This window comes from Eleutherodactylus coqui, chromosome 10 (genome assembly GCF_035609145.1).
Source record: "Eleutherodactylus coqui strain aEleCoq1 chromosome 10, aEleCoq1.hap1, whole genome shotgun sequence".
Taxonomy (NCBI): Eukaryota; Metazoa; Chordata; class Amphibia; order Anura; family Eleutherodactylidae; genus Eleutherodactylus; species Eleutherodactylus coqui.
The window spans coordinates 131,441,889-131,730,246 of NC_089846.1; the positions used below are offsets into that span (position 1 = coordinate 131,441,889).

The following is a 288,358-nucleotide window of genomic DNA, read 5'->3' on the forward strand; positions in this document are numbered from 1 at the left end:
AATATTTCTGGGATGCCTTGCATGCACTGCTCTCTTCGGGTCATGCCATGGCATCTCAATTGGGTTAAGGTCAGGACTCTGAACTTGGTCATTACTAAAACATAAATCACCTTCTTTTTCAACCCGCAGCCCATTAAATAAGGCTGGATTCACACGAACGTATATCGGCTCGGTTTTCAACGATATACGTTGTCCTCATGTGCAGGGGGGGAGGATGGAAGAGCCAGGAGCAGGAACTGAGCTCCCGCCCCCTCTTCTGCTTCTTCTCCACCCCTCTGCAGTATTTTCAATGAAAGGGGGTGGAGCGGGGCTAAGTGGCGAGAATTAGCCCCGCCCCCGTCCCGCCTCTCCTCATTGTAAATAGTGCAGAGGGGCGAAGAGGAGGCAGAGAGGGGGCGGGAGCTCAGTTCCTGCTCCTGGCTCTTCCATCCTCCCCCCCCGCTGCCCATGAGGACGACGTATATCGGCTCGGCATGAAAACCGAGCCGATATACGTTTGTGTGAATCCAGCCTAAAGCTGAAGAGATGTTGGCTGATGTAACAAGGCAATGACCTAAATTAGTGTTTCTCAACTCAAGTCCTCCAACAGGTCATGTCTTTAGGATATCCTATAGTAAGAACACCAGTGGCCTAATGTGTGAGTCACCGACAATAATTACATCACCTGTGTAACACTGAGTAAATCCTGAATACATGACCTGTTCGCGGTCCCTGAGGACTGGAGTTGGGGATCACTGACCTAAGGGCTCTTTTACACTAGCGCATAAACGTCAACGTTTTTATGCCCGGCCTTTATACGCGACCACCTGAGCCATTGGTTTCCAATGCATCCGTTCACATGGGTGAATATATGGCACGTGCAAATGTTGAACCATGAAAAGTGGAACATATGTGACATAAATACGCGCCGACACATATACATTGTGCAAAAGGATAGTTCTGGAACTATCTTTTGGCCAACATATGCCGGCAGGTCCCATAGACTCCTATGGGAGCAGGGGAAAAAAAGGGGGGAAGCCAACACTGCGAAAAGCTTACAGGTGCCTCTATGTAGGCATCAGAAGTAATTCAAAGGGTTTAAGCCGAGTGAGGATTTTCCGGGGTGTGATGTATATTTTTGCTAAAAAAAACACGCTCATGGTCGTGTGAATGAGCGAGAAAACACTAATTAGCCCGGTGGAAAAAAAGTCCTTTTATGTGATTCTTCGGCCCCGGCGATAAAACGTAAAAACGCCTACGCTTGCGCAAAAGAACCCTAAAGCACACAAATACACCAACTACAGAATGGTTAATAAAGGATAGCAACAGTACAGATACAGCAGACGCAAAACGAATGTTTGATGCACTAAATCTACTTGTTTAACCCTTTCCAATCCACTGTCTGACGTCTAAAGACATTCTGATTGAAGGCTGTACAGCTCCGATGTCGAAAGATGTCCGGCAGGGTATTCTTACTGTAGATTACTGGCCGCTCTGTTGTCGGGGCCTCTCCAGCATGTCACATACTGCAGCACTGGCTCTAGCCAGCAGATGGCGCCATTGTATAATGGCAGAAAGAGAAAGCCTCCTAGGTAACCCTGAATCCAAAATTGGATTGCGAAGGGTTAATGTGCTAAACGATCGCTCTGAAGCTTATGCTATTTGCCTAGCCCACTGCAGTCTATAGCATAGGGGTTCTATGATAACGGCATGGCACACCACTGTGCTACAAGAATAATACATCTGTACAACTTTATATGTGTTATTAGCTTAGTTAGATTGTGTTTGTCTATAATTGTGACTTCGATAACAATCATACCCCTTTTGATTAGCAATCAATGTAGAAATTCAGGTAATTCCAAGGGTTCACTTACTTTTTCTTTCAGCAGTACTTTGGGCTTAAACAGACAAACATGTTTTCAAAACTTTTGTCCGGCCTTTACCATTGGTTCTGGAGCAAACTGATGCCCCTGTTTGTAAAACCATAAGGGGTTCAATGGGCTTTAACATAAGCAGCCCACCATTAGGTCTACCAGCATAGGCAGGAAGTGTCATCATGGGGAACACAGGCTCTTCTGTACAGCTGAGAATTCTTTCATTATCAACTTTTATTAAATTTGTAATATTCACACATAATGCAACATACAAAAGAACACGTGTGGCAGGTATATTCAATGGTGCAAGAGAACAAAATACACAAGCATGCAGATGACGAGCGGAGTTGTACCTTAAGCACTAGATAAGCTTCTCCGTAGCATATAAATATATGATGGCCTCACCCCCAGCTATAGCTCGAGTGGTAACACGTAAAAGAGGAAAATATATGAGAAAGTAAGAGGGGACCAAGAGAAAAAAAAAAAGAAAAGAAAAAAAGGATGGGGGGGGGGTGTTGATGAGGGGGAGAGTAATTAACATGCTACTACATTGTTTCCATATGGTGATAATAATCTAATGGAAAAGGAATCTCACCACAGCCGATCAGCTGATTAGATGCACTGCAATACCCTGTGTATCGCGGCACTGGCAGCAGGGGCCTGATCAGCAGATTGACAAGGGTCCTGAGCGGCACACTGCAGTCGGTCAACTATTGATGACCTATCCTGGTCAGCAATCATGTTTGCCTGAAAAAACTTTTAATGCAATTCTCGTGGTACTGCCCCTTTAAGATTTAGTAACTGGTGTATTCAGTAATGTATTATGTTTCCAAACACTATTAACCCGGTAGCCTCGTGCATAGAACACAGAGGTGTCTCATATGAATATAAATGGCTTAAGATAGCTCGGCTTTCATACCTGGAAGACACAGAGGCAAGAAAATATGTTTGCAGGTTAGACAATAATTTATTTAGCCGCTCCTGCGGCTCGCTGCTTCTATTCCGTCCGTTTCTCTGTAATAAAGTCAGGCTGCGGCTGAAAATAGGGAATAGATTGATGAATGCCGTCAGGAAGCCATTAAATATGCATTATTTCATTTTTCACGCCTCTCACAGGGAACGTATCTGATATGTTATGCATATGTAATTAATAGAATACATATATCTGTCTCTGTCACTAAAGGGACACTAAAGTGAAAAGCGCCATATATTATCACGCTATTCATAGCAGTCACCAATATGTAACTAAGGTCTTATATAGTGACAGTTCTTGAAGTATTGCTTGTAATCAGATTGTATCTGACATGTGGCATTGTTATATGACTCATTTAAAGCTACTGCCAGGCCGACTGGCCTTTAGAGGGGTTATCCAGGGAGAAAAAAAAATTCAAGGAAGGTCAATGGGGGGGCAAACCATAAAACAAACCATACTCCTGCAATGAGGCAACCCGAGCAGGAGGCCCACCTTGACTGGGCAGACCACGGGGAAACAAGATGGGTGGCTCTGTGAGCTCTCCCGCCAGCTCAGTCGCTCACAGTGAATAGCAGATGTAGAATTAAAGAATATGAATGTCACGTGACGCCAGCACCCCTTCTAGGCCACTATTACCATGGCGCAAAATAAAGAGTTTACGGCCCATATGAAGGTAACCCTAGGTGGGGGAAAGGGAACTAGCAGCATGGTAGAGGTGGGGATCAGGTGGGATATATTTTTTTCTAATGCTTTGCCCCCATAGTGACTGGCTTTGAAACTTTTTTTCTCCCTGGACAACTCACTTAAAGGGGTTGTCTCGCGCCGAAACAGGGTTTTTTTTTTTTCCATAGGCCCCCCGTTCGGCGCAGGACAAACCCAAGGGATGTGTTAAAAAAAAATACATATTACCCGAATCCCCGCTCTGCGACATCTTCCTTCTTCTTTCTTCTTCCTTCACCAAGATGGCTGCCGGGATCTTCACCCACGATGCACCGCGGGTCCTTTCCCATGGTGCACCGTGGGCTCTGTGCGGTCCATTGCCTATTCCAGCCTCCTGATTGGCTGGAATCGGCACACGTGATGGGGCGGAGCTACGCAATGATGCATGGAAGGGGGCGGAGCCAGAACGCCGCTCGTGCCTGGACCTAGGAAAAGGGGAGAAGACCGCACAGTGCAAGCGCGTCTAAAAAAGCAAGAAGACATCAGAATTAGATGGATCCATGGCGACGGGGACGCCAGCAACGGAACAGGTAAGTGAATAACTTCTGTATGGCTCATAATTAATGCACAATGTACATTACAAAGTGCATTAATATGGCCATACAGAAGTGTATAACCCCACTTGCTGCCGCGAGACAACCCCTTTAACTCTTTGGTGCCCCATGACGTACATATATGTCATGGAAAGGGGAAGTACAGCGAAAGGCTGTATATTTAAGCCATGTAGATAGTGGTGGTGAGAACACTAATCCCCGCCGTTAATTCTTTACATGCAGCAATCAATGTTGGCAAGTATGAGATTAACAGAGGATGAACGCTCCCTCTGTGACATCTTTGGCCCTCCAACATGAAATCATGGAGGGCCGATGGGTTGACATGGCAACCTGATGCCCGACATTGGTGCCCAAGTCTGCCATGGCGTGTCCTAGACAGTTTGAGTGATAATACACTGCAGTATAAAAGTACTCCTACAGGGACATTAAAAAAATGTAAAGAAACTAAAAATAGTCAAAGAAATTTGAAAAGCCAACTTTTTGCGCACTTTTCCCTTTTTTGTTTCGACAAATTAAAAAAAAAGTTTCGTATTGTCGCATCCATAATGATCCATACAATAAATTGAACACTATTCTGTTGCTGCACAGCAAATAGTATTAAAAAAAAAACTAAAAGGATTCAAAATGCTTTTTTAGTTCATTTCACCTCCCTCAAAAATACAGTAAGGCCTCAGTCACACGGACGCATCGGCGCCCGTGTCACTGCAGGAAGGAGACGGCTGTACCTGAAGACGGACGTCTCTCTGCAGCGCCAGAGGAAAGAACATGTGACCGGCTCCATTGCCGGCGGTCCTGTGTGTTTTCCTCCGGCGCTGCTTGGGACCCACATCCATCAGCTGATTGTCCAGCCCACTGTCTAGTGCAGCAGCCCGGACGTTGTCATCAGCGGACATGGGAGGAACTCCCAGTGCCGGCTTCACCCCCATTGAAATCAATGGGAGAGCTGCGTTGCTCCAGCACTTCATGATCCTCTCCTGGTTAGGACTGGATGTCATGACAAGGAGAAGAGCAGGATGTGCTGGAGCAGCGCGGCTCTTCCATTGATTTCAATAGGTGCGAAGCCGATACCCGCACTTCCTTCCCTCTCTGCTGATGACAACATCTGGCCTGTTTCACTGGACATCAGGCCAGACGCTCAGCTGATGGCCAGGGGTCACAAGTGGCAGACACCCATCTATCAACTACTGATGTTGACTGAAGTGGCTGCTCTCTGGTTCTTTGTGGAGTTGGCCATCTTTATTTATGGAGTTATCCCCCCTTCTCCGAATTAGAAGTCTCTGAGCATATGGTCTTTATTAGCTTGAAAAAGGGCATATGAGTCCGAAACGTTCCTATAATGAAAAATCATCCTTGCTATGAACTATCATTGAATTCCATGAATGAACTACTGGTCTGAAATAAAGAAGCTGTTTTTGAGTTCGTGCAAACTAAGTCTGTGTCCTATAGAACCCCTGGGGCAGTAAGGGTTAATAGGTTGCACAGAGCACTTCCAATATTTTTTCGTACCAGGTACGGCCTTAAAGTAAAATACTATCCAGAGGATAGGCCATCAGTCGAAAACAAGGCAGACAACCCCTTTAAGTGTTCCCTTAATTCTTCTGAGCAGTGGATAAATTCTTGGACTTGTTTTTATCTAGTTTTCTCTTTTTTATCCTATGGGGTACAATAGAAGTAGGAGAACAAACTGTCTTGTAAACTTCTCCATGGACCGAGTAATATTAGCAGAGTCAGGAGTCCAACTATCATAAACACATTTCTCCTCCATCGATGGAACAATCACTAAAACATCAATCATATTCAGTCCTGAACTATTTTTAAGTGGTGTGAAAGTTATGGCTGCAACAGTTGACTGATCTTAGGAATGACCTTGGGAGTAGTTGACTTAGATCCTTCAATAGAACCTGAGTCAGGTTCCTCCTTGGATTAGGCGACACATATTATACTATATAGATCATTAGTTGCCAAATCAGTCTGCAAGGTCTGCAAACACCCGAGGACCGGTGAGGCGATAAGACACAATGTGAGGCTTACTTTGTGCACCTGTGTTTGCAACATTTCTTGACTGGTGACTCTAATCAGCTAGCCCAGTGAGCGGCTCTGCCCATTTCCACCACATGTAAACATACCCCAGGGGTAATAGTGACCCCCTCTCCACGGCGGCTCCCAGTAGAATAGTGAGCCCCTCCCCACGGCGGCCCCCGGTAGAATAGTGACACCCCCACAGCGGCCCCCGGTAGAATAGTGACACCCCCTACGGCGGCCCCCTGTAGAATAGTGACCCCCTCCCCATGGCGGCCCCCGGTAGAATAGTGATCCCCTCCCAACAGCGGACGCCGGTAAATTAGTGACCACCTCCCCACGGCGGCCCCTGGTAGAATAATGACACTCCCACAGTGGCACTCCCTGTAGAATTAGTGACACCCCACAGCGGCCGCCAGTAGAATAGTGACACCCCACAGCAGCCCCCCATTATATGTAAGCCTCACTGGAAAATAACACTCCAGGCCAGGTAAAATGAAAAGTAAACTAAAAGCTGACCTCTCCTGCAGCGCCTGGGGGTGTGAGTACATGTCAAATTCCTGTATTATGTCGCCACCCCTAACTTCCTGTAGCGACATAATACAAGAATACCGACATTGAGAGGGTGAAGGAGGATCAGCGCCACTAGCTGCGCAGCTGAGTGAATGCCGGCAGGGGAGCCGCGGCCCCTATCGGTATTCACTAACATGGTAAACGGCCGATGGCGACGCATGCCAGCAGGGAGGGCGCTGCGTGCCGCCTCTGGCACATGTGCCATAGGTTCGCCACCACTGAGCTAGCCATAGAAGAATGGAGCAATGAGACTTAGGCTAGCTTCACACAAGCGACTTTTTTGCGCTATGACCCAGGCTTTTTTGCGCAAGCAGTTTACTATACTTTTGCTGCCCGCAGGGCATGTTCATTTGCGCACGGCAAACGAATGTACCAGTTGAAGGGTTAATTAGTTCCAGATGTGTTCCTTTTTCAGCAGAATGTGATTCACGCATCTCCTTGCGTATTCCCCACACATTTGTGCACCCCCATTGACTTCTACAGGCACCTTTAGTGCACAATATGCAGAAAGATAAAGCATGTTCTATCTTTTTTTGTGCGGCCAAAAATGCGCACACAAAGTACACGCATGTGAATAAACCCATAGAAATCAATGGGTCCTATGCACTGCGTATTCCGAAAATACGAGTGCAAATACATCTACGGGAATAATAATAATAATAATAATAATCTTTATTTGTATAGCGCCAACTTATTCCGCAGCGCTTTCAGGCATGGATAAATGCAAAACAATACAACAATTACAATGTGAGATACATTGGGTTAGACACAAATGGGTTGGGGTGGTACAGGAGGGTGCAGGGGTTGGGGAACACAGGCAGTAGGAAATTTTATGTACAGATCATTTATCAGAAGGCAAACAGGGTGGGGCACCATAGGGAGGGGCGAGGGACTAGGTCAGGAGATTTGGTATGCTTCCCTGAAGAGGTGCGTTTTTAAGGCACGTCTGAAATTTCGTGCATCGAGAATTGTCCGGATGCCTTGGGGTAGAGCATTCCAGAGGATGGGTGCTGCTCTGGTGAAGTCCTGGAGGCGAGCATGAGAGGTTCGTATTACAGGGGTGTTTAGTCTGAGGGTGTTAGCTGATCGGAGTGAGCGGGCTGGGTGGTGTACTGACAGGAGGGAGGCGATGTATGGTGGTGCAGCGCCATGCAGAGCTTTGTGAGTGAGGTAGAGGAGTTTAAATTTAGTTCTGCAGTGGATGGGCAGCCAATGCAGCGACTGGCATAATGCAGAGGCGTCTGAGTAACGGCTGGATAGAAAAATGAGGCTAGCTGCTGCATTTAGTATGGATTGGAGTGGAGCGAGTCTAGTGCGGGGGAGGCCGATGAGTAGCGAGTTGCAGTAGTCAAGCCGGGAGTGGATGAGCGCAACCACGAGCGTCTTTAGCGTGTCCGTGGTTGGGAATGGACGTATTTTAGCAATATTTCTGAGGTGCATGTGGCATGTTTGGGCCAGAGATTGGATATGGGGGGCAAAGGAGAGGTCAGAGTCCAGTGTGACCCCAAGGCATCGGGCATGCCGTCTGGGGGTTATGATGGTGCCAGACACTGGAATGGAGATGTTGAGGGGAGGTCGGTTAGAAGGTGGAAAGACAAGGAGGTCAGTTTTAGAGAGGTTTAGTTTGAGAAAAAGGGAGGACATAGTGTTAGAGACAGCGGACAGACAGTCGGTGATATTTTGGAGGAATGGTCCAGAGATCTCACGAGAGGAGGTGTATAGTTGGGTGTCGTCAGCATAGAGATGGTATTGGAGGCCGAATCTGTGGATGGTTTGTCCAATTGGGGCAATATAGATAGAGAAAAGAAGGGGACCAAGGACCGAGCCCTGGGGTACCCCGACAGCGAGAGGAAGTGGAGCAGAGATAGAACCAGCAAAGGAAACACTGAAAGAGCGGTCAGAGAGGTAGGAGGAGAACCAGGAGAGAGCAGTATCCTTTAGACCAATAGAGTGGAGCATAGTGAGAAGGAGCGCTAAAGGACGGAATAAATCACATAGTAAGGCTGGGCTCACACGAGCGCATGGTCACAGCGTATAACGCCTGCAGGTTTTGCATGTGTAATACGCCATACCAATCTCCTAAAATGTTCCCATGTTGCCGCTCACACGAATTGCGCAAAACACGTGCGCAAGCAATAGCGCAGCATTTTCTATCTTGGTGCCTATTACAAACACATAAACGCCAAGATAGTGCATGGTGATCGGCGGCATGCAGTAAGTATGCAATGTCATTGTGCACTTGCCCCGTGCCGCCTCACGCACGCCACGCAGCGAATTATGGCCGTCTGAGCCCGGCCTAAAGGTTAGCTGTTGATCAGAGAGGCAATGTATTTATCCACATAGGAGCTGAGGATTATTACTAGCCTATCGCCATAATGTTTTGACCTTGACCATGTGACCTCATTAAAGGGATGATGTCATCATGTATAAGCTGCATGAACTACAGTACAAGGAGCTTGAGGAGCTGTGTTATATACTCACCGAGCGCCCCGTTCCTGCGCTGTGTCCCCTATAGTTTATGGGGCTCACATGAGATGACAGGTTCATTAAACCAAGTTTTATGTTAAACACGTTGTTTTTAATTTCCCATGATTCTGTATATTTAGAAAAATAATCCTAATAACTTGTAGTTTCATTCTGACCACTAAAACTAACAGTAGGCTGAAACTCTTCGTTCTGCACAAACCCACATGGACCATAGACAAAATGAACAGGAGGGACTCACTGACTTCTATGGAAGAGGGTTGTGGGTATGATTCATGACCTGTGCAGAGGTCATTGTGCAGGGAAGGGGAGGAGGTGAGCAGTGACCATCACTTATTGTTAATAGGGAATTCTGTGTTATGCATATTAATTGGCCACCCTTTTAGAGCCACAAGCCCTTTCATGATTGGAGCTTCCCTGTATAAACATTAGACACGTGACCCCAGAGTGCTGCATAAAATCTGGTGAGTAAGCTTTCTGTGGATCACTTTCAGCATGTATTAGAATTCCACATTAAAATTGGAAAATCAAGTAATCTTAGCAACTTCAAACAAGGCTTGATCATCGGTACTGGTGTATCTTGACGCCACCGGAAGCTAAGGGTGTGACAGCTATCACCAGCAGTGAACACCCCAGTCACACCGCTAGCTTGGGATTGGCTATCAAGAAACAGCAGTAACGGCTAGGGGAGAGCCCGCAGTTCACGGACCTGATCCAGACCCTGATGCCTGTGGTGAGGGGAAGACAAAGCGCACATCCCGGCTGCCAGAAGATCCCATCTACGGCGGTCCTGCATGGAGAAAGGCCAGATGCCGGGAAGTGTGAGAGGCGCTCTGCCGCTGAGGCCGCAGAGCGAAACACAGTGCCAGTGACCAGGCGGCCCTGCACGAAGGCAGATGGAAGCGGTGAGGGGAGGCATCTACAAACTGTTCACCGCAGAGGGGGTGCGGCCACTGTTAGAGCAGCTCCGCCGCTGAGCCACCAGAAGGCATCACAGCGGCAGTGATCCGGCGGCTCTGCACGCCTGAAATGCCTGCACTGAGGGGAGGCCGGCACTCAGAGAGGCGCTCTGCCACCACCGGACATGGCAGCCAGCCAGGACACTAGTGCAGCCTCGGAACGCTCACAGCGGGAGCGGGGAGACGGCGCTGTAAGTGTCATGTGCTCGTGCAGGAGCTCCATAATGCTCCCCCCTGGACTCACTGTTCCCCCTGTCACCCATGTAGTATCTTGACAGCCAATGGGGAAGCTAGCGGCTTGACAATGGGCGTTCAGTGCAGCAACGCCTGGTCAGCCCCTAGCTTCCGGTGGCATCAAGATACACCAGTACCTTGATCATCAATGTTAGATGAGTCAGGGCCAGTATTTCAAAAACCTTGTGTCCACCTTGTGGGGTTTTCTCATGCAAATGTGCCATGGGTGTACAGAGAATGGTGTGAACCAGGAAAAACGTCCAGTGAAAGGGGGTCGCTGACAAAAGGGGTCAAAGGAGGATGTCAGGAATCATTCTGATGAACAGATGGAGCCCAGTCAAGTAAATTGCAGTCAATACAACACTGTTGCTCCAACTCAGTCTGAGTACCAATGCTAAGTGAACAAAAAGGCAAACCTCCGGGGCTAAAACAGCACAAAAATTGGATTACTGAGCAGTAGAAAAGCATTGCCTGGTCAGATGAATCCAGAATTCAGATTTCTAATGCACAATGGTGATTGGAGGGTTGGAATTTTGCTCAAGCAGCATGACTTGATGAACCATTCCTGCCAACTGTCAGCAGTTCAGGCTGATGGAAGTGGAGTAATGATGTAGGGAATGTTTTGGTGTCACACCCTGAGTCCTCAGATACCTGTGAATGGATGTCACAATGAATTGCTGCAGTTCTGAAGGACAAAGAAGGTTCAACACCCTATTAGATGGGTATCTTTAATAAAGTGGTCATTCACTATATATTTATGCCACCGGCCAGACCCGCGGTGAGGTGGGCAGCTATGATGATGATCACAGTGGCTACGCTGCCTTACCTCACTAGTGCAAGGCGGTGCAAAGTTGTACAAAATAAAATCATTTAGTTTTTGGGTGGTGCCCGCGAAGTCAAGATGTTCGTTGTCAGTTCGTGATGCCAGTCTGCCAAGGCCCATGCTGGACAAAATAATAATACAAAAATGGGAAAAATAAAATCAGATGTTTCTTTCCCCTGAAATGTCTTGCAGTACCTCAGTGCAGATGTTCAGTGGTGGGAAGGGACGTCAGGCGGCAGAATAAACGGTGAAAACATAAAACAAGTTATTGCTTTACAGAAAAGGAGTTCTTCAGCGTTTTCCAATACAATCTGCATTATTTTACTTTGAGGTAAACTTTACTTCTAGTACAACGATTAGAACAAGTGCAGACATAAAGTGCAGACATCCTATCTGACCACTGACTCTTTAACAGTAAATAAGCACTGGATCCTTTCTGCCCACTATGCTTTGCCCTCCTGCTTTTCTCTCTTTAGTTTCTTCTATTCTCCCAAGTACAAAGCTTTTCTTCTACTGCATTACAGTTACTTGATGTCCTTGCTGATTCTTCTGACTTTGTCTCTCTTCTCTAGTTTGCTGAACCTTCTCTTGTACTTTAGCTCCTTTTCCTTTCTCTGTAGATATTACACAACTTTAGGTACTCACACTTTCTTCTCCTTCCCACCACACTGTCTCTCAGCTATTGTTCCTTCTTGCTAGCAATCCATCCCCCTCTGGTCTTAGACTCTCCTTCACACTGTTCTAGATTACGACACCCCTCTCTTTTATAACAACTACTCTTAACCAACCCGTGGGATGGATCTACCTACCAACAGCTACTTATCTCCTTGCTCCCTGACTCATACTCTCTACTTAGGTTGTGGTTTACAGAAGCAAAGTGTGGTTGACCACCAATAACTCTTAAAGTGACATACACATACGTTACATCAGAGTCCACATATTATTATGGAGTGTACAGTCCTGCTGAGCAGGAGTGGGAGACGTCGGAGTGGAGCAGCAGGCGAGGGTCTGAGCTGCAAATGTCTCCCATTGGCCTTATTTTGTTTGAGGGGTAACTTAATGTCACATCCGTATACCTTGTCAGGGCATATAGCAGACAGTCTGCATTAGAAAATCTCATTTCTAACACTACATGATGGAGTTAATACAAGGGGTCACTTGTATCCTTAAGTCAGAGCAGGGCCTACAAAGAGGCTCTCACTCTGGAGGTTGTGGCACTTATGCCTAAAACAGCCCACCCACTGATTCCAACAGGCACTGTACAGTGATCTGATGCTGTGCTCCAAGTGAACACTAGGGGTCCCCCATTAGATTGCAGTGGCAGCGTGTATGCTCAACCGCCACTCTATTGCTATGGGGGAACATGGGACCCCATTCTCATGATTGGTGGAAGTCTCAGTGGTTCTTCCCCCACCAATCACATGCCTATTCTCTATCCTGTGGATAAGGGATACATGTAAGAGTATATACACACACGGCAGACTTGCCACAGATTTTCTGCAGATATTTCCATGGGTAAAATCTACTATAGGGATGTTTACACAGAGCAGAAGTGCCATCACTAGACCATTGGCGCTGCGCTTACTAGAAGCTGCAAGGTATCGGGTGAAGAAGTGCGCTGACAGCCGAAGACTTTGGGGGCGAGCACCGTACCTTCTGAAATTCATATTCAAAATCTGCATTAATGGATTTGAATGCGGAAATGCAGCAGAATTTGCTGCGGAATTTCCCTTGTGGACATTCCGTAGCATCTCCGCCTTATTTAAACATCCCTTGAGGCCTCCCTAACACAGATTTTACTTCCACTTTTCGCCGCAGCTCCCTGCGACCGACAGCTGGGTTATCACTGATGAGGTCCGCTAAATGCCGAAAAATAGAACAGACTGTCGAGCGACTGTCTGAGAGGCTCCATTCAGAACCATGGGAGCGTTATACCGTGATTAGCGTGGCGGTGAAAACGCTGTGTCAATCGCAGACAAAAACCCCTACGTGAGGGGGGCCTTCAGGTGTGATCACTATTTTGGTGCAGATCTGCAGCAAATCAGCGATACGTGAACACACCATAAAAAATCCATGGTTAGTGTTGCGGGTTTGTCGCGGATTTTACTTTGGACTATTTGTGCATTTTCCATGGAACATTCCGTGGAAGCTTGCTCTCCAAATCAGATTTCAGCCATTCCATCGATGTCTGTGGCAGGTCTGAAGCGCCCAACAGCCGTCCCGCAGACTATCGCTCCTATGCTTTCACACGGGAGCGATAGTTGTTCGTTGAATGGAAGCGGATTTTCTATGTGTAAAATCCGTGACAAATCCACCCCATATGAGCATGGCCCAGACCGTGGGGGAACCCCTCTCTTAAGTACCTTGGGGTAATGGGATCAAGCTTAATGAAGGGATTTTCAGAGATTTATGTAATTCCTTATTTACCTAAAACACAGGGAGGTGGAGGGTTTGAGTAAGTTACCCTTCCTTTTTTCAGACAGAGATCCATTATTAAAAATTGTAGTCTTGCCGAAGATCCTGTATTTCCTTACCTGCTGTCCAATATGGTTAGCTAATAAATAATGTAATGAATTGGGAAGTGTTTTAATGATTTTTTTTAGAAAAAATAAACCACCATAGCTGTTCAATTAAAAATAGCGGGTGAGGCAAAAGTCTAGATACATTTGTTTAATTGGTACAAGCAGGGTGATTGTCCTGATAGGGACGTCCCATTGCTGGAACCTAGACACCTACTTCACCCTTGATGGTAAACGGTCCAAGCAGCACAGGACACAGTTCACGCCACACCAACACACCAGAGATTGCATACCACACAGAACACCATTTATACTAAACTGAACTGTTCCCTTCCTATGTCCGGGCACCTGCACAAATACACAGAACATGTCGCTGTACACACCTACACAACCACATCCTTTAATGCAAATACCAGGATATTGGGAAACAAGCATCCTCTAGACCAGTGATGGCAAAGATCAAGTGCCCAAACTGCAGCCCAAAACTCACTTATTTATCGCCAATTGCCAACATGTCAGGGGGCGGGGCTTATTACGACGTATGATTTTACCCCAGTAGTTCTAGAAAGGACAGGGCCGCATCTAAATAGACAGCATGCAGATTTTTACTGCTTTTTAGATGCGGAAATGCTGCAGAGTTTGCCACGGAAATTTCCGCTGAGGACATTCTGCAGTATTTCCACCATGTGTAAACATATTCCAGCGGTAATAGTGACACCCCATAGCGGACCTAGCTGTAATGGTGACCCCCTAGGGCAGCCCCAGCTGTAATGTTGACCCCCTAGAGCAGCCGCAGTGATGATAATGACATCCCACAGCAGCCCCAGCAGTAATAGTGACATCCCACAGCAGCACTAGTGACATCCCACAGTGGCCCCAGTAGTAATAGTGACATCCCACAGTGACCCCCAGTTGTAATAGTGACCCCCCGAAACCCATATACTTACTCCCTCCTCCTCTGCTCGGCACTGCTGCTGGCGCTGATCCTGGGTGCACACTGTGACGTCAGTGTGTGCTGCCGGATGCCTCCTCCCCTGCTCTTGCAGAACCAGATAGGAGACGTCAGGGGAGGGGGAGGAGGATCCCAGGTGCACACTGACGGCACAGTGTGCGCCGGGATCAGTGCTGCTGAGTGAATACTGGCAGGGAAGCCGTGGCCCCTGCCAGTATTCACTAAAGTGGTGAGCAGATGAAGGCAGCGCATGCCAGCAGGAAGGGCTCTGCGTGCCGCCTCTAGCACCCGTGCCATAGGTTCGCCACTACTGCTCTAGATAGAGGGGCTGGTATATATGTGCAGCAGACTGGTGGGGATGGACTGGCTAGAGAACTCCATACCCAGCCAGTTCAATTATCCCTCTCCTGTGGCAGTGTGCTCCTGGAACCTCATAGAACTACAGATCCCAGCAGCATGACCTGACAGCACTCCATACATTGCTGTCTGTATGCCAATGTGTAATTCCCTGGGCACTGCCTTTAGCATGGAGGAGCAGTAGAATGGTCGCCAAGGTTGCCAGACCTAACGCCTCTGGACTTTTTTCTGGAGTGGTCCCATTTAAATTCACTTGTGTATGTGGAAAAAATACACAATATGGTTCACCTGAAGCTGTGAATCCTACAACGCTGTGAAGAAATATCACCTGCAGTTCGTCAGCATGTTCATGAAAGCAGAATTAAATGTTTAACCATATGGTGAATACATCGAACATGTCATGTAAAGCACTTTGTCCTCACTTTACGCCTAAGGGCTTGATGAAGGGAACCCCCGGGAAGATGAAGGGGTTTCCCCATTGCAGGGCTTCCCTTCATCCCGGATCACAGTGCTTCTGGGTTTAGTGACGTGGCAGAATTCACTCCCCCTCTCTTTTTTTCTAGCTCCCATAGGAGTCTATGGATGCTCTTGTGCATTCTGTACCAAAGATAGGACAAGACCTATATTTTTGCGCAGCAGGGGATTTCAGTTGCCATCTTTTTAGGTGCGATTTTTTTTTTTTTTGGCACAGCTAAAATTGCTTCATCTGAACGTTTCCATTGGAAACCATTGGTTCTAATAGTCACGTTTTTTTTGCTTGTGTAAGTTAGCTGTGCAAACTCCCTTGTGTGAACGAGGCCTCAACATGTAAAAATGGGGCAAAACTGACACTTCCAGTTTTTTTCCAGTAAATGGCAGTCAGTACCGATAAACCATGTGACTCTCTTCCCATTTAAAAAATGACCACTGAAAACAACCAAAAATGCAGCCTCCCTCTCAATTAATGATTTTATTCCTGGGGATTCCTTGGATGTGAAACCCCTGCATGCTGTCACATCCAGGGGTTTCATCTTTGGTCAATGGGGCCGCCAGTAGCAGCAGCGGCCCCATTGACATACAAAGAAGATCGCGATCCTCTGCTACAGCTGTGACAGAGGATTTCTTCATCCCTGGGGGAGTCCCCTTGTCACTGAACACTGTAACAATGCTGTCACAGTGTTCAGTGACAAGGGGACTCCCTGCGGACATGAAGAAATCCTCTGCCACAGCTGTCACAGCTGTGGCAGAGGATCGCAATTTTCACTGTATGTTCTCAGTAGGGTCGGCGCTGCTGTCACATCCAGGGGTTTCACATCCAAAAAAGCCAGAATGCCGCGGTTACTTGCGTTTTTAAATCTGCTGCCCTATATTTACCGCTGCGCATCTTTGTGTGCAGGTATATACCGCACGTGACCACTGCCATTGAAAAGCATTGGTTCTAATAGATGTGGAGCGCAGCAAAAAATGCCCGTCTGAATGAGCCCTTACACTAGTTAAACAGTTGTTTCCAGACTTTTGTCTCACCCTGTACATTTTGAACAATATCTTTATTTTTTGGGTTTAGTAAAGAAATATAAAAAAGCTTCAAAATGGATAGTTTAAGCATGAGGGTTTATTGGGGGAAATATTCAATGTTGCTGGTAAAGAACCCGAGATTTAGCATCATTTCAAGATGGACTTTTTTTTACCTTTGTTTAGAATGACAAACTTTTTTCTAGTAGTTCAAAAATGTAGAATTTATCACTTTTGCGAGAAGGCGGGGTTAAGGCCCATTTAGACACAACGATTATCGCTCAAAAGACATCTGAGCGATAATTGTGTGCATTTACGCAGTAAGATATTCGCTCAGACAGCAGTTTTAGTGACAGTTTTGAGCGTTCACTTCGCATAAGTGTAAATGAAGGCCGCGTCACATGACGCGGCTGCGGAAGGCGGGGAAGCGGTTTCACGCTATCTTCCGCTGTGCTACAGCGGAAGATACCGTGACGGACGACTTCCATTGACTGCAATGGAAGCCGTCCGCGTGTACACCCGCGGCAAATAGAGCATGCCGCGGGTGAGGACGGGTGATTTCACGGTGCGGAATTACACGGCGGGAAGGAGCCCTAAGACTCATTTTTGCCGCAGTGTGTACGCCATGGCAAAATTGTGTTGTTTCCATTCTCTATTTCACTCCTCTTGGAATTTTTTTAAAGTTTTTCAGTCCATTATATGGTGCACTAAATAATACCATTAAAAACCGCAACTCGTCCCGCAAAAAACAGCGACGTCGACGGAAAAACAAAAAGAGTTATCATTTTTTGAAAGTGGGAAAAAAAATCAAAATTCGGCAAAGAAAAAGGACGGCATCCCTAAGGGGTTAAGGGTGGCACAATCAGTCTATATTCAGCTGGATGACTAATGTTATGCCAAGGCGGCCTGGCATGACTCTGCGCCCCTTCCAAGGATGTTCTACCAGTGTGGTAACAATGTCATGGAGCCTCCCTTGTGCAAAGTTACATTGTGCGCACGTTCTACATTGTCGCCTGTGTGTATCCAGACAAGGAACCGCCTGAAGGTTTCATCGGGGTCTCTTTTCCCCCCATCTGCAGCACGTGCAACCTGGAGCTTTCGCATGAACTAGTGCATTTCCTTGCACTAATTGCTTGGAGTCACCTTTTATTGTGCTGCTGGATTTATTGTGCGGATCTAGTGTAGGTTTTAGCTATGTTGCTATGGCAGCAGCCAGCCTGAGCTACAGAATACGACACAGCTCCCAAAGGCCATTAGGTGCCGTGTTTTGCGGACTGTACCATGTCGCTGCAGCAGAGGGAGACAGGAAATGCTTTATAATAACGACGTTGCTGATTTAGCTGCAGCAAAGTCATGTTTCCAACCCGCCGCAGCGCGCCGTTCAAGATTCACTAAGTGCATATTAATATTTCGCCGCCGTAGCCGCCACATTTAACCCCTCATTCCCCGCCTGCTTTGCACGCCAGATTTTATTCCTTCTTCTCTGCCTGCTTGACATTTCCCACCCCGCAGCTGCATAGTTTCATCCCAGATGCACGTCCCAGCAATGAAGTTATGTACGTGGGGCGTGCTTTAATTTCGTTATGCCTAGTGATTTCAAGAGCCAGGCTTTAAAATGGCGGCATTCATTATACACCCATGCTAAAGCCTCACCCAGCACTCTGTCTGTCTCGCTTAGTGCTGCTTCTGCTTTTTCCATATGGCATTCTGCAGCTGAGGATCGGGTCTTCTGGGGTTGCTAGATCAGCACATAAGCATAAGGTAAGCCAGGCTGTCATTCCGTACGACAGGCATGATACCAGCTTTCCGAAGGCGGCATCACATGCAGTTGCGGGCAAAGCGGTGATTTTCCAGGGTGTGAGAGCAGCGTGTTGCATGTGCAGCAAAATGGGATTGTTCCCGGCAAGAGAAACCAAGTCATCTTGTAGATAGGATACCTTTTAATGGCTAACAAAAAGACATGATGTTACAGCGAGCTTTGGCAGAGTGATGGGCTCGTTTCAGCCTCATGCTTCATTTGGAAAGTTGCTTATCATATCCGCCGGGATCACTGCAGTAGTATTGTCTGTCTGTAAACTGTGGGATATTCTGCATATATACGCTCCATATGGTTCACGTTACGGCGGCTCTAACAGTAGTCGTAGGGAATAAAAGGGGGGATATGGTGCTTGCCTTACTTCTTCTACATTGTTTCTTCTAGTTTGTGTTTACTCTGGAAGATGCAACATTGTTGCGATTGTCCTTTTCATGAGTGTTTGTTTAATCCAATGTTTGTTTTTCACATCTTGTTTCAATATCTTGTGACTCGGTTGTATCTACACGACACACATATGTGTCCTTATCCGGTATGTAATATATATATATATATTTTATATATATATATACACCTCTAGATATTGATCTACTCAGATACATTAATTCTTACAGAGTTTGAGAGTTTCTTCTTCTTTTATTACAAACTTACCATATTCCATTTCCACCCCCCATTCAGTGTTAATATCACTTTCACCTTGACTCTCCGATGATCTGCAGAAACTACATAACTGATTACTTTTGGGAGATTTTTTTTTTTCCCTCTCTGAATTTTATGCATAGTTTCAGTGTGCATGCGCAGTGTGGTGGGTCTCACATCTGCACTGTATTCTGCCTGGAAACAAAGAATGGGATCCTGGCTAAGGTGAAAGCTTGCATTGATTTTAACCCTTTAGAGCCGCTCAGTCCTGGGTTGGTGTATCACAGACATTGCTGATGCAGACCTCTGCAGGTGTGGAGGGCTCATGTCAATGTCGATTAGATTCGAGTTGGTAACAAATGCGGGGAAATAACCCGACGTCTTTGTAGAGTTTGACTTAGAATAAGTATATGTCTGCTGAAGACGTTCACATGGTTTTCTTTACCGCAGAGTTTTATGACATTTGCCGCATTATTGTCCTTTATGAAGTCTTTTTTTTATAGCTGCGGATGATTTGTTTTGTTGGAATGATGCGTACGTTAAAAGCGATTCAAGATCAAGTTACACGAAGGTGCACTGATACCTTGATGCAACTTGTAGTAATGGGTTTAGGGATCGTCACTCAAGACTTCTTCAGTTTGGGGGGTCATTTTAATGAACGCATCAGCTTTGGCGCATGGAAGTATGTCTTTGGCAAAACTTGAATGGCATGGGTAGAGTTGAGCGTATGGTGGATGGCTGTGTGACCGGCGTAGAACAGCTTCCTCTTTGTTCTACTTTTTTATGTTTTCACATGTTCTGAAATGAAATAGTCCATGTCTCCTACTCATTGCTGATTCATCCTATACTGGTGCCGTCCTGTCCAGTTTATCCAACAGTCTACATATTTCTCTCTGTCTCATATGTTGCTTCATAGCCACCATGCTGCAGATAGGGGAATTCCTAGCTCGCCTTGTACTAGTGCGTTTCCTCTGTCCAATACCTGACTGGTAATAGGAAATAAGTATATGTTCCCTTACATAGAATATACTTGCCCAAGAGCTGCGTGAATGAAAGCAGAGACTGAGCTACTAGGTACAGACCGTACCTATATACTGCCATCACTGCTATCATTGCATCCTAAAGCCTTTTAAAATGTTGAATTTTCAGCTTTTACCTAAAATCAATATAAAATAAAAAAATAAATTAAAAAAACGCCACTCCTCTTCTTAGCTGGTTGTTCAACAATGGAACAGTACAGTGAATGCAGATGCAGCAGAGCTGAGTTTGATATTGGGTGGAACACATCCCATAGAACTGCCGGGAAACCTAGTGAGCTGTCTTTTTTTTCCATAGAATTATCATTATATACTATATACAGTCCAATGAGAGTAATAACAAAGTCAGCTCTGCTATTCCTCATTCATACCATTTATGTAAGCCCATTAATAGGCAGCGTGGGTAAGGCTCGTGCACACTTCCGCAAAAAACAAATTGTCCGCAGACAACGGAGATTTTTCCATACATGTGCGCTTCCGTGTAACCTCCATATGCAGTCCGTGTGTCAGATTTTTTCTTACATCTGCGTGCCATCCGTTTTTCAGATCTGGGGGAAAAAAATGTATATAGACCCAATTGTTTTTCTGAATTTCTCAAGAAAGAAAGAAAGAAAGCACGCGAATAGCATCTGATTGCGGTCTATTTTTTTTCTATCCCCATTGACTTTAATGGGCAAGTGCCATCAATAAGATGGATCAGCATAGCGCAGTAAGGAGTTTTTTCATGCAGTCTATGTCTGCGTGAAAAAACTTTGTGAAGTGTGGGTATGTGTTGGCACAGAGAATAATATGTATCCGTGTGCTGGGGACCTTAGTGTGTGCGTATAAATAAATCTATGTACAGCATATATATAACGTGTTTATATATAGTGATTTCAGTGAGTTGTGCCGGATAACAAACTCAGCTCTGCTGCATCTCATTTCAAACACACACACACATATATATATATATTTACACTTTTTTTTTTTTACTTGATTAAACGCATCTTCAGAAGCGCGGCAACTTTATTTTCTGACAACAGCTGTGAATGTACGTATGGCTGCACAATGTGGCGTGACTCGCTCAAGGTGAGACCTTCACTGCTCTCCGAATCGCAGCTCTTCATCACTGAAGGTGACTGCTGTAGAAATCATTGTAATGTAGGGCTCTACATATCGCCAATCGCCCGCATTCACAAATCACGCAATACTCAGCACCACAGATCAGCTAAAAATCTGATCCCATATAACTAAACTTCTTCCCCCGCCTGCAGATGTCAAGTCCCAGCTTGAAAGTTAGCATTTTATGTTATGACTCCTCCTAAAATGCTACTGCAGTGTTTGCAAGCAGTGCAGAGGACAGAGACTCAAGGTCTACCTTTTGTGTTGGCTACATTGTATTTCATTGGCCATTTATTGCATTATTTTTTGCAGATGTAGCAGAGCTGAATTTGTCATTGAACTGTTTCTGTACTCCTAATTACCCAGGAGGTTTATGGGCAGTCTTTATGGACAACCAGATATATTGTGAGCCAGAAAGCAGACTATAGACCCGACTGTGCAGCAGTGACAAACTCAGCTCTGCTACATATGTAGTTCTTATGCACTAGTTGTACATGAATCGTCTTCTATTGAGCCATAGATTAGAGTAGACTTTAGCTTTAAGGTGAAACAATGACAGAAAACGCATAATAATGCATGAAAGTCACACAATGTTCATCTGCCGCAGTTACAGACTCTTAAGAGATCCGTCTGTATTATGACGTAAGCACAAAGGAGATATGTCATGAATTCGTGCTGAAGGCTGCGTACTGCATGCATGGAAGGACGCATCAAACTTTAAGGCCACCTCATATATGGCATATTAGCAGCAGCAAATCCACACTAAATCCACAGCTAGGGGGTCCTGCAGACGAGCGTAGACGTAATACGCTCACGAGAGCGTGACGTGATTGCGCTGAGAAGGAAGCACTATCACCTGCTTTTGCGCGTATCCACGCATTCTGCTGTACGTATCTGCTCTGCCAGGCACGTTCATAGCGTCGTGGAACATACCCGCGTCATGATTGAACCATCTGGGCAGCCTAATTAGTCCCCGGTGTTATCGATTAACACCACGAAATTGCGCAGTTCAGTGCACAATGTTATGTGGATAGCGTGCGCATTTGTGCACCCCGTAGGATCCTATGGTGCCTTGGGTACACAAATGTGCGCAAAAATAGAGCAAATGTCACATATATCTTCATACGCGCGAAAATTGAGCACAAAAATGCAGAATGCGAGGGCACCCATGGAAATCAATGGGATCTGCGAGGGTCTGCAGGCGCCGTAATGGTGCAGATTTGGCTATGTTTTTAGGGCGGTTTCAGACTGCCTTATGCGCAACTACACTGACCGGTACAGAGCGTAGTTGCGCATGAACGAGGGGAATTTCTTTCCCTTCACCAGTGGCACAGTGTAGAAGTTTGGAAAAAAAAACGCGTGAATTTAGGCGCTGCCCCACCTTTGCTGCGCGTAGTATTAATAGTCGAGAAAAAAGTTAGTGAACACGAGAGCATTGAAATCAGCGGTTTCCTTTCATCCCGTGATGCGGGCGACAACATGCCCTTTGTTGTGGGTCTGATCTATTGCAAGATTTAACCCTTGTATTTCCAGGGCTGAATCCTGCAGCATAAACAGACATGCTTCAGATTTAGGGTGAATGCACACGGGCGGATTTGAACTGTGGAACCCGGAGTCGGCGACAGCCTGCTGATTCCGCAGCCAGTACCGCCCATAACATGCAATGCAAAAGTGATTCTTCGAGCACACAGGCGGAAACCAACTGCGTTTTCCACTCGCAGATGAAAAATCGCAGCATGCTCCATTTCCCGGTGGATCTTGCACAGACGGCTTCCATTGAAGTCAATGGAAGCCATCCGACCTGCAGCCTGTCTGTGCTTAGCATTGCGGACGGACCAAGGATTCCACGGGAAAAGCAGAAGTCTGTGCGTGTCCGATGGTGAGCCGTGCGGGCCACCCGCAGTACAGAGAGAAGAAAAAGAAAGCAGGTACGCGCGGACGCCGCTGCTGCCAGGACCCGCCCGTGTGCATGCGGCCCTACAATCCACAGTACTTTTCAAAAACCCTGTGGATTCCTTGCGCAAATTTTTTGTTCCATGTGAAGCAGGTTTTTAAAATCCCCTCCAGACGGCTTGTACTGTGAATGCTGCGGCATCTCTGGCCCGTGTGAAGGCAGCTTAGGCGTATATATGTTCGCGCAGGACACAAGCTCTGTTGTGTATTAGAGCAAAAACACGTGGCCGTATGCGCGACTACGGAGCATAGTAGCGCATGAGCGTTTTTTTTTTTCTTCTCTGACTTTTTAAACTCCGTGGTAGTGCGTGCGAATTTGAAAAAAAACAGAAGATGGGTTTAAATCCTCAGCATGTTTATGATGCGCATTGGTTGTGGATTTGTTGCAGATTTTCCACATTAGGTTCAAAGTGCGACAAATCTCTATTTTTGTGGATTTCCCAGATATAAACCACCAAATCTGCAGGCAGGGACACTTGTAAGACTGGAAAGAAACTGCTGAAAACCATTAGGGGCTCCTACAGACGAGCGCGACATAATTGCGCTCTGAACGGAGCGCTATCACATTCTTTCGCGAGCGTAACCACGCTCCTTTACTGTAGTGCATGAACTTCCAGGCCTGTTCACATTGGCGCAGTACAATCATGCCATGTTTGAACGGGCGGCGCAGTCTAATTAGTCGCCAGCGTTATTGATTAACATCGCAAAATCATACCGTTCAGTGTGCGATTTCATTCAGGATAAGTGCACATCTGCACATCCTATAGGTTCCTATAGGGGCCTTGGGTGCGCAATTGTGCACAAAAATAGAGCATGTTGCATATTGTTTCTCCTGGGCACAAGAACGCTCCATGTGAGGGAACCCATTGAAGTCAACGGGTTTAAGTGGATGCGGTTTCTGCGACTAAATCTCTGCGCGGCCTTAGGGACGCATCACATGGGACAGAATTTGTCCGCACAGACCATTCCCTGCCAGTCTGCATCTGGGCCCCCAGTGATGGATTGTCGTATAAATACGTGATTGCTGATGTCAGTCATTGGCTGTAGTGGTCACATGGGGCAATACTTCATTATTGGAGCCTCTTCAGGGGAACGGGGGGAAAATGAGCACGATTTTTTTTTAACTGATCCTGCAGAAAATTGGGATGGAATTTCTGCAGCACATTCGCCCTGCGGGGACGTCCCCTAAATAGAATAGATAGAGCACAGATAGAACATAGACACGTTATGTCAAAAGATAAGTCTTGTCCTATCGTTTGACGGCAAAACACTGGAGGCTCCATAGACTCCTATGGGAGCCGTCCAAAAAAGGGAGCGGGAGGCAGTTTAAGAGTGGCGAGCGCTGTTCAACAATGACAGGTGACTCTAGGAGGCATTTAAAGTGATTACAGCAGTTTTTGCCGACTAAGGGATTTCGGGGCTGCAGCATCAGTTCACTGCAGGACGCCGCAGCCAGCGGGAAGATTAGCCGTGACTGGGTTGCGACTTTTCTTCGTTTTTTGTGCTCCGTTAGGCGCCATTTTTTAGCGTGGCTATCAGAGCATCAAATTGACACCCATGTGAAAGAGGCCTTATTGTGGACCTGCCCCCAAGAAGTCGTCCTCTACAAAAAAAGGCATTCACCAGCCAAAAAATGGAAAATTAAAGGGGTTTTCGAGAGAAGTTAATGGAAGTCTTCAAACCAAGGCTGGACAGACATCTGTCTGGGATGATTTAGTGATCCTGCACTGAGCAGGGGGTTGGACCCGATGACCTGGAGATCCCTTACAACTCTACCATTCTATGGGTCCCAAAAACAGTGGCTGAGGGCTGTGGATGTCACAAAATAGGAAACTAAACACCCCATCATCCATTAGATAGCCATCAGATCTGCGACGGGCCAGAGAGTCGGGAACCACCGGGTGGGCTCCACTACACAGGTCATGATACCCTTTTTTTTTTTTTTATGAGCAGGGGCATTATTAGTAACATGTTTTTGGGTTCCGGCAAAACTGATTCTGATGAGGGCCATGTAAGGACACGGGCCTGGATGCTTGGATAGCCCTGGAGGGTCCGTGAGTACAAGACTAACCCCGGAGGTGCAGCCGTCTGTGCCTAATGTTAACTGTATTTATTGTAACAGCAAACAACCAGCCTATGTTTAATTCTCTGGGCCCGTTGAAACGGGTTGGCTGGAGTCAGGGCGAAGAAGGAGGAACCAACTCAATTAGCTGAGCTTTCCACTAAAGTCTGTTTACACCGGAGGATTAGCAATACCGTTAAAGTGGTCCGAAAACGTAAACTTGTTCCCAGGAGGGTCCCAGTCTGTAGGTCTAGTGTGGGATACATGCACCGCTCTTTTAGGAGACACTCCTGCAACCACCTCCACCTGCCACTCTGCCTCTCCCCTCACTTCCTGTGTTCTTCGCCCTTCTTCCTGTGTTCTTCTCCCCTCACTTCCTATGTTCTTCTCCCCTCACTTCCTGTGTTCTTCTCCCTTCTTCCTGTGTTCTTCTCCCCTCACTTCCTGTGTTCTTCTCCCTTCTTCCTGTGTTCTTCTCCCCTCACTTCCTGTGTTCTTCTCCCTTCTTCCTGTGTTCTTCTCCCCTCACTTCCTGTGTTCTTCTCCCTTCTTCCTGTCGTCGCCTCCTCTTAGCAATACAGTAAAAGAAAAGTATAATATTGAACAGAGAATAGCAAAAAGTTTAATTCCCCCCCCCCATTACAGATCCACATCCATGAAGCACCTGCTACCATCTTTGCTCACATGACTGCTTCAGCCAATCACTGACCTCAGCAGTCATGTGTGCGTGAAGATGAAATCACTGCTGTGGCCAGTGATTAGCTGCTGTGGTCACATGAGCAGCACATGATCATTGCAGCAACTTCTAGGACCAGAGTAGCTTCATCGGATTGGTGGGCACATCTGACAGGTGGATAGTGTTTAATTTATTTTGTGCCACTATTTTTTGTATCGCTCAGAAAATCCTTTTATCAATTATACGCCAATATGGCCGATCCTATAATTGAACGGTCATGAATCCTGGAGAGATGGAAGAAGTGTTCCCCGAATGCACCTCGTTATCCAGGGCTGTACCGGGCTATAAACTGCTTCAGTCTTTACCTCGTTAATCTAACAGTCGGCTGATAAGAAAGGTTTAACAGAGAATCCTCGCCTTTCCACATGAGACACCCGCAGATAATGAGGGACGGGGCCGTCCGATTTGGTCATCTTATAGGTTTCTTTTTTCAGGTTACAACTTTAATAAATTGAAGGAGCTCCCATATTTATTGGGGTTTATAGGGTTAATCACGCTGTGTGCCACCTGGTGGGAATGGCGACTTTACATTAGACATATAGTAGATTAAAGGGGCGGTGCCGATGTAATGGTTCAATCAGGTTCCTGAATGGAGGGAGGAAGGTGCAGTGACGGCAGTACTTACCCGGGTATCAGTGTGGACCGAAGGAAGTGCCAGAAGTCGCCATTACAACCGTGCGGAAGTAAATAGGGAGTCGGCCTGTATATGCACTGCATGGTTTAGGATGCTGCCATGCGTAAAAACGGATGGCAAACGTAGATAAAAAATGCACATACACAGCAAACATGCATGCGACCCGCACGTGTATACCCAGCGAAATCAGTCCTCTCTTCACACACCAATATTGCACCCGTCTATGCCGGTGAGCCCTAATTGTTGATTTTCCAACCACGTCTGCTGGAGTTTGTTCAAGGCATTTACTACTCTTGGTAAAATAATGTTTTCTGAGATAGCGGACCCAGATTGGACTTTTTACGCATCATATGATAATTTGGGCTGCATTTCTCCTTGAGCGCAAAAACAGACGGCCGTATGCACAACTGTCAGGGAAGCGTAGTTGTGCACGCCAGTTTGAAAAAAACTGCAGAAAGTTAGGTCTCGCCCAGTCGTTCCTGCATGTAGGTAAAACTACTTGTGAGAAAGAATGGGCAAGTCGTATCTTTTGTCGCTTGTACTATTAACGTGTGAGAATACCGCTAATGAAAATGAAACCATTGCAATGAATGGTTTTCGATGTGTCCCGCTATGCAGCCGTGATGGTCATAATGCGACAAAAATACGCCTATGTGGTTCAGCCCTCGTAATAAGCCCCTTAAATTGCATAATTTCGATATTTTTCAGTTTTCACTAACAGTTGATAGTTTTCAGATCACATGGTTTTTAACGAACAGTGCAGTCTGATACATTTCTGCGGCGGTCGCGTGCCAACATGCAACATCCCTGCAGATGCGAGGTGTTTTTTTGTTAAAAACCTCAGGGAAGCAGCGATCTGCGGAGTGTTTCCCATTGTTTCCAATAGGTAAATATCGTATCGCACTTGCGTGCACCTTGATCACCGTGTGATGCTGTGCCGCCCCTCCCCCCCCCCTGAAAACAATGGGCGATGCGATGTGAGGCATTCTGATGGAACGCCCAAAGATCGGACATGCCGTTACTTTCTAGCACTTGTTGTGATCTCCGCTCCTTCCACCTTCTTCATCTTGCCTCTCTATTCATTCACATTTGCTTTAGTTCCACTTCTTTATTTCAGACTGTTAATTCTGGTGTTTTTCTCTACTTTTCTGTTCAGTGGTTTGTACAGAGACAAAAATGTAGCGAAATGTTTCCATTAGCGGCCCCATTGATTTCACTTTGCCGTCAGTTGGCTTCAATTAGCCTCTTATTTATGTGCTTTGCTGCAGAAGTCCTTTTTCATGCTGTAAGAAACTTGGACGTTGTGCAGCCATAATATGGATCCGTGTCATCCCGATGCGTTAGAGCCCTGTGGGTTGTTGTAGGTGATGGACGGCGACGCCAACTACAGGATACGATGCAGATGGCGGAGTTACAAAATAGCAACTTTTTACTTTAAACAAATAAATGGAAAAGAACAATGCTGGGCGAGTCAGATCAAGAGACGACTAAATTGTTGCGGTTCCACTATGTAATCCTGGCTACGACTGTCTAAGGCCTATGATAGTCGTAGTCAGGATTACATAGTTGTACATAACAGGGAACAAATAGATTTCATGCTTCGAGTTGGGTAATTACAACATTAGCAACACACACTTCAATAAAATCCAATAGAATGGTAAATTGCAGCTTGACACCCGCAGTTTGTGGACAACCGATTACTCTCTGCACTCCGCAGAATCCTGGGGAAATTTGCAAGAACTTTAACATTAACATCCATAAGTTCTCGGTTCAATGCCAATAACAGTCTCAGCTCATGGATAAAATATTTGAGCCTCACAAAGAATAGTTTTATTGATCTAACAGCGGGGCCAGCTAGTCCCTACAAATGCCTGCGCACTGTTCTGCTTTTAATGAGACCGGCCTCACTTACGACCCAACGCTGATGACATTTTCAGGGTTCTTGATTCATGGGCTCTATAGCCCAGCTTTGAACTCTCTCTCAGAGATCATCGACCCTCGGTTGGCAACTCCTCTGCTGGCTCTGGCACTCTGTTGCTGTCACTCAGCAGATCTAGGCAGTCTCTAGGGCAATGAGGGGTCTCAGTGTTCTCCAACAGCTCCTGCTATTCTCTGGTTCCTCCGTAAGGTTATTGCACCCAGTTATTCTCTCCACCACACAGCAAGTCTATGCCCTGTTCTGCTTTTAATGAGACCGGCCTCACTTACAACCCAATGCTGATGACATTTTCAGGTTTCTTGATTCATGGGCTCTATAGTGCAGCTTTGAACTCTCTCTCAGAGATCATCGACCCTCAGTTAGCAACTTCTCTGCTGGCTCTGGCACTCTGTTGCTGTCCCTCAGCAGATCTAGGCAGTCTCTAGGGCAATGAGTGGTTTCAGTGTTCTCCAACAGCTCCTGCTATTCTCTGGTTCCTCCCTAAGGCTATTGCACCCAGCTATTCTCTCCACCACTCAGCAAGTCTTTGCCAAGTACACAGCTCCTAGTTTGCAGGCAGCAGCAGCCTCACAGCCTACTGTGCGGCACTCAGCTCTCTCACAGTCCCTGCCATACTGTGATGGTACAGCTACCATTCCTTTTATCGGCCAGGCAGCAGCCAGTCAGTAAATGTCCTTCTGGGCATGCTCAATTCAAATTGTCACACAACTGCAGCACCAATTTGTTGCACATTTTGTTGCATCTGTGCATGGTAATCAATTAACCCTTTAGGAGAAGCCCTCACAGGTAATACTGTAGCAGCTTTATGTGCCGCCATGCAGGCTCTGTGCATAAATGCCATGTAAATAAGGACTTTTAGCAAAAAATGTTGGCGCTATTTTATTTTCATTCCTATTGTTAAGCGCTGCTATCTGTTCTGCTGCGGTTACTTATATCATGGACATTTCTGGATGTAGATCGCAGTATCGCACTGAGCTTACATAACATAAGAAGTGTTAACCAAAAGCAACCACAAGACAACTTCTGTGCACCGAGCGTATTTAGCGCGTCCCTTGACACAGGCTGACTGATAAAAATACACGCAGCCGCCGCGAACAGCCCTTACCTGAGAGATGTAGACGAGCTCTTCTGCATGTCAGTGAACGGACCATGACATCAAGCCCTTATTCACACGGACAAGTGCGATTTCAGTCAAGGAAAATCTGACGGATTTCACTGCAATTATAAGCGCATTTTACATCAGTCCGTGTCCAGTTTTTGCATTTTTAACGCATGAGTGCCATCCGAGTGAAATCCATTCTTCACACCTGTGAAAAAAAGGAAGATGGCCCTATTGGCCCAAAGTTTTTCATTGGCTGAAGGAAGCCAGTAATTCGCTGCAGCAGTCACATGGCCCTTTTGTCATGGACATCACATCGCCCCTGCACCGGGAAATGAAGAGTGGGGCCCAAAGAGCCGGCACGATAGCCGTGACCAGGGGAGCCGGAAGGGTGGCTATGTGTTCTGTCATTGCCGCAGTCTGAACAAGTTTTGGAACAGAACTCTGTCCCCGGATGACCGCTCTAATAACATTCTCCCCATTGCACAATGCGCCTAATACACGAAGAGGAGCATGCCTCTAAATGCATTAGGGGCATCTCGGCACCTCCGTGTACCTACACAGGAACGGGCACCAGGTCCGACCTGGCACACATTTCTGGTATAATTTAAGCCAGTTTCTGGCATTAAAAATGTATGAATCTGCTGGTACCTGCCGGCTACGCCCTCTCCCCACAAGCTCCACCTACTTTTTACTAAAGTTACTAAGCAGGCGCAGAATACCAAAAACTCCCAAATTTTTGTGCAAATCCAAATGGGCACAAACATTTTCTATTCTTTTATGGCAGAAACTGGCAGAAACGGCTTTATAAATGTCCCTCATTGATTTTAATGGGTCTGAGTATTGACCGTTTGAAACTCAGACACAACTCGGATGTTACAATTGTCCACATGAATAACCCCTAATTGTAGTTGGCTTCATTTTGATGACATAGATGTTCAGATCTAGAAGAGCTGAGATTGTAATCTGATAACACCCTTTATCGCTCATGGTTTGCATTGCAACCTAAAACCAAAGGACATTTCCGGCTCTGCTACATCTCTAGCTTTGGGTTATGCTTGCAGTATTCTATTTTCATCAAAGTAGGTATAATCTCATCAAACGTCCTGGGGGCATTTCCTCCTGATTTACTGTACCTCTCATCTCATGGCCCTATAGCGTACCGTAATCCCAGGAGAATCCATAAGTACTTCTACACATGATAAGTGTTTGACACCTGCACCACTTGACTTCTGACATAGGCTTATTGTCTCTGGTTTAATCCACTTGATACATAGTATTTTCCCCAGCATTCTGTGAAATCCCTCTGTATGTAGCAGCATGCTCACCGCCCGCTCAGCGCTGACCCTTGTCCATTGTGAGCGGTGGTGTGCTGAGATACCAGATAATGGGGCATCTACTAAAGCAGCCTTGTACTGATGCGACACTTTGTTTGTCAATGTCTTCAATAGTAGCAATAATAAACTGTCATTCTGTATCTAAAACTTGCTACAGTGCCGCTCTGCACACTGGCCACTTTATTAGAACCCCGACCCTTTCACAATTAGTTTCCCTGTATGGAAATTAGACACGTCAGCAAGTTTCCGTGGATCAGTTTCAGGGTGAATCAACGTTAGAATGGGAAAATTGAGCAATCTGAGCGACTTCCAACAAGGCCGTTTGAATTGCTGGATTAGGCGGCGCCAGGGTTTCTAAAAATTGCTGGAGAGTATACAGCAGCAATATGGAGAGTATACAGAGAATGGTGTAATAAAAACATCCCGTGAAAGGGGAGCCTGTGGACATAAACAACTCATTAATGAAAGGGGTCAGAGGAGGATGTCAAGAATTATTTGATGAGCATTTAGTGCGGAGTAAAGCACATACAACACTGGTGCTCTATCTAATGTGTCTGAAACGCATATGATGCTCCGAGTTCAGGTCCGGAGACTCGCGGTCAGTCCTGGACTCATTTCTACACCCCATACGGACAGTGTGGTCAGGCCCAGAGGTGTAACCTGAAGCTTCAATGCAATGCAAAACCTGTAACAGGCCCCCCCCTCCCCCGCCAACTATAATGCTTTATTCATAGTACTGGGGTCCCTATATGGAGAAGAGAGGCCTTATGGGCCCCCTAAGGCTCCTGGGCCCGGGTGCAACCGCATCCCCTGCATCTCCTATAGCTAAGCCAGTTGTCAGGCCCTTACCCGAATTGCTTCCACTCATATGTATATTGTGGAAATGGACCTTACATTAGTCAGTATGTGGATTAACTAATTCATGGCCTGATATTTGAATCTTTGACTCGACATGATTCAGCGGCATCACTAATTTCTGGCGACATTCCCAAGATGGCTACCCCCATTGATTGCGCTGCTATGTAGCGCTTGACATGATTTTCCTGTAATGGGTGTGCGCTCGGCTAGTTTGCATTCTAAATCCCGCTTTGATGACGTTAAATCATAGTTGAGTAATGGTTACGGATCAGCTTACATATCAGGCAGGAGTCAATTACACGACACGTTGAACCTGCTATTTGATCCTGTAATTAGAGGGAAGCCGTCGCCGGTCTTACACTCCGCAGTGTCTTCCAGAGTCTGGTGTGGGAACATAGGGGTGCTGCATTACTATTCCATGGGATGGGAACTTTAGGCTTCGGGTAACATTGGGTTTTTCTGTATTTTGCTACTAGTAAATTAGAAAACACATAAATCCTCCTTTTAGTGTAAATTTAACCCCTTTGTGACCAGACCATTTTCATTGTCACACTGCATGAGCCATAACTTGCTGACAGCCGTATGAGGGCTTGTTTTTGATGGGGCACATAGTATATTTTAATGGCAGCACTCTGGGGTACTTAGAATGTGTTGTAGAACTTTTTGAACTTTTTTAAATAAAATGTCCGGAGATTCCCCCATTGTTGGTTTTGTTTTTACGGCGTTCACCATTCGATAAAATAAGATACGTTTCTTATCTGATCGGCACAATGAATGTGATGCCCCACATCAGGAGCCTGAGGCGACCCCGACTCTCCCTAGTTGGAAACAGGGATAATGCACACTGAACCAGATGGAGTATGAGCATTTTTAATGCGCATTTGGTGTGTTTGCGCATTTTTTACATCCGTGTGGCATCCGTATTCACAGCGTTTTTCATTCCCTCCCCCCCCCCCAAAAAAAATGCCCAATTGATGTCACTTTTTCTTCCCCCTCGACATACGTAAAGAATGTAGGAAATACACATGCAACCGCATTTTTCTGCGTTTTTACCAATCACATATATGTTAATGGCTGGATTTGGTCCACGATACGGACTAAAATAGAACATGCTGAGATTTCTTTTTTTTGCGCGTGTAATATACGCACGGTGTTACATACTGTTCGTACAAAAAACACAGACATAATACGCCTGCGTGCGTGAGGCCGAAGGCTAATTTCACAAGGGCGAGTGCGATTTCCCTGTGGGTGCGAGGTGTTTTTCAGGCAAAAACGTCCCGCATCACTTCAGGTAACTAGCGCTCCTCCGGCGCGGCTGTCGGCAAGAGTTTCCCATTGTTTTCACTGTTTCGCACTCGCGTGTAATGCTTTTGCTGACCCTATTGAAAACAATGGGCGATGCGTTCTGAGGGAATGCCCAAAGATAAGGCCTGCCACGATTGTATCTGCCATGCCAAAAAAAATCGTTCATGTATGTCACCCCCCTGAAAAGAATGGGGTTCATATTCATGAGAGATCGCAAGTGATTTTCTTGGCTGTGTGAAAGCAGCCTAACAGAGCAGATTCATTGTAAGGGTTGCGTATTAACCCTTTCCAATCCAATTGTATCCTGGTTTTCCTAGGGAGCTTACTCTTTTTCTGCCATTATACATTATACTATCTGCTGGCTAAAGCCAGTACTGCATGAGGTGACACGTTGGATAGGCTCTGACAGCAGAGAGGCTGGCAATATACAGTAAGAGAACCCCGATGGACGTCTTCCAACATCGGAGCTGTACAGCCTTAAATCATAATGTCTTTAGACGTCAGACAGTGGATTGGAAAGGGTTAATCCAGCTTCACACGAGCGTATTTGTGCATGTAAAATTCGCGTGCGCAAAATGCAGTGAATAGAACACATTGATTCCAAGGGGTTCATTCACTTCCTGCGTTTTTGGGGCGTGCAAAAAGAAAATGCAACCTGCCCTATTGTCGGGCGTGTAAATAAAAAAAATGCCGCAAAAGTCGCCATAGAAGTCAATGAGGATGCAGAACTGCACACGCCATAGGCTAGGAGATACGTGAAACGCTGCGTAATTAGACTAAGTAGCCATTTCAATGTTCAGGAGCATCGGGTCTGTTTTGGGGTTTTTTTGGACGTGGCTTGGGTACGCAAAAAGTACAGTAAAATACGTTGATGTGTACTCAAAAAAAGCAACGTTCGATTCGTGAAAATGCGACGCTCATGCGCGGGCAAATACGCATACACTCGTATGGAGCCGGCCTTAATGGATCTCCTCAGGGGCGTAACTATAGAGGATGCAGGGGATGCGGTTGCACCCGGGCCCAGGAGCCTTGGGGGGCCCATAAGGCCTCTCTTCTCCATATAGGGAGCCCAGTACTCTGAATAAAGCATTATAGTTGGGGCCCTGTTACAAGTTTTGCATTGGGGCCCAGGAGCTTCAAGTTATGTCTCTGTGCAGCATGGTTTAGGTATGGGTACGGGTACAGATACAGATAGAGGAGGGGCCAGCTCACCTTTTGCATCAGGGCCCCTGAGCCTTTAGTTACGCCCCTGGATCTCCTACTTGAAAAACATCTAAAACTGTTGTAGATGAAATCAGAGTTTTTTTAAAATACACTTTTTGGATTGTTTATGTGAAAAGTGTTGAGATTCAGACAAATATCCATCAAAAACAGAAAGCGGACAGAGTTTTACAACAGACGTAAATATGTGCCAGCCTCCGCATCCTCCTCCATGGAGGCAGCCTGGTCCCCGGCTCTCATGCTGCATGTCTTCCGCGACTCTGGAGCCGTAGTGAAGGATCTATGTCCGCGCATCATGTCAGCCAGTCCCCTGTTATAAGGCCTAACCGAGTGGAAAGAACAGCAATTTTCGTCTTGTTCACTTGGATTCTACCTTATGTGTCATTAACTGACATGCTGAGCACTTGGGATACCCATCATGGCATCAGACTTTCAGACATGGGTGTAAGTACCAGGGCGGCCGAGGGGCGCAGGAGTCAAGGGGGTCTGTCTCTACTCGAAGAAAGTAGGATAATGGAATCATAAGCTTCACATTCAGGAGCTTAAGGGTTGCAGAGGTAGCGATTCACCTGGTGTCAGAGGGCCCCCAAAACCCTCCTGTTATGGAAAGACACCAGTATCATAAATGGTGGGTGGAGGACGTTACAGATTTTCCACTCTGGTCACGAAGGGTATCATCTCTCCTTAAGGAGAGCACTCAGAAGGTGTGAGGAGACTTATAAGGCCATGCATGCTCCTCTGGGTAATATGCAAATAGGGAACATGGAACAATGCCTCTACAGTACTGCTGCCTTCCAATAGGTGGCGCTGTAGAGGTATTGTTCCATCTTCCCTCTTTTTTGAGATTTTGCACTAGCGCCCAAGAGCTTCAAGTCACACCTTTGTTTGCTGCTAAAGGTGGTCATGCTGGTGGGGGTCCTATTTGCTCAAATCTCCAAAATAAGGCACTTATTCCTCATCCTTTAACCGTTATTGGTCATTGCCTGATGGGGGATGTGCTGCCAACAGCGATGGAAGAGAATAGGAGACAAACAACCATATGAACGATAGTTCTATCTCCAGTAGGGTCTGATCGGCGGGTATAAGGGCCCCCTCACACGGGCGGATGCATTTTTGAGCGTGGCTAAACGCAAGGCATTTGCACCGTGAAGGAGGCGCTTTGCATGCATATCGGGGGATTTTACTGCCCTTTTCACGCTCGCCGGCCTTGTTCACATGGGCGCAGGACGCACCGCTGCCGTGATTTAAAAGCTTGTCGATTAGTGGTGGTCTCATTGCTGAGAACCCCACCAACCCCGAGAATGGGGACCCCGTGTGTCCCGTCCTCCGCACTGCAGTCACACAAGGTTACTGACCCTCCATGCACTTTCAGCGGGACTGTGGAGACGGCCAAGCAGCAACGCTCAGGTATTTCCTGCGGCCCCATTGAATTGAATGCTCAGCCAGCGCTCCATTCAGTGTGACATCATGACATGAGGGGGACATGGGACCCCCATCCTCAGGATGGTGGGGGTCTCAGCTGTAACTGAATTCACGTACATGCGGATCGCCCATCTGCGGGACCCATTTACAGGGACAACTGTTTGCCGTGACACACGGGGATCATTCGCATGCTTATCAGGAAGATAAATGCAGAGCTTATTTGCATAAATATTTGTATACTGAGCAAAAAAACAAAGCGCCAAAGTTTGGGTCATTTTCATTTAATCCAAATACTTGTGGGAGATGTGTGAGCGCCGCGGCCGCGATCACTGGTTACTCTGCACGCGTCACGTGCGACTTATGACCTTTCACTAACAAGTAGTATGAAGGGTTAATAACTATTAGGATTCCCATTCCCTCCTCTTTACAGGCGGAACTAAGAAGGCTATTTAGCCTAATAAGGTCCAGATGTGTTCTTTCTTTCACGGAATTGCGCAGCGTATTGCGGGTTTGCGCATCTCCCTTAGACTTCTATGGCGGCCTATGCTGCACAATACGCAGGTTCTATTTTTTTGTGCGCACAAAACACGTTCATAAGAACGAACCCATTAATTATTAATTAACCTATTATAATCTACATACGCAAATATGGTCGTCTGAAGAAGCCCTGAGGGCTGAGGCTTTATTCCCACGAGCGCATATACGGCGTGTTTTCACGCCCGGGCGTATATACGGCACCCATGTGAAGCATTGGTTCGTAATACATTTGTTCACATGGGCGATTATATGGCGCGTAAATACAGCAGCAGGAAAAAAAAGCACATATATGCGGCCGGCGCTTATACACTCAGCCAAAGGATAGTGCTGAAACTATGTTATGGCCAATATACGCGGCGGGTCCTATAGACTCCTATGGGAGCAGGGAAAGAGAAGGGAGACGGAGGCATTTATGCTGCGTCCAACGCTGCGAAAAGCTTACAGGTCCCTCTATAAAGGCACTGGAAGGCATCCCGAGGATTTGGGCAGAGTGAGGGTTTTCCGGGGTGCGGCATATTTTTTCGATCATATGCCGGCCATGATCGCAGAAAAACGCCCATTCAGGCGCTTCTGTGGAGCAGGTGTGAAAATGTAAAAACGCCGTCGCTGTATATCCACTCGTGGGAAGGAGCCCTCATTCACAGGAACGTATATTCTGTTCCTCGCCTACTGCGCGTGCAGATCTTTGACTGCACAAAAACGCTTATGTGAATCCAGCCTTAGGGCTTATTCACACAAGCGTATATTGGCCGCTGTTTTCACGGCCGGTCGATAAACGCTACCATCTGAGCTGTCTTCGCCCTTCCCTCCCCCTCACTGACTTTCTCCTCCCCTCCGGCTGTTTGCAATAGAAGGGGGTGGAGCAGGGATGGGGCTAAGCTACTCTCTCCGCCCATTTTCTGCAGTCAGCAATGGTGTGGGACAGGGCGGAGCTTAGCTCTACCACTGTCCCGCCCCCTTCAATTGCAAATAGCCAGAGTGGAGGAGAGGGGCAGAGAAGCTATTTTGATGCACAGGACCGCGGCTGTGTGCAAAGAGTAAAGTAAAAATACACAGTTGAGCTCGCAAGTACGCAGCACACGTGCGTAAAAAGGCCATAACTGTATTTATGCCCACATTTGCGCTGCATATTCTCACAATAGGCGTTTCGCTTTTGAACGCCTCTCTGCGTACCTTACTGTATTTTATGCACACATGTGAATGAGCGCGCCGGCAGCTATTACACAAGTGCCGGCGGTAGCCAATAGCACTCACATTCTCCCAACAATTGTCGGGTTGAGCTTGTAAGTGCAGATGCAGCCTGACAATTAGCGCTGTTAGAGAAGCGTTAACGGCGCTCGTGGAATAGCAGCCTGAAGGCCTTCTTGTGCAGGCCAATGATTGCGGACAAACATTTGTTAGAACGCTCATTGACTTGCTAATTGCCACATGTAAACAGGGCAGCGTTCTGCCAACAACCGAGCAAACACTGATCATATCTCCTGCGCAGCCTACAAAGTAATCCTTCTCAGCAGCAGCGAAGGGGGAAGAACGTCTGACAGCGATTAACGTAAATGGCGATCAGCAGTTGTATGCAGTGTCATGTAAATGATCGTTCGTCTCCAGTAGGGTCTCCAGTAGCCAGCTGTAGTGTTTTTGCAGCCTTGGACGCAGCTAAACTCCATTCACCTCTCTTTTTTGGCAGCTCCCATAGGAGTCTATGGAAGTCTCCAGTGTATATCGACTGAAAGATAGGGCAAGACCTATCTTTTCCAGCCGCCTAAAAAAATTGGCCGCCGTATTCGGCCACGATGTCCTATTTTCGCTGCCGCAATGTTATTACGCAGCTAAAAATCGACAATCTGAATGAATACATTGGAAACCAGATGGTCGTGATTTGGTATCGCGGCTAAATTGGCAGAGTAAAAACGCTTATGTGAATGAGGCCTAAGGCTGCCATTACACGAGGTGTGGCCAATGCCGCTAGTCCTCGTGTTCTCCCGACAATTGTTGGACTGAACCTTCAAACACGGGAGCAGCCCAGCAATCAGCGCTATTACACAACGTTAACGGCGTCTGTGTAATAACACCCTAAGGGTATGTTCACATGAAGTGGAATTGGCGCGGGTTTCAATAGCAGGAAATTTGCACCAAAAAATCCTTCCCATTAGGGCGTGTGTCAAAATCTGCTGCAAACTTCACCTCTTCAATTGAAAGGGTGAATTCTGCTGTGAATCCGCGTCAAGATCCACCGCCACTTTAGCAGTCCGTTCCGTAAAAGTGAATGGGACTGTAGCGCCATACATGGCTGCAGCTCCAGGCTTTCCAGGTCACTTCAGCCCCTTGTTCCCGTGATTAGTGGAGGTCCCAACAGTAAGACCCCCGCTGTTCAGGTACTTCTCACCTATCCTATAGATTGGTGATAAGTGTATGATGTAGCAGAGTTGCTAAATGTAGGCAATAGCTTCACTAGTACCCCGCCAGGACTGTAGCGGACTCCGGTACCCGCAGAGCCCTCATTGTGCGCGGTATGGCCGTACTAAGCATGCGCTGAATATTTCCGCTACAAGACGTAATGTTCATCACTGCCGGTTCACGGATCTCTCTTATCAAGTGAACTATTTGGCAGACTCTGAAAGTGTGCAAATTATCCTTAGATCTACTTTAATGCCATGCTGACATATCTTTGCATAGGAGATGAGGATATATTTTGTAGTCATTTAGTGATGAGAAGCGCATGTCCGGAGCTGCAGCTATTACTGTGATCTCAGCTGCCTGTACGCATACATATTTTAGGGGATTCATCTGGATGAGGCCTACAAACTCGCAGCTCTTCTGCTCTCGCTGAGCAGGAATTCCTGGCAGGCCCAGCCACATCAAAACGTGTCCTCGGTGGATCGCCCTATAAAGCAGTGATTCCCAACCAGGGTGCCACAGCGGGAGAAAAGGAGGAGAGAGAAGGAGAGGGAGAGAGAGATAGAATGAGAGAGAGAGGAAGAGAGAGAAGAGGAGAGAGAGAAAGGAGGAGAGAGATAGGAGGGGATAGAGAGGAGGAGAGAGAGAGAAAGAAGGGGAGAGGAAGAGAGAGAAGGAGAGAGAGAGAATGAGAGAGAGAGAAAGGAGGGGAGAGGGAGAGAGAGAAGGAGAGAGAGAGAGAGGAAGAGAGAAAAGGAGAGAGAGAGAGATAGAGAGAGAGGAGGAGAGAGAGAAAGAAGGGGAGAGGGAGAGAGAGGAAGAGAGAGAGGAGGAGAGAGCGAAAGGAGGAGGAGGAGAGAGATAGGAGGGGATAGAGAGGAGGAGAGAGAGAAAGAAGGGGAGAGGGAGAGAGAGAATGAGAGAGAGAGAAAGGAGGAGGAGGAGGAGGAAAGAGAGAGGAGGGGATAGAGAGGAGGAGAGGGAGAGAGAGAAGGAGAGAGAGAGAGAGAAAGGAGGAGGAGGAGAGAGGAGGGGATAGAGAGGAGGAGAGGGAGAGAGACAATGAGGAAGAGAGAGGAGAGAGAAAGGAAAGAGAGAAGGGGGAGAGAGGAGAAGGAGAGAAGGGGGAGAGAGAGAAGGAGCGAGAGAAGAAGATAGACAGAAGGAGAGAGACAAGGAGAGAGAGAGGGGTGAGACAGAGAAGAAGATAGACAGAAGGGGAGAGAGAAGGAGAGAGAGAGGGGTGAGACAGAGAAGAAGAGTGAGAGAGGAGGAGAGAAAGAGAGGAGAGAGAGAAAGAAATGGAGAGAAGAAGAGAGAGTGAGAAAGAAGAGGACAGAGAAAAAGAGAGAAAATAGAGAGAGAAGGGAAGAAAGAGAAGGAGAGGAAGAGGAGAGAGAAGGAGCTAAAGAAGGGGAGAGGGAGGGAGAAAAGGAGAGAAAGAAATGGGGAGGAGAGAAGTAGAGAGAGAGAAAAAGAGAGGAGAGAGAGAAGTAAACAGAGAAAAGCAGAGAAGAGGGAGAAAATAAGAGAGAAGAGAAATAGAGCTTTGAAACTGAAGTAGGAGAGAGAAAAAGATGTGGAAAGAGAGATTTTTTTCATAGGGGTGTCGCGTGATAAAAACATTTTTGACGAGTAATGCCGCGAGCCGAAAAAGGTTGGGAAACACTGTTCTAAAGCATCACATTCCTGTTTGCGCTCCCAGTCACATGTGCGGGTGTGATATAACGAGACTATCTAACACCGGTTTCCATGACTATGATTTTCACGTATCCAAGCAGATCGCTCTGCGGACCCTGCGTAATAAAGAATTTCTCTGTTTGTTGTCAAGTATGTCATTTGATCAGTGATGTAATGCTCGGAAGAAAGACGCATTGTTTGCTATTTGTTTTAGCAAGGAGAAATCGCACTTGAGGCTGATGAATGGCAGGTCTTCATACATGCGGTGAAGTGACTGCTGACTACTGCTGACCTCCCAGAAGAGTTACAATGTGATACATATTGTATGTTAGGGAGAAATTACAGGAAGCCTCTGAATGTGGAAGATAAATCTTTATCTACAGAGACGGTTTGTCTGGAGTAGCAGAGCCGAATCACAGGCCAAAACACAGCATTATATTAGCTGAACGGTTAATAACAAATTCAGCTCAGCTACATTTTAAAGGGGAACTGTCATGTTCCTGCAGCAGCATAAACTAAGTTTCAGTGCCGTTAGTGGAGGTAACAGGGAGCCGGGTGATGTAGTTTTTATACTCACCCGCGATCTAGCGCTGTCCGTCATGGTGTGAAAATCGGACTCTTTTCCCTATGCAAATCTATGGGAGAGCGCATGGGACCCTGAAAAGAGTCCGATTTTAATGCCATGTGCCAACTTCAGAGGAGACATCGTTGGATGGCGGGAGCGGGTGAGCATAAAAACTACATCGCCCAGCTCCCCTAACTTAGTTGATGTGGGACGTGACCGGTTCCCCTTTATATGATATCAGGATATCTTTATTGTAGAAGCATTTTTTTTATGGTGATCATTTTATTTTTCAGGGCTGGCACATCTCAGGAGCCAGGTACCCGTTGGTGCCTAAGGGCCCTTCCACGCAGGAGGAATTGTTCCGCATTCCGCACCACAAAGCCGCGGTAAATTCTGCAAAATCCACATGGATGCGGAATGAGAATGTCTTAGCTCTGCCAGCAATTCTGCATCAAAGTCCGCAATGAGACTCGGGGATTCTGGTGTGGAATCCGCAGTGGCGGATGAAGGTGCAGAATGCGGAAAAATTCTGCCCCTTGTGAAAGTGACCTAAGGTTCCGTTAAAACTAGCCAATTACACTGGGGAACGGGGGGAAAAAAATGTCATGGTGCCTGGAATTTTAGACCTTAGGAAGGCTTCAGACAACCGTATGCGCAATTGCGCATACTTCAACGTAACATATTTGAGCAGTGAATGAAGTTTGTACAGGTAGATTTCTGCACATATCAGGGCATATTACTGCACTTTTTGCACATTTTCGCATGCATATTGAGGCCTTAGTCAGACAGGCGTTTTTAGCCGCGATTTGCGCATGCGCATGCGTCCGGCGATTTTATAAAACCATTGCTTTGCAATGGTATCGGACACATGAGCGCTTTTTATGCGCTCGTCCGATAAATTATAGAACAAAAAATCGCAGATCGCACCTATCTGCGATCTGCGATTCCTGTTCTCTTTTCTATATGCGCTCAATGGGGCCGGCGGCAGCAGCGCCGACCCCATTGAGAACATATAGAAGACAAATCATTCTTCTCTGCCACAGCTGTTACAGCTGTGGCAGAGAAGAACGATGTTTGCCCACTGAATTCAATGGAGCCGGCAATACAGCCGCTCCATTGAAAGCAATGGGCTGCCGGCGTGCGCGGGGTGAATTGTCGGGAAGGGCTTAAATATATAAGCCCTTCCCTGCAATTCATCCTAAAATGTGTTAAAATAAAAAAAAATTGTATACTCACCTTTCCGCTGCAGCCGGAGTTCAGCCGCGGCCGCTGTCAGTTCTCCTGAACTGCTTCTCGGCACTATCAGCCGGCGGGGCTTTAAAATCCCCGCCTGCTGAATGATCTGCCTCTGATTGGTCACAGCCCTGACCAATCAGAGGCAGGTTTCACTCACACACCCATTCATGAATTCATGAATGGGTGAGTGACTGCTGCCTCTCAGCGCTGAGCCAATCAGGGGCAGGTCTGACTCACATCCATTCATGAATTCATGAATGGGTGTGAGTGAGACATGCCTCTGATTGGCTCAGCGCTGAGCCAATCAGGGGGCAGGTCTGACTCACACCCCCTTCACACCCACTGCAGGACGGCCGCGCGGAGCTCCGGCTGCCGGGAGCAGGTAAGTATATATATATTTTTTATTTTAACACATTTTAGGATGAATTGCAGGGAAGGGCTTATATATTTAAGCCCTTCCCGACAATTCATCCCGGGCTCGCCCGCAGCGCATTGCTTTAAATGGAGGCGGCTCTATTGCAGTCTCCATTGAATGCAATGCGCTGGACAGCTCCGGCCCGTTTCTAATGAAACGCGGCTAGGAGCAGATTTTCGGGCGATTTGCGGGCGACTTGCGCGCACCGGTCACGCGATTTGCGGATGCGCATCCATCCTGCGATCCGCAAATCGCGCGAAAAAACGCCCGTCTGACTAAGGCCTGAGTGAGCATGTTTGCACACCCCCTATAGACGTCTACGGGGCCCTTGGTATGCAAATACACAGGAAGATAGAGTCGTACTGCGAGCGATGGGATACGCATATGATGGCGGCCTACTGTTGAAACATACAGCGCAAATGTCCAGGAATATCTCATTGCCAGAAATCACAGGAGCGTGGCGACACCTCAACGAGGAAGCCTTTGTTTTATTCGTGTTCTAGGCTTCTTGGGATTTATCTCTGTACCTTCAGCTTCTGATTGGCAGCCATTACATGTATATTACAATATGTGTAGATGTATATGGATATATGTCGTATCTGGATAAGCAGACCCGATGGAGATAAACTAACGTCCTTTTCAGAAGCTATGACCCCAGAATGTCTCCAAAAAGTTCTAACATCTCAGTCACCAAAAATAGTGTTCGCCAGTGCCATTGGGTCCGAACTTCAACCAAAAATTGGCCATCTGAAGGGACCAACGATCAGCCAATAAAGAAGCAATAAACTATCATCAGCTGATCGTTCAGTTTTGGCAAGCATAAAGATGCTCACTAGAGATGAGCGAGTATACTCGCTAAGGCACATTACTTGAGCGAGTAGTGCCTTAGCCGAGAATCTCCCCGCTCGTCTCTAAAGATTCAGGGGCCGGCGGGGAGCAGCGGGGGAGAGCGGGGAGGAACGGAGGGGAGATCTCTCTCTCCCTCTCTCCCCCCCCCCCCCCCCCCCCCGCTCCCCGCCGCGTCTCACCTTTCACCCTCGCCGGCCCCCTAATATTTAGAGACGAGCGGGGAGATACTCAGCTAAGGCACTACTCGCTCGAGTAATGTGCCTTAGCAAGTATACCCGCTCATCTCTAATGCTCACTGATGGGTGGTACATCCCTCCGTGTGAACAAGTAGATGTACAGCTGGCCTAGGGGGACGAATGATCAAAGTAATATGCTGGTTCCTATCCCTTGTGAAAAAGAATGAAACGAGCGGCAATCAACATGTGTATCGAACAGCACTCGTTACATCAAGCCAAGAACTTGGCATGTGTGAGAGGGCTAGGGGTGGTTTCTTTGATGTCTATGGAAGTTACAATAGCTGGGTCGCTAAAAAAAAGCTAACCTAGCTCCTGGAATGGGCGATTGCCCAACTTTTTATATGTTGTTCCATGCGTTTTTTTTATGGGATTTTCCTGGATTTAAAGGGGTCATCCATCTGCTTTTGTATGTTAATAGATGTAGAATACGCAATTTTTTAAATAAATTGACTTTTTTAGACATTTTGCTGGTATCTGGCTTGTGCCGCTGTGTTGCTTTTGCTCTTCTGGTAGTGGGATGCGTTATTGGGGTGCAATACCTGAAAACTACTTATCCTATAATGTCTCAAGTCACATCACAGCTACAGCGGCACAAGCTCAGGCTCATGCACAGTTGAAGCATAGAGTGGCAGCTCACTGGGCATGCACCACAGCTATAGCTGCGCAGGTTCAGAATAGTAACCCAGCACAAGTTGCAGAACATGATTGATGTACCGTAGATCGGGGGAGTTACTGTGCAGAGATATCAACATGTGATTGATGGATGTGACATCCAGCACAGGAACAGGAAAGAAAGGTGCAGTTATGTGACTGCAATTAGAATGGGGTCTAGGAGGGCATATCAGTAAAGTAAATACATTTTAAAAGCAGTTGTCATAGAGATAGGCCATTAATAGTAGATTTGTACATCCACCGTCCAGGAAATCTGCTTATCAGCTGTTCGCCAGCCTATTATGTTCATGCACTGAGCTGATTTCCGCATAGAAGAGACAGCTCCATTCCCACCGCAGTGGCCAGGTTTGGTATTACAGACAAAGCTGCCATTCACTTAATTGGAACTTTTCCTGCAATACCAAGCCTGGCCACTGTAGTAGTAACGGAGCTGTCTGCTTTCTGTTCAGTCCACAAACGCATTGGCCTGGTGATCAGCTGATTTGGTGGGGGATCCAGAAAGCAGAGTCTAACTAATCTATACTTGATATCCTGAGGATAGGCCATCACTAGTTTACAAGTGGAGAAATCCTTAATTATAGATACTCAGGAATTGCACTATTCATGATAGCTTTGTCCTGAAGAAACCTAAGATGCTTGACATGACATGATGTCCACATTTATATCGACACATCAGACCTCACTTTTTAGTTTCCTTAAACAGATTATCCGAGTTTAAGAGCCTAGCAAACAGACTAATACTCACCTCTTCCCACTCCTTGCTGTGTCTGTCTACAGTCAGCTTGTGTATAGGATGTCACAGGCTGCTGCAGCCAATGACAGGGCCCAACGTTCGAGCGCTCCACTCTGTTGTTGGCTGCAGTAGCCTATGATGTTCCATAAACAGGCTGCTGCAGCCTGTAAGCATTACGTGATGGGGAAGACCTGGAGCTGCATCATGGGAGATGCAGGGAGCCAGTAGAAGTGAGAATATGACTGTTTGTTATATTTTTGCACAGAGGACATGTTGTAAAAAAAATAACTCTAAGAACCCATTTAAGGAACATCCATTGGGATCTAAAGTGAAGAATTGGCAAGTACTTATAAGGATATTGTGTTACTCTTGCTTCAGAATGAACATGTGACTGGACAAAAGCCAAGGTCAAGTCACTCGGGAATTGTTTGCACACATCAACCTACAGTAATGTCCATTTACAATGAGCACTTACCAATAAACAATCCCCAAGCTAGTAGTATAGTTATGCTTAAAAAGGTATGGTTAAAGGATTTGTCTGGCTCCGACAGCTGTATTAGGGTATGCCAACCCATTAGAGGGGTTCCCACAATCAGTTTGCTAGATCTTACAGCATCCTCTAGCACAACGAGGTATGGAGGACCATAGATGGGCTCCATTTACTTGGACATCCCATAACAGCACTTCTGTGGCTAGTGAATGACGAGAAATTCGGGTACAACAACTTTAATATAAGAACTTTCCTAACTTTCATCTTCAACATATACAATTTCTTAAAGGGGTCTTCCAGGACTAAACTGTTGAAGACCTGTCCTCAGGATAGGTCATCAATAGTTGACCAGCAGGGGTCCGCCACTCGGGATCTTTGCCAATCAGCTGATTCAAGAGGCCATGGTGCATGCTGGAGAAGGCTAATGTAACTAGGAATACTTCCTAGTTTTATAAAGAGAATTTAGTTTATAACTAAGGACGCCTGTAAAATGTACCTGAAACTTGGAAGCGTGACTAAGCTTAAAAAAAACTTCTGACATCTGATAGTGACCTGTTAGAAGTTTGGGTGGGTGTGGTCTGGGTAGTTGCCTATCTGGCTTATGGCTACAAAGTGGCCCATTCAACCTCAGTCTGGTACAGCATGGCCTCCTCCATTATTTCCTGATCTATAGAAAAGGCGGCTTTTCTCTTTTTTCCTATGCTGATAACAGCCAAGGTTATGTCTGAATAGTAACAATACAACAAATCTTATCGATCATTCTGTGTAATATTACAGAACTAGTAAAAACGTCACCATAAACCGTGACCCCCAATAGCTTTTGTCTCTGATCTTTATTGTCTTAAGGTGGTTTCACAACTGCGCTCGGGGTTCTGCTTTCCTAGTCATTTCGGGGAGCAGGAAAGGGGCATCCCGCGGCCAAACGGCTCCGTCTCTGGATGGAACCGAACAACACTGAAGGACCCCATTAACTATAATGGGGTCTGTCCACTTTCCACTGCCTGGCTTTTAGCCGGAAGAAAAAACTCAGCATGCAACACTATTTCTTCTGGTATTTTGTGCCCCCAACTGGAGATTCCAATGCAGATGTGAAACCGCTCTTACTTAGATTACTATTACCTTACCCTAGCTTGTTTGGAAAGTCTTGGAATTAGTTCATCCTCAGGCCTGCATGTATGCATCAATATGTGTTAACCAATACATAACCTGCTTACATTGCTCATTAACCACATGCAATATAAAGAATGTAATACAGAGGTATCCACATTTTCTGATGTTTCTTACTTCTTGAGGTCTGAGCCACATCCGCTTCACTCAGAATAGAATGTTGGCACTGTATAATGAATTGCCCGGTTTTCGTGGGGTCACCTCCAGCAGGTGGGCAGCTACATTGTTCCCGTACGGCAGCTGAAGTTTGTGTTTAGTATAAAATCCCTTTAGTTGGACAGTAATGAAATAAGTAACAATTTGTATAGCACCAACATATTCCGCAGCGCTTTAGAGAATGGGGAAACCTACACAAAATAGGTCAAACCATACAGTATTAAACTGATGTGCATCTTGAACAATAGGGGTGAGGGCCCTGCTCACCAGAGCTTACAGACTATAAGGAAGCATACGCACAGGGCGATATACATATATACATACATGAAGCTCTGTGAGTCTATTACCAGCTGTGTTTGTGAAAAAGTTGATAAGAGGTGCAGTAGGGTGGATGGGGGACGCAGCAGGAAGAAGGGGGGCAGGTTTCCAAGGGGAAGTGTAGAGGTAGGGTAGATGGAGAAGAGTTTTGATTAGGGAATATGGTAGACCTCCCTAAAAATATGTGTTTTCAGGGCACACTTAAAGGGGTTTTGTTATTACAATCAAACCCTGTCCACCTGTTGTTGGGCCTGGCCTAAAATTAAAAAAAAGAGGCCATACTCACCTGTCTTGGAGTCTCCGGATGCAGCTAAGAGCCGCCGCTGGTATTGGCGGCAACTTACGGGTAGATGGCCCAGTTGGAAGCCAGGTGTCCTCTGCGGCCAATTAAAGGCCACAGCGTCACCGTACATCCTTACCAAGAGTATGTACAGTGACGTATGTGTGGTGACACTGCGGCCTCTGATTGACTGCAGTGGACATCAGATGTCTACCCAGAAGTCGCCACCAATAATGTCTTTCAGCTGTGTTCCAGAGCTCCAGGACAGGTGAGTATGCCCTCTTTTTTATTGTAAGTCAGGCCCAGTGAGTGGGGAGAGTTTTATAGTGGCAAAACCCCCTTAAAGCTGTGGGTGTTGGGGATTAATCTGATTGTCTGGGGTAGCGCATTCCAGAGAACTGGTGCAGCTCAGGAAAAATCTTGGAGGTGGCAGTGGGAGGTCCGGATTGGAGAGGAATTTAGTCAAATTACAAAGAAATCTGGATTAAAAGTACAAAGAAAGAGAAAGACTGTAATAAGATAATTTTATGGGTAAAGATCCTACTGGATAGCGCAGCGAGCTACACTGTTTCTGCAGTCCAAGAATTACAGGAGCACTTTATCCTGCTGTGCTACAATGTAACAGTATCTCTTTTGGCTTCTATGGGTGTTACAGAAGCAGTGTGTAGACCAGTCATCACAGGAAACTCTGGCCTGTGACATAGAGATGGGTATTCTCATCTCTGCAATGACCGACTGATCCAAGAATACCCTTTAAGGGAAGTCCCACATGTTAATTGTCCTTCATAAACCTATGCTAACCAGAGGCGACATATAGGACAGCAACTGCAATCATACTTCTGCTCTACAGACTATGAAATAGGTGTTTTCCTGGTTTGCAAATGAAGTGAGACAAGTATGGGCTCTATCCCCTCATTCAGCCTAAACCTTGCCCCCTGCCTACTGACCGACAACCCCTACTGCCTGGGAATGCACAACATCTCCAGATCAAGAGAGTTGGAGATGTCACTCACTAAGCGGGGGTGGGGTTTAGCTCCAGATACTCTGAGTGCGAACCGCCCATCAGACAGTTCATACCTCATTTGCATCCCTGGAGGCACTGATTTCAGAGCTGAGCTTGTGTCTTCTAAGACCCTGCAGCTCTGACATGCTGGGGGTCACCGATAATCACGTGATCGCTGGGTCCCATAAAGGAAATCGGCTTCTGTCTTCTACTTCATGGTCCTTGGCTATCAGAAACAGGAGCAGGAGCTTTAACCCTTTCCAATCCACTGTCTGACCTCTGAAGACATTATGATTTAAGGCTGTACAGCTCCGATGTTGGAAGACGTCCGTCGGGTTCTCTTACTGTATATTGCCAGCCTCTCTGCAGTTGGAGCCTATCCAACGTGTCCCCTCATGCAGTACTGGCTTTAGCCAGCAGATAGCGCAGTTGCATAATGGCAGAAAAAGAGTAAGCCCCCTAGGAAAACCAGGATACAAATTGGATTGGATAGGGTTAATCTATACAGTATGTATGAAAAGTATTCATTAACCCCTTAACACCACAGCACATATGTTTCCACCCTGGCTGGGGGACACTTAACGCAACAGGACCTAAACTTACACCCTGTGGATGGCGCAGGCTCACTGCTGAGCCCGCGCCATCCAACAGCGGGAGCCAGCTGTATCTTACTGCCTGCCTCCTGATGCAACAGCGGGGATCGATGAGAACATAGATCCCCGCTCTTAACCCCTTACATGTTGCGATCAATGTACATCTGACAACCAATGTATGAGAATCCAGCTTGAGGGCTTTAATAGACGAGCGTATGCGCAAATACGTAGCTCGCTGCTACTGAGTGTATTTGCGCATGGACAAGTCCAAAGTCTTTTTTTGTTTGCAGTTCAAACTCCGCACTATTGTACACAGAAAAAAAATCTGAAAGATAGGGCTTAGGAATATCGCGTGAGAAATGCGCCCGTGAGAACAAAACCATTGAAACGTACGGCTTTACTTCGTCCCTTTGTGCGAGTGTGATTTTCACGCCTGCAAGATGTTCTGCACACAGTGGTCTGTTTAGGCCTCATGTCCACGGGGAAAATCAGGCCCGCCGCGGATTCTTCATGGAGAATCTGCAGCGGGTCCCTCCTGCCCCGCGGACATGAGGCCAAAAATAAGAATAAACTCACCTCTCCGGACGCTGTGGTTCTTCCTTCCTTCCCGGCCGGATCTTCTTTCTTCGCCCGGCGGATGTGCTCGGCACGCCGGCAGCGTGCCGCGCGCATGTGCCGACACATCCGCCGGGCCGAAGAAAGAAGATCCGTCCGGTAAAGAAGGGAGACCTGCAGCGTCCAGGACAGGTGAGTTTTAATTCTGGTACGGGTGTTCCGCGGATCCGGACGGCTTCCATAGGCTTCAATAGAAGCCTGCGGGAGCCGTCCCCGCGGGAGACCCGCACTAAAATGGGGCATGTCCGGATTTTTTCCCGCATGCGGATCCGCGCCTGAAGGGAAAAATGACATTTGCAGGTATTTAACTACCTGCGGGTGTCCAATGCATCCCTATGGGGACGCGGATCCGCGTGCGGGAGAAACGCTGCGTATTTTAACCCCGTGGACATGAGGCCTAAGTCTTAGAGCAACAAATGGCTACAAATGATGGGGATATCACTTGTTTTTAACTGCCAATAGCTTCCTAGTTGACTTTCTCTACTCTGTTTAATGTTTCTGGTCCCATTTAAAGTCAAGATTGTCATGTTTTTCTCTGTCTGAAACAATTGCCGGAGTATCAGAATTTCTGGATTATCAGATGTCGAATGAAAAGAATTTAATATCTTTTTTTTTTAAAAAGTGTCTTTCATTTCAACGTTCCGAACATTCCGAAGAAAGATATTGTGTGACCGGCTGCTTGGGTGAAGTTTAACAACTTTACTTTGTTTTGACTTGTTGGCGCTTCCAGTTCTTTCGCCCCTCCGTGGCTGTATTCTAGCGGCCTGTGTGCTCTGTATAAACACCGGAGATTTATTTCATGACTGCCTAAAAAATGTATTCTGGGAAAGACTGTATTTTATGGCCGCCCCCTAAACCAGAAAGAGAGAGGGACTGTGTAATTTGATCTGTTCTTGAAAGCCTTGCTAAGGGTAGCATGCTGCAGACATAAGCTGTGTCAATAGGAACTCTATTCAGTCTGAGCAAACAGCCTCGTGACCCACGTTTGATTGGCAGCCTGTCTAAGGGAGGGCCTTTCTTTAGAAAGAGCTCACATTTTGGCGGCACTTCTGACTGATTTCCTGACTGCTTACTTATTTTCGCCTTCCCGGACTGTGAAACTTTGTGCACGCTTGTATTTCTCGCTTTGGTGGGCGATCGCTGCACGTTGGAGTTCGCGGAAGATGGTGGTTGCTTTTTGTTCATGCTAATCCCTGGAAAATGCTGCCTTGGCTAATGAGAAGTTTCCAGTCGGAGAAGAAAATGAGGTACGGGCTCACTTTACACGTCCGGATGGTTGTCAGGATTGTGTAGGGCTATTAAGGGGTTAAGTGCGTATAAAAGTATGGAGAAAGTTCATGTCTATGTGGGTGCATGTACTGCGGGCTGCGCATACCTCACCCTTCCAACAACATGCCGCAGCGAGATGCCCCCCTTACTGCGCGCTATAACGTATCACCCTACTATTGCCAGAGGGGGGCTGATTAGTACAAAACTAGTTCAACTCTAGAAGTTACCATGAAGAAGTTTGGTGCCGTGTTAGCCAGGAGAGCAAAATGTGATTGTTCTCAGCAAGAGAAGTTAGTAACACTTGTATCGGAGTAATACGGAGCATAAAAATGCCTTTGTATCTATTCTGTATGTTATTTATTCAACTCGCTGATATAGCGCATACATATTCCGCAGCACCGTACAAAGTTTGGCAACAGTTATTGATCTCCGTCTCCACGATTTCAACTCCAAATTCACCAATTAGTATGTTTTGTGGAGTATGAAGGAAACTGAAGCACCCGGAGAAAACTTACACACATACAGGGGGGACATACAGACTTCATGTAGACGGTGCCCTTGGTCAGATTGTCACCCTGGACCCCAGTGCAGAACAGAGTTATATGGTGTTGTTAGCACTAGTGGTGAGCGAACTTTGGAAAAGTTTGGTCAGGCTGCTCCGAACTTTTGCAAAAAGTTTGGCCTGTTCTGAATTAGTTGGAACTGAACCAAAACCTGTAAAACTGGTGTATAACACTGTCTAGGAGACATAAAAGCCCTATATATTACTCTGAGGGCTTTTACTGCACTTATACTGTGTTAGGCATCAGAATTTAAGGATAATGTTGTGGGAACAGAACCAGTAGAACTCAGTTTCCAGTAAAGCTTTGCTATAAGCTCGATTCGGGCCAAACTGAACTTTTAGCAAAGTTGGACCCGAAACAAAGTTCTACCGGTTCTATACAGTCAACATGAGGGAGCATCATATCATAATGGTATGAGCAGGTATATAGTACAGTATATTACAGGATATTGTTAAAGGTTCTGCACATGGAAGACGCCATCAATACTGACGCTTCTGTGACTTCTAACGTTACTGTCACTGTAGTCGATGGGTTGTACGCACTCCTTCATTCTTATGACATGTTGCTTTAAGAATACTGCAATATTTGTAACAATCTAACCACCTCCTTTGTCATTAAAAAATGGTGCACATAACTTTTTGGAGACAGACGCGGTGGAATCCGCGCACCGAAGTGCTCTTACTATGTTTGGTAACAGTATAAGAGGTCTGGGGGCTGCTGCCACAACAGTAGCATTGTGCAAGCCAAGCTCAGGGGGTGCGATCCAGCTGTGCAAACCATGGAAGTGCACCCAGGTACTATTAACCTGTTCAGGGTACGAAGAATGAGGATATTGTCTGCCGGCAGGGCAGGATAAAGTTAATTGGCATCTGCTGTTGAGTGCAGGAAGGAGATACCTGATAGTTTTATGTTTACTGTTGTGTAGACGTGAGATCTGCAGGAGGAAGTGCGAGATCCAGCGTGAGCGGAAACCGTGCTCTGTGAGTGTCTGCGCTCTTGGAGGTTCTGGGAGGCCTGAGCTGGGAGACTCCTTGGCTGCCTGTATTATAAGTATATAATGTGCAGGTTTATAAAACTCTATCCGTAAAACATTCGATACATTGTATATAAATATGTAGCTGCTTTTGTTACATGCAAAAACGAGGCGAGGTAAGCTTTTATCATACCGCTTTTATTACACTCGGACATGCCAACGTCATGGCATAGCAAGTAATATCACGTAGCAGTAACTCAACGTGGCATTGATTCTAGAACCGGACAGACAATGTCTGGAAGGATTTTCATCCTTGTCATCTAGATGTTACCCGTCCTCTCTAGGGTCCAGTTCACAACCGCCCAGGTGAGGCGCCGTGTCCCATGTGGTGGTCTTAGCAGAGGCGCTCTAGTGGGTCCTCTGCTCCCATATCCCATGGAAGCTACAGAATGTTGCTCTGACCTTTGGGGTTTGTGTTGGGGCCACCTGCATTGGATGTGGATGGGATTTCTACCGCTTGTCTGTTTGCCCAAACGCCACTGGTCATGGTTAAACATTAAACACCCGTGGGTGACCACCGCGCTGCCCACTGTGGCTGGTTATGTCTTCTGCTACCAGTACACACGTGACACACTGGATTGAGGAATGTTAAATGTCCGTACAACTTCGAAAATGGAATGTCCCATCCAACTGGCACCCACTATCATGCCTCGATCGGACCCCTCACTACTTATACAGGTGTGGCCGTTCCCAAGCAGTCATCTAAAGTAACTCCACTTCATAATTAATTTACATACTGCTATCCCATGACTTTTGGCACATCAGCGAAATCATATAGTTTGTCAATCTGGCTTACATTAAACACATAAAGCGTGTTGATACCTGCGATATATTATATTACATTATTATACATATGCAGCTGCTTTTATTGGTGATGCAAATGCATATAAGCTACAGGGAGAGAACAGTGCAGATAATGTTCTGTTCACACTTGCATCATGGCTTCCATTCATGGCATACAATGGATGCAAGCAGTTAATGAATTACCTCCTGTTGACTTTTAAAGGGATCTTTTGGTACTTCTGACATTTTTACAAGACTATTCTAATTGGTCATTATCACTTGAAAGCAGATTCAACATACAATGTGACAGAAGGCCTGGATCCACAGGACAAGCACTTTGCCGGAAAATCAATACAATCCGCACGGATATTTCATTAGTAAACCCCTGTATTACTGAATTGCATGGGCTGATTGGCTGTCTAGTAGCGCCTCTCTACAGTACAACGTGGTACTACATTCCCTGTACTGCTTCGTTTACCTGTGTCAGGATGAGCTGCTCCTTTGGACACCAGGTGAGGGTGGCTCTGTGTTATTTTTCGGGTACACTGTGTGTTCTGTACAGGGTCACTTTCCCCCTCGAAGTGACATCACTCTGAATGGAGCACCGGCTGCACATACACAGACAGCGCTCCATTCAATTCAATGGGGCTGACGGAAATTCCTAAGTGGGTGCCGCTCGGTATCTCTGCAATCCCATTAAAGGTTAATGGAGTGCTGGTGCACTTGCACGACCAGCACCCCAATCAGTCTCCTCTTCACTGTGGGGGGTGCAGTAACCCCGCATAGAGGGGGAAAGGGTACATTGGACCCCCTGTTCTTGAGATCAGCGGGCATCTCAAGTTATCAGCAAGTTATCCCCTATTCTGTAGATAGAGGATAACTTGAAATTCTGGTAGAACCCCTTTAATGAACCAGACATGATCAAGTATGGAGGGTAGGTGTAAGGGCTGATGGACATGATATATGACATTTCTGTACAATCTCCAAGTTGTACGCAGCTGTGCACCTAGAGAAGTCTATGGGGCCTTATTGTCTCTCCAAATATAAGGGAAAAAAGGTGCCATATTACAGCCGTATTTTTGCCCTCAAGCATTGCCTCAAGGGCAGAATATTTCACTATTACGGTGCATCACATGGAGGTACACGGAGTGCCTACGTCACAGTAATACAAAGCTGTAGGGATGCCGTGTGCCCTATGCAAGAAAGCCTTATTGTAGGGCAAGCTCCTTAGATTTGGCTGCCTTCTGGATTTGCTCTAGGTAATACTCAGGTTGCTCCTGGTTTTTGCAGTAGTCGTGTTTCGATATTCCCTATAGATTTGGCTGCATGTCTTTGATTCAGATCATCTTGAGTATGGCGATACAACAGATACCACCAGAGGACCTGCAGTTTACAGATATGACCTACTGTACCCAGGGGCGTAACTAAAGGCTCAGGGGCCCTGATGAAAAACGTGAGCTGGGCCCCCCCTCTATCTGTATCTGTACCTGTACCCATACCTAAACCATGCTGCACAGAGATATAACTTGAAGCTTCTGGGCCCCAATGCAAAACCTGTAACAGGGCCCCCAACTATAATGCTTTATTCATAGTACTGGGCTCCCTATATGGAGAAGAGAGGCCTTATGGGCCCCCTAAGGCTCCTGGGCCCGGGTGCAACCGCATCCCCTGCACCCCCTATAGTTATGCCCCTGACTGTACCCCTCTATGCAAGCCATCAGACTTTTAGTGGGGTTTGAGAATATACTTGCTTCAGCCAACTCATCCGTTCCAGTCTAACCGGAGACCTGAGTCAGGCTTTCACGAATATCTCTTGTTGCATGTCACTGAGCTCCAGTAAAACATTAGAGATTGACTGGACACATCATAATATTGTGACCACTCCTATGGGCGAGACCGTGAGTCATCCAGTGATTCATGCAGATTGTTGGTTTATAGACCCATTCAACAAGTTATTATAAAGGACAGTTTTGTAGATGTGTTGTTAATGTAGGTCCTGCTACTGGAAGAAAAAGACCAAATATATCCTGTGTGATCCAATGCGTCCCGTACGGAAAATCAGATCCCTTAGCAAGCGCCGGGATCAATAATACACAATCTGCAATACAAGTTCTGGTCAGATGGTTCTTGATTTTTGGAACTTTCCAGTTATATGTGGCACAGGTGGCATCATTCCTTGTCAAACCAGGTTCAAAAGCTCACATTAACATCATGACTTTTTGTTAGCCATTAAAAGGTATCCTATCCACAAGATTACATTGGCAGAGAAGGCTGCCAATGGGTAATATACCTCCCCTTAGTCCTAGGAGAGAATTTTGTTCTGAAACCAAAGGGTCACTTTAATGGTTATTTATTGGTGGAGAACATCCCAAAAAGATGACTTACTATTTTGGTTGGCATAAGATGGAAAACCTGTGATAGGACCCAACTGTAATGCTTTATTCATAGTACTGGGCTCCCTATATGGAGAAGAGAGGTCTTATGGGCCCCCTAAGGCTCCTTGGCCCGAGTGCAACCGCATCCCCTGCATCCCCTATAGTAACGCCCCTGAAGGTATACATATCGTAAAAGATTCTGGGGGTCCCTGTAAAGAGAGAGAGGGCCCAACCTTGCTTGGCTCCACCTCTTTTGCTATCTAATGGTAAGCTCTATAGTGTTGGCAAACAAGAGGCACAAGTCTGACAAAACGGGTACGTAGAGGGCAAAAGTTTATCCTGTCATTAGAGGTGTACAATATGGTTGATTCGACAGGAAAGCCATTAGATCCTGGTGAATTTATTGACCGCTTTGTGGTGTAAATCATGTAGTGTTCCGAGATACCCACTAAGCGCCAATAGACATGACTAGTGCTTACTATGGGGAATATCGCGCATACCACTTATACAATGGCTGCCTCTGCTGTTAAATGTAATTTATATTGATTTTTGTTAGAAAGGTCAGTGTGAAACTTAGGAAGAAGTGTGAGATTTGTAGCTTTTCGTATAATTGCTTTAAATAAACAGGTTGCGAACCATAAATCCGAGCTCTTCTGGGAAGCGTAAGGCAAGACGTAATTGTACATCGCAGAACATACCTTAATCTGAAGTCTGGCTTTCGGACCATTTGTTGAATGGATCTCCTTTTAATCAAGGTGGAAGAAGAAATATTTCCCATTGTATTTGGTTCTCATGATTTTCTTCTTCGGAGATTGAGCGGTGACACATTATAGTCTGGACCGTGTGAAGTATCTATATTACTCCGGTGCCCTTGAGGAGCGGTCATGTCCAGATGAAGGTATAGACAGCCGATTGCAGCCAGGGACAGTATGTTTCCTCTGCAGCACTATAACAAATGTGGTATCTTAGCTGTAATGAGCCTGACATGTGCGGGTCAAATCTGATTAACCTTCCCCATCCTATTTCCTCTTTGCAGAGGAAAGGTTTTGTGTCTGATGGTTGATTGGCAAGAAGCGGTCTGCAGTAACTTGCCGTAGTTAGATTTCTAAGAAATCTCCAATCCAACATGGCAAAATAGACTTGTATTAAATAAATTGGCTTTTTATTTTTAGAAAGAATGGATTTCTACAAATTTTAACTTGTCCCTTAAGTATAGTCTAGACATTTTATGTTGTTGGCTCATCCAGAATTCTTAGCGTTTAAAGGGCTTGACCGAGAGTTTAAAGCATTGAGCTAGCGGATGGAAATGTAAAACCACCACAACTCCAACGCAGATGCTCCAGTGGTCTTCACCAGACTTGATTGAATCCGTTGGAGCGATGACGTGCTATGGTGGCTCATGACCACTGCAGCCAATGCTGAGGCCAGCTATTGGCTGCAGCGGTCACATGATGCATTATCATGCCAGGAGAATGAAAGAAGACCCGAATAGACTAGCAAAGCAGGAGATTTAAAAAGGTTGCACCAAGATTGACTCTATAGAACCACTTCACTGAGTTGGACCTTTAAGGTCCAATTCAGTGAAGTGGTTCTATTAATAATTTTGGACTATTCTTGCCTCAAAATTTGACTTTATCACCTATTATAGGATAGGTAATAAAAGTTTGAGCAGTGGGGGTCCCGTCACTGAGACTCCCACCGATCCTGAGAATGGGAATCCTGTCCCCCTCTCCCCTCCTCTGTGCATCGCCTGCAGGGAATAGTAGATTGAATGGAGTGGCGGCTGTGCATGAGTGGCGTCACTCCATTTATTGGTAATAAATAGAGATGAGCGAGCGTACTCGGTTCGGGTGTTTTTGGACCCGAGCACCGCTTTTTCCGAGTAAGTGACTACTCGGACGAAAAGATTCGGGGGGCGCCGGGGGTGAGTGGGGGGTTGCAGAGGGGAGTGGGGGGGGAGAGAGCGCTCCCCACTGTTCCCCACTGCTACCCCCGCTCCACCACGCCGCCCCCCGAATCTTTTCGTCCGAGTAGTCAGTTACTCGGAAAAAGCGGTGCTCGGGTCCAAAAACACCCAAACCGAGTACGCTCGCTCATCTCTAGTAATAAATTGTTATTGAGCATACGCGATGTCACAAATAGTACCGTACCATGTAAAGCAGCATAAATGGATACAGTAGAATATATTTGGAATATAAAAGTGTAATTTGCTGAAATTTAAGATACAAATCAAACAATTAAAGGCTTGCAATATGTAATTGTCCTGAAAGAGTATAATGACGACATGGGTATTCATTCACACATTCATTTGACTAAATATTGTGTCTGCCCATTTCTCCAGTTGTGGGCATGAATACCACGTTTACCTTGAACGACTGCTGAAGTACTTTCCATTCTGCAATTATAATTAACACAATGAATCAACTCAGACAAGGAAGGAACTTCCGAACGTTTCCATTATTTTGTTCTAAGGGCTTTTGCTGCCACTAGAATATGAAAGTTTTGTTTTTCGTAACAATACCAATAATAATCTTTATTTGTATAGCGCCAACTTATTCCGCAACGCTTTCAAGCATGGGAGAACACAGACAATACAACAATTACATGTGATATACAATCAGTTTGAAACAAATGGGGTGGGGGTGGTACAGGAAGTACAAGGGAGGGGGATGAGGCATGGGGAACATGGGCAGTAGGGGATTTCATGTGTAAATTAGTTATTAGAAAGCAGACGGGGTGGGGTGGTAAGGAGGTGCAGGGGTAGAGGTCGTATGTGATAGGCAGGGTGGAAGGTGTGGGGAGACATAGGGAAGGGCAGGGGACTAGATCAGGGGATTTGGTATGCCTCCCTGAAGAGGTGCGTTTTTAGGGTTCGTCTGATATTTTGTGCATCGGGAATTGTCCGGATGCCTTGGGGTAGAGCATTCCAGAGGATGGGTGCTGCTCTGGTGAAGTCCTGTAGGCGAGCGTCTGAGGTTCGTATTAGAGGGGTGTTTAGTCTGAGTGTGTTAGAGGATTGGAGTGAGCGGGCTGGGTGGTGTATGGACAGGAGGCACCATGCAGAGCTTTATAGGTGAGGGTGAGGAGTTTAAATTTAGTTCTGCAGTGGATGGGCAGCCAATGCAGCGACTGGCATAATGCAGAGGCGTCTGAGTAACGGCTGGATAGGAAAATGAGCCTAGCTGCCGCGTTTAGTATGGATTGGAGTGGAGCGAGTCTGGTGCGGGGAGTAGCGAGTTGCAGTAGTCGAGTCAGGAGTGGATGAGGGCGACCATGAGTGTCTTAAGCGTGACCTGCTACCCCCGTATGCAACAGGGCAAAGGAGCAATTCCAAGCAAAAACAGTTTTCAAAATACTTTGGATCCAAAATATATTTATAATGGGACAACCCCAGAAAATATGCGTTAACACGTGCAGACCTCAATACACCTTTTTATTGACCTCACTAATGAGCTTCAAACCTGCACATGGCGATGACTTAGCAGAGAAACTTCAGATCCTGGCAGTGTAACCTCCTTCATGCCTCAATCAATTGCAACTGAAGCATATAAGCATATGACATGGGAGGGGGCTCCTATCACCCAATGGGTTCCCATGGCAGCTGGAAACCCGACAAAGGCCTCAATGTCTACTATGTAACTCAACCTACTAGGCCCCGCCTCCTGTGGAGTCTAATAGACTTTTGTCTTAAGTTTAGTTAAATGCACTAGCTAAGTAATTCAGTGTACTATTCTACCGATTGAACTATTGCATCATCTCCCCCCCCCCCCCCACAAAAAGTTAAAAATAGATAAAATACACAAAATGTAAGAAGCAGCACATAATGGGTATTACCGCATTCAGAACGAAGCAGACAATGCAAATATTTAGGTATTTATCTCGCGTGATGAGCGTCGTAAAAATAGTTTAATAAAGCGGTGCCAGAATTGTTCTTTTTCTTTAGTTTGCCTTCCAAAAAATGCAATAAAAAGCAATCCAAAAGTCAAATCTTCCTCCAACTGGAACCAATAAAAACTACAACTCATCCTGCAAAATACAAGCTCTCACAGAGCCCGCTTACTAGAAAAATAGAAATGCTGTGGGCGTTAGAATTGGGCGATGCGGATCCAATTGTTTTTCTTTAAAAATGTATTTTTACTGCGTAAAAGTAGGAAAAAGAAAATTTTTAAATTCTATAAAATTGACATCCCAGTAATCGTGCCGATCAAGATAAGACAGTTATCATGTTACTTTTACCGAATGGCGAACGCTGTAAAAACAAATCCCCAAAACACTGGTGGAATTTCTGCACATTTTTTTCAATCTTCCGCCCCAAAAAATGTAGCAAAAGTTATACAACACATTATATGTACCCCAGAGTGGGGCCATTAAAAAGTACAATTTGTCCCAATCAAAGAAAAGCCCTCAGATGGTTATGTGAATGAGTTGTGTCTCTTGCAATGGGATGATGAAAATCACTTGGTCCTCAGGGCACAAAATAGGCAGGTCTCTAAGGGGTTAATGTTCCTTTCTCATGAGAGCATCTCCAACTAAGATAAGAAGGTGTTGGGTATACAATGGCTGGATGATAAGGAGTTCAAAGTTTTCTTGACAACTCCGGCTGTGTGAGACCCACACTTTGAAAGTGACCTTGCTAAACCAAATGTCCTCTTACCAATCTGCATCACTGATGGACGTCCCCAAGTATTTCTTCCAATGTTCCAAGCATTCTTTTCTTTTCGGTGTCTGTTACTAATAGCTGTATACATTCGTTCATAGTCTTATTTAAACTACCAAAGACTAATTGGAAAGTACATTTTGAGGATATAAGCTTTTCGACACCTGAGTAATCAAATGGTGGCTCCTAGGGAACTTGTAGAAGTTTGTATGTGGGATGTTAAGTTTAGTCTAAGTATCAGTAAGGGGCATGAGATGTCCGTTATGTCATATATATGAAATGTGATTGATGCCAGCCCCTATCTAGTTAGAGACCGAGCTATCTGGGTAATAAAGGGGATCACCTGCAAGGGGACAATTGACTTGGAGATTATAATACGTTTCCATATTCTTATCCCAGCTTCAGTAGTCAGATAAGGTGACTTGGGTACCGAGAAACCACGTACAGCCAGCCACAATACATCAGTAGGAGTAGACTTGGGAGGTGACTTTTCTGTATTAACCCAGTGTTTTCTAGCTGCTCTGACTTTCTACTGCCTCACTTAACCCAAAACTGTAACATAAGGCCAACTTGACACGGACGTATTTGCGCGCGCAAGATTTGCAAGCACAAAACCGCGAATAGAATCCATTAACCCTTTCCAATCCAATTTGTATCCTGGTTTCCTAGGGGGCTTACTCTTTTTCTGCTGTTATACAACGGCGCTATATGCTGGCTAAAGCCAGTACTGCATGAGGTGACACGTTGGATAGGCTCGGACAGCAGAGAGGCTTGCAATATACAGTAAGAGAACCCCGACGGACGTCTTCCAACATCAGAGCTGTACAGCCTTGAATCATAATGTGTTCAGACGTCAGACAGTGGATTGGAAAGGGTTAATTTCAATGGGTTCGCTCACCAGCACTTTTCCTGTGGATTTTGGTCTTGTAAAAAAAAATTTGCAGCGTGCTCTATTGTCCTGCACCAAAAGTCCCCATAAAAAGTCAACTGGGATGCTAGGAGATGCGTGATACGTCAGGCCCATTGAAATGAATGGAGCGGCACCGCACATGTATGACCACCAGTCCATTCAGTCCTCTAGTCATTGCAGGGAGAGCACAGTGAGGAGGAGAGAGAGGGACCAAGGACCCCCCGTTCTCCGCATCACTGGAGGTCAACTTGCAACACCAGATATAACCCATGGACAAGAGTGAAGCTGTTTTTAGAAGAAAGCCGACATATTTTCCCAATCTCAAAAATGTCTTCCAGCTCTTCTAGAGACATCATTGTACTGATCAGTCCCAGAGGACATGTTGAAGTTCTAGTCATCTGAGGCCAAACGTTGTAGTCATGCAATCACCCATCGTACACGTGCAAAGCAGTAATGTGGAGTTTATAGCTTGATCATAGAGCCTCTTGGGATATGTAAAACCGGGTAATAAAGGCAGAATTAACATGTGCCAAGTTAGGCCAGAAAAGGTTTTTTTAGCAATCTTTTTATCAAAAGCAGCAGTTGGCCGGTCTGCAGATATAGGATGGATACATCTTAGGACTTATAATGACACGAGGGGAAATAATACGGTGTGTTTTACTTGTTTTCTCATTCACCTCATGCACAAGAGCCCTTGTGACATTTTCAGGACTGCCAGCCAAAGATGTCGGAGAAAATTGGAAAGCTGAATAGTCTTGAGCGAGGCTCGAGCAGTCTAATTCCTTTATCAGTGCAGTCACGGATGTCATGTCACCAAACCTTTCAGCCTTCTTGCTCGTCCAGCTGGATTTTGTCCAGCTTTACTATATTTGGCTTCTCGATTCTCTGAGTTCTGAGTACATCCCCTGTGATATTCTCCACTATTATCAGTCCGACAAAGGATTTCCATTGGATCAACTGTAATGAAATCATCTCAACGCCTTGGGTAAAGAATCTTTTCTATATGGGCTTATTTCGAGAGACTTTGAGGACCAAGCAAGTGTTGGGCCCCCGTGACTATTGTGTTAATAAGCCCATAGAGAAACTATTTTGGATGTAATTAGAGGACAAATATTCCGATTCCTTAGTAACAGCAAGAGCTACGATAGGATTTCATTAATATACTTGATAACTAGGACTGTCTCCAATACAAAGTTGATACATTGTAAGTCTACATTCACCCGCACCAATACCGTACTGTGGCAAGACTTATGTAAATATGGTAATGCCGCATACACTGATTGGCTACTTTATTAGGGCTCTTTCATGATTGGTGCTTTCCTGTATGGAAATTAGACCGGTGATCCCGGAGGGCAGCATTAAATCAAGTGAGCAAGCTTTCCGTGGATCAGTTTCAACGTGAATCCCCATTAGAATGGTAATGAGGGGATCTAAGTGACTTCCAACAAAGCCAGGTTATCGTGGTAGACTAGGCAGGATTTCAAAAACTACCAATCTTGTGGAGTTTTTTCATGCAGTAGTGTGAAGAGTATAGGGGGAATAATCATGGAAAAACAACCAGCAAAACAGGATTCGGTGGGTGTTTACAGCTTGCCAATGAATGAGGTTGGAGAAGGATGTCAGGAATCATTCTAACAGGCAGAGAACAGTCAAGCAAATTGCATAGAATGGTAGAGTTGGAAGGGACCTCCATGGTCATCGGGTCCAACCAACTCCTCCCCCTCCCCCTCACTAAATCATCCCAGACAGATGTCTGTCCAGCCTTTGAAGACTTCCATTGAAGGAGTACTCACCACCTCCCGTGGTAACCTGTTCCACTCATTGATCCCCCTCACTGTCAGAAAGTTTTTTTCTAATATCTAATCTGTGTCTCCTCCCTTTCATCTGAATTGCATCTTAATACAATACTGGTGCTCTATTTAACATGTCTGAATGCATAATATGCCATTCCAAAGCATAGACATCCAATTCAAGTGCTATTTCTGACTCCGAGAAGCAGAAAGGCTAGATTCCAGGTGGCAAAAGAGCGCAAAATTGGATCACTGAGCAGTGGAAAAATATCACCTGGTCAGATGAATCCAGATTCCTCTTGCACCATGCTGATGGGAGGGTCAAAATCTGACACAAGCAGCTCGAATCATGAACCCTTCTTATCAGCTATTCATGTCAACACCTCTATCTTCAGAAATTTGAGTTTACTGTCAAAAACCATCCTGTCCTCATGGGTCAATATTCCTGCAGAATCATTTCAAAAGCTAGTGGAATCTATGCCATAATGAATTGCTACGGTTCTGAAGGCCAAAAGAGGTCCAACGTGCTGCTTGATGGGTCCCTCTAATAATGTAGCCATTCAGTGGTTATTTGTATGCGGCATTGGCAATGGTGGTCTGCTGCACCATTATCTCCCTGTGTGAATATATCCTTAGGGGGAATAAAAAAATTTCAAAAATTTTTTTACTGGGTGGAGGAGGTCTTATGGTTGACAATGGGTTTCAAAAAGAAATATAAATATATTTTGGAATCAATCTTGAAAAAAAAAGGAACAACTCGGCTCTGTGAGCGTAGCTTGGTAGAAAAATGACTCTTTTCAGGTGAGATTAAATTAAAAAACATCATGCATAAATTAACGATGGCTTCTTCCTAAATTGTTCAATACGGTTTGCGCTCTGCGCTATGCGACGTGCCTAAAGTGGCATGTTGTTCACAACATTGTTGTCAGCAAGCGTGAAAAAAAATTATAAATGATCATGAGAGGAACCGAGGATATTACAAGAGTGCCGAGTGAGAACATTAGCTGATGACCGGCCTTGAGGCAAAGCCTAAAAAAAACTGGGTCAGTAAATGGCCCTAATTACAGATTTCAAGATGTTACGGAGATGAAAACCTGTTTCTGACCACCACGCAGGGTTATTGAGTTGAGTAGCATGCAAGATTCTCAATACAACACTGAATAGCCTGATTGTTACACTTGAACAGGGTGTTGTATGTGGTGGATTAGACAAGTGGCCGGCGGGGAAAAAAAAACTAAAAAGTTTCCTTTAGTCTCTAGTGTCACCACCCTGTAAGGTACATAAACTCAAGAGTATTGCATTAGAGCATCAGACTGAATGGCTTGGAGAATTACAGTGCAGAACATCAGAAAAGCCATTGTAAATACCCTGAATAGAGATCCCTATTAGCTGTGGTCGTGTATAGAAGAATGCAAGGTATGCGCTAGAAGAATGCCGAGTCGGAACTATGACAATTGAATGTGGAATCCGGCACTGCGAGTAGGGGTGTATCTAGGCACTTCCTAATCCTTTATGGGAGTTCCTTTGCAATCCCTTCACAAACAGCAGAGACCCTTAACCCCTTAAAGACGCGGCCTTGTTTGAACCTACAGGCGTGAGGATTTTTGGAGATTCCATCTCCATTTTTCAAACTTTTTTATTGTTCCGTCGAACTGTCCGTATGAGGGTAATTCATTGCATGGCGAGCTGTAGTTCTTATTGGTATGATTTAGGATACATATAATTTTCAGAAATGACATAAGTATTTCCTGCAGGTTGGTACAATTACAACAATACCAAAATTATCTCATCTTTTTAGGTTTTCCCACTTATTTTTTGGAATTTTTTTTTGCCTTGCTGCATTCAAAGAACCGTAACCTTATTTTATTTTTCCGGCCACTGAACTCGATGAGCTGTAGTTTTTGTTGGAAGCATTTTGGGGTACACATGACTCTTTTGATCACTTTTAATGCACTTTTTGGTAGGCGAAATGAACAAAAAAGCATTTTCGTTCTTTTATTTGCTTATTTTTTCTTTTTTTTAGCGTTTAACATTCAGGATAAAAGGTTTGTTCAGTTTATTGTAGTGGCCCGAGTGCCGCAATTTTCGAGTACGTTCATACTCAGGCGAAAAGATTCGGGGGGCGCCGTGGGTGAGTGGGGGGTTGCAGCGGGGAGTGGGGGGGGAGAGGGAGAGAGAGGGCTCCCCCCTGTTCCCCGCTGCTACCCCCGCTCTGCCACGCCTCCACCCGCCCCAAAGTGCCCCCCAAATCTTTTCACCCGAGTACGGAAGTACTCAAAAATCGCTGTGCTCGATCGAGTAATTACTGGAAACGAGTAGGTTCGCTCATCTCTAGTTGCGATATAAAATTTATTTTAATTCCTTTTTTTCTTAATTTAAAGTGCACAAAAAGGGGTATTTTTCTTAGCTTTAATGTCCCCAAGCAAATATCAGGAATTGCTGTTGTACAGAGGTACCTTATTCCGATTATACACATCCACACATTCAATCTACCTATATACATTGGAGTATTGATAAACCGCTCCTCCATATAGTTGCTACAAAATCATCTGGGAAAAAAATCTAGTAAATCAAGAAATTACATTCCAAATTCCCTAAAGGGTGGGAGGAACTGGCACTCTTACCTGTACAAGACTCATTCTTGTTCTTCTTTCAATACACGATTAAAGTGCATTGGACCATAATAAAAAAGTAGTAATGACTAAAAAACATCAGACTGAAAGGTCGTGTTATGCCTGAATGCAATATTTTCATAGGCAAATCATGGAGGGGAAGTATTTTGCATAAAACTTAAAAAATGACTTGCAACGCAAGAGTATAGGTTGGTGACTTATTGCCACTCTGCAGCACATAAGTGGTTCAGATACCATATAGCCTCTATTGTCTCGTTATATTAGCTGTTTAATGAAAGCTAATTTGAAACTTGATTGCCCCTCCAAAGACATACGTCACTGAGCTTGAAAGTGCGCCAAGGTAGACATCATCACAAAACCTCTAGTTCAATGTTCTGTATTTGGAGGAATCCATAGATAGTGTTGAGCAAACCAAATCAGTAGGACCCTGTTTCAGGCCAAACTTTCCAAAAAGTTAGGTTTGGCACGAACTAGAACTGATCTTTTAGGAAAGTTGTAACCTAAACAGGGTTCTACTGGCTCTGTTCACGCAACACTAGTCCTGAATACTGGTGTATAATACTGTTTAAAGGGCCATCAAAGTCCTGTATAATGCTCTCAGTGCTATGCAGGAATCTTATGGCTCTTAGGCCTAATGCCAACGGCCGTGACGGGCTCCGCAAATGGAATACTGCAGCAGAGACCCTCACGGTGCCCCCCCAAAGACACCATACTCAACTCCGGATCCACTTTTCCCAGGGTCCAAGCGGAACAAAAGGGTGTAGTCAAGGAGCGGGGCTTACCGCTATGTATGGTCTTACCTCCGTCATTATAAAAAGTACAAGATCGTTTAAAAAAAGACAGGGAGCAAATTCCGCAGCATTTCCGCATCCAAAAACAATCAATCTGTACCATTGGTGTGGAAATTGGACTGGAAATCAGCCACGTATCCGCAGCTGATTTCATACTATGTGGCACACCCCCACACCTCAGCCGAAGGCTTCCGACTATCAGCGCTCCCCAGCTTTTGGTTCGCAGTGACCTGTAGCAGCCTCACCTGACCAGCAGCGCTGGAAACTGAAGGTCGGGGAGCGCTGATAGCAGGAAGCCCTCGGAGGAGGTGAGGGGGAGCGCTGGATAGTATAAAATTGGCTGTAGGTACACAACTGATTTCCACTCAAGATGGTTTTTGGATGCAGAAATGTTGCGGAATTTGCTGTGGAACTTTCCACTGTGGATATTCTGCAACATTTCAGCCATGTGTAAACATACCCTAAGTCAGCTTGCGGTATGCTGCCATGTGCAGAGTGGCCTTAGTAGTAATAGTGACCTCTATATAGACCCAAGTAGTAATAGTGACCCCTATATTGGTCACAGTAGTAATAGTGACCCCTATATTGGTCACAGTAGTAATAGTGACCTCCCACAGTAGCCCCAGTAGTAATAGTGACCCCTATATAGGCCTCAGTAGTAATAGTTGGCCCCTATATTGGACCCAGTAGTAATAGTGACCCCTATATTGCTCACAGTAGTAATAGTGACCTCCCACACTAGCCCCAGTAGTAAAATTGACCCCCCCTGACTAGCCCCAGTAGTAATAGTGACCCTCACAGTTGCCCTAGTAAATAATAATAATAATGCATTGTGGGGTTAAGCTGACCATAGACTCCACGACTCCATTCACTCTCTTCCTCACTGTAGGGGGTGCATAGAGCCCATAGTGAGGAGTGGCAAGGAAACCCTGTTCTTGGCATCAGTGAGGATCTCAGCTGTGATACACCTACTGATCAAACTTTTATCACCTATCCTATGAATCCTTCCCATGCATTATTTTTTCAGTGTTTTTTGTGAAAAAATGTCACGAATTTCAAACCTTTTTCATCTCATCTTTTTTCAAGTGCTTTTGGTGATATTTTTTTATTTTTTTTTTACACATTTCTAAGATGTATTTTTATGGTGTTATAGATAATCCTATGGTGGAAAAAAACACCAAAAGAAGAAATACTAAGAGCATTGTGATAAAAATGTCAAACTGCAAAAATATAAGCGCCGTGTAAGTAGACTTTTCAATATTTTGACAAAAAACAAACCTCAGGAAAAACGGTGTAACGTTGTGTGCGTGAACCCAACCTTCGGGCTCCCAGGGCTTACATTCACTGGTAGAGCGGCACACCAGTGAGGCGTTACGAAGAGGGCCGTAGGGAAGCGTCAATGTCGTTAAACTTACGAGGCTCCATCCGCAGCCTATTATTGAATAGTTTACTGCCATCTTTTTCCGTATTGCGTCTCTACCAAAGAGTGTCTATCTGAACTGCGTATGACGGCTCGACTAGGATGTGGCTGCATGAATACTAGCTTGGCTCAGACGGTGTATGTGACTGTAGTACCCGAGGCAGGTTGGCGTGGCGCACATGTATCGTCTAGTTTCTGCATAATACCCGTCAATAAAGTTTTATTTGGATGAGCAAAAGCATTACATAGAGACACGATGAGCGACTCCAAGATCATAATTCACCTTTCGAACAATTCCCTAGACGGCGATTGGTGGAGAGAACAGGTGAGTTACCGGAGAGTTAGCGGAGAGGGCGAAGGGTCTTCACTACGGATGGGGAGTCTGTTCTTCTGGAGGAGTTAACTTCAGTACCTTCCAACAAGTTTCAGATGCGATATCATCTGCTCACGAGCTTCGCTTTTATCTGTTGCCAAAGCTTTGATTTTGGAGATATTTTGGCCTTTCTATAAAAGCAAGGAAATTCCCTCAGACACGGTGCTAAATCCATATGGATTATGTTCACTTTTTTCATTAGTAGATTCTTTATTTTTTCTTAAGACGACCAAACTTGGGGGGGGGGGGGCGGAGCTGATGAAAGCCAACGCTCTGCTAGGTACAACGTGCAAGACTATCAATAAAAATCCCTTAAAATATTATGCCTTATGAATTCACTTAATAAACCACCCAAAGATAAATGCAATACAAGGGAGATGCTAATACAGGCAATATAGGTCAGATATAAGTGCAAATATACAGTTGTCAAAAGGAACACCAAACCAACTTTACGGCCAACAGTCCGAAAAAAAATCTACAAGGACAGCTCAGAAATCCAACATACTGTTACAAAAGGCAATGGAATCCTCATAAGTACCAAAGCCATAAAAAGGGGATCACCATTCTCAAATAAACCTCAATAGACCAGCAAATCAATTGTCCTGATTATATAAGAGGAGTGGATGCACCATTATCTCACGGTTAGTAGACCTCTCTTGAGTATCCGATGTTGACTGTCAAGACTTCACCTCCTCTCCAACTCCTCTCCAATTTCTGGGGACCTGTAGGTACTGGCCTTTGGGAATGCCGCTCCTCAACAAGCGTGGATGATGGCTCTCCCACCTGAGTAGGGTATTAGTTGACAGGATCTTTCTAGATGTACTTGTTTTTAGGTCATCCAAATTATCTTTCTGCATCACCAGGTCAAGAAAAGTTAATCGACAAGGATTCATTTCACTGGTTAATCTGGTCCCTGGGTCTTTTTGATTCAACTGCATAACAAATTCATTAACCCCTTAATGACATGGCCTATTTTGGCGTTGAGGACCAAGTGATTTTTGGTATTTTTCCATCTCCATTTTTCAAAAGCCATAACTTTTTTATTTTTCCGTCGACGCGGCCGTATGAGGGCTTGTTTTTTGCGTGGCGAGCTGTAGTTTTTATCGGTGCCACTCTTGGGTACATAGACTATATCGTAAAACGTTTATTATTTTTTTTATGATAAGAGGGAGAGAAAATGCATCAATTCTGCTATAGATTTTTTTATTTTTACAGCGTTAATCATGCAGCATAAATGACACACTAAATCTTTTCTGCGGGTCGGTACGGTAACAACGATACCAAAAGCCTTATTTTTTTTAGTTTTTTACACTTTTTTGCAATAAAAACCCTTTTTGTTTTGGAAATCTTTTTTCTTTCTCTATAGCTGCATTCAAAGTCCTGTAACTTTTTTATTTTTCTATGTACGGAGCTCTATAAGGGCTTATTTTTTGCAAGACGAGCTGTAGTTTTTATTGCTATCATTTTGGGGAACGTACGACTTTTTTGATAACTTTTATTGCATTTTTTGTGAGGCAAAATGCTTAAAATTAGCATTTTGCCTCTTTTTTTTTTTAACGCTTTTTGCCGTACAAAATAAAAACCATGTTCACATTTTTGTACACGTCGTTACGGGCGCGTCAATACCAAATATGTGGGGTTTTAACCTTTTTTTTACCTTTTTTTTTTGCTAATATTAGAAAAAGAACAAAAAAAGGCGCTCCCTCTGTGAACTCTTTCCCTGCCGCGATCTACTTAGATTGCGGCAGAGAAGGGGGGACACCGGCTGTGACTGACAGCCGGCTCCCGCTGCGGGATAGCGCGAGGTCAGTCATGATCTCGTGCTATCCCCATGACGTAAGGGTGCGTCATTTTGCGCGAAGTACCAGCCTGCAATGACGTACCCTTACGTCATAGGGTGGGAAGGAGTTAAATGATTTCCCGGTGCCCGTCCAGATGATAAACACATAGTCAGCGTATCGCTCCCAGAATGCGATATATTGTGTCCATTCAAATACCTTGTCAAAAAAAATCATAATGTTCTCCTAGCGGTCCAGGGACAAGTTGGCATACATGGGGCACACAGGCTCCCCATTGTGGCGCCCCTGGTGGAGGAACCTAGCGTTAAACAAAAATGTGTTGCGATTAGGCATAAACTCCAGTAACCTAATCACAAATAAATTATGTAGATGGCATTGCGTGCCTCTGACCCTTAGGAAATGCTTAATTGCCCCAATGCCTAGATCATGTGAAATATTACTATACGGTGATTTTACATCAATCGAAACGAGTTTCATTTCATCATCCAGCATAATTCCATCTATCTTACGTAACAGGTCAAGGGGGTCTCTAAATCATAAAAGATGGAAATGATGAGATAAAATCCCGCAATACGTCGTCCACATATTTGCTGACATTCTGAATTGACACTTGATACAATAGGTCTCCCTTTTAAATGGGTTTGACCCTTGTTAACCTTTGGTAATGCATAGAAAGTTGGTATCTGTGGATTGGCAATTATCATAAATTCAAATTCTGTTCTATTGATCATTTTATTCGTCATTGACCCCAACCGAGTCTCCTCAGCTCCATACCAGACGTCTTTGTGGGATCAGATTCAAGAATCTCGTGACATTCTTGGTTTTTAAATAAATCATAACATAGTACGTAAGGCCGAATGAAGACAATGTCCATCTAGTCCAGCCTGTCTATCCTCCTGTGTTGTTGATCCAGAGGAAGGCAAAAAACCCCAAGGGCAGAAGTCAATTAGCCCATTTGGGGGAAAATTCCTTCCCGACTCCCTATTGGCAATCAGACTGTTCCCTGGATCAACCCCTAATAGTTCCTACCTGCCTGTATACCAGGATTGACAATTAACCTAAGATTTATATCCTATAATATCCTTCCGCTCCATAAAGACATCAAGTCCCCTTTTAAACTCTTCTATGGATTTTGCCATCACCACTTCCTCAGGCAGAGAGTTCCACAGTCTAACTGCTCTTACAGTAAAGAACCCTTTTCTGTGTTGGGGATAAAACCTGCTTCCCTCTAGACGTAGCGGATGTTGTTAAATATTTCTTATGATCTAGAACAACAAGGTTACCCCTTTGTCGGAGGGATTAATCATAATAGCCACGTCCCATTCGAGATTACTAATTGCCTCAATCTTGGGTTGCAGCGGAACGCCGGCTGTGACTGACAGCCGGCTCCCGCTGCGGGATAGCGCGGGATCATATATCACTTATATATACTGGGGATACAACGACATAATGAATGACTTAAAATCACCGGAGTGGCCCTTTAAGATATTGTTAATTTCCCCGTTCTGTAATCAGATGTTACCATCTACATAAGGACAAGTGAAGCCCTGATTGTCCTTTTCAGGCCTGGCTTCAGCATGATAAATCACGGTCGATATCAGATGTGTCCATTTTGGAGACGTCCATGCTGATGCCGCAGTGTTCCCTGTTATCGCATCTAATCTAATGTTACTGTTCTCAGATTACAGTATGTGGCTCTCAGTCCTTTATTCCTGAGCTTTTAGTGTTTTCTGTCTTGTTTTGTCCTAGTGCCAACACATTAACCGTTGTCCATGTCCTCGTCTCTGGCCAAGCTCGATTGCACTTGATATGTCCTTTACAAAGTAGTGAGGTGCAAGATATAATGGGGGCGATAGAAGGAACATAGAAGACCTGGCCACTATTGGGATTTTCTCAAGTAGAGCAGACTATTGTCATTCCCTGGTGACCAGGTGACATCTCCACCAACCCCTGCCGATTCAGCATCTTCACTGTTAGTAGATGGAAGTCAGATGGTCCGATTCACACGGACAAGTTTTATAACCGAGTACTGAGTTTGTAAACCCGGACAGAACTCAAACCCATTAACCCTTTCCAATCCACTGTCTGACGTCTGAAGACATTATGATTTAAGGCTCTACAGCTCCGATGTTGGAAGACGTCCGTCAGGGTTTTCTTACTGTATATTGCCAGCCTCTCCGCTGTTGGAGCCTATCCAACGTGTCACCCCATGCAGTACTGGCTTTAGCCAGCAGATAGCGCTGTTGCATAATGGCAGAAAAAGAATAAGCCCCCTAGGAAAACCAGGATACAAATTGGATTGAAAAGGGTTAAAATCAATGGGGCTGTTCAGAGGGGTTTTCTTACGGACTAAAGGCTTAAGCAGATGAGTGCATGGGCAAATACGGAGCATATTCGTGCAAAAAAAGGTAAAAGTATCATTTTTTTTCACCGTACGCTTGTGGTAAGCCGCCCTTATGGTCTGTGTAAGACAAAAAAAAAATCACAACATGTCCTGTGCTCATGATGAGAAGAGGGCATTTGATTTAACAACACGTGTATGGGGTGTCCATGTGCTGTCTGAATGTGTCCTCACAGTGGGGAATCTCTAGGTTACCATTAATTCATCCCAGATAACTCTAAATCCATACTGCAGGGGTCGGCCCGTTTAGAAAACCTGTTTTTCAAATATTCTGTCATAAAAAATGTCAAGTGAACAAAGAGGGCAGCTCCTTCGATCGGCACTAATACACTGCAATACCACAGTGTTTAAAAAGGTTGCATCAGATTAGAAAAAGACATCTACAGCGCCACTCTTGTCCATGGGTTGTGCACAGTACTGCAGCTCAGGCTCATTTGTTTGAATGGAACTAGACAAAGACCATGGACAAGAGTGGCGCTGCTCTTGGGAGATAGTGGCCATGTTTTTCTAACTTCATACATCTTAAGTCCCATTAAGGCCGGTTTCACACGGTCGTGAAAATCACGTGAGATTTGTGCGTTACGAGACGCACAAATATGAACCCCTTTTTTTTTAATAGGGTCATATACTTGAACGATTTTTATTTAGACTGTGTTGGAGGAGAAAGAAAAATGTTACGGCTTTTAAAAGATCAAAAGAATGACACTCACTCATGACAGGAAGGGGTTAAAATAAGCTTAGCTGTAAAGCAGTCTGAGATGTAGCCATTATTTAATAGATCAATAAAATCCAAAGTACAAAAATTAGCAAATCTATTTTTTTTGGGCACCCTTGAATGAAAAAAGGTAAGAAAAGGCTATTTCCCCTTACATGCCACTGAGTGCACAACTGGCCCTACACCATCAGTCGGGTCCAAAAACACTCTGACCACCAGACCCCGCAGCCGCATGCTGTAAATGAATTCCGCATAGTATAGGCATCCGACCTCCTATGGGAGCAGGAAGATGACAGCCGGCATCTATAAAGCGATTACTGTGAATGACATGCAGTACTCGCGGCTCGGTCTGGAGGCCGTCTAAGAAATAATTGCGTCTTAGATAATTATCAAAACTGATTTGAGAGGAAAAGTGGACAGAGTGGCTTCCATATGTGAGCGATGCTTTTGCATTTGTCTGTTTTCGTAATTTGAAACGTCTCGCCAAAATGTCAGCGGAGGCTGAAAAAAATTAATAATGAAAAAAATAGACTCAACAAATTAGTTTTTGTTTTTTTTTGTTTTGTTTTGCCTTTTTATCATTGATTTTGTTCTGCAAGCTAAATGTTAAAGGGCCTCTCCGGTGATTTTTTTTTTTTGCATGATTCATTAAGTAAGTCGCTCCTAGTATAAGTCTGCTACCATATTTCTCCAAAAATAAGAGCTATTCCAAAAATAAACCCTAGCCTGATTTTTTTTTTGGACAGGCTTGAAATATAAGTCCTACCCTGAAAATAAGCCCTAGTTACACTACATAAAAAAAGAAATACATTACCTAGCAGGCTTGGTCCAGGTCCATTCTGCTGCTCTCCAGTGGTTGGGCGCGGTTCCTGCATTCCTCAGCCACCCGTACAACATCACTTCCTGGTTACAGGATTCATAAATCCCGCCTCCAGGAAGCGATGGCTGTGATTGGTTCTTCGACCATTGCTCAGCCAATCAATGCAGCGCTTGATGAACCAATGTGATGGCTGTGATTGGTAAAACCACAGGAGCGATCATCACTAGGATGGCTGCCCGATGCTTCAGCGCCCGACAGTCGTCCCATGTAAACGGGGCTTTTTACTTTCTCAAGAAGTCAGTTTTTCAGTTATCCCATGTGATGATATTACATGGACAACGTGTATCACAGTGACTGATGATGAGAGGCTTCCTTCACACAGTTATAATGAAGGAGATCTCAGCCCATCCTCCTGACTGTATCATTATGTTATGGAATTTATTTAGCTGTATATACCATACAAAAGGTAATGGCAGTGTCCTCCCAGCAGGCAGAGATGGTGCAGGTTCTAGCTGCTCATGTGATTATGTGCATTGTGGGAGTGCTAGCAGAGCACAGAAAAATTGAGCAGAGAGAAATCTCAAGATGGTGGCTGATAAGTATCAGAAGGGAGGCTGCACTGCATGGAAGTGACTGCAATATACATAGTTGTAACAGACTAGTGCATGAGAGGTACAGTGATGGAAAATGTGTTGGTTTTTTTTCTGGGAAATAAATGACATGATGATTTTTTTGGCGCGTTCGCACAATTACAACAATACCAATACTTTTGTATAACAAGACATATTCATTGCATTCAAGGACCGATAACTTTTTGGGGGGGTTTCCATCGAAGTAGCTCTGTGAGGGCTTGTTTTTTACACGGCGAGCTGTGGTTCTTATTGGTACCGTGTTGGGGTATATATGACCTTTTTGATCACTTTTATTGCGTTTTCTGGGAGGCAAAGTGACCAAAAAGAGCATGTTGGCTGCGGCGTTCTATCCCCGCTGTTACAGCAGAAAACCGTCTCTCACTGTGGATGGCAGGGGCTCAACTCCTAAGCCCACTCCATCCATATGACTGTCATTTCAACTGAACGCCTCCCCACCCGGGATGTATATATACTCCCCGATGCGGGAAACAGTTAAAGACTTTAGAAGATACATTAATAACTATTTACAATATGTCCAAAAAGAACTCTCGACTGACCATCATCTTGAAACTGTGTCTGTAGGTTTGTTTCCACTGGTGCACCAGCAGCTCATCGGAAGGGTTCTGCCAAAAAGTTATTTACACTGGGTAAATATTACTCAGTTCTCAATATGCTGCTTGTTTTGCTTTGCTGTTTATGAGCAATTATTATTTGCTTTCTACTTTTCAAATGAATCGGTCACTCGCGGAAATCTAACATAGCCATTCAACTGGTTGCCATAGTCAGCACTGATGTGTGGGGATCTTAAAGGGAACCTGTCACCAGCCAAGAGCACCATAATCTAAGTCATGGCGCACATAGGTTTCCAGAAGCCAAGGGAGTCATTTTTTAGACTTACCTGCCTCCCAGTGCATGCACTGACATCCCCGTAAGTCGTGAGCCTGCGCTCTGAGCATCATAACTTAGTTTATGGTGCTCATAACTGGTGACAGGTTCTCTTTAAAGGGGTTGTCCCACCTCTAGCTGTTTTAGAGCTCTTTACATTGTGCCTGAATTGTTACTGCAGTCTGAGTCCCATTCACTTCAATAGAACTCAGTCTGCAGTACCAACTCAGGCCACTGCACAATGTAGGGAGCTGTCTGCTTCCTGCAGTAAAATGGCTAGAAGTAGGCCAACCCATTTATTGAAGAGTTCTAGTAAGGGAAAAACACCAAATCCTGTATTCTACTTTTCCACCCAAATGCACATAAATCCTATGTGGCAAGAGGGTTTCTCACCTGCAGATTACTGTCTTTTCGGACCAGAAATGGGCAGTACACATATAGAAATGACTCCAGGAGACTTGCTTTTCTTTAAAACTGGCACACGCCAGTATTGATTTTATATCACAGTTCATAATTTAGAGTTTACAAACCCATTGGGTCACCGTCACTAACCCCGCCTTGGGTGTCTAGAGGGCATCTTCCTCTATTAGACATGTGATGGCCCAGACTGGTCCACACTGGACCTCAGGCTCACAGTCCCGATGTGGCATCTCACTGCCTCCCACTGGTCCACTCTGGACCTCAGGCTTGCAGCCTGTCCAGCTCTGCTAAGCTGTCTCTTCCCCCTGAGTGTGGCAGGAACTGCTTCTTTTTTGTTAGTTCCTGCCCTACCCATAGGTATTAACCCTTTCTCTGCAGTACCAGAATGCCTGTCTCTAGCCCTCTGCAGGCCACTCTGTGTACTGCACTCCCACACATGGTTATCATGAGAGGAAATGCATTGAAACTCTGCTGCATTTTTCTACACTGACTATTCATTCTTTTGGATTTACAGTTGATATTTTTAGAAAAACAGATCCACAATTTTGTACATCTTGACTGCATTGAAATGAATACAAGCAGATGAAAATAGGAACATGTCAACATCCGGTTGATTCTCCTAGCAATGAATGCCATCCATAGCCAGGTTTGATTTAGTTACAATATCAGTATATTGAATGGTACGTAATTTTCAGAGTGTCTGCCATCATCGCCTTCTCAATGCGGAAAGAGTGAGCACCAAATTCTAGAGGATTCCAACCCAACTCCCGCAAACAAGACTTAAAAACAGCACAAATATGTACTTTGTGAGGGAAAACCCGGAACTATGCGCCAGAAAAGGACTTTGGCCCGACCGCAACCATGCATAACCTCCAACCACATGACCAGGATGTCAACCAGAACCCTGCAGGTTTATAGAAAGCCAAACCTCTCTCCCAAAAAGATCCACTTTTGACCTGCGAACACATACTCAAAGCAGATCTTCTGACACTAAAACATTGCCAGACATCAAAATGCTGCTTTTAAACTTGCTAACAGGAACCAACTCACTAATGCGCAAAACAAAAAATAATGCTAGTAAAAAGGCTGCTCTAAGCAAACATATCTCCCACAAGTCCCAGAAAACAGCATCCAGAACCACCACAATCTACACCAAAGAGAAAAGGATATTGGGCAACTCTCACCACCAACCCTTTCCTTCTTCCAACCCTTTACAACTTGATGAACTAAGAAGTACCATGTCCATCCAGCAGCCCATGCGAACTCAATAAAAAGGCTAAACCAGAAAGAAGTTTCTGATCTCTACCCACTACTATACCCTGACCACACAAAAATACTAGAAACTCCAGTGTAACCTGCATCGGAAGATCCTCTGTCGTAGGCACGTTTTGCCCTAAACCAGATATTAAACTGCAAACAACGAAGAACTAAGTGAAGCATCAAAGCTAAAAGTAGGAGTGAAGATGACGACTGGCTGTTGACCACGTGATCTACTGCCATGTTTATTGTCTGACCCAAAAAGAATTTGCCTATTCGCCACCTCCGCAACCCACAATTCGACCGCAACAGCAGTAGGACGTAACTCAACTGGCCAGGGGCTCCTGCACCAGTGATTACCAGCATGGCTCTAAAATGTCGCTACGAGGAGATCCTCCTTCATTCCTCTGGTCGCACAGATAAAATAGTGCGGTTGACAAAGCCTTCTTGTCGCTAAAGAAAGCTGCCGCGCAAAACCTCTCCCAATAGGCATCACCTTGCATGCAAAAATCAACAACCTTAACAGAAGCGGCATCTATTAAAGTCACATTTTTAATTCCCAGAAATCGATCAACATGTCACCAGCCGTGACATCTTGTCATCTGAGAACCGATAAACCATTTCAATAGTATCGATCTCAATACCAAGTAAAGTCAGCTGTGTTGTAGGGCCCTCTATTTTTTGTGCTACCAAGTGGACCCCAATATGTTTCTTTAACCAGAGGATCAGGCGTCCCCATAAGTGAAGCGAGGGACAGAACCTCCAGGGCTGCCTTCTCCCGGCCACCTGGAAACTCAAACCCCCGCGCCTCCGCTACCTGTTTAGGAACAAGCTGTCTGCGCCTTTGGGCACACTCCCTCCAGACCTCCAGTTAAGCTACAGCTCCATCCCTTCTTGCTGTGTGCCCTGACTAGCCACTGGTGGACTGCACCCCCACCACGTGCCGCTCCAAAAGCCATAGACGGCTCCAGAATCTCTACTTCCCTTGCGCTACCACTTCTTAAGGAAATGAGTGGCAGGACATACCCCCAACCACTGATAAAGACCTGCGGGTGACAGCAGCTGTGGAGGTGAGGGACCAACCGTGCTCCCTGCTGTGCCCAAGGGCCTGCATCTCCAGCAGCATTGGCTGACTAGCACTACAGCAAAACTTGCTCCAACCACCTATGTCCTTCCTGGGCCACCTTCTCCATAATTAGCTGTTCCACGGCCTCCATCTGAAAAGCTCACAGGGAACCCGCACTTGGAAACTTCTCACCAGCTCCTCGTGGTAGAAGATAACTGACCCTCCATTTTAATAGGACACCCCAGCCAAACCCCTTTTTACTGCTCACCCTCTTCATTTCAGAAAAATCAGTTCCACCTGCTCACCCTTTCTATATCCCTGCATCTGAAATAGTTTCCTTATACATTCCTTATACGGCCGTATAGGATCGGCATTTTGTCTGTTAGATTCATTCTTCCGACATGAAGCGTAAGGGCCTAGGATTGTAGAAGAAGGCACCCCACCTACTGTAGCTTGCACAGACTTGTTTCAGAAGTTACATTCATTTTCGAGTGTGGATATCATGGTGTTTTATAGCATAATAGGTGGAACGGCTTGGAAGGTTAGCACATTCACACATGCAGGAAAGTTTTTAGATTTACTGAAAATTCCCTTTTTATCGACAGAATCCATTCATCCTTCTAGTAAACTCAATTTCATTCATATACCAACCTCTTCTATGTTTTGCACCAAATTGTTGAGCTATCTAGTTAACGTACTTAAAACAATGTGGAATATAATTATTAGCATTAGTACATTTTATGTAGAGGATCCTTGGTAAAATTGGTGTGGGCACAGTCCTTTTAGTTATTTTGGGGCAAAGAAAGTGTAGATAGACAATACTGTCCATATAGTAGAGCCATATACTACCTTGATACTGCTCAATACTGGCGATAGGACCTTTTTTTCAGTTTTCACCCAACCATTGGATGGGTGAGAACTAGAGATGAGCGAACGTACTTGTTTAGGGCGATTTCGCACTCGAGCACCGCTTTTTTCGAGTAACTGATTACTCGGGCGAAAAGATGCGGGGGGTAGCAGCGGGGAACAGGGGGGAGCTCTCTCCCCCCCCCCCCACTCCCCTCTGCAACCCCCCGCTTACCCCTGGCGCCCCCCGAATCTTTTCGCCCGAGTAGTCAGTTACTTGAAAAAAGCGGTGCTCGAGTGTGAAATCGCCCTAAACGAGTACGTTCGCTCATCTCTAGTGAGAACTAATAGTTTGGTGGGTGTCCAATCACTAGGACCTCCCACTGATCCCAAGAATGCTGGACCCGTGTCCTCCTTATTTCACAGTTCAAGTTATAGTCTCCCACTTTTGTAGAGTAGTGGGAAATGGAGCTTCTGGATCAACAGCGGCTACATTCCTATCAATGGTGCAGGTAGATACCCGAGCGCTGTGCTTGGCTATCTCAGTCTGCCCCATTGAAATAAATGGAGTGCCGCCACTCCATTCATTTCAATAGAGCAGACAGAAATACCCGAGACTATGCACAAAGAACTGCAGAGATTCTGTTCTCTAACTGTCTGTTGGGGCTCGTTCACAACTGTGTTGGGGCTTAAAAGGCCGATGACACGCCAGCATATTTCGGCAGTTTTTGGGGGTCTGTAATACGGATGTGTGTCCCGACCTGATAGCTTAGATGCGCGTCAGGACACCCCTGTCAGGCCGGGACACACATCCATATTACAAATGCAAAAATATAGCCGAAATACGCTGGAATGTCACCGGCCTACCTTGTATTTTAGATTAAAAATTGCTTTAAACTAATAAGACCCTTCGGCTCCCCACATATATCACTGTATTTCCTTTCCTTCTAGTTCTGGATGGGACCAGTGAGGCCAGCAGAGCTGCTGCTTATTTGGCGGTATTAGGAGTCGTTAGTTTGACAGTTACTCTTCTGCTGTTTTTGTATCAGTTCTCCGCACTTCTAAAGTCTGTGAGGCAGATGTTTCCTACTAGACTATCGGAGATGACAACTTCTGATGCACATATGGAAACTACTTGCTCCATTGTTTGTCTTATGTCTGCAACGTATTTTATATATATTACAAAAATGTCTGCATTGATGGCTCCGTGCCACCGCACATCGGAATATGGAATCCTATTCACAGGAGTCCTGATCTAGGGTGTTCTTTAACGGAGACTTCAAACTCAAACCGTTTCTTTAAAATCATAGAATAGAATGGTAGAGTTGGAAGGGACCTCCAGGGTCATCAGGTCCAACCCCCTGCTCAGTGCAGGATTTACTAAATCATCCCAGACAGATATTTGTCCAGCCTTTGTTTGAACACTTCCATTAAAGGAGAACTCACCACCTCCCGTGGCAACCTGTTCCACTCATTGATCACCCTCACTAGCTAATATCTAATCTGTGTCTCCTCCCTTTCACTTTCATCCCATTGCCCAATTATAAGACTACTGACCTCATTCTCTGAGTCTTGAAAAGGAAGCACTGGGAAGTTTAAAAAAAAAAAAAGTTGACAGAAGATCCACTATTGCTTATGGAGACCACTTTGTTCCATTGATGGCAGTTCTTAGGCCTCATGCACCCAACGATCTTATAGATCCCTGTTGTATGGATCACTAATGTACTTCAATGCGCCCCCCCCTCACGGATTACAAGACAATTCACAAGGAAAAATTGACGCGCCCAATCACACACAGTATTAAAGTGACCTCCAGTCAGGGGTTCAAAATTGGTATGTAAGTCAGTACCTACATTATCTACTATATAGGCCTTCTTCACAAGTACGAGAGCAATTGCAATCCGTGAAAAACAGACAGATTTTTCATGTGATTTTCATGTGTTTTTCATGACTTTTTGCATTTTTCACACACAAGTATCATCCTTTTCTTTCTGTAGCAAACTAGGTAGATGCGTTGTGTTAAGCTAGTCACTCATGGGCCATCATTGATGATGTAAATGCAGAAGATCAGTAGCAGTATTGGTGTCCAACATGGACATGGATGTGCAGCCAAGTCTACACCTCGTAGTCTTGCAATAATATATAATCCGTAGAAAAGGAAAGCCTCTTACTGCCTCAGATATGTTACTTATTGCATGAGCTGCTGCCTGAATGGCTGACCTGTGTGTTTCACAGTAAATACTCTGATTTTCCAGTTTCACTGATTACAAGCAGCGATTTCTGGGTACAAGGTATCAATATTGGGATACGTTGCCCTTTCCTCTGTAGCGCTCTTGTCTTCTCTGTAAATATGGTCGGTTCCAGTCTAATGGTTTCCTCTGCATGGGAATCTGGCTGCAGAGAATACCTGCCTCCCAGTCATGTGAATGGGTAATATGAATCTTGGCTCCAGTGAGTTTGGATTTTCGATACTTCTGGATGGGATCCAATTGTGGATCTAGATAGAGAAGACCTTGCAGACAGCCATAATCCAGTCACCAGCCTTGGCCCTTCCAGGTACATTAGTCTTTTGTGCATTTAGTAGAGCGATAGAAAGTCAAGCATAGCGAGTATGTACTTGTTGGACATAGTTGGGGTGAGCTGGCAGGGCATGTAGCGGGTGACGCTGGCACTAGCAGTGAAAGACAATACCATGCGAACTGTTTTGCCATTAGACTGACTTTTGTATGGAGAGTAGGTGCAATGCTAGCCCCGGGCAGGCTCCTGATTGTACCACGGAACCACTAGTTCCTGTATGCACATCAGCATATTCCACTGGGACTTAGGGCGGCTCCACAGGGGCTTATGCGCAAAAATGCACGCGCTGGAGCAACGTATTTGCTCAATGAATATAGCGTTTTTGCGTGCATTTTACTGTACCTTTTGCGCTGTTGGGGGCATTTTACATGCGTATTGGACACATCTGTTTTAAAAGGCTATGCAGTATAATTAGTTCCAAAAGTGTTCTTTTTTCCGTAAAACTGCGCAGCATAACTCGCACTCACGCAGGTATTGGTTCCTATGGGGCCTTCGGTGCGCTAAAATAGAGAATGCTGCATTTTTTTCATGCATGCAGAATACGTGCAGAAAAACGACAATGAAAATTAACCCATTGAAGCCAATGGGTTCTATTCTCTGCGTCCTGTACATGCGAATACGTCCGTGGGGAGCCGCACTTACTTTGTGTATTTGTGAGGGACACTAAACGGAATCTTTGCACCGGCACCCAAACTTTTCTTGACCTCTTTCATGCGGTTATCACTTCTTTCCCAGTTTTTGAATATTCGCCCATCTTTATTTCTCTGAGTTTTACCTGCTGTTATGATATATCGCATCTTATGGCGGTTTTGCACATGCAAGATATGTAAACGGTACCCAGAGAATAGAACCCATTGATGCCGACGGGTTTTCTCACATGAACGAATCTGTGCGCACTTTTAGGGATTACCGTCTTTGACAATTTTAACTGATCGCTCGTATATGTCTGATCATTTGGTACAACTACTGTGGAATTTTCCGTGATCCTTCTGTTAGGTTAATGTTTCGAAGCCTTTCATCAATGGAGAATTCACATATCTATCCTATATATAGCGGTATGATGCCGGGAAACAAGTAATGAAAAATGCAGCTCAAGAAGCCAATAAATAAGACTAGATAAGGTCTGTCCGTATGTGGCCGGTATATAACACTCCGGCAATGTGTGGGAGCTCCTAGCCTTGCATCGGCATGAGTTGGATCGGTCCTGGTGCTCCTGGCCAACATGACCAAATATGATGTATTGTGGAACTATGGAGCACTTAATACCCATATATACAAGGGTCACGCAAAACACATGTCTCCTGTCTTATGTTGGCGTATACCATCTAAAGCGGATGTTGGCGGTGTAGCAAGAGAGTTTGCCCACCTATATCCGGTGAGGTTTGTTGCTACCGTATGTGACGGATGTTGCCAGTCTGACGAAATGGTGTCTAACAAAGTTTGAAAAAACAGCGGGGAGAAAGGGCCTACGCTATCGGTCCTCAACCAAATCAATGGTTTCGTTTCGTCCCGTTATGCGGCCATGATTATCATTGTAACATTGTATATTATTGCAGTTCACACTTTGGGTTAATGGCTATATTTTGGCCATGTCTTGTGTGGGATTTTCTGGCACCTAGTCTGTAGTAGGCCCATCTACCATACCACCCGGGAAACTGCATACAGTAAATCTATAGACCCCCATTCACCTGGCCAATTTTGGTCTCTATTTGGGTGTTTTGTAACTTTTTTCCCCCCCTCAACTGTTCCTTGTTCATGCCCCATCACACATGTATGCTCTTAGAGGTATTACTTCCGGAAGAGAATATGATACTTCATAGAGATACAGCATATAGCTGCACATAGTGTCTGCGGGTCAAAAACACATCCCTTACAGAGCAGGCTTGATATTACACTTGGGGTCTGGGGAGAGCTCAGTAGGAGCCCTATGGGCGCTATACTGGTTGTCACCTTTTAAAATCCAGAATCAACTCAAAAGTGTTGTTTCACAAAATTAAGTTATTCCCTACCCATGGCATAGAGCAGGGTTTCCCAACTCCAGTCTTCATGGAGCCCCAACAGGTCATGTTTTCAGGATATCCTATAGTAAGTACACCTGTGGTATTTGTCTGAGGCCCCAACAATAATTACATCACCTGTACAACACTGAGGAAATCCTGAAAACATGACCTGTTGGTGGGGCGTGAGGACTGAAGTTGGGAAACACTGGCAAAGAGGATATCTGCCTGATCTGCTGTAGAAGCCTCAGGGGTAGAAGAGGCCTCTCGGCAAGATAGGCACAAGCAGTATTTGCTATCTTCAGGTACCAAATTTTGGGCGTGGAACTGCAAGAAGACCTTCTCTTGACCGGCCGTACTCCCAAGCTAGTTGAGATGCTTTTTGGTTACCCCACCGAAGGCCCAGACTATTGTCTCTCGTCTTCGATGTCGGAAGACGTCCGGCCGGGTATTCTTACTGTATACTACTGGCTGCTCTGCTGTCGGGGGTGTCTTCAGCATGTCCCATACCGCAGTACTGGCTCTAGCCAGCAGACGGTGCCATTGTAGAATGGCAGAAAGAGAAAACCCCCTAGGAAACCCTGAATCTAAAATTGGATTGCAAAGGGTTAATAGTTTACTGTCCACTTTACACTGGCGAGCCCGTTCTCATCGAAGCGGGTGACCGGCTGAGCAGCCTAATTAGACCCCGTTGTTCCCAATTAGCAATATAAAATTGTGCGGCTACGTGTGCGACTTTGTGCACTCCCGTAGACTCCCATGGTGCCTTCGGCGCGCACAAAATAGGGCATGTCGCATATTTTTTCCCCCAACGAAAATGTGCATGCAAAAATGCTGAATATGAAGGCACCCAATGAAATTAATGGGATAATCATCAAGGGTTTGCGTGAGCGATTTTGCACGTGCGCCCAATCGCCTGTGTGCAGGAGCCCCAAGGAGGAGTTTCCTGAGCCCATCACTTCCATTAGGGCTTTTTGACACATCCGTGTTTGCAATGGACAGCACACGGACACATTGACTTCAATGGGTTGAAAAAAAAACTGAAACAGAGGCAAACAAAAAACATTCAGTGTTTTTGAAAACCGATTGAAATCAACGGGGGGGAAAAAACATTGAATTATTTTTTTCAGTTTTAATTCCATTTCCATAAACAGAACAGAGAGACAGAAAGTATGAAGCGGCCCTAAATAGCACTTCTGATTCTTTGATGCCACAAGTCTGACTCTGTCCAAAAAATGCGCTCCATGAATAACAACCTTTAGCTTTCTGCTCGCTGTGAAACTACAAGTGCCAGCATTGTATTCCGGCTGGTTGCGTGTGCCAGATCTCCCAACTACCATGGTCTGAAAAATCCGCCTTATTGTCCGTCGTGCTGAAGGCGACACACCCCAACATGGCGTTGTTTACCCTTCGCTTGGTCGATGCAGAAGACGTAGAAGTTCCTGTTATTTACAGAGCGAAGTATCAAGAAGCGAGAGCGCATTACACATTTATGATGCTCGTATCTCCCCAACGGCGTCTAATCGTGGAGACGAGCGCATTAGCCGGTGAACTTGAAACTTTTCTGGAGTTCTCCTAGGACTCACAGTGTTAACAGAAATCCAGCTTCCCTCTGACACACTGGTACAGCCGGTGCCAAGAGCCCATGAATGCGCCGGGCGCAATTGTGTAACCTTGCATAAAACATATCACTCTCAAACAACAAGCAAAGTATGTGAAACCACGTTCTCTGCCAGAGATCTCAACTATATTCTGCCAGCCCGCTTGGCACGGAGAGTCTTGGGGATGTATTAGTTAAGTTGTGACAGGCCTTGGCAACTTCTGCTTTTCCTTATAAGAATATTCTTCTGAAATGGAGCTCTGCTGAATGGAATGCGTGAGACGCGGCCGGGAGATACTTAAAGGTGCAACACCCTAGAAAATATGTGCCCCCTTCCAATGGCGTGTATGGATCGTACCAGCATGTTCTATAGGTTACACTATGTATCGGCCATTCCTGATTATCACCCTAGTTGGGAGAGTACTTACTTATCCCTCCATGCTTGACTCCCAGTAAGGGCTTCTTCACACTTCTGGGTGCGACTTGCCCCCCAGATTCTTGAGCACACGGACACATGTGGACTTTGCATGTCCCGCTCTCATCTGTGATGCAAAGAAAAATAGGACTTACGATTTCTGTTTTTGCGGAGACTGCGGGTCCATGCAAAAATAAACGTATGCATCAAACAACCCATTGAAGTCAATGTGTCTGTGTGCTGTCCAATGCAAACACGGATGTGTCAATCAGCCCTAATGGAAGTGATGGGCTCAATAAAGTCCTTCTTAGGGCTCCTGCGCACAAGGGATTTTGCGCGCGTGCAAAATCGCTCGTGCAAACCCTTGATGATAGAATCCATTCATTTCAATGGGTGCCTTCATATTTAGCGTTTTTGCACGTACATTTCCGCTGGGGGGGAAAAACACGCGACATGCTCTATTTTCTGCATGCCGAAGGCACCATGGGAATCTACGGGAGTGCACAAACGCGCACCCCGTCCGCTCAAAGTTGTACACATAGCCGCACAATTTCATGGTCTTAATTGGGAACACCGGGGTCTAATTAGCCTGCTCAGCTGGTCACCCGCTCCGATGAGAACGGGCTCGGCAGTGTAAGGTGGACAGTAAAATACTTGGGCTCCATTCAGAGTGTAATCACGCCATCCTCTCGTGATCATACCTACGCGTATGCTCGTGTGCAGGAGCCCTTCGGGTATTTTCATATGGATCACATACACTGTGCTTGCTGTGTATTTGCATATGGAAAATATGGAGCATTAATTACAATGTGAGCGAAGTGGAGGAAATTTCAAAAATTCTCATCCACACGATAAGTAAAAAATCCACAGCGTAGATTGACCTGCAGTGTGGATTTTAAATCTGCAGCATATCAATACCTTTCACATAATGTGGCAAACCGGTACCAAAATCCCATGCAAATCCATGTTTAAAACCTGAGGATTTTGCTGTGGATTTTCCATGTACCCTTAAAGGTACACATGGCGAATTTGCTACGGAAAAATGCGCAGCAAAATCTGCACCATGTAGTGCGGATCCTGATATGGATCCACAGCAGACATCAACTCTTCAATCGAAAGGATGACATTACTGCGTCAAAATCCATATCAAACGGCACGGATTTCGGTGTGGATTTGCAGTAGAAATCATGCTGTGGATTTGGGTGCTTATCCACAACAACATCCGCCACGTATGAACGCACTGCGTGTGAATGTAGCCTTTGCCGGGCTTTCCAGTTTTAAGTCACTAAGGGTCTCTCTACTGATTGTTGGGCGGCAGCTGGACAAAACATCCATCAGTTAATGCCCAACAATCAATAAACCGGCCTCATTAGCTCCCAAGTATCTAATGTCTACGGCCAGATAGAGCAGAACCCACCCGCTTCTTCCTCATTTGTAACCATCCAATTATGTGAATTCCTCTACCAGATGAAATGGGGTTAATGTCTCTCCGGCACTGCCGCGTGCTTGTCTGCTTTCCCCATCCGATGGCACGCTGCCACCAGATGAAAACTAGACTTTGCTCGGGCAACACTTGTGTATTGTGGTAGCCTTTGCCCGTCTTCCATTTATAGCAAGAGGTGGCTCTTTCTCGATTGCAGTCATTTATTGAAATCAATCTGTAAAGAATAACCCCCAGCACATGTCAGACACCGGGCGTTCTCGTAACGCAACCCATCGCCTGCCAAATACATTGCCATGAACTGAAGGCTGCTATTGGGCGGCAGCCCAGACGTGAGCTACAGAGAATGCCATTGGGTCCTCCCTTTTTCAACCATGCGCAGATTTGGGTAGGAAATTCCCTGTTTCGGGCTACAATGGCTGATTGCACTTTGCCGTAGAGTCAGGATCTGGGAAGTTCTCCTGCATCGGAGACATTCCTGGTGTTTTCTATGATATGCTTGTGATACAACTGCGAGCTCCTACCACTTCCTCTGATTATATGTTTCGTTTCCTCTCTTCGCAGGTTGCTGAAACGTGCCTTTTTTTCTGAAGCTAACGCTGCTTGGATTTCTGTCTAGTGCTGCCTCCCTTTTTTTTTTTTTTCTTTTTTCTTTTTTTTTTTTTTTTCCCTTGTTTTTGTGTTTTTTATTTGCCGTTGCTTGCAGGCCAAACTCATACGGCAAATCTGGAAATTTCGGCACTCGAAAAAAAAAAAAATCTATCCATCTAAAATTTGGATTCCTCGTCACGCCTGTGCCCATCCTTACCATCCTTTTATTCATCAGAACAAAGAAAAAAAAAACAAAAATTTCACCAATTGCCGAAGCGTTTTCATGACCAGAACTTCAACCTTCACGTCGAGAGCACAGGATTGTTTTCACGGTTTGCATCGGCTACTTACCCTCCATCAAGTTTAGAAGTGGCATAAAGCCAACAACGTTCAGACTTTGACATTTGCACTTTTAAAGAGCTGGCCTCTAGTTAGATTTTATTTTTATTTTCGATTTATCTGATAAAACTTCTATTTTATGGTCGGATTTTTATGTTTTATTCGTGTCTAAAAAAAGATACAAATTGACTTTAACAAAAAAAAAAAAGAAAAAAAGAGAAAAAAAAAGAAAAAATAAACCTTAAGTGCTGACAATTTTTTTAACCAAAGTGATAAAATAGTTCTTTGATTCATTTAAACTTGAATTCCACGTTCCCCCGTCCCCTTCGTGATCAGAAGAAAACGATTGTAGTACTACGGAGGTGTTTGCTTAGGCCCGGGCATCTTTTACTATGGCCGTTAACGTCTCCTTGGTGCGTGACACAAAGTGGCTGACACTGGAAGTATGTCGAGAGTTCCAGAGAGGCACGTGTTCGAGGTCTGATGCAGAGTGCAAGTTTGCACATCCGTCGCGGAGTTGCCACGTGGAAAACGGGAGAGTTATCGCCTGCTTTGATTCATTAAAGGTAGGAGAAACTTTTTGGATGACTTTTTGTGGCATCAACGCGTATGCCTACACATTATCCGTATGCTTCACCAGTAGAGATGAGCGAGCATACTCGGTTCGGGTGTTTTTGGACCCGAGCACCGCTTTTTCCGAGTAACTGAATACTTGGACGAAAAGATTCAGGGGGCGCCGGGGGCAGCGTGGTGGAGCGGGGGGTAGCAGTGGGGAACAGGGGGGAGCTCTCTCCCCCCCCCCCCCCCCCACTCCCCTCTGCAACCCCCCGCGCACCCCCCGGCGCCCCCCGAATCTTTTCGTCCGAGTAGTTAGTTACTCGGAAAAAGCGGTGCTCGGGTCCAAAAACACCTGAACTGAGTAAGTTCGCTCATCTCTATTCATCAGTAATTATGGAATTATCAGATACAGCATCTCGAGTCATTGGACAGTCGTAGAAAAATATATAAAATTCACTCGTAAAAATAGAAAACCGTAAAGGGGTTTTAAACCGTTGATGACCTATCCTTAAGATACAGTAGGCCATCAATAGTAGATCGGGGAGGGCTGTACCGCCAAGGACATCCACTGATTAGCTGTTCTCTGTACCCGTGCTCTCATGCACTGAGCTGATTTCTGCAGGAAGCAGACAGCTCCATTCCTATTGCAGTGGGGAGGCTTGGTATTACACAATGGGAACTTGGCCTGTAACGCCAAGCCTGGCCACTGCAATGGGAACGGAGCTGTCTGCTTCCTGCAGAAATCAGCTCAGTGTATCAACCATCAATGGTTTACAACTGATCACCCATTTAAGTTGAATATACTACTATTTTTGACCAGTGGGTCATTTGAAGTAAATGTATTTGTTTTCACTAGTATTTTATGTTTTGATCTAGCTTTGCATTAATCTAGAAGATTTGAAATTCAAGCAATTAAGTGCTTCCATCAATATCAAATTAAAGGGATTGTTCCGGAAAATTTTCTCTATAGATGACTTATTCTCAGGATAGACTATCAATAGATGATTGACAGGAAGCACATTGTTCAGGATCGCCACTCATCAGCTGTTGCAAGGTGATCAGTGCGATCTGCTTCCTGCGCTGTCGGTACTGACAGCGATGCAGGGAATCAGCTGATCAGCAGCGATCCCTACTGGTGTGTTGCCACTGATCATCTATTGATAACCTATCCTCAGGGCAGATCATCAATAGTAAAATATCCCTTAAGTCCCGGACAACCTCTGTCAAGGTGATTTACTATCACTTTATCTTCAGCCATCTATATTCATGTAGGTTGAGGAGGGTGAGGTTGTAGTTATTTGGAAACTGTAGGCTGGTGTTAATCTGAAGCCTACTGGAAGGAGATGTGTCAGAGTATCTAATTCCCAGTCATTGTTACAAGGCTTGTATAAAGAGTCTGACTCTGCCTTGAAGGAATGCTGTCTTCCAATAGGTGGCACTGTAGAGGTTTTATTCCATCTGCCTTATTTGCATATTACCCAGAGGAGCATGCATGGCCATTTGAGTCTCCTCACTCATGTCTAGGTGTTCTCCCTAAGGAGAAAAGATAGTGTTTCTGACCACAGAATGTATAAAGACATACAAGCTTCTTAAGACATTTGGCGCATCTTGGGTTGACCGTGCGCCACAACCTGAAATGTATGCCTGCTAGATTTTGTCTATAATTAACGCTAACTTTTTGCACAAATGACGTTAAATCTGCTGGGCCATGGTAAGCCCTGCCCCTTTTAAGCCCCGCCTGCTTTTGTGGCAACAGTGGCATAAAAATCAGAGTTGCAAAATTTGGGAGAAAATGAATGTTCAACAAAATGTACAACTTTTTTAGTAAACTGCCACATGTCCTTCATTTCCAGTCTTAGAGCTCAATCATATGTTTGTATTACAACTCAGTATAACCTCAAAGTAGTATGGAGCCCACAGAAGTCTATGGAGCCCTACTATACCTACTTATGTGTTGATTTAATTTGTAGTTATATGGCGGGTTTTTTGTTTTTTTTTGTTGGATTGATAGTCATGTTATGCTCCATCGAAAGCCAAGTTGCAGAGTTTCTTTGCCATAGAAGTCAATGGTGCCATACGCAGCAATAAGGCCATATATGAAATGCCCACAGCTCTTTTCTGTGGAGACACAAGGCTATTATGTGCCACCATACATATACGTGGCTCTGTGTACGAGACCTAATGCTCTTTCGAACCGACCCCCTAACCCCATTTGGTCAGCCATACTGCTATATACGTCCTAACTGCATGTTACTTGTGCAGTTAGGGCTTTTATGGACATCCACAGTGTATACTATGTATGGAGCGGGGCCAGGAGACGAGTGCCCTATTAACATAGTGGGTATCGGCTGTCTTTGATAGCTGGCACCCACCTTCAATAGCTGCGATTGGAAATAACTCTGATGCAGCTGTTAACCCTTTAAATGCCAAGGTCAGTTCTAACAGAAGCATTTAAATGCCACGGTAGATTAGGATTTCAATATCCGAAACTGCCCTGCTGTGACAAGATCGTGGGGGTGCTGTCCAGCAGTCCAGGCCAGGCTGCCATGACAGTTTGCATATTAAGACCTGCCTGTGGCACGTCAGAAAGCCTGTTAAAATACAGTATAATGCAATACCGTGGTTTTGCATTATAATGTGTAATCAATCAATTGCAAGTTCAAGTCCCATTTGGAGACTAAGGGCTCGCTTACACGGGTGTATGTTTCCTGCATATTATGCACGTAGGTTTTGTGTGCGTAATATGCAGTATACAGCAAATACGCATGTAACATACATATTCATTGCGTATTTTAAACGCTTCTAGCCTATAATGGGTGCATTACATGCATAATATCCACCAAAATAGGACATGCTGCTTTTTTTACATACATAAGAAAAACAGGTTTGGATTGATCAATGTAAATCAATGGGTTGTTAGAACTGTGTATTACACATGTAAAAAATATGCGCGTAATATGCAGCAAACATTTGCCCGCGTGAATGAGCTCTTGAAACAAAAAATAATAAAATTACTGAAATAAAGACTTTTTTATTATTACAAAAAATGAAAAGTATTAAAAGTTAAAAAAAATGCTTTTTGTCACATAAACTAATTTTAAAAAAAATTAAAAATTGGTATCACTGCATCTATAAAGGTCCAATTTGTTAAAATATCACTTTATTATTCCCATCCGGAGAGCGCTGTCAGAAAAGAAATATGCAATTCCAGAATTGTGCGTTTTTCGATCACCCCATCTCCAAGAAAAAATGGGACAAAAAGCAATCAAAAAGTCTTATGTACCCCAAAATGATGTAAATAAAAATTGCAGACTTCTCCAGCAAAAACGAAGCGCGGTCATAGCTCTATTGGCGCTAAAATAAATTTATGTCAGAAAACGTCAGTGTAAAAGTAGGTTATCTGTACTACAGTATAATCCAAGCCTTAGGCTTCATGTCCACGGGGAAATTCGGGCCAATGCGGATTCTCCATGCAGAATCCCGCAGCGGGTCCCTCCTTTCCCGCAGACATGAGGCCTGAAAATAAGATTTACTTTTGTGTCCGGATGCTGAGGATCTGCCCTCCGTCGAGGCCGGATCTTCTTTCCTGCCCTCCGTCGAGGCCGGATCTACTTTCTTCGGGCCGGCGGATGTGCTTGGTACGCCGGCAGCGTGCCGTGCGCATGCGCCATGCACTATATATACATATATATATATATATATAATAATTTTTTTTTTATTTTTTTTTAAACTCCTGCTCTCCCGCTGCAGAGCAGAAACTCAGCTGGGGGTGTGCTGCGAATACGGACGGCTTCCATATTTACTTACCTGCGGGTGTCCAATGCATACCTATGGGCGCGGATCACGCGTGCGGGACACCCACTCGGATTTGTTAAATCCATTTGGCTAGTGGACATGAGGCCTCAGCAATGGTCATCTGTCCCTAATTATTCTGTGTAGCACAGGGGGGCTTCTCATTGAAACCTACTGGCTGTTTGATAAAGTATGAAAGGGTCGGGTCCCCCAGACAAAGCCCCTCTAAGCTGTTCTCCTCTATGGCAAACTAATGGAGGGCTGAAAGGATGCCTTCTAAACCCTCAGATTGCCCTAATAAGGTATTAGGAAATGGGGTTTCTAAAGCAGACAATCCCTTTTAATTTCCGTCTAACTGAATTAGTTGCATGTTTTTATTTAAAGTGTAACTGTAGACTGCAATACAGGAAATGTCTAATGTAGACGGCCATATAGCAGGTTGGCATCTACTGCATATACCTGGCAGGTTCGGTCATGCTGCGGCACTTGGAGGCTGGCAGGACCTGCTTGACTTGAACTTCTGAAAAATGGAGAATTATCTTTTGCTTGGTTTCGTCGGGCCAGGCTGAGACTTGATGTCCTTCAGAATCTCTTACTCCATTGAAAGGGCATGATGGAGGTAAAGACTGAGAACAACTGAATCGTACAGAAGAGGCTTTTTATTTTCTCTCCACATTAGTATGTTCATGGATTTGTAGGATGATGTTGGGGACAGAAGACTTGAGGACCAGTCATGATCAAAGAATAGCTGTTCTAAGAAGAACTCAATCACTTATAAATTACTTACATTTATTGATAACTTGTATCTATTCAAAATCTCCCCATCTTCCTCCAATATTCTTGATAAAGTATTAAGACTAAACTAAGATATCTCTCAAGGTTTGAGGAGGTCATGAAACCTTTCAAGCAAAACTTATCCTTTGCATTTTGCCTGGTCCTACAGAGTTTTCCTGGTCCCGGAGAATTACTTGGCATTACAGCTATTTCGTAAAGTTCCACCATAGAGGTAGTCCTACTTACATATTGCCCTGGGACTACTGAGAGTGACCTAAGCATCCATTTATATGGGCGTACCTTCTGTCTTCCATATTTTCACGGACTGCATACTAACAGAACATGGACCCATTGAATATAATTGATGTAGTTTATGGGACTCAGAGGTGAAGACAGAGACCCTTTAAGCATCACAGTATAACCCCATCGCTTACACTTCAGGGGTAGATACGAGGACATGGGTCGTCACTCGAGGAGAGCTGGGCAGTACCATAGAAGGCCATCAACCTAGCACCAGGACCAGTCTCTGCTCCGTTATGCGAGGAGGAACAAGACGAGAACTGCTACAGACTTACAGAATAGTCTCAAGACCTGCATGTTTCTGATCAGACTGTTGGAGACAGACCTCCTGATGGTGGCATAAAGGCCAACGTTCTATAAGTGGGACCTGTGGTCAGTTAGAATTCACCAGAGAACACCAGACCTGGCAGGTCAACCACTGGCACCCAGTTCTCTTCACACATGAGGAAGTTTACACTAAGAACTTCTTTCGTTCGTCAAAATCAGATGCGTGATTTAAAGGGGTTGTCCGGTGACCAGAAAAACTCCCCAATACCACCAATTGTGCTGACGTAACAAAAGAATCAGTACTTACCCCTCCTCTGCCGCCGCAATCCATCTCTGCAGCCCAGCTGTTGTCCTTGTGTTTGTTGGGGTAGATGTCAGAGAAAGTTACGTGACCACTTAGTGACACTGCAGCCTCTGATTGGCTGTTTTGAACTTCTGATATCACGGTGTCAAGAATGTGAGCCCTGATGCAAAAAGAACAGGCGGTGATGCTGCAACATCGGATTGGCTGCAGCAGTCAGGTGACTTCCTCTGACATAATCTGACACAACAAACACCAGGACCACGACAAGGCTGCTGCGCTGAATTGTGGTGGCAGAGGACGGATAAGAACTGATCATTTTGGTATTTTAGAAGAGTTGCTAGTAAAGGGGGAATCTTGTTCGGTCAGCAGACAACTCCTTTAAGTGTTCCCTTAAGTTTTTGAGCAGTTTAGGTATATAAATATAATGATTAGTCACATTACATGGGAGGAGTACTTAAAGGATTTTTCAAAATTTGACAGACAGTAGATAACTGTATAAAAGAAAGGAAGATAAAAAAATTAGTCGCATTTTTTTAAACGGCCCGCCGATCTCGCGCATCCTCTTCAGTCCTGAGAGCTCCTGCAGCATTTAAGTGCCGTTTATCACTCATGTGACTGCTGCAGCCAATCACTGAACTTTGTGGTCATGTGTACAAGAACAGCACATGATTGGCTGCAGCGGTCATGGAAATGATGAATGTGACGTCATCACTGCCGGAGCTTCTGGGACTGGAGCGGGAGAACATTTAAAAAGTGATTAATCCTTTTTCTTTCATAAAGTTATCTGCTCTCCACTAGAGATGAGCCAGTATACTCGTTAAGGCACATTACTGGAGCGAGTATTGCCTTATGCGAGTACCTGCCCGCTCGCCTCTAAAGATTCGGGTGCCGGCGGGGGAGAGCGGTGAGTTGCGGCGGTGAGCAGGGAGGAGCGGGGGGAGAGAGTGAGAGAGAGATCTCCCCCCCCCCCCTCCCGTTCCTCCCCGCTGTCCCCTGCCCCCCGCCGGGCAGGTACTCGCATAAGGCACTACTCGCTCGAGTAGTTTGCCTTAGCGAGTATGCTCGCCCATCTCTACTTTCCACCAAATTTTGAAAAAACGTTGAACAACCCCTTTGATAGCAATGCCTGCCTAAAATATTATCAAGGAACAGTACGGCTACCCAACGCCTTTTCTTCAGCCACCGATAGTAAGCAGTACTTTTCCGATGAATTCCCTTGTTATATGAGCAAATATGGTGTCCTGCCAGCGATCTAATTGCAAAACAGAGCTGACAAGAGCAAAGGCTCCGTGTTTGAGACTTGAGATCTGCACAAGTTCAAATATTTCCAGCCCAAGAACAGATGTATTTATTTAAGGCTTTACCTGCAGCTTACTGACATGAAAGAATGCAAACTGATAAATTTAACCCTGGAGCTTAACATATGTTGATTTCACAGGACTTTGTTTTTAAAAAGGGCTTTTATGCAGCATTACTGCCGGTTTATCAACTGCGGCCCTGTTCACCTGTCGTACTTTGCCGCGGAATTCACGACAAATTAGAATGTCATACAGGGCCTTTATGACTCTTTGACAGCAATATACATCAGTGCTCAGGACTAGTGTTGAGCGAACCGAACTGGTAGAACCCTGTTTTGAGTAGAACTTTGCTAAAAGCTCAGTCTGGATTCCTGTTGAACCGTACTTTTAGCAAAGTTTGACCCGAAACAGGGTTCTACTGGTTGGGTTCCCTCAACACTAGACATTACAGTGATATGTAGTATCTAATGTCAGGAGAATGTATCCAGATTGCTAATAAAATAAATCGACGAAACTTAAAAACGGGTTGGAGAGTCCCTAGTGGTTTATCACCAAGGATACAAATACTGGGCAGTTTAGGCCATCCTGTAACTTCCACCATGACTTGGACAACTTAATTCCATAGTCTCGCTACTGTTTGGTAAGACCACTAGATATGATACAAGTCGCCATTTATCTGACAACCCTGGGGGCCGAAATAGCATTAAGTTTAGTTAGCAAATAGTAGGCGGTGTATAAAATTTTCAATAACATTTCCATTATTGATGCTTGCCAGCTTTGTTTGCTCATGGTTTCACAACAAGCTTGCCATCTCAAGAGCAACAAGGTGCTATGAATGTCCTCCTCCCATCTCACCATGGATTGTCTGCATTGGCCAGCCAGTTTAACATATCCTTGGATCCAAGATCGACTGCAGTGCCAAATTGGGGCCTGAAATCAAACGAAGAATCAGCCTTGACAATGCAAGGAATGCGAAGATATGGAAGAGCAAAGATATCAGCATTACAACATAGATCCGAATGCCATCATTTTCTCAATAACTACATATGTATACGAAAGCTGGACACTCGAAAGTAGACAAAAGAAGGATCAAGCCTCTGAGCTGTGGTGCTGGCCGCGTATGCTGCGCATTCCATGGACAGAGATGGTCACAAATAAGGTGAACCCAGACCATCTCAGACCAAAAGTATCACTAGAAAGCAAAATCACCAAACAACGGCTTTCATACTTTGGTCATAGGAGACAATTCTCTGGAAACAACATTAAAGGGGTTGTCCCACGCCGAAACGGGTTTTTTTTTTTCAACCCCCCCCCCCCCCCATCCCCGTTCGGCGCGAGACAAGCCCGATGCAGGGGTTAAAAAAGAACACCGCACAGCGCTTACCTGAATCCCCGCGCTCCGGTGACTTCTTACTTACCTGCTGAAGATGGCCGCCGGGATCTTCTCCCTTGGTGGACCGCAGGGCTTCTGTGCGGTCCATTGCCGATTCCAGCCTCCTGATTGGCTGGAATCGGCATGTGACGGGGCGGAGCTACACGGAGCCAGCATCCTGCACGAGCGGCCCCATTAAGAAAAGAAGAAGACCCGGACTGCGCAAGCGCGTCTAATTTGGCCATTAGACGCCGAAAATTAGACGGGCTCCATGGAAACGAGGACGCTAGCAACGGAGCAGGTAAGTGAAAAACTTCTTATAACTTCTGTATGGCTCATAATTAATGCACAATGTACATTACAAAGTGCATTAATATGGCCATACAGAAGTGTATAGACCCACTTGCTGCCGCGGGACAACCCCTTTAATTCTTGGCACTGTCAGTGGGTCCAGAAGAAGAGGACGCCAAAGAACATGATGGCTAGGCACAATCAAGGTGGACACGAACATGACTGTGGGAAATCTGAAGGAAGCGGCCAAAGACAGGGGAGCATGATGTATGCTGATCATAAGGTGACCGAAAGTTGGCAACAACTGAACAGATAAATCATTATCATATCCATGATATCTAGTTTGGACAGGGAATATAATGCTAAAGTCTCTAGAGTGGTAGAATTATCTATTAAGCCCACGTGGGCTAACCGATTTCATAAAAAGAATATCTGACTCAGAGCAGGACTAACTTTTGTATTACATGGGAGCTAGATTGTCCCAAGATGAAAACGGGGTAACAGTTGACAAATGTAAAAGTTTAAGCTCTAATCACAGCAGCACTAGGTAATAGATGGAACCCCAAACTAATAAGAGGGCACACCAGGGACTCATCTGATAGTCGCAGCAGAAGGATGTGAACTGATCCAGAACTCCACCATCAGAGGAATAACCAGCGCCCTCTGAGAGGAGGGACGAGAATACATATACTACTATCATGGCTGATTAGACGGCTGGGGAAACCACCTACCCACCCACCAATCACAGCCTATAGAAGCAGATATTTACAAGTCGGCACCCAGGTGCAGGCACTGACACAGCGGTCACAACAGTCCTACCAGCTGCCATGTTGCGGGCAGCGTGCTACGCCAATTGTACTGTGTATTAGAAATGCATATATAATTGTGATATTTAATGCTGGTCGATCATTGGATATGTGCTGACCTACTAATTAGTAGGAGCCTGACTTCAAGGAGCCTTACCAATGAAGTGTCACTTTGTTATCTTGGCCACATGATGGGACCTATAATACTTGAATAGTACAGTAGGCACCTCTGGAAGTCCAACATCCCCCCCCACACACACACACACACATACACACACTAATCAGAATATGGTATATCCTAGCAATGTGTGATGATTGGTATACCACTTTAACTTAGCTCATACGTGGCTAATGATGCTGCTGAGTGCCAGAACTCGTTGCGCCGTTGTTACACTAATTCACATAACTCTGAACTCTGCTTGTCTTTGGGTTATGTAATAATGATGTCGTCCAAATGCTCCTCTGACCGCAGTGCTTTGTCAGTGTTTACAGTGCAAATTCCACTTTTTTTCTAAGCTTATGCTCAAACTTTGACCTATGTCAGTAGTTCTGTACCCGGCCTACTTCTGCTTGGGACACCACTTTGAATGCTGGCGGCCAGTTGCAGCTTCCCATATTAGCTGACATCAGATCTGATTGTCAGATGTTGGACCCGCAGAGATCAACAGATTTCCTTTTTCTAAGCAGATTTTCTGTAGACTTCTATAGGAGATACCAAAAAGCTAAGACTGCTTAACCCATTTCGGAACAAGCGCCGTAAATATAAAGCACTTGGTGGCTTTATATCAACACTTGGATAAGTGTACGGCCCAGGTTTAAAGCTCCTGCCAACTAACAGGAGCAGGTGGGGTGCTCAGCTGTCTGACAGCTGAGGACCCTGAGGAGGAGACAGAAGTCGTTTAGAACTGCTTCTGTCTTCTGCTTTCCCAATGAGTGCTGTATAATGATTAGAGGAAGATGCAGCGACCCCAGCAATCACTAAGGGCTCCTGTCCACGGGCGTATTTTCATTGTGTTCCCTGTGGCAATAATCCGGCTGCGGGGAACGCAGTGAACGCTTTGCATTGCGTTGCTAAGGAAAGCACAGCCCCCCTGTCCGCTCGCTTCTGGCAAATCGCAGCATCTGTCAGATAGGCTCACCGTGGAGATCCGTCAGCAGGCTCCTGCTCCTCGCGGCAGCTCCCGCGGTGGATATCGCAACGCCTGTGGACAGGCAGCCTAAATTTGCGTTTACACAGAACGACGGTTCGAATTTGAATGATAATCATTCAGTGTAAACACGGCCAATGATGATCGATAATTCGTTTATCTTCACCGTTCATTTTATGCAAGCATCAAAATAATCGTTGGTTCATTCGCTAATCATTCGCTTTAAATACCGATTGTTCAGTCGTTCTCATTCAGTGGTGCAGTGAATGTGAATGATTTAGCGAACAAACTATTTATCTGCATATGTAAACAGGCTGCATGAGTGAACGAGCGAACGGCGAGCTTGTGTGAGCGATAAATCGCATCATCTAAAATTAATGAGACAAGTTTCATACAACCGAGCGCAAAATCTTGCGCCTGATATAGCGCTCAGGAACGTGCGATGTCCCCACGGATGTGAGGCGGTTTTGTGTCATAAACGCCTCCCACCACTTCAGTACAGTTTCGATACTTCGGGGTGGCGGCTAAAAGTCGCGCCGGAGGATCAGCAGGTGTTTCCCATTGCACTTGCCGATGCAAATAAGGTCTTACTCTATAATACCTCATGGACTGCAAGAGTGCTGGACTCTCGTTCCCTTTCCACTAGCCTATAATAAACAGTGGTGGGATAAGAGACCCCCTTCCTTCTCAGAAGGGTGGATGACGTATGGATAGGCACTAAATTCGTGATGGCGAACCTATGACACGCGTGTCAGCACTGACACACGTAGGCATTGTTGCTGACACGCGGCCGCTGTCGGACGTTTACCCCGTTGGTGGTGAATACTGGTATGGGCCGCGGCTCCCCTGCTGGTATTCACTAAGCAGCGCTACTAGCAGTGCTGATCCCGACACATACCGTGACATCAGTGTGCAGCCGGGATCCTCCTCCCCCGACGTCTCCTACTACTTGGTTCCGCGAGAGCGTCTGGGGGAGGAGGCATCCGGCAGCACACTGACATCACAGTGTGCGCTGGAGATTATTGCTGCTAGCGGCGAGCCGGGCAGCGGAGCAGCGGCGAATTCACGAGGTAAGTATATGGGTCTTAGGGGGCACTGTCACTACTGGGGGCCGCCGTGCAGGGCACAGTCACTGCTGGGGGAGACTGTCACTGCTGGGGGCCGCTGTGGGGGGCAGCTGCCACTGCTGGGGGCCACTGTGGGGGGCCGCTGCCACTGCTGGGTGCCACACCACCCAAGTTATGCTCGTTTTTTTGGTGAATTTTGACACCCCAAGCTCAAAAGGTTGCCCATCACCGCCCTAAATGTTAGCAAAATACTCCTTTTAGACAGTTTTAACCCCCCCCCCCTGCACTTTCTCCCCCATCACAGTGAATTATTCTTGTATATTGATTTCAGCTGAAGGTGCCATTACATCTTGCTGGGAAGAATTGGCGCTGGCGCTTTACTTCTCTGATGGAACGGAGAAACTTTCTTTGCAGCAAAAAAAAAAGTATTTTACCCACACTGATGATGGAGGAAGAAAGTTCCCAGAAAGGCGTATGTTTATTGAAGTGTGCAGGTAGACACAAGCATTAAACCCAGGGAGCTGTGGTTACCTGGCACTGCCTACTGCGCTCTGTTCTGGCACAAACAATGCCAATGGTGCCTGGATGCTGTTTCACATCCCCTGAGCTGGAAGCTGTACTAGCCGGGCAAATCAGGCAGGACTGCTCACCTTGGGAGCAAATGCTAGCGAAGGAGAAGGAAGAGTCGTTGCGTGCTGGAGCCTCACATCAGCAGGCGCAGTGCAATGCCAACGGGGACCGGCTATAATTTGTCTCCCTGCATTGCACCAACTCCTTCCCTGCTTGGTTGCAAGTCTGTTGGGACAAACCTCATCTAGCCTTCATACGCTCAGATCATCAAATATTCTGTATTATAGAGAAGTGCATGAAAGATACTTGTAACGTTAGAGCACAACAGTCAGAACAGCGTAGGGTAATTACGTTCTCCCATCCAGCGCTGGTTTCATCCTCCATGCAGTAAAATTAATGCAACCTGGATGGCGCCATAGGGGAATGTGAGATGTGGACTTCTTTGGTCTCTGTCTCATGCCCCAGAAATAAATTAGAATACACACCATGACCCCAGAAAAAAACATTAATCTACTGTGTGCCCCCTTAATAAATTATACTACACTCCACAATACCAGAAATGTACTATATAACACACTGTGCCCCCAGAAATTACGTCTACTGCACACTATGCCCCCGGGAATTATGGCCCCCACAGTAATTAAGTGTCCCTTATGCAGCCCCCTCTGTATTTAGGTGTCCCCAATGCTATAAGATAAAAATTGCTATACTCCCCTTGTGGCTCCCCATCTCAGCCGCTTCTGTCACCATCCCACCAGTCTCTGCTGTCATCCCTGCAGTTCCAGGAAGTGACCGGAAACCACCAGGGACCATCCGTTCTAGAATAAAGTGGGTAACGTGCACCCCAAAAGCATCCTACAACTCCCATCTGCTTTTCAAATCACCCCCAACCCAGAAACACACAGTGCACCTCCACACTAATCCCACCTCCCCTGCCATGTGCTTTTCACATCACCTCCCCAGAAACACCCTGGGAATCCTGTGCACCTCAAAAGCTCACACAGATGTTTTTGAGGTGCAGGTGACATAAACGTGACTGCATGTGGGGTGTGAAGGAAAGGGCTGGATCAAATATGCAGGTGTATCGCCAAGGAGTTATGGTGATACCACAGACTGGGATGGAGATATGAAGTTTAGGTTGGTTAGCAGATGGCAGCAACACAAAAAGTTCAGTTTTTGAGCAGTTTAGTTTTAGACAGAAACTACATGGTTTTAGAGACAGCAGGCAGACAATTACTGGCATTTTGTAGACGTTAGAGTGTGATGTCATGGTAAGAAGTCTATAATTTGGTGTCCTCAGCATAGAGCTGGTATTGAAACCCAAATCTACTGATAGTTTGTCCAATGGGGGTCGTATAGATGGAAAAGAGGAGAGGACCAAGGACCGAACCCTGAGGAACCTCAAGAGCAAGGGGAAGAGGAGAAGAAGGAAAGAAGGCAAATGAGACACTGAATGAGCAGTCAGAGATAGACGGAGAACCGGAAAATTATCCTTAAGGCCAATAGAGCAGAGCATACTGAGGAGAGTTTGGTGATCTACAGTGTGCAACACTGCCGAGAGATCCAGAAGAATCAGTAGACAATGGTTGGCATTTGATAAGATTTTCAAAATCTTATCTGCACACCGAGGAAAAAATCTGCACTAATTCCGTCCAGAAGTTGACATGTTCCAGGGATTTAAGCCCTCAGTATTTCAACTTTAGCTGCAAATTTGCGGTGTGACTTCCACCTCGTCAGATGCGCGGGTAGAATCCTTACCAAATAGAGTGGATTTTGACTTTGTTTTACGGTAAGATGCAGATTTCATGTTTGTCGTGTGAACGTACCCTAGGCCTCATTCACACGGCTGTATGGAAGTTGCACCTGAGCTTCTCGGGTGTGACTCGCAAGCATTCCCCTTGAGCAGTGGACATTTCATTCCAATTCTCATCCATTATATGGACCAGACAGGACATGCTTAGTTTTTTGTTTTTTTTACCAGGCCCATCGTTCCATGCGTGTGTGAATGGCCAGAATGCCTGCAGTGAATACGGCCTGTGTGAACGCAGCCTTATAGTAGTAACGTCCATGTAGACACTGCTACTGTATGTGATTGGTTGGCACAATTGTTAGTTTGCGATTTGACCTCAGACCAACACTTCATGGGGTTAATGTGGGGGGGAACGTGGCCTATATCTGAAGAAACCTTAAACTCCCTTTCTTCTATTCTTCCATAGGTACAGAGGTACTAGTCGCACCCAGGCCCTAGTGCATGCAAAAGCCCAAAGGCCCTTCTGCAATAGTAGAAGGGTATATAATAAGATACCCGTTCTATAAATGACACATGTTGGTAGGAAGAAGGACCTGATACAGAATTTGCATTGGAGGCCAGAAGCTTTGAGCTACCCCATCACCACCTGTACTGTTTTTATATACAAAAGTAGCGCCCACCACAGACGGCAACCAAGTTCTCGGCTTCTTCTGCCTGTCCATCTCAAGACAACTCTTCATTCTTACTATCGTGAGCCGTAGCTAGATTATGGTCCACGGCCGCATTGTGGCTATAGTCTGTATTGGCTCTAGGTCGGTCTATGGGTCCTCAAGTGCTGCCATGGCTCCTGTATCATCAGATATGGGTTATTTAGCCTGCTGGCTGTGGACTTGAATCTACACGAATGATTCCATACTCCAGAAGTGAGTCACACAGCAGCCGGGAGAAAGTTTTCCCTGGTGATCATTTTAAGTGATCTTTCTTCTGGATGTCATTGAGTAAGCCATGAGACGGGCAAAATATCACTTAAAGGAATAGAAGCTGATAAATATTTTATTATTCCTCTGCTTTCATCCCTTTTATCTTGCATCACAGCTGTAATAGTAGCAGTCAGTATTTTCCACTGCTGATGCAACAAAAAATTTTGGCTATTTTTTGAATATTAGGGGGGTTAATGGAAATGAATCGCCTCACTACTGTTGAATGGGGAGGTCCATCAGGCTCAACCTACTTTCTTGATGTACTGATCCTGAGGAAGACCAATAAACAATCATCTTTTAACGCCTTAGCACCACAGGAAGTATATGTATGTCCTGGGTGGGTGGGGTTTGTATGGATCGGGAGCTGGGTCCACTTCATGCACGGCCGGTGTCGGCTGTCTTTGACAGCACATTTTGCAGCGGCTGTGCCTAGTATTGCACTTCAGCTCAATCCCATTAACTTGTATGGGATTGAGCTACAGTACCAGGCACAGTCGCTGAATAGATATGCAAAACTGTGCCTAGTAAACAAGTACATCAGCTGATCAGTTGGGATGCAGGCAGTTGGACCCAACCAATATTGACTGGTCATTCATATTCATGTCCCAGAAACCCCTTTAAGGTTAATATGTTAACAGTATGCAGTAAGCTCCTATCAGTGGCGGCTGCAGACTAAATGTTAAGTGGGAAGAATTCTTTCTTGACTCTGAATATGGAAACAATTGTAGTTCAATAGCAATGTGATTGTCATGCCTGGTCAGTGCAACCAGAAATGACAAATTTCAGAGCTGAACACGCGGTTAAGCTGAAGAACAGATAAAAAGAATATTTACACAAGAAGCTAGAATGTACTGCAACAAAGAACTGTGATAAAGATAACTAAGTATTACGTGAATTGCCCAAACCGGACTGGCCTATCAAGCGGAGCACCTACCCCAAAAAAGGCAACTCCACTGCAAGAGAGAAGCCAAAATTTGGTCCAAGACGGCTATGCCAGTCAACTGGTTACACTAAACGCTAATCTACTAGACATGGACCTGAACACTAAATGGAATTACTGAGCACTCTTACTGGCCAATACACAGGTCAAATAACTGGAAATCCTTGAACCAAGGGCCGGTTTATATACCTTCACATAGAAACTGATAGGCTGACTGGGCTGAAAGACAACCCAGCGCTGGAACCGAAGGGAGGGAGCTGTTAATCCCTCAATATCCAGAACTAAATGATGCCACACAGGAATCACATGATCCAACGCTGATGTAGTGACATTATCCCAGACCGCCGCCAGAAAGCAGGAAGTGGCGGTGCTGTCAGCACAGTGATAGTCATCTAAAACAAGTTATTCATGATCCGTTTTATTCACAATATCGCCCAAGCCATTTTTGAAAATTATTACAAAGTAGAACATTCCGTACCAAACAGACTATTTGATCTGACTGGTTGTGTGAATTATGTTCCACTATACTATCTGAAAAAAGTGTGTCTTGCAAAACGAAAATATACCAGTCATAAACACCAGTCACCTTGTGAACAGATCCTAAAATGCAAACAAATACAGAATTGTTGCTGCGATGGGTTGGATCAAAGAATATACTTTCCGGTCCCCAAAAAATACAAGACCCCACTCACATTGCAGGATTCAGGGTTTCCTAGGGGGCTTTCTCTTTCTGCCATTTCACAATGGCGCCATCTATTGGCTAGAGCCAGTACTGCAGTATGGGACATGCTGGAGAGGCCCCCCCAACAACAGAGCGGCCAGTAATCTACAGTAAGAATACCCTGCCGGACGTCTTCCGAAATCAGAGCTGTACAGCCTTCAATCGGAATGTCTTCAGACGTCAGACAGTGGATTGGAAAGGGTTAAGTCAAAACCAGCAGAGGATCCAAAATACAGAAGAGGTGCAGACTTCTGGTTTTGGCTTGCAAAATACTAACTAGAATACAGCCGCCTGAATTGGGACTAAAATAGTAAAATGTAGGAGCCAAGCGAAAAGAGGAAGAGGGAAATAATCCCTCTATACTCTGTAAGCTCTCACCACGGTCCTCATATAGATCTTTGAACGCCGATTTCCCCATTGACAAGAGTTAAACATTTCCACGCTGTATTTCACAGCTTGTTTCACTAATTTCTCCCAGGATTGCAATGTAGGAGTTTCTTCTGGAAGCCACAATCTTGATAATATCCTACCGGTAAAGAATGATCTCCTGTAGATATTGATATCCTGTAATTACTAGGAATTTAGAGAGGATATCCCCTAATACACAGAGGATTCATTGCAATGTTGATTGTTGTATAGCATAGCCAAACAATCGACTTCCAATGGACTCCAACAATTTGTGTCAACATCAAAAAGTCATGTTCCCCATTAAATGACCTGTTTCCGATAATACCAGAAAAGTCTAAATCTTTTTAGATTTCCTTACCATCCTCACAAAACAGGTGCATGGATACTATTAAAAATTAGTGTCCAAACATCCAACTTGAAGCTTGGTAGGTACACCAGCCTCCCCATTTCCTTTCCTTCTTCCAGGCACAATATGCAAGGGCTGCCAAGTATTCTTGCACACAATAAGTGTAATTACACAGAAACCTTTGGCTTCAGCCACCACCCTCTCCCAACAGAAGCATACATTTCCGGGTCTGGGTACATTACATACCAGCACTAATAGGAGGTGCATTCAAGTTCTGAGGTCTCCTGGGAATAGAAGCATATATAAAAATGGGACACATTTGAGGAGACAAGGGCATTCATCAGGGATGAGCGAGAAAGATGGCAGCACCGTCCAACGCACAGAACCCATGAGACAGCATCTGGAGTTACAAGCTTTTTCAATACTTAGAATGGTGACGTTCATGTTGTAGGAACAGCGTGTATTGTCACTCCTCGACAGTTGAGTGAGACATGCGGCGAAGGTGTCATGGACTTGAAAAACGTGCATTTGTGGGTGCGACAGTTCAAAGAAGGCCAAACGTTGTGCGAGAACGAACCAAAGGAGCCTCAGCCACACAGCCGGTCCGAAGAAAGGATTGCGCGAATGTAGCAAGTCATTATGGAGGACCTCGATTGACTGTTGAAGATATTGTCTGCAAAGTCAGCATTACCGTAGGATCCATGCACACCATCCTACATGAAGACCTGAGGATGCGGAAGGTTTCCTCTAGGTGGGTGCCTTGAACAACGATCACAGCGTGTAGCAATGTGTCAGACATGGAAGTCGTTTTTCACACGTGTTCTAGTTGTGCCACTCCTGTATCAGCGATTTTCTAATGGGCAAAACAAACCCCTAAAGAAGCGTTCGCAACGGCCATGACACCGTGCAAAACGTGTACATCAAGAGGGAGATTATGTTGAGAAGTGACAAAACTTCCAGATTTCTGGGGTCCATAACCTAGTATGGAAGACTGAAAAAATACATATGTCCATCCAGTTCAGCCTATTACCCCCCAATGTTGATCCAGAAGAAGGCAAAAAAAAACCCAATGAGGTAGAAGCTAGAGATGAGCGAGCATACTCGCTAAGGGCAATTACTCGAGCGAGCATTGGCCTTAGCGAGTACCTGCCCGCTCGGAAAAAAAGATTCAGCTCACGGCGGTGGGCAGGGAGCGGCGGGGGAGAGCAAGGAGGAACGGAGGGGAGATCTCTCTCTCCCTCTCTCCCCCCCGCTCCCCCCTGCTGACAGCCGCTACTCACCTGTCACCCGCGTCGGCAGCTGAACCTTTTCTTCTGAGCGGGCAGGTACTCGCTAAGGACAATGCTCGATCGAGTAATTGCCCTTAGCGAGTATGCTCGCTCTTCTCTAGTAGAAGCCCATTTTCCCCATTTAAGGCAGAAAATTCCTTCCCAACTCGAATCTGCAAATCAGAATAGATTTTTTTAAGAAAAAAATTAGGAGACCTTAGAATGTGAATGCACCTTGTAGAACTAGACTATACACTTGTGTATACACTGGCTTAGGCTGAAGTGAAGGCATTTCAAGCACATCTCCGACACAACGTTATAGAGTTCCTCTGGCTGTATAGTGTTGACCTTAGGCACTTCATCTACTTTGTACGGTATGCTATAATAACATAAAAATGGTTCTAGTCTTTTTGGGGGTTTCCATTTATGAAAATATCAAGATTGTTCTAGAAAGAATTGGTTTGGTGAATGTATTACATGCTTCAAGAGCTCCTTTACTATACCTGCTCTATAGAAATGCCCTTTCCCCCCACTACACTGCCACATAGGAGCAGTAATGTATCCAGCCACGGACATTTCATCTGCGGGCCGTTGGGCGCACTTTGTTTTTTTTCTTGATATTCATCCTGCGGTAATATTCTTTGCCGTTATCCCTCGCAGACATCAAGTGTATATATTAGATTATTAGTGCTAATAAGGTCATACGGAGTTGATCTAATAATAAGTTGCCGTGCAAGCAGGCCATCTGCTGCAATATCAGCCACAAATCTTGGAAAATGCAGCTGTTTTCTTAAAATTACTTTTCGGCACGGTAATGGCACTGCTTTCTGCTCCAGTTTGGAGAGCCTATAGGAACGGAGTGCAGATCCATAGGACATATGGAGAAAAAAGTCTCACGTCCAAATATGTTGAGGTGCCAGGGTGGGGCAAAAAGATAATGCAGTGGGAGTTGGTGCAGTTTCCTAGTACTTATAGACATGGGTGTGCCGAAATATGGTGCTATATACGAAGCCATGTAATACGATGTGCAATGAAGCATGGCAGGAAAAACCTCTGTGCTCACATATAAAGTCAACATAATGGGTTATAATATAAATCTGTTACTAATACCGTCATACGTATAGGCCCTGGCGCCGACTAGAAGCACATTGCCTGAGCACATTTTGTGCCTTCAGGCTCCGGAGATGTAAATACTGGGTGTAGCTAACCATTGCACCATGTAATGCACAGATTCATATAAGCATGTACCAATGTGTGAAGACTATCCTGCTGGGAAAGGCCTTGTGGAAGCCGCCATGAGAGGAACACATGTGGCTGCAGGATATCCTGAACATATCGCTGAGTAGTCATTGTCCCTCGTACCACTACTAGGGGTGTCCGACTGTTGTATGCCATGGCCCCCAGACCATCACACCAGCAGTAGGGATAGTGTGCTGCTCCACAGCAAAGCCAGGATTAAGGCGCTCACCCCGAGGTCTCCAGACATCAGTGCCAAAACTAAACCTGGATTTGTCGCTGAAGACAACCCATTCCACCTGTAGCGTCCAGTTTCCTCATTCAAGACACCACTGCAAATGGAAGCGACGGTGGATGTCAAAGTCAGTAATGGGCGCCTTGAGACAGAATGTCCTTCAGCCAAGAGGCTGGAAATGGTTCCAACAGACACAGGGATGTAATGATGATGTCACCCGTCTGTGGATGGCGGTCAATGAAACAGTTGGAGCTGCTCATGCTTGTCAGATGATCAGATGATTCTCTCTACTGGTGTCCCAGTTGCCTTGTGGGGCTTCATGGATCCACTGGTCCCAACACCCTAACCGTCTGGTCAGAACGGCCCGTGGGGGGGCAATTCGTCAATATGACCATCCAACTTCTCTCATTCCAATAATGTGCCACCTCGCTACACTACACACCAGGAGCCTCTGAGAGCCCTTTTATAGGCCATGGTTGGAACCACTTGTAGGACCTTGGATGGCAAGATCGTTCATCTAAATCACACCACCACTCTAATCATTTTCATATCTGCATGCCGGGTTTTGCAGTAAAATGACAACTCCTTCTAGGGGCTGGATTTTTTTTTTAAATGTACCTCTCACCACTATATGGTCTTGTCATCATAGATATACAAAAGTGATGTCCGCATTCAGTAGCTGTTACCCAGATTGAGCGTTCACAGCAGAAAGCCTCTGTTCAGCAGGTATCAAGATGGTTTTAAAGTGCCTGCATTTCAGCGTCTGTATTACAGTCACAATCCCCAGACCTAGGGGTTGACCTAATTCCTGGACGTATTACGGCCATCTGAAACCGGTCATAGAATACATCAGCTATCGGGCGTGGGTAAGACTTTGCAAATAGTGAAGAAGTGAAACACAAAGTATTTGGGAAAGTAGCATAACTTTCCATAAGTCAAGAACCCCCCTCTAAAGTAAAGACCCCCTTGAAGTGGTATTCGGCTAGAGCTGCACCTTCTAAGTAATATGGCACTTGTATTTGCAGTCCATTCTACATCTTCCCAAGGTATCGATGGATTTACGCCCGCAGAATAATCCAATATGCTCTGTGTCATCATTAATAACGTTTCTGTTTCTACAAACGCAGTAAATCCCGTTTATGGGACTAGATAAATGTTTGGCTTTGTTCTGTTTTGATGATGCAACCGCGGCCCGCGCTTCGAGACACTTTACAACGCGTCTACTGTCTCTCCAATTAAAGTGATTTAACCCTACTATTACGCCTGGTGTTGATGCGGCGTGACTCTCTGTCCTCTGATCCAGACTCATGACTGTCATGTTCTACTTCCCAGGACTTGACGGTGAAAGTTGATCGTAAAAGTTGTAATGAGCGCAGGGCGAATGGGATGGGCCGCAGCTGCTTCAGGAATGCTGACTCTTGGGAAAAACCAGGGCGCCTTCACACGGGCCGTAGACGATGCAGAATTTCCGCAGCAGATTTTGCAGCGGGAATTGCGCAGCATTTACAATAGAAGACGTGGAGAAGATTTGAGAGATCGGCTTCACGTGGTGCGGGAAGTTTTCGCAATAAATCCGCAGCATTTTCCCAAAAACCGCTGCGGATTCTAAATCCACGGCACGTCTATTTATGCTACGGAGTCAGCCCTTGAAATACCAAAGGCACCATAGCAATAAAGTGCGCAGGGAAATTAAGACACCAGGGAGTAATTAAGGCTGCACAGCCCTTTAAGTCACGGCACGGGTGAGTTTAACGCCGATGTGAACGGTCTCCGGCAGTGCAGTAATAAGTGCAGATACACGCGGAATACCACGAATTTTGCGCCGTTAGGTTCGCACTACTGTGAGTGTTTCTTGTCTTACGCTCGCCTGAAGGAGCCCTGACTCACACAGGGCAGAGGTCAGCACCCACTGTTCGCTTGTAGTGCCCATTTGCACACCAAAGTCCCATAAGGGACTATGCGGGAGGGGAAGGACGCAAATGTGTATCCGAGACCAGTGCGATTGCACAATGTGCTGCGCAATTTAGTGGGGAAAAGAACACATTGGGGACTAATTAGGCTAAATTGCCTTTTAACTCGGGGCGCGGCTATGTTTCGCACCCATGAAACGGTCCCGGTCAGTCCAAAAAAATGCTGTAAAATGCACAGATACATGTGCAATAGCGCGATGTTCATGGTGCAGAAACCTTGCACGGTCGGGTGAGTTTTGCGCGTGGGAAGCCGCCCTGAAAAATCGCTTCATGTCCTATTTTTGAGTGATTCTTGTTCAAGAATCGCCCTTTACTTTCTATGGGAGTGTTAAAAAAAATGGATCTCACTCGGATGCATATGCGCGCAATCTGTTTTTAGAGTATTTCACTACTGAAACTGCGTGCAAATTTTTTTTTTACGTGCAGGAAAATCGCGCATGAGAAACAAAACGCTTGCCCGTATGAATGTAGCTCAAGGCCGTATGTGAGTCGCGCCTGAGATTTGCACAACGTACACGGACAACCTGTGACGATCTGCCCAGCCCAGCTACATACAGCCCAGCTACTCTCCATATCCGCTTTTATGAGGCGCTGTCGCATAGCTCTTCCTCCCTTTCCCTTTATTGACTCCCAAAGACACTATAAAGTAGAAGGATCAGATATTCGAGGGGTTACAGTTTTCCAGGACCCTGACATATAAAACACAAGTGCCATTGTATGACCAAGTGCCGGATTCTTCATCCGTGCCAACCAATGATTGCATTGAATGCGCCAGCCCAGACTCCACATGATGATGCCCAGCCAAGACCCAATGCTGGGAGAGGTCGCCTTCTGAAGGTGGTATTTTGTGGCATTCATTGAGAAAGCCTTTATTTGAGGCACACAAGCCTGGCACAGGATATAATCAGTACATGGACTGGAGGAAGCCTGTCATTTCATGTCTCCCTGTGTTAGCGTCTGAGTGTAAAATGATGATGATACCATCCATTTAGGCATTATTGAATTAATGCCAGCCAGGATCCTGCAATTTAATGCAGTTATAAATGTGGAGACAGAGCCGAAGGAAGAAGCTTTTGTCACAGAGCCGTAATGAAGCCGGACCTGCTCCCTAATCTGCACTTTATCATTTAGCTGCGATTGCATCCAGGAGCTGTGCTGTATCCAGAGCAAACCTATGCGGAAAGGGGCTTTTTAGGCGAATTTTACATTGTTCAGCCGCTGCAACGCCAGAAGAGTGCAGCCTTTACTGTATTCCCAGAGGATTCCTTGGCTGCTGATCTATTATTCAGTGGCGCCACCTACTGGATTCCAGTCTTGCATTAATTTCAGGTCTAAGCAGCCAGGAGCATGACCGTCAGCGCTTCTTCACATGACCGTGTTTGCACAGGTATTTGCGTATGCTAAACACAGAGAATAGAACCCATGGATTTGAAATGGAGGATCTGCTCTATTTGCCTGTGTTTTGTGCATCAGAAGTCCCATAGAAGTCTATGAGAGGTTCGAAAAATACGCAAGGGAAAGGGAGTGACGCTGTGCAAAACGCAGGCAAAAGAACACACCATCAGGCATTAAATAGTCAAAGGGTGCGCCACGCATGTGAGCTGGCCTTGCGTGTGCGAAAAGCACAGTACCGTGCGCAAACACGCACGCAACACACAGATTCTGTACGTCTTCAAACCTCGTATATACTGCAGCAAGCCTCATGTGAAGCCGCCCTAGCATGGATATATTTGTGCACGCAGAGAATTGATATCAAGAAGTTCCTTCTCATTTCCCTGCCCTATTTTCTGCGCATTTGAAGTCTATAGGGGTGCGCAAATGTGCACTCAATACGCAACAGGATGCGCAAAACCACATGTAAAACAGCACATCTGGACCTGCTTAGGCTAAATAGTCTTTTAACCCTTTGCAATGCAGTTTTGGATTCAGGGTTTCCTAAGGAGTTTTCTCTTTCTGCCATTATACAATGGTGCTATCTACTGGCTAGAGCCAGTACTGCGGTATGGTACATGCTGGAGAGGCCTCTGACAACAGAGCGGCCAGTAATATACAGTAAGAATACCCTGCCGGACGTCTTCCGACATCGGAGCTGCACAGGCTTCAATCAGAATGTCTTCAGGCGTCAGACAGTGGATTGGAAAGGGGTAAATCATCGTCGGGGGGGTGGGGGTGGGGGGGTCATGTGCCCATGTGAACATGCCCTGTGTGCGCAAAAACAATACAGCAAAATACGCCGATACACGCACAAAAGCACCTCGTTCAGGGCACGAATGTGTTGTGCTGAGGTGCGCGCAAAAACGCATACGCCTGTGTGTAGCTGTGCTTGAGGTCTAGACGCCTAACATATAATTAATGATTGTGCAAGCTCTGCTCTCCGCCGTCTGCACCCAGTATGCTACATGGCAGGTAGGTGTCCCACAGGCCGGGGCTGTAGTCTGGGGTCTGTTGCGCTCCAGTATCTTTGGGCTGAAGGTTTGGGGGTTATGCACATGTGCTGCATTGTTCATTCAGTGACATAAAGGGAAAGACGATAACTCAATGCATTTTGATCTTAAAGGGAACCAAGTTCCTCTCCACCGCCATCGGCCGCACACACATGTGAGGGCGGTGCATGTCACTTCCCTGCACATGATTTACATTCACAGATGATCACTCAAAGTTTTGAGCAAACATTTTGCATAAGCTACTAATGAGCTAATCAGCCCATTAGTAGCCAACTAGCTTCATTTGTATGTATTAAGAGACCAGCAGGTGGTCTGTTCCCTAAATACATCACTTTTGGTCTCCCCAATGTAATCAGCGCTGCCCGTGGAGAACACAGCATGCCGTCCCTATTATCAGGAACGGCAGATTTCATGCTGGCCTGAAGTCAGCGATGGACGAAGAGTGCACCGTAAGTGCACGATGGATACACATTTACACACAACGGCTATTGCTCAAAAGCCAACGTTTGAACAAATTTTGAGCGAAAATCATTGCGTGTAAATCAGCCTTAAGTTACAACTTCTTTTTTAGTTGATTGGAATTGGCCAAATTTTTATAGGGGCATCTTTAAAAAGTTGAACCCCAAGCTGCATGATTGCCTGCTGCTTGGTTAGTATTCCCAAAGCTGCTTACGGGTTCATAAAAATAAAACACACAATTTCCATATGTTACCACTTAGTGGGGCTCCTTTGGCCCTAATGACATCTGATACTTTCTGTGGCATGCTAATGTCTGATACACTTCAGCTGGTATTTCCCTCCATTCATCCTACAAATGTCTGGCGAGTTTTCTCAAAAAGAAGCATTGGCCCGTCTACGATGGTGCAAGGAGCGTCGTCATTGGATAGTTGAGCAATGGAAGGGTGTTCTATGGAGGGATGAATGGCAATACTCCATCTTCAAATCAGATAGTGGTACCTGGATTTGGAAGAAGCCTGGGGAACGGCTTTTGCCTGAGTATGTTGTGCCAAAAGTTAAGTACAGCAGAGGTTCCATTATAGTCTGGGGATGTTTTAGATGATCTCGTTCCGTTAGTTGTAGCGGCAAGGACCATGAGGATGCAGCTGTGCCTTGGCGTTCTAGACAATAATGTGCTGCTGACAATATGGTAATACTCTGAATTGGTCAGCAATACTTCCAACAAGACAATGCATCTTGGCCAAATCCAACGCTGGATTACGTTGGTTTGTGGATATGGATGTTCCACAATCAGACGGGCTGCACAGAGTCCTGACTTAAACCTTTTTGAATATTTTTGGGTTTAAATGATCAGGAAATATGAACAGTGTCAATGTTCTATGAAAAAAACTCACTAGACGTTTGCAGGATGAATGGAGGGAAATACCAGCTGAAGTGTATCAGACCTTAGTAGTAGTATCCGATGTCATTAGGGTTAAATCAGGCCCCACTAAGTATTGACATATGGAAATAAATACTACTTCTTGCTCAGGTATCCAGTTACTTTTGTTAGGATAGTGTATAGCTAGCACTCTTAGATGGGTAATTTGGGCCATGTTCTGCCTCCTGTTGAACCCTTTTTGTAACAGATGCTGACCAAGTAATGACACAATAGGGAATGCTCAGATTGTGAGCCTGATAGAAATCTATCCTATTGTTTTATTGACTAATGACATCAACATCCAGACAATGACTTTAACAGACCCACTGTGAATGACAAGTCACCTGCCTGGAATCTCTAGTATATGGCCAGCTGTATACATTGAAAGGACCCTTTCTGACACGTCTGGGTTATTGTCTGTGATGTCCAAGCAAAACAGGATTTACTTCTCTGCATCCTTTTCAGTAATATAGGAAAGCAAAAATGCCTATGAACTGGATCTGTCAGGTCTTGCAGTTCTTCTACCTGTCCACTAGGGGATAAGAACTTGTGTATATGTGTTTATTCAAGACATTTGAGTCTTAGTTGTTGCAGCTGTTTGCTGACCGTCTCTAGTTTTTTTTGGGACGTGTACTTCTGGTGTCATACAAAATAAGAGGTTCACAAAGCACCACTAGCCCCTATAGGGGTAATTGATAAAAGTCCACTCCCCCTGTCAGAGCCACAAAGTGCCAGACCCCATCACACTTATTCCAATAACGGGGGGGCTATCCTCACCCTGACTCCCCTCCAACCAGTATAGAACCGACTCAAAGGACCTGCCAACCGCTGCCATGACATCTTACAATGCCCTACAAACCCACCACCTTCCAACTACCCATCTCTACCCCCCTTTTGTACTGCCAACCAATCTGATTATTAAACAATTTCAGGGTGAGAAGGTGGGTCTGTCGTTCCCGTTCTCCAGACCCCTAGCATTAACCCCCTAATGCACTGGCGTAACTATAGGGGATGCAGGGGATGCGGTTGCACCCGGGCCCAGGAGCCTCAGGGGGCCCAGAAGGCCTCTCTTCTCCATATAGGGAGCCCAGTACTATGAATAAAGCATTATAGTTGGGGGCCCTGTTACAGTTTTTGCCATGGGGCCCAGGAGCTTCAAGTTACACCTCTGCCCTAATGCCTAATTGGCCCTCCCCCTAAACACCTTAACCCCTCATCTCCCGCTCCTCCCTACAAACCCGTGCCATTTAGGCCTTCACCCATGGCCCTAACCGCAGTTACGGACCTTACTCTATGTAACTTGCTGCTCTCACACACTCTTGTCATATAACTTTGGAGGCCCCCGATATCAAAAGTGTGACAGCCTTGTGACAGAGAAGATAGTGATCCAGAGCATATGACATCTGAAGCAAGGCCCTGATCAAACAAAGCTGCTTTGTGCAGGAAACCTATCATGTCTGGGCATGTAGTATCTATCTGACCAGGCGGACCCTACACAGTATGAAGAATGCACTATGTGATATACATCAGCCCTCGTAGCATGTGGTGATGACTGGTGGATGATGGTGGTCTACTTCGCAAGAGCGTATTTCCCATAGAAACAGCTCATGTAGCTGCTGTGGGGCCATTGGTGGGAGGGGGACCAACCCTATAAATGCCATCTCATCTGCTATTAGGTGGCAAGTCCCCGGATGGTCCCATCTCTAGAGACACTCATTGGATACATTCGGCGAATGTTTCCACTTGTTCCTATATGTAGTTGAGTTCAGTCTTTAGCTTACTCTTTATATGCCATGTATTCTTCATGTTTTTCATCACTACAAGTGAACTTTCTCTGTCTCACTCCTTTAGGGTCGATGTACGAGAGAAAATTGTAAATATCTGCATCCTCCTCCGCACTTAAAAACCCAGCTAGAAATTAATGGACGGAATAACCTTATACAGCAAAAGACGGCCGCCGCGATGCTCGCACAGCAGATGCAGTTCATGCTCCCCGGCACCCAGCTACAGCCAATCGTAAGTAGAACGTCTCTGCGCCCGTCTTGTCATATCTGTAATGACGTCTAGTTTTTTGAAGGTCTTTTTAAAGTTACAGATGGAAAATTAAAATAAACTGCTTGTTTCACTTTACCAAATATGAAATGCTAATGGCACAGACCAACTTTTTAACCCCTTAGTGTCGGCCCATACACCTTTTTAATGACCTCACTAATGAGCTATCAACCTGTATTTACACCCCTGTGGATAACTTGTTATTCTGTTAGAACCCCTTTAAGGCATTAAGTAGAGGCAAACTGCTCCATGATCAACTACATTTTACCTTTGGTAGCTATAGCAGCTTACATTGTATTCCACTCACCCATGTTTGTGCTTCTGTGTAACCCAATATTTGTGCTACATTACGAGGTTTCTACAATGTGTCAGGCTGTTTTTAGTTCGACCGCTATCTTAGACAATGACACGAGTTTCACAAGTATTCCCCCATCTATTTAATATGGAAATAGGGCAGATCTACTAGGTTTTTGTGATTTCTAGTTTGTGCTCAGATATACTCTGTGCACCATTTATATTCCTACTTACAGTAATAGTGTAGCAGAATACTTTGCGGTTGATAGTAGCAGAGTTCCCAAGAACCTGCAAGGTGTTCACTAGTGGTTGTGATAAAACTATGAGCGCCTCCGGACCTAGTGCTGGATCCACTATAAGCATCTCTTGTTTACCCCTCCCCCCCTTGTTCGACAGGAGGGAGGTGCTGCTTGTATATCGAATCACCTCAAAGCAAGCGTGCAGCATGGTTCACAACCCCTTATCTACCCGAGACCACATGCATACAACTAGATTAGGAATGATTTAGTGTTTTAGAGTTGAGGATCCTGCACCCTGGACCCACATTGATCATCAGTAACGGGGAGTCAAGCCTGTTGCAGCGCAACACCTGTAATCAAGAAGTGGAGCTCAGGTGACGTTGTGACATCAGCGTTGGACAATGTGACCATAAGCTGTCCATAGACTGAATTTCCCCGTATGGAGGACTCACATAACCTTACAAATGACAGCCATTTTTGCTGCCTTCCTACTATCACTGCAGAGGAACCCTAAGGTGTCGTCTGTTGGAAATCCCTCAGTGTATAATGTGCCCTTCTGCACATCCCTGTTACAACATCTCCTATGGTGGATGCACTGATTGGCCGACAGAGAGATGTTTCCCCTAGCCGGCCAATCAGCCATAATTGAAGGGTATTTATTCCGGGCCGCCTCTACATGGGCGCTGGTTATTTTCCTGCCTGATGTGTCAGCCGACTCCTGTCAGCTGAGCACCTGTGGCTGTTTGTTCTGTGTGGTGCTTAGTCACTTCTACCAAATACTGTGTTATGTACATTGCTCTTTCCATCTGTATTAAATATCTCCCCTATCCTCCATCTACGGACAAATGAGGCCCTCTAGGTTCCTAACATGGGACCACCTGTACGGGGCGATTGTCCTGCTTTTAGGCAGAGTCTGCCACACCAAAGTTGCTTAGGGATAGCATTCCCATCTAGGTATTTCTGCTACTATTGTTTGCCCTATTTTGTGTTCCCTGCATTTTGGTGATGTAACATATCTCTATATTTGCCCATTGGGGACATTAATTACATCTTGTGCTGACGTGTTGGTGTCGTCCGTTAAGGGCGCTATACTTGCGCCCTGCACGAAATGTAATAAAGCCCCTTCAGTGTTTATCTGGGGTCAGTGCCTTGCCTGTATGGTGTGGTTATGCCTGGTACTACGGCTCAGCATCATTCAGTGGCTGAGCTCACGTTGCAGCCCCTTCCATATGATGATCAATGGGGCCCCCAATGGTCACACATGAGTGGCTTATCCTGGCCCTAGAAAACCCCTTGTACCTTTAGTTTGACATGGTCAAAAACATATTTTTGTCTGTTGAAGCTGCTTGTCCAATGGTGAAATATGTTGACTGCATCTTGCTATATAAAGAAGTTATATACCTACTTGGTTCTGTGGTGTACACCAATCGGAGCTCCGAGTAACAGAGATAAAAAGAAAAAAGTTTGGTACGGTGTTAGCCAGTAGAGCAAGAAAAAAACATGATGGTATAGCGAGCTTTCGAACCTACTTAGGGCTCTTCTTCAGTCCAGGTAGGTTTGAGAGCTCGCTATATGTTTTTTATTAGCCATTAAAAGGTATTATATGTAGAAGATTACTTGGTTTCTCTTGCTGAGAACCATCGCGTTTTACAGTCATTTAGAAACGCACTTGCTGAGGATTGTTCCTCTTGAAGGCTTTATCTACACGGTCATCACCAGTACGTTCCCATTATGATCTCTCCATGACTTACTCATCACAAATCTATGACACAAGGTTATATCTTTTACAACTGGCCCCTGGTAGCGCTGTATAAAAGCTCAGCATAGGTATCTCCAAACTAATCTCTAGACAGTTGTGGTGACACACAGCCATAAAGTCCTGCTTAGAGGTAATGAGAAATGTTATGGTCTGCTACAGCCATACTTGCCATGAATAATCATGCCCATGGATCCCACTTAACCTCAAAACAAGTCTAGCGGCGCCCTATTATTTTAAAAGACCTGCACCCAAGCACCGGGTGAAGCCTCGTGGAAAGCATGAGCAATTTCAAATAATGGCACTAAGTGATGAGTTACATGTATGGAGACACCGTAATTAACAGATGCTGAATTCATTTAACTTGACGCTGCACTTTGCATTTATGAGATTCACATCCCTTAAGTATCGTGCGTCTGTGATGATCATTTAACGCTATATGTGTGATTCATTCAAAGGCATAAGCTTCTCTTATTGGATGCGTATATTTTTAACTAAAGAAGGCAAATGAGAACATGTTTTCCAAAAGGATGGGTATACACACAATATACTAATCTGGAAAACTCTCAATATTTATAACTAGACTAAAAGGTGAGGGAACGGGAAATCTGTCCCTAACCTACTAATGTAATAACCTACCTAAAAGCAGAGCACTCACTCTGATAAGGACGACCCTACGTCAGGAACCATGGACCACCCTGACCCTCCCTGGTTAGAAAACAAGTATATTTACTACAATAAATAACACTACTGTATATACAGTATAGACGTTAAACAAGAACACACTGAACCAGATGGGATACCTATGTAACAATAGGAATTACTCAGGAGATAGACATTACAACACCCCAAATATCCTTAAAACCAAACAGACTTATCTGACAGTGAACAGGACAGGAGCTACCAACCTGACCAGAAACACCATCAGACTAAAAGTATAACCGGCGTCCTAAATGAGGAGGAGCCGAAATAAATGTGTACAGACAGTCGCTGATTGGCCATCTGGGATACATGCCTCCCAGCTGAACAAACCATACACACACCAATAGAGAAGTGCTGCTGTCAGCATTCTACTCTGGAATGACACTGAACATGTGCCAGCGTGTGGATCATGGGACATCACTAGAGATGAGCGAGTATACTCGCTAAAGGCAATTGCTCGAGCGAGCATTGCCTTTAGCGAGTATCTCCCCGCTCGAGACGGAAGGTTCGGGTGCCAGCAGCGGGCAGGGAGCTGTGGGGGAGAACAGGGAGGAACGGAGGGGAGATCTCTCTCTCCCTCTCTCCCCCCCCCCCCCCCCCCCCCCCCCCCGCTCCCTCCTACTCACCGTTCCCCCGCGCCGGCACCCGAACCTTCCGTCTCAAGCGGGGAGATACTCGCTAAAGGCAATGCTCGCTCGAGCAATTGCCCTTAGCGAGTATACTCACTCATCTCTAGACGTCACCCTAGTCCCAATATTACATGGCCAATGGCCAGGCAAATGTCAGCTTTAGAGTTTGTTAAAAATGTTTACTACCATGTTAGCCATAGGGAGGGAATATATTAGGGTCAAGACAACAGGTAGTCAGGAGAGACAGCAGCTTAACCCCTTCCAATCCACTGTCTCACGTCTTCAGACATTCGGATTGAAGGCTGTACAGCTCCGATATCAGAAGACGTTCGGCAGGGTATCCTTACTGTATATTACTGGCCGCTCTGTTGTCGCAGGCCTCTCCAGCATGTCCCATACCGCAGTACTGGTTTTAGCCAGCAGATGGCGCCATTGTAAAATGGCAGAAAGAGAAAGCCCCCTAGGAAACCCTGAATCCAAAATTGGATTGCAAAGGGTTAAGGTGGGTACCGCTAGGCTCACAAAGTTGGTCATTCATATTACTCACGTGACACTATGGTCAATCATAAAATAAAAAAATATATAAATGTAAAGTACTGTTGTGGGCACTATGGCGCTTATTGGGGGATATTATGGCTGGCACCTTCAAGGCCGCTGTGTTTGGTACTAACTTAAGTATTTGGGCTGCTATTCTTGAGGAGCCACAGGACATGGTGACAAATACTCATGGGGCTCTGTGGCTTTGACTCTTAATGGGGTGCTCTGACTTCTTAATGCTGTGGGAGTTATTCATATAGGAGACTGTAAGTATGGGCGCATTTTTTGGAATATTTGCCTTGAGTGCCAAAACAGATTGTCCTGGACATTTGCATTACTCCTGAACAGTAAAGAAAGCGTATGAATAAAAGATGAGCGTAGCGAGTGATCCTAATTACCATCCCGATTCTCATGATCAGCTGATGCATTGCTTACGGTTGTTTTTCTCCTTCGCAGAACGGCTTCTGGTTATTTAGACATACTTGTGATCATTGTGTGATCTGGAGGGTTTTACTAGACCCTTTATACTTGTACAGCAGTGCGGCTTGATAGTAGCAGTGATTAAATGACCAGTTTAGGTCCTGATAAACCCTACAGCTCTTAGTATCTTTATAGTTGATATTGTGTACTGATATTCCATCATTCCATCCAAAGCAACCAAATGAAATGTCTTTTCCCATCTCTCATCACGTTCAACATCTAACCATAGACTATTATCCGGGTTCCAGTTGGGTAATGCAATATTTGACATAGGCTCAATTGTCAAACAACATTGTGGAATGGTTCGAATTTCCAAAACGTCATTATATACAGATGCAGCCAAATTCAACTTGACTCTTAAGGCATATTCACCAGCAAGAATATGTAAAACACAGAACCCAAAGTAATTACTTTCTTCATTATACATTACGGTTGGTTGAAACAACCCTCCTACGTCTCTCATTCCAATGATGCGCCCCCTCTCAAAGCCTGTTAATCAGGCAAAATGTCTTAATAGATATAGCTATTCATGAATGAATAGCTAAGGGCAGTGTGTCATTGGCTGAGCACTCAGCCAATAGCTAAGCAGTAGCTGCTATTGGCTGAGCCCTCAGCCAATCAGCACAGCCCTTTCAGGAGGCTTTCTGAGCCACAGTTTTTATACCCTCTTAATAGCTTTACAATGGGGTTTGACGTGTTAATGTAGCAATAGCTTTTAAATGGCTTAAGATAACTTTCTGCAACAAGTTATCACAGTAAGGTTAAACTTGACTATATCAGTAGCTGCAATACCTTGCACGGCCAACGGACAAGAATGGCAACCTTTCTGGGGAAAGAGCATACTGTTTATCTAATCTTGGACCACTCTTTTAATATGACTGTGGGAGTAATGTTCAATCTTTACTACATCAATGAATGCAACCTAATCTACTTTTGTTCCTTTCATTTGCAGACCACATTCCCTGTGACTCCATCACTTGCAACAAGCCCATCCATGGCATTTAGTCCCTACTTGAGTCATGTCTCCCCAGGCATGGGTCTTGTTCCTGCAGAGCTTCTACCAAATACACCTGTCCTGGTTTCTGGAAACCCAGCGGTTACAGTACCTGGTGGCTCTGCTGGTCAGAAACTGGTGCGCACAGACAAACTGGAGGTATGTTACTGACTGTGACAAAGTGGGATATACCATCAATGCCTGATGGACGGTGCCGGTCACTGAAAAACCCTACAGTGCCGAATATCTGATTATACCATGCCATAGTATAATACCTATACATGTACCATAGTTGATCGGTTGGGGTCCACCGGTCAGGACCTCAACCTATCAGCTGATCAGAATCCCACTGCTAATTGCAGGCGCAACTCTCATTAAGATCAGTGAGAGCTGCACCTACAATTATGAGCAGCGGCTACTACACCGGGTTTATAGCTAACTGCTGCCATTCCGTACCCCTATGTGTTGTGGCGCTGACAGGCCAGGCTGATCGGATGGGTCACCAGTAGTATTTGCATGGAAAAACCCTTTAACTTGCAGAAGATTGTTTTGAGCAAACATAGCTGTAGCAAACCCTCCGCTGTCAAACCTATTAGATCTATAATGTTTTTTAGCCTTTTCTTGTGAACAGCCACTCACCTGCAACACAGTTGCAAAATAAAGGGGTTCTCTAGGCAAAAACCATTGATGGTCAATCCCTAGGATAGGTCATCAATTAATCGCCAGGGACCCGCCGCTCAAGGTCCTGTAAGTGCTGCGGGGTTAGACATTGCCATAGGGGATGGGAGCAGAAGTGCCATAGAGGGCTTCATTCCCACTGAAATCAATGGGAGCTGAAGCCGGCTATTACATTTCCGGCACTTCTGTCTCCAACATGGCAGTCAGACCTGGAAGTGTAATAGGGGCCTTCAGCTCACGTTGATTTCAATGGGATTGAAGCCAGCTATGGCACTTCCGCTCCAATCCTAGATGATGACGTCCGGCCCTGCTGCACTAACAGCCATCTGGGCGATCAGCTGATCGTCTGGGATCCTTAGCTGCAGATCCCCGGCGATCAACAATTGATGACCTATCCTGAGGATACATCATCAATAGTTTTTGCCCATAAAAACCCTTTTACTCTTCTATACATAATTTAATGGAGTACATTTTAGTGGACCAGCTTGTAGAAAGTACTGGAAATAGCTGACCATGATTCTGCTGTTTTGCAGTCCGATGAAGTTAGTTGTGTCCAATCTTCTGTACAAGTCTTGGGAAATTTCAGATAATCATGCCGTTCTGAGCCCTGAAGTACTAGACCACAGGAATATAGCTAATGCCCATGTGCATGGACCCGTTAGATCAGCCCTCAGCGTCCTTATGGTACCGATAGACACTCCCTGTGCCTCTGCTTAGCACCCTAATCCCTCCGAGATGCATTGCTTCTTGGGGAGAATACCTCCATGATACAACATGTGATGGTGGACGCTACATCTTCATGTAATCACGGGTTCTGGCAGAGATCACGGAAACAAGCAGTGATACAGCATGGTCCCATAAGGGCTTTCTTTATACTTCTTCTTGTTATATGACGGCCTGGGGCAGATGTACAATAGCTAATAGACAGTTAAAGCTGGTTCTTGGTGCTGAAGGACAGCAGATCGGACAGTGAAAGCAATGGATGTCGCCGGGTCAGGCAGGTTGTATTTGCTATCGATTTTGTGCAATTTCAACCATTGCCAATTCATTGGCAAACAATTGATAGCTGTTGGATTTAGGATCTATGTATGTTAATTCCGAGTCCCGAGGAGTCCGCGGACGAGACCTAAAATATTTGCCGGGTGGCTTTTTACTATAAATGCTGCGGAAATTTCACAGCCTTTACACTGTGTGAACAGACCCACAGATGTCCAATATTCACAGGGGGAACTCGAATGGTAATGGATAATGACAGCGAAAGTTACAATCTGAAATTGGCCAAAGCAAACCCCTTTAGGGCCATTTCACACAATTTCTTCACATTTTTTTCGCATTCCACACCGCATGCCACAGTAATTCTTGCATCAAATTCTGCGCGGCTCCATGCAGATTTTGATAGGAATGGAAAGTGGCTTATTTAGTTCTGCTGTCAGTTTCACATCACAATCTTCAATGAGGCTTGCGGATTTTGTAATGGTGGAGTAAGGTGCAGACTTGTGATGCAGAATGCAGAAAAATTCCCCCCACGTAGGAGGGCCCTCGGGGTGTGATCACACTTGCAGGTTTTTTGTTGCAATGGAGCCAAAACCAGGTGAGAATCATAGAAGGAGAGAATAAAGGACGGATACAACTCCTCTTTTTTGGAACCACCCCTGCTTCTGGCTTCGAAGACTGCATCCATAAACCTGAACAGAAACTGCCTGTGTGACTGTAGCCTAATCGAAGTAGCCCTAAAAGGGAAAAGACCGGGATATTGTATAGCGCCCCATCAATCATCTACATACTAGACATGAAGAAGACACTATTGGTCTGGTGTATTCTGTAATAAGGGGTTCGTTAATGACAAATCCTATTTCCTCAGGTTTGCAGAGAGTTCCAGCGTGGTAACTGCACCCGTGGAGAGAATGACTGCCGCTATGCGCATCCGATAGATATCGCCATGATTGACACCAATGAGAACACTGTAACTGTTTGCATGGATTACATCAAAGGCCGATGCTCTAGGGAGAAATGCAAGTACTTTCACCCCCCTGCACACCTGCAAGCCAAAATAAAGGCAGCTCAGCACCAGGTGAACCAAACAGCCGCAGCTGCTATGGTAAGGGCTTACCCTGTCTCCCCGGAGCCTCGGTGCCAGGGGGCTAATTAAAACTTTAACCCTCGCAGGATGTACGCTTGTGAAGATGCATGTACTTGTCTTCTCAGAAAATGTCTTACTTATTCATACCGTATATTATACATTAATCACCCATTACTGTTGTGCATTTGTAGATCCTCCTCACCTTACAGTAATGGCTGCCATTATAGTTTTTACTAGAGATGCCGCCCAACTACCTTGGCAATAAGTATGCCAATTTAAGCCTCTTTCATCGGCGATATCGCGATTTTGTGTGGCTACAAAGTCTCACGTGGTGCTACAAAGTTGAGTGACTTTTTAGCGCTCTTTTGCCGGGATTTGTTTTTGGGGGGGGAGGGCTTTAAAAAATTTCAAAAACACAATATATCACCCAACAGCCACTGCACTTCTCCTCGCAGGTTCCCGGCACTTGTTTGCAGTCTTCTCTCAGCACTTTCTAGATTTGAGGTTCAAAAACCTCCAGGAAGGGCTCAGCCAATCCATGCAGCGCACGATGAACCAATCACAGCAATTCAATGTGATGCCTGTGATTGGTTCATCGAGTGCAACAGTGATCGGCTGAGCACTCGAGAACCAATCAGAGCCAGCGCTTCTTGGAGGCGGGGTTTTTGAACCTCAAATCCAGGAAGCACTGACAGAAGACTGCAAACAAGTGCCGGGGACCTGCGAGGAGAAGTGTGGCGAGCGGGCAGGGGCTGTTAAGTGTATGTGTTTTATTTATTTTTTTAATGCAGATAGGGTTTAGTTTACAAACAGTAGGACTTCCTACCGTAAACGTTTCATTGCATCTTACAAAAACCGCGTTGCGATGCAACAGAAAGGAAGGCTCTACAGGAAAACATGGGCTACAAAACATAGCAAATCGAGGCAATATTTAGTAATCTGCGTTTTTGTTTTTTTTCTCGGAGTGTAGCAGCCTACAAAACATCGCTAATGTGAAGGAACCCCTAGGAAAGCATGGGCGTCACATACATGCGATTTGTAGCGCGTCGCATTGCGAGAAAATCGCACGATTTTGTCGCCCGTGTGAACGTGACCTTATGAACTGGTGCATCACCTGCCCCTGTGTCGCTGAACTAGGCAGAGTTGTAGTTAAGTCCAGGGAAAGTATCTTCCATACTGATAGAAGTAAATGTAGAAGTCAGGTTACATCCACACAGGTGTGCAAGAATACAGTGTGTGAGTGCGCCCTTAGGGCTCTTTCACACGGGTGTAGGCAATTTTCGGTCGGCGGGTCACGCCACGGCACCACCGAGAATCGTGTGAATGGGCGTTTGTGCGCCCGTCCAGACGACCGGACTGTGGCGAGTATACGCCGAGCCCGGATTGCCGTTGGGCGGGGGGAGACAGTTTAGCTCTTCTAAACTGCCTCCCCCTTTCCACCCCCTCATCGGCTCTCGGCAAGGGGAGAGGGCAGGACGGCATGGGAGTTAGTGAGCTAAGCTCCCGGCCCCTCTCCGCCCCTTGTTGGCTGCCAACAATGGGAGAGGGCAGGACAGGGCGGGAGCATAGCAACTAGCTGCTGCCCCCTCCCATTGCAAACAGCCAGCAAGGTGCGAAGAGGAGGGGAGAAGGGGTGTGAGTTCAGCAGTCATGCTGCTAAACTCCCTCCCACCTCCCTTCTCCGGCAGCTACCATAAACTCCGATAGGAGTCTATGGGAGCCGCCACCGTATTCCGGCCAGAAGATAGTTCCTGAACAATCTTTTTCTGGCCGTCGTAAGAACGCCCGACCAGAATGAGCACCTTATGTGCTATCTTGGCCGGCCGAGAGCTTTATGCATCAGATGGGCAGCGTATGTCATCCAGCTCTGAAAATGGCGGCTGATATACGCTCGTGTGAAAGAGCCCTAAGAGTGAGTTTAGCGGGTTTGTCACAGAAAAACTAGTTTTTCTACAAAAATACTGCTAATTTGCCTTCAATTGTACCAAAAAAACATAAGAAAGAATGACAGAAATCACTGAACACAAACAGAGGAGGACAACTCGCCTACACTGCACGAGAAGCCGGGAAGTTCACGGGCTTATTCACATGACCGTATTCACGCAGGTATTTTGGCGCATTAAAAAAAAAACCGCACATAAAACGCGATTAATGCGTAAAATAATCATGCGAGAAAAAATAGAGCGTGCGCGACCATTTTCGGTCATCTTTTTTATACGGCGCCTGAAAAGACAAGTCTTGCCCCTTCTTTCAACATGATATGCAGCAAGCCCCATAGACTTCTATGGCAGCAGGAAAAAAGGGAGGGGGGAGTTACCCTGCATACAACGAGGGGAAAAGAAGACGGCCCACCCTAATTAAGCATTACTGGTCATTTGGAGGATTCCTGCCGACCGTTGGTTTCCATCGCTTCTGCGTGCTTTTTACATATACGCAGCAGCTCCCGTGTGAACGGCTCGATTGAGTCAAATCTTCGTTCATGTGATTATACGGTGCGTACGGGGGAACGTAAAAAAGCATACAGTCATGTGAAGGCCTAAAGGGGATAGAACGGGGGGTCCGGGGAGCTGTGTTCCAGCGCGGTGCCCCCACAAAGTTGCTACATGGACACAGCATGACTCTACAGCTTTGGTTGTGCTCTACCATTCATCTCTATGGGAAAGTGCGCTCACAGCCGGCTGAAAAGAGTCATGCTGTGTCCGCATAGCAACTACACGGGGCACCGCGCTGGAACAAGAGCTCCCCGGACTCCCCGTTCCATCACCTTTGAGACCTATAGTAAGGTTTATGGGACTCAACAGTAAAAGGGTTGCAAACTATTATTCGCCTAGGTTACCAGTAGTAGATCAATCAGGGTCTATTGTCAAGGACTGCTGCCGATAAGCTGTTCATGGGGTTCCTGCTCTTCTGCACTGAACTTCTTTCCACAGGAAGCAGACAGCTCCGTTCCCACTGCAGTGGCCATGCTTGGTATTACAAGCCAAGTTCCCACTGAAGTAAATAGGCGCCTTACCTGCAATACCAAGCCTGGCCACTACAGTAAGAACAAAGCTGTCTGCTTCCTGCAGAAATCGGTTCAGTACATAAGCACACCGCTCAGAGAACAGTTTACTGATAGGAGTCCCCTTGGACAATCCCTTTAAGGTGGAGACATCCTTTTAAGATGGTTTTGTGTGGAGTTGATCTGTGATAAGACATACATGTTATATTTTGGGTTGCTGCTCTTCATAAGACAATAAAGCCTGTTGTATTGTATCCTAATGCATTAACAATAGTTGTCATCACATGCATGTGTAGTTTTAATACGATATGTAATGCATTATTTTTTTTTCTTCTCACCTGTCCACAATTTCGCACTTCTTATGACTCGCCTCTGCTTGCTGTTTGTTGTTGTGCTTGACCCCTGTTGGCCCATTGCCATCATTTGCTCCCTGCCTGCTAATTAAGACTCAGCCAGCTGTCACATCACTGAAGCGACCCCTCAAGGCCACCCTTGACCTGGTACTTGGACCTATGACCTTCTTGCTTTGCATGTAACCATCTTCAAGTGCATGGATTCCTTTCACTGACATGTTTGTTATCTACATGGATATATATGCATTATATAATGTCTCCTGGTTTGCAGCTTATGTCTGTAGGTTCCTCATTATCCATAATGGCGGTACACTTTTATGTACTCGCATTGAAGAAGCAAATACTTCATTTCTTTTACCGGATTCTTTAAATTTGAAGTGATATTTAAGGTTTTTTTTTTCTAATTCTCACTATATACAATGTAGCATTTAAATATTGTATATGTATTCCAAATATATACATATATAATGATCTGTCCATCTATTAGCATTTGACTGCAAACCAGACTTTTCACGTGCTGCCAGCAGTGCCCTTAGTTTACATTACTGTGCCTTTTGTCAGTACACTCCTCTTCCTCATGTCCTATTGTTCTCTGTGTATTAGAATCTTACTTGTTCTCTCCATTGGTCCTGCACCAAGTGGTCTGCTTCTATTTGCTGTTGCTCTTAGGATGTACCTCCTTTGTGCTGCAACATGACATAGACATTTTTGCCCAAAACCTAATGATACCTGTTTGATATCTGGGCAAACCTAAAGGGGTTGTCCAGTCATAAACTGTTGATGGCTTGTTCTTAGGAGAGGCCATCAATGGTGGTTAGCTGTCTAGGATTCCCAACGATCAGCTGTTTGTTGGCTGGTGTGCTCATGCTCTGAACTGTTTTCTGCAGGAAGCAGACAGCTCCGTTCTCACTGCTGTGGTGAGGCTTGGTATTACACGTAAAGTATCCATTGACGTGAACAAGAAACTTGCCTGTAATACCAAGGCTGGCCACTACAAGGAGAACAGAGCTATATGCTTCCTGTAGAAATCAGCTCAGTGCATGAGCACATCAGCCTGGTGAACAGTGGAGGTCCCAGGCAGCCAATCTCTGCTAATGTACTATTAATGACCTATCCTAAGGATAGCCCATCAATTATTTATAGGTGGACAACCCCTTTTATACTGCTGAAATGCTGCCTGCCACCAACAACTCATTGATCCGTGTTATCTGATTATCCCTTTTAACTTGGGAAAGGGAATAACTGCAGCTATGTCAAACTTAGTGCATGTCCAATATGTTTGTAAATCTGATAAACATTTGTCTGTGGGCCACAGGATATCTATATAATATGCAATTTACAGGATGGGAGTTTATTATCTTGGTACTGCTACATCATTACTATGCTAAATAGATACAGAGCAGAGAGAAGGTACAAAAATATCTATTGCCTAAGATTACACAGCTCATCCATTTAGAAAAAAAAACAATGTAATGCCTCATTTTTCCTGTGGAGGTGCTGCAGGGGAATTTAATACTTGCTGCTTCTGTAGGTTTCCTAATAGAGTACAGCAGATCACTGGGGATCTAAGCAGCAGAACCTGCTGTGATGGTTCAACTGAGGGGCCCTCATGATGATCTGGATTATGATTTTCTCCAGCAGGCTTCAGGGTATTTTGTCGCTTCCGAATTGTATCGTGTGCACACATCATGGAGCAAATTAGACACAAGCTATCAGCCTCATATCCAAAATGGCTCTCTGCCCAGAAACAGCCAGACAGGACCTTTTATTGTACAGCATAACATGGGCGTGTAACAGGTTACATCAGTAACATATAAGATTCTCATTTGTCGGATCATATAGAATCCCCCACCTCTCTGCCCACCCTTCCTCACGTCCGCCATAGTGTGGACTTTGTCTGCTTTAGCATGCAGACAACCTTAAGGAATTCTGTGTAGTTGACAAATCATTGTTTAACTAGCTTGTGTGAGGAGTGGAAGGGGGCCTAGGTAAACACTCAGTATTGAACACAGATCTACACAACACTATGGCCCTTAACTCTTAGAGGCTTCTTGTGTAACTTCTATGTACTTAACTAACATTACATCACACATCCATTGTCTAGCAAATACCATGATTAGATTGTGTGTGTGTCCTTTAAACTCCTCAGAGCTAAAAGTCATTACAATAGCAAAATACATTTACGTTATACAAATCGATAGACATTTTATACAAAATAATCATCATGTCTATCACAATGACTCCAACAAAATGCAAAAAGTGGACTTTTAATGCACCCGGGATATTTAGATTTTTCTAGACACGATTAAAGGGAGTCGCTCCTATTGTTGGTCTCCTGTGTTCCCCTCTTGCACTGCACTACTGTGGCAGGGGCGCATTTCAGGGGTCCACACTGATATGGCTGGGTCCTCCTCCTGCGCCAACTCAGTAGCTGCCGGTATTGCCCCTTCCTTGTTACCTGGTCCAGCCTTGGGGCTAGCAAGTGTAAGCTGCTCCTATTGTTGGTGTTTCTGATGAAAGTGCAACCAATCAGCAGCTGGGGGCATGACCTCAGCCTTTCCTGTCACTGAGGCCGGCCAAACCCATGTCTCCACCCTCAGTTCCGGTGGAGACATATTACACTAGTACCTCCAACTCCTCAGTATAGGTCATTAATAGCTGATCAGCAGATGTAGTTGCCTGGGACTCCCACCAACCAGCTGTTTGCAGGGCCCCTGTCACAGAGGAGATAGCAGATCTCTGTAGATTGTGCAGTGGCCCCGTGGTGTTGCACACACCGCTCCCATGGAAGTGAACAGGAGCCCATGAGATGCTACATGACATTTATTTCTGCTTAATACTAAATATTATTTTTCATTAAACATTTACTTTACTGGAGAAAATGGCTGGAAAACAATCTGAAATCTAAAGCACAGAAATAAAACCTTTCCGTTATTTCACATTCGCTTCCAACTTTTCTCAAGGTCAGAATAATGTTTAGTGAAAACATCCTATTATTTCATGTTTCCATTAAACCTGTTTACAGAGCAGAGTACAGCAGAGGCAGCAACAGATTAGACGGATGACGCATGGCGCCAATACAGCCGCAGATCTCCTCTATAAACAAGGGCAGGCATTGAAAACTTGCGTCACCTTCACTTCATCAAAAGTCATTTTCAAACTCCTCACCCATCTGTCCAATTAATCTTGACATAAAATTATCAATTCTCCCCAAAGCTCACTTTTTACTAATTTAGCATATTTACACTTATTTTTGAAAATAAAGCACCACTTCAGCTGCATGTACTCGGACTGTGGTCACATAGAATGGAAGACAAGTAGCTGCTAGGCACCCTGTGCTAGTATGTTGACAGGGGTATTCTAACTGATGACCTATTCCCTGGGGTTGCTCATCGTCATCAATGGTCAGAGGAAGCAGGAGCAATCAATGGGAGCGCTGCGCTGCTTCCTGCTCCTCTCATGGTCAGGATGTCATGTCCTAAGCAGGAAGTATAGGGGCAGCGCAGTACTCCTATTATGCAGAGTGTATCGAACCAGATGATTAGCTGATGGATGGGGGTCCTGAGCGGCAGACCCTGTCTATCAATTACTCCCGGAGATAAGTCATCAGTTATTATAGACCGGAATACCACTTTAAGTTACAGGTCAGAAAGGGTACAGCTTCTCCTTAAGGAGAGCACCTAGAAGGTGTGAGGAAACTTATAAGGGCAAGAATGCCTTTGGGAAATTTATGCAAATTGGAAGATGAAGCAATAGCTCTACAGCACCACCTATTGGAAGGCAGTATTCCTGCGTGTCAATTTCAGACCTTGTAACTTGCCTTTTAACATGATTGGGAATATAAGCCAAAGTCAGGGTCTTCTCCATAAAGAGAAGATAACCTTGAACAGACAGACTGTTTTGGGGTTTTACCTCGCCACAAGTGTACAGCAGGTTGCTGGCTTGGCTAATGAGAGTCCTATGATGCGAGTTAGAAGGGGTCACATTTAGGGAGAGCACCTAGAAGGTGTATGGAGACTCATAAGGCCAGTTAAAAGGTCTGATATTGACTTGCAGGAATGCTGCCTTCTAGTAGGTGGCGCTGTAGAGGCATCTAAGTTACAAGCCCAGAACCTGAGTACTGAGACCGTTCCCTCTGTCACATAGTGTTGTCAAGCATACCTTTTGTGTGCGTCTAAATAACCAAATAATCAAATGTCACACACATACAAACATATCCAAGCCCGTCAAGGACTTTCACATGATCTGTAGAGCACTCATATGAAGGTGTGTCCTGCTTTAATGAGCCAATGCTCTTTTCACAGCTGATTGCATCTTTTGTGGCCACAGAAGTCATTGTTGGTGCCCATCTCCACATGTAACCAGGGGATGTGCTGCCGGCAATGAAGCTATATGGGGGACAACCAATCCTATTGTAAGTCCCTCCATACGGTTTTCTTTGGCCCGTCTGAAGGCCCTTTAATTGAGTGCCAACCGACTTATGATGCTGAAGGGTATTGGCCCATGTAAAAGGATCTTTTAGGACGTAGGTATTGACATGGGTGTTGACCTAAATCTACAAGGTTTTCTGTGCTGACAAGAATTACTCTTCTTGTTTCCTTGCCAGCCATAGTATTCTCAGTTCACTAGCCGTAGCATGAGATGGATCTGTTGTTCCTAATAGCGGTACTGATGGACATCCGCCAGGCTCCTGACCCGTGTAGCAAGCTAGCTGCTCTACAAATGGCCTATTTTGTGGGTATCCTACTAAGGCGTCTCGCACACGGGTGGATTTGCATTGCAGAATCTAGAGCGGGCGCCCGCCTCCGGATTCCGAAACAAATGCTGTCCATAGCATGCTATGGAAAAGTGATTCTTCATGCACACGACGGGAAACCAATTGTGGTTTCAGCTTGTGGAGGAAAAATCGAAGCATGTTCTATTTTTATGCAGATTCTGCACAGACGCTTCCACTGAAATCAATGGAAGCCATCCGATCCGCACCTCTTCCGCAATGTCAAGGTCACGGATTCCGCGTCATCACTAGGTGATGACGCGGGAAAAGCAGTAGTTTGAAAAGAAAATGTCATTGCGCATGTCCAACGGCGAGCCGTGCAGACCATCCCCAGTACAGATTGAGGAAAAGAAAAGGAGGTACACGCAGACCTTGTTGCTAACAGGGCCAGATTCCACATGCGGAATCTAACCCACCCGTGTGCATGAGGGATGAATGATACTTTCACACCAGGGGCGTAACTATAGTAGGTGCAGGGGATGCGGTTGCACCCGGGCCCAGGAGCCTTAGGGGGCCCATAAGGCCTCCCTCCTCCATATAGGGAGCCCAGTACTATGAGTAAAGCATTACAGTTGGGGGCCCTGTTACAGGTTTTGTATTGGGGCCCAGAAGCTTCAAGTTATGCCTCTGTGCAGCATGGTTTAGGTATGGGTACGGGTACAGATACAGATAGAGGGTGGGGGCCCAGCTCACCTTTTGCATCAGGGCCCCTGAGCCTTTAGTTACACCCCTGTTTCACACCATCCCCTGGGAGAGGCCTGGGTCTGTTCTGGAAGAACAATAGGCATAGGGGGATAGCCACGGATGCGGCCTCTTCTTACCTGTGACATGTTGGGACCTATGGACTCCGTCAGTGGCCTTCCATAGCTCTTTGGGGTCTTGCGCTCGCTGATGAAAGAGTGCTCTGTCACAGGACCATTGATCCCACGTATCACATGGCCAGTGCATGTCAATGTAACGTTACTCTCCGCCAAACAGGGCACAACAAACTTACCCTCAGAATTCGGATGAACAGACTTATTAGATATTCCATCACTTGCTGCCGGACTTTGTAGACAGAAAGTGCAGGGTCTGGTTGCAAATCTGGGTTCTTCACTCCGTCATGGGGTTCAGCTCGGGACTGCCTCACTCATCACTCGGAACAGCTTTCGGCAGAAGACGTGTGCCTACAATGGACGCTGTCACTTTCTCTTGAGAATCGTTGCTCGTTCTCTGGCTGGCAACGCTGTCAGGCCGGAGCACATGCGCCATCCAGGCTACGGGCCAAACACTTCTTCCTCAGCAGCACTTGTTATGCGCCACCTTGCACTTTGCGCCACTCTGCAGGACGCCAAATTTAAAGGAACGGTTACATAAACGCGTAACATATCCGTCCACGAGATAGAAACGCATGTAATTTATCAGTCCCTATTGTAAACCCCCCTACCATACAGCATGACCGCCGCCATAGGTTGTCATCCACATTTCTACACCTACTTTGCCTACGTGTTCTGCAGGTTGTAAAGGCCCAGCAGATAATTAATAGTCCTTAAATGGGCCTATGAATAAATTATCATCAGTAAGCAAGGTTCCATCCGAGACTGCGATCTATAAGGAGGCTCTCGCAGCAAATCTATAAGGTATATTATCCCAATGCAATATCCTGTTGTCCACAAACACCTGTTGCAAACAACCCTTTCTAATCAGCTTGTGAAACTTGCAATGTCTGCTAATTAGGACCCTTGTTTTACTTAAAGGGATTGTCTGAGTTTTTTTTTTTGAATTAGTATACCCCATGTCAAAAACATAATTGATCCTATACAGGCCTCTCCTGGGTCCTCGCATGCCCAGCCCTGATCTCTCCTATGGTCGCTGTGCTTACAGGCTCTAGTCAGTATGTACGGGACCCTGAGGTCTAATATTGGCTGATGTCCTGTTCATAGCCCGTAAACTGACCCGGCACCGAGGTGCAGCACTGGACATGCGGGAAGCCGAGAGGTGAGTATAGGATGACTACATTTTTTACATGGAGAGCACTACTAATTTAAAAAGTAAAAAAGAAAACTCGGACAACCCCTACAAAACTTTTTGTGATTTTTTTTTTTTTTTTTTTTATTCCTTGGTATCGTTCCTTACTTAATAGTATTTCCTGTCTTTGAGAAATAATCCATTTGCAGGTGATTGTGTATATTGGGTTCTTGTGTATCGTGCATGCACAATATGCCTCTTTGTGGTCTTTTTTTGCAAATAATCCCTCCCTAATTCACAGGCGCTGCAGCCTGGAGCACTTCAACCATTACCAAAGAGGCCAGCACTTGAAAAAAGCAATGGGGCTACCACAGTGTTCAACCCCAGTGTTTTCCATTACCAACAGGCTCTAGCAAATATGCAGTTACAGCAACCTGCATTTATCCCAACAGGTAAGATTCATTTCAAGAACTCAATCTGTGCAAGCCTTGGTTGGCCTGTGGTTATACAAGTGTTATACCGGATACTGCTCAGTGGGCAAAATATGGGCATGGAATTCTGGGAGTTGCTTCTGGTATTCCGAGATGACCACCATTACTACCTATATGGGGCTTCCTGTTCATTAACCAACTTCTGACTTTGGATAAACTTTGGCCAACAATTGGTTTGCCCTGTTATACCAGCTGTGCCATATCCCACCATAGTACACTGGATGCCACTGTGCGTTTGTAAGCTGAATACCTTGTGGAGATGGAGAGACTAGACCTAGAGTGGTGAAATATTTTGTATATCTTTTCAGGTTTTTTACCTTTTTTGTATATAGCTTATTCACGGTGCCTGCGGTTCACTGCTCTATGCAGAATCCAGTGTTACCCATTAAATATGTTAGTGATCAGTACTCGGCCTTTATTTATGTTCAGGTAGGAATACCTTTAGATGTTACAGTATGTAGGCTACGATTTCAGTAGACTGGATCTGTTTCAAGAATGTTGAGTATTTGCTCTGCCCTTCTACTATCTCCAGTTAGACACATCAAATATTATGGATGTTTTGGCTGAAAAACTCATTTTAAAAAGTTTTTTTTTTCACATTCTTCGGTATTAGACGGGTTTTCCACAATTTTCAATGGATGTTTTGAGGGTCAAACCTTTTACATGGATGGCCTATCTTAAAGAAGTTTCCCAGCACTCCAATATTGATGACCTATCCTTTAGGATAGTTCATATATATCCAGATAGTGGGGGTCCGCCACTCAGGCCCCCTGCCAATCAGCTGTTTAAGGAGACCATAGCACTTGGGTGAGTGCCACACTCTCTTCTCAGGCCATTGATGGCACACTCACATGACCAAAGAGCGGGTTGGTACCATTCTAGTTAACGGGATTGAGCTGCTATACCAGGCACAGCCACTACAAACTTACGGCGCTCTGCCTGGTATGTGGCTGTGGCCTTTTCAAACAGTTGATCAAAACCCCACCGATCAATATGAATCCTTAGGATAGGACATCAATATCTGGAGTCATGGAAAAGCCCAATAAGGGTATCCTGATGTTGATTTATATGCCTGAATATATATTATGAACCTAAAAATGAATAGGGAAGATCATGAGGGGTTGAGCCCACACAGTAGCTATATAAAATTCTGCATGGGTGTGGACTTCTTGTACCTGATGAAGACCCCTGTGAGAGTTGAAACGTTTTATACTGTATCATTTATGCAGATGGTTTACTAAATTTGGTTGGACATAATGAGATTCAATATTGGTTCCTCATGTAGCAGCACCATTGTTGGTATTCTTCTGCTTGTTTGCCCTTTGAGGATGGCTCATAAATTAAAAAATTCTGGAAAACACCTTTTAAGCTCGTTTCTTTTGCTATTGAAACAGATAAATGGTCCCACAGGAGTCCCTAGACTATATACAATTGTAGCAAACACTCAGCTGTGACTAGTACTATGCTGGAACCAGTTGTTCCTATAGACTTGAATGAAAAAAGACGTGCACATACATGGCCACTTCAGATCAAGGGTTAGGGCATCCCCCAGACAGGTGAGGGTACCACCTGTGCCTATTCTGTAAATGTCTAAGGTGGGAGTACCCCTTTAATTATTCTGCATGATCGGCATCACTAGTTAGGTGCGGTATTACAGCTGTATATTGTTTAGCTTTAGATTTGCTAGAGCGGAGCACTTTATTTGCTTCTTTTCTTTTATATGTATTAATAACCTAAATGTGTCCATGTGTATTATGCATAGAGTAGGTTATGTCCGGCTTTTCAATGCAATCTTCCTGGGGATCTTTGCTACTGATGGTCATGTAATATGTTCTATACCAAATGGGATATGTCTCTAGACATGGTAGAACTGATTTTTAGCCTGATATCTAGAGATGAGCGAACTGAACCAATAGAACCAGAATTTGGGTTGTTCCACCCGGACCAGAAGTTTGTAAAACCCCTAAAACTAGTATTGAACATTGGCATAGAGTGTGGTGGTGGTCCTTCAATGGATGTTGCCTTGCAGTGCTGGAGTCCTAGGTTTAAATCTGGCCAAGAACAACATCTGCATGGAATTGGAAAACTCCATGCAGATGTTGTCCTTCGTCAGATTTGAGCCTTGAACTCCAGCACTGCAAGGCAACACTGCTAACTACTGAGCCACCATGCATCTTCCTTCTCAGGAGGAGGAAAAGAAACACAAGGAAGGACGACCACCATTGTTTCAGACATTGTTTAATAGTAGCTTTAGGCGATTTTATGAACTTCCGATTCGATTCAAACTAATTCGGACCAAACCAAACTTGGCAAACCGGTCGAGTCAAACTTTTAAAAAGTTTTAAAAGTAACACATAGCACATCAGTGGCTGACACTATTTACCATTCTGCTCCATTAGATCAGTCCGCTTTGATTAGAAGTTGGACAAAGAAAATGTTTTTGTAGTGAATTATATGGGATTCTTGGATGCATCGGCTTACAAGTCCTCAGTCAGCTCATCCATCCTCAGATGTCATGGGGGCTAAAATCATGCAATGTGCATAAAGTGCATGGAATAGGAACTTCCCTAGTAGAAGGTGAATAATATAGGTAGAAGCAGCATTTACCAACAGAACCCCATTTACAGAACCATTCCAAGTATAATGCTAACAATAAGGTGGGAGCACTCCTGCATATTGCTGGTCCATGTTTGTGTCCGTAATATCGAAGTGTGTCCCAACCTGACCGCGGGTCTCCAGAACCGAACCCTGAGTATCATACATTACTCCGAGTATCTACATCATTCTTTGAGGCTTAGATTCAAGTCTTCTAACCCGCAATCTAAGTATTATAGTATGATGTAGATACTCAGAGTTCTGTTCAGGAGAGCCGCGGTTAGGCCGGGACACACTTCGGTACTACGGACACAAACACGGAGCCGAAATACGCAAGTATGTTCCCAGCCTACGACAGGAATCTTGTTCAGGTAAGCGCTTCCTTTGCTGCTGCTTGCTTATACTTCATGATATTCTGTAAAGAACTTTATTGGATTTTTCTGTCTAGTTGGTTTATGACATTTGTGAAGAACTAGTATGATCGCACTGTCAGCCCCAGGGCCGTATTTTATAGTCAAGACGCTATAGAGCTGGATGTCTTCCACTACTCGAAGCAGACTAAGATAAATCCATTCAGTAGGGAAGTCTAGAAATACGTAAGATAAGACTAATATGGTCGATGCATTCCATAATTGTACAAGCGTTGACTGTCGCTACTTTACATACAGATAGCTGCAGGGGAGGGGATGTGAAAGGACAGAATAAATAGAAGGGATTTACAACAAGTAGAGATGAGCGAGCGTACTCGGTTCGGGTGATTTCGCACTCGAGCACCGCTTTTTTCGAGTAACTGACTACTCGGGCGAAAAGATTCGGGGGGCGCCGGGGGTGAGCGGGGGGTTGCAGAGGGGAGTGGGGGGAGAGAGAGAAAGAGCTCCCCCCTGTTCCCCACTGCTACCCCCGGCTCCACCACGCCGTCCCCCGAATCTTTTCGCCCGAGTAGTCAGTTTCTCGAAAAAAGCGGTGCTCGATTGCGAAATCGCCCTAAACGAGTACGTTCGCTCATCTCTAACAACAAGGCATTGCCTCACCTAAGGCATAGGAACCGCGTTACTATAGGGTATCTGAGAATTGTCACCACTGTGTATAGATAAAATGTTTAGGGACTGTAGTAGTGATGAGTGAACCGTTGAAGAGTTCAGTTCAGCTCGTTCACCCAACTATTCCAAAAAGTTTGGTTCGGTTGAATTAGTTCAAACCGAATCAGAAGTTCACCAGAATCCCTAAAACTGGTGTAGAGCCCTAACACCCATAAAAGTTTTGCCTAACAGTCGGAGAGCGCTATACAGCGATTTTATGGCCCTTCGACAGTGGACTGCAGTGTTCAGGACCAGTATGGAGCAAACCAAACCAGCAGAACCCTTTGCTAAAAGCTCAGTTCTAGTTTGTGCTAAACCAAACTTTTTGCAAAGTTCTACCCCAGACAGGGTTTTACCGGTTCGGTTCGCTCAGCACTAGACTGTAGATTTTTAAAGACTAAAGATCTGAAATTTTCATAGCTCTTAGCTGTCGCTTAAGGTTACGATCCACCTGTTGAGGTAATATGTTGAGTTTTTGCCTGTATGTTCTATATTAAAGGGGTTTTCCAGCACTAAACTATTGATGGCCTTACTTCAGGATAGCTGAGAGCCGCTATTACTTCAGTCCATACCAGGCACAGCGCTGTACATTGTATAGTGACCGTGCTTGGTATTGCAGCTCCGTTCTACTTACTTGAATGGGACTGAGCTGCTCTCAGGCCATGAACAGTATGAACGTGATCTCACAGGCCTGAGAAGAGGACAAAAAGTTCACCCAAGCACCGCAGCCTCTTCAATCAGCTGATCGGTGGGGATCCTGAGTGGCGTACTCCCTTCAACCAACTATTGATAATATATCCTGAGGATAGACCATCCATGGTTTAGTCCTGGAAAACCCTTTAAGCACAGTCACTGCACCCTCCAAAGAGGTCAAACCACCAAGATCTACTTGGAACCAAAGGAAATGATATATAAAGTAGCAGTAGTATCATAAAATACGAATGTGTCCAATAAATAATGACTAGGTTGACATTATTAAATAATTTAAGGCGTTCTCCATAATCGCCACACTCTTAATAATAACAGTTTAAAGGGGTTTTCCAGGACTTTTAATAAAAAATGTACCTGCCTAAATGATAACGATATTCTCCTACTCCAGCGACTTACTGTCCGGCCTTGGAGCTCCGGTGCCCGCCGGTCAGAACCCAGATGAAGCCAATGGGTGGTCAGCTGCCATACATTGTACACGCGACCACTCAGCCAATCACAGCCTATGCTGGAAGCTATTGTTTGGCAATGACTGGACAATCCCAAGTATCCCAGGCCTTCTTTACAATAATCACAATGCCCATAGGTTTTACCTTGGACCGTTGGATGCAGCTACTACCAGGCGGGTGAACCCGGGCCCAGGAGCCTTAAGGGGCCCATAAGGCCTCTCTTCTCCATATAGGGAGCCCAGTACTATGAATAAAGCATTATAGCTGGGGGCCCTGTTACAGATTTTGCATTGGGGCCCAGAAGCTTCACGTTACGCCTCCATGTTTATAGAATGCTGTGTTCTCAGGGTAGTCATGTACTGTATCTCGTGGTAGCATTGACACATATATATGTGCTTATACTTGTATTGTGTTTGAAAATGTTTTAGTTTCCTTAATTATAATTAGCTTTTCCCTTTTTTCTCTTTTTTTGTTTTTTTTTTTCTTTTTTTTTTCGATAACGCTGTCTTGCTTTGCACTGTGATTGCATGCTGCTCCCGGTGTAACCTTCATGGTGATGTCACATGGCTTGCTGCTGTGATACCTACCACGCTCCTCCAAAATCCACCATGTGTTGCTATGGTTACCATTAACCCTCCACCCTCCTGTATGTCGCTTCCATGGTTCCCTCCTGAAAAGTACCCATGATGCACGGTGCTACGCCCACCACTGTGTCTGCAGCAACAACACCTGCCACCAGCGTGCCCTTCGCTGCAACAGCTACAGCCAATCAGGTTTGGCCCTTTACATAGCTTTATTTCACATGTAGAATCCTGGCATTATGTACAAATAGCGTATTATATGCACCTTGCGGATAGGTGGCGACAAGCAATGGGCGAGATTTCATCATTGTAGAGATATTTACTGATTGTTGACTGATTTATGTATATCTATACCAAGAAATAACACTTCCATCACTAAGGGTTAACGTTTCCGTAAGGCCGCTCTCACACCCGTGTTAGGGCGAAAAATAACGCTATTCTGTCCTACAAAAAATGGAACAGAAGCAAACCGAAGTCTTTCCGTTTTTTTTTAACTCCCCTTGAAATCAATGGGGGAAAAAAACGGATCCGAATTTTTCCGTTTTTTTTTTTCAGTTCCACCAAAAATGGGGTAGAAAAACGGAAAACCTGAACTGACCCTAACGCCGGTGTGAAAGCAGCCTGACTTGTCCGGAGGTGTATATATTTGATGCTTATGACAGTTCTTTCTGCTGAGTGCAATAGAAAAACCAAGAGAAGGGGCTTTTACATGCAATAGTCTTGCATCACAGATTCAGTGGCCATGTGATGTCATTCTACTATATAGTTGAGGCTCCGACACACTAAACACTATAGAGATACCATAATAGTCCTATAGAACATATCAACTCATGAAATACCATTTATGAGTCCGCTGGACACAGTTTTACATACACAATAACTAACCTAGGATAACATGCCCTGCTTCTGCCATTAAGCGGAACATCATGATGTAACTCATGTGAGGCTTGCATGTCTTCAGTAGGCGTCTATTTGCTGAGATTGTAATCCTATTAGAATCTGTTTACATGTAAGCCATTATTTTGCAATTAAGAACTGCGCTAATATCTCATATAGCCAAAAAAATGCATGACGTTCTCTGAAAGGCTTCTGGAATGATTACATGTCTGTGCGGTATTAAAGGTACGGACAGTCTAAAACCAACGGTAGGCCTTGTTCACACGGTGCATTAAAGGGGTTGTACCGGAATTCACTTTTTTTCCATCAAAGTCTGATCGATGGGGTCTTACCACTTGAGATCCCCAATGGTCCTAAGAATGGGGGACCTGTGTCCCCCTGTTCTCATCACTGCGGAGATGCTTCTCTCGTCCGCAGTGACGTCAGATTGAACAGAGTGATGTACGCGCATGCATTGGGGTTGACTGGAAATAGCTAAATGCTTAAAGGAGTCTGTCATTAGAAAAAAGAACTCAATACTTAGCTATTCCTCCCCAGGCAGTCTTCTTACCACATCTTCTCCTTGCCGATCTTCTCCTGGCTCCTGCAGCCCCCCCGGGGTCATGTCACTTCCAGCCATCCGGATCCTCTTCTTCCTGTTATGGAGCGCCCGTTTGGCATTCTCCTTCCTGCAGGTCAATGTACCCTACGCCCCTAGTGACATAGTGTTCACCACCGAGCTATTGCCGAGACTGTGCATGCGCGCTGACTCACTGGGAGTGTTCATATACTATTACAGCGAGATGGTGCGCATGAGCAGTCTCAGCAGTAGATCAGCATTCCCTGCTAGGCAGTGAACACTACATCACTAGTAATATAGCATACACTGACCTGCTGGAAGGAGAATGCCGAATGGACGCTCCATAACAGGAAGAAGAGGACACGGCCGGCTTGCGGCGAGGTGACCCGGGGGGCTGGAGGAGCCAGGAGAAGATTCAGTAAGAAGACTGACGGGGGAGGAATAGGTGAGTATTGAATTGTTTTATTCTAATGACAGAACCCCTTTAAGCTTGTCTATCTCCGCAGTCCAATTGTAAATGAATGGAGTAGCCCCGTGCATGCGTGACCACCACTCCACTGAATCTCCTCCTCACTGTGGGGGTTGCAGTAAAATAGGTGATAAAAGTTTATACTGGTACAACCCCTTTTTTTAAGGTGCAGTTTTGTTTTTTTTTACCAAAGCCAGGAGTAATTTCTAAACGGAAGGAAAGTATAAATGAAATGTTTAGGGGTTTCCAGTTTTGTAGAACTAAAGATTAATCACTGTAGAAATGGTAATTCTGAAACGACGTTACAATTCCTCACAATTAGCAAGATGTGTTTGCTGTCAGTAAACGAGAACATTTAAGTTTGCATTCCGAGTCCGCGACTAATTCTGCTCTCAAAGAACCGGATACAATATTGTATCCAGTATAGGCAATGCTCTGTGAGCTAAATCCAGACTGATGCAATGTTTCAAACACCCATACTGATGTATTTATCTCACAGAGCATTGCCTAGGCTGTATCCACTACTCCTCAGGACAGGCCTATGTACGGGGTTTGCAGCTTGTGAGTGTAACAAGAATGTTCTCATTCAATGATGGTATGCAGGAATCTTGTAAAAGGTGAGGAATTAAAACACGCAGAATATTGTTTAACTTTATATTTATACAGCAATTCAATTTTTTCATAAGCTGAAGACTTCTTTTGAAAAGTTTAATTCGGAGAGTTACTTTTTAGTAGCACATTAGCGTAACTGCGAGTTCCACATTGATAGGCTATAATAGAGCCGTGTGCTGTCTGTGGAACATATGTACAGTCCTGAGCATATGCTAGTGTGTCACTATCCTTAAAGCAACCCTCCATTTTCAGGAGGGGTTGGGGTGCAATGTACAATCTGCTAGTTCCTGGTCCTGTTTGCAGCCCAACAAGCTGGATGACACAATATTCAAACTACCTAATCCCCACAGAGCATTTGTAGTGTTTGACTACCAATACACTACACTTGCTCTCTGATTGGCCAGACCTGCTCATGTGGTCAGCACTGACCAATCAGAGAACAGTGCACAGTGTGCATTAGGTAGCCACAAAAATTGCTGAAGCCATCTTGGATGGCAAAAAAAGGGTCCAAAATAGGTAGATTGGAGAGCTGGCACAGAAGAACTGCAGGTATTATATTCCCCTTCCCCTCCTGTCCCGGGACTGAAACCCGAGGGTGACTTTAAAGGGAACCGGTCATGACCTTTGAACCCCATAACCTACATTATGGGGCTCAAGGGTCAGGTATCGGGGTGACCGGGGAGCTGTGTTTTATACTCCTCGTTTGCCCTGTTTTTGCTCCCCTTGAAGTCCGTGCACACCAGCAGTAAGACTCTTTTCAGTCTTCTCTGTGCATGTACTTTCCCATTCATCTTTTTAGAAGAGTGCGCACAGAGCGGACTGAAAAGAGTCCCTCTGCTGGCGTGTACGGACTTCGGAGGGACAGAGCAGGAATGGGATACCCAGGGAGCATTCAACACCTTCCCCGAGACATCTTGTTCCTTGAACTTAGTTTATGGGGCTGAAAGGCCATGACAGGTTCCATAGACAGTACATCCACACGGAACCTACTGGACATGTATGTTCTGCTGCGGGACATCCGCAACAAATTTGAATGCTGCATATGGCGTTAGTGGAATTTAGCCCATGTGAATCCAGCCTAAGGCTACTTTCAATTCTGCATCAAAATTCGAAGGGAGACTTGAGGATTTGGTGCGGAATTTACAGCATCTTCAGTTGTATAATGTGCGCTAATTCTGCCCATGTGAAAGGTCCGCCAGGACGCACTGCAAGACTCGGAGCTGCGGAATTCAGCACCAAAATCAATAGGGCTAACTGCAGATTTTCATGTGGAATTTCAGGCAGATTTTAGTCTTTTTCAATCCCACATTAAAATCCACAGGAAGTTTGCAGATTTTGCACCACATCTTGCGCTCCTTAGGGACCTTTCACATGTGCCGAATATTTCAGCAAGATGCACCAAAATCAGCAGGTATGCAGGATTCCAGAGGAGCAGATTAAGGCCTCATGTCCACGGGGAAAATCAGGCCCGCTAGTTGTGGGTCCCTCCTGCCCCGCGGACATGAGGCATTAAAATAAGAATAAACTCACCTGCTGCGGACAGTGCGGGTCTTCCCTTCTTCGCAGCCGGATCTGCGAAGAAGGAAGATCAGGCCGCGAAGAAGGGAAGACCCGTACCATCGGGAGCAGGTGAGTTTAATTCAGGCGAGGGTCACCCGCGGATCCGGACGGCTTCCATAGGCTTCAATAGAAGCCTGCAGGAGCCGTCCCCGCGGGAGACCCGCACTAAAATGGAGCATGTTCGGATTTTTTCCTGCACGTGGGACCCGCGCCTTACGGGAAAAATGACATCCGCAGGTATTTAACTACCTGCGGGTGTCTAATGCATCCCTATGGGGCGCGGATCCGCATGCGGGAAAAACGCTGCGGATTTTAATTCTTAATTTCCCCGTGGACATGAGGCCCTAAAAATGGCTTAAAATTAATTCTTTATCAAAATCTGCCGGTAGACCCGCAAGTGTGGTAGAAGTGTTTTAAGCCAAGAATGCGGGCTAATTCTGCCCATATGAAAGCTCCCTTAAGGGACTTTTCACACTAGTAGGATTAGCCTGGAAGAAGCGCCACAACACACGGTAAATTCCGCACCACAATCCCCAGCCTACTTGCAGATTTTGATGTGGAATTGAAAATGGCTTAAATCTGCCTGCAATTCTGCATCCAAATCCCCAATTAGAATTCCGCAGCTCTGCTTCTTGCAGTGCATTATGGCGGAATAATTCTGCTCCAAGGCTATCTCATTAGTCAAGGCCAAACGGAAGGTGCCGGTCAGCATTTACCAGTGAAGCCTGAAGCATTTGCTGGGCCTGAAACTTGCAAAGCAGCATATCAGAATAAACTTTTTTTCCTCTCTGTACAATCAAAGCGCTATGAATGCCAAGGTATGTGCCCACGCGTCTAAACGCCCTACAAAGTGCTGTGAGGCGTTTAGTAGGCTTATTTCTCTTGACATACTCCCTTGTATACAGTAAAACCGCAACAGAAGCAGAAATAGACAAATGGAGCACTAGCAAAAACTGCACTAGAACTGCACTGTTTGAACAAGGTCTTAAGCCAATGTCTATAGAGATCTATATAGGAATGTCATAAATTTGCCCTCACCAATATTGCTCATGATGCTGCTGCAGCAAATCTGTCATGCAAGCCTGGTCTAACGTTTTGTATAGCTCTGGAAATTGTGCATTTAACCTATAAACAGAAATCTAATATATTTTTTTTCTCCCTATGTATATCAACCAAAATGCTATATATCAGCCTTGTGTTCTGTAGAGTACTGCCCGCTGCCAAGTACTGGACCAAGTATAGAGCAAAGTATCCTGCAACCAAGTACTTAACCTTGGCAAATAGACCCAACCTAACCTAGACGAATATATATATATATTTAGGGTCAATAACCACTCATGCACAAGCCAAATAAATGCTTATTCCATATCCTAGAATCCCCTCACGCAGGAAACACACGGCTGTGACTTGGTGATCACAGACCAGTTTTCCATTCACCACCATTTACGGCAATCATAAATAGCATTCTCTCCAGAAAAACCTTTTAATTTGAAATCTTTTCCACTGTAGATGTCCCAATTTTCACTAGATGAACTGAATAACAGCATGTATGTATCACAGATCTTACCAATAGAACAGTAAGTTGGTTTTCATCTTAACATTAACGTATTAACTGATTTCTTATATTTGAAAGCATTTTATGGGACTACTCATACAATTAATGACATAGCACTCCGGTATGGAGATTTATTATATATTGGATGATGGAGGCTATTATGTAATAAGATGCATTGAGCAAAAAAAAGGTCAGGCTACATCAGTGTTACCATTAGATAACACAGCTTCGAGGGGTTTATGCTGCATTGCTCTTTACCATTGCAATGATTGGCTTCCAGGATGCAAGAGGTTAATATGCTGATTGTATCAAAACGTTGCTTCCATAATATGTTGCTTTGTGTTGCTTTCCATGTTAGATGGACCTGTTTGCTAGATTCCAGATGTGTTTTTTTTTTTTTTATTTCTTCTAAACATAATTTGTTATATGTGGAAACCAAGTTTTATCTGTAAAGGTCAATATCCGGAATGCAAACTATTTGACCGTGTAGATGTGTTTATTGAGATTCTATCCCATGTTTGGTCTGAAAGGTCTTCTGTATATGCTAGAAAGAAAGCGCATTCTTACAGTATTAAGAAGTAGAGAGGCTTATTACAGAAAATGAATCTTGTGTAGCTTGTAGACTTGAGTATATACAATGTGTCGCATGCATAATGGTCAATTACTAATGGTGTTAAACGAATGGGAATATGTGAATAGGTGGATGTTAAAGGGGTTGCCTGGTCCCTTTAATAGAGATGCCTGTAGTAAAATAATAAACAGAGGTATACTCCCCGTGGGGATCCAGGGCTGCAGTCCCGCTGTGGTCCCGGTGTTTGTTGACTGCAGCATGATCACTCATTCTACTGCCAAGAGTTTGGGAATGTGAAGTGCAGCTTCTGTTTGGCTGTAGCGGTCACGTGACGGCCGCTGTCACAACAAACACCGGGATCACAGCAGGACTGCAATGCTGGATCCATGTGGAGGCGTAAGTATAGCTCTGTTTATTATTTTACTACAGATAGCTCTATTAACCCTTTCCAATCCACTGTCTGATGTCTAAAGACATTCTCATTGTAGGCTGTGCAGCTCCGATGTCGGAAGACATCCGGCAGGGTATTCTTACTGTAGATTACTACCAGCTCTATTGTCGGAGGCCTCTCCAGCATGTCCCATACCGCAGTACTGGCTCTAGCCAGCAGATGGTGACATTGTATAATGGCAGAAAGAGAAAGCTCCCTAGGAAAATCTGAATTCAAAATTGGATTGCAAAGGGTTAAAGGGTTGTTGTCTGGTAATCAGGCAATCCCTTTAATTTGATTTTACACGGGCAGATATTCTGCCGTTAACTTGTTACTGCAATTTATATGCAGCGGATCGCTGGTATGGGGAGAACAATCGTTGATCGTCATACAGTTTATACGGAGAGATGTGCTGCCAATGACCAAGTGTTTTTATGTCTGCATTAAAGATCTGACCAGCGACCAATGAGGGTGTTCGTTGGCTGATCGTGGGCACATTGACATGGCAAATAGCTGGGCACATAAATGTTCGCTTCCGATAATCGGCCGGTCCAAAAAAGCCTTTAGGCTGTTTAAAAGGTTGAAATTGTATTAAGCTGAAATACATTATTATTATTGCCTTCGACTGAAGCTTTGTTAAAGTGATCCGCCGGTCATAGACAAACAAAGATGGCCGCACTGCTTCTCTGACTACCTGATGCACACTGGGCATTACTATGCATGGGTAGTCTACGACACCGTATGCTGCTCTGATTGGCCAGTGCTGCTCACATGGGCAGCACTGGCCAATCAAAGCAGTGTGTAGTGTCTTACACCGATGATGTATATTAATGCACTGGTAGTCAGAGGAGCTGTCTGGCCTTCTTTATTTCTCCAGCACTGGAGGGTCACTTTATATGGATAATCAGGGCCAATAACATGTTTTATTATAGTGTATTGATCCCCTCAAGACAGACAGACATATAAAAGTTGGGAAAATCCACACTTTTTTATGGGCATAGACAATGATCTAGTACATATGAGGGCAGCTAGGCAGCCCTGATTGGCAGAGATCTGGGATGGGAGGACTATGGATTGCCTGACCCCATGTTCCACCATTGGTGACTGTCAGCATCTCACGATCTTCTCCCAATTAAAATAAGTCTGCATGTGTAGCTCTGTTATTTGCAATATTCCCTAGCATTTGACATAATCTTAAAGGGGCGGTCTGGATAGATATAAAAAAGTTCTAAAAAGAAGCATTAACTCACCAGATAAATCAGCACTGCCATTCCAGTTATCCCGCTGGTCTTGGTTTACATGATGGTAGTGATGGCTTGCCAATATTCAGTACCCACCGGACTGCTGCAGCCAGTCGTTGGCCTTAGAGGTGTACAGCATAAGACCACTGAGACTAGTGGGTGGCTGCAGTGGTGATGAGGGCATATAGGAGGGTCAACACTTGTGTAAACCCAGACTGGCGAAGATGACCGGACTGGCAGGGGATTGAACTGGTGAGTATAGTCATGTTGTGTTTCTATGGGTTTTTTAAACATTTTCTACAATTAGAAGAAAAAATCATTCATTTCAGACAACCCTTTTAAGGGAAATCCGTCTAATACAAGCAAAGCCCTTGGAAAGAAATAGTGGTCATTTGGATATACTTGAAAATGTTAACAATGCAAAACACTTACATGCTTAATTACAGACATCTGAGGACACCACCCCTCCCTTATTAATAATGATTTAAAAGTAGGGAGTACAATCGGTCAGACCGCTATGACATCACCGATGCTATCCCTAAACTGAGGGCAGCCATTTTTCTTTTCTTTTTTTTAATTTCATCCAATTCTTCCCTAATACTTTACAGGGACCCTCTCACATACTTTATGTTCTGCAGCATAAAGTCGGGACAGGCATGCTGATTCCAGCAGTTACTGCAGCTCCCATCATGAAATAAGTCCAGTTTATTCATGAGGTGCTGCTAGCCCTACTCACCCTGCCTGATTGACAGTTTTGTAGCTATTACACCGCATACTGAGAACTGCCAATCGGAGATGGTGGGTGGAGCTACTTGAATAAAAGGGTCTCATCTCTTGCAGGGAGCTGCAGAAGCAAGTAGTAAGTTCTTAACAGGGTTGTACCAGAATAAGAAGTTATCCCCTCTCTGCGGAGACACCCACCAATCTTGGGAACAAGGGTCCCATGTTGTCCTGTTCTCATCCCTATGGAAATGCCTCTCTCACCTGCAGTGATATCACACTGAATGGAGTGCCGGCCAAGCATTTGCTTTTGGTGCTCCATTCATTACAACAGAGCTGACAGAAATAACCGAGCGCTTGCGCTCAGCAATCCCATTGAAAATAAATAGAGCGTAGGTGCCCTTGCTTGACAGTCGCTCTTGCTTGACAGTCGCTCCATTTATTTGACTTCTGCACTGCAGAAGGTGCAGTAATCCTGCAGTGAAGGGGAAACAGGACCCCTGTTTTCGGAATCGGTAGGAGTTTCAACAGTGAGACTCCCACCGATCAGCAAGTTATCCTCTATCCACATGGCTTGTAATTCTGGTACAACCCTTTAAAAACCATTGTACATTACTCCATAAGGGTGGCTTCACACGAGCGTGTTTTTGTGCATACGCGCGCACAAAAAAACACGTCGATTAGAACCAATGCACTTTCTATGGTCTGTGCACATGTCCATGCCTTACAGGCATGTGCCTGCAGAGATAAGACATGCGTGACAGATGTGACAGATGCAGCGAAGGAATTCTTTATTCCTGCGGGGAATAAAGAATTCCTTACCGCAGCTGTCACAGATGACAGCTGCGCTAGAGGATCCTGCTGCGCACACCCCGTAATTGTTTTTCAGGGCAGGCCTTTACATATAAGCCCTTCCCTGAAAAACAAGGCAAAGTAGTGTAAAAAAAAAAAGAAAAAAAAGCATACTCACCTTCCTTCAGCTGCCGGGGCTCAGCCACGTCTTCTCTGCGCTGTCCCCGGCTCTGTAATGCAGTTCTTTGAGCAGGCAGGGATTTTAAATCCCTGCCTGCTGAAAGAGCTGCTTGTGATTTGCTGAGGCACTCAGCCAATCACAGGCAGCTCTTGCTGAATGAATGAAGGCAAGACAGGTGCAGCAGGGAATTCTTTATTCCCCGCAGGGATGAAGATAACATCTGCCACATGTGTCAGATGTGTTCTTCATCCTTGTGGGGTACACATCAGCAGTGGACAGGTAAGTGTGTGTGTGTATATATATATATATAATTTTATTTTATTTTATTTTTTACACTAAAATGGTTGTTTTTCAGGGAAGAGCTTACTTTTAAAGCTCTTCCCTGAAATACAATTAAGGGGTGCCGGCAGACCATTGTCTTCAATGGAGAAGCCGGCAGCAGCCGTGGCTCCATTGAAGACAATGCGCACCTGCATACACGCGTGTTTTTGCACGTACAGAGGTGCGCACCTATGTATGCACCTATATACGCATGCGCACATGCTCTTGTGAGGCTTATGTGAGCCTCGTGTGGCGCAGAGTGTAAGCTCTTGCTCACGACCTGGAGGTTGCAAGTTCAATTCCTGTGTGATTCAGGTAGCCGGCTCAAGGTAGACTCAGCCTTCCATCCTTCCGAGGTCGGTAAAATGAGTACCCAGCTTGGTGGGGGGTAATAAATAAAAAATTACCTGAAAGCGCTGCGGAATAAGTTGGCGCTATACAAATACCAAGATTTATTTATTTTTATTTGTGAAGCCACCCTAAGAGATAGACCACTGAAATTGGCATGGCTGTCACTACTTTACATTGCTCACAGTAAAGACCATATAAAGGACATGAAAAGTTCTCTTTAAAGGAGTACTGATTTATTCAATGTAGATTGCATATAATCAATAACCTACAATCTTAATAATTCTGTAACTTTCCCTTTAAATTACAGTTCTTGGTGGGGGTGAACAACTTCAAAATATGGAATGGGGCATAAACAAGTGTATTATTGCTGGTGAGGAATTTTGAGAACATCGGACATAAATCTATATAAAACTTCAGAGTAGACCTTTAAATTGTAATTAAGATAATCCGTGGCCCAAACTAATGACACTATTCACATGCAGCCACATAATAGTGACGGCTCCACTGACGCTTTGCAGTAAAAATGTTTCACGTTTCTTATTAATTCTTTAAAATAAATCCTGCAGGGGCTTCTATGAGTTCTGCAAACGTCAACGCTTAACGTGAACCCGTCACCTGCCTAAAGCATCGTAAACTAACTTATGGTGCTATTCAGGGAGGTGACAGGGAGACGGGTGATTTTTTTATACTCACCCGCTTCCTGGTTCCTGTGGTGCCCATCGCTGAAGTCCTTGCGGCCCACAAAAATCGGACTCTTTTCAGAGTCCTATGTGTGCACTCTACAGGAGAGATCGCACACGGCACTCTAAAGAGTCAGATTATCTTGTGCCGCATGGACTTCGGTGGGCACCGCAGAAACCAGGAAGCGGGTGAGTACAAAAAATACATCACCCGGCTCCCTCTCACCTCACCTAACAGCCTCATACAGGGGCGTAACTATAGAGGATGCAGGGGATGCGGTTGCACCCAGGCCCAGAAGTCTTAGGGGGCCCATAAGGCCTCTCTTCTCCAGTACTATGAGTAAAGCATTATAGTTGGGGGCCCTGTTACAAGTTTTGCATCGGGGCCCAGAAGCTTTAAGTTATGCCTCTGGCCCCATAAGTTAGTTTATGGTGCTTCAGGACGGTGACAGATTAAAAAACACTACAAGGACCAGAAGTCACCACGAGGAGAAGCCTATCATAGGGAATACTTGGGTTTCAATGAATAGTTTTATAAAAGTAAGTTATGCATACAGATATTTCCACCCTTACTGCCCAACTCCCAACCAACCAATCAGTCCAAAGACCAACAGAGAAGTGTCCCTGTCAGTGTCCAGTGCCAAAATGATAGTGAGCATGTGCCGGCATGAGGATTCCGTGGCCGGAGCTGAAACTATGACATCACCCGATCCTCCTTCGTGGCTGTGACAATATATAAACCAACCATGCCTAGAGGGTTGTAGTATAGTCTGCAGAACACTGGAGGTTCTTTGTTGAGCATAGTTCCAACATAGTTTAGCCTTAAAGCAACCCTCTGGACCTGGAGAAGCAAAGAAGGTCGAACCGCTTCTCTGACTACCTGATGCACACTGAGTATGAGTCTGTAGTCGGAGACTCTACATGTTGCTCTGACTGGGGAGCACTAATCACGTGGTCAGCCCTGGTTAATCAGAGCAGGTGTAGTGTCTTAGATTAATAATGGATACTAATATACCATCTGCATCAGAACTGGTACGGCCATCTTTGTTTCTCCAGGCCAAGAGGGTCGCTGTTGCGAAAAGCTTCAATCTGGATCCACTTTAAAACATATATTGCGGACTTGAAACATTAGCAATAATGTAGTAGATATCCAAACCCAAAACTGCAAATAGAGGACAGATGGGCAATAAAGTAGAGTAACTGCCCTCCCAGTGCCAACGTGTTTTCTCTGAATAGCATGGCTGTGACAATGTGATTTTGGACATAGTGACAAACACTTTATTCACTTTGCTCCATTCAGGCTGCCATGTATATGGTTCTTGTATTTTCCTTCCAACCAAGGGGGGGGGGGGGGGGGGCAACTTCGAGGAATGTTCTTCCCCACAAGTTCCCTGCCCCATTATCCATATTGGTAATACTGATAATTCTGCTAATGTAGTTCCCTAATCTAAAGTTTAAAGTGGTGCCAGGTTGGAACTTTCGTGTCACATTTCCCCAGATGTCATCTTGTTGTAATACATTCGCTCCATGGATTCTTCAACGGTTATAACTTCCTGTTTTTGTTCTTTCTCCCTTTTCTAGTAGGCCATGTTGAAATTCTGAACAGCAGAATTGTGGAGTACCAGAATTTATCGGTGGGAAGTTACACATGGCCTTTCTGTAAATATCCATTACTGGCGTCCTCTACCACCTCGACAGTAAGCCTGCTGCAGTCTACATGTTAACCAAAAAGAGAAAAAAAAAATTATGGGAATGTCTGAAAACAGCACTATGGAAAAAAACACATTACAGTCAACCTCGCTGTCCGAGAGCGGTTATACACGTAGGATACTATACTAGACTTTTGTAACACATTTACTTTTAACACATGTAATCATTCTGCGTGTACCATGTTAGATGGGTGCACCATGCGGAAGCTTGTTTTGCTGCATATTATTGGTGGATTCACATTTTAAAGTGTTATCTTAACTGTTTTGTTTACATTGTAGTCAATTCCATTTTTGTGTGTATCATTATGATAAGTATACTCAAGACCATCTTCTGCATTGTGATTAATTACATGCATCGTCGTTTTGTCAAATCCTTAGTATTATGCCAAACAGGGACTAAGTGGTTCGGAAACAAGGTCCTTATGGAATGGGCTCAATGGAGTTTTTTCCCCTAATTTTATACCTAATTTTTTCATGTTTTTCCAATCATTCTGGGTTGCTTCCAAAGCTCCACCAGCTAAGAACATTTTTAGATTTAAATAGGAAAAATCAATAATTGAAATACATAAATAATGTTAAAATGGTTTAAAATAATAATTTTGATGATTTATAATCACTTTTAATGCATTCAAACAACTTTTACATTTTACTTAATTTTTGGGGGCTTTACGAACCCTCCTGCAACTTTTACTAAATGCATTAAGTCTCTAGCTTCCATCTACAGGTCACGGTAAGCCTTGTATAACCAGTTAACTTTTTTAATAGCATTTTCACTCAAAATAGATGCAATCAGCATGGTGGCATGTCCAAGCTTCCTCTGCCCAGGTATATCCACCATTTGTTATTTCCCTTGGGACTACATTCCTGCATCGTTTTTACTGCAATGCCGGCTCATGCTCACCCTTTGCAGTCCGGCTTTTGTTTCTGGATGTAGCCTATGATCACACAATAGATTGCTGTCAGTAGGTCCTCTCCTGTTTTGCCACAGCAATCTAATGTGCTTAGAGGATTCCAGCCACTTGGGCATCTGGTATATTGAATTTTGAGGGTAACGTTGTTTGTATTCCCAGTGGTGGTAGCAACTAACCCCTCTTGCCCCCATAGCAATTGATTTGCATGTTCAGTGAATGGTAATGGAAGTTCATTGGTGTTCAATGTTGCCTTCCCTACAGCTCGTATGTTGCAACCTGGGTCTAAGCAAACGAGGAACGAACATGATCTTCAAAACGTAGACGGGAGATGGAAATTAATTGATGCATTTAGGAACAGTAGCAGTAAGGCCGGAAAAGAATTTAAAGGGGTTGTGCTAACATGCACAGTGCGTCCCAGAATGCAAGGCCTAGGGGCAATCAACTGATCGCCCTTGGTCCTACTCTCGGCCTCAATGGCAATCAGCTGGGGAAAGCTGTGGCCTCTACACATATCCCCTTCAGCTTCGGAGAAACAAATGATTACAGGAGGCCTTTCCCATGAATGGCTGTTCTTAGACGGTAGAAGGTCCGCCAGAATCGGCACCGTTCTTACCGCGTGACTTTCCATTCTGGGTCGTAGAGGTGGGTCCCGAGTGGAAGACCCTGCTCTGACACGCATATGATTAGGTGCTGTTGGCACAACCCCTTTTTAAAGCCAATTTTAAATGAGAACCTTCAACTTCCACAAATGATGTTTGATCTCTGAATAAGTCCTGTAAATGATGTTAATAATCGCTCATTTGGATTGTATCTTACAGTACAGATTTTACTGTATTCATTCATTTCAGACCTAAATTATTTCAACCTGTAATATTTTGATGTGACTGTGTCAAAGCTCATGGGCACAGTAAGTTTAGCACTTATTATTTATGCACACCCCTGAGGAACATGAGTGGCCAGGCCTATCAAACTAGGGACAGCTCGAATAATGGACTTACTTGGCTTTTTGTATATATGGAAATGGACTTGGTTCAACCATATCTACAAGCTGGAGGTCCGGCTGACAAAATAACCACCTTCTATGAAGTGGTGAGAGAACAATCTTATATGATATAGCTTTAAGAAATGGGCGTTACATGAATACGGACAAGTTGCACTTGATGTTGAGCAGTGGACCTCTAACCACTTCGGTTCCTGTTTTCCAGAATACTGCCACAATTAATGTAATATGTGGACTAACGAGTGTTTTTAATTTCTTTTTTTTTCTGTTGAAAACTATTTGCGTTACCTGAATGAATTTTGCACAGTGCGTGCCAGTGCCTCAATGGTGAGAGATGTGATTGAAGCAGATCTGATACATTCACATGGTATATGGCTTTATGGATTTCAAAGTAATGATGGAACTTTCAGTGCTAAATAGTTTTTCTTTTTTTATTTTGTATATTCTGACACCTTATTGTAATCCTTTTTTATGTATAAATATATATTTTTAAACATCTGAGAGATGTATATAGAATGTAAACATAGGGGGTTTATTCTTAAAATCCTTTCGAGGGTCCTTTTAACCACCTGCAGTGAATGGTAGATTTTGATTGTTAAAGATACATTGATCTTTCTGCTTAGTGAACAAACGGCTTCAACTGATATTTTTAAACTGCACCCCTTTAATAACACATGTACCCCCCACCCCCGCCCCCGCCCCCCTTCCAAATCGGACATCAACATTTAACTTCCAGTATTCCCAATTATGACAACTTGTCAAATGCCATTCATTAAACTGATCATACAAACACAGTTGATGTTTGGACCCCAACATACACGGTGATTCAAAAAGAATAGTGCAAAAGTAAAGCTGACTTATTCATACATGAGTTGGCCTTCAACATTCAAAATGACATGAAAAGACAGTTTTTAATGCCCCTTACGGGTGTTTGATTCCACAGAACCTAGACCACCTAAATCAATGCATCTCCGTTGCAGTGGAATCGGTACCAGAGCATATGCCGGGACCGGTTTGGGCAGAACTAGACTATTGACTTGGCTTCTGCCATGTCACCAATGGAGCCCATATAGAGCAACTGTAGGGTGCATTAAAAACTTTAATAGTTCTTCTACCTTTCATGTCATTCTGGCTGTTGTATGTCCATTCATATATGAAGAAATCATCTTTACATGCGCATCATTCTTTACGAATTGCCTTGTATTTCACAGCTGCCAATATATATTCTTAACTCAGCCTAACGAATGAAGGTGGCTATTGGTTACACAACATTATTATAGATTCCACCATGTTGCCATTTTTCTGTTGCTTGATACACAATTAGGCCAAGTTCACACAAGCATATGCGCTCGTATTACGGGCGAGTGTCCCAGTCCAACAGGCAATTTACCGATCTGAACTTGGAGCATCACAGATTCTTATGATGCTCCAAGTTCATGTGAAATGTCCTTATGCTTATTTTGAAATTCTATGAAACTTAACAGGGGTTACATACTTTTTAATCCATTTGCACCCTTGTGGACCCAGCCTACCTTGGATCAAGGGCCATCTTACCATATAGACAGACCATGCGGCTGCAATGGAGTCCCTGGGGTGGTAGCTCAACATTGGTTTTTCCATCTGCTTTGCCATTGCATGGAGATAACCTGTATGTGACTCTCCTCTCAAGAGGAACTCAATTGTTAGCAAACAAAGGGGTGACAAAAATGTCTACGAGTCATAAAAAGGGCATGGAGGGGCAAATAACACAAGATCCTTCTGATCTGGGTGGCCAAACCTAGCATCATATTAGAGGAGTCTCTGCCTTGGATCTGTCTTGTGCAGGTATCTCACTACTTTCCTAGCAGTTATGATATTTCATATGAAGATCCACACATACCTATGCAGAATGCATCCAAGGGAGATCAGTTTGAGAATGTTGGCCATCAGCGCGTAAGTGGCAGACCGTAAATAACCGATTTTATTAAAGAGTATGTTTTGACGTGACGCAATTAGCTAAAGTTCAACGAGGGGAAAATATTGTCAAAAGTAACCAGAATGTGATTGCACTACATGCTCTATCCCAATGTAACAATCTATATGCAAGAATTTAATTTAATGACATTTAATATGAAATTGTTAGGACACATTACTATACTAGGACAGAAGAGATGGGAAAACGTAGGCATAGATGTGAAGATAGATGAACAACTCAATCATCATTGACTACAGGAATGTCCTGAGGACCCTTTGGAGATGTTTCATAACCACATGATACATAATATAGATCTCCACTGGTCCACCACAATCTGATCATCGGCAAAGAAGTGAAGGTTGTTGCTCCAGAAGCCAGATCGTGGTAAGATCGGCAAATTCATCTTTACATCTATGGCCACCTTCGTCCCATAATCCTACGTATATATATTTCTATGATCAATATTTCAAAAATGTGAACAGCAGCTACTTTGATATAATATATTAACATTTTTAGATTTTACAACATGTCGAAAATGTTGTCATCACAAAGGAAAAACAACCATTTTCTGTCAAATGTCAAAAAAAAGATATGCTATTCTTTACTTCATAAATGTTTGACTTGGCTAAACCTTAAAGGGGTTGTCCACTCATTCCCTAATACGGCATTTGAAAATGGATTTTCTAAATTAGGCAAACCCTTCAATATGAAATGTATTCACAGAAAAGAGAAGATATTTTTGTTCTGTGTGTCTCTCCAAATTACCGTAATCAAAGAAAGCAAAAAGTAGAATGTTGAGTTCGCACTCTAATGCGTTTTGTGCAATGGCTCAAATCTCTGTGTTCTTAGTAAAAAGAAAATGTCGGCAGACTCTAAATGTCCTGATAACGTTTTTTTCTTCTCTTCTTTTTACAGTCACCCTGTTAGTGACTCTATAACAAGTTGTATATGTGTTTTGATACACAACGAGTGAAAAAATCTCAATGTGTTCCCGTCACCTTCGAATAATAGAGGCAGACATTTTGTGGCCAAAAAAACAAAAATTGACAGTTGTGTGTGAGTTCATTAAGAACAAGTAACATCACTGGAGTGCCTTATTTCTCAGTGTTGTCACCCGTTCCTAGTGATGTGATGTGGTGATAAGCTTTCATTGTGACCGTTGGCTTCAATTTCAAAATGGCCGCCTCTGCTCTAAGGAGATGACAGGGTTCTCTATAATATTTTTTTTTCCTTTTATTTATCCAAAGCTATTTCTGTTAGTCCATTTCAATCAGCCTTATGCAAATAATATGCAACAATGCTGAAACTTGGATGTAACGGGTCTATAGGAGGGAAAGTTTTATACGCTTAACGTGTTAGTATCTTAGATGTTAGGTTTTCTTTTTGAATGACAATGTAGGTAGATATAAAGGAGTAAATGAGAAAATATATAAAAATAATTTTTAAAAAAAGTACAGTGTTTTTTTTTTTAATTTGTGAAATGATTTCATAATCAGCCATGTTCATTTTTTTTTTTGTTTGTAAATTGATTTTTACTTGCACCAATATTTTAGCATAGACTATAAGGAAAAAAAAACATACTAGTGTAAAGACAAAATTAAGAAACTGGAGTCTTTAAAAAAAAAATCCTTACTAATTTTTTTCTAGAATTTTAAAAAAATGTTAATAGTGAACTTGCGGGATAATTTCAGTTTTATTTCTAAAGGGTTTTTAGCGCGTTCTGCGCTTTTGGTTTTGAAGTGTTCTACAATATATATTTTGGTTTTCTGGATTTTTTTTTTCTGTTTTTACAATTACAATGAAGTCCGTATGTAACACTGACTTTTTTGTCTTAATCATGTGATGTCTTAAAGGGATCACAGAAATGACTTGTATCTATAGATGTACCATCCTACTCATTTGTAATTTTTTTTCATTACCTATAAAAGTGGCATTTGGATATTACCTCAATGTTACGTGTGAGCAGAAATTTCCCCCCTGAAACTAGGATTCTAATGTCCAATATCCAGCATCACCTCCACCTTATTGGATGCCATTATGTCAATATGTTAAGTTATATGGCATGTATTCAGTTATGGCTTTACATTGTAATGTGTGAGTAAAGCTGGAAATACTTATTCCCCCTCCAATAGCATGCCACTAACCAAATGCTTATCTGGACAATGGGAATAGATTAGGCTAAGGAAATCAAACCCAATTGGACCCGATGACCCTGGAGTTCCCTTCCAACTCTACCATTTTATGATTCTCCCCCTGCCCATAGTAATCAAAAATTATTTTGCACTGATTTTAATTAGTCCTATCCCATTTTGCAGATATAATTTCCATCTCTTCTTCATTTCATTATTAACAGATGACCTGAGCAGACATAGAGGCAACGCAATCCACCACAGTTGGTGGTAATCTAAAGCTGACCATGCATGATTTCAGTTGTAGCAACATCTCAACATTCCCGGTCTTTTGTTCTCAAAGAGAAGTGGTACAGTAGCAGCTTATCTCCTTCTAGTCATTGTAATAAACATGCATGCTCAGCCAAGCGGATCATTCATGTTTATGGGGAGGTTGGAGGACATAGCTGGTCACTGGACGTGAATTCAGACAACAGCTGTCTTGTGCATGGCCAAGGTGAATGTATCCTCTCGATATTTATTTTTTTACTAATTAAAGGTAGATAATGAAGCATCCTCCATTTTCTAATATATATTTATTTTCTGATGGTAGATTTTTATTCTTTTTTTCTGTACATACCTATGGGGGTAGGCATCTTGTCTGAGCTGCAGTTAACAACATTTAGGGTGGTTTTACACAGGCCGATGGTAGCCCAAGTAACCACTTAAAATGGTGATTACGAGCAACTGTGGTCCCATGTAAACAGGGGACATGATAGTCCAAGTGAGAGAGAATCGCTGACCTGTCAGAGTTGCTTGGTTCTCATCTCACCTACGAACAAAGCAACTATATGCCCGTGTAAACAGGCAGTTGTTCATCTACGAACGATTGCCTATTTACTATGAATGGAGGCGACCGGCCGGTAGAGATCTCCGGAATGCTTTGCCGCCATTCAGTGAACGATGACTGCTTCTGTGTGAAAGCACATAAGCAATATTCGTTGGCTTATGCACTTGACTGTCATCCCATGTTAAGCCACCCTTGAAAAGAAGATTTACAACAGAACTCATGGGCCATTTACACAATGGACAGAAGCTGACCTACTGACTTCTATAGGAGAGTGTTTTAGGCATGCTCTCTAACCTGGGCAAAGCTTATTGTTCAGGGGGGGGGGAAAGGTAAATTGTAACCATCACCTATAGTGAATAGTGGGTCCTGTATTATCTGTAAATAGGTGTTTCCTTTATTCCAATCCTGTTTGTCATAATGAGATGACTGCTGAAAAGTTTTCTCCACAGAACAGGAAGTGTCCGCCTATTATTAGACTCAATGGTTAGTGTGAAAACTGCAAGATTTTCAGATTTTTTATCTTTAAATTGTAACTTCCAAAATAAAAAAAATTTACAAAAATTCTTGGATATCTTTAAGGAAAAAAGTGTTACATACAATAAGAGATTTTCTGATTACACCTTGCTTTCAAGAAAAGGCAAAACAAGAGCATAAACTTAAGGAATACATGAGTTTAGAGAGAACCATCTGTCACAAGAATGTAGAAGAAATGGAAATTATCAATATCATGGGCTGTTATGTTATTGGTGGCCATCAATGATTCCATGCCCAGATGATGTTTGGCTCCTCCCAGTATGGGAATAATCTGCTTTTATTGGTCATTTGAATTAGTGCAATAGTAAACCCGAATTCTATGAAATCTTTTTGGTCTTGATCAGTTCAATGTTCTGCTCATGAGTACTAATGTGCCACTCACTAGGAAGCGTTACAACAACCAGATACTTCCTATCCTCCTAAAGCTAGTCAAGTCAGTATTCCTCAAGAATAGACCCTCAAGAAAACCAAGAGTTATTTTAAAAAACACTAAAAACAGAAGCCCAAGACATCAGCATGAAATATGGGAGAGAAATCTATTTATCGATTTGAAGACCTGTTGCTACAGTCTGCACTAACTTTCAATTTCACAAATAAGCCGTACCCTTACGTCGATGCAGGCTATAGCGGCCAACCGTCAAACTCTTCGGATTTCAATGTAAATAGACAAACTATATTACGTATACAACTACATTACTGTTGGTCTTTAACATAATAAATCATAGCACATACATTCTGAAAAAGTTTCTATTTCGTCATAATCAGTTTGAGATATTTTAGTAGCTAATGAACTTGAAGGAGAGACTTTAGGTGACCTTTTGATATATATCATAATTTACTTAGTTCTAGTACTACGGTCTCCATAATGAAGCATGATGAAGATTCTAATTACTTTATATCATCATATACAGAATACAAGACTATTTGGATATCAATGCCTACAATGATAGATTCATTGTTGCGTATATTATATGAAGTTGCTATGGCAACAAGAGACTACAACATGACTACCTTTTGTACACGTTGTTCAACTTTCACATGTAAAATAAGGACAGTAGAAGTATGAGCTTGATAACGACACCGTTCACCCCCATCAAAGTAACAATTCCAATTCATCTGCAAGTTTGTGAATTTTTGCGTTCATCCAAACCACTGTAGACGTAGGCACCGGAATTACCAGCTTTTGCTGATTACTTGATATACCCTGTAGCCGAATTAAAGATCCCAGCATGCCTTAGTGATCAATAGCCAGCATTGTAACTTCTAAAGGCTGGACTAATTAGTTCCATAACTGGGTCGATACCCATTTCTAAAAGTAGAAGGAAGCAATCCAACCTTCTGTGTGGAACATGGAAAATGGCTGTCCGACATTGGCAGCTCATTTAAGTTCTCCGTGACCGTAAGTGAAATAATTGGAGTCAGACGATGTTGGAAGAAAAATCTTAAAGTAGAGTGACTCAAGGTAAACAAAGTTATAGCAGGCTATAAACAGTAAGATGTGACACCAATGATCAGAAGACATGTACATATTCTTGGACACCAAGATGAATGTTATCCTTCCAATTTCTTTGGAAAAATGTATCACATAATGACTTTCCACCCATGGTAACTAGAATGGTGGTTGATTATTAGAAGAGCTAATGTTCTACACATACAGGGGCTTAATCTCAGCCTGACTGTTGCATTGTGCCATAATACCAGGCTGTACTTGGCTACCTACTAAAAACACACAAAAAGTTAGGTTTCTCTATCTATCTCTGTCCCTGAAGTAATCCATAGCAGTGTGGTGGCATGTCATCCTTTGGATGTCCTCTCCATGTGCTTATGTGACTACTCTTGCCATCAGCATGGACATGATTATTGTCTACTTCTGGAAGGATGTTCAGACAATAAGTAATGGACAGAATCACAATAGAGATCTGCGGATGAACATCTGAGACCTTTTAGTTCTGTAGTAAAACACATGTAGTGATATCCCTTATCCAATAATAATAGCCAGGTCATGGAAGCAAATGAATCCCCAAATATCGAAGTTGACCAAATACATCAAGGAAATAGAAAGGGGTCACCTATTATTAAAGCAACCCTTTGGTTTTGAATGAACACAGATGGCAGAACCGCTTCTCTGACTATCTGATGTACACTGTGTATTGGTAGTCTAAGACACTAGATGCCAATCTGACTGTCCGGAACTGCTCATTGGGCAACACTGGTCAATCAACGCAGTTGTGTAGTGTCTTAGGCCTCATGTCCACGGGGAAAATCAGGCCCGCTACGGATTCTACATGGAGAATCCGTAGCGGGTCCCTCCTGCCCCGCGGACATGAGGCCTTAGTGTCTTAATGATGCATACTAGTGCACAATGGGCTTCAAGTAGTCCGAGAAGCGATGTGGCCATCCTAGTTTGCCCAGGCCCAGAGGGTCACTTTAAAGTTTACCATTATATGATGTAAACATTGAAAGAATTGCAAAGAAGACGATATGAAAATGCTTGTTTGAGACTTTTGCTTTCATGAATGAGATAGCCATCATATAGGTCATAACACCTACCTTATTTATGGAATTGAGTAAGAGAACATGGGTCTCCTTGCTCACATTTGTTTTATAATGTACATAAGTATGCATGATGCATTAATCTCTAAATTGGTGCTCTATGATGACAGAGGCCAAGAGAAACTTTGTGTATCATTGGGCTGATCTGATTCAAATAAAGTAACACGGTCAATATCAAGTCTAGCCAGCATTTGGCCCTACCGATAGCTTGCAGGGTGTGGTAACACATTTGAGCTTAAGTTGGAAGTTCATTGATAGAACTGCGGATATACAAACCTATGGTCACAGCATGAGGGTTGCCATTAATCAATTTGGGCTAATAAGTGTTCCAGAATTGGACAATATTGGTGAACATGAAGGCTCTTCAGTTGGACCTTGATTGTTCACGGTGGAACACCATCTTTGTCATTAGTCATACCTATGTAATATATATAGAGGTCTCGAATTTTATGTTCTTTCCCAGTGAAGCTGTTTGACACTGTGTTATATAGGAGCTGAGTGAGTAGGTAACACATGACCTCGCCGTTATGGGCTTCTGACTTTTCCCACAATATTTCAAGAGAGGAGAGTGAGGCATAATTTTAACAGGCCTTAAACCCATTTCATGTCTATAGTTCACACACTTGCTTTCCAAACGAGTTCTGCCTACAAAAACGGAAATATAAACTGCTGGGATATTTTAATACTAATTTATATAAGCAAAGTCTGTAAAATGGTGTGGAATGACCTCTAAGATGCATTTCATGTTACAAATCTCTTTCCCCAGCCCTACACAACATATGCTGCAGTATGATGTATTCTTGAGTGACCCCAATATTCCTTTCTATGGTTCATTTCTTGGTCTAGAGTAAGATAAGGCAACATGTGGCTTCCCAGCTACCGTAGAAGTACAAGTCCCATCATACAAGTTCTTGAAGTATCAATCTAGATCGAGGACCGCTGGTTGTCCTTCACTCATCTAGTGCTTATGAAATGTAAGCTGTCAGTGATGAAATATAATGTATGTCATCCAGTTTGTTAACCCTTTCCAATCCACTGTCTGACCTGTGAAGACATTATGATTTAAGGCTGTACAGCTCCAATAATGGTCGACATCCGTCGGGGTTCTCTTACTGTATATTGCCAGCCTCTCTGCTGTCGGAGCCTATCCAAAGTGTCACCTCATGCAGTACTGGCTTTAGCCAGCATATAGCCCTGTCGTATAGCGGCAGAAAAAGAGTAAGCTCCCCTAGGAAAAGCAGGATATAATTTGGACTGGAAAGGGTTAATATTTGGGCAGTGGTGTGAAAAACCAAAATGGAGCTTGATATATTGATATTAGGTTTCACCGAATAAGTAAATTCAAGAAAACTAGAAGCAGAGTTTTGAGGAACCTCCAAAAAGAGTGGAGTATTCCTAAGCTAATGTCAAGTATCACTGAAAAGTAGTGAGCGAGTCAGGATTCCAATGGAACTTTTATGTCTTATCAGGGACTTAAGTCCAGCAAGAGCTGGAGGACGGGGAAGATACCTACACCTACTAGCAAGGTCTGACTTAAACTACACTTTCAACTCACGTCTATGGCTTTGGCATCTTGAAGATGTAGTCAAGACGGGCAGATGTAAGAGTAGACCCAGCTCCAGATGCTTTGGTTCTGAAGATGAGTCAAAGATTTTTTGTCTATACTTGGTTTAGAGAGAAGGTGTTATGGCAGTTGCAGTGCTATAACCTATGTAATCTGTTCATTATGTCCATGCTCACAGGATGTGGGATGTGATGGTCTTTTCTTTATCTTTATTTTTTTTTCCTCCCTAAGCATGATATGCTGCTTCAACAGTGTTGAAGATACAAATATGCTGCAGTTAAACTAATTCAGTTAGTGTACGAATGTGTGAGACACACCTTTTTTGCACTTATGTACATAGTCCAAGAATGGAATAATAAAATAAAATGTAAAAAAAAAAAAAACTTGGAACATATTTTGAATATAAAAAGTCCATAAAAAACACAGGAAAAGTTTGTAAAAGAGATAGGTATAAATAAGGCTTTGAAGAGATGGCATTTTACTATAAAATATTTAAAAAAATCCAAAAAGCATGATGTTGCTTTGCTCTTGCAAAAGCTTTGTAGGTTGCCATAGCTTAATATTCAGCACTGGTAAACTCCAATTTGCAGCAAAGAGCGTAATGTGAAATGGGTATCCTCATTCTGGAGAAGAGCTCAGGGTAAGGACATCATTAGGCTGTAGAGTTGTGGCAGGTGCCTCGGAGCACTGAACGAGTCTTAATTAGTCAGGAATAAACTTTTGAAATGTTCAGTTCGGCCAGTATAAATTAGTTCAAACCAGACCACAAGTTCACAAAAAACCCTAAAACTGGTGCATAACACCATAAAAGTCCTGTATAATACCCTGAGAGGGTTATACATCAGTGTTCAGGACTAGTGTTGAGCGAACTGAATCAGTAGAACCCTTTTCAGGTAGAACTTTGCTAAAAGTTCGGTTCGGGTTTGTGACTTTTAGCAAAGTTTGACCCAAAACAGGGTTCTACTGGTTCAGTTCATTCAACACTATTACTAATCCATCATACAACACTCAACTGCTCAGTTGACATTTCAATTTTTGTTTAGGTTTTGTGACTTTATGGCCATCATCCGTGGAAATGGATACTAGTGCCAAATGGCTCAAAGTCCCCCTTGTGCCACATAGGGAGATAGAATATAGTATAAATGGTAGGTGGGGGCCCTGCTACATATTTTGCATTGGGGCCTAGGAGCTTCATGTAACACCTCTTGTTTCTGAACAAACACAACATGTCATTAGTTGTCCACTTTGCTCAAACTAGTAGTATGACAAACCTACAAAAACACTCAAAATAAGGGTGAACTCAGTCTAAGAGCCCATATACAAAGCCGTATTTTTGAGCAGTGCGCTATTAGTGCATTCAAAGGACAGCACACAGCCCCATAATAGCCTATGAGGCTATTCACATGAGGGACTGTTACACTGATGAGAATAGGAGATGCAATGTGCAGGGTCGGTGGAGATCAGACATCACACAGACAGACATTCATCTACTGTCCAATGCAAGTTACTTGGGCGCAACCAGTATATGGCCATGTGAATCCGACCCTATTATAAAGCTCTCATTCCAATGCTCTTACAGTATCTGCGGCCATACTAGCTGCAATTATAAAGCCTTTTTCCCAATATATTGATCATAGCTTCCAGAGACCTACTTAAAAGGGCTTTCCCGGATGTCCTATCCTCAGGACAGTTCATTATTAGTTGATCGGTGGAGGTCCTAACCGATGGTCCTCAATGATTATCTGATCCTCTTGCCTGCTCTCAGCGTAGTCGAACCAGACATCCACATTGGGATAGGAGCCAGAAGTGAAATAGAAGGCTTTGTTCCCATTGATTTCAATGGAAGCATAGCCTTCGATTAATCTTCTGGCTCAGAACGCAATGATGAGTCAGAAGTGTCATGGAAGGCATCCCTCCCCCTGATTTCAATGGGAGTGAAGCCTACTATTACAGTTGCGTAGGGGATCGGAAGGGAGAGAGAGATCTCTCTCACTCTCCACCCCGCTCCCCTCTGCCGCCCCCCCCCCCACCCCCGAATCTACAGGGAAGAGCCAGCAGGTACTCGAAAAAGGCGATGCTCTCTCGAGTAAATCGCCCTAACGAGTATGCTCGCTCATCTCTAATAGTGAGCTTCCTTTAGTGATGCCTACACGCACCAGAACTTTTAATTTAGGTTTAGAGCTCTGCATCAAGAATGGAGCTCCAGTTACTATGAGGAAATATTATGAAGTCAGCTCCCTTAGCGTTACATGGTGGACCACATTGTTATTCTTTGCGGCTCAACATGCTGAAACGGACACCTATCTGTCTCCGTTTCAGCAATAGAAGTCTATGGTTCCATCCAGGGGTTCCATCTGAATGCCATTTTCGGGAATTCTAACAGGACCCCTGATAGAAACCAAAAAAAAATTAAACCTTAATGCCCCTTTTTAGCTCAAAGTCCCATATTGTATGAAAGCATTTAGATCTCTTCTCCATAATAAGGTGCTTGTCTCACATATGCCTCGATTTAGAAGATGGCAGAGCAGACACGTGAAGACCGTTGCAAGCCCTTTAATCAATGCTGCTGTCTAATCAAGGAAACTAGAACTTGCCTGTACGCTGTAAATCTACCAGATATCGTTCTTCATCGCAACGTTTTTTTTTTGTATCTGACTTCTGTTCAGGCTGCCAGTATCGCCCCCTAGCTGGACGAATCGCAATGGCCTTGAAGACCGGTATAGTGTGACCAGCCAATCACACAGCAGATTTACACTACGTAAGGGAGCTACATGATGGGGAATGACCTAATGTATATTAACGTATTACGCAGATCAGCTAATAATGTACATGTTACAGAACGACTCATTATGGAATTGCCATGTATATTACTTAGTCCGAAGGCAGAGATTCACCTTCACTTTAAGACGCGGTAGAAGATGAGTCTTCTACAATTCTTGAAACTGTTACTTTGTGGTCTGCAATATCTCCCATACAGTATAGGCAGCTTCCATATCAATCTTACTTCACACCGGTCCAACAACTGGCCTACCGCTTCAGTTAGACAACTCTCAAACCATCCAGACCCGACTGGCAATATTTGTCATGTGCAACGGAGCACTACTAAATCTATGCAAAAATGTTTTTGTTTTTTGGTTTTTTTACCCCAAACCTTCTTAACTACAACATTTCGATGTGGTCTGGCACTTATTGATACAAAATAGATTTACATCCAGGCAAGAATTTTCCTTATTAGCCTGATAGATATATTGCAATTTTGACAAAATTGCATTTCCCCCCCACCACATGACAATCGTTTTGCACTATTAGTATTGTATGCATTGAAAAGCAGCGCCTTGTCCTTTTCCTAAGCGGTCTTCACTGTGCTCCTCTCCGTATCTTGAAATAATGTCTAATTCTGCTTCGGAAGTTGTGGACACCACACGTACGTGAAAATTCAGCTTCAATTGATCGTCGTCTTTTATTTATTTTTTGGGTTTTTTTTAATCTTTTCGTCACACACAACGGAATAAAATAACCCGACGCCGAAGTTCTACTGTACATGGGAAACGGTTTTAATGGAGAGATCGGAGCCATTTGTTGCCATGGCTCCTTGTATTCTAGCAGATGAGGGGATGACTAAACCTATTGTTATAGGGAGTGTTCTGCGATGATTCGACACATATGTCAACATGTACCGATAAGATTCTACTAAACTGTATAATTTCATCTGTAAAATGAGCAATTGTTGAAACCCTATTGTAAGTAGTTTAATACTCTAGTTCCAAATATGCCGGTGATGCTACAAAGTACAGTATTTTCATACAGCCAACTGACAACAGTTCTTTTTCTTTGGGACAGTGGCAACTTTTTACAAGAGTTTGGTTGGTATACTGGAGTACAGGGGCGTAACCATAAGGGATGCAGGGGACGCAGTTGCATCCGGTCCAAGGAGCCTTAGGGGGCCATAAGGCCCTTTTTCTACATATGAAGCATTATAGTTAGGGTGCCTGTTACAGGTTTTGCATCGGGGCCCGGAAGCTTCAAGTTACGCCTCTGCTTCATTACATTATGCAAGTCATAGTTTGGATGTGTAAAAGTGGCCAGGAGGATATTTGGTTCATTTCAGAATGTTTAGAGGAAAAGAGTATCTTTTATGTGTGGTCAATATCTATGGAACGTTCTAAGGGGTCCCATAGTTTTATATACTGTACATATCATTTTGCATTATTGATATACTTGGTGTTGGAAATGTTCCCTCTAATTGCTAATCCTTAAAGGGGTTGTCTCCAAACCTCTTAGAAAGCAATACAAGGATAAACAGTTCATCATCCCAGGTCCAGCCAGGCATTTCCCCTGCCAGATGGTTCTGATGAATGTCTGTAATACAAAGATGCCAAAAGTCTGCCAGAACGAGAGCTCTCTGTGCTCCTAAGCGGTCCCCCTCACTCTATGACATTCTAATGACCTAATGGGGAATATGAACTGGGGCTGTAATCTTGGCATGCCCCTTTAAAGGAGTTGTCCCACTTCTGGCTGTTTTGCTGCAGAAAGCTGATAGCTTTGTATATTACCTAGTGGCCCAGGTTGGTACTGCAGGTTTCAATAGAACTCAGTCTGCAGTACCAATCCGGGCCACTGCGCAATGTATGGCACGGACTGCTTCCTGCAGCAAAACAGCTAGAAGTTGGACAATTTCTTTAAGCTAGCCATACAAGTTGACTGAGCACACAGATTTTAGCGGAATTAGAAAAAGAGGGAACAGACATGTTGCATTTCAACATGCCTAATAGACGCTTCCAACTGCACCATCTACTGTGGAAACAAATATCTTTAGGCCAAATAGGTATTTGGTCTATAGCAGGACATAACCTGAAGGAGGTGTTGGACAATTTGCTTACATACCCCAGCCCATGATGCATATGGATGTATTCCATATGTAACAGAAGCAGATATGTTCAGTCCTTCTAGCAATATATAGATATAAAACTCTTGGACCCTCTTAAAGGCCTAACCTTTATATAATCCAGGTTGTGGATACCAATCATAGACCACTAAGTACCCAGCCTGCATTATTTCCTTCTCTTTGGTTGGGCGTAGGTGTTCTAATACTGGATTGTGTGCGGCGTCGTACTGTACATGCTCTGACATCCACTGTATAGCGGAACCGGCTACTACTACCTTACTTGACACACAGCCTTGGATTCAGACAGCTCAGACCTGTTTCTCAGCTCTAGAATGTAATAAAGATCATTCCCTCAACTGTTACCAACAGGATGTACTTTTTCAGTTTTTTTTTTGTTTTCTGTTTTTTTCCTTTTTTTAGCCAGATTATATTGCTGTAGTGCTTGTATGTGCTTTAGAACCGTGCATAATGCTACTCATTTTAGTATGTTACTTCTATATTGTTGTTTATTTTTTGATCTTTTAATAAAGTATATAAAAATTCTTGGTTACATTTTTGGTGTTGTGTTTTATTATCGGACATTTTTATTATTTTAGCTAATCACAGGTAAAATATATATTCTGTTGCCGCATGAATATGGAAAAGTAGCCCACCTCTGATCCCGGTACTGCACTCTCATGAAAGCTAGCTGCATTCATAACCCTGTTGGTCACAATTGGAGACAGTCAGCAAGCTGGTCATCAGACATCCTTTAGCTTTGCTGAGCTTTTATAATGCAGCAGGCAGGGGCGTAACTATAGAAGATGCAGGGGATGCGGTTGCACCCGGGCCCAGGAGCCTTAGGGGGCCCATAAGGCCTCTCTTCTATATATAGGGTGCCCAGTACTATGAATAAAGCATTATAGTTGGGGGCCCTGTTACAGGTTTTGCATCGGGGCCCAGGAGCTTCAAGTTACGCCACTGACAGCAGGATAATTAGTTTTTTTTTTCTACATCTGTACAATGTCTGGTGGAAAGATCACACTTCCTAAAATGCAAATCACCAGATCAGGTTCAGAGCAGACATTAATGATTTCAGCTCTGAAGCCTGCAGAATTGTAAACACAGTCCTGGACTGGAATGCAGGCTGTGAGCCAGAATGAACCTAAAATACACTGTATTAATAAATGCATACTGTATATTTCATTAATTTTTAACTCTTTGTCCTCCTGTGTCCTGCTGCTCTGTCCCCCATGCTTTACACACTATGATTGGCAGTCACATAAGCCCCTGACGGCCGTTCCAGCGGTTGTCCCTCCTGTGTTTTCACACCCACCGAAGCAATAGTCATTCAGAGAATGGAGGTGGAGATTTATTTTGGCCCCCACCCTCCATTCGCGGCAAACAGGCAGTCGCTCAGAGATCAAATGACTCCTGTTTACACCGAGTAGGAAGTCGCTCAGTAGTCGTTCCCTTTTAGCTCACTGAAACGGAACAACGAACAACTCCCGAACGACGCCTTGCTCCATGCCCTGTCGGGGGCTGTGTGTACACGGGCCAACACTTTTCCGTAATCGCTTATTTCAGTGATTATTCGGGTGACCATTGGCCAATGAAAAGGTACCTTCAGCGCACACTGATAAGCTACTGAGCATGCCCAGAAGCCGTCCCATTGAGATGAATTACAGAATAATGGCCTGGTGGTGGTTGGTCTCTTTGTGGCCTCTTTAACACGAGCGTTTTATAGCGGCTATTTTGCCGCGATAAAAGGCCATCTGAAAATCGTGACCATCTAAAGCATCGGATTCCAATGCATTGCATCGGCCAGAGGGAAATGATAGCGCATACGGTGCGCATTCCGGACGGCCACTTATACACACGGCCTATCTTTTGCTGGAATACGCCGGCCATTCCCTTAGACTCCTATGGGAGCCGCCAAAAAAGGGAGGTGGGAAAGAGTTTAGCAGCGGCTCGCGCTGCTAAAGTTCTTCCCCCTCTCCTTGCCAGCAGCTCCCATAGGCTTCTATGGGAACTTCTATTGCCGCTATCAGCCAACAAGGGGAGAGGGAGAAACCTTGTTGGCTGAAGCCTAAACTCCCACCTCCCTTTTCTGACAGCTCTCATAGGAGTCTATGGGAAAAGCTGGCGTATTCCGGCAAAAGATCGGAATACGCCGCAGCCTGGCCATGTGCGAAATGGGGAGATTTAGCCGCAACTTGGCCAAAAATCGCAACACCCGTGTGAAAGAGGCCTGAGGGTGCATTTACACGGGCAAGTTTCATGTGAGGACAATATCGGCATCTGCTCTAGACCAGGGGTCCCAAACTCCAGTCCTCAGGGACCACCAACAGCTCATGTTTTCAGGATATCCTATAGTAAGAACACCTGTGGCAATGTCTTAGGCACTGACAATAATTACATCACCTGTGCAACACTGAGGAAATCCTGAAAACATGACCTGTTGGCGGTCCCTGAGGACTGGAGTTGGGGAACCATGCTCTAGACTGCTGTTGATTGGGTCAGAGGTGGCCCTGATTCCTGCAAGTGGCTGGAAACCAACCTAGAATGCAACCTGTGCTGGCCACACACCAAAGGCAAGAATAGAATTGGAAACCTAAAGGAGTAGAGTTACTATCCTGGATCTCACAAACGGTTCTGAATCACTTCCAGCTTAGAGACTGGGCTGTAGTTGCAGCATCCCAAACGGTAACCCCGGACACATGACGTACGCTGAGGAGCTGGGAGGGTAAAGGGTTGGCTTGTCACGGCGGCACTTACTACGCAGGCAAGACCAGGGCAGTGCTGGGCCTCTTCCGGACACCCCCGGCTTGGGGATGCCAAATAAAAAGGGTAACAGGTGTAGAGGGATTGGTCACGTGTGACGCCACCGTTCCGGTACCCCACGGCATGAACATCGGTGGGGAAAAATAAATGAGCCATAGACAGTTTAAGTACCTCAGGTCTCCGGGAACGGTCAGGGCCTGGAAATAACTCTACTAGAAAACTTCAGCAATTCAAGACACTAATTCAAAAGACACACTAGTGCAGGCAAGACAGAAGATTTGAGGTCAGGGAGGAAACTCAGGATGATACCGGTCCTACAGTCCAAGTTATCTGTCAGGCACCGCTCCTGGAAGGGCACCACTCCAGAAGAGGATAGGGATAGGAACACTCCACAGACTCTCGGTCAGACATGTACCTCCACCTGCGGTCCCATACTTAAGGACACGCGGGTGTGCAAACCAGACAAATGAGTACCTCTGCACTAGGCCATGACAGACCAAACTGGCTTTCTGCTCACTCTTTCTCTCTCTTTGGAGCTCACTTACAATCCATTCAGATCTTTGCACTTGGGAAAACTCTCCTCTTCTTCCATCTTAAACACATGAGGGCTGAAGGTGCCCCCATGTGCCCCTGTGTTAAGGTGGAACTCAGATGGAAGCCAAGATGGAAGACCTGGACCGAAGAACCTTTTCCAGCTCTCCAGCCCTCTCACAACAGGATAGAATTGATACATTCACAGGCAGACAGCTCATATTTTGTAGACATTAACCCATCACACGCTGCAGCTGTGCAATACATATAACAGAATGACAAGACATTTTGCACAGTGCCTCAAGACAAGGCTTTACATGTATGACATTATGGAGGGGGCCAGGAAGGCTTGTACTGGGCCACTACATGGTGTGGATAGGCTCAAGCCAGATACCCTGGATTTTTTGGTGACCCAGCCTGCCTGCTATGGTAAGATCTACAACCGCCTGCTGTAAGTGCGCCGTGTACGGAGGATATAGACGGTCCAGTTGCTCTTGGCAGCAGCCTGCTGGAGCCACTTTGTGATCTGTATATAGAGACTGTTTTGTAGCTACTGAAATGCACCAAACTTTGTGCCAGTAACCATGAAGCTCTCTGCCACAATTATCTTTCTAGCTATCAAGTTGATGCCCTCTGTGAGAGCCTGTAACCATCTGCTCGTTGTCTAAACCCATGTTAACTGTTGATGAAGTTGACCCTTGCCCAGTCCGTGTGAGTCACTGCGCCATTCTCCAGTGGGGTACCGTGCAGCGGTCATAGGCCACGCCCATTAGTTTCTGACTAGAGATGAGCGAGCATACTCGCTAAGGACAATTACTCGATCGAGCATTGTCCTTAGCGAGTACCTGCCCGCTCGGAAGAAAAGGTTCGGCTGCCGGCGCGGGTGAGAGGTGAGTTGCAGCAGTCAGCAGGTGGGAGCGGGCGGGGGGGGGGGGGAGAGAGGGAGAGAGAGATCTCCCCTCAGTTCCTCCCCACTCTCCCCCGCCGCCGGTAGCCGAACCTTTTCTTCCGAGCGGGCAGGTACTCGCTAAGGGCAATGCTCGATCGAGTAATTGTCCTTAGCGAGTATGCTCGCTCATCTCTATATCTGACCCTTTTTCAAGCTGATCGCTCTAGTGGCCTCATTTTAAAAAGGCCTTTCTTTGATTAGTCAACACATTTAAAGGGATCAGGAAGTAGTCGTGACTAAACAAACGGCACCCTTGATTTCCAATGTACTTTAATTTACATTAAACATATATAAAAATATAGAAAATAGAATTTTGGCAGCAAATACCGAATAAAATGTAGCCCTGAGCCGCCTGGATGGGTCCACTCAGAGCGTATGACATACCACTTATAACATTAGTCCATTTCAGTATGATCCGTTTAGAACCACTTTCTGAATATAGCTTTTTGAGTCATCTTTTTACCCAATTACATCTAATACTTTCCAAAGCCGTAAACTTTCGCCTACTTGTGAGACAGTATAAAGGCTTTGGAAAAGTCCACTGCCAGCCCGGCGCTCTAATGCCTGCTTAATACTTCAAATACAAACTAGTAGATTTGCCTGGCAGCCTTGTCCTTTCATGAGACTCGTCGGCTGCGGCGATGCTATACGCTTCAACATGAACGGCTATGAAGATCTCAAATAACTTCCATTTATTGAATGATACTATATATACTGTAACTATCTGTCTATTAAAGCGACCCTCCAGTCTTGGACAAACAAAGATGGCCGAACGGCTTCTCTGACTACCTGATGCACATTGTGCATAGTATGCATTGGTAGTGTAAAACACAACATGCTGGTCTGGCTGGCAAATTCTGCTAACCTAGCCATCACTGGCCAATCAAAGCAGGTGTAGTGTCTTAGACTAACGGAAAATAAGGAAGATGGAACAATACCTCTGCAACGCCACCTATGGGAGGGCAGCATTCCTGCAAATCAATAACAGACCCTTTATACTGGTCTTTATAACAATGATTGGGAATTGAAGACCAAATGCCAGAAAACCATACACGGATAGCTGTTTCTGGGTTTTTGCCCCTCATCATTGTGCAGTAGGTTTATGGCTTGGCTAGTGAGAGGCCTATGTGGTGGGTTGGGAGGGGTATCATCACTCCTCAAGTACAACAACTAGAAGATGTGTGTGGAGACACCTAGAAGGTAAGTGAGGAGACTTATAGAGCCATGCATGCTCCTCTGGGGAATATGCAAATAAGGAAGATGGACAAAAGCTCTGCAGCGCCACCGCTTTGGTTTCCGTTTGACAGGGTTTCATTTTTGTTTTATTTGGAGTATAGAAGAGCTCCAAAAATAACAGAAAGGATAGAACTCTTGCACCACAGACACAAACGCGGAGTCCGTTCCAGTAAGTGAATAGCTTTGTTCCTTTTCATTCTGGGGTCTCGTCACAATGCTGCCATCAGCATCTCTCATGGAACCCCCTGATATAATCCCACAGTGTAATAAAACCGCTTTGGGAACATTCACTAACTCTCTGACACGAAGCTGGGATAGCGGAGCAGCGTAGAGATATTACATATATATATATTACATAGAAGTAAATATTCATCATTTCCATTTAAAGAGCTAGAATTTGCAGTTATCCCCTATTCACAGGATAACTTGCATATCGGGGGGTGGTCTCACCACTGAGACCCCCGCTGATCTCAAGAATAGGACTCTTGTGTCCCTCATCCTCCTCACTGTGGGGTTACTGCACCCATTGTAATGAGGAAGAGACTGAAGGAAGCGCTGATCGCACAAGCGCACTAGCGCTCCGTTCACTTTCAATGGGACTGCCGAGATCCCTGAGCGGCACCCAATCAGTATTTCCATCAGTCCTATTGAAATGAATGGAGAGCTGAAGGTGCATGCTCAGTCACCACTCCCCTCATTCTGATGTCTACGCGGCATGGGAGTCTCGTTCTCAAGATCGGTGGGAATCTCAGCGGTGAGACCACCACCGATCTGCAAGCTATTCCACCATCCTGTGGATAAAGGAGAACGTCAAATTCTGATACAACCTCTTGAATTATATTTTAACCACAAGTAAAGCATTGGTGGGCAGTAGTGCAGGCCGCCCCCCTGGGGCACCACGGATAACTTCTTAGAGCTAGTAGTGATGTGTATCTCTGTAGCTGCAGCTGTGATCCCCTTCGTCTTTCTCCTACTATGAAGACTCATGGAGGATGCTGAGGATGGAGGTCCCAGCTGAGCACACAGCAATCAATCACCTGCTCTGTGGTGGGTTCTATGCATCTCCTCCTCATCCTGTGGAACGCATAGGGCAGTGTTTCCCAACTTGTATAAAGAGTCTAACAGTAATTTGAAGGAAGGCTGCCTTCCAATAGGTGGCACTGTGGAGGTATTGTTCCATTTACCTTATTTGCATATTACCCAGAGGAAAATGAATGGCCTTTTAAGTCTCCTCACTCGCTCACTATATAGGTGCTCTCCCTAAGGAGATAAGATAGCTTTTCTGACCCACTCCATTCCTCATGACCCCCAACAGGTCGTGTTTTCAGGATTTCCTCAGCATTGCACAGACAATGTAACTTTTGTTGGTGCCTTAGACCAGTGTTCCCCAACCCCAGTCCTCAGGGACCGCCAACAGGTCAGGTTTTCAGGATTTCCTCAGTGTTGCACAGGTGATGTCATTATTGTCAGTCCTCAGACATTGCCACAGGGGTTCTTACTATAGGATATCCTGAAAACATGACCTGTTGGTGGTCCCTGAGGACTGGAGTTGGGGACCCCTGCCTTAGACACTGGCAAAGGTGTCCTTACTATAGGATATCCTGAAAACATGACCTGTCGGGGTGCCTTGAGGACTGCAGTTGGGAAAAATTGGCATAGAGGAAAGGACGAAATGCTGTGTGTCTGCAGTGCACAGGGGAGAGCAGAGGTAGCACCAGCAGCCGGCCCAGGGTATATTACTGGGGTGGTCGGCCCACCGGGAAGTTTCCTGGTAAACTATGTGGCAAATCGGCTCCTGCTTCACATTATGGGTTCTGTCCTCTTTGGGTCTCACTATTTTTAAATTCAACTATTTGCATGTTTTTGGAGTGGAGGAGGAAACCCACACAAACAAGGGGTGGATAAATATGTGCAGTTATCATCTCATGATACCTGAAGCAGGGGCATAAACCATTTTCTTAACCTCTTCAAGACCTCATAATGTTAACATATATCATGCGGTTGTGAAGAGCCTAGTCTGCTCCATACAGGGTGGCTATCCGCTGTTTCCGACTGCTGGCAGCAGCTGATAGCCGCCACAATTAGAGTTAGTTCACATTGCAGCAGTTAACTTTTTAGATGCCATGGTCCAAGCTGACCACGCATCTACACAGTCAGCAAGAGGGGGAGGTAGGCGCCAACTTCATCGCTTCATCACCACCCCTGTGATGCAATCGAGGGGTGCCAATAGGCTAGCGTGGCAGCCTGGAGCTTGCTGAACACTCCCAGGGCTGCCATCAAGCACTGCTTGTGGCAGAGTTTCATAGGCAACTTTCAAAATTACTACTGCATATAATGTAATACTGAAGTTTTGCAGTATAGAATAGCAGCGATCAAATGATCAAGTTCATGTAACCTGTGCGAACTAAATGAAAGTGCAGAAAAAAGTTGAACAAAGTTTTTTCAACTATATAAAAAAATAAGAATATCAAAAGTTCAATACACCCCCCTTTTCTTTCCCATAAAAAAAATCTAAAAAAACGTAATATTTGGTATTACTGTGTTCATAAGAGTTCGAACTATTAAAGCATCACATAGTTAGGGGCTTATTCAGATGACCGTATATCGGCCGCATATTCATGCCGGCTGATATACGGCGTCCCTCTCTGCAGGGGAAGGAGGCTGGAAGAGCCAGGAGCAGTGCATTCCCGGAACTTAGCTCCGCCCCTGTCCTGCCTCCCCTCATTGCAAATAGTGCAGAGGGGTGGAGAGGGGGCAGGAGCTCAGTGCACTGCTCCCGACTCTTTCAGCCTCCTCCTGCTGCAGAGAGGGACGCCGTATATCGGCCTGCGTGAATACGTGACCGATATACGGTCATCTGAATAAGCCCTAAGGATGCATTCACACGACCGTATATCGGCTGGGTTTTCACGCCCAGCCGATATACGGCGTCTCTCTCTGCACTATTTTCAATGAGGAGAGGCGGAGCTTATCCCCGTCACTTAGCCCCGTTCCGCCTCCTCTCATTGAAAATAGTGCAGAGGGGCGGAGAGGAGGCAGAGAGGGGGCGGGAGCTCAGAGCACTGCTCCTGGCCCTTCCATCCTCCCCCCTGCAGATGAGGACACCATATATCAACTCGGCGTCAAAACCGAGCCGATATACGGTCGTCTGAATCCACCCTCATCCCGCAAAAAAACAAGCCGGTATAAAGTGATGCCAGTTGGAAAAGTAAAAACGTTCTGGTTCTTAAATGGCAAGAAGAAGAAAAAAGAAAAGAAAAAAGTGAAAACTCTCTGGTCCTGAAGGGGTTAACCTTTCCTTAAGCCCCTCTATGTGCTCGGAAATGCTTGGAATCTCCTCTGTGGAAATCTTTGAATAATGTGTATCTCCTTTGTGAAAGCTGGGAGAATGAAGTTGAATTTTCCTTCCACTGTAGCAGCCATGTCTTCCCGTGAGCGGCCGGGACTTACCCGCCCCTCGTTGGCACGCACCATTGCTGGCTTGCTACAATATTACATGGAGAGGAACCAATTTTTTTAGTATAGGGATGAATGTGCACATTGTAGCGAGTTGTAATGTGTGTTCAGTAAAGCACTATCTATGGGGGTACCATATTCTCCTCTTACTACGGCCGTTATCAGCGGAGTCATGCTGTGAGTACTCGAGAAATGCAGCCAAGGTGACAGGTAATCCCGCTGTGTTCCTACTGCCTATGGTATAATGGCTTCTCTGTCCAACAGAGGTCTTAGTAGCGCTCAGTGCTATGCTGAATCAGCTCTCCATCAATATTTATAGGTAATCCTCCTGTAAAGAATTCTGCTAATGACATTAACCACTTAACCCTTGGCTTTTATAGTCGGGGAAAACTGCTGAGAGTTGTAGCATGAAAACAATGGAAAGTGATCCAATACGGAAGATTAGGAACTGATAGAGTGCCGAAAGAACAAAAAATTCCCCGAAAATAAGACAGTGTCTTATATTAATTTTTGTTCAAAAAGGTTTAACTTTTTTACATGTATAGCTGCCTGGACACTATTTAAATTGACTTTTTTAATTAACTGTTAGCAGGGCTTAATTTTGGAGTAGGGCTTATATTTCAAGCATCCTCAAAAAGCCTGAAAAATCATTTTGCATGCTCACAAATTCTGGAAAATCATGCTATGTCTTATTTTCAGGGAAACAGGGTGTATATATATATACTGAAACATTGGTGATCTAACCCATATCATAACAAAACGAAAAATAGTTTGTGGACATATAATGAGACAAATGCAGAGAACATTCGGAGGAATGTCGGGCCTGACATGAGGCGGTGTAGTTGGGTTGGCGCTTATTCTCAGGACACTTCCTATATATACAGTCGTGGCCAAAAGTTTTGAGACTTTGCACAAATTTCGTTTTTTCACAAAGTTTGCTGCTTCAGTGTTTTTCGATCTTTTAGGCTACACTCACACGGGGAGGCGCGATATCGCACTTGCCAATGTGTGGCTTTTTTGATTCACTTCTGTGATGCTGCCCGTGTTTCAGGCGTGTCGGAGTATTGCAAGTGATTCCCACGGCAAACATGGTATTATATACATATGCACAACGCACGGCATGCGATGTCTTTTAAGGTCCCATTAAAAAGAATGTGCGAGGCGTTCTATGGCAATGCCCAAAGATAGAACATGATGCGCAGGATTCTGGCCTGTGTGAATAAGCCCTCAGGGCTTATTCAGACAACCGTATATCGGACGGGTATTCACGCACGGCCAATATACGGTGTCCCTCTCTGCAGCGGGAGGAGGCTGGAAGAGTCGGGAGCAGTGCACTGAGCTCCCGCCCCCTCTCCGCCCCTCGGCACTATTTGCAATGAGAGGGGGTGGAGCTAAATTCTGAGACTTTGCTATGCCTCGCCCCCTCCCATTGCAAATAGTGCCGAGGGGCGGAGAGGGGGCAGGAGCGTAGTGCACTGCTCCTGGCTCTTCCAGCCTCCTCCCCCTGCAGAGAGGGACACCGTATATTGGCCGTGCATGAATACCCGGCCGATATACGGTCGTCTGAATAAGCCCTTAGTCAGATGTTTCTATGGTTTCTGAAGCTCAATTACAAGCATTTCATAGGTTTTTAAACTGTTATTGAGAAATACATGAAATGTAGGCAGAGACTCAATATTTACAGCGTTGGCCCTTTTTTTCAAGACTTCTGCAATTCGCCCTGATATGCTGGATATCAGCTTCTGGGCCCCATCCTGACTGATGGCAAGCCATTCCTCCTGAAGAGTGCTTGGAGTTTTTGTTTTAGTTTGTCCACCCACTTTTTGAGGATTGACCGCAGGTTCTCAATGAGATTGAAATGTGCTAAGTTTTCTGGTCATGGACCCAAAATTTCAGTGTTTTGTTCCCCGAACCACTTAGACCTCCCTCACACAGGCGTTTGCAGAAACGCATTGTTTTTCAACGCTGAGTTTATTGAGGTTTCAGCAGCGCTGCCATGCCTAATGCCATGCGTTATGCCATGCGTTATGCCAGCGTTATGGCACAGCTGAAAACACAGCCAAGGAAGTTGGAAAAACAAAAAAGATACTCACCTAGCAGATTCCTCTGGGTCCCTCCTGCTGCTCTCTAGAGCTCCGGGCACTCGTCAGCACCGACGGATCATCGTTTGTTAGTAACTGGGTTTAACCCTTTCCAATCCACTGTCTGACGACATTATGATTTAAGGCTGTACAGCTCCAATGTTGGAAGACGTCCGTCATGGTTCTCTTACTGTATATTGCCAGCCTCTCTGCTGTCGAAGCCTACCCAACGTGTCACCTCATGCAGTACTGGCTTTAGCCAGCAGATGGCGCCATTGTATAATGGCAGAAAAAGAGCAAGCCCCCTAGGAAAACCAGGATACAAATTGGATTGGAAAGGGTTAAAGACCCTGCCTCCAGCAAGAGATTGCTCTGATTGCCTGAACCACAGGCTGAGCCAATCAGAACTAGCGCTAGATGCACCAATCACAGCCATTCATTGAATGGCTGAGATTGGTTCATCGAGCACTGACTCTGATTGGCTGAGCCAGAGGTCAAGGAGACAATCAGAGAAATCTCTTGCTGGAGGCGAAGTCTGCAAACCCCCTTAATAGCAAACTCTGATCTGTCGGCGCTGACAAGAGCCTGGAAGCGTGCCCAGAGCCCTGGAGAGCAGCAGGAGGGACCCGGATGGCACCTGCTAGGTGAGTATTGCTTTTTTTTAGGTAGTGTAGCTAGTGCTTGCGTTTAGCACTCTCACAAATGTGGTACCATGTTGTGCCATGTCACTGACACCGCTGCCCATTCATTTCAATGGGTGACGCAGGGCTGAACATGCAGCGATGAAGACACAGCGTTTTGACGCTTGTCTGAGCAGCCCCATTGAAATGAATAGGAGCCTTGTGCAGCGCGGAAAAGGCAGCGCTAAACGCTGTACAAAAACGTCTGCATGAGGGGGGCCATAGTTATCACTTTTGCCCGGTGACATGGAGCTCCATCATGCTGGGAGAAGCATTGCTCTTCACCAAATTATTCCTGGTTCCTAGGGAGAGGTTGCTCTTGGAGGATGTTTCGATACCACGGCAGTGTTCTTAGGAAACCGCACACATGAGGGAATCTTCAGGGTTCCATGGCTCAGGATGCTTTACTGTTGGCATAGCAGAGGAGTCATGGTGGTGCTCACCTTTTCTTCTCTGACAAGCAGTCTGCAGGGGGCTTCATCAGAGAAAATAACTTTACCCCAGTCCTCTGCAGTCCAATCCCTGGGCAGTATTTTCTCTGATGAAGCCCCTTCAGACTGTCGTACCGCGTGAAGGTACCTTAATAGCCCTTTTACAAGACATGATTGTTGTGCGAATAATCGTTAGTTCAGGTGATTTGCATGATAATTGTTGGGTGCAAACATGTATAGCCAGCAAACGATTAGCCATAAATCATTAGATTCTCGCTAATTGGATCTTTCATTTGGACCTAAAAATCGTTAGTCTGCTGCAAATCCTTTCGTGCAAACAGGCGTTGTAATTAGAGATGAGCGAACGTACTCGTTTAGGGCAATTTTGCAATCGAGCACCGCTTTTTTCGAGTAACTGACTACTCGGGCAAAAAGATTCGGGGGGCCCCGGGGTGAGCGGAGGGTTGCAGAAGGGAGTGGGGAGGGGGGGATAGAGAGAGAGAGAGCTCCCCCTTGTTCCCCACTGCTACCGCCCGCTCCACCACGCCGCCCCCGGCGCCCCCCGAATCTTTCCACTCGAAAAAAGCGGTGCTCGATTGCGAAATCACCCTAAACGAGTACGTTCGCTCATCTCTAGTTGTGATGCTTTGCTGAACAGGAAGCAGACTAGAGGCGTGGTTATGTCCAAATGAGCAATCAAAACTACCTAATTACTGTTTCGTGTAAATGCACACCAACGAGCGATTAGCAATGCTACGTCACATCAAGTAGCACGCTTGTCCCAATTTATCGTGTCGTGTAAAAGGACCCTAAGAAGCAGGGATTGTCCTAAGTGGATCACCCCTTTAATAAAGCCCATACCAACCCCATTGAGCTTTAGAAATGGTTAATTAATGACAAGAAAAAAAAAATTGCAATTTTGAAACAATTCTGGGAAAACATTTGTGATGTAAAATCAGTCTGAGTGGCAGCAGCGATTCTACGGCAAGTGAAGGAAGCGGAGGAGCGGTGATGATTAGACATCCTGCACTGACACCTGCTGACGAGATGCCGCGCTCTGTAACGCTCCCACTTTGCACTTTTTACCATTTCTCAGTTTTTACTGAAAATATTTGTGCTAAAAAAAGATTGAGACGTCTAACGAGAGCCGCTGCGTCTTAATTAAATCCCAGCTCTGGTGGACACTTTAAATTGCTCCATCCGTATTGACTAATGTGGGAGAAGCAGCGCAGCGACTGAGATCAATATGTTATTACAGAAAGCCTTCGCCAAAAACGAGAATTAACTGCGATTGATTCTGAGAAGTCAATTAGCAAATTAAATATTCATTACCATTAGCCAAGTGACGGTGCATTAGAGACCATAAATCGTGCCACATTCTTGTACCCGCAGAGCACTGCGCGGTTATCGCTGCCCGTGTCTTGTCTCTCATGCTGCCGCTTTATCGCTGATCGCACATTTGCTTTGCAGATGTCTCTGTTCTCCGGACCAAAACTGGCCAGAAACATTAAAGAGTTCGTCCAAGACTTTTCTTTTTTCGATTGATGAGTAGCGGGGATCTGTTTTTCAGGGTGGATTCAGACGAACGTATATCGGCTCGGTTTTCACGCCGAGCCGATATACGGTGTCCTCATCTGCAGGGGGGGAGAGGATGGAAGAGCCAGGAGCAGGAACTGAGCTCCCGCCCCCTCTCTGCCTCCTCTCCACCCCCTTTCCGCCCCTCTGCACTATTTGCAATGAAAGGATCTGGGGCTAAGTTCCGCAAATTAGCCCCGCCCCCATCCTGCCTCTCCCCATTGCAAATAGTGCAGAGGGGCGGAGAGGAGGCAGAGAGGGGGCAGGAGCTCAGTTCCTGCTCCTGGCTCTTCCATCCTCTCCCCCTTCAGATGAGGACACCATATATCGGCTCGGCGTGAAAACCGAGCCAATATACGGTCGTCTGAATCCAGCCTCAGACACATTACTCGTGCACATTAGAGGACTGCTAATTCCGCAACCAACTTTAACCCCTTAATGACGCGGACCTTTTTTTTCCATTTTCGTTTTTTCCTCCCCCCTTTAAAAAGTTGTAACTCCTTTATTTATGCATCGCCGTAGCTGTATGAGGGCTTGCTTTTTGCGGGATGAGTTGTAGTTTTCAGTGGTGCTATTTAATATACCATATAATGTACTGAAAAACTTTTAAAAAATTCTACGTGGAGTAAAATGGAAAAAAATTGACATTTTGCCATCTTTTAGTGCGTGTTGTTTCTACGGCGCACAAACGGCAACAAAAGCGACATAATAACTTTATTCAACGGGTCAGTACGATTATTACGATACCAAACATGTAGAGTTCTTTTTTTTTACTGTACTACTCTTTTTTTTTTCAAAGGCATTAATTTTTTTCAACTATTTTCTGCGGTCATTTTCTGTACGCAATAACTTTTTTATTTTTCAGTCGACGTAGTTGTGCGACGGCTCATTATTTGTGGGATGTCCTCTATTTTCGGTTAGTACTAATTGGGAACATGTACGACTTTTTGATCACTTTTTATTGCGTTTTTTTCTGGGAGACAGGGTGACTGAAAAAGTGCATTTCTGGCGTTCTTTATATTTTTTTTGGACGACGTTCACCGTGCGGGGTGAATAATGCGCTACTTTGATAGATCGGACTTTTACAGACGCGGCAATACCAAATATGTATTTTTATTTTATGATTTAGATTTTTTAATTACAAATATGGCAAAAGGGGGGTGATTTAAACTTTTATTACTTTTTTTTTACAATTCAAAAAAAACTTTATTGATCTTTTTTAAAATTTACTTTTAAGCCCCCCTGGGGGACTGCAATATGCAATGCTTTGATCGCTCCTGCAGTATGACGTAATGCTATAGCATTACGTCATACTGCATTCTGACAGGCAGCCTATTAAGCCACCCCACGGGAATGGCTTGATAGGCAGTCTCCCAAAGCAGCCATAGGGCCTTTCAGAAGGCCCCTGGCTGCCATGACACCTGCACAGCTCCCTCGAGCACACCGCGGGGAAGCCGTACGGGACCCCGGGGCATTTAAAGGGTTAATATCCACGATCAGCCGAACGGCCGATTGCAGCTATTGCCCGCAGGTGTCAGCTGTAGTAAACAGCTGACGCCCGCACTGTAAGAAGAGAGGTCGCCCCGCGACCTCTATGCATACATACCCCGACGCTCCAGGACGTAAATGTACGTCCTGGAGTAAGAAAGGGTTATCTGGGACCTTTTTTTATTTTTTTCCTATTGACGGCCTGCCTTGAGGGCCGTTCATCAATAGAAAATCTTCAGGGTTCCATGACTCAGATCCCCACCATTAGGCCTCCTTCCCACGAACGGATTTCCGCCGCGTAATTCGCGGCGAAAATCCGCTGCGTTGCCCGCAGCTATTAGGTTCTATTGAACCTAATAGCACAATGCTCACGATGCGTAATTCCAGCGCGGAATTACGCACCGCGATTTCTCCCGTCCTCACCCGCAGCATGCTCTATTTTCTGCGGGTGAGGACGAGCTGTACGCACTGACGGCTTCCATTGCAGTCAATGGAAGCCGTCCATTCACGCTATCTCCCGCTGTAACCAGCGGGAGATAGCGTGAAAAAACGCTTTCCCGCCCACCGCCGAGCGTCATATGACGCCAAATGACGCGGTCCGGCCGCGTCACGTGACACGGCCGGCCGTGCACGTGACACGGCTGGTGACGCGAGGGCGGTGGGCGGTGACGGGCGGTGACGCGCGGCGGTGGGCGGGGAAGCGATTTCACGCTATCTCCCGCAGGTAAGTATAGGGGCTCTGGGGGGCGCCGTGACGGGCTTCACAGCGGAATATTACGCTGCGGAGCCCGTCACGCTCGTGGGAAGGAGGCCTTAAGCTGATTACATACTCTAATCATACATTCCAGACCGGTAAAGTGTAGGATGCACATCACGCTGACCGTAGCGCAGCAGGCCGGGTTGGTATTAAAGGCACAGCTCCCACTCAATTCAGTGAGAGTCTAGAATACCAACCCGGACCGCTGTGCTATGGTCAATACACCATAGGTGACAGCAGCACCTCTAATCAGCTGATCGTCAGAGATCCATGTGATGGACCCCCAACGATCATCTATTGATGAACTGTCCTCAAGACAGGCCATCAACAGAAAAAAAAAAATCAAAAAAGTCCCAGACAACCCCTTTAAAGTTGGTTGTGGAATTAGCAGGCAATCTAGTATGGATGGAGAGCTCCTCGCTACAGATATCAGAGGAAAGGGTTGGGCATGTTGGTTTAAGATGCACTTACATATGGGATAACTATCAGCTGAATAATTGCTTGAAAGAACAAATTCAACCGATAGTTGCTTAGTGTAAACATGGCCACCGACTGTAAGACCAGAGATGTCACTAGTCGTTTTGTTTCAGCTTCACGAAAAAATTGTTGCTCGTTCATCCAAACTCTTTTGGTGTAAAATTACAGTCATTTGAATGACTAGTCATTATTAGGAAATTATAGTACCAGTGTTTCTGGTGACGCAATGTGCCACACAGCTCTGTTACATGCACGTCACACACACACAGCTCTGCTATGTAACTTTCACATATCTGCTGCACAAGATTTACTAACTCCAGCTAGTGGCTGAAGGGAAATTGTGGCTTGTCGCTGTATCATGTAAGCTGCATTAGCTTCACAGCAGTGCTGAACCCTCTATGGTGACATGTTTGCAAGACAGTAACGGTTTGTTTCAACACTGGACAATGGTTGACGATTAGATGAAGGCTGGACTGGTGTTGGTGGCATCAGCACTTGAGATGACATGATATCATGTTCAGGAGATGTGAAGATAGTGGGGAAGGACTATGCTGCAATGTTGTTGGTCAATATGCACCGCCAGCTACGTATGTGGACATTTGTGAGGTGTCATTTATTGGAGTCTCCACACAGGTGTGCAGCTGTCTCACAACAAACTACAAACTACCAGACTGAGTACTGCTGTATCCATAGCAACTGGGGCCGCAGGGGTTTGTGGGGAATGTAGTCCACCCATAATCCCTCATTCAACTCAGAAGCTATGTGACTGATCACATGATGGTGACCTCTTCACAGGTCCTGTCAGCACACGAGCTATGCATGTGTAAATTTGTGAAGTGTCATTTATTGGAGTCTCCACACAGTTGTGCAGCAGTCTCACGACCAGGTACAAACTGCCAGACTGAATACTGCTGTATCCATGGCAACTAAGGCCGCAGAGGTTTGTGTAGGATGTAGTCCACCCATAATCCCTCATTCAGTGCACAAGGAGGATAAAGAACTTTGATAATGTCATAGTCATGTGATCAGGGGCGGAGCTAAAAGCCGGTAACTGACATCACGTGGTTAGCTCTTTGACTTGCATATGAATAATCATCACTCTGTGTTATAATAAACAAATAACTGTCCTTCATACGCTTCAGCGACTTTACTGAGTGACCCTTTGACTGATTGCTCCGTGTGGTTGAGAAACACTAGTCTAGAACATTCCATGCAGTTCTATAGGACAACAGAAGGGATTTATCAAGGCACTTGAGTGTTCCAGCGTAAAAAAGCACGCCTTCTATCCACAAAAATGTGTGACTTTTTTTTTTCATTTCTATGGAGAACTCAGAGTGACCAGGAGGCTCCTGCGGCCCAAAATATTTACTATAATTTACACCAGAAATTGGCATAAATTATGGTGCAAGTCTATGCCATCTCATACAGATTGCCAAAACATGCACGAAATGTATTAAGAGCCATCTGCCTCCCAATAATTCGGGCCCATCTTACTAAGGGTGACTACCCACTACATTTTTTTTTTACTGCGAAATTCGCAGCATTGTTTTTTTCGCGATCGCGATTTTAACATTACAAGTCCCATAGACCCCTGCAGAAAAAAAACCCTGAATTTCGCAGGGGAAAAAAAACTCCAGTGGGTAGTCACCCTTAGGCTTCTTTCCCACGAGCGTATATCAGCCGCCGTTTTCACGACCGGCCGATATACGCTACGTTGGGAGAGATAAAACTGGTGAATGGGCGCACAAATCAAACGTTTGTGCGCCCGTTTAGACGGCATGGGTCCTGGTGCATATACGCCGAGACTACTATGCCGTCATCCCTTTCCCTTCCCTCCCCATCGCAGGCTCACCTCTGCTCTCCTCCCCGCTGGCTCTTTGCAATGTAAGGGGGCGGGATGGGGTGGAGCTAAGCGACGGCCTGTCCCACCTCCTCCCATTGTAAAGAGCCAGTGGGAAGGAGAACAGAGGTGAACTTGCATGGGGAGGAAGAGAGCAGAGGGAGGGAGTTTAGCAGCCACGCTGCTAAACTCCCTCTCACCTCCTGCTGATGCCATGGGCTCTCATAGGAGCCCATGCAGCGGCCGACGTATTCCGGCCCAAAAGATACTTCCAGGACCATCTTTTGGGCCCGACGTAAAAAACGCCTTGCGCTATATTGGCCGGCCGGGCGCTTTTACGTCTCAGGAATACGGCCATGTGATCTGATGCATTGGAATCCAACGCATCAAATCACAGCGTATATCAGCGTTTTCACAGCCGACCGATATACGCTCGTGGGAAAGAGCCTTAAAGCACACTTTTGGAGTCATTTTTGATGCCACTTTCCTGCCTGCTTTGTCCCTTCTCCAGTGTAACTTCTTCAACCACAGGGCATACTTGTATGTCCTGGCTGGGTAGGTGTTTCTGCAAATAGACATAAACTTAAGTTCTATGGATGGCAAGGGCTCAGAAACTGAGCCTATACCATCCACAGCGGGAGCTGGCTGTGACTGACAGCTGGCCTCCCACTGCAACAGCAGGGATTGCTGAGAACACTGATCCCTGTTATTAACCCCTTACATGCTGCAATCAGGCAAGCTCTGATTGGCTGAGACAGTCAATGAAGGGCTGTGATTGGGCATAGAGCCAGCGCCAACAACCAATCACAGCCCTCTATTGCTGGAAGCGGGGTTCTCAAACCTGGCCTACAACAATAGACTTGGGAGTGCAGGGGAAGCCCAGATCAGCGGCAGAGACCAGCGGCCCCGACCCGGACTGCAGCGGCTAGGTGAGTATTACTTTCTTTTTTTCTCTATCTAGCTGGGACTGATTTTTGGGGTAGGGCTTCTATTGCAAGCCCTCCCCCCGAAAATTGGTGAGCGGTTAACGATGCCAAAAACGCGGCACCAAGTGTTGCCGCAATTTCAGCAGTGTTGAAACCGCTGCCAATTCATTTCAATGGGCGACGCAGGGCTGAAAACACCCAAAAATAGAACTTGCAAAGCTGTATAAAATGCCCTGTGTGAGGGAGGTGTGACAGATAACTTGGACTGCAGGACCGGTATCATCCTGAGTTTCCTCCTTGACCTCAAATCTTCTGTCTTACCTACACTGGTGTTTCTTTTGAATTTGTGCCTTGTATTACTAAAGTGAAGTTTCAAGTAATGTTTATTCCAGGCCCTGACTGTTCCCGGGGACCTGAGGTACTATACTATTGTCTGTGGCTCCTTTATTTCCCCCCGATGTTCATACCAGGGGGTACCGGAACGCTGGCATCACCCGTGACAACTGCAACCCTTGTTACCCTGTTTATTGGGCACCCCAATGCCAGGGGTGTCCGGAAGAGGACCAGTGCTGCCCTGGCCCTGGCTACGTGTGTTCCTCCGGGAGGGAGCGTGGTAAATACCGCAGTGACAAGCCAGCATTTTGCCCTCCCAGCTCCTCAGTGTATGCCATGGGTCCGGGGTCACCCTACGGGACGCTGCAAATACATATGCATAAAAAAAACCCTGTTTATTTCTTAATTTTTTTTTATTTCTCCAAAACATAAATATTTATAATATTATCCAGGTGGTATAAACGCGGCAATATCCTGCAGATAACCCACAAGTACCAAAAATTCTAACATCCAGGCCTGGCATAAAATGAAAAAAATAACTAAACTCACCTCTCTTCAGCCCCCTGAGTGGCTCCTGTGGCCCCGGCTACCAGTGCATATGTTTGGTAGATGCCAGGTGACCGCTGCGGCCAATCAGTTGCTGCAGCGTCACCGCATTAGCGCTCACATCCTGTGTGCCATGATGCCAGGAGTTTAGGATGGTGACACTGTGACAGATGATCAGTTGCAACGGTAACCTGACCTGCCCAATGCACATACCAGGAGCCGGTGCAGGAGCCATGGGAGCCGATCAGCTGTGTCCTGGGGCTGAAGATAGGCAAGTATAGTTTCTTTCTTATTTTATGTCTGGCACCAGCTCTCACAATTTATAGTAGGACAACCCCTTTACATATGGCTAAAGATGTGGAGTCATTTGCACGCCACCCAGCTACTGAAGTGTAATTGCGACAAGTTTTGTGATTTTTTTAACCCGTTTAGGACCAGCCACTGTAAATTTACAGTGGCTGGTCCTGGGCTTAGAGCACTGCCGATAGTAAAATTATGGCGGTGCTTTAGTGACAGCTGATAACCCAGAGCAGAAGGCAGGAGGGGTTTTTAACCCTTCCTGCCTTCTGCTTCCCCGATATACAGTGCTCAATGAGCACTGTGTGGGGAAAGTGAAAGCAACATGTACTTTCACTACGGGAGCCTCGGGGGGGGGGGGGGGGGGGGGGCTCTCATGTGACCTCCCGGCATTCCATGCTACTGCAGAGCTGGAGGGTCAGACTAGACCCTGGCAGCTCTGCAGGTGACTAATGTCACCACAGGGGTTGCTTTTCCCTGTAACTAGGACTCCTATGGACGCCCTAGCTACAGTGGGAAAGTGTCAAATAAAGGGGAAAAAAAATGTGACTGTCCCCCAGAGGTCTTATATGACGTCATGGGGGACATGGATAGTAAAAAACACAATTACATACATAAGTAAAACAAAATAACAGAATAAAACAACAATACATACAAAAGAAAGAGAATAACACAAAGAAGACGCCAACAAAAACCGTCGCCGTATGCGCCTTGTAAACCAAACCATACATACTATATATCAAAACATCCGAAATAAATAAAGGAACCCATTCCCATACTTTATTTTAGAGTAAATATAAAAATGATTTTTTTAAAAACTATAAATAAATAAATAAAGCATTTTACCCCAAATAAAACTAAAAAACGGGAAAAAAAGTCAGTGAAAAAGATATTAAAAAATAGTCCTATATGTCACGGGGAAAAAAACGCAGCAAAAATAATTTTGGTAGCTAAAGGAAAAAAAATGGAGCAGTAAAACAGTCACATGGGTAAAATCCCTAAAAAGTGTCTGGTCCTTAAGGTACAAAACAACCTGGTCCTTAAGGGGTTAAATATGTCCAAAGATGTGGAGTCATTTGTACGCCACCCTGAAGTTTGATTGCGACAAGTTTTGTGATTTTTTTTTAAAAAAGTTGCAATCTTTAAGGCCCTTTTACTCGGAGCGATTAGCGTTCAAGCGAGCAAAAATGAATGATAACGGCTTAACGCAAACACAGCCAAATCGTTTGCTTTTCGTTCCTCATTTCTCTTCTGCAGGCATAATAATCATCGTCGGCTCGTTCGCTAATCATTCGGTTTAAATACCAATCGTTCAGTCCTTCTCAGTCACTTAAACAGCAAATGTAACGACTGAATGATTTCTGGTTTGAACGAGCCGACGATGTATCTGCCTGTATAGACAGGCTGTCCGAGTGAACTCTCAAATCGTTCAACTGATACATCGTTTGGTGTAAACGGAGCTTTAAATCTACGTAGAGAAATCCCTCCATCCATCCCGTCCTCGTTTCTAGATGCTTTCGAAAAGTGGAGTGAGAGGCGACACGTCTGTTCTTTCTGATGGTAAATTGATTTGTGCCAATGAAAGGCACAACATCCTCCACAACACCAGTAAGAAATGTGCCGCCTTGTGCTACGAGACATCAGAACAAGAGACTCTACGGCCATCAGCTAGAACACTGAAACCACCGGCAGCTGAAGTGAAGGACATTGATCATCTCATTACAACGACATCTGTCAAGGAGTCGGATCTACTGGCAGTAAGTGAGTAGTCAGTTCTTGAAGTTGAAGTGTTTGAAGTAGGAGAAATTGGAGATTGTGAGGACCTGAGTGACTCTGACAAGCACCGAATTGTGGTGGTCAGATGACTGGGTCAGAGCATCTCCAAAACACATCATAGACATAACCCATCAGAGTGCCATGGTGGCCCCCATCTACTGCCGAAAGAGGCTACAAGGAGCCCACGAGGATCAGAACGGCACTAGGGAAGAAGGTGGCCTCTGATGAGTTACGTCTTCTTTTATACCACAGGGACGGCCAGGCGCCGGGGCACTGCTCATCTAGGGAAGAGATGGCAACAGAATGCATCAAATCCACATCATCTAAGTGGACTGGGAATCCGCACCGTAGTCTGTATGGTAAGGAACTGAAATCCGTGCTCAGAAAATGTGACATCACTTCTTCATGTGGAATCCGTGTCTAGAAACTCGCACACAGATTTGCCTGTTGAAAAGGTCCAAAACCACTTGGGATCCTTGGTAAACTGAAGCGCAAATCCATGGCTGTGGACTCTGCTGGAAAGTTGAGATGGAAACCCTTTAATGGGAAAATCCGACATGGATTCTGCCATGTGAACGTAGTCTTAAAGTGGTTTGGGCACTCTAGATAGTTCTGTATCTATCTTTTTGGCTAGAACACTCCGTCGGGTCCCATAGACTCCTATGGGAACCTATGAGAGCTGCTGAAAAAGGGAGGTGGGAGCTAAACTCTCTCCCCCCACCCGGCGGTATCCTGGGCTGCAGCGTTTACTCACTCACCTGGGCCATCTAAACAGGCGCATTAATGGGAAATGCAGTTGTGACCAAGTCATGGCTGCCTCTCATTCATGCGATTTTCAGCCACGCTGTTGCCACGACACGGCCGACCGAAAACCGCAGCGCCTGTGTGAAGGAGCCTTTCCCTCACATAGACATTTTTGTACAGCGTTCCCATTCATTTCAATGGGGCTGTTTACACAAGCGTCAAAACACAGCGTTCCCAACGTTGCGCTTTGACAGCAATGTATGTTCTATCTTTGGCCGTTTTCAGCCCTGCGTCACCAATCACAGCAATTCAATGGGTGCATCCAGCGCTGGATATGATTGGCTGAGAGGGCTGTCACTCAGCCGATTCAGCCAATCAGGGCAATCTCTTGCTGGGAGGCGCGGGATTAAATCCCTGTCTCTAGCAATAGATGCTTTGCTGGCTTGAGAAGTACCCAGAAGCAGGCCCGAAGCTCCGAAAACAAAGGCGAGGACCCCAACGACACCTGCAAGGTGAGTATTGATTTTTTTTTCTCTCAGGTAGTGTAGCTAGGGCGGTTAGTGCTGCCAAAAACGCGGTATCAAGTTGTACCGCTCTGAAACCGCTGCCTATTCATTTCAATGTGGACGCAGGGCTGAAAACGGCCAAAGATGGAACATGCATCGCTGTCAAAGCGCAACGTTGGAAATGCTGCCTTTGACGCTTGTGTGAGCGGCCCCATTGAAACAAATGGAAGTCTTGTACAACGCTAAGCACTGCGCTGAAAAAGCAGCGCTAAACCTGTACAAGAATCCCTGTGTGAGGGGGGCCTAAGGCTGATCAGCGTAAAAGGACCTTTAGTAGAAAACTAGTGTAAAACTAACATATTTGTTGCCACATTCTGAGACAACATTCTCCATATTTTAAAAGTTTGGACTTTTATGGACACCGCAGTACCGATTATGAGAAATATATGAAGAAATGGAAGAACAGGGGGTTTTAATTTTTTTATATTTTTAAGAATTTTATTTAAAGGGGTTGTCCCGCGAAAGCAAGTGGGGGTATACACTTCTGTATGGCCATATTAAAGGAGATGTCCCGCGCCGAAACGGGTTTTTTTTTTTTTAAACCCCCCCCCCGTTCGGCGCGAGACAACCCCGATGCAGGGGTTAAAAAAACCACCCGCACAGCGCTTACCTGAATCCCGGCGGTCCGGCGTCTTCATACTCACCTGCTGAAGATGGCCGCCGGGATCCTCTGTCTTCGTGGACCGCAGCTCTTCTGTGCGGTCCACTGCCGATTCCAGCCTCCTGATTGGCTGGAATCGGCACGTGACGGGGCGGAGCTACACGGAGCCGCTCTCTGGCACGAGCGGCTCCATAGAAGACTGCTGAAGACCCGGACTGCGCAAGCGCGGCTAATTTGGCCATCGGAGGCCAAAAATTAGTCGGCACCATGGAGACGAGGACGCTAGCAACGGAGCAGGTAAGTAAAAAACTTTTTATAACTTCTGTATGGCTCATAATTAATGCACAATGTACATTACAAAGTGCATTATTATGGCCATACAGAAGTGTATAGACCCACTTGCTGCCTCGGGACAACCCCTTTAATGCACTTTGTAATATACATCGTGCATTAATTATGAGCCATACAGAAGTTATTCACTTACCTGCTCCGTTGCTGGCGTCCTCGTCTTCATGGTGCCGTCTAATTTCAGCGACTAATCGCCCGATTAGACGCGCTTGCGCAGTCCGGTCTTCTCCCTTCTGAATGGGGCCGCTCGTGCTGGAGAGCGGCTCCTCGTAGCTCCGCCCCATCACGTGTGCCGATTCCAGCCAATCAGGAGGCTGGAATCGGCAATGGACCGCACAGAAGACCTGCGGTCCACCGAGGGTGAAGATCCCGGCGGCCATCTTCGCAAGGTAAGTAAGAAGTCACCGGAGCGCGGGGATTCGGGTAAGTACTATCCGTTTTTTTTTTCAACACATGCATCGGGTTTGTCTCGCGCCGAACGGGGGGGCTATTGAAAAAAAAAAAAAACGTTTCGGCGCGGGACAACCCCTTTAACTTATTTTTTCATCTTTTATCAGTCCCTATAAATTGCAACAGTTTGATTGCTTTTACAATATACTGCAGCACAGTATTGCAGTATATTGTATTTTTAATGATAGTCTATTAAAGAGTAACCTCACTTTTAAAAACTTGTGACATGTCAAACGTTTTAATCAGTGGGTGTCCGAGTGACATCTCTGCCCGCAGTGCAGCAGCACCAGCTGTGCCTGCATTACAAGCCGGACTGCTGCGCTACGGACAGAGCTGTCTGCAGTCACAACTGTCCTGATAGTCGCTGATCTATATACATTATATACGTCTTCAGCCGATCACTGGTACTCTACACCCTACATGCATGAAGCTTCATTTTTTCTAAATTACAAGGATTTTCTGGTATTAAATATTGATGTTTTATCCAAATGACAGACCCTCAATATCAGATGGTGGGGGGTCTATTGATACGCTTTGTAATCAGAAGGGGCAGCGGCGCTCAGGTTAGAGCAGCGTCTTCTTCGTTGTATACAAGGCATATAGCAGTGATGATTGGTACTGAAGCTCAATCCAATTCACTTGCATGAGACTGAGCTGCAAAAAGGTCATGTGACCGCGGAACCTGACGCCACAGGCCGGCGAAGGGCGGGTCAACAACATTTAAGTTCCAGAAAGCCCCTTTAAGGGCCCCTTCGGCTAATTTTGTTTGCATTCATGATGTTAGCTCTTACTTTAGATCAAACTCCTGGCCTCTTCCTCCTCAGACGGTCACTTGTTAATTCCAACCGATTCAGATTTACTTGGGTCTGTGTGTCCAGTTTCTAGTCAGTTTCTCAGTCTGTGTGATGCAATTAGATGGACTCTCCCACAGAAGTCCTATCACACTTAGGCCTCATGTCCACAGGTGGGTCTGATTCTGTGGGTGGGAGCCCTCAGCAGAATCACACCCTGCCCGCAGCAAGAAGACATTACTTACCTGTCCAGATCCTCTGTGTGGGTCTTCCGTCTTCTCCTCTGTGGATGTGGGCGGGCACACCTGCATGTGGGCGGGATCCGTGGCACGTCTGCAGTGACAGCTGCAGATGGGCCACGGATCGGATGGCTTCCATTGACTTCCAAGCAAATCAGCATGCTTTAATTAAGCTGCAGGCGTCCATGTCTCCTTATGGGCGGCTTGAACTGCGGATCATCCACGCAGATACCCCACACAGATTCCGCAATTCAAACCTGCCCGTGAACATGAGCCCTGACTACTGATGATTAGTGGTTCCTGTCACACAGTTATAACAAAGGAGATTACAGCTCATCCTAACTGTATATTTATGGTCTGTAGCTTATTTAGGTGAATACAGAATGTAATGGCAGTGTTTTCCCTGCAGCTGAGATGGTACAGTCTCTAGCTGCTCATGTAATGCTGTGCTGATGCATCATGGGATTAAAGTGAAAGCACAATTTTCAGCACCAAGGTGGTGCCTAATAAGCATAAGACAGGGGCTGCACTGGATAGAAGTGACTGCAGTATACATAGGAGAGCTGACAGAGACACGGGGCAGGCATGGAGGAGCCCTTTAACTTCTTCCCGCTGCAGGACGAAAAAAAAAAGTCTTTTTGCCATATCTATAATTAAAAAGTCTAAATAATAAAATAAAAATACATATCTGATATCGCCGCGTCTGTAAAAGTCCGATCTATCAAAGTAGCGCATTATTTACCCCGCACGGTGAACGTCGTCCGGAAAAAAAAATAGAGAACACCAGAAATGCACTTTTTCAGTCACCCTGTATCCCAGAAAAAACGCAATAAAAAGCGATCAAAAAGTTGTGTGTATTCCGAATTAGGACTAACAGAAACTACAGGACATCCTGCAAAAAGAGAGCCCGCGCACAACTATGTCGACGGAAAAATAAAAAAGGTATTGCGCGCACAAAATGATGGCAGAAAATAATTGAAAAAAATTTAATGTCTTTGAAAAAAAAAAATAGTACAGTAAAAAAAACCTATACAAGTTTGGTGTCGTAGTAATCGTACCGACCCATAGAATAAAGGTATCATGTCGCTTTTGTTGCAGTTTGTGCGCTGTAGAAACAAGACGCATCGAAAGAGGGCGGAATGTCGTTTTACTCAACTTAGAATTTTTTAAAAGTTTTTCAGTACATTATACGGTATATTAACTAGCACCATTAAAAAATACAACTCGTCCCGCAATAAAACAACAAGCCCTCATACAGCGACACCGATGGACAAATAAAGGAGGTATGATTTTTTTTAAGGGGGGAGGAAAAAAGGAAAATTCAAAAAAAAAAAGGGGCCACGTCATTAAGGGGTTAAAGAAGACCCGTCAATTCGACAGATTTTATGCACAGATTCTGCCTCTGAGGGTGGATTCACACGAACGTATATCGGCTCGGTTTTCACGCCCAACCGATATATGGTGTCCTCATCTGCAGGGGGGGAGGATGGAAGAGCCAGGAGCAGGAACTGAGTTCCGCCCCCTCTGCACTATTTGCAATGAAAGGAGGTGGGACAGGGGTGGGGCTAAGTTCTGAGAATTAGCCCTGCCCCATCCCTCCCCATTGCAAATAGTGCAGAGGGGCGGAGAGGAGGCAGAGAGGGGGCGGGAGCTCAGTTCCTGCTCCTGGCTCTTCCATCCCCCCCCCCCCCCCCCTGCAGATGAGGACACCGTATATCGGCTCAGCATGAAAACCCAGCCGATATACGGTCGTCTGAATCCAGCCGAATAATCACAGCAGGATCCACAGCCGAGCGGCAGATTTCTGCTTTGTGGGAAAGTGCAGAATTCCCGATGTAAGATCCACGTCCAGACGTGACGCCGCGCCTTTTTTTCTGCGTGCGCAGGGATTCCCGTGGAAAGTAATTGCATGGCGATGTGCATGGAAATTGTGCGCCTGGATGAGCTCTTCTTAGGTCCCGCCCCCAGAGCTCTCAATGTGTCAAGTGGGCAGGCCTACTACTGACTCAATGGGTGATGTCAGTGCGTCATCTATTTTGTGTGGTGAGGACCGCCCACTTGACACATTGAGAACCCGGGTAGCCAGACCAGAGAACAGCCTGTTCTTAGCAAAGGAAGGTGAAAACAAGAGGGAGGGGGAGCAAGAATAAGCAAGGGCCTGGGTTGTAAAGCCATGTAACTATCCCCACTGACAGGGCCTAATTGGCTTGGTTGTCCATGGCAACCAGTGAGAATACTTCCACTAGAATTAAAGCTGCATTGTGATTGGTTGTTCATGGCAACCAATCAGAGAGCTTCCATTTATAGAACTGCGCTGGTAAAATGAAAGCCGCCCTGTGATTGGTTGCTTGGGCGTAGTACTGCCCGTAGTAAGCCGCCCTCACACCTCCATGCATCCCCTTAGCAGCTCCCCCTCTGCACCGCCGCCTCCGCTGTTTGAATCTCCCTCCCAGCGTCCCCGTCACGCGTTCACACGGAGGCGGTCATGTGACCCGTGACGTCAGCTCCGCGTAGAGGATAGGAACCAGCCGCTACCCTTCCACATCCGTTGGAGCTGTGCTTTGTACTTCCGGAGCTCCGGAGGATCCGGGACCCACCCTGTGCGCAGGAGAGGTGAGCCGTAGGGGGGACACAGCCTTATTTCTGGGAACGGGGGTCCTGTGCGGCTGTACTACTGCAGCGTGCGAGGAGGGGGGCTGGAGGTGCCGTTATACGTGATGAATATCAAACCCCCCACTTTTGGTTTGGTCCAGGGCAATCTCCTATTCTATATATTACACCCGTCTAGTACCACTGAGCAGCTCGGGGGGTGCTGGCCTTCCAGCGGTATACCCTTCAGCGCCTGTGTGCAGTATATAGCGGGGTCCTAATCCCCCAGGCTGTATTGTGGCTGTGACCCTCGTCAGTCAGTATTATATGTGTGCCCCTAGGACAGCAGTGATTAGTAGTGTTATTTATACTGCTGCCCCAAGTGGTGGCATCACCCCCCTATCCTGCAGCCTATGGTACAGTCCTCTGTGCCCCCATCCCCCCCAGTTAATGATAGATATATATGGAAATATACTGTATATGGGCGCTGCATATTGGGGGCGGCGTCTCCCTGTATAGCCCGAGGATATAGATATATATCACACCTTTACACGGGGCGACGAACAGCCACGGAATTGCTTTAAAAGGGTGAATTTACATGATATTCGCCCAATGTAAACATGGCGGTGAGGAGTGATAAGTCGTTTAGTCGTTGGTTCATCAAAAAAGTCTGATGTAAAGTCACATTCGTGCGTATTTGACAAACTTGCGTGGAGATCCCCCTGCGAACAGCGTCAATGCAGACCGCTAACGAGCAATCATGGCGGCGTGTAAGATCACACGGACGGCTTCTGTTCGCTTCGTTACACGTCTGAGCGACTGATGGGGCTTTTACGCTGAAGGAGAAGCGAGCGAACCGGTGACATCATCGCCATCTCATCCGCGCTCACACGGCCCGTTTAGACGGACAGATCATCGTTAGGAATCATCAGCGCTTCACATTCCTACGTGATACGTTAAACTTAAACGCAGGGATGATTCTCATGGCGGCGCGCGGTTTGCATTCGCCGCTAATTCACGTTTACACTAACCGATTATCGCTCGCTTTCAGTCGGACCAATAATCGCTCCGTGTAAACGCACCTCATCGGAACCTGCGAAGGTCGTGAATTATGTCCCTTTACATGTATGACGCCCTGCACTCCCAGATATGGCGCTCAGCGTGATATTCACGTATCACACCCCGTGTCCTGTAGATCACAACTAATATACGGGCGCCGTTCTGACGCCGAGTAGGTGCGTAAATAATGGCTTCCTAGGGGTTCTTTCAGGACAGCAGTCTGACGTCCGCAGGCATTGGATCGCTGGTGAAGCACACATCTAGTGAGTCACTCCTCGTGTTCTGAATGCTTCTCATACATATACGGTATATACTATCTGGTGACGGTTCAGGCAGCACATTTTTGGGTGTTTTTGTGCACAATCTGCCCAATATCCTCTTATTGTAGGCGGCTCACTCAGATGGGACGCCGTATTGATGGTTCCAACCCCCCCCCCCCCCCCCCCATGTTGGAAATTCCTTCTGCAGACTTTTCCCGTAGAGCGGGGGTTAATCCGCAGCAGGGATATGCGGGGTGTCCTACAGAGCGGCGCTCTTCTCTCCCCCCCCCCCCACAACCCCCACAACCCCCAACGCACGGACCCTTTACATCCTTGTATGATGCCTGTGACGTGTCCGCGGTCCGGCCGGGGCGCCGCTCCACGTTACGGATGATGAGTGGGTCTGCAATATGCTTGTCTGTCGCCGGACTTCATACGAGGAACACGAGATTTGTGTGTTTGGTTTTTTTTTAGTCTTGATTAGTTTTATAAAAGGGTAAAAATAATGTTGCCGTGTTCTATCATCAGGTGTTACGGCCATGCTGCTAGGGCAGGGGTGTGACTCATCGTCACCGAGGGCCACATCAGCATTATGGTTGCCTTCAGAGGGCCCTTTTACACGCACAGATAAATCATTCGGATTCCCGCGAGAATCGGGCCGGTTGTCGTTCAGTGTGACAACGCAGGCAGCGACCGACCGATGATTTGGTCCCTTATTGTTTGTCGGTCGGTTTCTGCACGGCCGCGTGTCTGCGGTAAAGGAGGGACTCGCAGCGGGATTCTGCATGGAGAATCCGTGCAGGCCTGAATTTCCCGGTGGACAGGAGGCCTAAGGCCACCTTCACACGGGCAACGAAGTCGCACAACTACAATGCTACAAATCACATGTATGTGAAGCCCCTGCTTTCCTACGGGTTCCTTCACGCATGCCATGTTTTGTAGGCTGCTACAAAATGACACAAAAACCTTGCGGGTCCGGCGATATGCCCGCGACTCGTGAGGTTTTGTAGCTCATGTTTCCCTATGGAGCCTTTCTCTCTATGGCATCGCACGAAAACGCAGTTTTCATGCGATGCAACTTTGACAGTAGGAAATGCTACTATCAAAGCCAAATCTAAGCCCTAACTGCAGGATAAAAGAAAAACACCCATACATCACCTCCCCCGCACTGTCAGCCCGGCCGCAGCTTCTCCCCGGGTCCCGGCACTCATCATATTCTTCTCTTCTGGCCGGGAATTCAAAAATGCCCGCCTCCTGGAAGCGCTGGCTGTGATTGGCTGACTCTTAGCCAATTACAGCCAGTGCTCGCTGAATGACTGTGACTGAACCAATCACAGCCACTCATCAAGTCCTGGCTGTGATTTACCTCTTACTGGTAGACGGTGTTGGAAAATAAAAATGTGTGACTTCCGTTTCCATTTATATCACATTTCTGTATCTGAGTGTCATCCGTGTGAGTCATGGGGACTTCAGATCGTTTGTAACAACCCTGTATTATAAAACTGCTATTTCTGCCCTTCACCAACTATTAGTGGAGTGGAAAGACCATCGACGTCGGGCCGGCAGAGCAGAGTCTGCATTTACAGGGCGCTTGTTGGCCGGCGCGCTCGGCTCGTGTGTAAGAGGAACGCCTTCAGTTGGCCGTCATATTGGTATTTCTTGTGCTTTTCATGTGCGTCTTCACCATTGCTGTGGCTTTTTGTAATGTTTTTGATGGCTTTGCTCCTGTACTAGAAGTAAGAGCGCCCCCTCGTGACCAATGGACGTAAATTTCTGCTCCGTTAAAATCCTAGGGTGCTGCAGGCTAGTCGGCGCTAAAATCCTCCTATTATGTAGGATTACAAAGCTACAGCTGGACGACGTTTCATGCGCCACACTGGGCTCTTCATCAGAGCGGTGGAGCACATGGTTGGAAGAAAGAGCACTCAACAACAGCGGTCGAAGGGCACAGTGGGCAGGCGTTCGCCTTAACTCGTTTCTGACAAGATTGGCCAGACTGAGCCCTGAGGTTGTCGCAGTCCGTGTCGGGGACCCTCTGTGCTACAAAAACACTTTGTATAAACAGCTGTAATAAAATAGACATAAAACGCATATAAAGGGATTACAAGTAATATCAGTGAAGAACACATAAAAATGTATATAAAACACATATAAATACTTGGGAGCAGTTAAACATGTGGGTAGGACCGTGGCTCAGTGCTTAGCAATGCCACCTTGCAGTGCCAAGGTCCTGGGTTTAAATTCAACCAGGATCCACATGGAGTGACAGAAATACCCAAATGTTGCATCAAGTCCTGACCAGAAAGGAGGACGTAGAGGAGCAGTGCGGCTTTCCCTTTGATGTCAACGGGAGTGAAGCTGGCGCCGGCACTTCCTTCCCTTGATGACAACATCCGGCCCGCTGGACGATCAGCTGATAGATGGGGGTCCTAAATGGCAGACTCCCGTTCACCAGTGGAAGAGAAGGCAGATAACCCCTCTAGGCCTCTGTCACACGATCTGTCCGGCCTTCGTGACTCACGGCTCGGAGTCCAACTTCATAGTAGGTTTAGTATGAAATGCCTCGGAGTTTCAGAATAAAGCACACACAGGGGCGTTGTACATGGCTGTCCCGTGTTCACACCTGTTCAGGTAGCATGAACCTGGTGACGGGCTCCCTTTAGGCCTTATTACAGCCAAACAAGAAGCACCATGGGTCTATTAACTTTGTCAGCCAAATTAGGGAACCTCCAGTATGAACTTTAATGTGCCAGCAGATCTTGGTGGTCAATGGGCCGTAGGCCTTTTACAGGGCGCAGTTTAAAGTGAGTAGCCCTAAGGCTGCATGTACGTGGCCTAGTCACCTGTGGTACCACGTTCAGTCTCTAGGGGTCCATAAAACAGTCTCCTAAGCGTTGGGTTGTATAGTGTCTCCGAGAGCCACCATAGTCTCTACCTAGATGCATTGTTCCTGGCTGGGGAGCTGCGTTATGGATCTCGAATATGTCTGTGTATGGTTCCTAATAGAATGGAGGCCAATGTTAATGTGGCGGAGGGCCGTATTTATCATGTGACATGCTTTAAAAGTCTTTAATGGGGGGGGGGGTATTGGTGTGCCATTATCTACAGTATGTCGGCAAACATGGTTTTCTAACTTGTTTTGTTTTTGTTTGCATGAAGTGAATACTGGAATCTGGAGGGACCCCAAAGCTGCTCCCCTTCTGGTGCTACCTGACTGAACTTGGTACAAGTAGACAACCTCTGATCTTATCTGCCCTATCAAATCCACCTCCAGAAGACTCTTTATCGTACAGGAGGATATGACCACCTTCAATCTCCATCCAGCACACTAGCGCCCTCCTAACCCCGTTGTGACGTAGTGCAAGAGCGGTTTGTCTCTCTGGGTCCATGAGGGAATATAAAGTGGTGGTGTTGGGCAGTGGAGGGGTTGGGAAATCGGCCCTGACTGTACAGTTTGTTACGGGCACCTTCATTGAGAAGTATGACCCTACTATTGAGGATTTCTACCGCAAAGAAATTGAGGTGGACTCTTCACCATCGGTGTTGGAGATCCTGGACACAGCCGGTACAGAACAGTTTGCCTCCATGAGGGATTTGTACATTAAGAATGGCCAGGGCTTCATCTTGGTGTATAGCTTGGTGAATCAGCAGTCATTCCAGGTAAGTGCACACTTCGGACCAGATTTATCCAACATTTTACTACACCGGCATTTAGGTTTGGGTACAGAAAGACTCTATAGACATACTTGGCCGAGTTGCAAGACTGTTGCAGCCCATAAGCCCGTGTTCCGACATGCGAGATGTTGGGCACACTGTTACCTCATTCAGATGGCGTGCGTTTGGAGACCAGATGAGAAATCCACAGCGCTCTCCTTGGTGATACAAAGTGGGAAATCGTTTTTTAAATGTTGTTCTCCAAGTACATAAAGCCGGACTTTCTTACTTATTAGTAGGAAAGTGGAATTGACCTGTTTATTGAACATTTCCGCCATGTGGGATCTTTCTCAACGATATGTCTATTCATTTGCTGGACAGACAGGAGTTGAGCCGGCCAAGCCTCTATCCAACAATCAGACAGCTATATCGTTGCGAAGCTTAAAACGTATATAGACTTGGAGTCGGGAATACTGGATTCACAGCTGTCATGTCTGTAAGCAAGGGCCTGAGGAAGATGGCCAGGAATGAGCAAGCGGCAGAGGAGATCTGTGTTTCCCCTTTTCATTATCAACTCTCCCGTTATCAATCAGAACATATTTGAAAACCTATTTGCTCTCTGATTGTAACATATAGGGTTTTTACCCAGAAAAGGAGTAAAAGGATGAACACTTGCTCATCTAATCGCTCCTATGTTTAACCATACAGATGCCACTGTCTTACAAATCCTCCTGCAAAAACAAGTCCTCACGCCGTTCTGTTGATAGAAAAATAAAAACACCAAGGTTGTGGAAACAAAAAAAAAAAAAAAAGCGTGCAAAAGTAGTAAAACATAATAAGGCCCACTGTCCGCTTGCATGCACGGAATCCAGCCATGCCTGCGGACATGGGGGAGAAAAAAAAACAAACTATTCTTACCTGTCCAGATCCAGTGTGGATCCCCTCTCTGTTGGCCGGATCGTCTTTCTTCAGCACGGCGGATGCATCCAGTGGCGGACTCGTGCGGAGAACAATTTTTTTTTAAAATTTTTTTTTTTTTTAAATCTGCGGTCCTGCGGATCCGTGGCACGACCACAGTGACAGCTACAGGGGTGCCACGAATTGGACGGCTTCCATTGACTTTATAGAGTTAACATATTTATACCACCTGCAGAACACCATAAAAATAAATCCTAAAGAACATGGTAAAATTGCTTTTTTTTTTTTTTTTTTTTTTCTTCTCCCTTTGGCCCACAGCAAAAATTTCAGTTATTCAATGCATTAAATGTGCACAAAATTGGTTCCTAGAATCCTGCCTGTAAAATAAAAGTTCCCATACATCTACATTGACGAAAGAATAAAAGAGTTACGACCGCTGGAATACAATTTATTTGGTCTTAAGAATAAAACCAGTTATGTTACTGAGGGGTTAAAAATGCACTCAAGTCACCGGAGTTCTGCGCCAACTAGATTAGCAGGAGACATAAATGTAAAATATGCAATTTTTAAAAAGTGACAATTGGGGGGGGTTGGGGGGTTGGAGGGAGTCAATTTTAATGTGCCAGTTGAATGGGAGCCCTTTGCCATCCAATGCAGCCTTGCAGAGGGCACTAAACCAGTAGCTGTCGGTAGAAGCGGCGGCTGTTCTGCGATAGAAGTACAACTTTCCATTTACTTCTACAGAGAGTTGTTGTTGGATGGCTTATTTTCCGCAAAAGCTGCCTTGAGGCGTCGTGTGAAAATAAGGTCACGTTGGTTCTTGTTTGTGGAAGGTTTCAGGCCGTTTCCTCTCCGCATGAACATGACAAAATGGTCCAAAATAAAGGAAAATGTGAAACCAGTTTAATTCCACACGTGCGTCCGAGATCGCTACTAACTAAAATGCTGTTACATATTCTGTAGCCATGAATGTCGCGTTCTCTTTACTGCTGGAATCTGTCTTATGGATTTCCAGAAACCATTGTGCAACTTCCTCAGAGCGGCAGTCATATGAGTGAAGTGGGGAAAGTTCACTTTTGGTTTCTAAACTTGAAAAAAATATAAGAAATGGTTCAGGATTAGAAAATCGGGGCTGCTTTGTTCCAGAAGCGGCACCCGCCTGCCCATTGGTTGACTTTGGGGTGACATATTTGCCCCTTCGCCCTGCACCGCTTCCCCCTTCCTCTTCCCCTTGTGCCCAGAGACACTCCTTTTTGATCAAAACATGCAAGGAAGAACAGATATCACAACATGATGTGGGCCGAACACTCAGGTCTCTCGTGTATGTACTGTGATGATAGTTGGCCTGAGTGCAGGTCATGAAGATGGTGGTGACGGCGCTTTACACGCATGCATGAGGAAGGCCATACGGCCGAAACGTCGCTACTACTTATATACGATGGGTGAATAAACTTCACAATTGATTGCATCCTGTTTATGCTGCCGGTCTTCTACTATTCTTCTATCACACTTGTTTACAGGACATCACAGATGCAGCAGCCAATGACAGCTCAGCGATCAAGCACTGAGATCTGTCATTGGCCGCAGTGCCTGTGACACTCCATAAACTGGGCAGGACTGCTGCTTGTACACAAACACTGGGACCGGGAGGCGGTGTGGGACACAGCAGGAGAGGGGAGTATATGAGGACTACTTCTTGTTTTATGGCAGGTAGAGCTGGATTTTATGTAAAACAAAGCTCTCTGAAAACCTCATTAGTCTGTGGTGGTCCGGCTGCGGAGACCCCGGCCGATCGCTGGAATGAAGGGAAGTGCTATACTAGGTCGGAGTCCATCCACTGCTCTGCCCATGGTCCAAGAAGCAAAGAAGATCCGAGTTGAAAGGGCACTGTGCCGCTTGCCGGCAAAGGGACAGAGCGGGGGATTAGCACACGTAGTTCTCGCCCTCTCATCTTGCCGGCAGCCAACAAGGGTGGGAAGGGGAGGGAGTTTAGCAGAGCTAAACTCTCTCCCCCGCTGCTGCCGTCTAAACGGACTACAAAACGAGAGATGCAGCTGCCTCTCGTTAATTCTAATTTTCAGCCTCGACACGTGACTGAAGGAGCCCTTAAAGCAACCTGATCTGAGGTTGTATGGTCATGATGCGGATCGGCCTGTTCCTGGGGCCCCTCCTATTCCAAGATTACGGCACTTGCGTCACTACTTGATACACACTACATCGGTGATCACACGTGGAACAACGCTGGGTATTCAGAAGGCAGCATGCCATGTGTAGTGTCTTGGACTACCCGTTTACGGCCAGCCCTTGGTGTGCATCAGATAGTCTAAGAATGACGTGGCCATCTTGGAATTACCCAGGAACAGGCGGATCCGCAGTAGTATAGCCATAGAAGAGGGCACCAGGGAATATTACTTTTCATCCTCCAGTCCCCGGAGCAGAGGGTCACTTTAATGGGACTGTATAAGCCAACATGTATAAATCCATAACTCCACCACCATCTTCAACTGCTGTCGTAGTTTGCATCAAGAACCATATTGCAGCACTGTCTATAGCGGTATCTCTGTCATACAAAGCAGATTCTCTATTCTTGAGTCTGGCAGAGCTTAATGGGTAAGCCCTTTAAGATTCCAAAACGCCTAACACAACATACCTTCATCTGGTTAGTAGGTAGTATTTTACTCCGGTTTGAAGGTTTTCAGGTTCTCAGGATGACCGGGAGTCAAACAGCAGCAAAAAAAGGAGAAAAGCCGGCTCCTTAAACACTTCTTATTCTTCTTTAATTCCAAAAAATCCAAAACTTATAAATGATGGGTACCGTGTGTTACCATGTCAACGCATGACACAGAATCCCACGGTATCATTTATAAGTTTTGGAATTTTTTTTGTAATAAAAGTGTTTTTAAGGAGCTGGCTTTTTTTCCTTTTTGTTAAGCTCTATAAGCGCCTTGGTGGCTGTGACTGGTCTCATGGAGTGGTAATACGACCACAAGTTGGGTCATCGTCTTCTTCTTCCTAGACCCCTGTTATATATAAATCCAATGTTCATCTATACAATCTGTGTAACTTCCAAATTGCTCTTTCTTTTTCACCAGGATATAAAGCCGATGCGGGACCAAATAGTCAGAGTCAAGAGATATGAAAAAGTCCCTCTTATTTTAGTGGGGAACAAAGTTGACCTGGAATCTGAGCGAGAAGTTATGTCTACAGAAGGCCGCTCTCTGGCTCAAGAGTGGGGTTGTCCATTCATGGAGACATCTGCCAAAAGCAAGACAATGGTGGACGAACTGTTTGCAGAGATCGTCAGGCAAATGAACTATGCCTCTCTGCCTGAGAAACAGGATCAGTGTTGTACAACGTGCACTGTTCAATGAGAAACTCAGAGGGACCTCACACATGGCCATAAGAGCAGGTTGGTTTGGAGAGCATTTCTTTTCATGGATATTTTGGGTCAAGCTGAGCCTTTCCTTGTTTCTGCTGAGTGTTCTCCCACGGGAGGCCATTGTAAACTTCCATCCTTGGTCAAACCTATGCCAGAAGGACACAATTATGACTTCAACTTTATGGGGTCTCTGGGTATGTCACGGTGAACATAATTGTCGAAAACCGTAGCCTGTGGTCAAGTTTTAGGTTGAGTATTGCATGATCTTTGAAACCATCCCTTTTAGAATGCAGCCCCATAGTCCCAATCTTGGGTAAGCCATGGCCAGCTAGGCATTTCCACAGCTGTTTCTTGGGTTAGGTCGATAATAGGTTCAGGAATAGGTCGATAATAGGTCCAGGAATAGTATCAGAATTCCCTAATTGCCCAGTTGTTTTTAGCTTGGGCAGATCCCATGAGTCAGAATCTTTTGGTTTCTGATGGGACAATTATAGCTTCTGCCCGCCCTACTCTACAGAACACCCATACTGGCAAAAACCGGGCCAAATGATGCAGGTTTTTCATTGGAGATCTCACCCTTTGAGAATCTACCCTGAAGATTCCCAACCCCAATTGCCTGGGGATTATTCTGCGGGCTTTTTCTGCTATTTGTGGATGAAATGCCGCTGCTGTAAAAGCTACAGACGTTCCGTACAGAAATTCCACCCTGCAAATCCGCAGTGCTGGCGGCTCGCGTGGCTGTACGCCTCCCCTGGAATAGCTTTCCTAAAAGTACAGCCATGAAATAATGAACTTAACATTCTCCATGTTGTTGTTGCGTTGCCATCGGCCCTTCCCTCGCCCGAGGTGCGATTTGTGTTTTATATACATTATCTCATCTATAATTGTAGTCTTCCGGTGACTGACGTACTATAATTTCTCTCATCTGGCATCGAATAAAAATTCCAACCAGTTATTCAAATATCGTAATGAACCTATGGCTTCTTTATAATGTCAGTCAAGCAATACGATCCCGATCCTCTAGTCCGAAAATGTACATGACCCACAGACGGGGAAAACCGGCTTTTGTTGAGGCATGGCGACGGGGTCAGATTGAACGTCAGTCACTCATATGGTTTGGTCAAAATGGCAATTTTGTTAAACAGAACCGTACAACACGTTTCGGAATAACATCTTACTTGGGTACATAGAGCAAGTTCAGCCTCACCCCTGTGCTGAGCCACACCAAAAGCTGGTTCGTTCTGTCCATTTGTCTACCAGTTGAGGGTTCCTGGGAAGGTTCCCTCTGGCACCCTGCCATCCTCCCAATGTTAATGCAGCGGAAGGCAAAAAAACCCATGAGTTGGAAGCCAATTTTCCTAGTTTTTAGAGGGGGGGGGAAAAATACGTTCCCAACCCCAATCATTGGCCATAGACCAACGTGTCTTGTGACACTCTGACTACATGGTAAAAGCATGGACCCACCAGGTCCTCTAAAATAAGAATTATATATAGCTGCGCTCCACTTTGCCCAGTGATGATGGTGGTCCGGATGTGAGTAACCCTTCTATTAACTCAGAATCTTTATAAGGGTCTTTCATATTGGGTGTCCTAGATCAGTGGTCCCCAACCTTTTTCCCTCCAGGGATCGGCCTCAAGCAAGACGATTTTTCCATGGCCCGGCGGGGCGGGGTGGGGGTGGGGCTTTGGTCATATGGGGGTGGGGTTATGCAGCGATATACACCAAACAGCGCTGTAGACTGGGGGGTGCTGCTGGGACCACTCTGCTGCCCTGCTACACTCCCTGGCACCCTCAGATATGCGCTCACCGGATCCGAAGCACTGTCATTGTGGCCATGTCCCCCCCCCCCCCCCCCCCCCCCCCCCCCCCCCCCTGCGCTGCAAGAACTTAAGGGACCCCGTCGGTTCTGACGGCGTGGTTCCTGAGTTCCCCGCTATGCTTTCCGCTCCCGCACGCTCACTGCTATGCTGGTGAGCCCCCGCCACCAGTAGCAGGCAGCAGCACACGATGGAGCGTGTCCTCCCTGCCGCAGTACTAGCCAATCGGAAGCTAGGGGGCGTTCACTCCAAAGTCCACTCAGCCCCTAGTTTCCAGTGACGTGACATCAATGTACAACAGTACCATGCTGGTCTGCGGTGCCGCGGACCGGCAAACAAAACCTAACGGATCGGTGATTGGGGATATCTGTCCTAGATCAAACAACCCCTTTTTAAGAAAGATTAAACAGCGATAACGTAATAATGACATTCTAAAAGAGAATTTGGGAGAAGGAAACGTCTGTCTACCAATAACCCGATTCTTCTACATGGGCCCGTTTTCCTCCAGACGCTCGTTCGCCTGACAATTGGGCCGTGTAAAGGGACAAACAGTCGGCCAACAAATGAGCAAATGCTCGTTTGTTGAGTGGCTCGTTTATGTACACCAAGGAAAAAATGCCCAATGCTTATCTTTCTGTGTAAATAATGTGCAGTCACTCAGTGCCGGCCCTATGGGCACGCAGTGCAGTCACTCAGTGCCGGCCCTATGGGCACGCAGTGCAGTCACTCAGTGCCGGCCCTATGGGCACGCAGTGCAGTCACTCAGTGCCGGCCCTATGGGCACGCAGTGCAGTCACTCAGTGCCGGCCCTATGGGCACGCAGTGCAGTCACTCAGTGCCGGCCCTATGGGCACGCAGTGCAGTCACTCAGTGCCGGCCCTATGGGCACGCAGTGCAGTCACTCAGTGCCGGCCCTATGGGCACGCAGTGCAGTCACTCAGTGCCGGCCCTATGGGCACGCAGTGCAGTCACTCAGTGCCGGCCCTATGGGCACGCAGTGCAGACACTCAGTGCCGGCCCTATGGGCACGCAGTGCAGTCACTCAGTGCCGGCCCTATGGGCACGCAGTGCAGTCACTCAGTGCCGGCCCTATGGGCACGCAGTGCAGACACTCAGTGCCGGCCCTATGGGCACGCAGTGCAGACACTCAGTGCCGGCCCTATGGGCACGCAGTGCAGACACTCAGTGCCGGCCCTATGGGCACGCAGTGCAGACACTCAGTGCCGGCCCTATGGGCACGCAGTGCAGACACTCAGTGCCGGCCCTATGGGCACGCAGTGCAGACACTCAGTGCCGGCCCTATGGGCACGCAGTGCAGACACTCAGTGGCCGGCCCTATGGGCACGCACAATTGTGGTTTCGACTAGTCGTCCCTATAAAGTGGATAATGGAGGGAACAAGTACTGACAAACATGCTCATCATATCATTCAGTATAAGTACGTGCAGCGACTGAACGCCGAGCGATAACTTGTTGACTTCTCTCGTTCACCGTCCAGTTTATGCACGTATAGAAACTGAACCCTGATCGACACGTGTAAACAGGCACTCCATCTATCCATGACTGCCTGTCCACTATGAATGGAGTCGGGGGGGCCAAAACTATCTCTGGTTGACTTCACCTCCATTCACTCAGCGATGATCGTTCCTATGTAAAAGCACATGAACAATTGTCGCTGGGACGACCTGTTGGACATCTGCGCTCAGTAGGTCGTCCCCTGTAAAAGGGCTCTTAGATGATTGGCCGGTCCTGCAGAAATCAGCTGGCCTGGTGGATTTAGATCTAAGGTGTGGCCACCCTTAGTATCTATTCCAGTTCTTTATTTGCCGCCTTTTCTTACATAATCTTTCATTTTTTTTTAAGTCTGCCAAAGAGCTAGAAATCCATTAGCAGTCGTTGATCTACTAGTTACATCCAATGCATAGAGGTCCGGCACTACTAGTTTGCACTCCTGGTCCTTCTGTCAACACGGTTGGTCAATTTGGCCAAAAACTCACATCATGATGGTGAGGAAAAAATAGCTGCCAAATAGGGGTGGGTTTGAAAAAAACTACTTGCCTATGGGTATAGACGGCCATTGTGGTATGTCTGCGACCATGGCATCTACGGCTGGTCTACTTCTAAAGTTGGAATACTTCTTCTAATTCTGTGAGGGACTTGTAGAGCACATAGGACAGATATGTAAATGTGACACACAGCATGAAAGGTGCGGCACTAATACTTGTGGATGTGGTGTTCGCCCAGTTCCACATACGTAATGGCTGTAGTAGAACCAGTTTCTCCTGCCTGGAGCTGCTATTGTCGTGTTTATATGTTATTAAGGATGATGGAGAGTTGTGATTTGCTTCTTAAATGGACTGATTATCCGCATTTAATTACAACTCCAATTCCAAAAAAGTTGGTTACACCGTAGAATGCAAAGAAGAGGAAGAACAATGTCGCTGGAAGAAAAGGATGCCATGATCTGGAAATCTCATCTAACCGTATCTTCACCATAGAACACCTATCAGAAGGTGAAGGGGAAACCTTTTTGTATTTCATTAAAAAAAAAAAAAATTAAACTAAATTAGAAATTGGCAGCAACACACACAAAAAAAATAAATAAATTGGGCGAAAGCCAAGTCTGCTATTATGTAGCTTCCTCTCTTCTTTTTACAACAGTCTGGTTAGTGAGACCAATTACTGGAGTTTTGGGAGAGGAATGTTGTCCCGTTCTTGTCTGATGTAGGATTCTAGCTGCTCCACAGTCCGGGTCGTCCTTGACAGATTTTTTGTTTTGTAATGTACCAAATTTTTTCTATTGGGGAAAAGCTTGGACTGCAGGGCGGCCGGTTCGGTACACGGACTCTTCTGCAAAGCCGTTCTGTTATGATGGATGCAGTATGTGGTTTAGCATTGTCTTGCTGAAATATGCAAGGCCTTCCCTGACAGAGACGTTGTCTGGATGGGAACAGATTAGGGATGAGCGAACGTGCTCGGCCACGCCCCTTTTTCGCCCGAATACCGCGATTTCCGAGTACTTCCGTACTCGGGCGAAAAAATTCGGGGGGCGCCGTGGCGGCACGGGGGGTAGCAGTGGGGAGTGGGGGGGAGAGAGAGAGAGAGAGGGCTCCCCCCTGTTCCCCGCTGCTACCCCCCGCACCGCCACGCCTCTCCCCGGCGCCCCCCGAATCTTTTCACCCGAGTACTGAAGTACTCGAAAATGGCGGTACTCTGGTGCGTAAGTACTCGAAACGAGTACGTTCGCTCATCTCTAGAACAGATGTTTTACAACCGTTACATACCGCTCAGCATTGATGGTGCCTTTTAAGATGTGTAAGCTGCCCATGTACTAAGATGGCATCATATCATCAGAGAGGCGGGCTTTTTGAACTGTGAGCTAATAAGCTGGATGCTTCCTCTCCTCTTGAGTCCGCAGGACACGGCATCTGTGGTTTCCAAAAAGAATCTTACATTTTGTTCATCTGACCGCAGAGCGATTTTCCGTTGTTGCCTCAGTCCATTTTAAATGAGCTTTGGCCCAAGGAAGAAGTTGTGATTTCTGGAGGTTTTCCTGAGCCCATGCAGTATATGCTGAAGAAAACCACCTGCGCTTGTATGCTGATTCCTCATAGAATGACGGAGAGATTCTCAATCCAATCCAAAATATGTTTATTCGCCAAACATAAAAATCATAGAAGCATTCAAGCTTCTGTTCCAGAATAGAAGTAGAACGATAATCTGCTACGCGTTTCGGCGTAATATACGCTTTTATCAAGCATAAAATCCCTAACTGCTTCATACATCAATATATAGTCCTTTTTACATACCATGTGACCCATAAACCTCTTCGCCGGCTGTGAGCCCATGCAGTGATTTACATTACACAATCACGCCTGTTTTTAATGCAGTGACGCCTGAGGGCCTGTAGATCTCGAGCATCCAATATTGGATCTTGTTGATATGTACAGTAGATGGCGGCATATTCAGTTTTCACAAGTTTACGCCGAACATTTTTCTGAAATTGGTCGACAATTGTTAGACCGCTTTTCACAGATTGATGAACCTCTGACCATCTTTGCTTCTGAGAGACTCTGCCTCTCTAACACGCTCTTTTTATACAGTCATGCGACTTAGTAGAAAATTGACCCTCCGGCTATTTATCAGGGGCTGTATAAGCTGAACTGTGTAGATTGTAGTGATGTATGAGGCGGCTCGTACCGGAGGTTTACAAGTTTCAGTGCTAAGTAACATCTGCATATTGTAACGCATGAAGGGAAATTAGTTGTGCTGGCTGCAAAATAGGGATACCAGGTGGACATTTTTGTAAACTACTTGTTTATAGCTAATCTGTGAATGTTGTCTGGAAACCTGTACTACTGTTTTTTTTATTTATTTTCTTTCCGGAAAATTCTGGGTGGCGTTTCAGAAGCCCAATGGATCACATTATAGTGAATAAGGTCCATCGGGCATCATTCGTGTTGGCATGTGCCAGATCTGGTGCATGTGTATTCTCCATTATTTGGCTCCTGTGAAGGAACCAACCAACCGAAAACATAGCAGAGATGGGAATGAGGCCTCCTCGTGGACTCCGCTCAGCAATCAAGCTTTATAAAAGGGCTCCCCATAAATGTATCTTTATGGCAAAGGATGACATTGGTGCGTTCTAGAAGATCCCCCCCCCCCCCCCAATCTCAGGGAGTCTCCTTATTTTCCATGTCCTGTCTGTATCTCCTGTAGGTCCCCTCCCCTCCAGAATATGGACACTTACATATTGGTAGAATGTACCCAGCTGATGAGGCCATAAAGGGGTGGTCTAGTGACTTTATAGAGAAAAAAATATTAAAGGGAATGTGTTATCAGAAAATGACCTAATGTATAAAGTGTTGGGGTTCCCTCCACATGGCAGGGGTGTTGGTGCGGATCTGCAGCAGATTTCACCCCTTCAATTGGAATTCAAATTAATCAATGAAATCTGCAACAAAATCCACAGCCAATCAATGACATGATGCACCCTTAAACATGTATTAAGAATTTTGGGTCATTTTATTATTTTCTTCTGATGTCATGGTTTTATGTTCAGAGTTGTCAAGTTACTTTTCCTCTTATTAAAAAGTAAAAAAAAAAAAAGTTAAACAAGCCTAAAGTCACGTTTTTGGTACCTCCACTGCTCCAAGAGCACCAGTGTCCGATTGCCTCCCGGCAGCTGGTCTAGAGTCAAATGGCTGTAGCAGCCAATCACTGGCCTCGGCTGTACTAATGCTGAGTTAGTGATTGGCTGCTTGGATAGCACATAGTTGGCTACCAGGAGGCAAGTGGTCGCTGGTTTGGTCCGGGGTGGCAGCTGAACCAAATGGGTGAGTATAGGCTTGTTCTATAGAATTTCTTCTTCAAGCTGAAAGCGAATCAATTCTCCCATAATGCTTTGCTCCTCTCTTCACAGATAACTCAGAGGAATTTTGCACAGCTTCGGCTTTGAAGACTTTACAGCCCGGGTTGCAGTTCTGAGCCTTGATAAACCTGTCTGCACAACAGCACATTTGCCATACTTGTCATCGCCCGCTCAGAGATGGCGCGCGGCTCGCCCGCCGTCCGCAGCTGTGCTCAGCGCGTTTACCATAAGTTAAAAAGAAAAACTTCTTCTTTTCCTTCTCCTTTTCTAGTCTCCTAAGTTCCTATTAACAGTTAATATGCAACACTTTAGTCTTGTTTTTTTTATTTTTAATTTTTTTTTTTTTTTTTTTTAATCGGTAGTTAATCCTTTTTCTGAACTTGTATTTATTAAATACTCAGTATTATCGACTTAATGCCTTTTTTAAAAGACAGTTTTAACAGAGGATAACTTTGAGCCTTAATCAATTGGTTAATTTCTGTATATTACCTCGCCTCTCCTCTACGCCCTTCAGGCAGCCGGCAATAGTATTGTTTAACCTTTCGTTGCCTGCCCGTCTTGCACTGAAGGTTTTTGCAGACATGATTTTTTTTTTTCTTTTCCCTTTTATGCGTTGTATATGCTTTTTTTTTAGATTGTTTGTTTACAACTTTTGCGGTATAAAGTGAAGCTGCTTGAAACGACTTCGGACCTGAACTTTTTGGCTTTTTTTTTTTTTTTTTTTCCCCCCCACTTTCAACAAATGCTTATGGGGTCCGGACTACGTTGGAAGCCAAGCAGTTGGGGCACAAGGTCCCTGCTGGATCTCGTTCTACCAGCAGATGATTTCCAACACAATTAGAGACCGTAACAACGAGCTGTGAAATATGACCCAACGGTAGTGACCAGAGTATCGGATGGGCTTGTGTGGCCCAAGATGGGAACCCAGTCGTTAGGACTCAAATGTATCCTGTGTATTCAACTTTTTTTTTTTTTTCCCTTTTCAATTCATTGAGCACTTCCCCCTCCCCTTTTTTTTTCTTCTTTTCAAGTAGTTCTGGGTTGATAACCTCCCCCGTGTGTCTCTAATATTCCCCAGCATCGGGCAGCATTTTCCCTGCCTCTCCACCTGTGCACATACAAATCTAATACAAATAAAATGATTTTATGTTTTCTACTTTATTATAGTTGTGTTTCTTGAATACACTTATTGAAACAATGGTTTTTTTTTTGTTTTTTTGTTTTTTTTTGGTTTTTTTAAATCTTTATCACATTTGTCACTTTCTGCTGTCATTTACTCCTCAGTTACACAATGTGACGCCTTTCACTCCACAGATCAGCCAAACGTGCTTTAAACAGCCAAAGCCTTTCATGGGGTTCACCGGAATTCTCTCTTTTGAAGATATAGAAATGTCAGACTACTTGAACAGAAAAACTTACAATTGATATTGCATTTGATTATTGATATGTAGCTATTAGTTAGTTTGCTTTGTTACAAATCTGGCCTTATGCTAGTTTTTTCTCTCAAAACTATTACTTTATTGCCAGAAAAGTTAATTCTGACCAGATTCTGGTCCAATAAAGCAAAGCAAGGGTGCGGCACAGTTCTGCCTTCATTCACATTAGCACCATGTCGTCTGATTGCAAATGGGACCCCGTCTACTCTTTTTAAATAGGTTCTTTGATTTTTAATTCATTGGCACCAGGGGGATTTAATAGTGTGTGTATATAATATCTAGCTATACTCTCCCTGCTGCACATCCGCTGCTCTCGGCGCACATTTGCTAGAACGGTTATGTGGGTAAACTGCCAATAAGAGGAACCTCAATGGGACGTTATCGGTGACGACCCATAAACTGGTCAGGGCTTCTACATTAGAAGCCCTTGTGACCTTCATACGGGACATCACTGGGGCCGAAGAGATGACATGGGTTACATGGCGTCATGAAACAGCGCTCCGGTGCCACAGAAAGTTGTTTAATTGATTGTTGAGGGAGGGGTAATGTAAAGCGGGGGGGGGGGGGGGGGGGGGGGGGGGGAGGGAGGGAGGGAAAAAAAACTTTTTTGAAGTCTGGCCAGATCCCAGTATTCTTGATGGCAACTAGAGTTCTACTGACTGCACTCAAAAATATTAGAAAGAACAACAGAAACCCAGGCAGAGGCTCGGAGGGGCGGTGTGAGCGGCGCCTACAAGTGGTGGCTTCACATATTTGGGAGTGGCAGATATTTTGGCATCTACTTGGCCTGTCTGTTGCCTTGTAACTTGCAGTAAACACATGTGTTCTCCCCTTCCTCGGCGGTGACTATTTAGTATGGTGGTGCTATTGGATGCATAGATGAGACCGGACAGCCGATGCATTACAAGCTCTTTAACAATACATTTCTGTTTGCCCTTGTTTTATTCTGTTCTTACATTTTGTATTTTCCCCATTCTTGGCTATACTTACTTACGTTTTTTGTTTTTTTTTCTTTTGTCTCTTGTAACTCCCAACTGGCTCTGTTTCCAGGTAATAAAAAAAAAATTGAAAAGAAAAATGGTACATTCCTTCTTAAAGAGTCACGCTGCATAACTTTACAGCCACGTCTCCCAGGGTCTATTGCCATTTGTATTCTTCATCCTCGCCCCCACTGTTCACCCACCTGTTAAATACTAATGCTGACGTTAGGTTGGTGGTCTCCCGTGATTTGCGTCAATGGCAGATTTCATATTTGACACGGAGGAGATGGTCTTTTTGACAGTAGACTGTCAGGCTCTGTATGGAATGGGAGCTGTTGCTAGCCAATGGGGAGTCTAGAAGAAACATAAACAGCAATGGGGTCAGTGCATCTTAAAAGGTATGCAGCCAGTCTGGCTGGTCAGGGGACCTTAGTGGTCCTCTTTAAAGTGTTATCCCACTTCTTCTAGCAGTTTGCTGCAGGAAGTTGACAGCTCCGTATAGTGTGCTGTGGCCTGCATTGGTACTGCAGGCTAAGTTCTATTCAGCTCAATGAGGCTCTGCCTGCAGTACCAACCCAGACCTCTGCACAATGTACGGAGCTGTCTGCTTCCTGCAGCCAACAACTAGAAGTGGGACAGACTCTTAAGCATTTCATACAGTTAACCTCATAAGCAGTCTCTGCTTGGCCTGACATGTTCAGTAGTATTTGGGGAATTTTACTGTAATAATTAAAATAACTGGTATTCATAATTGTGACTTGCCCTCTTCTTTTTTTTTTTATTTATTTATTTATTTATTTTTTTAAGGTAGTTTCACTATAAATGGTTGATTACCCAGAAATCTTAATCCTGTTAACATGGCAACTGATGAGCTGTTCTTGCAAATGGTAACCAAACAATTAGGATCACCATGCATTCGGTACATAATGGCTGCCATTCTGAAAGTTGCTAAAGAAGCCGGTTTTGGTACACTTGACATCAGTTCTCATAAGTTGTGAAATAATTGAATGAGCAGCAACCATAGAGGTTCCCAGCCAGTATAATGCATTAAAAGGGTCTCTGCTAAGGAAAGTCACTGTTAGTCCCCAAGTGATGAACTGATGGCCAGATCCCCTGTTGTTGGTCTGATCTATGGCAAACCAGCAGCAACGGTTCCAATCCTCAGCAGCAGGGAACCTGGCCATGACACCACTGCTAGGTAAGCCTGGGGGTCTGGCTGTAACGCATGGGGCGCCTGCTTCCTTGTACAACACTGGCCTGGTTTATAGAAGAGGCTTCTGAATGGCAACGACCATCCGACTTCCATCACCCGGATATTGGCCATTGTCATTAGCACATTGACTGCCAGCATAAAGGGAAGAAAAGAAACTCTCCTCGGGGCCGCAGTATTATTGCAAAAATAGAATAAAAGCTTTGAAATCCGAAGCCATCTTTTTTTTGTAATTTAATGAAAATGTTTTTATGTCTTCTGTCCGTGAGTTATATGCAGCTCGCGTGGCGCCGGCATCCGTTTTACACTGCGCACATGAGTTGTATGTGGCTCATGATCTTCTCAGTGACTCTTATGGGAATGCAGCCAATGTAACGTGTGCTTCTGTGTGCGATACTTTTCCTTAAAACCTACTTTAATTTACAAAAAAAAAGTAATCTTAAAAACTTTAAAAATGGTTCCTAAGGGTAAAGTGTTTTTCTTAACTTGGAAAACCCCTTTAAGGCCTCGGTCAGACGGGCAGTTTTTCGCACGATTTGCGATCTTTTAGAACCATTGCCTTGTGTTCTATTATATGCGCTCAATGGGGCCGGCGGCAGCAGCGCCGACCCCATTGAGAACACATACTTCAGAAATCATTCTTCTCTGCCACAGCTGGGACTGAAAAATGGCCAAATGAACCAGGCCTGCAATGAAGGGGGGCCACAAAAATCAGACTGACAGATTGTGCAGTCTCTGTATTTTTGTCTTTTTCCCGGGCGCATCATTATGACTGCCTGAGCTCGGTCTTACGGTGCCTGAAGGAAGTGCCTTTACACGCCATGTTGATTCATTATACATATTCATTCATGTTGGGTTGCACTTCTAGGCCAGTTTTGGGCAAAACTTTTTTTTTTTAGCTAGGTAAATGGTTACTCTAAAATGAGTTTTGGGTGCGCAGAGAAGGATGACCGCCGACCGTTTTCTTTGTACTCTTTTTCTCCCCATTATGTAGTTACTGACGGTGTTGGACTGAAAGATGTTAAAACATTAAAAATGTTGTTTTTTTTCTTCTGTCTAAAGCTTATTGAGCCATTGTTCATATGTTGGGTAGAATTTTTTATTTTGTTTTTTCCCACTTTCATTGGACCAAATCTTTGAGTTTACGGATTGGCCGCATGTTAAGGCAGCGATTGCAGATGGAAATGTTTCCTTTGTCGGCAGCGGATGGATCGCCTTCACTGTGACGTTACATTACAGATCAACTACCTGCCTAAGGCTCAGACTGGCACATCTTATGGTGTTTCTCGTTGATCAGGTCGTCTCTGTGATGCAAATGAGCTATCGGAACATCCCGACCGCTGGAGAACCTGAGAGCTGCTCCGTTTAGGCATTTTGTAAAGCAACCAAACCGTTCGCCCGTTTGTACATCTTTTTTTATATATATATGAAATAAATCTGCATTAATGACATCCGGTACAATTTGTGGTTTTTCTTTCTTACTTTCATGGTTATGGTCTTCATTTTGTTTGTTTTTTAAATTTTTAAGATGGCTAAAACCGGGAATGGATTATATAGCGTGCAGAGATCTAAATAATCCAATCCATGTTTCAAGAGGGTTTTTTTTTTTTTTTTTAAGTTGTATCTAAAATATTGCTATGCAAAATTTGGCAAAAAATAAAATTGTAGAAAATATTAGCTATGGATATGTGTAGTTTTTAACCTTTCTTAAATGGTTGCTATGGTGAAAGCACGCATTTCCATTCTTACATCACTGATTTGAGTGTGACATTTTGAATGTTTCCTATGTAGTGCAGCCTCCAGTCTGATACTTATCAGGCACCATCGTGATACTGAGATTTCTCCCTGCCTTCTACTGTACTTGTCTGTGCTATCTATTTCATCAGGCATCAACACTAAATCACATGAGCAGCTAAGGGCTGTACTATCTCTGCCTGCTGGGAGGACACTGTAAATACCATTATCTTCTATAGTCACCTTAACAAGCTGCACACCATAAGTATACAGGGAGAAAGCTGAACTATTGACGCCTTCATTATAACTGTGTGACAGGAACCACTAATCGTCAGCAGTAACTCTGATAGGAGTTTGTCTGGTATGGTCCCGCACACAAGAAATGAAGGAAAACTTTGTCTTCAGATTTTTAGTTTTGTTGGGGGTAAAAAAAACGTTTTAAAATTTTTAATTTTAGCATAAATATACTATGGGAACGAGTTCCTCAATTTGTTTCAGACATTTTGATATATGTGTGGCTTTGGAAAAAAAGGAAGCATACAGTAATGATTTTGGCTGGCGGCAGCTTTGGCTTATTTTATTTCTTATGTATATATTTTTATTTTATTCTGTACATTTTTTTCTTTAACTGATTTTTGTAACTTTTTTTTTTTGCCATCCATGTCTCTCATTACATCATATAAAACCTCTTTTTTTTTTTTTAATTTCACACTTTTCCATTGTAGCTGGGACATTCATAGAAGCTCTAGTTACAGCACAAAACATCCCCTGTAGTGACACCAGTCACTGTCAGAGCTGATCAGGGTCTGCTAGGACCCTGCAGCACTGGTGTGACAGAAGGCAAGTGGTGGTCACATGATTGCTGAGTTGCATAGTGGAAGTTATACTTCTTTCACTTTTTAGTACATGGCGCTCCAGTGGTTTTAAGCGCTAATTCTCCCGTGTAAACATGGCATGGCAGTCATCAGTCGCTTTATTTCAGCTTCAGTGTAATTAGACGGGTGTTCATCTATGAACGACCGCCTGTAGCAGTGAATGGAGGAAAAGCAGCCGGTAGAGATCTCCGATGCACTATGCCTCCATTTAACGCCTGTTACTCTTCTTATGCACAAGAGCAGTAGCCATCTGGACGGCGGTCTGGTGCCGGAGCCTCTAACAGTTGTCCTGTGCCAAAGTACCCTAAGGCTAGCTTCATACGGCCGAGTGCGATATCAGGCTGTGAAACTCGGGAACTTTTGGATGTGTATGAAAACACTGTCCATACGCAATGTACGGAGTACGGACAGCGCAGCGTAGTCAGGCCATACAACTGCATACTGCTCACCCTGCTTACGTATGCAGACAAATACAGCATGCTGCGATTTATTTCTCGTGTGTAACTACATGCAGTGTCTACACGCCGGTGTGCATGGATCAATGAAAGGTCATCGACCCCATACACCGAGTATCACACATCCATGCAACGCGATGCAAACCCGGGCGTGGACATGGGCCCTGAGATGGATACAATTTGTGGGGAAATGGCTGGTAGGACTTGTTGCAGTCCCCATACCAGTCCTGAGAAGAGAGCTGGAATGATGGTACTCTGTTTAACCGATGGATGGAAAGTGCTGGGACTCATATATGAGGACATAGAAGATCCATGTCCAGAAGACATCACTCCAGGGAAAGTGATGACCAGAACGAGCGCCTTCAGGCAGCCTGCCAAGACTCTACGCTTTGGCACTACCAACAAGTTGGGAGTGGGATTGCCCTTTTGCGTTCATCGCAGGATCCTGGCGGAAATATTTCTGCGGTATGGACAATAGTATGGATTTTCTAGCTTTTTTTTAGCTAACTACCTGTCCCTGCTTTTTGGACACATAAATACAGGTGTGCACAGCCTCACCAGTAGGTGGCAGTACAGGGGGTAGGTGAACCACCAGGTGAGGGGACATGAAGAAGGGTAATGCCCAGCACAGATGACGTCAAAGGCTGACATGCTGACAGACAAAGCCTCCACAATGACGCTCGCTGCAGTTTACAAGACGGAGCTTGGTGCCACGCAGTAGACTGGGCAGTGCCAAAAACAATACCAATGTGGAACCTAATGCAGGTCAAGGGCCTGGCACAGTGTAATAGGTAATGCCAAATAATTCCAGGATTATAAAAACTGCCAGCAAGGCCATTAATTAGAGGGGTTTTCCAGTACTCTAATAATGATGACCATTGGGGACCCCCAGCACTCAGCTGAATGAAGTGGAAGCAGCGACCTCCTCACTGCCTACCAGACACAGCGCTGTTTATTGTATCTAAGACATTGCCCTCCAGAACCCTTTCCCAACTTCTCTCCCTCCTTTCCCATGACCCCCAGACTCAGACCCCCTTCAGTGCATGCATTCCCTAACAGCGCCCCTGTGCTCCTGTTACTTCTAGCCTCACATGTCTCAGACCCCCATCACCCCCCACAGAGCTCAGGAGGGGAAAGCTTGTAGGTTTGAGGAGTAATTTATGCAAATGGAGCTAGAAGAATGCCTCTGTAGCGCCACCTAGTAGAAGGCAGGATTCCTGCAAGTCAATGTCCGACCTTTTCACCAGTTTAGTACCAATAACTGGGAATATAAGCCAAAGCCAGAACCTTCTCCCGAAGGAAAAAGTAACCATGTACAGATCTACTTTTGGGGACTTTGCCCCTCATCGATGTATAGTAGCTCCTGCCCCTCATGTACACTGCAGTGCCCTGCCCCTCATGTACACTGCAGTACCCTGCCCCTCATGTACACTGCAGTGCCCTGCCCCTCATGTACACTGCAGTACCCTGCCCCTCATGTACACTGCAGTGCCCTTTCCATCTTCTGTGCCCCCTCTACTACTACAACCTTTTCCCCGTTGTCTTCCAATCTCTATTTCCTGCCCTCTCTTCCTCCTACAAAGCTTATATTACCTTGTATACCCACAGGACCCTGCCATCTTGTGTCTTATCCCAACCACCATGTATCTACCGCTCCCCCCACTCCGGAATGGGGGGTCTGAGGCCCAATCTCCTTGGCAGTAGGGGCCCGTGGAATTGCTGATAGCAGTCCTGCCAGTGGCAGACCCATAGCTGAAAGCTTTGGAAATTATATTGTCTCAGCCCAAATATACTATGCCTCATATTACATACTGATTTACAGCGCCATCTAGTGGTCACCCTGTATCTAATGTAGTTTACAGCGCTCTCAGCTAATACGAGGCTGGGGGAAATTCAAAAATAAAATCCATAAAACCTTATTACCCATTTGTTGGAAGATATCGGCTCTGTTATCAGTGACTTTGGTCTGTATCGGTCGGTTTGTCAGCTACACATTCACGCCATCAATCTTCTCTTCTTCCACATCCAACCTATAGTAAAAAAAAAGTACTAATATGGGCATAACTAGCAAAGTAGGAAGAAATAACGCTTCCCAGAGGCAGGGTGTAATAGGCTCGCTGTCCGTCTACAACTGGCAGGCGTAATACACAGATGGTTTGCAGTGCAGTATACAAGCAATCAGGAGATCAGAGGTTCAATTCCCCCAGCGGGCCTAAAATAATAAAGGTTTTAGAAAAGTGTTAACAAGAAAAATAAACAAAAATCCCCTTTTTTCCCCTCATCGTGTCTTTTATTATTGGAAAATAAATGTATAAAATGCCCCAAACTGCATCACGTTATTAACCCCTCGCAGTGGGGAACAATGTAAAGAAGAAAAGCCAGAATTGCTGGGTTTTTAGTCCCCAAGTCTCCCCAAAACAGAATACAAAAATGATGCGAAAGTAGTTCGTCCCCCTAAATGTAACCAAAGGAAACATCAAGTTAATCCTCAAAATATAAGTCCTCACACGGCAACATCAGCCGGACAACAAAAATATATCATTCTTCTGTATTGTCATTACTTTTTAAAGTGTTTTTATTCTATAAAAGAGGTGAAACGGAATAAACCTGTCCATGTGGCCTCACCGCAGTCATACAGATGATAAAAGGTATCACATGCGTGTATTTTACCTGCACATTTCAGCTGCACGCTCGATTTTCCTGCTCATTTGCAAAGCAAACATTCCCCTAGAAGTCAATGGAGATGCAAAAAAGTGCAAAATACGCTAGAAGATGCGTGAAGCACTGCGTAATTGGGCAGGAAAAAGTAGACATCTGGAGCGCAGACAAATCAGACGTTTCAATTAATGCTACTTTATTTGCTCCACGTGCGGAAAAAGCAAAATACGCCGATGCACGCGCAAAAAACCATTGTTCCTTTCACAAAGAGGGGTCAAGTCCTGGATGATGTTCAGGGGCGTAATATGTAGATAAGAAATTGCAGATACTATTAAAAATCGCATGTGGACTTAAACAATACCGCATTTTTTTTTTAAAGCGCATGCAGATTTTTAATGCATTTTTTAATTGTGTGAAATTAAATACAGGAAATACCCAGATTATACCAGCATGGTCCGTATCACTGTATACAGGAGATGTATTATACCAGCTGAGCATAAATAATTATATACACATATCCAAGCTAGAGGTGGTACAACAGGGTACTAGAGCCTCCATGCCCACCCGTATCACATCTTGTATCCACGCTAGAGGTGGTACAACAGGGTACTAGAGCCTCCATGCACAGCTGTATCACATCTTGTATACAAGCTAGAGGTGGTACAACAGGGTACTAGAGCCTCCATGCCTCACTGTATCACATCTTGTATCCAAGCTAGAGGTGGTACAACAGGGTACTAGAGCCTCCATGCCAGACTGTATCACATCTTGTATCCAAGCTAGAGGTGGTACAACAGGGTACTAGAGCCTCCATGCCGCCTGTATCACATCTTGTATCCAAGCTAGAGGCGGTACAACAGGGTACTAGAGCCTTCATGCCAGACTGTATCACATCTTGTATCCAAGCTAGAGGCGATACAACAGGGTACTAGAGCCTCCATGCCCACCATTCTCACATATTGTATCCAAGCTAGAGGCGGTACAACCAGGTACTAGAGCCTCCATGCCTGCCCGTATCACATCTTGTATCCAAGCTAGAGGCGGTACAACAGGGTACTAGAGCCTCCATGCCCACCATTCTCACATATTGTATCCAAGCTAGAGGCGGTACCACAGGGTACTAGAGCCTCCATGCCCACCATTCTCACATATTGTATCCAAGCTAGAGGCGGTACCACAGGGTACTAGAGCCTCCATGCCCACCCGTATCACATCTTGTATCCAAGCTAGAGGCGGTACAACAGGGTACTAGAGCCTCCATGCCCACCATTCTCACATATTGTATCCAAGCTAGAGGCGGTACCACAGGGTACTAGAGCCTCCATGCCCACCCGTATCACATCTTGTATCCAAGCTAGAGGCGGTACAACAGGGTACTAGAGCCTCCATGCCCACCATTCTCACATATTGTATCCAAGCTACAGGCGGTACCACAGGGTACTAGAGCCTCCATGCCCACCCGTATCACATCTTGTATCCAAGCTAGAGGCGGTACAACAGGGTACTAGAGCCTCCATGCCCACCATTCTCACATATTGTATCCAAGCTAGAGGCGGTACCACAGGGTGCTAGAGCCTCCATGCCCACCCGTATCACATCTTGTATCCAAGCTAGAGGCGGTACAACAGGGTACTAGAGCCTCCATGCCCACCATTCTCACATATTGTATCCAAGCTAGAGGCGGTACCACAGGGTACTAGAGCCTCCATGCCCACCCGTATCACATCTTGTATCCAAGCTAGAGGCGGTACAACAGGGTACTAGAGCCTCCATGCCCACCATTCTCACATATTGTATCCAAGCTAGAGGCGGTACCACAGGGTACTAGAGCCTCCATGCCCACCCGTATCACATCTTGTATCCAAGCTAGAGGCGGTACAACAGGGTACTAGAGCCTCCATGCCCACCATTCTCACATATTGTATCCAAGCTAGAGGCGGTACCACAGGGTACTAGAGCCTCCATGCCCACCCGTATCACATCTTGTATCCAAGCTAGAGGCGGTACAACAGGGTACTAGAGCCTCCATGCCCACCATTCTCACATATTGTATCCAAGCTAGAGGCGGTACAGCAGGGTACTAGAGCCTCCATGCCCACCCGTATCACATCTTGTATCCAAGCTAGAGGCGGTACAACAGGGTACTAGAGCCTCCATGCCCACCATTCTCACATATTGTATCCAAGCTAGAGGCGGTACAACAGGATACTAGAGCCTCCCTACAAGGGGTCGCTTCTCCACAATAAATTACCCTAAATAAATCCCACAGAGATGATTTCATCCGATTCGGACGTCGCCTTCTGGGGGGGGGGGGGGGGGGATGTTTTACGATGAGCGGTCTGCTTGTTTATCTGAACTAAACCCCAATCTTGATGGCCTCTCTGGGTATTGTAGTCCGCCCATTCCATTCATTACTGTAGTTGCCCGTCTTTGTACCCGCTGAAGCCGAGTCACAATCCACATCTGGGCAGATGTTACCCCTTCAGTTTAAGGTCTTCTTCAGATGGGCACCTGTACACGTACGCCCGCCGCCGCAGAGGATTTCTGTCAAAAGGCTTTTTTATGTTGAAACTTGACACTATTGCGTACAAAACACCCATCAGAAGGATCGGTTGGCCCTTGTGTGCCATAAGTATAAAAACTACATGCGAGAAAGTAAGAATCCCGCTGGTGAAAGCGAAACCGCTACAATTAATGGCTGTTTTGTCACATTTCGCCATCGCGGTTTTCACGCCCAGAAAACGTTCTAAAATCATAATCATCTAAAGAAGCTGCGGATCTGTGTCACAAATGTACCAAATACTGCGGGTTTACACGCAAATTCACAACCAAATCTGCTCATGTGAACGACCCTTATAGTCCGCTTACAACCTGAATGAGTGGAATGCGAGTGTCAGCTTCAGTCAGAATAGACACATTAAGGGCGGCTTCATACAAGCGTATGCGCAGTTGTGTGTGCTTCACTGCAGCATATTTCCTATATGAAGGAGGGAGACTGGCGCACGCATCAGCACATTTTACTGTACTTTTGAACATGCAGCGCAGGAGATACACAATCACTGACCGGTCATTGTACCCAGTATTGGATAAAACTGCCCCTCGCCCGGATTATTTACTGCCTTCATCTCCCAAACTGCCCCGATGTCCAGCAACTTTACTCCAGGAGCCTGAAATGAAATATGGGCATCACTGCCAACCCAGATATACCAGTCATACCATCTCATCCTCCATCTCCTATTGGTTCTAAATATTACACCAGTGGAAAACCCATCCATGACTTTCTGTGCCCATCTACCCCCCAGATGCCACTCATGATGCCTACAGTACAATGTACATGGCAGCAGAGCTGGTACATGCAGGACCTGCAGGTCCTGCATGGCATGTGCCAGGCAGCGTCTATGATGTCATCTGACCAGCCAACTGCCGCTCACTCTTCAACCATCGACTGCCGTGAGTGGAAGATAGTTGAATTGCTGAGCGAGATTTGTGCAAGATGTCGTCCAATGGAAGACAAAACGAAGAAATGAAGAGAGAAGAAGAGGAGAAGATGGAGGGAGGAGGAGGAGTGGGGAAGAATGGAGAGGAGAAGAGGAAGAGAGAAGGAGACAGCCTGGAGAAAGACCCCAGGAAGAAGAGGAGGATCGGACCCCCCATTATAGAGCTGGAGGAGGAGCCAAGAGCAGGTAGGGAACGTTCTTCATGGGGAACCGGTTAAACTTTAGGAAGTGGTTGTAGTTGTATTTCTGGTAAATGTTCCCCTAGTCCAGTATGAGGGTCATCCAGGGTCCGTGTATTACATGCAGCTACACTTATATGTAAGTTCACATATTAATGACATTATATTCATAACACTAAGTCCGCTGTATACATTGTAGCGGGGTGGGGGGGTCTGGTGGGATATTTTACCCCGTGGCCGGAGGGTCCTTCTGTACATTACAGCTTAGTTAGTAACAGGCCGGTATTACTATGATATAGGGGTGTAATCAGACTGCGGGGGGTGTACGATTATCAGGGGGTGTTACCGCCACACAATGGGGTTATAGATGTTGGTATTAATAACGATGATGTCATTCCTGGGTCTGTGAATACTATTTGGTTACATTGTGTCCCTCCAGTAATACCGCAGCAGTAGATTCCGTAGTTCTTTTTACCTCATTTACCGTAAACCTAAATTAATAGGGCAAGTTTATGAATCGGTCTAAAACAAAATCTGTCTTGTTGCCCCCAACAACCAATCACAGCGCAGTATTCATTTTACAAGAGCAGAATACAGAATGTAAGCTGCGCTGTGATTGGTCGCCAACAATGACAGTTTTTCTTTCAGACACTTCCATAAATCTCCCCAGTATTATACGGGTTTTTATGATTTTGGTGATTCCGTATTTTTGGGTATCGCTCAGCAGGTCGCAGACAACAAATAGCGCCTTCTGCAGTTCTCTAGAGACTCGTCTCATGTCCTCTGCTTGTCTTATTACATTTCTTCCCTAATCTAATCTGGTATTCCTTCTTCTCTCCCTTCAGGACCCGGCACCGCTGTGACACCCAGGCCCAGCGCCCGACTTACCATCAGCGGGTTCAGGTTCCATCAGGTACTGGGTAGGGGCGGCTTCGGCGAGGTAAGTCTTACACCCTCATCCTCATCAGATATATAATCCCGTCCGTAGTCTTATAGTGGAGATATTCGGTACCTTCCCCCCATTAGCCATATTAGTGTGGGGGATGGTATATAATCGTCTGTAATTTATCAGGGATTCTGAAGAACCGAAATACTCATTTTGAATTTTTTTCCTTAGGTCGTCCTGGCATCTGTCCGTCGCCGAAACATCTACAAGGCGATCAAGATCATCAACAAGAGTGACAACAGAGAAGACCTTCAGCGTGAGAGACGACTTCTCCTGGCAACCAGAGATTGCCCGTTCTTCTGCCATCTCAGCGCTGCACTACAGACTCAGGTATACACGGGGGTCTTCCTGCTCCGGCCACCTGCTCCATTATAGGTGACGGATCAGAAAACATGTTCCTTAGGGCAGATAAACACGGGCGAGCAATAGTCATGATTTTATGGCCCGTGTGAATGAGCCCTTACTATAACATTGTGCCTTGTATTACAGGAGCACGCCTTCTTCGTCATGGAGTACCTGTCCGGTGGAAGCCTTCACACCCTAATCCAGGTGTCCGGGAAACTGAACCGTCCTACTATAGAGTGAGTAACGGATTACGGGATACGGGTGGATCGGTTATGTTGGAGGTAAGAGGACATTTTCCTTTACACCACTGATCCAGAATGATACTAAACACTTTCCTCTCTTCTTCAGGTTCTTCACAGCGGAGCTGATTTGCGGCCTCCAGTTCCTCCACCAACATGGCATCGTCCATCGGTAAGAGGAACAGGATTTAGGTTGTCATTGTGTCAAGTATTGCGGCTTAGCTTTATGTACTTGAATGGAGCTGAGCATCAATACCAGATACAGCCAGAGACAGGAGAGGCGCTGTTTCTAAAAAGAATTCTCATTTCATTGCAGAGACATCAAACCAAAAAACATCATGCTGGATAGAGATGGGCACATCCGAATAATAGACCTGGGTCTGGCCCAAGACGGTCTGACCACGTCCAGCAAGCTCTACGGACGAGCAGGCACATTCTGCTACATGGCCCCAGAGATGCTCCTGGGAAAAGCCTACACCGTAGCCGTGGACTGGTGGAGTATGGGTATTGTGGTGTCCAAAATGGCAACTGGACATTCACCATTCTGTTCTGGCCGCCAGGCAATGATCGTCCACAAGTCCATCACCTCCGACAAGCCAGAATTTCCAGCGGGGCTTGATGCAGACCTGAAAGACCTGATGAAGCAGCTGCTACGCAAGAACCCAGAGAGGCGCCTGGGAGCGACAGGGAACATCAGAAGCCACCCATTTTTCGGAGCAATGCGCTGGGAGGAACTGGAACAGAGGAGAATAGCGCCACCATTTAAGCCTTTCCCTGTAAGTGAAGACTTGCTGAATGTTCTATATCCATGCCAAATGTCTAGAAGAGGAGGAGAACATATTATAGAGGTTTATATCTCTGTTCATGTCTTCCTCTTGCAGCACATTGTAGGTACCGAGCACCAGGTTGGGCCCATAGATGCAGCAGCTCTACACCCTGTGTCCGACTTCACATTTCTGGCACCTAGTTGGACACAGTAGATGACCCGCGCCTCCAGCCTCGCGGCCCGTGCCTCCTCTGCCCGCCGCCCGTATACAGCCGGACTGCGACCCTCCATTTGGCCATGAAGACCGAACTCACCGACTGCGCCCGCGACATCGGATGGACAGGAGGTGAGTATCTGTATGGGCATCTGATCCAGGGACTCATTTCCGATTCTGTATTTGGAATCAGGAAGGAATGTTTTTCCCCTTACATCAGAACAAATTGCCGCGTGTCTTAAAGGGTTTTTTTCTTTCCTTCCTCTGAATCAATACAAGTGCCCTCCACCACCCCATTCAGCCACTTCCCAAATATTTGGTCAGACATTGATTCAGGGACGGTTCTGGCTGCCCTCCGTGGAGTCGGGAAGGGGTTTTTCCTCATGTGAAGCTGAATTGGCAGACGGCTCAATGAGGTTTTTTCTCCTTCCCCTGGATTACAATAAATGATCCAGGGAACTTGTCTGACTGCCCTCGGTGGAGTCGGAAGGAATTTTTCGCCTTCCCCTGAACCAATGAAAGTAAATGGATCTCACATATCGTTGGCTTTATTCATAATATTCATCAAATCATCCTCATTAATAAACCTGTAAACCAATAAAATCCTCTATTTTCACCCGATATCTTGGTGTCTCTGGCTTTCTTTCCATTGTATTCTTATACTCTATTATTTCTAGACTCGGTGGATGTAATCAGCGATTGCAATACTGACAATATAATCGGACTGAAAGTACATGTAAGGCCTCATTCAAATGAACACTGCTTTAGCGCAGTATAGGCGTGCAAACAAATTGCACCTTTAGTGCGCTAAAAATCACGTAAACGGGCAGCTGCTCCAAGAGCAGAGAGAGAAGAAGCCCCGCAGGGGCTCTCTCTCCCTGCTAGGGGGGATTAACCCATAGCCCACTCTCGCTGCTCTGGGGATCCCTGAGGCATGTGCCCATAGTGCAGAGAGCGTAGGTAGGGCTAGACAGACAGGTGGGGCTGTAGGGATTCCCCATAGAAAATATAGAGGGGGCAGGGCTAGAGAGGCAGATCCCTCTAACCTTGCCCCTCCTCCCATGCTCTCGGGGAAGCCCTGTAACCCCATCCCACTCTATGTAGGGGAGAGAGGTGAAGGGAGTCCCCTACTGCCCCCACTGAAACACATTTTAAATGTTCCACTGTAAATTCCTGTTAGTTCCCGCAGAGATTAAGGGAACCCTCGAGGAGTCCACACATCCCCATGGGACTAACAGGAGTTTACAGCTGGACATTTAAGATGTGCTTCTAAGCAGCAGGTTTTAAATGTCCTGCTGTAATCAGCGGGGAATTCCTTCAGTCGGCAGAAATCTTCTTTTCCTGCACATTAGTTTCCATAGACTCCTGCCACTATATGAGTCAATGGAAACTCTTGCATTGCTCGCACCAAAGATAGGGCATGTCCTATCTTTACTCACAGCATGGACCTTAAATGTGGGCGTTGCAACCACGCATGTCCTATCTTTGATTGGTGCGAGTACTTTGTGCGCCTAAAATTCCTTCCTCTGAACGCTTCTATAGGAATCCATTGGTTCTTATAGAAGCGCTCTTCTCATGCGCCTCTAATGTGCAAAAACAGCGCTCATGTGAACGAGGCGTAATACAGAGCAGCAGACTTAGGAGGGGATCAGCGAGGGAATGGGGGGACAGCTGAGTATAAAAGACTCCCGGACTCAGCAGGCCTCTCACATGGGACCGTAATCTTACTTTAAGGTGCTCATAGGACAGACGGGTTTCCTTTAAGATGAAGGTACTAATTGCCTATGGCAGCGGTGCTACGGGAAGCTTTCCTGCTCCACCGCCTGGCAGCTTTAATGTGATGCAGGCGACACGATGATGTAATTGCGCCGCCTGCGTTCTTCCACAGGATCCCAACAAGGAGTGGTGAAGGTAGTGAATCTGAAATACCAAGAAGTGTGCTTATTACTTTATTATAGGACACAGTGGGTCCTATTAATTATGTCAGAGGCGTCTGTTATAGATTGGGATAGCCACTGTACCTGCCAATGTTTTAGGAACTAGCAGATGCATTAAGCGTGAGGTTGTCTACCCCCGCCCATCACCTTACCCCAGCCCTGTCAAGATGCACTATAAGAAGATGTTATTTTGCAACCGGTTCGAGACAACTAGCCGAATCCGCCCCCCGAGTGCAAAACTCTCAACTTCTGCACAAGTAAAAAAGAGGGCAGTTCCTGCGGCCGGCTAATCTGTTAACATTAGGCCACTCCCCTTTTACATTAAGCCATTCTTTCTGTTGTCTCACAGTAACAATGCCCATAAACTACCTTTATCACTGGACCGTCCTGTCACCGATGGTTCTTCATCTACTCCTCTTGCAGGTTTGCAGCGACTTGCATAAAATCATGGCAAAAAAAAGACATGTTTTTTTCTGCAGTTTACCTAAAACAATGCAATTTTATGTCAAGTACTGTAAATTCATTCCAATATTACAAAAAGCTAAACTGCAAAATGTAAAACTGTCCCTGGGAGCCCCCAAGAGACCGCTGAAGAGTGGGACCTGGAGATAGTGCTCCAATGATAACCCAACCCTGCTCATTGACCAAATGGGTCAGAGGAAAATGTCATGTATCGTTCTGATAAACCGGCGGTGCAGATTCAAGCAAAATGCAGCGAATACAAGGCTGATGTCCCATTTAATGTGTCCAAGTCCAGAATTCGTCGTTCCTTAGCATGGATGGGCTATAACAGCAGACAGCCAGTTCAAGGAGCAACGCTGTCTCTGAGAAACAGAAAGGCGAGACTCCAGCAGGCAAAAGAGGGCAAAAGTTGTATCACTGAGCGGTGGAAAAACTTCATCTGGTCAGATGAATCCAGATTTCTGTTGCTGATGGAGGGTTAGAATTTGGCACAAGCAGCATGAATCGATGACCCATTCCTGTTAGCTGGTCAGAGCATGTCAGTGACTCCATCTAAATACTCTTAAATACTCTTGTTAAACCTCCAGGACTTTCCAATATAACTTTTCTGGTTAGTCAATAAAGGTATCGCCTCTATAATACTTCTGTCTTTTTTATACAAGGGTATTTAATAGAGATGAGCGAGCGTACTCGCTAAGGCAAACTCCTCGAGTGAGTAGTGACTTATGCGAGTATCTGCCGACTCGTCTCTAAAGATTCGGGGGCCGGCGGGGGGCGGGGAGCGGTGGGGGAGAGCGGGGAGGAACGGAGGGGAGATCTCTCTCACTCTCTCCCCCCTGCTCCTTCCTGCTCACTCCCGCAACTCACCGCTCTTCCCCGCCGACACCCGAAACTTTAGAGACGAGCGGGAGTATACTCGGCTAAGGCACTACTCGCTCGAGAAGTTTGCCTTAGCGAGTACGCTCGCTGATCTCTAGTATTTAACCTTGTATACTAATGTAGTGGCCCAGAGTTAGAGTGTCTTTCTGTATATGTTTGCTCTGGTGTCTGTGTTCTGTGTCAGTCACGTGTACTGTCTCTTTAAGTGTTTGAGTTTGGATGACGGGAGGACTGAGATATACTAAGGGGAGGAGTTAGAGGAGTCGTTGTAGTCGGTAGAAGAGAGAGAGAGAGAAAGGGTGCGTGTCGTGGAGAGGAGGGAGCGTCTGACGAAGGAGAAAACACCTGCTTAAAAGGAGGCAGAAACTCTGAGGTTCACCCAAGTCTCGACCCATCCCTGTGGCTATGGGATGCCTGTCCTCTGAGGAGTGTGAGGAGCAGATTCTGTTCTCTTGGGTTCAGTGGTGGTGAATGCATGGGACCCCCGTTCATCTGCCATAATTGGGAGCACCAGTAAGGACACAGACAGAGAAGGAACGTAATCGATGGGATTCAAATGTATCAACCTTTCAAAAAAAGAGTTGCTGTTTTGCTATTTTTTTAGCCCAGCCTTCCCAGAGCCAATGTTTTGATTTCTCTGTCGACATCACTATTTGAGGGCTCGTTTTCTGCAGAACAAGTTGTGTTTTTTATTGTTCCCATGAAAAATGTTTAAAAAATTTAAGTGGAGTGAGAAAAAACAAACAAAACTGCACTTGTGCCATGTTTAAAGGGTTTAGTTTTGATGGCGTTCACCATGGGGTAAGACGGACAGGTTCACTTCATTCTGTTGGTTTAGTACCATTACAGCTAAAAAAGCAGATTTATAGTTTTGGGGGTTTTTCGTTTTACTACTTTAAATAAATAAATACATTTTTTAAACAAAAATTGCTTTATGTCGCCATATTCACTCTGACACCCATAACTTTTTATTTTTCTCTCCGTGTGGCTTGTTTTTTGCGCCAAGTGCTATCATTTTTGTTAGTATGACTAACATATGACTTTTTGATCATTTTCTTTTCATTTTTCGCGAGATGGGGTGATGAAAAAAACTGCTATTCTGTCATTGTTTATTTTTTTTCTTACAGCATTCACCATGTGGAATAAACAGTGTCTGACAAGGGATTTCTGTTATATGTGGAGTATAGAATAGTGTAGTCAACGTTACTCTATACTCCATATAACGAACAATCCCCTTGTCGAGCGGACGAAAATGTGCAGCTCATTGTACTAATAACAGTGGATGGATCCGTTCATTTCCATTTGGGGGTCAGTCACAATGCTGTTTTTGGCACCAGTGATGGAACCCCCCTTATGGAATCCCACAGTGTGGTGGAAAACACCGTAAGGGCTGATGCAGATGTGCGTATATTGGCCAGGTTTTCATGCCCGGCCTATATACGCTGTCCGTTTCTGCAGGGGGGAGGAGACGGGACGGGAGCAGTGCACTGAGCTCCCGCCCCTTGCCACTGTTTGCAATGGCGGGCGGAACAGGGGCAGAGGTAAGTACAGCCCCCTCCCATTGCAAATAGGGGCGAGGGTCAGTGAGGGGGCGGGAGCTCAGTGCGCTGCTCACGGCCCGGCCCGCCTCCTCCCCTGCAGAAAGGGACAGCGTATATCGGCCGGGTGTGAAATATAGGGCTGATATCCGCCCATCTGAATAAGCCCTGAGGACGCTCCCTTAAAGAGATTTCCAGTTTTTAATATAAAAATAGACTATCAATTTAATAATGATACGTTAATAGGGATGAGCGAGTATACTCGCTAAGGCACTACTCGTCTGAGTAATGTGCCTTAGCCGAGTATCTCCCCGCTCGTCCTTAAAGATTCGGGGACCGCCACGGGGCGGGGAGCTCCGGGGGAGAGCGGGGAGGAACGGAGGGGAGATCTCTCTCTCTCCCGCCCGCTCTCCCCTGCTCCCCGCCGCGACTCACCTGTCAGCCGCAGCGGTCCCCGAATCTTTAAGGACGAGCAGAGAGATACTCGTCTAAAGCACATTACTCGGACGAGTAGTGCCTTAGCGAGTAGTGCCTTAGCGAGTATACTCGCTCATCCCTATACGTTAACACTTTTGGGGGAGATTTATCAGGATGAGTGATTCAAACGCCGGACTTCATATATTAGACGCATCTCGGCATCTCCGTGCGCCTACACAGAAATGTATATTTCTGGTATACTTTATGCTAGTTTCTGGGATAAATTGTACATAAATGCATTGATCCAAGGTGGCCACGCCCCTTCCCAAAACAAACCACCAAATGTTGCAACATTTTTGTGCAAGCAAGTCTTCCACCAAATTTTGCAACTTTTTTTAATACCACAAAATGTATTATAAATGTCCCGCTTTGTGTTTTACTTCTGCACAATTCTCAAGATTTCTGCTTGCTGTGAGTGAATGGAAACATTCATTATTTACAAGTGTTAAAACTAATAGTTCTCACCTGTCTAGAAGTGTTTCAGGGAAAGACTCTTCAAGAAAAAGGTGAGGAGGCTTCTGGAACAACGACGAGCCAACATTGTCTGGACAGCAAACTCTGCAGACAAGTCATAGCTGGAAGAAGTCATTGTGGCGGACTGGGTCAAATGCAAAAAAATGAAAACAGTGAATAACTACCATCAGAGAGGTCGTCATTTGTGAGTCACTGGATATAACTCTATTCATTTATACATTCTACAGAGCGCCTGTGTAGAACCGATATCTACTACAATAGTCACTATATGGAGGGATACTGATCTTTGTAGTGCTTACTACAGTTTAGTAGTGGAACTATTTAGGCTTTGTATATCAGTACTCTTAGAAATATTGGTCTTTTCATACTGCATTTTGTTTGGTAACTGTATAGAGGTAATACTTGGGTCTGAGATAGCTGTCAGAATGTCATACGATAACTATATATGTATGTAAATCATTTTTCAAGGGGGGGAGTCAAATACATTGCCTCTGATTTTTAACTCTTTGCAATCCAATTTTTGAATTAGGGTTTCCTAGGGGGCTTTCTCTTTCTGCCATTATACAATGGCGCCATCTGCTGGCTAGAGCCAGTACTGCAGTGTGGGACATGCTGGAGAGGCCCCCGATAACAGAGCGGCCAGTAATCTACAGTAAGAATACCCTGCCGGACGTCTTCTGACATTGGAGCTGTACAGCCTTCAATCAGAATGTCTTTAGACATCATACAGTAGATTGGAAAGGGTTAAGACTCTAGCAACGCTCCTAAGGCAAATAATGTTAAAGGGTTTTTCCATGCACCAAATAGAAATTCTGAAAATGCTGAAATCTAGAAGGTATAGTTATCAATCGGGGGGTTGGGGTATGACAGGGCCATCCCTCTATCTAAGCCCTGTCACACCCCTAACTTCCAGTGGTGTCAAGATACAATAATACCATGGCAGTCTATGGAGAGCAGAGGAAGTAGAAAATGAGGACAAGACGTCAGAGGAGGTCAAGATATTTTTCAGGTGGAGGGTCACATGACAGATAAAAAAAATGAAGAGAGTATCTACACCAGGTACGGGGAACCTATTACAAAATGACTTATTGGGATGATGTACATCACATTCTAAAATTTTGGTCTTTGCCCGGAATACCCCTTTAAATCCATCAACAGAAGCTTATTGGTGGTTTGATAGATTGTAACTAATTTTATTTCTACACTGCAAATGAATGAAAAGAAAGAACACAGAAAGCTGTAAAACAAGGGAAGAATACGTTCCTAAATCTGTCCGGCTCTCCCTCTCTACACTCCAACGACTTAAGTAAATACTTGCAAATGCTTCTCTCTACGCAGCGAATCTAAATCATAAGCTAGTTGCTTCAGTGGAGCTGAACAAGATAAGCCGGGGACATTACATATTCTTCCAACCAGCTGCACTTCTTGGAAGCAGGTCAGATTGTGTTTTACACCCAAGGATGCTGCACTTGAAAGTCCAATTCCTGGATGACTCTCAGAAGACCTTTGTTGTGGATGTAAGTCCATTGCTTACCATAGATCGTGGGATGAGAGGTCTGAATGGATTACATGTGATAATGGATCGAGTGTGATCTTGTATGGAGCATATAGATTATTGCTCATTGTCATAGACGTGAAGGTGCAGGAATAGAGCAGGGTCATGTCTTAAGACATTCTAGAAGCCTTTAAGGAATTGCAAACCCCTTAATTATTAGCAGATCACCATCATTGTCTTCTGTTTGTCAGTTTTGTAACTCAGCTGCCTTGGAAAATGGAACTTAGATATGACTATTCTGTAGATGGAAATGCTCATTGTAATTTCTGGTTTGTTATAGAAAATGGATACATTTGCATGGCCGTCTGTTACTTCTTGCTATACAGATGTAGTAGAGCTCAATGTGTCTTCAACTTGCTTATCCAGGGTGATCCAGAAAGAATGATGCAAAAGTAAAGCTGGTTTCATCAGTGACTCTGCAAGTTTTTATTGCACCTTATTGACATTGGTGACACTAGATGACCTAAAGCAATGCGTCTTCACTGCAGTGGAATCTAGAACAGGATTAGCCAAGGTGCACTTAGGCAGAACGCAACTACCGACCTTATATCTATCGTGTCACCGGCGTCACCCACTTCAATCATCTGTAAGGCGCATTAAAAACTTGAAGAGTTCTTCTGTTTTTTAGGTCACTCTCCGATGCCAATTCATGTATGTATAAATCAGCTTTACCTTTGCGCCATTCTTTTTCAATCACCCTGGATATAATGGTAACTCTGTATACAGACTCCAACATGAACCATATCTGCATGAAAGCTTTATTACTAGATTTATAGGGACATGGAAGGATGTCTGACGTTTACGACTGCTGACATCTTTAGAGACAACATAAAGCTGCGTATTGCTGCCATAATTCAGTTTGGATTTTACAGAAGGGCATAGATAGCCACTATTGGAGTGTGGATACATTGTAGGGGGGACATCCTGTAGAGGGCGGAAGGTTTGGATGACATCGCAATAACAAACAGCTCTACTTTGTATATAAAAAGCTGATTTTTGATGTATTAGGGTTAGAGATGAGCGAGCATACTCGGTAAGGCGATATACTCGAGAGAGCATCGCCTTTTTCGAGTACCTGCTGGCTCGTCCCTGAGAATTCGGGGGGGCCGCGGGGGTCGAGGGCGGGGCAGCGAGGGGGAGCGGGGAGGAGAGTGAGAGAGATCCCTCTCTCTCTCTCCCCCTCCCGATTCCCTCTGCAACCCCCCGCTCACCCCCGCGCCCCCCCGAATTTTTTTAGGGACGAGCCAGCAGGTACTCGAAAAAGGCGATGCTCTCTCTCGAGTATATCGCCTTACCGAGTATGCTCGCTCATCTCTAATTAGGGTACTTGCACTTGTGCTGTCCGATGTGCTGCACATTGACTTGTATTTTCATCCAAATCGGACAAGAATAAGACACGCTGCCATTTTTTTTTTTTACTCAGACTATTTATCCAAGAAAGAAAAAAAAAGTGTGTGCACCAATTCCACTGAAAGGGCGCTATCTATGTCCAATTTTTGGACTGATGTTTCGGACCAAAAATTAGACGGAAAACATGTCAGTTTGCATGTACCCTTAAAGGGGTTTTATAGGCATCACCTGCAGTCACAGCTGGCATACACGGGGGTCAGAGTGCAAGTCGCTGCTCTTACCCCTTTGTAGTGCAGCTCTCATTTAAATCAATGGGACACCAGCCTGCAATTACAAGCACAGCTCCCATTAATTTCAATGAGAGCTGCACCTGCAATTATGGGTGCCGAGCCACTATACAGGGGTCAAAGCTGCGGCTTTGGGGTATATCCTGGCCGTGGCAGCAAGCGCTACTTGGAAAACCCCTCTAAGGTTTTTTCTTGGATTTTTAATATTGATAACCTATCAGGTCAGATCAGTGGGGGGCCCTAATCCCAGTATCCCTCTCAATCAGTTGCTTAACCCCTTAACGCCACAGGGCATAACTGTATGTCCCGGCAGTGGGGTACTTAACGCAACAGGATGTAAAGATCAGAAGAGATCTCGCGCCATTTGTGTAGATTGCAGCATGTAAAGGGTTCACATAGGGAGAGTGCTCCCTCTGTGATGTCATCAGACTCTCCCGATGTAATCGCAGAGAGCCCGATGAGTTGCCATGGCAACAGGACGCCACATACAGGCATCCTGCATTGCCATCGCCTATGATCTCTATATCAAGCGATAAGGCATTGAAGGACAGAAGTTCTGCAATGCTTTATCATGGCAATCATGGAAGCGATGGTACAAATCCCCAACAGGGATATGAAAAGTGTAAAACGAAGTTTAAAATAGTGTAAAACAAAAAAAAGAAAAGTTTAAAAAATGTACAAACCCCCTTTTTTGTGCCATTTCTGCTATTAGTATTAAAAAAAATTTAAAAAAATAAAACCGCCACATATTTGGTATTGCCATATCCAGAACGACTCATACAACAAATTCAACACACTTTTTATCCTGCATGGCAAAAAGTCTAAAAACAAAATCTGAGGCAAAATGCTTATTTTTTTCATTTTGGCTCCCAAAAAATGCAATAAAAGTGATAAAAAAAACCGTATGTACCCAAAAATGATACCCATAAAAACTACAGCTCGGCACACAAAAAACAGGCCCTCATAGAGCTCCGTACATGAAAAAGTACAAAAGTTATTGTACTTTGAATGCAGTGATTTAGAAAAAAACAAATAATTTAAAAAAAGGGGGTTTTATTGTGGTAAAGAGGAAAAAAACCTAAAAAAACCCAAGAATTTTGGTATTGTTGCATTCATACCGACTCGCAGAAACAAATGAATTGTGTCAGTTATGCTGCATGATTAACGCTGTAAAAACAAACACAAAAAAAAAAATCGCAGAATTGATGCGTTTTCTCTCGCTGCTATCGTCGAAAAATTAATAAAAGTTTTACAATATAGTCTATGTACCCAAAAACAGCACCAATAAAAACTGCAGTTCGCTACGCAAACAATAAGCCCTCATACAGCTGGGTCAACGGAACAATAAAAAAGTTATGGCTTTTGAAATGTGGAGATGAAAATCCCCCAAAAATCATTGCCTTCTTAAGCCCAAAACAGGCCGTGTCCTTAAGGGGTTAAAGGGGCCGTGATATGGGTAAATGGAACTGAGCTGCTATACTCGACACAACTAGAGATGAGCGGGCATACTCGCTAAGGCAAACTACTTGAGCGAGTAGTGCCTTATTCGAGTACCTGCCCGCTCGTCTCTAAAGATTCGGGTGCCGGCAGGAGAGAGCGGTAAGTTGCGGGAGTGAGCAGGGGAGAGCAGGGGGGGGGGGGGGGGGGAGAGGGAGAGAGAGATCTCCTCCCCGTTCCTCCCCGCCGACACGCGAATCTTTAGAGATGAGCGGGCAGGTACTTGCATAAGGCACTACTCGCTCAAGTAGTTTGCCTTATCGAGTATGCTCGCTCATCTCTAGACACAACCAATACACAATATATAGTGCTGTACGTGGTAATCCATGAACATACTGTGGCCCCTTCAGTCGGCTGATTGGCGGGACTGACCAAAGTGGGACCCTCATAATTCTAATATTGATGACTTATCTTAAAGGGGTTTTGTCATTAGAAAAAGAAAAATCAATACTTACCTGTTCCTCCCCGCCAGTCTTCTTACCACATCTTTACCTCCCCGATATTCTCCTGGCTCCTCAAGTCCCCTGGGTCAGCTCACTGCAAGCCGGACAAATCCTCTTCTTCTTGTTATGGAGCGTCCATTCTTGGCAGTCTCTTCCCGGCAGTTCAGTGTATGTTACGTCACTAGTGACCGGCAGGTAAGTTTATGTTACGTCACTAGTGACCGGCAGGTAAGTTTATGTTACGTCACTAGTGACTGGCAGGTCAGTGTATGTTACGTCACTAGTGACTGGCAGGTCAGTGTATGTTACGTCACTAGTGACTGACAGGTCAGTGTATGTTCTGTCACTAGTGACTGGCAGGTCAGTGTATGTTACATCACTAGTGACTGGCAGGTCAGTGTATGTTACGTCACTAGACCAGCAGGTCAGTGTATGTTACGTCACTAGTGACTGGCAGGTCAGTGTATGTTACGTCAGTAGTGACCGGCAGGTAAGTTTATGTTACGTCACTAGTGACCGGCAGGTCAGTGTATGTTACGTCACTAGTGACTGGCAGGTCAGTGTATGTTACGTCACTAGTGACTGGCAGGTCAGTGTATGTTACATTACTAGTGCCTGGCAGGTGAGTGTATGTTACGTCACTAGTGACTGGCAGATGAGTGTATCTTATGTCACCAGTGACTGGCAGGTCAGTGTATGTTACGTCACTAGTGACTGGGAGGTCAGTGTATGTTACGTCACTAGTGACTGGGAGGTCAGTGTATGTTACGTCACTAGTGACTGGGAGGTCAGTGTATGTTACGTCACTAGTGACTGGCAGGTCAGTGTATGTTACATCACTTGTGACTGGCAGGTCAGTGTATGTTACGTCACTAGTGACTGGGAGGTCAGTGTATGTTACGTCACTAGTGACTGGGAGGTCAGTGTATGTTACGTCACTAGTGACTGGCAGGTCAGTGTATGTTACGTCACTAGTGACTGGGAGGTCAGTGTATGTTACATCACTAGTGACTGGCAGGTCAGTGTATGTTACGTCACTAGTGACTGGCAGGTCAGTGTATGTTACGTCACTAGTGACTGGCAGGTCAGCGTATGTTACATCACTAGTGACTGGCAGGTGAGTGTATGTTACGTCACTAGTGACTGGCAGGTCAGTGTATGTTACATCACTAGTGACTGGCAGGTCAGTGTATGTTACATCACTAGTGACTGGCAGGTCAGTGTATGTTACGTCACTAGTGACTGGCAGGTCAGCGTATGTTACATTACTAGTGACTGGCAGGTGAGTGTATGTTACATCACTAGTGACTGGCAGGTGAGTGTATGTTACGTCACTAGTGACTGGCAGGTGAGTGTATGTTACGTCACTAGTGACTGGCAGGTCAGCGTATGTTATGTCACTAGTGACTGGCAGGTCAGCGTATGTTACATCACTAGTGACTGGCAGGTGAGTGTATGTTACGTCACTAGTGACTGGCAGGTCAGCGTATGTTACATCACTAGTGACTGGCAGGTCATTGTATGTTACATCACTAGTGACTGGCAGGTCAGTGTATGTTACGTCACTAGTGACTGGGAGGTCAGTGTATGTTACGTCACTAGTGACTGGCAGGTCAGTGTATGTTACGTCACTAGTGACTGGCAGGTGAGTGTATGTTACGTCACTAGTGACTGGCAGGTGAGTGTATGTTACGTCACTAGTGACTGGCAGGTGAGTGTATGTTACGTCACTAGTGACTGGCAGGTGAGTGTATGTTACGTCACTAGTGACTGGCAGGTGAGTGTATGTTACGTCACTAGGGACTGGCAGGTGAGTGTATGTTACGTCACTAGTGACTGGCAGGTCAGTGTATGTTACGGCACTAGTGACTGGCAGGTGAGTGTATGTTACGTCACTAGTGACTGGCAGGTGAGTGTATGTTACGTCACTAGTGACTGGCAGGTGAGTGTATGTTACGTCACTAGTGACTGGCAGGTGAGTGTATGTTACGTCACTAGTGACTGGCAGGTGAGTGTATGTTACGTCACTAGGGACTGGCAGGTGAGTGTATGTTACGTCACTAGTGACTGGCAGGTCAGTGTATGTTATGGCACTAGTGACTGGCAGGTGAGTGTATGTTACGTCACTAGTGACTGGCAGGTCAGTGTATGTTACGGCACTAGTGACTGGCAGGTGAGTGTATGTTACGTCACTAGTGACTGGCAGGTCAGTGTATGTTACGTCACTAGGGACTGGCAGGTGAGTGTATGTTACGTCACTAGTGACTGGCAGGTCAGTGTATGTAACATTACTAGTGACTGGCAGGTGAGTGTATGTTACGTCACTAGTGACTGGCAGGTGAGTGTATGTTACGTCACCAGTGACTGGCAGGTGAGTGTATGTTACGTCACTAGTGACTGGCAGGTCAGTGTATGTTACGTCACTAATGACTGGCAGGTCAGCATATGTTACGTCACTAGTGACTGGCAGGTCAGCGTATGTTACGTCACTAGTGACTGGCAATTCAGCGTATGTTACGTCACTAGTGACTGGCAGGTCAGCGTATGTTACGTCACTAGTGACTGGGAGGTCAGTGTATGTTACGTCACTAGTGACTGGCAGGTCAGTGTATGTTACGTCACTAGTGACTGGCAGGTCAGTGTATGTTACATCACTAGTGACTGGCAGGTCAGTGTATGTTACGTCACTAGTGACTGGCAGGTCAGTGTATGTTACGTCACTAGTGACTGGCAGGTCAGTGTATGTTACATTACTAGTGACTGGCAGGTCAGTGTATGTTACGTCACTAGTGACTGGCAGGTCAGTGTATGTTACGTCACTAGTGACTGGCAGGTCAGTGTATGTTACGTCACTAGTGACTGGCAGGTCAGTGTATGTTATGTCACTAGTGATTGGCAGGTCAGTGTATGTTACGTCACTAGTGACTGGCAGGTCAGTGTATGTTACGTCCCTAGTGACTGGCAGGTGAGTGTATGTTACGTCACTAGTGACTGGCAGGTCAGTGTATGTTACGTCACTAGTGACTGGCAGGTCAGTGTATGTTACGGCACTAGTGACTGGCAGGTCAATGTATGTTACGTCACTAGTGACTGGCAGGTCAGTTTATGTTACGTCACTAGTGACTGGCAGGTTAGTGTATGTTACGTCACTAGTGACTGGCAGGTGAGTGTATGTTACGTCACTAGTGACTGGCAGGTCAGTGTATGTTACGTCACTAGTGACTGGCAGGTCAGTTTATGTTACGTCACTAGTGACTGGCAGGTTAGTGTATGTTACGTCACTAGTGACTGGCAGGTGAGTGTATGTTACGTCACTAGTGACTGGCAGGTCAGTGTATGTTACGTCACTAGTGACTGGCAGGTCAGTGTATGTTACGTCACTAGTGACTGGCAGGTCAGTGTATGTTACGTCACTAGTGACTGGGAGGTCAGTGTATGTTACGTCACTAGTGACTGGCAGGTCAGTGTATGTTACGTCACTAGTGACTGGCAGGTCAGTGTATGTTACGTCACTAGTGACTGGCAGGTCAGTGTATGTTACGTCACTAGTGACTGGCAGGTCAGTGTATGTTACGGCACTAGTGTCACAGTGCTCGCTACCTAGCATGGAATGCCGAGCTATCACCAGGACTGTGCATGACGCTGTCTCACCGCAAGTGTTCCTATACTATTGTCGCGAGACAGCGCACATGCACAGTCTCGGCAATAGCTCAGCATTCCCTGCTAGGCAGCGAACACCACGTCCCTAGTGAGATATCATACATTACCCTGCAGGAAGGAGAATGCCGAGAATGGATGCTTCGTCACCGGAAGAAGAAGAATCAGCCGGCTTGTGGTGAGGTGACACGGGGGACTGGAGAAGATAGGGGGGTGGAAATATGCGGTTAGATCACTGATGGGGTAGGAAGAGGTAAGTACTGATTTTCTTTTTTAATGACAACCCCCTTATTGATGGTAGATTATTATCGGCAGCAGCTGTTCACGAGGGAACGGGCTGCCGACCAATGATGAATGTTATGTCCACGTAAAATGTGCGATCAGCGACAAGTTGAGCAGCGCCTGTCGCTTGTCTGGCAGACACGTTTACACAGGGCAATATTGGAAACAAGTGTTCGTATGAACGGCTCTTCAGCCAACTAGTGCCTGGTGTAAACGGACCTTTATATCATCTGGTGTGAGAGCGTCAGCTCAAAGGATACAACCAAACATAGTTAGATGGCAGATTGTACGCTGCTGCAGCCGCAACATAATCAGATAGCAGACCGACATTATAATGTATGACAATTACATATACATTATATATATATATATTTTTTTTTTTACATGCACACACATATATTTCTATATGATACAGACATATTCCAGTTACTGTCACACAAGCTATCGGTCAAGTCTGTTATTGTAGCTAATGGCTCCATTAGTCCTTCTGCATGTGGGTTATTCTTCCACACATGAACACATCCGACCCTTCACTTGCAGGCATTTGATCCATTTAGTGAAGGATACTAGGCAGCATGAATGGAGCATACGAGTTCAGGGTTGATAAAAGGGAGAATAGCTCAGGGCAACATCAGCTGGAAACTCAGGATTTGTACATGGGGGGGTTGGGGGGTCCACCTGTGCATTCCCGGTATTAGGATACCAATGTGCAGTAAACACACCGGGACTTGTGGGTCTCTAAGGGTTAAAGAATGGCATCGGATATAGAACACGGGGCTTCAGACTCAAGATTTATAAATCTGTGTCAGGAAGTTGCAAATTCATTTCAGGAGATGCAAATAATCTTCTCTGCATTTCACACAGGTCCTTTTCTGTTGCTTGTTTGCCCGTTGGGCGTAGCGCAGCCTCTGAGGCCGGTGTGAGGCTGGATTCACATTGGTGGTTTTATGTGTTGCAAGATGCACAAAGCCTGCGCACAAATATAACCCATTATTTGCAATGGTGTGTTTATATGGGTGATTTTTCTCTCACTGCGATACTGCGAGATAGAAAACTTGCGGCATGTTCTATTTTTCAGCGATTTCGCATAAAACACGCCCATTATTTCTTATGGGTGAGTGTACAAATCACATCGCACTCTTCTGGACATGAGAAATGTTCCTGTTGAAAGAACGGGATTTTCATGCTCAAGAAAAATGTGCATGAAAATCGTATATTCAGCAATGCTATGCGTTTTTCTCACAAATTGCATCAGACTGCGGGCAAAAAAAATCACAAGTTTAACCCTTTGCAGTCCAATTTTGGATTCAGGGTTTCCTAGGGGGCTTTCTCTTTCTGCCCTTCTACAATGGCACCATCTGCTGGCTAGAGCCAGTACTGCGGTATGGGACATGCTGGAGAGGCCCCCTACAACAGAGTGGCCAGTAATATATAGTAAGAATACCCTGCCGGACGTCTTCCGACACCAAAGCTGTACAGGCTTCAATCAGAATGTCTTCAGACGTCAGACAGTGAATTGGAAAGGGTTAAGAATGCAATATTGGCCCAAGTTTCTTGGATCGATACCACCCTCACCAGTGTAAATGTAGCCTGAAAAGGAGAAGCCTAAGTGACCCGTAGTAAGTCAAGGGGGAAAATGGATCCTCATGGATCATAAAGAACTTATAATATCCATCATGGATACTATTAAAATAAAAGCTGTGACTTAAAAGGCCATTCCAGCGCAAACACATTTTTCCATCCCCAACACTTGATTGCCTGTCACACCCTGCAGGTCTCTCTGTGTATTGCAGCCACTCCCATGAAGTGCAACCCCTGTCTGATACTTATCAGTCACCATCTTGAGGGTAAGATTTTTTACTTTCAGTTTTAGATCAATCACATGATGCATCAGCAAGGTTTTAGTTAAAGGGCCACTCAAGCAAAAACACGTTTTTCCATGCCTGCCCCCATCATTGGATTGTTTGTCACACTTTGGGGTATGTTCTGTGTATTCTAGCCACTTTCCTGAATTTCTGATGCTTGTCAGACACCATCATGAGAGATTTTTTACTTTCACTTTCAATCAACCCCAGGATGCATCAGCACAGTAGGCTATACTATTTTGCCTGCTGGGGACCAGTTCAATTCTCATTACCTTGTATCTTCACCTATATAAGCTACAGTCAGGAGGATGAGCTGTGATCTTCTCTATTATAACTGTGTGACCGGAGCTGTGTAATCATCAGTAACTGGGACTAGAATGTCTGTGTGCCCCTCAACATAGTTTCAGTGGTAGATCCGTATAACAGCATCACACAGACTGAGACATTGACTAGAAAATGAATCCATAACCCCAAGTGGTTCTGAGCTGATCAGAATTGAGATCACATGACCAGCTAAGGAAAAAGGCCAGGAGTTTCAGACAGAAAGAATTTAACTAACCAGGGTAATACATATATTGAGGGGATAGCTACATAATGAATACATAGAAACAGTTCAATATCATTACCTTCTGTATTCAGCTATAAAATCTACAGACCAGAAGTATCCAATCAGGAGGATGAGCTGTGATTTCCTCTATTATAACTGTGAGATCATCATCAGTTAGGCCTCATGTCCACGGACGGATTCCAACCGCAGGAGCCCGCAGTGGGAGCCGACCCTGCCCGTGGTCAAGGTCATTTTATGACCTATTCCATGGAGAGATGATAAATGCTTTTGGTGGGGTAAGGGTGGTTTCACATCTGTGCTGGGGATTTTGCTTTCCTTCTCCATTTAGGGAGCAAGAAAGGGGAATCCCTGCGTCCGATTGTCTCCGTCTCTGGATGGAACTGAAGAGCACTGGGCAGACCCCGTTGACTATTATGGGGTCCACATGCTTTCCACCCAGCTGGACGGCTTTTGGACAGAAGAAAAAGTGCTGTATGCAGTGCTTTTTCTTCTGGTATTTTCCGCCAGAGGTTCCAATGTAGATGTGAAACCACCCTAACCTTTAATTGTAAACAGAGCAACGCAAAATCTCAACGGTTCCATACAATGGCATTATAGGCACTGCATGTGCCACCGTACAGCACCGTAATCTCCCCAAGAAGTAATATTTCCAGGGAAAATACCTGCTTAGGTAAAATGAAAGCTGCGCTGTGATTGGCTGCTATGGGCTACAACGGCAGATTTTTTTTGTAGACCTCTTTCATACGAGTGCGGGCTACTTTTCCATGGCCCACCCTGTACTTCTATGAATTCATACCTTTATGTAGGTTTGGATATAAACAGCCCCGTCCCTCTAGTCACAGTCTCCTTGCAAGGATCAAATTGTTTCTTTATATGTATAGCACCAGGTACCTATTTCAATTAGCAATCCTGGAGATCAGCTTCAAGGAAATTTCAGATGTGGACTTATTTGACCCGTATGGAAATGAGTACATATAAATAGCATCTAACATTTGTAGCATCTGAACCTGAGGCTCTTTACTGCTGCTGAAAGGTGGCATCTACTGTATGCGCAGTCTGCTTGGAAGTGTCCGTCTACATTATGTAGGACTACAGCCGGCAGCAGGTCGCAGTAACTAAATTTGACAATAGAGCGCTTCTTTTTTTAGGTTTCAAAAACTTGTAATATTGTTCAATAATCGGACACCTCGCTGGGTGCAAGGTTTAAAGGTGTCGTCAACATAGGGCATATGGATCCTCCTATATGAGCCAAAATAGAGAGATGCTCTGGTAGACAGGTCCGTCTATCAATTACACAAATGGCCATTTATTTGATTGGCTAGATGCCCCATTGTTTAAAAAAAGAGGTTGTCTTGATGAGAAAACTCCCTTATAGAGAATGTATTGTATAGGTTATTTTAATTCACAAAAAACACATACTAAAGCATATTATTAGAGCAGGGGTCCCCAACGCCAGTCCTCAGGGACCACCAACAGGTCATGTTTTCAGGATATCCTATAGTAAGAACACCTGTGGCAATGTCTGAGGCACTGACAATAATTGCATCACCTGTGCAACACTAAGAAAATCCTAAAAACATGACTTGTTGGCGGTCCCTGAGGACTGGAGTTGGGGAACACTGTATTAGAGATCCTGCACTGAGCAGGGGCTTGGACCCAATGACCCTGGAGGTCCCTTCCAACTCTACCATTCTAGGATCCTAGAATTATTTTTTTTCCTATCTGTTGTAGATTTTTTTCATTCTACAATGTCATTTCCCAAAAAGTTGGGATGCTGTGTAAAATGTAAATAAATGTTAAGAATGCAATGGTTTGGAAATCTCATATAACAAAAATTTACTCACAATAGAATATAAAACATATCCGAAGGTGAAAGGGAAACATTTTCTCAATTCATTTACCAAAAAAATAACATTTAGAAACTAATGGTAGCAACACATCTCAAAAAAGTTGGGACGGGGTAAAAATAAGGTTGGAAAAGTAAGTGGTACAAATGAAAAAACAGCTGGACGATGAATTTTCTACTAAGTCACATGATTGTGTATAAAAAGGGCATGTTAGAGAGGTAGAGTCTCTCAGAAGCAATGGTGGTCAGAGGTTCACCAATCTGTGAGAAACTATCTAAAAATTGTGGAACAATTTCAGAAAAATGTTCCTCAAAGTAAAAATTGGAAAGACTTTGACTATCTCACCATCTTCAGTACACAATGTCATCAAACGATTCAGAGAATCTGGAGAAATTCACATGTACAACGGAAAAGGCCGAAAGGTCAATACTGGATGCTCGAGAGCTATGGGCTCTCAGGTGCCACTGCATTGAAAACAGGCATGATTCTGTAATGTAAATCACTGCATGGGCTCAGGAATACTTCCAGAAATCATTGTCTGTGAACACAGTTCCCCGTACAATCTACAAATGAAAGTTAAAGCTGCATCATGCAAAGAAGAAGTCATATATCAATCCAGAAACACCAACGTCTTCTATGGGCCAGAGCTCATTTAAAAAGTACTGAGGCAAAATAAAAAACTGTTCTGTGGTCAGATGAATCAAAATTAGAAATTATTTTGAAAACCATGGACATTGTGTCCTGCAGACTCAAGAGGAGAGGAATCATCCAGCTTGTTATCAGTGCACAGCTCAAAAGCCTGCATCTCTGATGGTATGGATTTGCATTAGTGCCTATGGCATGGGCAGCTTACACATCTTCAAAGGCACTATCAGTACTGAGCAGTATATAGTGGTTTTAGAATAATATATGCTCCTATCCAGACAAGGTCTCTTTCAGGGAAGGCCTTGTATATTTTAGCAAGACAATGCTAAACCACATACCTCATCCATCATAACAGCATGGCTTTGCAGAATTGGCCGCCTGCAGGCCAGACCTTTCACCAATAGAAAACATTTGGTGCATTATGAAATGTAACATCCGTTAGAGACGACCCAGGACTGTTGGGCAGCTAGAATCCTACATCAGATAAGACTAAGACAATATATGTCTCCCCAAAGTCCAGTAACTGTCTCCTCACTTCCCAGATGTCTACAGACTGTTGCAAAAAGAAAAACGAATGCTACAAAATGGCAGGCATGACCCTGGCCCAACTTTTGTGATTCGTGTTGCTACCATCAATATTTAAATGAGTTAATTTTTTTTAATTAAATGGAAAAATATTTCACTTTCATCTTGTGATATGTGTTCTAAGTTCTATTGTGAATACATTATGGTTGTATGCCATTTCCAAATCATTGCATTTTTTTTCTTTACATTTATTTATATTTTATACAGCGTCCCAACTTTTTTGGAATTGGGATTGTATTTTCTGTACAAGAATATGGGGCGACCATCTTGCCTGATCTTCTGTTAATGACATTCAGAGATATGCTTTACAGCAGCCTTGTGAACCATCGGAACCTGTGGACTGGAGAGGTTCATTGACTTCTATAGGAGAGTATTGTGGGTATGCTCTGTGAGCTGTGCAGAGAGGGAGAGGAGGTGAGCTCTGACTATCACTTAATGTAAATGGCGGATGCTATGTTATCTGTATGTAGGTGTTACTTGTAATTATAATCCTGCCTGTTATGGTATTGAGATGGCTGCTGAGAACTTTTCTCTACAGTACAGGAAGGTAATATTATTGTGAGGTTTAACGGTCAATGTGAAAACTGCAGATTTTCAGGATAATATTTTTAATATAAGAAGCCTTTAGCTGAACACAGTTACTAGCCCCAGGGCTCTTATCTCCATTCAGCTCCTTTGTTCTCCTGTGGTAACAATGCTATCAGCACTCCCCGTGGAGAACTGCTGATAAGGCTGAAGGCCAATTTTTAGGTTGGACTAAATTTAACGATCAGCTAGCAGTGCCCGAAAAGTGAATGATGGGCTCGCGTTTAGATGCAACGATTATCGCTCCAATAATAGCTTTTTAGCGATTTTTGAGCAATCATTGCTCCCTATAAATGGGCTTTAACTTGTGCCATTGCTACACTACTGTGATACCAACAATGTGAACTAAAAGTAAAAAGTTAAACAAGCCATATAGTTTCCTTTTCATTGCTGGTACTTCTGGTGGATATGGACGTTAGATACTTTCCAGCTGATTCTGACCTTTTCTGCTGGATCTTCCCACAATCAGCTGTCTATGAAGCTGCCAGAGCTCCATCTGACTTTTGGTGAGGAGAAGATGGAAATTGGTTAAATTTTCCATTTTCAGTTCTATGACTTTACTTCTTGTAAGTACTCTCAGAGATATCTAGTAACTGCTCTTCTTTCACCTCCAAGGTATTCTCCATCATAGCATTTTTCATCGGGCTCTTCTTCGGCTTAGGTGGTTACGTATGTCACTAACTTTGAAAAATAATCATCCATATTAAGCTAGTCTGCTCTTGATTACTGGAGTCTGTAGACACAATTTCCAGTCCAATATTGACCATCGAGCTATGGACAGCACTTTTACCAAAAATTAAATGAGTACCCCGGCTAAGTACTCTCCTATGAGCTCTTACAGCAGAGATCCCCATCCTTTTGTAGGTGATAAATTATTTCCTATTCAACTGGTGGTTTTGAATCACTGGGTATTAAAAGGCAAAAGCCTATTAAATATATGACTGATTGCTGTAGCTTCTACCTAAGTGCTAACTACCTGTGATATGGCTTTGACTCTTGTGCCAAGTTCTAGTAATAATATGGCATTCCTGATGCTATTCATATCTGCTATTGGCAATAGCTAGAGAGCCACCTACAGGAAACTCATGCCTATCCACGGGATAGGCAACCAGTAGCAGATCACTGGGGATCCTCTGCTCAGGACCCACACCAACCAGGCTGCTGCACTTAGGCATGGAGCTTATTTCTACTGAAAGAAGACAGCTCCGTCTCCATTGCATTGGCTGGCTTGGTATTATAGTCCATTGTTCCGATTCCATAGAAGTCTCCTCACACCTAATAGATTGTCTCCATAAGAAGAACCTTTCCCCCTTCGGATCCACATCACAGGCCTCTCACCCAGCCAAGCCAGAAGCCTACTGCACACTGAGGAGGGTCAAAAACCCTGAAAAGTCTGTCTGTACATGGTGATCTTTTCCTTATGCAGAAGAATCTGTTTTTGGCTTCTATTTCCAGTCATGTTAGAAAGTTGAATAAAAGGTTTGACATTGACTTGCAGGAATGCTGCTTTCTAATAGGTGGCGCTGTAGAGGCATTGTGACATTAAATTTGCATCATTTCGATAAATGTTTTCTGAAACTGCAAAAGTTCATTTAAGAAAACACTTAATAATAAAAAGATTGATGAAAAAACAAAGTAAAAAACCCTCTAATTTAGCCTCTCATTAGGTTCAGATGTGTATTTTACGAAATCATTGAAAAGAACCCATTCGTGGCAGACAGATAACATGTCAGTTTTTGTTCTTCATAATACTAGACCAGCATCACCTAAGAAGATACTTTTGTGAAATCATTCGATGGTTAATTGGATTTGCAGTCTGTTTTTGCAGCTCTTGGTTGGTAATGTCTTCATTTTGCCAAGATACCCGCAGAATGTAGCACATGGGATGTTTAATTGGAGAGCAGTTTAATTGTTTTAATTACATGCGGCCGTCTTAACTTAGACAGGAGCTAGCGTGACTGCGCACTGCAGGCTACCATTATACTGTCACTAGACAAGAGGCGGAACACAAAGCATAGTAATTTTATCCAACAGCTCTTGATTTTTGGAAACTTGTTATGCTCATTTTACCAACAATCAGCTCGGCTCCTCACCCTGAGGTGTCTCATCCGTCCTACTAGACAATGGAACTGAAGCGCTCATTCATCACATGCTATTTCCAGAATCCCTTCGGATTATCAGTCCTCTTATCTCTCCGTTACTTGAAAACTAATTCTACCCAAACCACTTAATAGTGTTCCGAAATTGAGAATAGATGTTGGAAAGGTACATAAAAGCAACTTCGTAAGACCCTTCAAGATGTCCTATTTCATTCAGTACATGCATCTTATCTCACACGACGTGTCGATATTATCATTATTTAGTTTCCAGCACCATCAATGTCAGGCGCTGTATGTGTGGAAAGGATTTAAAGGGGTTCTGCCAAATATATCCCCAATCCACGGGAAATGGGATAACTTTATAATCAGTAGGGCATGAATATTGGGACTCCCACCCATCCAAGAAGGGGGCTCGTGAAGGTTCCCACATGAATGAAGCGGCGTTCAAGCATGCATGCCACCACTCCATTCATTTCAGTTGGATGCAATTGATAATCTCTGCCACTTCCATTGAAATTAATTAATTGATGGCGTGCATGCAAGGACCCTTAACACTCTCATTCTCAGGATCGGTCAAGGTTCCCGCTGTCGGACTACTACAATCAAAAAGTTGGCCCCTAACCTGTGATTGGGAAAAACTTTATATCTTGGGAAAACCCCATTAAGTACATAATATTAAACAAAAATAAGTGCAATAAATACCAATTAAATGAGTCAAACTCATACAGAGGGACAGAGGATGCTGCCTGTGAGACCTTATACTCTACAAGAGAAGGGAAGGAGACAGTAGGTAAAGGTAGAAGCTGCTCAGATTATGGTGTAGTAGCAGCAGGGTTACTGTAGCCTTCTCTGAAGAGGAGGGTTTTCAGCTACCTTTTGAAGGTTTCGAGGGTAGGGTAGAATCTGATTGGTTGGAGTAGCGAGGTGCACTACAGGCTGTGCATTTCATTGATAATATTTTGGAATATACCTCAAATGGTACCAATAAAAACGGCAAATTATCTTACAAAAAACAAGCCCTCATACAGCTCTGTCCGCTGGAAAATAAAAATGCTCCGGTCCTGGAATATGGCGCCACAGAGTCTTTTTGCATTCAACCCCTTCATGATGCGGCCCTTTTTTTTCCATTTTCGTTTTTTTCCTCCCCCCTTTAAAAAAATCGTAACTCCTTTATTTATCCATCGTTGTCGCTGTATGAAGGCTTGTTTTTTGTGGGGACGAGTTGTAGTTTTCAGTGCTGCTATTTAAAGTACCATATAATGTACTGAAAAACTTTAAAAAAATTCTAAGTAGAGTAAAATGAAAAAAAAAAACACATTCCGCCATATTTTAGTGCGTCTTGTTTCTACGGCGCACAAACTGCAACAAAAGCGACATGATAACTTTATTCTATGGGTCAGTATGATTACTACGATACCAAACTTGTATAGGTTTTTTTTTTACTATACTACTCTTTTTTTTTTCAAAGACATTTAATTTTTTTCAATTATTTTCTGCCGTCATTTTGTGCGCGCAATAACTTTTTAATTTTTCCGTCGATGCAGTTGTGCGAGGGCTCATTTTTGCGGGATTTCCTGAAGTTTCGGTTAGTACTAATTTGGAATACATACGACTTTTTGATCGCTTTTTGTTGCGTTTTTTCTGGGAGACAGGGTGACTGAAAAAGTTCATTTCTGGCGTTCTTTTTTTTTTTTTTTTTGGACGATGTTCACCGTGCGGGGTAAATAATGCGCTACTTTGATAAATCGGACTTTTACAGACGCGGCGATGTCAGATATGTATTTTTATTTTATTATTTAGATTTTATAATTATAGATATGGCAAAAGGGGGGCGATTTAAACTTTTATTACTTTTTTTTTACAACTAAAAACACTTTATTGATCTTTTTTTTTTACTTTACTTTTAAGCCCCCCTGGGGGACTACAATATGCAATGCTTTGATCGCTCCTGCAGTATGACGTAATGCTACAGCAATATGTCATCCTGCAATTTCACAGGCAGCCTATCAAGCCACCCCACGGGGATGGCTTGAATGGCGGTCTTTCAAGGCAGCCCTGGAGCCTTTCAGATGGCCCCCGGCTGCCATGACACCTGCACAGCTCCCCTGATCTCACCACGAGGGGGCCGTACGGGACGTTTGGGGGATTTAAATGCCGCTGTCAGAACTGACAGCGGCATTTAAAGGGTTAATAGCCTGAATGGCCGATCGCGGCTATTGCCCACGGGTGTCAGCTGTAATAAACAGCTGACGCCCGCACTTCATACATACCCCGACGCTCCAGGACATAAATGTACGCCCCCGAAGCGGGAAGGGGTTAAAAAAATAGTGTTAATATTGTGCGACAGTAAAGCAGAATAAAAACTCTATAAATTTGATGTTGTTCTAATCTACTGACCCGTGGAATAAAGTTAACATAATATTTTGCTACTTGGGGAACGCCATCAAAATAAATTCCCTAAGAACAATGGTGAAATAGTTTTTTTCCATCGCCCCCAAAGTAAAAAAAAAAATTATAAAGTTATTCAATTACAAGTACCCCAAATTAGTTCTTATAAAAACTAGAATTCATCCCACAAAATACAACAAGAAAAATGCAAAATGCATTGATGAAAAAGTTATGACCATTAGAACACTAAAGGGGATACAGTTTACTGGCTCTTAAGGCTAAAATGAGTTATGTTGCGAAGGGGTTAAAAATGCACTTAAGACGAATGAGTTCTACAACAAATATATTATCAGACAAATTCATAATCTACAATAAAACTGATATTTTCTGGAGGGCTTTTTGCAATTTTAACATGACTGTTAGGGGTTAACACATAGAAAAGGTTTGGAATGAGGTGGAATGGGACTGGGTCAAGTGCAAAGGTGGTGAGGTGCGATGTGAGCAGTTCATCAGTTATGGGGAGAGTACTGAGTACTAAGCACTGGAGATGAGTGAGCACCAAAATGCTCGGGTGCTCGTTACTCGAGCCGAACTTCTTGTAATACGAGAGAGCTCGGTTCGAGTAATGAACCCCATTGAAGTCAATGGGAGACTCGAGCATTTTTCAAGGTGCCCCATGCTCAGCATAGGGGATGGTTCTCTCTCTCTCTCTCTCTCTCTTCCCTGAAATTTACCCAAGCACCTAGTGGTGTTCGCTCGAGTGATGAGTACTTTCGAGTATGCTAATGATCGGTCGAGCATCAAGCTTGGACGAGCATGCTCGCTTATCTCTACTAAGCACTTACGTAGGGAGGCTGTGGGAATGCAGGCTGAAGCTCTGATGTTGTTGATATGGTGTTTGAATGACCAATAGTGATCTGAGTACACATGCTCTACTATTGTCAGGCTTTGGGTATGACAGACAGAAGGCCCAGGTATACATATGTATACCTTCAGGTGGCCCATTTTAATTTCATTTGTCTGCCATATACTTCAGTATTTTGAGGGAGTCACCCGGACCTTACAAAATTGTAATCTTTGACTTTATTTACAAAAAAAAAACAACAAAATTGGGCAGCCACATGCTGATACAGAAAGTCACAGCTAAAGCTAATTAAAGGGAAGAAGCTGGGGGCTGTGGACTATTGGCGCTAGAGCAGCGGGGGATTGGAGCATTTTTTTCAGTTAACACAATTTAAAATTACACTTTTTATAAACCATGGACAACCCAATTAAGCAATTTAGTAAGGAAAAACAAAGTAGCACATTACCATCAACCTTTACTTGTAGTATTCAAAGAAGACATAGAACTTTAAGGCCTCCTGTCTAAGGGCAGATCGGATTCTCCATGTGGGAGCCTGCAGCGGAATCTGACCCTGCCTGCGGACGAGGACCCTGCTTACCCGTCCGGTTTTCTTCACTGCAGATGTGTGCGGATCATTTGCGTGAATGCCCTGCATGGATTCCGCAATTCAGGTCCGCCCTTGGACAGTGAGCCTAAAGGTAAGGGTAAACTCCCCTGGTGCAGGCACCGAGTCATGATTGACTCCTAGGGTGACGTCAGATCGTAATGTTTTCTTGGCAGACTGTTTTTGCGGGGTGATTTGCCATTGTCTTCCCCAATCATCTTTTACCCCCCAGCAAGCTGGGTACTCATTTTACCGACCTCGGAAGGATGGAAGGATAAGTCAATCTTGAGTCGGCTACCTGAACCAAGCAGAAATTGAGCCCGCAACCTTCAGATTGGGAGCGAGAGTTTAGGATTGCATTTCTGCTGCCTTGACACTCTGTGTCACACTCTAAAACAAAAATCAAATTAGGTCTCCCAATTTGGTGATGAGTTTTGATGCCCAAATGGGTCTGGTGTTTGCTTCTGTCTTTATGCTTTATCCATGCACTTTGGGTACAATTTCTCCTGCATCGGTTCTCACCACCCCATGGTAAAATTTGATGGGTCTAAGCAGGACTGGGCCCTGCTCACCAAAGGTGCCATAGTGCAGCGTCCCATAGGGGAACCCTGGACACATGGCATATGCTGAGGAGCTGGGAGGGTAAAGTGTTGGCTTGTCCCGGCGGCACCTGCCAGACTCCCTCCCGGAGGGACACACATAGCCAAGGCCAGAGCAGTACTGGGCTTCATCTGGACACCCCCGGCATGGGGATGCCCAATAAGCAGGGTAACAGGTGTAGAGAGATTTGTCACGTGTGACGCCACCATTCCGGTACCCCCTGGCGTGACCATCGGTGGGGATAAAGAAATGAGTCGCAGACAGTTTAAGTATCCCAGGTCCCCCGGAATGGTCAGGGCCTGGAAATAACTTTACTGAAAACTTCACTTTAGTAGTACAAGGCATCAAGTCACAAGATACTCTAGTGCAGGTAAAACAAGAGATTGGAGGTCAGGGAGGAAACTCAGGATGATACCGGTCCTGCAGCCCACGTTATCTGTCAGGAACCGCTCCTGGAAGAGGAAACTCTCCAGAGGAGGAAAAGGGGTAGGGTCACTCCACAGACTCTCGGGCAGACAAGTACCTCCACTCAGCGGGACTCAGACTTCAATACGCTTGATTGTACAACACAGACAGTTAAGTACTTCTGCACTAGGCCTTGACTAACTGAATTTGCGCTCTGCTCACTCTCTCTCTTTGGGGCTCTCCTCTTCCTCCATCTTCAACACACAAGGTCTGAAGGTGCCCTCATGTGTCTCTGTACTTTCTCTAGCAGTTCTGGAAGATGGAACTCCAGATGGAAGACAGATTGAAGACCGTTTCCCACTCTCAAGCATACACATTTAGGCCCAATGTCCACGTGCGGATTTTATTGCGTCTTGCTGCCCATAGGGAGGCATTAGCATCCGTAGGGCAGCTAAAAGCATGCGGATGTGATTTTTTTTCCCAGCATGCGTGTCGCACGCACGGGAAGAGATCGCAGCATGCTCCATTTTCCTGCAGATCTCCCGCACGGACGGCTCCCGCGGCTTCTATTGACGCTGTTGGTGTGCCAAGCACATCCGCCAGGCGGAAAAAAGAAGATCCAGCCAAGACGGAGGGGAGACCCCCAGCGTCTAGATAGGTGAGTATGCTGTCATTTTCCTCCACATGTCCTGGGCACACAGGGAGTTTGCTGCAGGAATTCATCAGCGGAATCCCTGTGGACATTAGGCCTTATACCTTCTCTCACACCATGTGACAGGATAGAATTGATACATTCACAGGCAGACAGCTCATATTTTGCAGACATTAACCCATCACACACTGCAGCTGTGCAATACACATAACAGAATGACAAGACACTTTGCACTGTGCATCTACACAAGACATTACATGTATGACATTATGGAGGGGCCCGGACGGCTTGTACGGGGCCACTACAAGAGCAGCTGCATCGTCTTATGATTTGTACATATTTTGTTCCTTCTCAAATTAACTATTTCTCTTCAGTAAAAATAAATGTTTTTGGACATTCATCTAATAGATCCATAGATTCCAGGCATGCACAAGACAGACACGTGTTCTAATGGGGTATCAGGGACGTGTTTATATGCAACAGCCAAATGGAAAATGGGATAACTAGAATTCAGCATATCTATAATTTAACTGTTTTATATTCTGCAGCAAAAAGCTCCTGGAAGAGAATTGTTTAATATGAGTTGCAGTCATTTGAACCTGACGGAGAAAGAATACTTTGGTTTAGAATTCAAGAATAACACAGGCTACCAAGTAAGTTGCAGATCTTCCATGCCTATGCTTCATGTCAGCTTTCTTTTACTGATTGTATGGACCATAATACACACATAGTACCATAGTATGGAAGGCCGAAAAAAGATATATGTCCATCCAGTTCAGCCTATTTCACCCCCAATGTTGATCCAGAGGAAGGCAAAAACCACAACTGAGGTAGAAGCCAATTTTCCCCACTTAAGGGAAAAAAATCCTTCCTGACTCCAATCTGCCAATTGGAATAATCCCTGGATCAGCAACCCTTTTGAAGTCATTGGTGACTATAACATGTAATATTGTTACACTCAAGAAAGGCGTCCAGGCTCTCTTGAACTGTTTTAGTGAGTCCGCCCTCAACTCATCCTCAGAAAGGGAGTTCCATAGTCTCACTGCTCTTACAGTATACAGCACAGCTCAGCTGAGAGCTGGAGTGTGCAATGTACAGGGAGCTCAAAGGGAGCCATGACTCTGTGGGAGGCACTAGGAGAGCGGTATAACATTGTGAAGAGCTCAAAGAGAGGCACCAGTACTGTGAAGGGCACTAAGGGAGCTATAGATGATAGTTTGTGACTCCACCTACTTGATCAGCCCCATCTGGACCTACCAACAAGATAAGGCCAATTTATGTTCTCTATCCGCCCCTGACCAGGACAGATTTTGTTTTTTTACTGGAAGTAAACAATTGACTGATCGCAAGCAGAGATATTGACTATATATATATTGAGTGTGCTTTTTGAACACTTAAGCAGCATTCAGACACTTGTATTTCTGTCCATTTAGAAATTGTATATATTTTACAAAAAAATGTGATCAGTTCCGATCAGAACTGCAAAGAAGGCCTGTCAGCTCTCAATATCTGTTTGTTTTACTTAAAGGGGTTGTCCCGCGCCGAAACGGCTTTTTTTTTTTTTTTTCAATAGGCGCGAGACAAACACAAGGGATGGGTTAAAAAAAAAAAAAAGTTTAGTACTTACCCGAATCCCCGCTCTGCGGCGACTTCTTACTTACCTTACCAAGATGGCCGCCGGGATCTTCACCCACGATGCACCGCGGGTCTTCTCCCATGGTGCACCGTGGGCTCTGTGCGGTCCATTGCCGATTCCAGCCTCCTGATTGGCTGGAATCGGCACACGTGATGGGGCGGAGCTACGCGATGACGCGTAGAAGGGGGCGGAGCCAGAACGCCGCTCGTGCCGAGACCCAAGAGGAGGGAGAAGACCCTTCTGCGCAAGCGCGTCTAATCGGGAGATTAGACGCTGAAATTAGACGGCACCATGGAGACGGGGACACCAGCAACGGAGCAGGTAAGTGAATAACTTCTGTATGGCTCATATTTAATGCACGATGTATATTACAAAGTGCATTAATATGGCCATACAGAAGTGCTGAGCCCCACTTGCTTTCGTGGGACAACCCCTTTAATATTTGTATTATCATACATAAGAATCCTGGAGCACTTTTTCTTAGAACTCTGTGTTGTACCATTCCTCTTGGAAATTTCTGAATAAATTGACATCTGGGTGTTACACCTCCCTTGTCAATAGGGTGTGCCTCTACACATTTTGATATGGCTAGCACAGATCTGACACATTGTTTCAAGGTAAAATTAAAAGTTATATAAGGGAAGTTATGAAGGTGAAATACATGTATGACTTCAGTGTGGCCTAAAACGGTGTCATTTTGACTTTGCAGGTTTGGCTCGGACTTCTGAAGCCAATAACTAAGCAGGTGAAAAGTAAGTCCTAAAACTGTACTGAACACATATATTATTATAATACCATTGCTTGTGTAATATGAGGCTGTGCTTATTCACATAAGGACATTTGGATCATATAGCGCTAACTATGCTCTACAGGCATATGATGAGATTTTGTCCGCTAACATTCACCACTAGGGGGAGCTTACTGTACTAATTAAAATACTAATAACCATCCGACCATCTGTGTATGAGTTACATACTCCGCCCCTGATCACATGACGGTTATGTCATCACAGGTCCTTCAGCCCTATGCAGATACTTATAACCACCTGTCCATGAGTGAATGAGTTACATACTCCGCCCTTGATCACATGACTATGACGTAATCGCTGGTCCTTCATCTCTGTGTAAAACTACGGGCGGACTACATCCCCTACAAGCATATTATCAAGCTTCTGCCCTAATAACCAACTAGGTTGAAGCAGCCAACCCAAGCAACCAATCAGGTTGAATCAGCCAACCCGAAAACAACCAATCAGGTTGCTGGGATTGTGAATCAGAACCAATCTGGTTGCTGGAACTGCTGAATACGGCAGAGGTGTTGCAGAATTTGATAATATGCCCCCTACAAGCCCCCGCAGCTTCAGTTGTTATGGAATACTAATGACCACCTAGCCGGACAGCAGCCATGTGTTTATAGGACCTGTGATGATGTCACTGTCATGTGATCAGTCACTGGGGCTCTGACATCTGCCCCCGATCACATGATGGTGACATCATCACAGGTCCTTCACTTTATTAAAAACCTACAGAGGCGGACAGCAGCCATGAGCTTACAAGATGATGTCACCATCATGTGATTAGTCATCTTTGTGGGAGGAGTCCGGGAATGCATGACCAGGGGGTGATCAGTGTGGACTCTGCTGTGCTGGTTGTGATCCCTCTTGTGTGGGATGAAGAATGTATGTAACAGAGCTGTATGTGATGTACATGTAGCAGAGCTGTGTGTGTTATGTGCATGTAGCAGAGCTGTGTGTGGGACATGCATGTAGCAGAGCTACCTATTATCTATCAAACACCCTAGGCACAATAACATCATCACAGGTCCTAAATCAGCAAGTCTTAAAACAGCAGCCGTGTGCTTACAACTCCAATCCCTTTCACTATATTATATTCGTAAGTGGCACATTGCGCCACTAGAAACACTGGTACTATAACTTCCTAATAATTACTAGTATATATATATAATGTTTGTCAGTAATATATCATTTTGACATTTCTTCTTTTTTAAGACCCTAAAGAAACGATTTTCAAGTTTCTGGTGAAATTCTTCCCAGTGGACCCCGGACAGCTGCGGGGGGAGTTAACAAGGTATTCATTGCTTCTATCTGTGAATTCAAGCCACAATGGCCTACTTACTGTAGGGAAAGAACATGCAACTCTCATTGCACCATCCCTTTTGCTACTGGGTGGCGCAGACATATGCAGATCCCCCAACACAAAACAACTGCAGTTTTAGCAAACAGGAAAAGGACAAATTGTCCCAGGGGTCATTCTAAAGGGCTGGGATGGGAAACAAAAATCAGGCCCCCCTGTCCTGGGCAGCAGAATCAGACACCATAATGGGGGGCTTATTATTCTATGTACACCGCTGTGCAGCCAACATGCTTAGATATAAGTCACATGTTAGTTTCCAGTGTGATAAATATTCAATTCATCTTAAAGAAGATGTCTGCTTTGTAAGGTTCCCCCCATATAATAAATTGATCACTTGGTGTTAACTTGTGATCTGTGAAGGATCCTGTTAGTAAGTTTTCAGTTTCTCTGCAGCACCACCACAGGAGAAAAAAAGCATTGCATGGTGTTTCTCAAACTCTATGGACTGTCCACCGTGTTTTCCCGAAAATCAGACACCGTCTTATATCAATTTTTGCCCCAAAAGAGGCACAGTGTCTTATTATTTTTTGGGGGGGGGGGGTTATACTCATCTGGTCCGCGGTGTCCCGATGCCTCGCCATGGTCTCCGGCAGCACTGCGGCAAACTGCTGTGTCCTCCGCTCTAACATCTCAGCTTCTTTCTGGTGACGGGGCTTTGAATACCCCGCCTCCAGCAAAGCGAGCGCTGTGATTGGATCGAGCGCCAGCCAATCACAGCCGGCGTTTGATGAGCCATTCACAGCAACTCAGTGAATTACATCACTGAATTGCTGTGATTGGCTCATGGAGCGCCGGCTGTGATTGGCTGGCGCTTGATCCAATCACAGCGCTCGCTTTGCTGGACGCGGGGGAATTCAAAGCCCCGTCACTAGAAAGAAGCTGAAATGTCAGAGCGGAGAACACTGCAGTTTGCCACAGCGCAGACGGAGAACATCGCGAGGCATTGTGACACCTCGGACCAGGTGAGTATTGATATTTTTTTTAATGCAGTTTAGCTAGGGCTTATTTTCGGGGGAGGAGCATAGGCCATCAATAGTTTTTCAACTGGACAACCCCTTTAAAAGGGTTGTCTAGGAGCTTTAATTCGTTTTAATAAAGTGAGGGAATGCTATAAAATAAAAAAAAACAGACTATACTCCCCTCTTTTGCTCCCCATACGACTTCGGATCCCCCAGATTGAGTAGAACAATCACATGCTCTCAATACACATGACTGTTTTAACCAATCAAGCCAATCACTGCGGTACCAACCTTGAGGCCAGAGATTGACTGTAACAGTCATTAGCTTAGACAGCAAATGAATGGCTGCCCATAGGCACGCAGATGGTGGTGGCTTCTGGAGGGCTGGCAATCAGAATAGCGGGGGAGTTGAGTATAATCTCATTTTTTTATTTTTTTATCCCCACTTACAAAAAAACCCAAAGCTACTGGACAGCCCCTTTAAATTCCACGTGTTTTTTCTTCGGCCCATTAACAGTCTGTGGACTAATAGTCTACAACTTGTAGCTTTCCATCTGTAGTGAAAGTACAGCTCCCAGTATGCACTGAGATGCTGAAGGTTGTAGTTGATCATCCGCTGGGGACACATAGCTGGCAGACACTGCAGAAATATAACGTGTCTGATATGCAGAACTGAAGGGAAATGCAGGAAGATTTGCTTCCCCGGTTTCTGCTTTATTGCATGGTGATGCTTATAGGGATTATATGTATAGGTTGCCCATAATGCAATATAATATTCCTACTTGTGTTCCCCCTCCCCTCTCCCATTCCAACACTAAATATGAGTATACTAATGAACTTGCAGGTATCTGTTCGCTCTTCAAATTAAGAAGGATTTGGCATCTGGGAAACTATCTTGTAATGATAACAGTGGAGCCTTGATGACTTCTTACATCCTTCAGGGTGAGTGAAATACTAATTCTTTGTACAGTAAAATATGAATAACCGTTTCTTCTGTCAAATTAAAAAAGAGAACTACATGCAAGTGAAGATCTGTTGACAGTGGCACACGTGGCATAGAGAGTCACATGACTGACATGGTAGCAGCAGCTGGAGGGTGCCCAGCATTGAGCTACTTCCCCTCAGAGCTAGGATACTGTCATGGCTGCTACATCCAGTTGCCCCTGAAACGGTAACTTGTGGAGGTATGGTACCGTTTCAGCAAAAGGCGTGACCCAGTTTGGGCTGACGCTGGTCACTGATGACTGCACATGATGCATCATTGGATGATGCAGTAATGGAGACAGACTGCCACCCTTTCCAGGCCGGGGAGGTAATACCGGCTCTGGTTGGTTGTTAGGCCTCTCTTCTATTAGTACATATGAATGCTCTCCCTTTTTATAGGCTATGTTTGGTGAAATCACAAATTGCAGGGGTGGTGGTGCAGCGTCCCATTGAGTGACCCCCCGGACAGATGGCATACACTGAGGAGCTGGGAGGGCAAGATGCTGACTTCTCACGGTGGCACTCACCACGCTCTCTCTTGGAGGCCAGGGCAGCGCTGAGCCTCTTTCGGACACCCCTAAGATAGGGATGCCCAATAGGTGGTAGAACAGGGAAAGAGTTTGTCACAGGTGACGCCACTGTTCCGATACCCACCGGCATGAACATCGGCAGGGAAATAAGCCGCAGACAGTGATAGAGTACCTGAGGTCCCCGGGAACGGTTAAGGCCTCTGATAACTTTACTACAGAGAAACTTCAAAGATACACAAGGCACAAATTACAGACTTGAAAGTGCAGGAATTTGATAAGTTAGAGTACCTCCACATGGCAGACCCGGACTTCAGGACGCCTGTGTGTGACAAATAAAGATGTGTACCTCCACTCAGCAGGACCCAGATTTCAGGATGCTTGAGTGGGAACTATTAAAGTAGAGTACCTCTCCCCCTCAGTCCCAGACTACAGGACGCTCGGGTGTGAAACAATTATGTATGAGTACCTCTGCACTAGGCCTTGGAAGAATGCACTTTGAAGTTGCTGCTCACTCTCTCTTCATAGAAGCAGGCACTTGGGAAATCTCTCATCCTCTTCCATCTTCACTGCATGAGGGTTGAAGGTACCCCCATGCAGCTCTGTACTTTCTCTAGCAGCTCTAGAAGATGGACCCTGAACTCCTTTCCCGCTCTCAAGCACTCACATTTATAGCCTCACTCATACTACGTGACAGGATAGAAATTGATACATGTACCAGGCAGTCAGCTCACACCAGACATTAACCTCTCATTTGCTGCAGCTGTGCAATACACAAAACAGAATGACAAGGCAGTTTTGGACAGAGCATCTACATAAGACATACATGTATGACATTATGGAGGGGGCCAGGAAATCATGTACTGGGCCACTACAGTGGGAAATCATCCGCAAAGGACTGAGGATAATATTACAAAACTAAACTTTATTGAAAATTATTATGACCACCTACTACTTTTGATGTTGGCAGCGCATGGCTAATGAAGGCAGCGAAGTGTCTTGGGCTGACTTAGTGGTATATGAGGTGTGGGATAGGCTGTCTACTCACATGTGACTCGTTGCTATGGGTAAAGGGGCAATGTATCAGAGTTGCACAAGGGGATGATTATTATCCACTTTGGGGCCAACGGTGGCAGTATTTCTCAAACTGTGCAGTTTGTAAACTGTTCGTGTGCTGCTGTGGTGAATGTGGATATAAGTGGACAAATGGCACCATTGGAGTAACGGAGGTGCAAACTGTAGAGCACCATTGATGTGAGAGGTGAACGTTGACTATGAAGGTGCGCGACTGACACGCTATAGTGGAGCAGCTCACCATGAAGGGGCTACCAGACGTGTGTCTAATATAACAGTTCAGCAAACTCTACCGTGTACGGGGCTCTGAAGCAGACGGATTGTCACTGCACCTATACTAACAAAGGTGCATCGGAGGGAAAAGCTTCAATTTGCACATCAAAGTCGGAATGGGACCCGCTGAATGCAAAGGGTTGCCTTCTCCGATGTGTCACATTTTCTGCTTCATCGAACAAATGGACGTTATGGTCTGGGAAATTTTTTCGTGGCATTCTCTGGGCCGCTTATCCATCTGGAAGGCAGTCCGAACCAGTTTGGTTATGAGTCCATCCTTGCAGATCACGTACAGCCTTACATGGAACTTGTCTTCCACCAAGATAATGCAACTAGAGATGAGCGAACGTACTTGGTAAGGCCGATTTCGTAATCGAGCACTGCGATTTTCGAGTACTTCACTACTCGGGTGAAAAGTACTCGGGGGCGCTGTGGGGCGGGGCGTGGTGTGGTGGAGCAGGGGGAGCTCTCTCTCTCTCTACATCTCCCCCCCACTCCCCACTGCAACCCCCCGCTCACCCACAGCGCCCCCGAGTACTTTTCACCCGAGTAGTGAAGTACTCGAAAATCGCGGTGCTCAATTGCGAAATCGGCCTTACCGAGTACGTTCGCTCATCTCTAAATGCAACGTGTCACATGGCTAGAAATGTCTAACAGTGGTTGGAAGAGCATGACCAAGACTTTCAAGTATTTCCCTGGCCACCTAATTCCCTAGACTTGAACCCAACTGAGCATCTGTGGGATCACCTAGATTGTCGCGTTTGCTCTATAAATCCTCCCCACATATCCTCCAGCAACTGTGGGATGTACTGCAGTCAGCATGGCTCCAGATACCCAAGACAACCAACCAACATCTTACTGAGTCACCCCCAGCCCGTCCGGCTGTCTTCCATGTGGCACTTGGCGATTACTCTGGATATTAGCTGGTTGTCATATTAATGTGACTCGATTCTGTATCTGAACATAAATAAACATTTTATACTCCTTTTGGTACCTTATACACCTATGGAGGGCTTATTAAATAGATATTTATATAAGTACAGTACTCATTTGTTAAAGAAACTCTGTCACCATCTTTTTGCATCCCTCTCGGAGGCAGGACAAGGTAGTGACAGGCACACTACCTATAGGGATATGTCTGTTGTATGGATCTTTACAGTAGTTTGGGAGCAACTTGCATTTTATTAGTAGCATCCAGATACAGAAGACTACAGGAAGTAGTCTTTCATATTCATGAGCTACAGCTAGCTCCACCCACCCCAGCCTCCAGTCACTGATTGCCTGCTATCTGCCTATTACTGTGCATAGAGGGACAGCAGTCAATCAGTAGCAGAAGGGTGGGGTGGGTATGGCTAGCTGTAGTGCATGAATATCAACGACTAGTTCTGTGTGTCTGGCTAGTATAAGCAAATCCAAGTTTCTCCCAAACTACTGCACAGATACACAATGGAGACATATCACTGTAATTAGTATGGTTGTCTTAACCTCATACTGTCCTCAGAGAAGACTGCAAAAAATGGTGATAGATTCCCTTTAAGTTTCCCCTGGTGTTCCATTGCCACACTATTGTTTATAATGGGAAGTCTATATAAACTTCTGTTGGGCCTTTGTAACCCGATAAACTGGAAGTTATAGGAAGTGGCCCAACATTGACTATTAGCCTATTGTAGCCTTTTATTGATTTGCCGGTTTAAAAAGATCTAGTACTTTTTTTTATTGTAGCGGAGTTGGGTGATTATGAGGAGGAGACGGCCAGAAAACATGTGGAACAGAATCAGTACTTGCCAAATCAGGAATATCTGGACAACAAGATCCTCAAGTATTACCAGCGGCATGAGTAAGTGACCGGGTTACAGTAAATGGCAAAACTACGTCTTGTGGTCTTGAAAGTGGACCCAAGACCGTCGTCTTTGAAACCTTTTCTAGCCCTTGAAGCTTCGGAGTACTTGGAGGCATGCGGACCGTTATCTTGTATAGATGTCAAAGTCTATTCTAGAGTATTGGTAATGGCTGTTTGAAGTAAGTGTTTTAACCCCTTCCAGCTCCAGGACGTACATTTACAGGGCGACCTCTCTGCATACAGCGCAGGCGTCAGCTATTTAGTACAGCTGACATGCGCGGGCAATAGCCGCAATTGGACGTTCAGCCGATTGCGGCTATTAACCCTTTAAATGCCGCTGTCAATTCTGACAGCGGCATTTAAAGCCCCCGAACAGCGTTCGGGGGTCCCGCAACAGCCCACGCGCGGTGAGATCGGGAGCCGTGCAGGTGTCATGGCTGCTGGGGGCCTTCTGAAAGGCCCCAGGGCTGCCTTGAGAGACTGCCTATCAAGCCATCCCCATGGGGTGGCTTGATAGGCTGCCTGTCAGAATGCAGTATGACCTAATGCTATAGCATTAGGTCATACTGCAGTAGCGATTAAAGCATCACATACTGTAGTCCCCTAGGGGGACTTAAAGGTAAAGTGAAAAAAAGAGAAATAAAGTTTTTTTAATTGTAAAAAAAAAAAAGTAACAAAAGTTTAAATCGACCCCCTTTTGCCATATCTATAATTAAAAAGTCTAAATATTAAAATAAAAATACATATTTGGTATCGCCGCATCCGTAAAAGCCCGATCTATCAAAGTATTGCATTATTTACCCCGCACGGTGAACGTCGTCCGAAAAAAAAATAAAGAAAGCCAGAAATGCACTTTTTCAGTCACCCTGTCTCCCCGAAAAAAACACAATAAAAAGCGATCAAAAAGTCGTACGTATTCTGAATTAGTACTAACGGAAACTACAGGACATCCCGCAAAAGGTGAGCCATTGCTGAACTATGTCAACAGAAAAATAAAAAAGTTATTGCGCGCACAAGATGACCGCAGAAAATAATTGAAAAAAATTAAATGTCTTTGAAAAAAAAAAAAGAGTAGTATAGTAAAAAAAAAATATACAAGTTTGATATCACAATAATCATACCGACCCATAGAATAAAGTTATCATGGCGGAATGTCGTGTTTTTTTTTCATTTTACTCCACTTAAAATTTTTTTAAAGTTTTTCAGTACATTACACGGTACATTAAATGGCACCATTAAAAACTACAACTCGTCCCGCAAAAAACAAGCCCTCATACAGCGATGCCGATGAATAAATAAAGGAGTTACCATTTTTTTTTAAGGGGGGGAGGAATAAAATGAAAATGGAAAAAAAAAAGGGCCATGTCATGAAGAGGTTAAAGAAACAGGAATCAGATGTTCTTTCAGAGTTGGTTTTCCATCCATCTGCAAACGAAAACAAAGTTTTTCTATTACAGGGGTAAATCTCCAGCGGAATCGGACATGCAGCTACTGGACATCGCGCGAAAGTTGGACATGTATGGAATACGATCTCATCAGGCTATTGATGGAGAGAATATGCAGATCACCCTGGCAGTGGCTCACATGGGTGTCCTGGTTTTACGGGTCAGTGATTAAAAATAATTAAGGTGAGCCCAATAAAGAGGAACCATACCCTTCCCGATCCCTTGTCTCTCATCCAGCCAAGCCAGCAACCAACTGCAAACTGAGGAGAGACAAATGTCCTGAAACAGTCGGTCTGTACATGGTTGTCTTTTCCTTCTGGAGAAGTCATTGTTACAAGGCCTGTTAAAAGGTTTGACTTTGTCTTGCAGGCATGCTGCCTTCCAATAGGTGGCGCTGTAGAGGCTTTGTTCCCTCTTCCCAAAGGACGTCGCACTTTTAGGTCAAAGTTGAATATTCAGTCCAAAAATTGGACATAAAAAAGCCCCCCCGTGTCCATGAACCCTAAAACGGCTGTTTTTACTGTGCATTCAGGTTCTCCCATCTTCATGTATGTGCTATCTGGTGAAAGTAAGTGCGCCATTTAGAGATGAGCGAGCATACTCGCTAAGGGCAATTACTGGAGCGAGCATTGTCCTTAGCGAGTACCTGCCCGCTCGAGAGAAAAGGTTCGGCTGCCGGCGGCGGGCAGGGAGCGGCGGGGGAGAGCGGGGAGGAACGGAGGGGAGATCTCTCTCTCCCTCTCTCCCCCCCGCTCCCCCCTGCTCACTGCCGCAACTCACCTCTCACCCGCGCCGGCAGCCGAATCTTTGCTCCCGAGCGGGCAGGTACTCGCTAAGGACAATGCTCGCTCCAGTAATTGCCCTTAGTGAGTATGCTCGCTCATCTCTAGTGCCATTCCCAAAGACTGAAGTACGATATCATTATCACCTTCCATACCCGTGTGTCTCTCACCTGCGGTACGAGGAGGATTATATTGTGTGTTTTGGAGATTACATTATTTCTCACCCCCTTTTAATGTTCCAGGGAAACACGAAGATTAATACATTCAACTGGGCGACCATTAGGAAGCTGAGCTTCAAAAGGAAAAACTTCCTGATTAAACTTCACCCGCATATTGATGTGAGTTAAAGGGAACGTCTCGTGTTCGTCATCTTAGGTTCATTCATTAGATGCGAGTCTTTCCTGCTGCAGCCGTATTGGGGAAGTATAGACCCTGCCTGCATTGCCTATGTAAACTGTGCAGGATGGGGGCTGCTAGAAGGCGCCTTCAAACGGGCAGAATTATTCCGTGCGTCACGGAAAAGCCAAACCTATGCAGATATTGATGCAGAATTGAAATGGCTTAAATCAGCCTGAAATTCTGCATCGTAATCCGCAGTGAGACTTGTAGGTTTTGGGGCGGAATTTGCAGCGGCGGAATAAGCGGCGGATTTGGCTGCAGAATGCAGAATAACTCCGACCTGCGTGAAAGCACCTTATGGCCGCTGGAATGAATGGGAGGTAATTAGATATCAGCATTACAGCAGTGTGTTGTATCATGTTTATGGGTATAGATCACAGCTTTAGCTTCTTATGGCCTCCATTTCTGAGGTTTTCCTGCTGACATGCAGCTTGAAACTATATTTATCATGAATTCCTAATCGCAATACCCATTAAGGCTGCATTCAGACGAATGTGTATTGGCTCGGTTTTCACGCCGAGCCGATATACGTTTTCCTCGTGTGCAGGGGGGACAGGATGGAAGAGCCAGGAGCAGGAACTGAGCTCCCGCCCCCTCTCTGCCTCCTCTCCGCCCCTCTGCAGTATTTGCAATGGGGAGAGGCGGGTTGGGGGCGGGGCTAATTCTCATAACTTAGCCCCCCCCCCCCCCGGCCCGCCTCTCACCATTGCAAATAGTGCAGAGGGGCAGAGAGGGGGTGGAGAGGAGGCAGAGAGGGGGCGGGAGCTCAGTTCCTGCTCCTGGCTCTTCCCCCCCCCTGCAGATGAGGACAACGTATATCGGCTCGGCGTGAAAACCGAGCCGATATACGTTCGTGTGAATGCACCCTAAGACTGGGTTCACACGGGACAGATTTGACGCGGAAATTCCGAGTTGAATTTCTGCGCGGCAAATCTGCCTGCAGCTCCTAATCCCTAATTACGCACATTATGAAAAAAAACGCAGCATGTCCTGTTTTGGTGCATAATACACACCAATAAAAGCTGTAGAGATTTAACATACACGGCAAACACCCATGTTACATGTGTATTGGCTGTGAACTGCATATAAGTGAACCTTTAACCCTTTCCAATCCACTGTCTGACGTCTTCCTACATTCTGATTGAAGCTTGTACAGCTCCAATGTCAGAAGACGTTCGACAAGGTATTCTTACCGTCTATTGCCAGCCACTCTGCCGTCGGAGCCTCTCTGACGCACACACTGGCTTCAGCCAGCAGATGGCACCGTTGTATAACAGCAAAAAGAGAAAGCCTTTTAGGAAACCCTGAATCCAAAATTGGATTGGAATGGGGTTAATAAAGAAACAGATTATATCATTTTGCTGCCATGCTCTTGGTATATGTTCTCACCTCTTCTCTTACATGTATTTTGACATAATGAAAGGGGTTTTCCAGGCAGCGGCCGCTGTCAGTGCCGGGGTACACTGGAGTCTGAGTGGAAGACGCTGCTCCAACCTCTATGTAGTGGCTGGCGCTCTAAATTGCAAGAGCAGCCGTCATTGAAATCAGTGGGAGCTGCCCCTGCAATTACAAGTGCCAGCTACTACACAGGGGGGTCGGTGGAGCAGATTCCGCTCTGACCCCGGCATATCCCAGCACTGACAGCAGGCGCTGCCTGGAAAACCCCTTTAAATCTTTTATAGACCTTGTGTAAAGACACCTTAGAGTTCACCATGGTAAGTCGAGATGCCTGTAAAGCATTTTGGAAGACTTGTGTAGAATATCATGCCTTCTTCCGTCTGTCTGAAGAACCCAAGTGTAAGCCGAAGCCATTCTTCTGCAGTAAAGGCTCAAACTTCAGATACAGGTAAAGGAAATGTACAGTTAATAGAAAATGATATTTGTTCCAAAATTGTCTAATCTTCTTTAAACTTATTTTCCTAAGGGCTTATTCAGACGACCGTATATCGGCCGGGTATTCACGCCAGCCAATATGCAGCGTCTTTCTCTGCAGGGGGAGGAGGCTGGAGGAGCCGGGAGCAGTGCTCTGAGCTCCCGCCCCCTCTCCACCCCTCTCCACTATTTGCAATGAAAGGAGGTGGGATGGGGGCGGGGCTAAATGCAGGAATTAGCTCTGCCCTGTCCCACCTCCCCTCATTGCAAATAGTGCAGTGGGACGGAGAGGGGGGCGGAGACGGGGTGGGAGCTCAGAGCACTGCTCCTGGCTCTTCCAGCCTCCTCCCACTGCAGAGAGGGATGCCGTATATTGGCCGGCGTGAATATGCAGTCAATATACGGTCATCTGAATAAGCCTTAAAGGCTATGTACACCTTTGCACTTTTTTTTAAAATCAAAGTGTTTTTGGAAATGAAGAATTTTTGTAATTGTTTTTTATTAAAAATTTCTGGTTGTGTTGTTTCCAAGGCACTGCAGACTGAAGGACTAGAATTTTCTATCAAACTAAACTGACAGTTCCTCCCCCAGCCTGCTCCCCTGTTGTGAATGTGCATGGACTACCTTTCCACTGAGCTATTACAGAGGCTGTATGACAGTGCTGAAGGATGGTGGAGGAGATCAGGAGGGCTGAGAAAGCTACTATTACTGAGGGCTGTAATTTATTCCTTGTGAATTCTCCGTTCTTAATCAGCAGTAAGGGTGAATAGGTCCAGCCGTTACTTAAAAAGTGGATGGACAGATAGCTGTGTAGCATTGAGTGGGTGTGGTTATGCTACACAGCCTCTGAAAGAGGAGAGAGGAGGGGGAGATGAGCTTGTGCATGTTTATGGAAGAGACCAGCTGCTCAGTACTGGGAATGCCCCCAGCTGAAGGTAGGAGAGACAGCAAACCAAATATGAGATAAGTGCATCATTTCTGCAGGGACGTGGTAAAACATGTATGTATAGTTTTTTCATGCGCAAAGGTTTCCATAGCCTTTAAGTTTATTGCATTGATCTGTAACACCCAATATAGGGGCAAGGGACCCCATATTGCCAAAAAATAGGGTCACCACTGATGTGAATGGTATAATATCCCTTTATTATGGAATAAGAAGCTCCAGAGTTTCCTGACTGTCCACCCACTTGTAGGAGAGAAGACTAGCATGAACCTTCAGCTGTTATCCCCTTACTTGTTTGCTAATGCTTTTGCAATTGTAGATAGGGGAAGTCTAGTACAGGTTCATATATCTCATACCCAAGGGGAATGGGACTGGTCTGGCCTATGGTAGTTGCATGGGTGCCCCCAATCGTATATATAGTACTTTTCTAATGTATCTAGTTTTAGATCCATCCTGCTTTTGGGAAGGTTCTGCATGGGATAAACTTTGAGGCCCATAACATATATTGGAGGGTAAAAAATACATATTTCTGAAGATATGATTAGTTGTGAGCACCAAATATATACATTACTAGATAATAGTAAAATGCCTATTCTTTATGAGTAAGTGGTGAATTACTGATTTATTCCTATGAGTTTAGTATTCGGTCTTATGTAGATCATGTATTTGTGTTGCTGTTTTTGGGTGGGTGGGGGGGGGCTTTATCTAGCACATAAATTTCACCTAACTGAGCTGCTCATGAATAAAAAATATATTTCGGCTGCCATGAGGCGGTGCTAATTGCATATGGATACATTATATAGGTCAATGGGAGGTGTATGAATCTTTGTTCAGTGAGCTCCTCCTGATGTTGGCTCCAGGCAGGCAGAATCTTAGCATGTAGCACCATGGCTTTGGGAAGAGAAGTAGAGGATTTGAAGCTCGGTCCCCTACAAAGAAGTTTCTACCTAGTTAGATCAAATCTAATTTCATTGTAGTTACCTTTTTTTCTCCTAAACCATTCCAAATTCCCATTAGTTTTGGGTATTAACCAGTGTTAAAGGGGTTATCCAAACCCTCCCAAATTTTTGGAAACTTACTTAGAGTGATGGAACGACATAGGAAAACGTCATATATGCCTAACCCAATCCTCTGCTGCTCTCTGCGACATCAATGATGACATCCCGATAACAGGACATGTAACCGCTGCAGCTAATCACCAGCTTTAGTGAGATGGTGATTGGCTGCAGCAGTCACATGTGCCTGCTGTTGATGATAGCAATATAAGTGAGGGGTCATGACTTTTGTTTTCCTATCAGCCTAAGCAAATTTCAAAGTTTCGCGGGGTGGATGACCACTTCAAAGGGTTTTTCTGATTTTTTTTAACATTGGTGGCTGTGTGGGGCGGACAGGCTGTATGTAAAAGAAAAAAACACATGCTGACCTCCCACTGCATGCTGATCCCCTTGAATTGCGGACCACCCTCTGGCCCTCTGTTTACAGCAGGTCACTTGGGTCATTTACCTACCTGACTGCTGCAGCCAATGGGAGGCCAGCAGGAACGTCATCAGCGCCGTCCAGTCAACCTGCCTTACAAATTCTACAATAGAAGCCCACGTGACAAGTTTGCGGGACGCCCCCCAGTCTTGCATGCCAGTCACTTGTCAGATGTCGCAGCGTCGGTCCAGCACTTCAATGAGTACATATGTTGTATCTAGTTTTGGGCATAGGGAGCTCCCAACTAGATAAAAGTAATAACTCAGAAACCCCCTTTAACACATGTAAGTACATTCCTAGACTGTCCATATAAAGATTTGAAGAGAGGGTATTTTGCTATCTCTACAATACGTAGCTTGGATCATGTGCCGTTTGATTTCATCTTCTACTTTTCCTCTCCCCGATTTTACTTAGTGGAAGAACCCAAAAGCAGCTAATTGATTCGTGGACTAAAGGAAAGGCAAAGAATCTTCCCTTTGAAAGGTAATCCCCTACTATATATATATATATATATATATATATATATATATATATATATATATATATATACACACACACACACAGGGGCGTAAGTAAAGGCTCAGGGGCCCTGATGCAAAAGGTGAACTGCCCCCCCCCCCCTCTATCTGTATCTGTACCCATACCTAAATCATGCTGCACAGAGACATAACTTGAAGCTCCTGGGCCCCGATGCAAAACCTGTAACAGGGCCCCCAACTATAATGCTTTATTCATAGTACTGGGCTCCCTATATGGAGAAGAGAGGCCTTTGGGCCCCTTAAGGCTCCTGGGCCCGGGTGCAACCGCATCCCCTGCACCCTCTATAGTTACACCCCTGTATATATATATATATATATATATATATATATATATATATATATATAGTTACTGCACTTTACAGCATAATCTTATATTGTCATTTCAGAAAACACTTACAGGCAAACCTTCATGAAAGACAATGTAGGTCGTCCCCCGACCTCCTGACCGAAGTGGCAAAACAGGTAAGATGTCTCTAAAGGGGTAAAGGGGCCTTCACATTATATGTTTTAGATTACGCCCCAGGTTATGTCTGAATTCCCAAAAAAAGGGATTCAAACTGAACCGTTGACTTCAACGGAGACCAATAAAGATGTTTTATCATTTTTCTGTTTCCGGCCGTTGGTCAACTAAGTTATTCTTGCTCGCAGAAATGCCCAGAAAGCTGCTGAAATGGCGAACTTATTGGTCTCAGTTCCAACAATAGAAGTCAATGGTTCCATTTGACTCCTGTTTTCAGCTGTAACCTGGGACGTAATCTATACAGTAATGTGAATGCTACTAAAATATAAACAAATGCACAAGTACTTATATATCTCACAATGATACATTGATACTGTCATGGCACAAGCAAACAGAGAATGGTCTACAGACCACCTCACCTGTAAATAATAGGAACCCTGTATCGATGAAGTGTAAAGATCTTGTACTTCACAATGGAAAGTCTCTGAATAAATACTGACCCTATATCTGTCTGTCCTCCAGCCCAATGACTTACGTCTGGTATATAACAGCAGACCTTGCTCTAGAAGCGTCAACAGTGTGGGATGGGAACCGCTTATAAATCGGAATCGAAGGAACTCAGCCATTGAAGTTAGTTTTCTATCAGAGATGGAACGATCCAAAGCAGACGAGATGGAACAAGTATCTTTGCAACAGTCAAAAAGCAGTTCTTCATTCCCTGGGTGTAGCTATGCGGATATCGTCAGTGGGAGGTCTCAACAATGTATGCAGAGGAGACCCTTGTCTTGTTATGAGGAAAGCAACCATTTTCCAATGAATCGGAAAAGTTCTTCTGAAGGCACCATGAGGGAGACTGTTCCTGCATCACCAAGGACATATATTGACATGGGTCCTGGGTCCTCTTCAGCAAGACATAGGTTCAACAAAGGCCCTCCTGCTATATACTGCTATACAGATGGTATATCTCCAATACCAGCTCAAACGTCAGCTGTAGTGGAGGAAATTATACGACTTACCAGCCAATCTAAGCTTTTTGCAGGACAATCAGCAGACAGAAGCCCAAATGTCAGAAGGTTAAAGGAGTATCATCAACCAGTTTATCCTCGGACCAGCTGCAAAAGTAGTTCAGGCATGGGATCGCAGGCAGATACTCAAATGTCAAGAATGGAAGATGATGAAGAACCTTATCCTAGGAGATCTTGGAGTCATTCAGACATGAAATCCGAATGCTTTCCCCATGGTTCGGAATTCAGACCTCTAGGTGCTTACCCTATACTAAGCAGAACATCTAGTGTCTCAAGGAACCCACTACCTCATCAGCTTACTCCCTTACCGCTTCCACCTCCACCGTTACCACCACCACCTCCTCCATCAACCTCAAAAAAAGGGCCACAAGTCACAGAAAGATATGTGTACAGTGGGACTGATTCGAGTGACTCTGAATCTGAGATCATAAATCCATATTACTATGCTGTATTTGGGAAAAATGTAAGACATCCCATGGCAAGAGTTAGATTGTCCTCAGGTAGTCTCCAGCTAGAAGAAGAGGAAGATGTCCCTCTAAGTAACCGTGCATGGGAAAGCAGGAAGCCCAAACAAGAGTGGAAACATTTCCACACTTAAAGGGACATATCCACCTTTGAACATCGTTTTACAACTTAATCTGTAGCTAAAACAATGGAGTAACTTGTTATATCCTGTACATTGCTTTGCTTGTTTTGTCCTATTTTATGTAACAGTCTGTATTATAACTTAGAGTACATTACAAATTCTGATGAGTTGTCATTAGAAACAGTCCCAAAAGATAGTCATCAGACACATCCTCATACTTAGACCACCATCTGTGTTTCAGCATTAGCGGTCACAATTATGACTAGGACCCTAAAAGCTAGGGGAGCTCCGAGGCCCCCCTCACTACAAACATCAAGGCAGCAAGAACACACGGCCTTCCAGATTCAGCAAACAGCATTGTTGCAATCACACTGCCAGTCGGTTGGGCTAATCAGTCAAAATATGGAATTACTCCTGTCCCCTTCTCTTGATTACCGGTACTTATAGCACATAGTGAAAACAAGAGAGAAGGAGTCATAATGCTCTGGCCGTATTACCTGGTAGTGTTAGTGCAGTGCTGCTGTTTGCTGAATCAGTAAGGTTGTATGTTCTTACAGCTTGGCAGATACAGGGTGTAGGGGAACACATTCAGATTCAGGTAGACTTTTTCTTGATGGGGGTCTTTATTCATAGAATCGTAGAGTTAGAAGGGACCTCCAGGGTCATCTGGTCCAACCGCCAGCTTAATACAGGATCACTAAATCATCCAAGACAGATATCTGTCTAGCCTCTGTCTGGAGACTTCCAATGAAGGAGAACTCACCACCTCCTGTGGTAACCTGTTCCACTCATTGATCATTTCTTTATGCATATGAGAATAGAGCTGATCCCACTGCACTGTGACAGCTTTTACTTAGGGTGAATGCACACGGGCAGATTTGAATTGAGGAATCCGGAGCGGGCAATCCGACATGTGGCGCGGACGGGCTGCAGACCATAAGCAGTACATATGAAGATCCAAGAAAACAGGGACCTGCGGATGTCGCTACTGCCAAAGAGGGATTCCTTTAAGGCCGTCTCTGCTGTGTGCATGCGGCCTTAAAGGTGGTGTCCAAGTTTAAAAAAAAAAAACCCACACACACTCCCTATGTATAAAAATAATTCTATAAATCGCCTCTCTTGGCTCCATCACAATTCCAGAACCGCACCTTAAGGTTTCCTCTATGACATTGTAGTAGCCTGCTTATGAGACATTGCAGGCTTCTGCAGCCAATCACAGGCCTCTCGATATTTAAGCGGATGTCTGAGATTGGCTGTAGCAGCCTGTGACATCCTATAAATAGGCTGACTTCAGCCTCTCTTTACAGACCCAGAGCTGAGAACAGAGCTGCAATGCTGGAGCTATATTTTTATACATACGGTGCATGACAAAAATTAACTTAGCCCCTTTAAAGGACACAAAGGAGCCATTATTACTTTATGAGCATAGTGGGGAGTTACTACATTGCTATGGTACAAAATGGCCATTATTACTTCAAGATTGTGTAAAAATGTGTCACTGCTTTAAGAAATCTTCATGGCGGTCTGGGGCAGATGGAGAAGAAAAGAGCAAGTGAAAGACATCAATTAGAGGATACATCACTTGTGATCACTGGAGATAAATGAGCTGTAATTATTATCACTGCGTAGAACTAGTATCTGACTATTATATGGTGGCTGCATTATAGAGAGATTACTAGAGCTGAGCTGCAGTATCTAAGCAGTTGTGTTATAAATGTTCTCTTAGATATCGGTCTGATATTATAAAAAGTATATGTGCAAGTATTTTTGAGGGGGGATAATGGCTAATAGTCATACAGAGTAGCTGTGGGGAAGAGGGGTACTGAATTTTTACACAAAGACTCGTGAGCCTTTAGCTACATCCCTGACCACCATGAAGACTTCGGTACTGGTGCAATATGTCTCCACCGGAACTATGGGTGGAGACATGGGATAGGAAGCCTGACTGACAGGGAATGCTCAGGAACACCCACGTAGCACCTTAGTTGTGATCAGCACGGCTTTCGGTGCTATGCTGGCCAAGCCTCCAGAGGACTCTTAACCCGTGTCCAGGCTCCTCAGCTAACAACAGGATTCCTCTCTCTGTGGATTGCTGTGGCCAAGGTTACAGAAGGTCAGCCTCTGCGGCTGTACATGTCCATTTTTCACCCCTGGCTGAGGAGGCGACATGTGGCTTAAGTGGGGTAAGTCACACCCCCTGCAATTTCTCAGTGTACCCAACGGGGAGCAAAGCCAGCGAGGAGCTCCTTCACCCCTGAAGAAGGAAGCAAAGACAGCCGGCTTGTCCGTGCAGCCATCGCAAAAGCTTATTGTCCTAACTTCTGAGTAAGCTCATCCCCTGGATCTGCAGATCTGCCGCTATTTAAGCATCCAGTAATGCTGTAAATCGGAAAAGTGTTCTTTACTATGTGTTCACCACGACGGGTGCTAAGGAGGGGGGGGGGGCCTGCCCTGGGAGTTCCCCATCACCGACATCGTCCAACCCATATCTCCACCCATAGTTCAGGTGGAGACATATTGCACCAGTACCGAAGACTTCTTCCAGCCACAGCTTGCACCTGCACACTCTCCCCATTCTACCAGTGCTCCCAGTGAACCTCTCAATAACCCCCTTATGGTACTAGGCCTTCCTCTATGGTTCCACTTAGGTACAGTGGCCACACTTACTAATCGTGAACCCTGCTCCCAAACCTCCACTGATTAACAGCAGTAAAAGCCATCATCACTCAAAAGTGAAAGACAGTCCCACAGAATTGGCAGTGGTGGTAGGCATGCTACTGCTAGCGTAGCTGAGCTCATGAGATTCATCGCCAGTGTTGTTCTAACATCAGATTGCCGTACAAGAGATCATCAGTGAAAGCTTTTAACAGAACCTGAGAAATTTCAGCTGTACAGCTTTCAGAACCGTGAATGCATGTCTAGACTATAATATAAAATAACTCAGGCTCAGTAAATAAAAGCACTACGATTAGAGATGAGTGAGTAGTGCCTTATGCGAGTACCTGCCTGCTCGTCTCTAAAGATTCGGGTGCCAGCGGGGGAGAGCGGTGAGTTGCAGGAGTGAGCAGGTAGGAGCGAGGGGGGGGGGAGTGAGAGAGAGATCTCCCCCCCCCCCCCCCCGTAGAGCTTGTTGACCATTAGATGCCTCTACGATGCAATAGATTTCGCCCCGTTACCAGAGTCTGAGAGGGGGCATTATTGGAATATGATAAACTGAATGGTTGTATTGACAAATTACCTGCCACCTGGGATGTTCCGACCAGACTGTTGGGAGGTGTTGGGACCAGTGGATGCATGAGGGCACACAAGGAGACCGGGCTCAGGACGCCCTTGCCACACCAGCAGTAGAGAGAATTGTCCGACAAGCACAAGCAGCACAAACTGTCATTGTCCGCCATCCAGGGACAGGTGGCGCTATCGTTACAGGCCCCTATGCCTGTCTGAACTATTTCCAGGCGCTTGGCTGAAGGACATTTGGTCTTGCAGTGTCCAATAAGTGAATTGTTTTTGACACCCACCCACAGTCGCCTCTGTTTGCAGCAGTGTTGTGAATGATAAAACTGAAGTACGGCGTGGAACCGGGTTGTCTTCAGCGACATATCGAGGGTTTAATTTTAGGCTTGACAACAGCCGTGTTCATGTCTGGAGACTTCGAGATGATGCCTCCATCCTGCCTTTTCTGTGCAGCGGTCCACTGCCCCCACTGCTGGTCTGGGTGGGGTTCATCGCGTACAACAATCAATCACATGTGTTGCTTTTAATGGCAGGACTTCCAAAAGGCATTTTCCAGTAAGATAGTGCTCGGCAGCACATGACAAAGGTAACATAGTAACATAGTATGTAAGGCCGAATGAAGACATTGTCCATCTAGTCCAGCCTGTCTATCCTACTGTGTTGATCCAGAGGAAGGCAAAAAACCCCAAGGCCAGAAGTCAATTAGCCCTTTTGGGGAAAAAATTCCTTCCCGACTCCCTAATGGCAATCAGACTGTTCCCTGGATCAACCCCTAATAGTTCCTACCTGCCTGTATACCAGGATTGACACTTAACCTAATATTTATATCCTGTAATATCCTTCTTCTCCAGAAAGACATCAAGTCCCCTTTTAAACTCCTCTATGGATTTTGCCATCACCACGTCCTCAGGCAGAGAGTTCCACAGTCTAACTGCTCTTACAGTAAAGAACCCCTTTCTGTGTTGGTGATGAAACCTACTTTCCTCTAATCGTAGCGGATGTCCTCTTGTTACCGTCGTGGTCCTGGGTGTAAACAGATCGCGGGAGAGATCCTTGTATTGTCCCCTCATGTACTTATACATGGTTATTTGGTCGCCTCTTAACCTTCTTTTTTCTAGAGTAAATAGTCCCAATTTGGATAGCCTCTCTGGGTATTCCAGTCCCGTCATTCCATGTATTAGTTTAGTTGCCCTTCTTTGAACCCCCTCAAGCACTGTGACATCTTTCCTGAGCACCGGTGTCCAGAATTGTACGCAGTATTCCATGTGAGGCCTGACAAGTGCCTTATATAATGGGAGGATGATGTTCTCGTCCTTCGCCCCTATTCCTCTTTTGATGCACCCCAAGACTTTATTTGCCTTTGCAGCGGCTGACTGGCATTGGTTACTCCAGTTTAGTCTATTATCCACTAATACCCCCAGATCCTTTTCCATATCACTTTTCCCTAGTGGTACCCCATTAAGTGAATATTTGTGACATCCGTTCCTCTTGCCCATGTGCATAGTCTTACATTTTTCAACATTGAACTTCATTTGCCATTTTTCTGCCCAAGCCCCCGGCTTATCCAGGTCCGTTTGTAGCCACACATTGTCCTCCCTTGCATTAATTACATTGTATAATTTTGTGTCAACTGCAAATATTGATATTTTGCTGTGCAGCCCCTCTATCAGGTCATTAATAAATATGTTGAACAGAGTGGGGCCTAATACTGAACCCTGTGGCACCCCGCTAGCGACTGTGGTCCAATCAGAGTACGCACCATTTATTACCGCCCTCTGCTTTCTATCGTTGAGCCAATTTTTTACCCACTTACACACGTTTTCGCCCAGTCCGAGCTGCCTTATTTTGTATATTAGCCTATTATGTGGCACGGTGTCAAAGGCTTTAGAGAAGTCCAGATATACAAGATCAATAGATTCTCCCTGGTCCAGCTTAGAGCTTACTTCATCGTAGAAACTGATCAGATTTGTCTGACATGAGCGACCCTTCATGAATCCATGCTGGTGAGGAGTTATTCCCTTAATCTCCTTGAGGTACTCATCGATGGCGTCTCTCAGAATCCCCTCGAAAATTTTTCCCGTTACTGAAGTGAGACTTACTGGCCTGTAGTTACCAGGCTCACTTTTGCTCCCTTTTTTGTAGATTGGAACCACGTTGGCAATGCGCCAGTCCAATGGTACTACTCCGGTCTTGATAGTGTCTAGAAATATAAGGTATAGCGGCCTAGCTATCTCGTCACACGAATGCCCCCCACAACATTGCCACACTCCAGTGGCCTGCTAGGTGCCAGATTTATCACCAATAGACCATGGATGGGACTGTCATGGGAGCTAATTGTAAGTCTTCGTGTTTGCGCAATGGATTGGTTCAGTTACAGCAACTGTGGATATCGCAGAATATCGTAAGGAACGTGTATGCCTCCATTCCTCCCCATATCACATCTTGTATCTAAGCTAGAGTTGGTACAACAGGGTACTAGAGCCTCCATGCCTGCCCGTACCACATCTTGTATCCAAGCTAGAGGCGGTACAACAGGTTACTAGAGCCTCCATGCCCACCTGTATCACATCTTGTATCCAAGCTAGAGGCGGTACAACAGGGTACTAGAGCCTCCATGCCCACCTGTATCACATCTTGTATCCAAGCTGGAGGCGGTACAACAGGATACTAGAGCCTCCATGCCCACCCGTATCACATCTTGTATCCAAGCTAGAGGCGGTACAACAGGTTACTAGAGCCTCCATGCCCAACTGTATCACATCTTGTATCCAAGCTGGAGGCGGTACAACAGGATACTAGAGCCTCCATGCCCACCTGTATCACATCTTGTATCCAAGCTGGAGGCGGTACAACAAGCTACTAGACCCTCCATGCCCACCTGTATCACATCTTGTATCCAAGCTGGAGGCGGTACAACAGGATACTAGAGCCTCCATGCCCACCCGTATCACATCTTGTATCCAAGCTAGAGGCGGTACAACAGGTTACTAGAGCCTCCATGCCCAACTGTATCACATCTTGTATCCAAGCTGGAGGCGGTACAACAGGATACTAGAGCCTCCATGCCCACCTGTATCACATCTTGTATCCAAGCTGGAGGCGGTACAACAAGCTACTAGACCCTCCATGCCCACCTGTATCACATCTTGTATCCAAGCTGGAGGCGGTACAACAGGATACTAGAGCCTCCATGCCCACCTGTATCACATCTTGTATCCAAGCTGGAGGCGGTACAACAGGGTACTAGAGCCTCCATGCCCATCTGTATCACATCTTGTATCCAAGCTGGAGGCGGTACAACAGGGTACTAGAGCCTCCATGCCCACCTGTATCACATCTTGTATCCAAGCTGGAGGCAGTACAACAGGGTACTAGAGCCTCCATGCCAGACTGTATCACATCTTGTATCCAAGCTAGAGGCGGTACAACAGGGTACTAGAGCCTCCATGCCCACCTGTATCACATCTTGTATCCAAGCTGGAGGCAGTACAACAGGGTACTAGAGCCTCCATGCCAGACTGTATCACATCTTGTATCCAAGCTAGAGGCGGTACAACAGGGTACTAGAGCCTCCTTTCAAGTGGTCAGTTTTCTGCAATAAATTCTTCTTTTGCCCTGATATGTAATCATTACTTACATCAATGTTACAATCACACATACAAAGATTCATTCAATTTCGACTCCTTCTGGGTGCTTGATTTTATTTTTTTTTTTGACAATAAGTACTTCAGACTCCACTTTATTTACAGATTGAATCAAACAGTTTCAATCTCATGCAGTTACTTATGTTTAGACCAGCGAGACAACTCTTGCCCCATACTATATCTGCCATGTTGGAGATACATTCGGGCAGAGGGTCTCCTAGGTTTGTATCTAGGGTACAGTCAGTAATAAAGTTATGTCTTATTAAACCATAAACTGCTCATAATACATGGAAATCATCCCCAATAATTCTCTGCACCCCCCAGTGCTCGTTATTTACACCGCAGCAGGTGCTGCTTGGACGTCCACTTTGGTTGGATGTGGGCTCTTCGTCCACCAGAGAAACCACAATCCACATAATTAGGTTGGCGTTACTGCTGGACCGCTTCACTGCCAGCATATGCCACTTTCATATAAGGCTTTCCTCCCACATTTTTGTGTCTTTGTCCATGGAGGTATACATCATGAATATACACCAACCTCTAGCCCTGCTGGGAGGCTGGGACATGTGACTACCATTTACTGTACAGACAAGTGTGACACCCCATAAGATGCAGCAATTTTCTTTTTATCTCTACTTTTCAAACTCATCTTGATAAGAGTTCTTGGTTGTTGCAGGGCGAGTTGTAGTTATTATTAGTACTGTTTTGAGGTACATATAATGTATTAAATTTGGGGTGGGTGCTGAGTAAAAAAAAAATGAGCAATTCTGTTTTTGTTTTTCTGGCATTTATCATGCAGTACAAATGATACTAACCTTTTTCAGGGAGTTGATAGGATTATGACTAAACCAAGAGTCCAAAATTTTCTTTTTAGGTTTTTCTAGATCTGCACAATAAAACCCCCCTAAGGCTGGGTTCACACAGGGCGGATTTGCCGTGGCAAATCCGCCCACGGCCGCTAATCTCGGGATTAGCTAGCCATGATCTCGTCCACACGGGACGGCCAATCCGCTGCGGTAAATCCAGCTGAAACCACGGCTGCGGCTTCAGAAGATGCAGCATGTCTATTTACTTTTCTTTTTTGTTTATTTTCGTCGCGGCCGCGCTCTCCTCTATGGAGCGCCAGCCGCAACGGAAAAGCGAGTGGCCGGGTCGCTTCAAAGCCACAGTGGCTTAAACCGCAGCGGTTCTCCCGGCGGAAATCTCGCGGTTTTTCCGACGGGAATACGCCCCGTGTGAACCCAGCCTAAGTATATATTTATCAACGACCTGATAGAGGGGCTGCACAGTAAAATATCAATATTTGCAGATTACACAAGATAATTAATGCACCTGAGGACAATGTGCGGCTACAAACGGACCGAGATAAGCTGGGGCTTGGGCAGAAAAATGGCAAATAAAGTTCAATGTTGATAAATGTAAGGTTCTGCACATGGGCAGGAGAAACAGATGTCACCAATATACACTAAATGGGGTACAGCTAGGGAAAAGGGAGATGGAAAAAGACCTGGGGGTACTAGTGGACTGTAGACTTAATTGTAGTAACCAATGCCAGTCAGCTGCTGCAAAAGCTAATAAAGTCTTGGGGAGCATTAGAAGAGGTATAGGGGCGAGGGATGAAAACATTATCCTCCCACTATATAAGGCACTTGTCAGGCCGCACATGGAATACTGCGTACGGTTCTGAAACAGGCTGAACTAGATGGACATTGTCTTCATTCAGCCTAACATACTATGTAAGTTTAGAAAATAACTTTTTTTTAACCAACACTGCAGTTAAAGACACATCTTTTTTTTTCTCCCATCAACAGGCCTCGTTTTTTTTGTATGAAAAGCAGTAATTTTTGGTTACATACAACTTTTTTGATTACTTTTATTGCATTTTTTGCAAGGCGGAAAGGAAAAAAACCCAAACAAACAGACTGGGAACACTCTCAATCCTTTACCCGCTCACTTATCTACTAAATAACCAATACTTACAACTTCTTGTTTCTGCCAATTGTGGGGTAGGCCACAGCTTTTATTTATTAACGAATATCAAAAAACTTTATTGAAAAACTTTATTGAAAAAACCGTCCATGCTGTCCGTATGCTAAAACTTTAAAGTCCGTAAACAGTCCACTGAGGACGTTTGTAAGCCCCGTTCCTTCGGCTTGCAAACCCTCCTCTACTTCCTCACAGCATGGACAAAAAATCCGGGCCAAAACAGCTGTGACAACTTCCAACGATAGTCCTTCATAACCGTCCCACCTCTCCCCTATCCCTCCAGGGCGGGTGGGCGGGTGTCTCTTCTCCAGTCTTCTCCCGTCTCTTCTTGTCTCACGACTGAGCTCCTTCCGCTCCCCCCCACCCTTTCTCTTCCTGTCTAAACTCCACCCCCCTTTTGCTCGCTCTACTTAACCCCTGCTGTACCTGTTCCCAGTCATGTGCCGCATCCTTAGTTAGCTCGCGGCATTCAAGACTGGGAACACTCTCAATCCTTTACCCGCTCACTTATCTACTAAATAACCAATACTTACAACTTCTTGTTTCTGCCAATTGTGGGGTAGGCCACAGCTTTTATTTATTAACGAATATCAAAAAACTTTATTGAAAAACTTTATTGAAAAAACCGTCCATGCTGTCCGTATGCTAAAACTTTAAAGTCCGTAAACAGTCCACTGAGGACGTTTGTAAGCCCCGTTCCTTCGGCTTGCAAACCCTCCTCTACTTCCTCACAGCATGGACAAAAAATCCGGGCCAAAACAGCTGTGACAACTTCCAACGATAGTCCTTCATAACCGTCCCACCTCTCCCCTATCCCTCCAGGGCGGGTGGGCGGGTGTCTCTTCTCCAGTCTTCTCCCGTCTCTTCTTGTCTCACGACTGAGCTCCTTCCGCTCCCCCCCACCCTTTCTCTTCCTGTCTAAACTCCACCCCCCTTTTGCTCGCTCTACTTAACCCCTGCTGTACCTGTTCCCAGTCATGTGCCGCATCCTTAGTTAGCTCGCGGCATTCAAGACTGGGAACACTCTCAATCCTTTACCCGCTCACTTATCTACTAAATAACCAATACTTACAACTTCTTGTTTCTGCCAATTGTGGGGTAGGCCACAGCTTTTATTTATTAACGAATATCAAAAAACTTTATTGAAAAACTTTATTGAAAAAACCGTCCATGCTGTCCGTATGCTAAAACTTTAAAGTCCGTAAACAGTCCACTGAGGACGTTTGTAAGCCCCGTTCCTTCGGCTTGCAAACCCTCCTCTACTTCCTCACAGCATGGACAAAAAATCCGGGCCACACGGGATGTGCCGCGTTACTACGGCTCATTCCGTCCCCACCCCACCAACCCGAGCTAAAGCTTTCTCAACCCCATCCTGCAAGCCGGATAGGAACGTATCCAACCCTACATCATTGAGGTGAACACCGTCCCTCCTCAATGCCCCCTTTTCCTTCTCTTCCAGCTCCCAATGGCGCACCGCCACCCCTCCGATAGAGTGAACAAACTGCGACATCCGCATGTTGATCAGCCTCCTGGCTCTATCCACCGCTTCCAGGCTCCTCGCTCCATTCCAGAGCCTCCTCGCGACAATGTCCGACCACACAATGATGCATTCGTTAAAACATTCCCGAAAACGCAGTAAGTCCTGCTTCATGATGACCAACAGGTCTCGTGTCTTTGCTTTCCCGAGATCATTCCCCCCGGCGTGAACCACCAACACCACTTTCCGGGGGGTACTTCTGGCTATGTCCACCACCAGCTTCCACATGTCGGGCCATCTTAGCCCCCGGACTCCGTGCCAGGTTACGGATGTTCCGGGTAGGCCTAGCTCCGATCCCAACGGGCGTACTGCTGCCCTCCTTTGTGCCCAGTGAATATAGGAAT

The 288,358-nt window shown here is 45.2% G+C and overlaps 3 protein-coding genes across 8 annotated transcripts; all 3 read left to right on the plus strand.

Annotated features, from left to right (window-relative positions):
• Positions 1 to 18,111: 18,111 nt before the first annotated feature.
• Positions 18,112 to 170,203, plus strand: MBNL3 (muscleblind like splicing regulator 3). 6 transcript variants are annotated; one of them, XM_066581852.1, is made up of 10 exons: positions 18,112 to 18,272; positions 87,639 to 88,570; positions 116,079 to 116,243; positions 121,869 to 122,069; positions 124,450 to 124,686; positions 135,045 to 135,195; positions 140,744 to 140,838; positions 146,253 to 146,320; positions 151,213 to 151,275; positions 153,167 to 153,293. In XM_066581852.1, the coding sequence occupies exons 2-9, from the start codon at positions 88,397 to 88,399 to the stop codon at positions 151,226 to 151,228; spliced, it is 1,107 nt and encodes a 368-aa protein (XP_066437949.1). In that variant the 5' UTR covers positions 18,112 to 18,272; positions 87,639 to 88,396; the 3' UTR covers positions 151,229 to 151,275; positions 153,167 to 153,293. The 6 variants fall into 6 exon arrangements, with proteins under 6 accessions (XP_066437949.1, XP_066437951.1, XP_066437953.1 ...); XM_066581853.1 differs by lacking the exon at positions 18,112 to 18,272 and adding an exon at positions 50,651 to 50,853; XM_066581854.1 differs by lacking the exon at positions 151,213 to 151,275 and having other exon boundaries at positions 153,167 to 170,203.
• A 27,848-nt stretch (positions 170,204 to 198,051) lies between these two features.
• On the plus strand, positions 198,052 to 215,742 carry RAP2C (RAP2C, member of RAS oncogene family). The gene is made up of 4 exons (XM_066581858.1): positions 198,052 to 198,147; positions 202,602 to 203,102; positions 207,107 to 207,423; positions 214,633 to 215,742. Exons 2-3 carry the CDS (start codon positions 202,830 to 202,832, stop codon positions 207,383 to 207,385), a joined length of 552 nt encoding a protein of 183 aa, XP_066437955.1. The 5' UTR covers positions 198,052 to 198,147; positions 202,602 to 202,829; the 3' UTR covers positions 207,386 to 207,423; positions 214,633 to 215,742.
• An 11,680-nt stretch (positions 215,743 to 227,422) lies between these two features.
• On the plus strand, positions 227,423 to 277,625 carry FRMD7 (FERM domain containing 7). Its single transcript, XM_066582117.1, has 19 exons — positions 227,423 to 227,612; positions 228,451 to 228,545; positions 228,723 to 228,881; positions 229,041 to 229,132; positions 229,245 to 229,307; positions 229,452 to 229,911; positions 230,017 to 230,026; positions 237,221 to 237,399; positions 259,189 to 259,293; positions 260,986 to 261,028; positions 262,285 to 262,363; positions 264,233 to 264,330; positions 267,969 to 268,083; positions 269,544 to 269,691; positions 270,556 to 270,651; positions 272,395 to 272,558; positions 275,418 to 275,486; positions 275,929 to 276,004; positions 276,525 to 277,625. The coding sequence occupies exons 1-19, from the start codon at positions 227,423 to 227,425 to the stop codon at positions 277,623 to 277,625; spliced, it is 3,342 nt and encodes a 1,113-aa protein (XP_066438214.1).
• Positions 277,626 to 288,358: the final 10,733 nt, after the last annotated feature.

What these genes read in the sequence shown, in the direction of transcription:
- RAP2C (XM_066581858.1), top strand. Translation starts at nt 202,830, where the DNA reads ATGAGGGAATATAAAGTGGTGGTGTTGGGCAGTGGAGGGGTTGGGAAA. An exon ending in TGAATCAGCAGTCATTCCAG is followed by an intron (nt 203,103 to 207,106) that starts GTAAGTGCACAC and finishes CTTTTTCACCAG; the next exon opens with GATATAAAGCCGATGCGGGA.
- FRMD7 (XM_066582117.1), top strand. Translation starts at nt 227,423, where the DNA reads ATGTCGTCCAATGGAAGACAAAACGAAGAAATGAAGAGAGAAGAAGAG. An exon ending in GACTTCTTACATCCTTCAGG is followed by an intron (nt 264,331 to 267,968) that starts GTGAGTGAAATA and finishes TTTTTATTGTAG; the next exon opens with CGGAGTTGGGTGATTATGAG. An exon ending in TGACCGAAGTGGCAAAACAG is followed by an intron (nt 276,005 to 276,524) that starts GTAAGATGTCTC and finishes TCTGTCCTCCAG; the next exon opens with CCCAATGACTTACGTCTGGT.
- MBNL3 (XM_066581852.1), top strand. Translation starts at nt 88,397, where the DNA reads ATGGCCGTTAACGTCTCCTTGGTGCGTGACACAAAGTGGCTGACACTG. An exon ending in AAACAGCCGCAGCTGCTATG is followed by an intron (nt 124,687 to 135,044) that starts GTAAGGGCTTAC and finishes CCTAATTCACAG; the next exon opens with GCGCTGCAGCCTGGAGCACT. An exon ending in CAACAGCTACAGCCAATCAG is followed by an intron (nt 140,839 to 146,252) that starts GTTTGGCCCTTT and finishes TTTCCACTGTAG; the next exon opens with ATGTCCCAATTTTCACTAGA.